This window comes from Acomys russatus, chromosome 10 (genome assembly GCF_903995435.1).
Source record: "Acomys russatus chromosome 10, mAcoRus1.1, whole genome shotgun sequence".
In the NCBI taxonomy this organism is placed as follows: Eukaryota; Metazoa; Chordata; class Mammalia; order Rodentia; family Muridae; genus Acomys; species Acomys russatus.
The window spans coordinates 3,482,931-3,694,884 of NC_067146.1; the positions used below are offsets into that span (position 1 = coordinate 3,482,931).

General features: G+C 46.4%; 2 protein-coding genes across 2 annotated transcripts; one reads left to right on the plus strand and one right to left on the minus strand.

Moving 5' to 3' along the window:
• The first annotated feature begins 2,873 nt into the window (after nucleotides 1-2,873).
• On the plus strand, nucleotides 2,874-35,594 carry Parp12 (poly(ADP-ribose) polymerase family member 12). Its single transcript, XM_051151684.1, has 12 exons — nucleotides 2,874-3,287; nucleotides 6,879-7,014; nucleotides 10,045-10,336; nucleotides 12,680-12,781; nucleotides 16,004-16,127; nucleotides 20,801-20,996; nucleotides 25,070-25,211; nucleotides 27,897-27,993; nucleotides 31,699-31,774; nucleotides 32,716-32,846; nucleotides 33,714-33,865; nucleotides 35,052-35,594. The coding sequence occupies exons 1-12, from the start codon at nucleotides 2,920-2,922 to the stop codon at nucleotides 35,375-35,377; spliced, it is 2,142 nt and encodes a 713-aa protein (XP_051007641.1). The 5' UTR covers nucleotides 2,874-2,919; the 3' UTR covers nucleotides 35,378-35,594.
• A 1,167-nt stretch (nucleotides 35,595-36,761) lies between these two features.
• Tbxas1 (thromboxane A synthase 1) lies at nucleotides 36,762-177,980 on the minus strand. Its single transcript, XM_051152437.1, has 13 exons — nucleotides 177,965-177,980; nucleotides 177,447-177,595; nucleotides 174,274-174,326; nucleotides 136,286-136,382; nucleotides 112,206-112,322; nucleotides 96,274-96,362; nucleotides 93,136-93,284; nucleotides 91,115-91,245; nucleotides 86,095-86,400; nucleotides 43,077-43,168; nucleotides 39,790-39,927; nucleotides 37,690-37,852; nucleotides 36,762-37,260 (listed from the first exon to the last, which is right to left on the minus strand). The coding sequence occupies exons 1-13, from the start codon at nucleotides 177,978-177,980 to the stop codon at nucleotides 37,186-37,188; spliced, it is 1,575 nt and encodes a 524-aa protein (XP_051008394.1). The 3' UTR covers nucleotides 36,762-37,185.
• Between the last annotated feature and the right edge of the window lie 33,974 nt (nucleotides 177,981-211,954).

Below are 211,954 nucleotides of genomic sequence, written 5' to 3' on the forward strand. Positions count from 1 at the left end.
GCTCACTGAATTTGGGTATGTAATGATCTCCATCAAATATAGTTTTGGCCTTTCTTCCCTTTTCTTCTAGGATGTCCTGGGATTAAAGGTGAGCACCCCCACGTCCGGCTTATACTGGCACTTTTCAAAGCCCTTAATTGTTCAACTTTTTGGGTAGTCTATTGTTTTCATCAACTGCTATTCATTGCTTCAGCCATGATATTAAAATATTTGATAATTGTGTTCTCTTGGGAGAATAGGAACATTGTTATGACTTTACTAGTTCCAACAAGACCACATACAGACATGCCTTTTTAGGAGTCCCTCCACAGTGTTCCTAGGGATGAGCCTTTGAAAGAGATCCATCCTGTCTGCTTCCTTGGTATTGATACTAGGAATATGAGTTGTCATTCTTCAAGGGTATCAGAGAGCTTCACGGTGTATGATAGAACTCAGGTAGGAGAAAATGCTACAAATATTGCTGCTGAGATTTGGCTGCTTTTATCCATTATATTCTGGAGGAGTTGCTGCAGGCTTTTAGTTAACTCCCAGAGCTCTGAAAAAGTTAATAGTATTTGCCAGCTTTTTCACTGCTTTTACGGAAGGACCCACTTTTAAAAACAAACAAACAAAAAACCAGACATTGCCTTTTCAGCCAAGCATGATATTAAAATGGGGGAATGTTTGTGGAAGAGCACTTGTTTGACATGCAAAATTGGAAATAGTAAGGTATGAGCTGGTCGTGATGGCGCATGCCTATAGTCCCAGCACTCAGGGAGGCAGAGGCAGGGGATCTCTGTGAGTTCGAGGCCAGCCTGGTCTACAAAGTGAGTCCAGGACAGCCAAGGCTATGTTGAATGCCCCCCCCAAAAAGATTTAATAATCAAAATACCAAAACCACAAAAAGTATAGCTCTTCGCTCCTGCAGTTCATTTTCATTTGTCCTTCTGACAATCTAGTCTTTATACTAATTTTTTTACTTTTTGGGGGGTTTACTGCTGCTGGGGATTGAGCCTAGTGTTTCGTGCTTTCTATAGTCTACCACTGAGCTACAGCCCCAGTATGCCCTCTTTTTTTGTGGTGTGTTCATCTGGGGTGGGGGGGGGCAGAGGTCAAGACTGATTATCATTTCTCAGGAGCTTTCCACCTTATTTTTATTTTATTTTATTGTGTGTATGTACATATGACGTATGTGTATGCCAACGCACACATGTGGAGGTCAGAGGATAGTTTTTGGTTCTCTCCATCCGCTTCTGGTTGGCAGGCTTCTTTTGCCAGCACTTTTCTCTGCTAAGCCATCTATCCAGTTCCCAACTTATCTTTTTGATGCAAGATTTCTCACTGGAACCCAGGGCTTGCCATTGGTCTGGTCTAACTCCATTTTCTTTTTTTTGCTTACATTTTGTTTCTGTAGTAATACTGCCCCCACTTCCCTGAGGATCGAACCCAGGGGCTATACCCTCAGTTCCCCATTTTTGGTACTATTTTATACTTAAATTTTATATCCACTCTAAATTAATTTTATAAGTACTCACCTCCCAATGTTCTGCCATCACCTTTCCTGTTTCCACGTTCCTAGCACTTCCTCACTCCGCTGACACCAAAGTGCTGAGCTTCCTCCATGCTCAAAAACATCCTGCTGCTTACTCAGATTGTATGTGTGTGGGATTTTTGCCTGTCCACTACGTGTGTGCCTGGTGTCTGAACAGGCTGTCACTTCCCCCCTGGAAATAAGAGTTACAGGCAACTATGAGTTTGGAGAGCTGCTATGTGGGTGCTGCGGACTGCGCCAGGGTCCTCCACAAGAGCAGCAATAAGAGTCATCTCTGCAGCCCCATTTCTACACAACGATCTTTCCCCACAACATATAGATGTCCTTCTAGGTCAAAGACAGATTTAATATGCCTGTTAAAGCCGTAGAGTCTGAATAACAGTCATATTGTTCTCACTCTGTCCTCTCTTGTGCATGTGATTTACTAACACTTTTCTTTCTGGAAGATTCCTGGAGGAAGGAATAGGGACGCCAAAAGCCACACTTATTTTTAATAGGAATTCCCCCATTTACTTACCCCAAGAACGTTTAACTCACAGGGTAACATACAGGTGAGTCCCGTCCGGTGGAGAATCTTGAAAAATGGGCACAATCTTTATTTAGAAGGGGCAAAGGAAGAGATAACCGCCTTTTAAAAAACGGCCTTACCTCCCCTGTGGGAAATACGAAATCCGCGACAAAAGCTGAAAAAACTAGAGTAACGTTTAGGCGGGTCTAGCCTTGCCCAGCCGTTGTTTCCATTTGTTCCGGGGGGCGGGTGGGACCAGGGCTTCCGGGGTCCACCTGAGGAGCCCGCTTCAGCCCGGGCAACTCCTGAGCCCCTTGAACGCGCCGGCCGCGGACAAGCCCCCTCAAGCCCCCGCCAACCGGCCGCAACCGGCAGGCGCCCGTCTGGAAACTTCGCTCAGCCTCTCGAGATCGAGGTCCCTGACTGAACTTCGTCGTCACCCGGGCCGGGCCTAGCTGACAGGGCGCGTCTCGCCTCCGAGAGCGCTGCCTCGAAAGAAGCGGCCGCTTTCTTCTCCCTCTCTCTCAGACAGGGGTCGCGGGGGGCCTCCTCTAAGGAAACGCGCCTCGGGCCTCGCGACGCCTCGAAGACACTCCGGGTCGCCGCTCAGTGCGCGCGCGCGCGCCGGCCGGCCGCCGTCGAGCCGCGCGGTCCCCAGCTGCAGGCCCTCTGGCGAGGCAGCGGGCTCCTCAGCTGCGGCCCGGGGGGCGTGGCAAGGGCCCCGCTGCTCCTGTTTTCTCAGCTGGGGCTCGCTTTCGGTTTCGTTTCCTTCCGGTCGCTCCATCCCGCGGAGCAGTGAGACCCCGGGCCGCGCCCCCCCCCCCCACGCCCGACCCCGTGATCACCGCCGTCGTCCGCGCTAAACCTCGATCCGACGGCCATGGCCCAGGCCGCGGTGGCCGCGGCCGAGGTGACCCAGGTGTTGTGCGCCGCTGGGGGTGCCATGGAGTTGACGGAGCTGCGGCGCCGCTTGCGAACGAGCCTGGGAGCCGACGCTCTGGAGCGGCTGCTGCGGGACCGCGGGCGCTTCGTGGTGGCCTCGCGGGCAGGTGCAGGCCGGGCTGGGGTGCCGGCGGCGGCGGCGGCGGGGACGACGGCGGCGGCCTCGAAGCGAGTGGTGCTGGCCGTGTCGTCGCTGCGTCTGTGCCGCGCGCACCAGGGTCCCAAGCCGGGCTGCACCGGGCTCTGCGCGCAGCTTCATCTCTGCAAGTTCCTCATCTACGGCGCCTGCAAGTTCCTGAGGACTGGGTAAGGACGCCGGCGACCATGAGCGGAGGTCCCACCCCTACCCTACCCCACCTCTCCGCCCCTCTACTCCCGGAGTTTGGGGCAGAAGGCGGGCGAGGTGTGGGTTCCACAGCCTCGCCTGTCCTTCACTCGGAAAGAACGTTCGTTGAAGTTAATGAGAGGCACTGTGTGCTGGAGTGACTTAGATAGAATGTGGTACCAGGAGGCACACCTGGCTGGGCATGGCGGTTTCGCTCCCTGAAGCTGGTCCCCAGGGCTAGTTGGGGAGAGGTCTGGCTTTGAGGGGCAGGCAGCAAGGCTCGCGATAGCAGCCCTAAAGAAGCTTTGGGAGTGCCACTCAACGCCTATTAGCCCTATTAGCCCGCTAAGAAGCCGAAACTCAGATTTCAAAAAACCCGTAGGGAACTGGTTCGCGCTCCCCCCCTTCCCCCCAGCCACAGACCCTCCTGGGTGTTTTTTCTGCACACCCCACCCCTGGCTTTGGTTCATTTGGTGGCATTGCCCTCTCTGGAATGCCCTTCCTGGTTTGCTCTTTGGCGAGAGCTAAAAGATTATGTCCTTTTGAGCTCTTCCTCTTAACTCTTCCACATCACATTGTTTACTGTCTTTATTAGTCGGGGCTGGCTCTCTGCTTGCACCTGGGTATAGTAGGTGATTAGTGAAATTTGCTTATACTGAAGAATTTGGGCTTCACCTTGAAAGTGATAAGGGCTGTTGGGATGGCAGCCATCAGGTTTGCATTTTAGGAAGATGTTTTGGGTAATGGTGTAGATGCCGGGTATGTTGAGCAGAGTATGTTGAGGCTGCCAGCTTCGAAGCTAGTTATCTAGAATTAGTTTCTTTCCTCCCCTGCTTCCTTTCTCTGTAACACGATAGACTTTTTTTCTTCTTCTTTTTTTAATGATGTCAGGTTAATAGTCACCTTGGATTAGTAACCTTGACCCATGCAGTCATTCAGGGATCCAGGCTGACAAATATAACTGCACCCTCAATACTTCTGAGGCAGTTCTAATCATTGAGTTGTAGGGTTTGAAGGAAAACGTGGGCAGTAGAAAGTCTAGTGGGAAGTTTTTGTGCGCCAGGTCTAGAAGTGATAAATATGCCATCTACCAGAAGCTGTCTCCCGAGCCTACCTAAGGGGTACGGTCTGGGAAATGTGGTCTCTAGGACTCACTTACTCAGAAATAATCCAGATTAGAAATCTGGAAGAACGTGTGTGAGAGAGAAATTTGGGGAAGCAGGAGAGGATGACAACATCAAGAGAGGCTGTGGGAGGGATGGTGACTCTTGTTTCTGGTCCCACTGTGGACTGAAAGCCAGAGAATGTTTGAGTTCTGTATTTAAAAGGAAGACAGAATGAATGCTCACATGCTGATTTGGAAGCTGCCAGGTGGTAGGTACTGTGGCCCTGGTCACAGAAGTATAGCTCCACAGGAGAAGGTGGTGCTACAGAGAGGGTGGAACTCTTTTAAGAAATCTGCCATGCAAGAATGAGACGTCTTCAGTCCCTGACAGCGGACTTGTGCTTAGGAGGCAGTGTGTGTGGTGACCCAAGATTGTGGTTCCGTGAGCTAGTCACCTTGTTTCAACCCAGCTCTGTTCTTTGCTGGCTGGTGACCTTGGACAAGTGGCTCTGTGGCTGGGTCTCAGTTCCCTCAATGATGATAAGATTACCTGCCTCACAGGTTCACTGAGGGCTGAATGAGTTAACTCATGAGGCATTTAGGGGCAACCCTTGTGGCACAGTGAATGCTCAATGAGTTTTAGTTGCATTGCTGCAGTTATTTGGTATTTCTGGCTTTGACAGCACCAAGTTATTTTCCTTTCTCATCTTTGTTAGCTTTTCCCCTAACCCTTTGAGTGGCTTGTTTGTTGTTCCAGGGGCCTCTCCTGGCTACTCCTCTCCCCGGCCCTGACTCTGCAGTGCCTTTCCCTTTTCTGCTACTGTATTCTTACCACAGCTGACCTCGAGCCTGCCACTCTTTTCCCTTACTTTTACCAGTTGGGGGAGAAGAGTCAAGGATGACTTCATGGTTGTTAATCCTCACAGGAGGAGGGAAGTTAACTTGCACAGAAGTGGGGAGCTAGTGGGAGAAAGGGTTTGGGGATAGATCGGGAGCTTGGCATTCTTCAAGACGCTCATTACAGACTCTAAATGAGACATGGCAGTGTCTGCATCAAGCACATGCTGCTTGCCTGGCTTTCCAGGTGACCAAGACATTATTAACTATGTGTCCCTGAGTCCTTAGGGCGGAGTTCCAGTGCCTGGTTGATAAGTGCTTACCAGATGCTTGTGGGTTGAAAGTGTGGAGAAGGGGAGCTGCCCAAGGGCTGGCCCAGGACTGTGTGTGTCTATGTGTACCCATACCTGGAAGCATGAGTCACTCTGCCTAGCATTAAAAAAAAAAAGATTTGATTTTATTGTTTTAAATCATGTGTCTGTATGGGGGTAGAGTGCAAGGAGTTGTGCACATAAGTGCAGCTGCCTTCAAAGGCTAGAAGAGAGTGTTAGTGAGACACCCAATACAGGTGTTCTTAACTGCTGAGCCATTCCTCTACCCCAGAGGAAGGTGGGTGGAGGGTTGGGTTGACACAGGGTCTCTACCTAGCTCTGGCTGTCCTGGAACTCACTATGTAGCCCAGGAGAAGTCTACCTGCCTTTGCTGGGATTAAAACATGAGCTATCCCGCCCCACCCCTGCTCAGGTTTTTATCCATGTTTAAGTGCTTACTGAGTAGCCAGTATGCTGTGACACTTTTGCACGATGGTCCTGCCCTTCTCATTACATACCTGCTGAGAAGTGTTGACCTGGGCCCTAGGCTTTGTTTAGTCTCATGTCTCATGGTAAAGAAGCACATGTTTTCATGCATAGCTGTTTTTTCTCTGCTGCTTAGAGGGAGGGTCAGGAAGTGTTTGTGAAAAAATGCCATGAAGAATGATTTCACTAGCTCTGAGTCTGACAAGGCCACCATGACGAAGTACCATAGATCAAGTGGCCCGGCCTTTCTTCCTCCCTCCCTTCCCCCTCCCTCAGCCCCTCTCTTTCTCTTTCACTTTCTCTTCTCTCACTCCTTCCTCCCTCCCTTCCATTCCTTCCCTTTCCTTCTTCCCTCCCTTCAGAGAAGCTTTCTAGTCTACTCTAGTCTAGAACTCATGATCCCCCTGCCTCAGCTTCTAAGTGCTACAATTATAGCACTCAGAATGCCATGATATACCTGACAGATGGGGAGACTTAAAGAACAGGAAGTTATTTCTCAGAATTCTGGAAGATGGAATTCTGAGATACGGTGTTGGACAGGTTGGTTTCTTCCAAGGTTGCTTTCCTAGGCTTTCAGAGGACCTCGTCTTCCTGGAGTTCTCATAAAGCTTTTTCTCTATATAGTTCTATGCCCTAGTCACCTTTATATTAAAGGACATTAGTTATGTTGGATGGGGCCACACTACTGATTTCATTTTAATTTAATCGCTTCTTTCATGACCCTATCTTCAAAGGAAGTTTTACACCCCGAGGACCTAGAAGTTGGAACTCTAATTGAGGATTTTAGGGGCAATTAGATCTAGCCTGTAACACCATCTCTGCTTCTTTTGCAGGAAGAACTGTAGGAATGGTCACAACCTGAAGACTGATCACAACCTGAGTGTGCTGAGAACACATGGTGTTGACCACCTCACCTATAGTGAGCTTTGCCAGCTTTTGGTTCAGAATGACCCCTGGCTTTTACCAGAAGTGAGTGCTAGAAAGATGGTGGGGGCTGGAGGTCTTCTTTCAAGTAATAGTGTGGAAGCAAATGGTTGGAAGATAGATAACTCTTAGTGCTGAAGAGAACTGAGAACCCCGTTTTGATTAAGAACCACTGCATGGAGGAGACTTGGATTTAATATCCAGCTCTACTAATTAAATCTGCTAGATTTAATAACCAGCTATGCTGATCTTGGACCAGCCTTGGTACTTCTTGAAAATTTTCCTTCCCTATTAGTTGACCAGCACCTGAAGTGAGTGTTATTTAGAACTGAGCAGGATGAGAGACTGGCCTATCCCTGAATAGCAGGAATTGGAACTGCATGCTTGGGTATTGCTCTTGGTCTATGAAGAAGACTTCTAGGGCTGCTTCACAGCCAGCTGCCCAGTTCTCTCTCTGCCTACTCTCTTGTACCCAGGAGAATGTATACATTAGCTGACATAAAGTCTCGGATTGTATAAGCTTATTGCATTACCTCTGTATCATTTGGTGGGGCAAGATTGGCAGCACAGAAGGTTTATTGGAAAGAAACAGAAGGTATAGAGAGCTTGTAGACAGTGTCAGGATCGGGCTGAATCTCATGGCAGGGGACAACGAAGGAAGGGGCTGAGTGGGGACTGACTATAGCGTGATGCTGAGAACAGGTCTACCAGGCTCACAGGTGCTGGGGGAGGACACAAGGCTTCCCTGTGAACAGGACCCTGGCTCTGTTGGGCTTTTCTGGGCCTTGAGTTTCTTCAGCAGATCTTAGCAGGTTGTTTTCCATGGATGGGGCAGGTTACATGGGATGCTTTGGCACTGTTACTGGTTTGAGCCAACAGATTAGATTGACATTTTTCTTTTTCTCTCTTTCTTTTCGTTCTTTCGTTCTTTCTTTCTTTCTGAGACAAGGTTTCTTTGAGTATCCTTGGCTGTCCTGGACTCACTTTGTAGTCCAGGCTGGCCTCTAACTCACAGAGATCTGTCTGCCTCTGCATCCCTGAGTGAGTGCTGAGATTACAGGTGTGTGCTACTGTGCCCACCTAAATGAGCATATTTGAATGCAGATGTTTCTATATTAGATAGTTAATGTCACTCATTTGAGAAATGGTAGTATAGCATCAGGACTGGCACATGATAAATGTTAACTTTTGGAAATTCATATTGATTTAATTCAGCTAAGCTTTCTGGAATATTCACTGTTGTCTACGCACTGGTGATCAGGCAATAAGACCCTGCTTCGTCCTTAAGGGAAACAAATCAAATGATGGGATAGGCAGATCAGAGGATGACTTTTGGGTGATGGTTAAGACACTGTGAGAGTGGTGAAAAGTGTTTTGGGGTAGATGAGGCCTGCCCAGGGTGCTGGAAGGTAAGTGAGGATGAGGGCAGTCTGGCCCGCTTACATGCCAGCACTGTTTGACATTTTCCTGTTTAGTAGTCACATCAGCTCTGTGACATTGATGAGATTCTACCCATTTCAGAGATTCAAAGACAGAATCTCAAAAGCTGGTGACTGGCTTGTTGAAGGAGTCATCAGAATTGATATCTGGCTTTTTTTCCTCGGGTAGACCATCTCTGTAGAGTGGAGGCCTTGAAAGAAAGCTGGGTTCTGTTTCTGAAGCCTCCAGGGGATTTCTTCACAGCGTGGGGACTGTAGTATCTAGGAGTCCAGTAGGTGGGCCGTTTTCATGTTGAGGTATTTGGAGTGTAGAGAAGGAACAGTTGTTTGAGGCTCAAGTTGCAAGTCTATAATTGTGCACTGTAGTGCGTGTTTGTGACCTCAGCACTTGGATGGTTAGAGGTAGAGGACTAGGTCTCATCCTTTCTTTAGCTATGTAGGTTGAGGCCAGCCTGAGTGATGAGAGACCTTGTATCAACAAACCAGGAAAAAAGTTGTGGGTTTGCCAACAACCCAACTGAGCAAACAGTAGATACAGTGACTAGCTATGTGAGTGTGGCTAGCTGACAAAACTTTAATAATAAAATTAATTAAATGTATTAGGAGTTGGGGGCCATGAAACACACACACACACACACACACACACACACACACACACACACACACACACACACTTATATGTATACAAGGGTGAATGAGAGTCTGCTTGTGCCACAGTTTGGAGGTCAGATGACAACTCCAGGGAGTTGCTCTTCCCTTCTACTGTTATGTAGGCTCTGGTACTTGAGTCAGGTCCTCAGGCCTGAGCAGCAAGTGCCTTTACCTGCTGAGCCATCTTGTTTTCCCTAGCTGTGGAGCTTTGGAGTCTGCTAGTTCCCTTGAGAAATGAAGGGGTGGTTTTCGGCCAACTCTGAAATGCTTTAGCCCTCAGAACCTCTCTGACTTTGAATTTTGAAAAGAAAATTAGGGTTGTGTGGCAAGCAGGGACTGCCTCTGACATGAACTCTGGTGCCCCCAATTTGATCTCTTCCCCTTGGTGGGGAGGCCCAGCGGCACATAGGCTATCCGGATGAGACCTGATAGGCTGTGGTCATATGGTGATGGGGGGGGGAGAGGGGGGGGGGGGGAGGACCCCACCTGTCACAGACCTAGGAGAGGGGAAAAGGGTGAAAAAGGGAGGGGTGAGGGAACAGGGAACAGGAAAATACAAGCTAGGGAATAACATTTGGGATGTAATCTGGATAAATTGTAATAAATTAAAATTTAAAAATTAAAAAAACGCATACATCTTTAACAACAGAAAAGGAAAATGGGAGAAATGAACTAGTAATGGGTATTTGGTTTGGTGGGGGCTGTGTGTGGGTAAGGGTAAGGAGATTGGTGTGGATAGGTGGCTGCTACTGCTGTGGCCTCTTTGAAGTTCTGTGGATCGTCCCAGGGGAAGCTCTTGTTAGGAGTGTATTTTAGCTTAGGGAGTATTTTGCTGCCATGTCTTAAGTGAGAGGTGAGTTCTCTACGGCTCATGCGAATGGAACAATACATGACCATGAGGACCTCTTTCTCCCATGGCGTGATCATTGAGGTGTGCTGAGTACAGTGTTCATGGGATGATGCCTTTTCTCCTCTTTGTCAACAGATCTGCCTACACTACAACAAAGGTGATGGACCCTTTGGCTCTTGCTCCTTCCAAAAGCAATGTATTAAACTCCATATCTGCCAGTACTACTTACAGGGAGAGTGCAAGTTTGGCACTAGCTGTAAGAGATCTCACGAGCTCACTAACTCTGAGAATCTGGAGAAATTGGAACGGTTGGGTTTAAGTTCTGACCTGGTGAGCAGGCTGCCTTCTACTTACCAGAATGCATATGACATCAAGAATAAGGGCTCAGCCCTCAGCAAATCTCCTACAGGTCCACAGGGCACTTCTGGTAAGGCTGATGGGAAATGCTACAGGCCTTGGGCTTGGGGCCTGGATTTTTGTTGGCTAGTAAATAGAATATGACTTTGTGTAATGAGTCTGTTAGTAGGGTTCATTGACCCTTTCCTTGCTGGAAGGTTGTGAGGATGGTTGAAATCTAGACACAGTCAAGATGTGAGTTGATGCAAGTCAGGGTTGGTGCATTTTAATTCTAGAGGAGCTGGATCTGCACTGAAATGAGGTTAGTCCCCCCTGTGTAATAACCTTCCACACTCTGGAGAATTTTTCTTTTCAGTGAGGGACCTAGAGTTGGGATGCTGGTTATACAGCTCTGGGGCATCCACTAGTGACATTCTTTATGATATTACGAATGAATGCAAGGAGGCATTTGTAAAGCCATGACCTTGGTCATCTTCCTGCCATGAGTAAGCAGAAGTTCCCCTCTCATTGTTAGGTTTTGGCTTATTCTCTGATTCTTTTCAGCACCTAGACACTGCCTAGCCCATAGTAACCCATCAGCATGGGTGAGTGTGGTGGGAGTGTCTCTCAGGCTTAGTGACAGGGAGCTAGAGGAATTTTCAGTTGAGATTTTAAAGTATTTTATGTTTTTAGGTGCTTTTCTTGTCTGTGCACCATGCATGCCTGATGCTTGCAGAGGCAAGGAGGTATTGAATACTCTGGAACTGGAGTTACAGATAGTTGTGAGCCACTGTGTTGATGCTAGGAATTGTACCCAGGTCTTCTGGAAGAGGAGCCAGCACTCTCAACTGCTGAGCCATCTCTAGCCCTAGTAGAGATTTTTTAAAGGAATAATTTTTAGTTATTCTTTGGTGATTTTATACATGTATGCAATTTTCTTTTTCTTTATTTTGTGTTTTTGTTTTTCTAAGACAGGGCTTCTCTGTGTAGCCTTGGCTGTCCTAGACTCGCTTTATAGACCAGGCTGGCCTTGAACTCACAGAGATCCGCTTGCTTCTGCCTCCCCGAGTTCTGGGATTATAGGCATATGCTACTGTGTCGAGATCATGGCCAGCTTTAAAAAAAGAAATATGTTTTGTGTTTTTTGAGGTGAGTTCTCAATGTGCACTAGGCTATACTTGAACTCAACAAAGATCCACCTCCTTTTCTCTTCCAACTGCTTTGACTTAAAGGCATGCATCACCATACCTGACTTAAATTTTTTAATAATATATAACATATGTTACATAATATATGTAACATAATACAACATATAATAATACATACATGGTCTGTTTTGCTTGTCTGTGCATCTCTTGCTTACTTGGTACCCACAGATGAGAAGATGGTGTCAGATCCCTTGGAACTGGAGTTACAGTTGTGAGAGACTGTGTGTATGCTAGAAAATGAACATGGGTCCTCTGGAAGAGCAGCCAGTATTCTTAGCTGCTGAGCCTTCTTTCTAGTCCCACTCAGATTTTTAAAAATGTGGTTTTTGGGGGATTGAACTGTGGTCCTCAAGCTTGCAAGGCAAGCACTTACTGAGCTGTCCTCTCAGTCTCCTCAGATATTTTTACTGATCTCCAGATATACAAAGATTTTGCCTTAAATAATGTTTAGAGCGTCATCTATATTATGAGTTTATTAAAAAACGAGGGGCAGATCTACTGCTGAGTGACTCAGGTCTCTCCTGGTCTATCCTGGAGAGAGAAGGGGAATGTCAGGGTCTCCCAGGTGTGGGTTTTGAGGCCATTCTGTGGGATACCTGGGAGTTTATAAAATGAAGATGCAGATAGCAGAATGACAGGTTGTCAAGTAAACAAGGAAAGGTTTTCAGTGAGTTTCCTTAGTCTTATTTGGGGTTAAGTGGATGGGGTAAATGTAATAGGTAAAGACTCATTGGAAGGGTAGTGAGCAAGGTATACTTTGAAAGAACTTATATACCTGTCTTGTTTTAAGAGCCTTAAAATTAAGAACATTTTATTTGAAGATGAAAACTTACCATATATTATCTTTTCTCTTTAGTACCCTGTTCTAAAGACTTTATTGACAAATATTTTCCATAGGAACTAAATATGATTTTAAAAATACCTTCTATTTTTCCTTTCCTAGGAACTTAGGTGGACATTCAGAGTGAAATGTGGTATCCCGGATTTAGTAAAAATCTGTGTACTGAGTGTACTGGGATTTACCCTAAAAGTAAAATGCTTACCTACCTGTGTGACTAGGGTACTTTTATCCCTCGAAGGATAGGTTTTAACAGTTTGCCTAGGCTACTTCTGTTTTGTGCAGAGAGATGAATAAATTCTTTCTTCCTTTTTTAGCCTTGAAATACTATAATCCTACATGAAAAGTGTCAGTAGTAGCTGACATATTTTGTGGTGTTTCTTTGTAGAAAGAAAAGACAGCTCAGGTTCTGTGTCACCAGGAACTCCTAGCCAGGAGGAGAGTGATCAGATTTGCTTGTACCACATTCGGAAAAGTTGTAGCTTTCAAGGTAAGTTAGAGGCTGTTATTCCCTTTCACGGGAGGGAAACTGCTTCTCATACCTGCTTGAGGCACCCCTAGAGAGAGGAGAGGTCTTTTTTGTTTGTTTGTTTTTAGTTTTTTTTTTTTTCAAGACAGGGTTTCTGTGTACCCTTGGCTGTCCTGGACTCACTTTGTAGATCAAGCTGACCTTGAACTCGCAGTGATCCACCTGCCTCTGCCTCCTGAGTGCTGGGATCAAAGGCATGCAGAGAGGAGAGGTCTTGCCAAACTAGTTCTGAATCTGCTTTGTTGAGGATGGAAGGAATTATTTGCATTTTAAAAATGAAGCTGTAGATGAGTTTTTGGGAATATAGTGCTTTGGATCTGTACCAGATGAGTGTCAAGTGGCCACAGAACATCATGAAATGGGGCTACTCAGTGTAGTGGAAGCTGAGACAATTGCCACTTATGCAGGGTGACAGTGGGCCTAGGGGAGTCTCAAAAATTGGAAGACTTCAGTGAGGCACTTGGAGGATTGCTCTGGGTTTCTTCGGTATTGGGCAAGTGGTCCCTGCTTGCCTCACTTTACCACAAACAGTAATTCTTGTGTGGGTCAATATCATCACAGAAGCTTTGTTTATATTCTTCACTGACAGCTTAGCCTTTTGTTTTGTATTTTCAAGACAGGGTTTCTCTGAGTAGACCAGGATGTCCTGGTCTTACTTAGTAGATCAGGCTGGCCTCGAATTCACAGAGTTCTACCTGCCTCTGCCTCAGGAGCGCTGGGATTAAAGGTGTGTACCACACTGCCTAGCTGCTTCCTAGTACTTTTTACATTTGCTCTTCTCTATATAGCCTGTCATTTCAAGAGCTCCTGGGAGGAAAGGGAGGTGGATGTGGGTGCTTTGAATCCTCGTGGGTGTTTTCTGTTCACCTCTAATCATTCCCTTTAGTGTTCTTCAGGGAAGGAGCAGGAACTCTTGATTTGGTCACAACCTCTGAACCGTAAATACAACTTGACTTGAGGGCTTCATTGTTAGAGTCATTCCTTGTCAAGAGTCCAATAGGTCTTTGAGTGTGAGTCATGTAAGCTCATAGTGTACAAGTCAAAGACTTGCAAGTCCCTAAGATTGCTGTGTCCTGCCTTGTTGAATTTAAGGGCTTTCCTTGCCTGGACACCCCCGGCTTCTTTCTTGAGGCCTCTTGACCTAGTGTTCTTTTTCTGTTTGTTTGTTTGTTTTTTGTTTTTTGTTTTGTTGCTGTGTCCACACAGCTCCTGGCCAGTTCTTTAACAAGGCCTAGCAATGTCAACATGTTCTTTTTTGGTGTTCCTTCACCACAGTATCTTTTGGAGAACCTGAAAAAGATGTGACATTGAGAAAGAATGTACAGATTTCAGCAAATTTTAATTTTGTTTAAAAATTTTTTTATTTTCACACAGGGTCTCTTTTTTAAGACTTGTTTATGTGTATGGGCATTTTGCCTGCATGCACACATAAGTGCACCACATGCTGCCTGGTGCAGTAGATCCCCTGGAACTGGAGTTACAGAAAGTTGTGAACTGCCATGTGTGTGCTGGGAATTGAACCTGAGTCCTCTACAGGGAGCAGCCAGTGCTCTTAACCCCTGAGTCATCTCTCTAGCCCTAGAAATTTTAATTTTCAACTATTAACTAAGCTTAAATTCATTATTTTAATATTTGAATTAAAATGGATTAACTATAGTTAGTAAGATGTGGATCTTCATCAACTTTTTTTTTTCTTAGCAACTAGGTATGCCTTTCCTGGTCTTTGGGTGTCTGTCTAGAAAGACGTTACACGTGTGCTGGTATATATGTCTCTTTATATTCAATGTATATGTAGCACATTTGTGCCTTCTTTGCTTCACTTAATCAGTTGCTTTCTTTTGGAGACTATATAATATAGTCTTAAGACTCAATTTGGTTTTTGGTCTTTGTTTTGTTTTGTTTTTCTGGTTTTTCGAGACTGGGTTTCTCTGTGTAGCCTTGGTTGTCCTGGATTTGCACTGTAGACCAGGCTGGCTTCAAACTCACAGAGATCCACCTACCTCTGCCTCCTGAGTGCTGGGATTAAAGGCGTGCGCCACCACCGCCCGGTTTAAGACTCAATTTGAAACATGCAGAATGATGGAAGTTTTTCCTCATACCTCTATAAGAAACAACTGCATATGTATGTGTATTTAATTAGAGTGCTACTAATCTCTCCATCTCATATTTTGTATATAGGAACATTCTGCAGCTGGTTGAGCTCTTTCTAATAGTTTACATTTTGGCTGTACCTCCATGTCTAAGTGCAGTGCACTTCTTAGGCCTTTTCTTTTTTCTATCTTCCTCACCATCTCTGCACAGATGTACCAGTAACTCAAGAGCTTTTGAAAGGAAGTGTCAGAGCCAGCATAAGCAAAGTTGAGGCAGGATGCAAGGGTTTGAAGCGGGAGGGCAGTGAGCCATGTGGCACCTAGAAGACAGAAGTAGACGGAAGGACGTGGGCACTGATGAGCAGTGTATGTAAAGACCTTCATGGGTATGTTGAAGAAGAGGGGGCTCTCTTAGCAACCACAGGGTATCTCTGCAGCTGAAACCATATTGCCAAACCACCTTCAATGGGATGTGTTGAGATTAAATGTACTTCTCCCTCCCTCCTTTCTTCTCTCCTTCCCTCCCTCTCTTCCCACTAGTAGGGGTTGAACCTAAGGATTTTATCTGTGCTAGGAGAATGCCCTGTCATTGAACTTTATTTCCAACCCTATTTTTACTTTGAACTTGTGATCCTTCTGCCTCAGCCTCCCAAGCAGCTGGGACTATAAGCTTCGACCATCAAGGTAGACTCTGGGATGGATTCCTTTTGGAGTTAAGTCAGGAATCTGACCTCTGCCCATCCACACACCTATGTGTATAGGGACAAGGAGCAGCTTAACTGCCCCTGAAGGGCTGAGACCAATGACCTTCTTGGGAACAACTTCTTTATGGTCATGAAGTGGCATTCTAGACTAACACATTTTTTTAAAAAAACCATTGTAATATGTCGTTTAAAGGGAAGACACATTAGTAAGACCCATAGTATTTCAGTATGTAAATGCCTAGGTGTAACTGCACTAACAAAGCATCACTTCCTCATAACTTCCCAGAATGTCTCCAGTCAGTGATCAGGACCACTCCCATTGATAATTGTAGGGTAAGGACACACTGTCTACTGCTAGGGTGTCTTACTACTTTATGTTTCTATTTTAGATAAGTGCCATCGAGTTCATTTTCATCTGCCATATCGATGGCAGTTCTTGGATGGAGGCAAATGGAAGGATTTGGACAACATGGAGCTTATTGAAGAGGCATATAGCAATCCAAGTAAAGACAGGTAGGAGAGTAAAAATGTACCACTCTTCCTGGCTTTGTGCCCAGTCTCCTGTGTACAGCCTAAGGGATTTAGTTTAAACAATAATATGTGCATGCACTTGTGTGTGCACTCACACACACAATGCCCACACTCATGAAACGCATCACCACACAAAACATGACCTGGAGTTGGAAGCCCATGTTTATACTGGCAGTTGGGTAGCTGTCCCCCTCTTTTTTTATACAAGAAGATGTGAGAAAAAAAGGTGGCACAAGACCAAGTAACCTCAACTACTTGCTGCTTAGATTGATCACACACAAGTTGTTATTATTATAATCAAGAAATAATTTGTAAACTTGTAGTTTTTCCCATAAAGTCATACAGCCAAACTGTTTAACCTGAATGTTATTAATTTTTGTTTTTCCTAGCATTTTCACTCAGCCAATTCATACTAAATAAGGAAGTCCCAGGTAGTCTTCTTTTAAATATTTAGCTGTTACTTTGGTTAAAATATGCTGCAATATGTTGCTAAAAAGATAATTTAAAACCCAGGAGGCAGAGGCAGGCGGATCGTTATGAGTTTGAGGACAGCCTGGTCTACAGAGTGAGTCCAGGACAGCCAAGGGCACACAGAGAAGCCCTGTCTCAAAAAACTGAAAAAAAAAAAAAAAAAAAAAAAAAAGATAATTAAAAAAATTTAGTAAGAGTTAGGACTGTGGACTGGAGAGGTGGCATAGTAGGCAGAGAGCTCAGTGTTCTGCCAGAAGCCCTGGATTTGGTTCCTTGGCACTTATGTGGTAGCAGCTGTCTATTTCCTTTAATTGTAGAGGATCTTAAGGCCTCTTCAGACACTGTACTTTTGTGGTGAATACATACAGATGAAATATTTATACAAATAAAAATAAATAAACCTTTATTATAATAAAAAGTTTGGAATTTATTTTATTTTTAATTATGTCTATGTCTATGTCTGTGTATGTGAGTGAAAGTGCCTGCAGAGGCCACAGTACAGTATTGGATCCCCAGAGCTAGAGGTATAGGCAGTTGTGAGCCACCTGCTGTGGGTACTGGGAACCACAATGTGATCCTTGACAAAAGTAGCAATTGCTCTTAACCACTGAGCTCCCTAAAAAGAGAATTTGAATATCTAAAATGATTTTCAAACTTAGAGTGTTCATGTGCAAATTGCTATTGGCTAAGAATGTGAAACAAATTATTCTCCTTAGAAGGTTTTATAGTTCACAACCACCCATAATCTTTCTATATGAAACAAATTGTAGACCCTGTTATGCATAAATCTTAAGTGTACAGCTCAGTTACTTTTGGCAAATGTATTTGCTTGTGTAGCCAGAATACAGAATCCACATCGCCCTAGATGGTTCTGCATTCAGCTCACCTTCTGAGCCTGTCTTCTCTGACTTCTCTCACCTCAGGCTAGCTTGGCTGGTTCGTGGATCTATACGCTGAACCATTTTCCGTGTACTCATAGGCATAGAGTTAAGCACTACTGTGGTTTCTTTTCTTTTCCTTTAAATTTTTTTCAATTTTGCTTTTTGAGACAGGGTCTCATGCAGCACACACTGTCCATAAACTGGCCAATACTGCCCAAGGGCTGGTGTACCACCATGCCAGGCCTGAGATTGTTGGGCCAATCTTCTGTGCACCATACATGTGTTTATATGGGGGGACTTTCAGGAGGGACTTCCAGAGCGGTCTTCTGGGAGGTAGGCTGTGTTTGTCCTTGGCTTTGTCAGGAGATAACAGATTGTTTTCCAGGTGATTATAGTACTTTCCAGTCCTGTTAGCAGCATTTAATGACATGCCCTCCCAATATTAGTACTGTTGAGGATTTACATACTAGCCAGTCTAGAATGTAAAATGTTTTTTCAGTTTGCATAGCCATGATTTCCAGAGTGGAAAAAATTTCCATGTGTCCACTGGTTGTTTTTGATTCATTTCCTGTGTTATGTCTATCCTTAAACATATTTTGGAAGTAAGGAGAGCTGTGGTTTTTTTGTTTTTCTGTCCATTTATTTTGAGGCATTCTCTACATTTCTGGATATTAAATATGAGCTAAAAAATAAACTCAGTCAGCTAATAGTGCTTTCTCTCTTTAATGCAGAGAAATATTTATCCATCTTTTTCTTTATGGTTTTGTACTTTATATGTCTTAAGAAATCCTCCTTTATTGTAATAACAAAAGAATTCTCCTAAATTTCTTCTAAAAGTGAACGTTTTAAGTATAGCACTATATTTAAATTCTCTTTTATGTGATTAAATTTGAGCCCAATTTCATTCTTAGGTAGGTGAAGCATCAGGTTCTCCAATAACTACTTTGAAAAGTTTTAATTAATTTGCTCATGATTAAAATACCTACCATAAAATTTAAACTACTAAGTACACTCATATTATTCAAGCTCTATGACTGTTCATTTTCATAAGTTTATTTTTAAAACCACAAAAAGAGCCAAACTTGGTAAAGTGTTAATAAACCTTAGCTCATTTTAGCTCATTTTAATTTTTGTTACAAAATATCATCTTCTCTACACTCGTCTTCAGTGCTCCGTGGGTTAGTCTATTTCTGGCCTCTGGGTAGTGCCTGTCTGTCAGTCCCACACTGTCCGACCCACTGAAGCTAAGGGCCGAGTTCTGGGGTCTGGTCAGGCAAAGGCTGTCCCCGCTCCTCTTCCTCCTCCCTGCTTCCCTCTGTTTCTTGCCACTTTCCCTTTCAGGAATTTCAATTTTTCATCAGCTTACAGATTACTCTCCTGTATTTTTAACTTGAAATTACATTGACTGTTGTGAGTTTGGGGAGCATTGTCTTTATACTTTATGCATACATATGCCCACTTTCTGAGCCCTTAGCCTTGGTCTCCTCTATAGTTGCTGCTGGGATTCTGACCACGTGTGGCCATTGTGTGCTCTCAGAGTTCCTTACTTTATCTTGTATTCTCCTAACTGCTCTCTCATTCCCTGTGTTTCTCTTGGTTGCATTTAGGGAATTCTTCTCCGAGTGCCAGCCACTGTTCAGCCTCATCTGAGATCTAGTAGTCCATCTGTGACTCACAGTGCATGCACGATCCGTTATTAATATTCATAAATGTCCTTGTTTTCTCATGAAGCTTACCTCTGGTTAGTTGTTGCTATTTTTAGTCTCTTAATCCTAATGTAGATTTTTTATAACTAAAAAGAACCACTTTACACATACTTGTATCTTAGAATGCTGGTTTGCAGCCTCAGCAGTCTGATTCTATTTATGTCTGTCAAACTATATTTTCTCACAATCTTGTTTCCACATGTGTTGTGTGACACATGTGTTTGATGTGTCATGTTTGGTGAAGCTTTATTTGTGGAAATTCTTGTGAGGGGAGTTCCTCCAGAGAGTTTGTGTTTGTTTTTCTGGGAACCACTATCGTTACAGCTAATTCTCACATAGAAGTGTGAAACATCCCAAAACTTGAAGGCTTCCCTCCAGAGTCACTGCTACACAGGTGAATTTCCTTCCTGACTGCCTTTGTAAGGCTCGTTCCTTGGCCCTGGCTACACAGAATGCTGTCTCTCTTCTCTCTCTTCTCCTTCATCTCCTTCACCTTACTTCCCTCTCTCTCCTTTGTCTAGACGGAGTCTCAAGTAACCCTGGCTGGGGCCTCAAACACACTGTGTACCTGAGAATGATCTGAACTTCTAGCCCTGCTTAGACCTCCCAAGTGCTGGGATTCCAGGCGTGACAACAAGCCTGGCTAGCAGTGTCGCTCCTGACTGGGTCTAGAGGCATAGGCCTGTAATCCCATCTAGCTGGGAAGTCAGGCAGGAGAATCCCAAGCTCAGGACCTGCCTGGGCAACTTAAGGACTGCCTCAAAATGAAAATAGAAAATCGCTCAATAAAATGAAAATAGCTCAATAAAAAAGAAATGTCTCCTTAGATTTGGCCTCCATTCTTACTCAGACACTACATCTGCATGTGTCTCCTACCCCTGCCTTGGACATAAAAACACAGCTCCTTGTCATTACTCACTGAGACTGCCCTCACTGTCCTCTCTGGTTTTGTGACTCCCCTTGATCTTTGAGCAATATCACATTGAGAAAGGAGCCTGAGCTTGTGGCCAGACTATCTGCTGTATACCTTGTTTGCTGGCTGGTTTTGGTCAGATGTGTTTCTTAGCTTCCATGGGCTTTCGTTTTCCCATGTGTTACATGGAGATAATAGCCTCATTCCATAGGATTGTACAGATAGAATCTTCTATACATAAATTATTGTATGCAGGGGCTGGCAAATGCTCAGTACATGCTAACTATTGTCATTTTTGTTTTCTAAGGATTTACCTTTATTTTTGACAGCTTAGTAATGCATTTTATTTTTGTATCCCTGGAGATCAAACCCAGGGTACTGTTTATGATAGGCCAATACTCTGACTTCGCCACATCTCCTCCCTAATTATTTTAAAAAAGAATATTTTAACCAGCATTTTCTGTATTTACAGTGAGAGAATTTTCGTGATAACCAGTCTTCTGTATCACCCTTATTTAAGTAGAAGTGATGATCTTGTAAATAAAGCAGCTTACGCCACCTCCAGAAACATTTTAAGAACTGAGTATATGCATCTACCCATCATGTATTTTCACACATGGAAGCAGAATGACCTCTGTTGTTTAGTTGGTGAAGTTTTAATCTACTTTTCATTCTTTTTTGCAGTATTGTGTACACAGGGTCAGCTACTAGCTTTCACTTTGATAATTTAGACTTTGGTTCCATGAAGTTTGGTAGTACTCTGGCTCGCCGACTCTCCACAGCTTCTTCAGTCACCAAACCCCCACATTTCATCCTCACCACTGACTGGATTTGGTACTGGATGGATGAGTATGGTTCTTGGCAGGAATATGGACGACAAGTAAGTGTGATGAAAAAGGATGACTGTTTTGTATAAGATGAAGATGCTTTCTAAGGAAAAGCACAGAGATCCGGGGAGCATGCTTGGTAGATACCAGGATCCCAGACCTGCATATCAGTACATCTTTATAAGCCTATCTTTGAGTGATTAAATACCTTGTCTTGTGAGCTAATCTTAAATAACTCATGAATGTTATTCACTGTTAAATAACTGTCATGATGTCAGCTTTCTTCATTGATTTTATTAGTTAATAGAAAACTCTGGAGTTAGTGCCTAGTATAACTGTAGCATAAAGTTGAAGGCTTTCAGATTGCCTTTCTTGAGTATTTCCACAATTTTAGAAGCTGCAAATGTGTGGGAATAATAATTTATAATAGCAGTTGATTTGGAACCCAATCCAAGTAACTCACTGTTATTTGAAGGTGGCTGAGGTCAAAAGGAGTCTCTGAGGACTTAGAGAAGTGCAGTATTGGAGAGAGCCATTTATGTAGGGATCGCTTTCCATAGTAAAATTATTTATAGAACCTGATGGGTACGGGTGCTCCCTGGCTTGTTGGAGGTTGTATTAAGGCATTGGTTTCTTGTTCTTTTCTTTTTTTCTTTTTCCCTTTGAGGCAGGGTTTCTCTGTGTAGCCTTGGCTGTCCTGGACTTACTTTGTAGATCAGGCTGGCCTCGAACTCACAGTGATCCACCTGCCTCTGTCTCTCGAGTGCTGGGATTAAAGGTGTGCGCCACCACGCCCAGCCCTGGTTTCTTGTTCTTTACTATACTCAGAAAGTAACTCTCTCTGGTCACATTTTTTTATATGCTCCACGAAGACAGGACATTCCTCTGACTGTGGGTGCATCTTCTATGCTTAGAATAATACATTGCAGTTCTTCAGGCATAGATGGCTATCAAAAGAGAATGTGGTGCTGCTTCTGTTTGCATGTTAGCTGGAGCTGGTTACTGTTGGAGCTGCCTTTACTGACTAATGCCCTCTTCTATAGTGTCTCCCTAGTGCCAGCTTCACGGGCTGCTCTCGCCTTCCTCCCCACAGACCCCTGCTTTCTCTCCTCTCTTCTCCAGTATCCTGAGACTATCATACCTGCATGTGGCCTCATTTAGATAGATTTTCCATTTTAGTGAGGAGCATGAGAGAAAGAAGCTAGGGCCTGACATGGAAGAGATAAGAGATGCTGGCTGAGCATGATCCGTGAGTCTGGCTTGCCTGGTTACAAGAGTCTGAGATCAGTGACAGGCCAGAAACACTTACCAAAGGCACCAGTCATATTTTATTCCATGATCCTTCTTGCTCTTAGGGGAAGACAGGGCAGCCCTGTTGACATAACGCAGAAAGACCTGAAGGTAGCTCATGCAAAAGTAGGCTCCCTGGGTGGCTCCCAAGACTGAATTTCTCACATTCAGGGTTGGAGACCTTTCTTTTCCAACAGTTCAGTCCACACTTCGGTTTTTAACTCTTGGATCACAATCTGTAAGTTCACTCAGGACAGTTTGGGAATCCCTGGAAATGAGCTGCATGTGGATGCCGTTGGTATGCCTACACAGCAGTGTGGAGACACAGGTGGAGTTGATGGATTCTTAGAGTCTCCTTTACAGTGTTAGCTGTATAACCTGGGAATCAGTCTTCCCCCTTCATATACTTGAGTTCTTTAGGTTTTGTTTCTCTTTTGTTGTTGTTTGTTGTTTTTATTTTGTTGAGACAGGGTTTCTGTGTGTAGCCCTGGCTGTCATGGAACTCTCTCTGTAGACCAAGCTGGCCTCCAACTCCCAAATCTGCCTGCATCTGCCTCCCAAGTGCTAGAATTAAAAGCGCGTGCAACCAATGCCTGGCTAATTTTCAGTTTCAAGCCAGCTCCCCCCAACCCCCAGCCCCAGGAAAGTTAAATTTGTTTCAGAGTTCAGGATGTACCCCAAGATTTAATGTCAGGATTAGCCAGGCCTGCCTTACAACACATGGGAATTTTTCATTGTAATCTTATTAGTCTCTCCAAGTGCTAAAACTTGGATTTCTCAGCTGAACCACTGGGTTTTTCTTCCAGACCCCTGTATAGCCAACGTCTCTTGGCTTTTGCTTTCTGTCTGGCCTACCTTCATTCTCTTCCCTCTGATAGCCTGTGTTAAGGGTTTCAGGGGCTGGGGCATGAGTTACACGTCTGACTCTGTCTCCTCTCTGTTCTTGATTCTTTCCTTCATTTCCCTGGGCTACAAGAACCTGTTTTCTCTTCCTTCTCCTTCATGTCCAGAAGGGATTTTTATACTACCTCCTCATTCTTCCAAATTATAACCTAATAGTTTAGTTTTGAAGTTTAAAAGGAAAAACTTAGGCATGAATACAGGACCATAAAATAGATTCCTTCCTCTGTTTCTCAGAGGCAGGGACAGATTTGGTTTTATTTATTGTTTTATCCATAAAGCTTAGAAATTATGACTTAGTGAAGTATAGGTTTATTTTTATTTTATGTATGTGGGTGTTTTGTCTGCCTGCATGCCTATGCATTATGTGTACACAATGCCTGGAGAGGCCAGAAGAGGGCCTCAGATACCACTGGAACTGAAGTTACAGACAGCTGCCAGGTGGGTGCTGAGAATTAAACCTGGGTCCTCAGCAAAGCAACAAGTGCTCTTAACCACTGAGCCATCCCTACAGTCTCAGGCCTCACTTCTTTATGCTCCCACCCCACACTGGGGACTAAGCTTTCAGAGCAGAAATCCATGAGAGACAAACCATGTCTAAGCCATAGCAAAACTCAGATTTCAGATTTAGTCTGCCAAGTCCCAAATATTATCTAGTAGGTAATTTCAGAGAAAATGAGGGATTAGGGAAAAAAAAAAAAAGAATATTCTTCAAGAGACCAGAAAAAGAAAACAACATAGAAAAGGACTAAAGCCTGACTGGAAGACAAGGGGAATGAGAAAGCCACAGAAGTTGTAGTATCATTTATCTTGTGCACTTAGCTTTTTAAAAGAATCCCTAGTTGCTAGTCAACTGGCCTTTAAGAATTGTTAGCTGTTAGAACTGTTCAACCTTATGACTTTCAGTGTTGCTTGCCTCTTGGATTTCTGGAATATAAAGAAGCCAGCTGAGGCTAGGGTGTGGGTGGGGCTATCAGAGAAAAGAAGGCAGTTGGCGAAGAAGATATTGTTAGGAGACAGTTGAGTCAGGAGAAGTCAGCTGAGCAGATAGGCTAGAACAGTTGCTATAGTTTGGAGCTGCTGGTATTGGGAAAACTGGGAGAGGGGACTATTCAAGCAGACTGTTGGGGGAACTAAGGGAGGAATGGTTGGGAGAAACTTTTGAAGGGGCTGGACTAGAAACAGAGCAGGGCTGGCAAGGAGTTAAGAGAATTGGTTACTGTTCTAAATAGAAAGCCAGTTTTACAAGTGATAGCATTTTTTTGAGCTAAGTAGCTTCTGTGAATTTGCTGGTGATATCTTAACATCATTCGAATGGTTACACCATCTGTTCTGAAAAATTTTTAAATGTTTCTGTCTGTCTGTCTGTCTGTCTGTGTCTGTGTCTCTGTGTCTGTGTCTCTGTCTCTCTCTCTCTCTCTATTTCTCTCTCTCTGTCTCTCTGTCTCTCTCTCTCTCTGTCTCTCTCTCTCTCTCTGTCTCTCTCTCTCTCTCTCTCTCTCTGTGTGTGTGTGTGTGTGTGTGTGTGTGTGTGTGTGTGTGTGTGTGTGTTCATGCCACTGCATGGATGAGGAAGTCAAAGAACAAAATCATGGTGGTTGTCTGTCATGTTCTGTCATGTGTTCTAATGGCTGAACTCCGGTTGTCCACCTTGGTGGCAAGGATCTTTTCCTGCTGAGTCATCTTGCTGTTCTAGGCTTTGTCATTGCTCCTATCCCAGGACCTGTACTTACAGTCTTCTGTTTACAGGAATGGCTTTAGGAGAGGCATGTTACTCCCTTCTGTGTCCCTCACCCCTATCCCCTCACCCTGGTCCCTGGTACCTCCCTCTTTCCCTATAGCAAGATCATCTGTCTGGAGGGGCTGGATTGAGCAGCATCTTCGCTTATCACCACAGGCTCTTGCCTCCATGACATCTCTGGATTTCCCCTTACAGGGTACAGTGCACCCTGTGACCACCATCAACAGCAGTGATGTGGAAAAGGCTTACCTGGCATTCTGTGTCCCAGGGGCTGATGCCCAGACAGCCGCCTTGAAGTTCCAGGCTGGAAAACACAACTATGAGTTAGACTTCAAAGGTAAGTCTTACGTATGCAGTAGTGTCTAGCCCTATCTTATTAACCTGGGGATGTGGGCTGGTGTAAGAAAGGAAAGGAGGGTAATTTATCCCGGAAGACAGACCATCACCAGGTGGTACTGTCCTGCACTGCCAAGGATGTGAGCTAGGAGGATATGAGGATAAATAGCTTTTCTGACACATGAAAGACAGTCAGTGACTAGAGTGTGGCTGTTGTATTTCTGACCCTCCCCATATACCTCAACAAAAGCAGACCAGTCACCCACTGGCCAATTCTTCAGTGGCTGATTTGTGAGAATGTTTTTTAGGTTTGCTGTAGTTTCTCATGCCATTTCCATGCAAACATCCATCCAGCTCTGCTCAGCTCACCTTTGATTATATTTAATAGTTTACATCTGGCATCTTGCAAATCCAGCGTGTTAAAGGGACTCACTATTTTGTATACTTTGTTCTCTGTGGAAAGCAGCAAAACGTCATCAGTAAAATTTCCTAAAGCCTCTTGGTTGCTTACTTTTGGCCATTTATTTTTGGCTTCTGCTTGTGCTTTTACAGCACTTGTGGTTTTGTTTAAGGAAGATTCCTTGTTTTGCCTCTCAGAAGTTTCTTCTGTTCTCCAGGGGAATGACTTGTACTAGAAGAAGCCAACCAAGGCCATGAGTGTCACAAACAACAGTCGCTGTAGTTGATGAGAGTGTGTAGATGAGCACAGACAGACAGAAAAGGCAGGGCTGCCTTGAAGAACCAGCTTATGCGGCTGTCACTCCTCTGACTGATGCTAACCATAGTTCACAACAGGTTTTTGCTTTTGCTTTTGGTTTTTCTCGACAGGGTTTTGGTTTTTCTCTGTGTAGCCTTGGCTGTCCTGGACTTGCTTTGTAGACCTGGCTGGCCTCGAACTCGCAGAGATCTACCTGCCTCTGCCTCCCTAGTGCTGGGATTAAAGGCGTGCGCCACCACACCCAGCCAAATAGTTTTTTTTTTTAAAGATTTATTTCTTTATTATGTATACAGTGTTCTGCCTGCATGTACACCTGCACACCTGAAGAGGGCACCAGATCTCATTATAGATGGCTGTGAGCCACCATGTGGTTGCTTGGAATTGAACTCAGGACCTTTGGAAGGGCATGCAGTGCTCTTAACCTCTGAGACATCTCTTCATCCCCAAATAGTTCTTTTAAACATCTGGAAAATGTAAAACAGACACAACAGAAATATCAGACACAACCTTCTAGTTCTCAACTTGGGTTTCAGTCCTTGGAGATAGAGCAAACTTTCAGGACAAGGATATAGCTACATACATAAACATGTAGCTAGAAAAAGCATGCTCACAGTGACCTGACCTAAGGTCATTAGGTGGTCACAGTTTGCCTATTGCTTGATGATTTTATAACAGTATCTTCAAAAGAAAAGGATGTAAGTCACTGGATTCACCTCCATAGTCTCTACTATGTATAATGAGCTAGAGTCGCCAACCAAACTGCCACATACACTTCACTGATTATTAGGAAGGACTACTTTTAAAGGGTGTATACATAGCAACCCAAATGACTATTCTGTAGCTTTGGGGAGACCCGCTCTGGTAAGGATTCTTGTCATGAAAGAAAAACTCCCAAGTGATAGCTGAGTTTCTAGAAGCAGAGTAGTGACATTCTGTTCACTGGCTGTCAACAGGCAGAGTTCCCCAGAGCAAGCTCATTTAGGGATGTATCCCAGGGTAAATTAAGGAAACAACAAGGTTATTGGGAAAAGAGGGAAGGTTACAGGAAGTGTCTGACATATATATAACCAGTCTGTACATCCTGAATAGTCGATATGTTTACTAGCAAAAGGTCATCTGAGAGTCACTACAGATAGCTAATAAGCCAAGCATGTTAGTAAGCAAAGCATCAGTGCAAGGTTGAATGATGGGTGACAGAGGGCATGGAAGCTGCTCTGTGAGGGGTGGACTCACAGATAATGGGGATAGCTGCAGTGTAAGGGACACACCACCAGGCAAATTACAAATAGCCATAGTTTTAAATACTAGAATGTTTCTAAAATGAAAATAAAATTTGGTTTTATATATTAAAGTGTAAGAGTAGCACCTGATAGGGTTTTCTTGATGGGAAACATAACTTGTAGATATTTGTCATTTTCAGTGCAAAGGGTGGATTGACACTCACCCTCGACCCTTGGAACGAGTCTGAGATTGAGGATGGGTCAAATGTTTTGTTTCTTAAGGAGAACATGGGCTTGAAGATAAACACTGCTATAGGATCAGTTTTCTCAAATTAAAAAAAAAAGTTGTAAGGACAAATAATTACCTATAAATTACATTAGCTCAAGATACAGTGTTTTGATCTCAGGGTTAGCTGGAACTTTACATCCAAGCTGGGAAAAAAGTGCTAAGCAAAATAATAATTTAAATATGATTGGAAGGAACAATTCAAAAGCACTCATATATAATTGATACATCAATTACTAATCATTTCACTATTCATTAAACTCAGTCTCCTAGAGGTACCTACTTTCTTTATGAATATTTGAAATGTGTGAAATTGCCTTATTTTTAAGACTGATCTTGGGTTTTATGTGTTGGATTATCTGTCCAACCCATTTAATTTGTGTTTATAGAACATTACTGCTGTGCATGCACCCCCACTGTGTGTGTGTATGTGTACATGTTTTTTATTGGATCTTTTTTTAGCCTTTCTGCAAAAAAACCTTGTGTATGGCACTGTTAGAAAGGTTTGTCGAAGACCCAAATACGTGTCTCCCCAGGATGTGCAGATGAAGCAGTCCTGGTAAGTAACAGTTGTTAGCTTGCTTGGTGTGTGGTTTTAGTTGAGGATGCTTTGCTGCCAGTAACACGAAGCTCCTCAGAATACATGAAGGGGTACTGACTAGCATGTGTGGCTAGCATACTACTGCCATTCAAACCTATTAGTTGGGAAAGTCTTTGAGCCACAGTGAGAATTAGCATTGTGGGTTTTATCACAGAGTTATAAGGCTGTCTGTTGGGATGTGCAAACCTGGCTAGATTGAAGCCAGCCCATCAGTTTGTCTTTGAATGTGGCAACTTATAGACCTGAATCTTAAAAATGTTGAACTAATGAAATAATGATGGGATTGTACTAACAATAAAAGCTTATGTATTTCATCCCTGGTACACTGGTATAATAGTCATGAGTAAGCCAGCTTCACTTTCACATGGGTTTGTGTGTTGTGTGTGTGACAGGCTGGCTGCTAGGGGTCCTAGTTGTACCCGTAGGTAGCACATGAGGGAGGAGAGAGACTTTCTGCAGCAGTTGGGAAGTTGTTGAGCTCTGTACTGATCAAATCTCCTTTAAAGCAAGAGTAGTTCAGTCTTGGGCAGGATTAGAGTGTATACTAGAAGAAGATGGCCTGGATAGTGAAGATGGGCCAAGTTCCCGTTACAGTCTCAGTTTGCCGTGGCCAGTGCTGGAACTTTAAGCCAGCAGTGTTGTTACCTGCTTTATTAGCCTGGGAAGCCAGGATTACTGCAGTTCTGTTGGTTCTCTAAAGACTTCAGAGGTAAAGTTTATTGATTGTGTTTGTAAAACAGGTTATTTTAAAAAGATTTGGTATAAGTAAGAGGAAAGATGTTTTTATCAGCCCAAGAAACAATGCCTTGTCACTCACATACAGCAGCATGGTTTCCTTTTCCCTATTCTAGTTAAAGTTAATTTTTGATATAAAGCATGTACTTGTTATCAGTCAAAACTCTAAAATACACTATACTCAGTAGTTTGTGTCTGTGTTATCTTTACTCTGCTCCCATTGTGGAAACCATTTTTGTTTGCTTCTGATTGCTCTTTTCTCTGTTTATCTCTCAAAAATAAAATATGTATATATGCACAGGCACACATAAAGCCACCTGCCTACTTCATTTCTTTGCTTACATAAGTGGTAACCTACTATATACACACCATTCGGCACCTAGTAAATATCTTAAGAATACCCTGGTACTTGCTCTATTCCAGTCACTGAAGACTTCTTTAATCTGCTTCTGCTTGTGTGGTTCTTTAGCATCTGTATGTAGCATAGTTTATTAATTTTGCTATTATAAAATACAATGCTATAAAGAGCTCTTTGGTGCGTTGGGTGGTTGGTTGTCAGGTCAGAGCCAGGAGGCAAACTGAGTTTCTTTCCATGAACTTAGACTGCTATGGCCACCCAGCAAAATGATGATTTGCTGGTTTTTCTTGGTCTTGTTATTGGTGAATCACCAAACTGTTGAGTTTCTCTCATTCTCACAGTGTACTTTAGTTTGCTTTTTTTTTTTTTTTTTTTTTTTTTTTTAGGTTTGTTGAGACAGGGTTTCTCTGTGTCCTGGACTCACTCTGTAGACCAGGCTGTTCTCAAACTCCCAGAAATCCACCTGCCTCTGCCTCCCAAGTGCTGAGATTAAAGGCGTGTGCCACCATGCCCAGCATTAGTTTGCTTTCTTTTATGAATGAGATTGAGTATATATATTTTAAAAACACAGGGGTCAATTCTCCTACTTTGTTTTTCTGCCGCAGACAGTCTTTTTAATTTAAATTTTATTTATTATAATCATGTATATTTAAGATTCATGTGTATGAAAACAGACTGGCATATGCATGGACCATGCATAGAAGGTTGGGAGAAAAATTTTGGGAGTTGGTTCCCTCCTTCCATTGTGGGTACCTGGGAATTAAACTCAGGTCCTTAAACTTACACTAGAGGAACTTTACTCATGAAGCATCTTTCCAGCCCCGAGAGCTTTTTAATCTATTAGGGCCTTTTAGCCATTGGCTGGTTCTATAAACTTCAAACATGTTCTCTTGGCTTGTTATCTGCCTTACTACCTTGCTGTTAATAAGGCACTTTTCATTAGAGTGTTTTTATTGTGCTGTATTGGTTAAATGCCAGTCTCTTTGGTATTTCTTCTGGGTTTAGTTGTGGTCGATTATGATGGTCCTACAACTCGAAGTAAATTTTTTTATTTCCCTGTGTAGAGCTTGCTCTAAGCAAAATTTGGAAAAGTCTTTTTTTCTACTTCTTTCATGAGACTGGATTTCTTGTGTCATCATTCTAATTTAGTTCTTAGGAGACCATAAGCAGACATATGCTTAGCATGCACAGTGCAAGGAGTAACTATTTTGATGAAATACAAGTAAGACTGAAGAAGTTCTCTTTTGTGGGCTGTGTATGAGCTGAGTGCTCACTTGCATGCAGGTGACGTGTCTGGTTCCCTCCTCAGTCCCTGGACAGTAGCTAGTTGTCAGTAACTCTAGCAACAATGGCTGCTTGGCACATATGAACCATACCCTAGTCTCTAGGAGCATCCTTTAATGTAAAAATTGAAGCTGCTTTTGTATGCGTTGAGTTTAGTTCCATATTTGGTAAGCATAATCCAGGGCTGGTAAGATTACTCAGTGGGTAAAGGCATTTACTGCCAAGCTTAATACATCCAAGTTCAATCTCTTAGACCCACATGGCGGTAGTAGAGAAACAACTAGAAGTTTTCCTGTGGCTTGGTTCAGTCTTGTTATGGTTTTCCTACATGTTGTTCCAAGTGTTCTTAGGCATGGGAAGAGTCACTGCTGATTTATAATCTGTGGATAATTTCACTGTCTTAATAGGTGAAAAAAAGAACATTGTAGCTGGTTAGTGCTGATGGATCCTTGCTTAATTATTTTTAAACTGTGACATTTTCCTAGGGAAATTATTTGTGGGATTTCCTGGAGAATTGGGGTGAAGGAACATGTTCTGTACCAGCAGAAAGAAGAGGTAGATCTACTGTAGGAAGGACTGTGGAGGTTTCAATTTAAGGGAACTGAGTTGGATTGTGGTTTTCACAGTGACGTTCGCAATCCCTTTGAGTCATATGCCTTTTAATACTGCTTTTGTCTATATTTTTAGAAGGTAATGTATCTGTTACATGACACCCTTTAATTTAGCACAGTAATGATGTGTGTGTGTGTGTGTGTGTGTGTGTGTGTGTGTGTGTGTGTGTGTAGCAAAAAAGAATGCACATTTAAGAAGGACAAATAACCGACCACAAGTAGCCTAATAAGCTTAACTCACATTTCTGTTACCAAGTGGGTTTGAGGGCCAATTTTACAGCTTTAAAAATATTTTCTGTATGTCAAGTGCATATCATTAAAGCTTCACAAAGTCTTCAGTGCTTTTTGAATTTCAAAACTTGGATACAGGCTATGGCCAGTGTATATTGCTTTAATCAAGTCTCTGTCCCTTCTGTGGGACAGAGGTGGGACAGGGTTGGTGGGATGCAGGTGAGAAGTGCATCCCTCAGGGCTGATGGCTTTTGGTTTGGCTGGTAGGCAAGACGAAGGTGCTCCTGTGTTGTAGATACTGTGCTATGTGCTTCCTTACCCTGTAGCTTTTACATACATTACACTTAGACTCAGGACTGCTGGTGATATTGATAAGTAGTGTTCACCTGTGATTGATTTCCATATGTCTAAGGATTAGGAGTCTAAGTTTTGTTTTCCTTTTAGCAATACTAAGTTTCAAGGCTCAAAGAGCATCCCAGACTACTGGGACCCTGCAGCCCTGCCAGACCTGGGATTTAAGGTATGGGGTTTACACAGCCTGGAGCTGGACAGAGGGGTTCTATATAGATGGATGAGGGTGGAAAGAATGCTTTATGCAACTGTGGCTCCTGTACCAGAGGGTAGAGATGTATGTGGGCTTTCTGCTTTGTTTTTGTAGATTTTGGGATTTAAGTGTGGGTGACTATGTGTGGGTTGACTGTAGCTCCCAGGGAAGGGAGGTGGTTGATGTGAGGGCAAAAGATGAGCACTTGCTAGGAAGAGCAGAAGTAAGGGGTTCTGAGCACAGCTGCACTAATCTGTTTCACTAATAATAAAAAGAAACGGAATATTTGACTGTGATGAGGGACATTGAGAGGGGAAGGCACTGGACAGCAACAGACAGGAGGAGACTTTCATAGCTCATTTGAGGCCTGCTTTCTGGGAGCACTGCTGTGCAGCAGAGCACTGTCCTGAGGAATGTCCCCTACTGCTCTCAGTATGAGGGCACGTTAGCTGATTTCCAATGTTGGGAACATGCCAAACACTGCAGAGAGGCTTTTCCAATATAAAGCCTGCCCTGGACTTCTCTCACATAGCACAAAGCACGCATAAGTTGTAGCAGGAGCAGAGTGTGAACAGCTAGATGGGCTCACATACCTCTGATTGCAGTTCTCACAGGCCACGTGCTCTAGTCTTCTGTCCTTGGCATGTGTGGGATATAGAGGAGGAGCAGTGACATCCTGGAGTAACTTAGGATGGGTGGCTTAGGCCACCTGCCTGACCTGTGGACCATTTCCAATGTGAACAAGAGGGAAATTATTGGTAAATATCCCATATCTGGAGAGACTGCATCTCAGGAAAGAGGGACCAAGCCGTCACTCTTTGGCGTTATCCTGAAGTTATCGATGTACCATTAGTCCGCAAGAAGGGTTATGTACGTGTCATATGACAATAACGCATGAAAGTATTTTCCCCTTGTAGAAGATCATTCTCAGTTCTTCCTCAGAAGAGTATAAAAAGGTGTGGAACCTCTTCAACCGCACTCTACCTTTCTACTGTATTCAGAAGATTGAGCGGATCCAGAACTTGGGCCTGTGGGAAGTCTACCAGTGGTATGTGTGACTGATAGCTTTGTTCCTTGTCCTGCCAGCTGCTTACTCACATGCTCACCCAGTGCTGTTGTATGCCATGAACTGTCTCTGCTCTCTTACTGTCTCACCCTAAGGCTGTGTGATGGAGTGACCGTTTGTAAAGGTGAGAGGACTAAAGCTTCCCTAGCATAGATCCTATGCTATGCCAGACTCCACTCTTGTCCAGTCTGACTTTCTGAAGATCAGTTAGAAAGAGTGAGACAGTTCACTGACACCATCAGCCTCAAGGACTTAAAGCTGTAGCCAGAGAGTGGGGGCATCATCTGTCTGTCTATCCGTCCATCCATCCATCCATCCATCCATCCATCTGTCCATCCATCCGTCCATTACATGAGGACCAGCATGCTCAGGTTCAACCAGCATTTCTCTGCATAGGGAGAAATTCATCATGGCTCTCCATGGTGGCCCAGGCCTACTGACTTGGCCTCACATATGGGTCTGCGACAATATCCTAGTGTTCTGCAGTGATGGAGACAGCCGCAATAGAGTGAGCACGATGGGCTCTGAGGGTGAATGCCCCTCCTCTCTAGGCTTGCAGCAGCCTTACAACTTGACTTTCCAGCTTCCCAGGTTCAGCTCCACTCAGGAGCTGGGTAGAAGAAGGACCCATGTCTGCTTCTGGAGCCTTTTGCTGTGGAGAAGAAGCTTTGCTTTTGCTAGTTGATCTGGTCCACCTGTCCTCTGTGGCTCGAGCTCTAGGGGTTGGCCAGGCCAGCCACAGCCGCCTCCTCCTATCACTTGATGCTTTTTTTAGAAATTGGGTTCAGGGGGCTGTTCTTTGGTAGTCAGCACCTTCTTCCCTCAACATGCATGTTGCTACCATTCTAGGCAAAAAGGGCAGATGCAGAAGCAAAATGGGGGCAAGGAAGTAGATGAGAGGCAGCTGTTCCACGGTACCAACACCGGCTTCGTGGATGCCATCTGCCAGCAGAACTTTGACTGGCGGGTCTGTGGTCTGCATGGCACATCCTATGGCAAAGGTAAGGCAGGGGTAGCCTCACCAGTAGTTGAGAAACTACTTGAAGACTCTTACAGAGGCTACAGGAGGAGCCAGCCAGTCCCTGCTGTCCGTGACAAGTGTACTGCCTTCTGGCCTCTGGGACAGCTCCCAGAGCTGGCTGCTCTCTGGCTGTTGCAGTCCCACTTCACTGGGGTTTGTTTCCTGTAGAATGGAGGCTCTGAGAGGTAGCATGAACTAGAAAAGGAGAGCAGCATGTTTCCAACCTTGCTGAGCACCCTAGGCTGCACCTTACTGATGTCCTTAGAATAGAAACCTGAGAATGGGTCATTCCATCTAGCAAATGAGCTCTCCTAGAATTTTTGTCTCTTGGTTATTTTAAAACATTATTGGCTAGTAATTTCCAACTCAAAGGAAAGTTGCAAACTGTGTGTTTATATACTTATGAACACATGTATGTATAATAATTCTTGCATACTTTGTATCCACATTCCTCAGTTTTAATACTGTGTTGCCGTCTTGGCTTTTTTCATCTTTTTATTTCTGACCCCTTTTCAAGTAGTTGGCATCTGTGATACCATTTCACCCTTCAACACCAGTTAAGAAGAAGGCTTCTTCTGTAGCCACATTGTGGTAACCAAATTTAGAAAATGTAAGAATCTGGTTGTTGGCCAGGCATGGTGGCGCACACCAACAACAAACAACAGAAAGACTGTCTTACTTTAATTCCATAAACTACCTGCTTGTCACTTTCAGATTGATGTGGTGTTTGTGGGTCAACTAGCTGGGGGTTTATGAATCCCATGTAGCTTCTAGTTTAGGTTCCCACTTGAGATGAACCGCTGTTCTATATGTGGAGCTACTGGTGTCTGTAGAATGGTTCAGTAAGAGGAATGCTACTCATTTTTCATGTCACTCAACTAAGGCTGGGTGGGGCAGCTCCATTTTATGGTCTAGATGGTCTAGTACAAAGTATTGACAGATTGTTTAGGTTTTCACTGGATTCAGAGCTGAGACTAGCTTGAGTTAGGTGACCTCCTTGGATGCCCTGCCTCCCAGGTCGGTGTTACTGGCCGCCATGAGTGAGGGAAAGGGTAGAGAACTGGAGTGGAAGAGGGGGATGTGGTGTTGAAAGGGCAGTGGCTGCAGCCTCACCCATAGCCGGGATGTGCTCTTCAGGGCCTGTGGAGCTGTCTGTGTCGTTTCAGGGAGCTACTTTGCGAGAGATGCTGCCTATTCCCACCACTACAGCAAATCTGACACACACTCCCATTCGATGTTCTTGGCCCGGGTGCTGGTGGGAGACTTCGTCAGGGGCAATGCTGCCTTCGTCCGCCCTCCAGCCAAGGAAGGCCAGAGCAATTCCTTCTATGACAGCTGTGTGAACAGCATGTCCGACCCAACTATCTTTGTAGTTTTTGAGAAGCACCAGATCTACCCTGAGTACCTCATCCAATACTCCACCTCCTCCAAGCCCCCAGCTGGACCCTCCATCTTTGTTGCCCTGGGCAACTTGTTCAGCAGCCGACAGTGAGCATGGCCAGGAAGCAGTAGGCCGTAATGGCACATCTGTCTGGTGGAGCTGTTTGGAAAGTTTCTTTTTTAACAGAACTTTTAATGAACTCTTGTTTAATGTTGACTGCTCAGTGAAGTTTCTTTCTTTCTTTCTTTTCCTCCCCTAGTGCTGGGATGGAACACAGGGTCTCGTGCTTGCTAGGTAAGCACTCTACACTGAGCCCTCAGCCCTTTTAAAATGTTTTTATGAGCCAGGGTTTTGCTCAACTACATCCTGCCTCAGTCTCCTGAGCAGCTGGAATCACAGGCCTCTGTTACCAGGCCTGACTTGAAGCCACAGTCTTAATCCTTGGCTGATAACAGTTTGGTTTTAGGTCTTTTCTAGTTGGCTTATGATCTCACCAGTAGTGATTATGAGCCCAAGCTTGCCTTTTAATAATATTAACATTGTATTTTTAACTCTTGGGTGACTTTGATGTTTAAGACCAAGCACAGAATTTCTACATACTGTTTTATGGATTTGTTTTAACTTTAAGAGTTTATATCTCTGCAATAATTCTTGTTTTAGAGGGTCTTGTGGTTCAGTTTGGTTTTTGTCAGAGTAGCATGATGGCCTTTAGCGAAGGGCACTACAGAGAAGGCCTTGGCATCACTGTCACTTTTGCTGCTGCTTTGGCACTGACTCAGGCAATTCTTGATATAAGTGAAGCATAACTCCTCTGGCAGAGACATAGATGAGTGTCCCCTCCAGTCCTGGGCTTGGCTCACAAGTGCCTGTACCCAAATCCCTTAAGCACCCTGGATACCTTCCAGGTGTGGATTTTATGTCCCAGGAAGATTGATTACCTGTGCTGCAATGTCAACGAGAGTACGGAAATAAAATACTGTCTGAAGCAGATGAAGACTGGAGTCCATGTTTCAGTGTCTGTTTATAAAGAATACCAGGTAGACACCAGGCCCTTTCCTGGGTGTTGGGATGATCTTGGTCCTGTCAGCCAATATAACCATCTGTAGTGGTTTTCATAAACACTAGGAATTTATTGTTCAAGGTTTTGGAGAAAAATCTAGGTGCCTGTAGATTCAAGGTCTGGTAAGGATCATTCCTCCTAGCTGGCAGTCTTCTCAAAGTAACCGTGGTGGTAGAGGAGCCACCATCCCAGGCCCTTATTACAAGAGTGTTAATCTCACTGATGAGGGCTTTCTGCTCCGGACCTAATCACCTCCTAAAGAACCTGCATCCCCAAACCATCCTCCATAGGTGCAAATGGTGTCCTTTAATTTGTGTTGCTATGAGTTCATAGTAAACGTCCAGTACATCTCTCTGCCCTTAAGAAATCAAAGCATAGTGAGGTGTTGGAGCCACGTTGGAGACTGTGTGTCCATGCACATTATTCTCTGAAACCTGTGAATTGGGAGAGGCTATAAAAGCCCATGCCAGTACTGTCAGGACCATTCACCTGGGTGTCCCCATGTCCCCTGCACTGTAGAACACCTCTGCCCTGAGGCCCGGGCTTCCTTTGACACCATACTCCCAGGTTAACCAAAATGACCTTTCCCTTATTTAATCTTGGTCCCAAGAAAACCATGCTTTGAGCCACATTAGTGATGCCAAAATGAAGCGTGATAAACATTTATTAACCATTTAGGAACTGTGACATAAATAACTTAGGCTCACATGCCATGTACCCTTTAATCACTCTAAGATAAGGCATCTTTAAATGTTTCCATCTCCCCATGAGGCTTTTGTTTGAATCCTGGGTACCGTCCTAACAGTAACTTGCAGGTGTCACCATCACTGTGTGTCCTCTTTTCCACGTGCCTTCCAGGTCAGCGTGACACTATCTTGATGTAGACTCCATTTTTGGGGCCTAAGGCAGATTTGGATTCCAGCTGAAGTGGAACCTGAAATAGAGTAAAATATTTGTCAAGGTTAACCATATCCAGCAGAAAACTTCCTTAGAACCTAGCCTGAAGCATGGCGTGTGGAAATCCTGCTGTGCACTGGGAGACAAGATCTTTGGGGTCAGAAGGTGCCAGAGGGAGAAAAGCTGCATGCCCTAAAGCCGTCAGTGGCGGTTACGACATGTGCTGTTGTGCTGATGCTGATAAGAAAATACAGCACGGGGTTAAGGGCCAGCACTTCTCTGAGCACAAAACACTCGTCATCTCCCTTCACACGGAGGATGAGATGGAGGCTACTGCTTTTATCACACTCTGATCAAGAGACGGGCGTGCCTGAGAGGAGAGGTGCTGGCCTGGTCCTGGCAAGGGCTGACCCACTGCGGGGCAGAGAAGCAGGGCAGGCCCCATCCTGGAATACCAGATGCTTACCTGAGTCTCGGGGCTGGCTTCAAACCGGAACTTGTGTAGGACCTGGAGCAGCGTTAGCTTGACCACCAGCAGCCCCAGCCGCACCCCGAGGCAGCTCCTGGGGCCAGCTCCGAAGGGCAGGTACGTGAAGGGCCTCTGCTGAAGCCGGGCCTCTGCTTTGAACCTGCAGGTTAAGTGAAGGTCACGGTTGGCCTGAAAAACCACCTACAGCTCAATCAGTGGTTCTGAACCTTCCTGGTGCTGTGGCCCTTTAACATATTGTGGTGATCCCCAATCATAAAATTACATCACTGTTAACTTCATAGCTGTAATTTTGCTGCTACTATGAATCATAACGTAAACAAATGGTATGCAGGGTATCTGATAAGTGAACTACAAGGGAATTGAGACCCCAGGTTGAGAGCCGCTGATTTAAAAGTCCCACTTCTGGCTGAGTGACCCCTTCATCTGAGATCCCTTCCCCCCATCAGGGCCAACAAGATTTTGTGTACAGGACTGTCCTCAAGGCTGTGGGTAGCTGGAGGCCTCTGACCACCATGTTCTAGTCCTTCTCGGAATTGTCTTACAAGTGCTGTTCATGCAGCCAGCCAGCTGAGTGTACCCTCTCACACCACCTCGAAATTATTGTTATCCAAATGTATATGAAGCCAGGACGTGATGCAAAATCCCAAGGCTTGACCAGCAGCATATCCTGACCTCACTTCCCTTCACATCGGACCACACAGCTTCTCTCATTTCCCTCTCAGCAAAATTTCCAGGCACTTCAACCATATCCTTGAAGTCTTCCCAGAGGCCCCACCTGCTATCTCAGTGAAGACTGGCAGCTGCTTCCCCACCACGCTGGCTTTGCTGGTCGGGATGTGGGGAGCTTGAGACCCTGGGAGCTTCAAGATTTGGACTGAAGACAGAATGGCTAGACTCGCCATCAGATCTCATTCCTAGTTCTGCGGAGCTAGGACACAGTCACCAATCTGTGATAGCCAGCTTGCTTCTTACTACTTCTGGGCTTTCTTATGATACTGTGAGCCTTACAGCTACTGTTTCTGGTATGAATCTTTACCATGTTTGCATGTTTGCAGGACCCACTGAGATGCAGGATGCTAGTTATCCAAGTCTCACAACCCCTGAGCAGGATACAGAAGTGGGCTGGGTTCAGTAAAGGGATAAAAAGCACAGTGGCTCCTTACCTACCTCCCCAGGTGGGTCATAGAGGAAAGAAAAGTGACTGATCCTGACAAGGAGCAGGGCATGAGCACTGCCCAGGGGTTTGTACCACAGAGCCTAGACATGAAATTGACAGTGGACCATGAAAGGAAGAGGATCCAGGTCTATTGCATCTCAAGAATTTAGGTGTAATGGGCAGCTATGCTGGTAGGAATGCACCGGATGGAGGTTTTTTGTTTGCTTGTTTTTGTTTTTTTTTTCTTCAAGACAGGGTCTCTCTGTCTTGGCTTTGGCTGTCTTGGACTCGCTTTGTAGACCAGGCTGGCCTTGAACTCACAGCAATCCACCTGCCTCTGCCTCCCGAGTGCTGGGATTAAAGGCGTGTGCCATCATGCCTGCCTTGGAAGTGACATTTTGCTGCTTTCTTGTGCACACAAAATATAACCCTGCGAGGTGGAGAGATGGTTTAGTGGTTAAGATCGTGTACCACTCTTACAGAGAGAGAGGACTAGGGTTTGGTTCCCAGTACCCATGTTGGGCAGCTCACACCTGCCTATAGCTCCAGCTCCACGGGACCTGATGTTTTAGCCTCCATAGGTACCCACACTCATGTGCATACTTGGATACAGACACACACGAGATGTATAATTAGAAGTGAAATATAAAAAATAAACACCTAAAACAACAACAACAAGTGATCCTGCCTCCTGTGTCCTGGCTTGGACAGACAACAGATATTGGTCCTTGTGTGCATTACTGCTGTCATGCTGGATCTCTGGATTCCTTTGGCTTTGCCTAACAGCCCACCTGAATTGATGTGGTCTTTGTTTGGGGGTGACTATGCCCCTATCTCCTGGCTGCTTTCTCTATGGCACACTTTGCGTGCCATACACTCACATCCCTCAGGGACTCCTGTTCTAGACAGAATTCACTTACCGTTCAGGGTCAAAGGTCTCAGGGTTTGGCCAATGCTCTGGGTCGTGGTGTAGGGCACCCACTGCTATCTCCAGCACTGTACCTGCAGGGATGCGCTGTCCTAACACCTCACAGTCCTGTGATGCCTCCCGAGTAAACCTGTGGAAGACAGAGGCAGGGAACCTTGTCAGCGTGCAAGCGGGTAAGGGCTTCAGGGTGTCATGGGGTGTGGAGTGATGTTGGAGGCAGAGGACCCATCCCTCTTCCCAAGCTGAGCCATACAGAAGCCATGTTTCTGTCCCATAAACCCCCTGCTCTCAAGGATCCTCCATCTCCAGGCCTTTCTACCTAATGCCTCATCTATGGGCCAAGCACTGAAGCCCTCCATGTCCCTGGGTGTTACAGAGGAACCTTCCAGGACTGCATTGGCCAAGCTACTGTCTGTCTGTTTTACTCACAGTTAAGCCTCCTCTAATTTCCCTCATTCTCCCACCCACTTCATCTCCTCTCATTCAGTACTAGAGCCCTGTTGTCTGGCTTCCGTCCTCTGTCTTCTACTCCATGATTGGTTCTCATGTTAAGACGGTGAAAATGTTGGGTGGCCCATCCTGTGCACCTGCAACCTACAGCTTAACTTAGCTTTTTTTAAAAAGATTTATTTATTTATTATGTATACAATGCACATCAGATCACATTTTAGATCATGTGGTTGCTGGGAATTAAACTCGTGACCTCTGGAAGAGCAGTCAGTGCTCTTAATCGCTGAGCCATCTCTCTAGCCCTTAACTTAGCTTTTATGTGCCATTGACTATTGGTGGGTCAATCATTAATGGATAATCTTGGTTGTCAACTTGACTACATCTGGAATGACCTAAAAACCCAAGCAGCAGCTGGGTACACCTGTGAGGGACTTTTCTTGGTTGGATTATTTGAGATGGGAGACACACCCTGAATCTGGGCCATACTTCCTGGTTGCGGCCATACCTTCTGGTCATAGCCAACATAAAAAGACATGGAAGAAGGAAGCTTTGCTTTTTTTTTTTTTTTTTGCCTCCTTGGCCTCATTGCCCCCCCCCCCCGGAAATGCATCTGTTCTGTTGATGAGCCATTCCTTCACTGCTGTCAGAACCTGTTTCTTCAGGGTTCCAATGCAGGTTGAAAGCCTTAAGCTCTCGAGGGCTTCCGTGGGACTCCTGCACCAGATTGGGACCGCTGAGACATCCAGTCTCATGGACTGAACAACTCCCAGAATCTTGCCCTTTTTCTCAGGAGACAGCCGTTGTCAGCCTGCTTGGTCCACAGCCTTAAGCCACTCTTTTTAATAAATCCCATGTAGATGTATTTTTTTCATTCTATCAGTTCTGGCCCTTTAAAGAATCCTGACTGACACAGCTATATTTCATGGAATAAAGCTGTGACTAGGAGAAAGCAGATCAGAAACCAGGACGAGGGGAGCATTATGGGCTACACAGGGAGAGCCAGCTTGGGATGGGTATCCCAAGATCCTGAACAGGTGAGGGAGTAAGAGCTGCTCTTACAGCATGAGGTGTTTGCCCCCCAGGCTGCATGGAATGTCGAGCTAGGACTGTTTGACCAGAGCCAGGTCTTCTGAGCCGCCTTTCCTGCCTCTCTTTCATGGGCCTGTCTGTGATGACTGCTCTTCGTTCCTGGAGCTCTGTGTCTTACCACAGCTTCTCACAACAACCATTTCTTAAGAACTCACGAACTCCCTTCCTTACCACTTGCAAGCCCAACACAGTTGTCTTGAGTTTTGCCTTATTGCCACGGGCCAGGCATCCAACCTGACAGCTGGCTCTACAATTCTATAGCCATGTGATTCCACCCTTGGGACTGAGCATGGGGATCATCTGCTCACTGTTTGCTTTCAATAACAGAAACAAACCTGACTAGTCAGTCCAAGCTCGAGGTTGAACAGACAAGTTTCAACTACTGAGTCCCTTCAAGCCCTTTATTTATCTGTCTGCAATTAAATCCCAGCCTCTTCTCTCGTCAGATTCCAAACCCTGCAACACCCTGACTTCGCTGTCCTGAGCTTCTCTTCAGTGTGCTGTTGGGCTTTGGGACTAGAAATAAACTTCTGGAAATCAAAGGAGGTATAGAGAGCTGCAGACCCTACCGTCAAATCACAGTTAGAAAATGATAAAAGGCATCTCCATCTGGTCTTTGTGGCATTTGGAGAAGTGCGGACAGAGTGAGGTTTGTGAGGTGTCACTAAATGGCATGTGGTGCTTCAGAGAAGTCTGTTTACGGTTCCACCTTTGAGGGACCCTGGCTAAGATGCCTGTCCCCTGGGGCACTCGGTTTGGGGGAGTTTGAAAGAAGCAGCCCTGGTCCTTAATCTGATTTGCAGGTGGCATGACAGTGCATTGGTGACATGTTGTGAGTGCTGAAATGTGTCAAAGAATGTCATATGAAGGACAGGCACAGCTCAGAGTGCTGAGTCACAGGGCAGAAACCCTCGCTTGCCCCAGGTTCAGTTCCCAGCATCTACATCAGCTGGCTTGCAACTTCCTGCAACTCCAGTTTCAGAAGCTCTGATGGTCTTTGGCCTCTGCTGGTATATAAACACACACTCTCTCTCTCTCTCTCTCCCTCCCTCTCTCTCTCTCTCTCTCTCTCTCTCTCTCTGTCTCACACACACACACACACACACACACACACACACACACATATACACACATAAAAATAAGCAAATCTTTTAAAAAAGATGTCCTTGCTAGTGGTACATATAAGCCCATATGGATGTGCATGTGTGTGCACACACACTTACACATTAAAAATCATTAAATCTTTGAAAAAAGAAATCCTTGCTATGAAGTTTTGCACAAGAACTCTCAGCAAGGGCTGTTGGGCATACCAGGAAAGGAACATTCTAGCCCCAGGTGGTCCTCTGCTAAATGTCTGCTCCAAGGCCAAGGAGTTTGGCCTGTTTTGTGCATACGCTAATTTCTCTAGTGCTTAGCACAGAATATATAGGTCATGACTGAATGGTTGGATGAACCGATGGGCAGGGTGATGGTTGATTCTATCAAAGGCTCGGAGGCCAAAGAGACAGGGTTAGGCTGAGGAAAAAGGTCATGCAAAGGCTGGTGACATTTGGCAAATGTAGTTAATCCACAAGAAAATGAGCCAGACTTTTCTATCCTTCTGTCTGGTCCTCCAGGGGGTACAAGGAAACCCAGAAACCCAACCAACCCAGCCCTTTAGGAACTTGCGACAACAGGTGGCAAGAGTCTAAGGATCAGTGAAGGCCCCAAACAATGATTCTCAAGGGGCCTACGACATACCTGAAAGCTGGTGGGTACATCCGCAGGGTCTCTGCAATCACCATGTCCAGATAGGGCAGTTCTTCCTGCAGGCTGCAGTACTCAGGGACCGGCTGAAGCAGGGAGCAGACAAAAGGAGGTTGTTTTAGAAGGAATCTCACAGTTCTTGGTCTTTTTCCAGCTTCAGCAAACATTTCTGTGGAAGTCCCACAAGATGAAAAGTAGCTCCCATTCAGATGGCCTCTCGGCAGCCCCCAGCATGCTCTACCTGTTTCACCTCTTGGTGTCTTACACCCTTGAAGACAAACAGGTGCATCCTGGGACTTGGGGGGTCTTTGGGTATAACATGGAAGAGATCTGGTGTGATGGCTTGGGTTGTCAACTTGACAGGAGGGAGATGGGCCTGTAGTATATTCTCTTGTCAGGGTTAATTGAGGGGAGAAGAGCCACCCACTGTGGGTGACACCGTTCCCAGGGCTGGGATCCTGGGCTGTGTAGCGGCGAAAGCCGGTTGAGCGCTTGCACGCAGGCGCCTGTTGCTCTCTTCTGACTGTGAACACGTGAGCGGCTGCTTTAAGCTCCCAGTGCCTTGAGTTCTGCACCATGATAGGCTGTACCTTGGAACTGTAAACTAAAATAAACCATTTCCCCTTAAGGTCTGTCAGTGTTTTTATCACAGCAACAGGAAAAGCAACAAAGGCAGACTCTAAGACTACAGTGACAGCCCCATTTACTGAGAGGCGATAGCATGGCTAAGCGCGGCAAGCCCGTCCTCTTGTTTAACCCTCCCAGCAAACCAAGGTGGCAGCTTCCCCCGCCCCCATCTCTTCAACGAGGAAGCTGAGGCTCTGAGAGGCTGTCACCTGAGTAGTAATTGGTACAGCAGTAAAGCTACGAGACGCACAGAGAAGTAGCAAAGAATAAAGGCTCGCAACACTTAGCAAGGATGAACAGTTGACAAAATCCCCCAAAGCTATTATATACCGGCAAGAAGAGACAGCTCAGACGAAGCTGTCAAAGGGTATGAAAAGGCAAAACCCAAGAGGAAAAATACAAGTCACGATGAAAAAAAAAATGCGAAACAGTAATTTTCCATTTCTCACACACATCAGGTTAGAAGTTGGAAAAGACGGATTACATTTTGGGAACGCAGTTCCTAATATCTGGTGACTCTCAAGGGGAGGGACAGATTGGTGTGTGTAGTCAGTAGGGTGGGTGTACCCCGTGGGTGGGGCGGGGTCTGACACAGGCACTCCCATCCTGCCCCTGCACACCCTGTGAGGGGAGAGGATTTTTCTGTTTGGCTGGTGTCACCGTTTGTGTCTGAACTGCTCCCACAGGCTCCTGTTTGGGATGCTTGTTTCTCCAGAGGGAGGCATTGTTTAGAGCAGTCAGGCGCCTTTAAGAGGTTGGGCCTAGCTCCTGGAAGTAGGTAGCTAGAGGTAAGCCTTGAAAGTTAAAGCCCAGGTCCTGGTCTGCTTACCACTGTGAGCCACCACAGCTCCTGTCACTCTGCTGTTGCCTTCACCACAGTGACAGACTGAACCCTCTGAAATTGTGAGTCAAAGTAACCCTTTCTTGTCCTGAGTGTTGTTTATGTCAGGCGTTTTGTCATAGCAATGGGGAAAAGTAACTAATGTTTTCAATTAGTGGCAGTCATCTCAGAAGACCCCGTAGACCAAGTCATCTTGTAGCTGTCACTCTCCACAGACCAGCCCCAGGTGGCTTTTCTCTACCTGCAGGAAAGAAGCCCACAAGCAGGAGACCACAAGGCCTCACTGCCAGGTGGGTCAGCACTAGTTCCCCCATCCCCCATGAGCATCCTGGGAGCAACTGCAGTGTTACCTGGGAAACTGCTATAAAGGCAGCAAAGCTGGTGGTGAGAGGCAGGGTCAGGACACCTGGAGTCTTAAAGTCTATAATAAATATTCGGGCTAATCTGTGATGGTTCAGCCACTCAATAAAATACAGCCATTTAATGACGGCCATCACGAGTCAGCCTGCAGCCAATGTATGTGGTGGGGTCCCCCGTCTGTGAATGCTCGTGAGGTGGGAAGGCAAAAGGGAAATAATTGCACTCTGTAACATATAATGTCAGCTATCACTTGGTTTTCCCAACACATTCCCTCTCCTCCACGTGGGGAACCATTTCCATCCGAGGCTCTTAACTTGGCTTCTGACTTCTAGCTGAGGCCCTGCGTGCATGCATGCATGCGTGCGTGTGTGCGTGCATGGTTGCTGCTCTGTGACTGTTAATTTCTTGAGACTGTGAATAGCTCAACTGTTAGATCTGTGCTCTGCGGAGGAGTAGCATAGAACTCAGGCGCATGGGCTGGGGCTTGGATGGCCACTCCCTGCCCTGCTGGGCTGTCTCCCTTGGAGGAATTCTCAGTTGCCTTCTCTGTCCTGATCCCTGGACCCAGAAACGAGAGAGAGAGAGAGAGAGAGAGAGAGAGAGAGAGAGAGAGAGAGAAATGAGAATGAATATGGGGCTCACATATGTCGCAGTACCTTGAGATGACTATGACAATGGTGGCCATCTTAGCTTCAAGCTGGAACAACATGGAGTATGTGGTGGGACTGGCCAGAAGGCGCAGAGATTCAAGACTCTTTTTTTTTTTTTTTTTTTTTTTTTAAGTTTTTTCAAGACAGGGTCTCTCTGTATAGTATTGGATGTCCTGGACTTGCTTTGTAGACCAGGCTGGCCTCCAACTCACAGTGATCCTCCTGCCTCTGCCTCCCTGAGTCCTGTGATTAAAGGCGTGCGCCACCACACACAACGAGATTCAAGACTCTTTAAAGTAGCAAATGCTGTGGGGACCAAGGGGAAGGGAGACACCTGGCCCCACTTCCCCAGACTCTATTCCCTTGCTACCCCACAGCCAGGCTTGGGCCTAGGGTTCAGGGTACCTGTGATGCTCTGGCCTGGAGGGGCTTGAGGGCCCTGGGGTACTCTCTCCCCTTTTTTTCCATTTTCAGGAGTATGGTTTGTGTTTGTGTCCTCAGCCATTGGGTTCACAAAACATAAATTGTGGTCCTGCAAAGTGACTTTGGAAACTGGCATTTATAAAGACCCAAAAATGGCTGGAAATTTCATGTAAATAATTGAAAATTTAGATCCCCCCCCCCCCCAATACACGGTTTCTCTGTGTAGCTTTGGCTGTCCTGGACTCACTCTGTAGACCAGGCTGGCCTCAAACTCAAAGAGATCCACCTGCCTCTGCCTCCCTGAGTCCTGGGATTACAGGCATGTGTCACCATGCCTGACTTAGATTTTTTTCTTTGCTAAGGATGACACTGAATAGAAATGAAACAGCACCTTGACCAATCAAACAAGAGACCATGGAGGAAAGAGAGCCATGCTACAACAGCCTGGTTGACACTTCCTCTTACCTTTTGAGTAAAGGGTCCCATGTTTGCATTTTACTTTGGGCCTCACAAATTGTATAGTCAGCTCTGCAAAATGTGGCTAATTAGTCCAAATGGACCAGTGGAGAAATCTGCACTGGGGCGAGGGAAAAGGAGGCAGAGGTCGAGCGTAAGTAAGTCATGGCCACCTTCTGCTTCATGGATTAGTGAGTATAAAAGCCAAGTTGGCTCCAAGGAAGAAACAAATTAGATGTAAAAAGAGAAGCAGAGACAAAGAACTGAGGTCATTTCCTGGTGCCTCATGGGGTTCTTGTCCCTGCCTGCTATCTACTCCAGGCAAGTTCCTACTGTGGACAAAGCCAGTGACATTTTGTGACCTGCTCTCTGTAACCACAAGGGTCCTAACAAATGCAAGTATGTGAAAGGAAAGAAGAAAGAAAGAGAGAGAGGGAGAGACATGGTTACTACACCACAGTATAGATCTCTGTCTCTTTCTGTCTGTCTGTCTGTCTGCCTATCTGTGTCTCTCTCTCTCTCCCCCCCCCCCCCCCCTTCCCGCCCTGACACATCTATATCTGTATAGATCTAGGGGCTGCAGCTGTGTCTATGATGGGTAAATGGTGCTGGCTCCCAACTCATCTCATGTGATTATAAACTGTCTGGATTTGTAAAAAAAAAAAAAAAAAAAGGAGAAGCTCATCAGGTGTGCCAGCCGGCGTCTTCGTAAAGTCAGCGCCTTCATTTACTCTTCCTCTGCACGACCCTTTCAATGCCCCTGAGCTGTGACTCAAGTGCACCTATGAGCATCACCTTGGTCCAGTGTTCTGAATCTATGGGCCCACTCTCTGGAGATCTGATGGAGTGTGGTGGGGTTTTCTAGAACCTTCCTGGTACCTCAAGTGCCCACAAGACTGGAAGAGTAAGCACAGAAGGTAAAGAGAAACACACTCTTCCTTTTGTTAAGTCCAGGCCAGGCAATAAAATTCCAGGCTCTGTTTCCCAGAGCAATGGCCTCATCCTTATTTCTCCCAGGGACCTTGGGGACACAAAGGACCTGAGCTGAGCCTGCCAGCAGAGGGCAGCAAGTGTATGGTAGATGGAGACTCCTCGGTTCTTAAAAGGGACATTAGAAATCCCTGTATCTAACTTCGTGATAGAGAGGAGAGAAAATGAAACCCGTCAGCTCAGAGTCTTGCTGAGAGCGTGTTCTGAGCCCTTCTTCATCCAGAACTCTCCCCATGAGCACCTCGGACAGCTGCTGGGCTTGGTGCCAGAGATCCAGAGTGACAAGGGCTCTGTCTTTGGGCAACCACACTTTGAACAGATCATGTCACTGGATGCCACTGGTGCTGTAGAGGAGAGGCTTGGGGGGAACAGAGATTCTCACTCAGCTTGGGAAACCATTCATTCCTTCACCCAAGCTGTAGGCCCTGTGCCAGGCACAAGAGACACACCAGCCAGTCACCTTCCTAGAGTTCCTAGAGTTCCTAGAGTTCCCAGTCAACCAGGGTCTGAGCAAGTACATGAGGGTGGGATGGGAGAACAGAGAGAGGACATACATCACTGACAGATGCTATGAGGGAGCTGTGTCCACACTGACCTTAAAGAAAGGTGTGTGGATGGTGTTTCCGACTAGCGTGAAACAAATATTAGAGCTCAGTCAGGCATCTCTGAACCCAATGGGATAGTTTGTTGCTTTTAAAGAACTATGGCTCACCTTGCTTTTAGTACGATGATGACACTACACAAACTTTAGAAATAAGATGGAATACACTGGCCATGTTAGAGAAACACACCAAAATGTACACAGATGATATAGGAAGGAAGTTTGGGGCATAAAAAAATCATGCAAGGGGAGAAAAAGTGGGCAAATAGTGCATCTAGATTGGCTATGAGATAGAACTTGTTGAAGTGGGTGACAGGTTCATAGATATCCCTTAAATAGCCTTATAGTTATTTATTTTTAAAGATATGTTCATTTGTACATTATGTGTATGGGCATTTTGCCTGCACACACGTTTATACACTATGTATGTACAGTGCCCACAGAAGCCAGAAGAGGCTATTAGATTCTCTTGAACTAGAGTTGCAGACAGTTGTTAGCCAATACATGGGTGCTGGGAACAGAACCCGGGTCTCCAGATGAGGAACCATTGAGCCATCTCTCCATCTCCTAGCCTTCTAGTGTGTTTCTAGTAAAGTCTTCCATAATTAAAAAAGTCAAAAATCTAAGTAAAAATTTAGGGAACACAGCAGTGAATGGGACTGGCTGCGCAGAAACTCTGAGGTGGGTGCAAAGAATTAAAATGACTCTGCCAGGCTTAACAAGTGGGGCTCAGGTTCCACCCTGAGTTGGGCCCTGGATGGATGGCAGTGCGCTGGGCACAGGAGGGAGAAGGAGTCTCATCTGGGTGACCATATGCCCCAAGAGAAGATGCCAAAGAGCACCAGGTAGCTGCTGGGTGAGAGGGTGTGGCACTTGGCAGGTCTCCTGGATGTGGTTTTCCTTGGGCGCCTGGAAACTCACCAGCATGAAATGATGTGTGGTGATGCCAGTGCTGATGGGATTTATTTGACCAAAGGAAAGGGCAGGAATCTTGGTGAAGAAAGCATCTGTCCTTGGAAGTGCTGGGCTGGTGGCACTGGCAGAGAAGTGCTTGCCATGCAAGTGACGGCGTGTGCCTACAATCCAGGGATTCTCAATCTTCCTAATGCTGCGACCCTTGAATACAGTTCTTCATGTGGTGATGCCCAACCATAAAATCGGTTTCATTGATATAATTCATAACTGTAATTTTGCTACGGTTATTCATTGTAATGCAACTATCTGATATGCAGGTGGTCTTGGGTGACCCCTGTCAAAGGGTCATTCATTCAACCCCCAAAGAGGTCACAACCCACAGGTTGAGAACACTGCTAGAATCCCTTCCTTTCTGTGAGGAAGACAGAGAGTCCTTAGTCTTGATGGCCAGCCAGTCTAACCAAATTAGCAAGCTCTAGGTTCAGTGGGAGAGCCTATTTCAAAGAGATAAGACCTCTCTCTCTCTCTCTCTCCCTCTCTCCCTCCCCCCCCCCCTCTCTCACACACACACACACACACACACACACAGACCAAAAGGATCCTTGGAAGAAAAAGCTGGAGGCGCACTCTGTATATTTAATATAGAAATAGCATCTGTTGGGCTGGGAGCTGGCCCAGTGGGTAAAGTGCTGTACAAGCTTGAGGACCTGAGTTCTGATCCCTAGCACTAGGGACAGAGACGGAGGATCCCAGGGCTCACCGACAAGCCAGTCTAGCTGACATGGCAAGCTCTAGATCTGATGACAAGCCCTGTCCAAAAAAAAAAAAAAAAAAAAAAAAAAAAAAGAGGGTGACAGCAACCTGGTGAATAATAGTCCACTCAACCCTCAAAGTTATCCTGGCCCTGCAGGCCAAGCAAACCCCACCCCACTACCCCCTATTCTCCTACCCCCTGCCCCCCACTTCCTACAGACATCTTCGTGAACATTAAGCAACTATTAGAAACTGGCACAACAGCCTGGGGCTTTCTGTTTCCACATGTACAAACATGACTTAGCATACCCTTATATATGCACCACACACACACACACACGCACGCACGCACGCACGCACGCACGCACGCACGCTAGGCTGTTGTGCCAGTTTCTAATAGTTGCTTAGTTCATGAGGATGTCTGTAGGAAGTGGGGGTCAGAGGGCAGCAGAATAAGGGAGTAGCGGGGTGGGGGTCTGCTTGGCCTGCAGGGCCAGGATAACTCTGAGGGCGGAGTGGAATATTCTTTTACTGCCAGCCAGGCAACATGTCAGTCATCTCAGTTTCCAAAAGATTATCATTAATGAAGTCATTCTGGGCTCTGCAGCCTCCAGACTTAGAAGTAAGGGTCCTCAAATTTTTGAAAGCTAGACATCTACACTTACTCACCCATGAAGTAACCCGCTCTGCCCCTCTCCCTGGCTATCCCTTGCGGGAGCCGCCATTTCCACACATGCAGGGCACAGGTAATGAATGGATCACACAACAGCCACAGCCTTGGTCCTGGTGCAGGGCACCATCAGTATGTGACCTTGGATGCCACACCCCAGTTCACAGGAAGGGCAAATGGATGATAGCAATGGCAGTTTCTGGAAATTTTAATAAACTGGTTGATGTTTCTGTTGGATACACCCACTGGCTGGACTGCTTTCAATAAGAGACCTCTGTCCTCTGTAAGGAGTGTTAGTAAGAAAGGGACGCCCAAAGCTTATCAAAGCCATTTGAGCTGGGATTTGCTTTATAAAATGAATTTCTGTGCTCTTAGAAATGAGAAAATTAAATATCAGGAAAATGGAAATTTAAAAAGTGAGTGGGTCCTGCCCCATGTTTACATTCTCACATGAGAGGTCTTTGATTTTCAGGGAGATTTTCACTTATGTTTGATCTACACTGGGCAGTAAATTCTGGTTTTAGTTCTTTGATTTTTTTGGCCTCTTAGTCTTCTTTTTTAAAAAAAAAACAATTTATTTATTTTATGTGTATGTTTTACCTGCATGTGTGTATGTGTGCCATGTGTGTATCTGATACCCTATAAGTGCAGAAAAAAGTGTCAGGTGCCCTGGAACTGGCATTATGGATGGTTGTGAGGTGCCATGTGGGGGCTGGGAATTGAATCAGGGTCTCTACAAGAGCTATTCTGCAAGCCTGAGCCGTTCCTCCAGCTCCCTATATTAAACTGATTAAACAGTGTATTTATTTATTTATTTATTTATTCTTTTTTGAGATAGGGTCTTTTGCTTTGTAGCCCTAGGTGGCCATGAACTCGTGATCCTCCTGCCTCAGTTTCTGGAGTGCTGGGATTACAGGAGTGTGGCACCACACCCAGGTTATTGACACATTTTTGAAGTAGAAAATCCTATTTCCCTTTCCTAGTAGCCCTATGTTTCTACACTTAGATTTTGTGCGTGTCCTTTGAAAGCTAGACATCTGCACTTACTCACAGACCTGCACATATCCATACACTAGGTGTGTGCATTGATGTGACTAGGGGGTAAATGGAAATAAGGACATCAAAATAGCATTGAGTTACAAAGATTTTTCTCCTGGAGATTCAGAGACCTAATATAAAAATTAACATTATCATTTCTGGTCAAAGGAAATAAAGGTGGCTGGCTCCAGGTTGTCCAGGAGCGCAGCAGCAGCAGCGTGTATTGATAAGCCCTACTTCTGGTTGTACAAACAGGGTCTAGTGATGTCTCCTTTCTCTCTAGAAGCAGGGAACTAAAAATCTTTCAAGTGTGGGGACAGTTGGGGGAAATACAGACATAATAGACACAGGAAGAGAAAGGTTCTATGCACCTGGACTCTCCAGGGAGCAGAGACCACAACTTGAAACTGATCCGTAGAAAATGTGGTGACCTTAAGCCTTGCCCTTTGACCACAGACTAAGGAGCAAAGCCTTCCTTAAGGTACATGGCCTGGGTTCTCCCTGCCTGTCTTGGGTTCTCCCTGCCAGTCTTGGGTTCTCCCTGCCTGTCTTGGGGTCTCCCTACCTGTCTTGGGATCTCCCTGCCTGTCTTGGGTTCTTCCTGCCGGGTCTGGCATCACCCTGCCTGGCCTAGGGTCTCCCTGCCTGTCCTGGGGTCTTCCTGCCTGTCCTGGGGTCTCCCTGCCTGTCCTGGAGTCTCTCTGTCTGGCCTGGGGTCTCCCTGCCTGGCCTGGGGTCTCCCTGCCTGGCCTGAAGTCTCCCTGGATTCCTCACAAGCCAGGTCTTACCTTCTCCCAGCACTGCAGGATCATCTCTGAGATTCCACCAGAGTTCAATGGTTCCTGTGAGCTGTTTCAGATTTTGAGTGAGAAACCATGAGGGCCTCGATATGGTTGTGTGTGTGTGTGCGCGCTCGCGCACACACATGCGCGTGTGCGCACGTGTGAGCAATCTTTTCTCAAGTTTCCTGGCTTATGTAGCAATGCTTCGAAAGTGCTGCATGCTAGTTTTTAGAGAACTTGGCAGCCTTAGAGGCAAAAATACATTCATAGCTTAGAGGAAGCCATGAAGAGCGTGTACATGGCATCTATTTATATGCACATTAAAAGAAAAGAGCCAGAATTCATCTCACACAAACAAAGGGATTATTTCAGGTGTGCCTGGGCTAGTAGGCTCAGGCCATTAAGGGATTAGTTCAGAGGACAAATGAAAGAAGACAACACACGCGCACGCACACACACATCCATACACCCATCCACATACCACACACACATGCATGCACACACACACACACACACATGAACCAGTGCACACACGCACACATGCACACTCACCACCACCATCATCAGTCTCTCCTCCTAAGGCCCCAGGCTGAATGTCATCAGCTGTGCCAACCCGCAAAGGGCCCTGCATTTAGAGGATAAAATTCATAGGATTTCATTGTGCAGTTCTGCTCTGCTCACCAGGGGCCCCACATCTTTATGCCATTCAGCCCTCAAGGCTGCTCTGAGAAAAGTAGGGGAACCCCCTCCATCCTACGGTGGACCTCTTGAGACCCTTCCCTGCAGTCCGGAGGTTAAGTGTCCCGTTCCTGGTCACATGGCTAGTAAAAGGTAGACTTGGGACAATCCAGGCCTTCAGATGCCACCCAGCTCACCGCGCCCCCCCCCCCCTTTCTCTCCTTCCCTGTCTGCATTCTTCCCTCTTGTACCGTTTATGGGGGAAAATGTCCTCTAGAAAACACAGCTCACACAGACACATAGAGCTTAATGGATTTTTTAAAAAACTGGTATAAGATTATCCAGAGCAAGACACAGAACATTCCAGAACTCTGTAGTGCTCTATGCCCCACTCCTGCCATAATCCTTTTAGAAGTCCCTGACAAGTAACATAGAGTTGGCTTTGCCTTTTCCCGTCCAGCTTTTGTGGGTGGAATATTCAGGAAGCAGGTTCCTCATTTGCCACCTTCTGATCAGTGTTGTCTGTGACCTGTCCATGTGGGGTGTGGCCAGAGTTGTAGTGCCTCCTCCGCCTCTCACTGTCTCTCTTCCGTTTGTGTTTGTTCAGGATGGAACCCAGGGCATTAAACATACTAATCATGGATGCTACACTACGCATATTCTCACGTGCGATGCTATCTCCATGGATACATAACCATGGGTCCATCCTCTCTGTTGTGGGTGGGCATTTGAGTGGCTCCCAGCGTGGAGGCTGTCATGAACAAAGCTGGTGTGACTGTTCTTGCCTATGGTTTTGGGTGAGCTTGGACACAAGGTTCTGGGGTACATGTCTAGGAATGGAATTCGGGGTCCTAAGTCATACGCAGGCGTAGCTGCAGTAGATGTTTCAGCTTTACAGATTGTGATGCCTGAAATTTTTGGAATGAATCCATCAAAAAGCAGCAAGTTGACATCTTAGTTTTCTGTATTTACTCCAACTACAGGTCTTTCCTCTGTCTATTATGATATTCTAGAGTCTAGTAATATTAACTCTCCCAGGGAAGGGTTGAGGGAAGAAACTTGGGTACTATTTTGGGAGTTGAATTGTTTATTTGAATAGTGTGTGGGGGGGTAGGAATGAGAACAGATAAGACATATCTAATTGCATAATTTAAAAAATTGTCCCAATTATCAAATGCAATACAAGCACTCATAAGCAAAAAGCGCATTCCAGCATCAAGCAAATCTACTTTTTTTTAAAATTAGCTGCTGTTCTATAATATTTAGCATTCTGTCCTCTCCATTAGCACAAATCATTCTCAGTTGATTGTATCTGATGCTTAGAGAAATAAGCCCTTTTGTAAATGATAGTTAAATCACCAGCCTGCTCTCTGTGTGTACAGAAAGAGTGGACTGCATTTAATTCGCAGGGAAAAATGTATTTATTCACTCATTCTACAGATAGGCATTGCTTAGCAGCCTGTGGGAGGTGGGGACGGCAGAGAAGAGATGATAAGATGTGATCCCAGAGCATATGGAATTCATTGTGTATTGGGGAAGCCATTCATTTGTTCATTCAAGGATTTATTGTTATGGTGGGGCCACTGAGGGCTTTTGAAGAGTGGAGGTAACACAGTGAGAATGGTATTTTTGTGATCTAACAATGACAAGGAGAATAGACGGAGCAGGAGGGCTTGGGAAACAAGGCAGGGGGTTCTGCGGCAGCGATGAACTCCACGCACAGCCCGAGAAGGTAAGCTGCCTCCCTCCATTTTGGTGCTCCCTGCTGGTGCTAGGATGGGGTGGGGTCACCCCAAGGCATTCACATTCAATTGGTGTTGTTTTCCAAGCTCCCTAAGGGATTATCCTATATAGTGGATATCAGGATCATCGTTATAAAGGAAGATTAGACCGGAGGGGAGGTTTGGGATATAAAGTGGGGGGAGGTCGGGGAGGAAGGAGATTAAAGCCAGTCCCAGGCTTCCCTGCTGGGGACTGAGAGAAAGGTGGAAACAGGATCCATGGTGCAGAGGGGGAGCTTGGTACCTGAAGATCTGTGTGGGAGCCCTCCCCACCCCCACCCCTACCCCCATCCCTGCCAGAGGGATAGCAGCTTGTGCCTAGAAGTGGGGAGATGATGTGAAACTCAGTCACATGGAAGAGTTTGTGCCCTTGGGGATTAAGAGAAAAGAAAGCACAGAGGGACCGAACTTCGCTACTGCTCAGTGAAGGTGGCTGGGTCAGTGGAAAGTAAGGGAGCCTGAACAAGGGCTCTGATTGCTCTAATCTGGCTCTAAAACGTCTCCCGCGGTGGACCCAAGTGTTAAAAGGTTCACGCAGGAACGCACCAGCCCTGTGCTTTCGGGAAGCAGTGGGGGACTAGGGGGAGGTAATCTGGTTGTTGGAGGAGTTGACCTTGGAGGGGATAGGGGACCCCAGCCCATTCCTCTTCTGTTAGCGTCTCTCATGGGCTGAAGGCTTTACTCCACCTCATCCTGCCTGCTCTAGGCAACAGAGGCCTACAACCAAGACTGTAACCTTCAAAACTGTGAGCCCAAACAGACCTTTTTCTCTGTACTAGTTGGTCGTCTTGAGTATTTGCTATAGTGACATGAAGCTGACTGACACATGGATCACACCCCCATCAAGGACTGGACAAGGGGGGAGGGGCGTTCAGGATTATGGAAGGCTAGTGCATTGTCAGCGAGGGGAGGAGGGAAGCCAGAACAGACATCAGTGGGGCTAATCCCATGCTACAGGTCACATATGTGGCAGGTAAACGCTGTGTGGCCCCATGGGCTTCTGTAAAGGTCACACTTTAGGATATCAGTAGATGCCCTTCATCGGTGGATGACGTGGGTGACCCCAAAGTGTCTCCACCTCTGAGTTGGTCTGACGCACCAGGGCCATACCTCATCGGCTCCAAGACAGCTTTGTGACCCTAGAACACTTTAGTCACTCTGTCAGACCAAGTAAATCCCATGGGAAGGCAGAGTGGTCTACGCTTTAACCCCCGCCCCCCTCCCCTACTTCCTGTGTGCTCTTTGTTGATAATCTACCCTGAGCGCCAGAGTTCGGGTCACTCACTGTTTGGAGAAACGGCAAACAAAGATAAGAGCTCTAAGCACTGGAATTTATTTTTTATCCACTTGGCCTAAAAGCCACTTGGCCTGTTAAATTTAGACAGCCAGTTCCAGACCTCTCCCACCCTCCCGCTTCCTGTCCCCTGTCTGCCACCATGCCTAGAGCGTGGTCTCTGCTGGTTGTGGACTATGTAATGTATTCACAGAGTTTGGGCCAGAGTCAGCCTGGCTGGATGTTTATCACAATGTATCACTGGAGGGGCCTGGGAGAAAAGAGCCATTTCCTCTGGTCTCCAGCTCAGTTCACCAGCGTAGCAGCAGCAGCAGCCAAAGCTGCCCAAATATTTACCCAAACAGCCTCCCAGGCAGGGCTCCTGGGCTTCTGTCTCACACTGTTGTAGGTGGCCCTGCCCCACAGGATGTCACAGCATCCTCCCCAGACCATCTTAGGTTTGTTTACAAGGTCACCTTCCACCTGCCCAGAATCTCTCATTGAACAGCTTTTTTTTCTTTTTCTATGTGGTGCAAATCCCTTTGCAATCAACTCTAAGATCCAGAGAAATCCTTTCTGTTGATCTGAAGTTCTGTTGTTTTTGAATATGACTTTAAAATAAATGAGCCATTGTCTGGGCTCAGAGTTTTCTAGAAAAAGATCTCCACTGTGATGAGATTTATTGTAATAAAATCCCCCCAACACACATACACACACACACACACACATACGCACACACTTATCTTCAAATCCGTGTTGTTTGCTCAGTTTTCAAAGCTCCAAGTCAAAGCTAGGGGGAAAAAAAATCCCCTCCTCCATTAAAATAAATCCTCTTTTGTCCAAGAGTGATATCTAGAGGCTCAAATAGCGTTTGGCATCAGATTTTAAGGATTGTTGAGAATTGAGGAGCTTTCTATTTATTTACTTTGATTTTATGTGTATGAGTGTCTGCTTGCTTGTGTAGCTATGCAGTGCCTGTGATGGCCAGAAGGGAGGCACTATATACCCTGGGACTAGAGTTACAAGCCCCCCTGGATGTACTGGGAACTAAAACCAGTCCCAACAGGGATAGTGTGTGCTCTTAACTGCTGCACCGTCTCTCCAGCCCCTAGAGGTATCTTTGTGTACCAGCTCAGGAGAAAAGAGAGCTAGACACCAGTGTTCTGGCTGGCACTGGGCATCTGTCATGGACACTTCAAAGAAAACAAAAACAAAAACAAGAGGTAATCCCCAGGTTCCAGAAATGTAACCCAATCATGAGGAACCACAGGCCAGAGAGATGAAACAGCTCAAAGTGCTTAGCAAAGGAGGGAGCTTCAGCTGGCAGGCCAGTAGGCCCTGGCTCAGCAGCGTGCTTTCTGCCAATAGTGCTAAAGAGGGAAGCGTTTGACGGCAAAAACTAGGGTAAGAAAATCCAGAGATACACCCCTGGCTGTGTTTCCTGAGTTCTGATTTCTTTCCCTCTTTGCCTTCCTTTCTTCACAGGACCTCACAGGTGCCACAGCCAGCGCTCCAGTCTGAGACAGCGCAGCCGTGCACTCATGACCACAGAGTGTACCACAGGGATGAAGTGTGGTCTGTTCTAGATCAGTGGAGTAGTGTGACTTCACACTCCTTAACGCCCTGCATCACACTGCTGCTCACAAGCAGGCAGTGTAGACAAGTGCTCCATCCTTCCTCCCTCTCTCTGGGGGAGCCCTGAGAAAAGCCATTGGAGTGTACAGAAAAGGTGTCAGTGCAGAAGCAATGCATCCTAGGGCCTGGAGCTGCCACCCAGAGCTGTGAGAATCTGCTGTCTGTTGTTCCAGGCCCTGGTCTCTGGTGGTTTTTGCTACAGCAACCTGAGTTAAGACCAACACTCGCTTTTTGTTTCAACTGTGGGCATATGTGGAATACTGCACGGGACTTTCTTGTGCAGTTGTGGGTGTCTTATTCTTGCTTGACAGTCTGGCAGCTTGAGGGTGGTCCTGACTCCCCCGCCCCCACAATCTCACACACACACACACACACACTCACACACATATACTAATACACACACTCGCACATACATACACACACATACTCACATGCACACACACTCACACATACATACTCATATGCGCGTGCACACACACACACACACACACACACACACACACACACACACACACCGAGCACTTAGATTTTTGGACTTTCATAACTGGCCATCAGAATTTAGTAGGCCCCACGAGAAAGTCCGTGGGGAAGTTACTGGCCTCACTGAAACTCTGTTTATTTGGAAAATGGGACAATGTCTCTTGAAGAGTCAGGGCCAGGTTGCCCTCATACGTGCTGGTTTACTATTTATTTATTTAGTTTTTGTTTTTCCGAGAAAGGGTTTCTCTGTGTAGCCCTGGCTGTCCTGGACTCTTTGTAGACCAGGCTGGCCTCAAACTCACAGAGATCCACCTGCCTCTGCCTACCGAGTGCTGGGATTAAAGGCGTGAGCCACCAGCGCGGCCCATGCTGGTTGCTCTTAAGAGGTTTACGGTTCTGCTGTGGGCACAGGATGACCACATGACCATCACAGGCTGTGTACAGGCCCCGTGAGTCCATACAAGCAAGCCCCATCCCACCTCAGAGAGGAGAAGTTGTACCAAGGATGAGATCCCACGTCAGACATCAGGCGGGGCCGCCTCGGGGAGGTGCTGTGCAAAGGTCCTCACTGGTGGCAGGGGGTGGAAGGTGTTATTAGGTAAACCCTCCAAGATAAGGCGAGGTTATAGCTCAGTGTGCCAGCCCGCCCCAGGTGGTGGCTGTGGGGAGAGAGTTTCCCTGGCCTGGCATTCCAGTGTTACCCAGCTCATGGCCAAAGTCTGATCCTGGCCTTCTTGCTGTCTCTAACCCTGTCTTCCTCAGGACACCAGAGTGACCTCCCCTTCTTCCGCGGCACTTTATGAATTGCAGGGTCTGGACAAGCCTAGTGACTCCCTGTCCCAAAGACAACAAAGGCGCCTGTTGGTTTGAATGAGTGATATTTCCCATAGGCCCGTTGTGTCTGAATACTTGGTTTTCTGTCAGTCCTGTATTTGGGGGATGTTATGGAGTTTTAGAACGCGCAGCCTTGCTGGGAGAAGTGCGTCCCTGGGGTGGGCTTTGAGAGTCATAGGCTTGCTCTGCTTCTAGTTTGCTTGCTCTGCTTCCTTTGTGGGATTGAGATGCGATCTCATAGCTTCTTGCGATGGTGCCCTCTCTGCGGTTATGGGACTGTAAGCAAAATAAGCTAGGAGTTGTGTCTGGGTATCACAGCAACAGGAAAGTAACTGATATGGTCTTCCAGTGGCTGCTTATGTCACACAGGAGGAAACAGAGGCTTGGGTGGCAACAGGAGAGCTGGGGCTGAGCCTAGGCCTGCTTCCATGATCCCATGATGCTTGGGTCCTCTCGTGACACTGTGGCTTGTCCCCTTCCCACCCGGTGCTCTTTTAGGTCTTTCTGTGCAGCTGGTGCCTCTCGGGAGAAGGACTTCTTGCCAAGAGTGACCCCTGCAATGGCAAAGCTAAGAGCAGAAGGGCCCCCAGAGAGGAGGCTGGCCTGCACTTCCCTGCTAGGCCACGCCCCTTCTCCGCCCGGAAGTGACTCAGAATGACGCTAATGGGCGTGAAGGGGCTTTTTAATGAAATGGGGGTGGGGGATTTAATCAGAGTCTTATTTTCCATAAACTACAGTTTGGTGATTGCTCAAAGTAGCTGCTCCATGAATTCAGACTCCCTACTTCTGGCTGAGCCCCAGCGAAGGGTGCTGCCAGCAGCTCTGCAGATAGACCCCTATGGGCCTCTCCAGAGAGACGGTAGCATGGGACCCTCTCCTCCCTGTTGCATGCTGCCGGAGAATATGCGGCCATAGCCTTCTCTGAGGGAGACGCAGGCTCTTTGTGCGCCCTCCTGCGGCTTCTTGCCTTGCGCTGCCCACATAGCACCGCAGGAGGAGCAGAGAGACCCCGGTCTCTGAATCTTTCATGGAGTGAAAAGGGTCTCCCTCATGTCCTCTTTAATCAATGCCCCCAGAAAAATTCCCTCATTTTCTGGGCCCAAGCGCCCACGGATTCACACAAAGACCGCCTCATCTGTTCTCATTAGAGCTCCCCGGTACCATGGGCCTTCCACCAGTCCCAGCTCTGGGTCCTGCCCTGGGTTTTGGATTTTAAAAAAAATATATATTTTATTTAGTTTTAATTTATGTGCGTTGGTGTGAGGGTATCAGATCTTGGAATTACAGACAGTTGTAAACTGCCATGTGGGTGCTGGGAATTGAACCCTGGTCCTTTGGAAGAACAGGCAGTGCTCTTAACCACTGAGCCATCTCTCTAACCCTCTTTTGGATTTCTTATCTCTGAGATTAGGCTGTTCTGATGTGGGAAAACCCCCCAAGGGGGTGCTATGGCCCCATGAGAACGAGTCACCCCCTCACTCACACATGAAAAAAGAGTCTCAGTTTATATGCTTAGTGATAGATTCTTTCAGAAGCACCCCCTACCTCCTTTTTTTTTTTTTTTTTTTTGTAAGAATTTTTGTCTGCCCTGCAGGAATGGAATTCCATGGCACCCCGTTCAGGTCTGTGTTCTGCCTTCCCTGTGGCTGAGTGCTGCCTGGACCTGCTCCGCACCAGCACTGTGTAGGGCACGGGTAGAGATGGCCAATGCACAGGGACATTCTAGTGGGTGGCTGGAAGTGAGGGCCCTGTGGCTTTCATGGGGACACTGTGAAGGTCAGGATCTGCCTTGGGTGGAGGAGGGAGGGAACACTGGAAAGCCTCCCCCCCACCCCCCCCACCCCCCGAGAGAACAGGAGCCTCGTGCTGAAGCAATTTTCCAAATGCATTTGTGTTCTTTCACACAGAAACGATAAGAGCAGTTAAACAAGGTTTTGGAACAACACTGAACCGTGTTCCATTGCCGCTGCGAGTTTATTGCCATTTTATTGGCACACACACTCTTCTGTGGTTTCTGCCTCACTTCAGCCTGGTCCCAGCCCAGAGACGGAGGTGGAGGCCTGTGCTAATGAGGGCAATTTGTTTTGGCTGGGGATCTTAGAGTCTTGTGTTTCTTTGGTCTGTATGCCTTGCTACCCTGGTTCTGGGCCTGGTGCACACATGGACGCCTGGCTCACAACCTGCAGTCTGGGTGCATCCTATACCACACAGGGCCAGGGCTTCTCAAAGAGACTTAGCGTGAAGTCTGGGGTGGTGGAGAGGTGAGTCCCTCTAGGTATCAGAGGTGGCATTCCGTGTCACTCTCTTAGGGGAGGGCCAGCTGGCTGTAGATCTCCCCCCCCCCCCCCAGGATCAGGCAGCCAAAATCAGAGATCAAGCCTACAGCCACCCACACAGAGACTGAGAAGGTAAAGAGAGCAGGGAAGGAACAGTGTGTGTGTGTGTGTGTGCGTGCGCGCGCGCGCACGCTGATCTGAAGCCCTTCAGGAACCAAGTAGGAGGTCTTAGGGGTCAGAACCAGGACGTAGGATGAATTTTCAGAGAACAGAGGCTGTGTCACTGACAAGGGGCTTGTTGTCACATGGGTGAGCTGAGATGAACACCTCTAAGTCTGGGCTGCTGAGGTACATAAATGAAGGAGGAGCGTCAGGCAGGGATGAGCATGTCTCACCCCAGACACCACCTGTGCCCACAGCTGGGCAGCCTTTGCAGCTATTTGCAGGATCAGCCTACAGAACCTTGGTCCTGAAGGAGGGGCAGGGAGATGTGGATAGAATGAGGGTGGGAGTGGGATGGAGAGAGAGGGGAGAGAGAGAGAGAGAGAGAGAGAGAGAGAGAGAGAGAGAGAGAGAGAGAGAGAGATATGCCAAGCCCCGGGAAGGAGTCTGGGCAGAACCAGTGACATCATTTATGAGGAAGGAAAGTTTCAGGTCTGCAGCGAAACTTTGCTGTGTTCTGTGGGTGACTTTCTCACCTGTGCCGTGTACAAACTGAGCTGTAGTTTATAGACAGAGGGATTTTATGTGCAAGGTCAGGAAGCACAGACGATGGCATCTGGCAAAAGGGAGGTGGGGCTTGTGGCATGAAGTGAATAAAAACCAAGCTTTGTCTGCTTCTAAGGCCAGTGACAGGGACAACAGAAGGACACGGGAGAGAAGAGGCCGGTGGAATGATCTGTGGCAGGTGCTTCATGAGATAGCATGTGAACCAGGCCAGCAGAGTAAGGGGCCCTCTTGGGGCTAGGGTCTTTGGTGTCAGGGAGGTTAAAGGTGAGTAGGAGGGGGCAGGACTATGGTAGTACTCTGGCTGAGAGAAGGCAAGATGTGATGGACTCTCTGTCCCCTCAGCTGCAGAAGCCACTGGAAGCCATATGAGACCTTCCTCTTTGGACCTGGCACAATGCATGAAACAGGCTGCTCCAGCTGGTGAGGGTTGGTCCCTGTCAGCCCAGTGCAGGGCAGGCTGGGAATCCTGCAGCCCTAGCTTAACAGGGGTGCTTAGTTCCATAGAGCTTTGCCTCTGGTTTTCTTAGCCTTGAACTCCAGCTCTCCCTCCGTGTGGCAGAGTCCCTTGGCATGGAGCTCACGTGAGTGCTAATCGCCCACCCTACTCTCTTCGTCGTCTAAGTTGGGGGTGGGAGCACCCTAGCCCAATTTGTGTATCCTCTCTGTGACCTTAGCTAGCACAGCTTCTTCTCAGTGAACTGTCCTTGGACCAACAGGCTTTAGCCGGCCTAGTGGATCTTTTTGGAAAAGTAGTGAAAATAGCATACTACATACTGTCTTTATTTCTGCCAAGGGCCTGCAGGCTGAGAGGAAACGGACCCAAACGAGGGCAGGAGAGAAACATCAGTGGCCTCTTCTAAAGATTTCTCCGTTCATCTGTGTGCCCTCTCTCTTCTTATAGGTCACCAAGCATGACTAACTGGCCTTACTTTGGTGGGCACATTGCCCTGGAGCAGATGGCTGAGCAAACTCAATTCTCCTTGCCAGCCAGCCAAACAGGGACAGCCACCAAAGGCTGTCTGCATACACCCCTGAGCAAAGACATCCCTGTTCCTGCCACACAGAGTGCCACATAGCCCTCTTCCCTCTGGCCTGTGCCCTGGGCTTGCAAGCTCATAAGTTGGGGGTCTGGAGTCTTCTAGAATGCCCTGCGCATCACACTAGTACCAAAAGCATTCCAAGGGTCAGCACAACCTGTGGCAAGGCTCGGCGAAAGCCTTGGAGGTTGTAGAAGGCCGAGGCAAGCAGAGGGGTCCCACCTTCAAGGACCCTTCAAGGAGGAGGTCGAATGCAGAGCAGACAAGGAGCTGCCCTTGGGATTCAGAATGTGGGGACAGATGCAAGATCACCTAGCTTGGCCAGGGATGTACACTGAGATGCCTGTGGAGCCGGGCGGCACCGTGACTCTGTGAACTGGTGCCCAGAGGGCATGGGTGTGCCTGTGCCATGGAAGAGCTCTAGCATCTGGCCTTGCCACAGGCAGAAGTGGCCTTTGGTGCATATTGCTGGAAGGAAAGAAGGGCTGAAGGCAGCCTGGGCTTCCACCGCTGCAAGATAAAGCTAGGATCCAGATTTTTGTAGAATTCTAATGTCTTAAATCCAGTTATTAGTACATATTTAAAAGCTAAAACAATTCCTCTCTAGTTGCACTCAGTTTGTAGGCTGCCTGCTCTGCCCTCTGCCCTCCATGTGTTGCTGTGACTGGACTCTGGGGACTGGGCAGCCCGCTGTGACTGGACTCTGGGGACTGGGCAGCCTGCTGCCATGCCACTTGATGTCTGCCCGCTTTTGGCATAGTCCCTAGGATGCTGTGCTATTTGTCTCCCAGCTTAGCTAAGAAAATAACATCCTTTCCCCAAACTTAGACTTGGCAGGTGGGTGGATTTCTGGTTTGGGAGTTGAATCTTAAAAAAAGAAAAATGCACCTGATAGGAAAATGCCATATCTTCTCAGGCATATTGCTGTTCTTTGGAGCCTGGGAGGTTCTCATGGCTTCATAGTCTTTTGGGTCCAGGCAAAGGTGATCTTGTCAACCTGGTCTCATTTTCAGGATCCCCAGATGACTTTGTATGCTAACATGTGTGTGTGTGTGTGTGTATACATACATATATATGTGTGTGTGCATATATATGTATACACACACACACACACACACACACACACACACATATATATCAAACAGAATAAAGACAAAACTGTCTGGAACTAATTCCTTTACATACCCAGAGCTGCCTTTCTTTCTGATGAGTGGTCTCAATAGCCAGGGTCCCGCCATCAGCATCCATGTGTTTTATAATTGCATGAGCACTTTAGGCTCAGAGGCCCCAGACATAGGAATGAACATGGGAATGTACGGTGAGACTGAACGGCATGGTGTCAGGGGGCATGGTGTCATGGGGCATGGTGTCAGGCGAGGGGCCTTCAGTCTTGCTGGGGAGTGTGGAAATGAGACTCTGGCTCAGGTGCCACTGAGCGCTCTGGTGGACAGGGAGGGGCGGCTGCCCGTTGCATTGTGACTCCCATTCTTTGAGTGTGCCTAGAGTGAGCAGGGAGCATGTGGGTGAGCCAATGAACACACCAGTTTCTAGAGACCTGAAACAGCAGGAAGCCCCAGGCAGCAAGCTCCCCAGGGTGAGTCCAGGGTTGTAGCCAAGGATGAGAAACCGTATGAGAGGCTGGGGTGCTGAGTATTGGCCCATCACTGTAATCCCAAGCTCCTAAGATCAAGGTGGTGCCTTCTAGAACATTAGGCCAAGACTAGTTCTTCCTCCTCCTCCTCCTTCTTTTGTTTTTTTGTTTTTTGGAGTCAAGGTTTCTCTGTGTAGCCTTGACCATCCTAGATTTGCTAGACTAGGCTGGACTCGAACTCACAGCGGCCCACCTGCCTCTGCCTCCCAAGTGCTGAGATTAAAGGTGTGTGCCACCATGCCCAGCCTGGCCAAGACTAGTTCTTACAGATCACTGGGAAAAATTCTTCCAGGCCTTTCTGCACCCGACTTCAAATTCCACCTCAGAAACCAGCACTGAACACTAGAAGCGCACTCAGAGTTTAAATTTGTTTTCACCGCTTACCAGCTGTGCGGCCTGAGCCGACTTTGGCAGCTGCAGTTTCTCACCCAGTACAAGAGAAAAGCGCTGGCCTTGCCGCACAGAGCTGTGTCAGCACAAACCTCCGCTCAAGGATGGCTCCGGAAAATAGCGTCTACATAGGAAAGCTGGGATGGACACTCGCTACTTCTGTTCAGCCTCCCCAGGTCCTACCAGGGCCTCCTGCCCTGCCTCTGCCTCCTGAGTGCTGAGTTTAAAGGTGTGTCCAACCACACCCGCTGGAATGAGATGTCCGAAGGCGATTGGAGGAGACCTGGGAATTGTTCCCACAGTATTTGAAAGACTTGATTCGGGGAGAAAATAAAAGGATGTGCCTTTTCCACTCACTACATCATGAGCGTACAGGGCTTCTCACAATACAGGTGCTATGAACTCAGGTAAATCCAATGGGGACTTGATAACGGGTCAGTGATGGGCCCACCCCCACCCCCTCCCCGGCCCTTTGAAAATGAATATCATGGAAGCACCCTTCAGCTCTGCATCACACCATCCATGTGGGGCCCACTGCGATTCCCACACCTAGAGGGACACGCGGGAATCTCTTGGCTCACTGGCTTTTTCTCAGCTGCTTCCTGGGCGAGACACAGCTCAGCCTGGAGAAGGCTAGACTCTAGATTGGCATTGCAAGCTTAAGGAACACACCTGGAGCCCTCCAAGTCTCTGCTTTCTCAACTCTACGAGGGAGTGTTTGCCGCAGCCGTCGTAATTACTGCACAGGAGATGGAGGACACGTGGGCCCCTGTCGTCATTACTGCCTGTGAGTGGCTGCATGTGCCTTACATCACTGATGGTGACGGGCCTAGCAGGGGCACACGGAGGACGGTCAGGCTCCCCAGGGGCACAGAGATGGCGGTGAGACACGGGGTTGTCAGTAAGTTGCTGAAGACCAAATAGCCAGAGCCAGAATGAATGGGCTTTAATGCTATCGGAGTTTAGGCAGGTGCCGCCGCGTGAGCTAATTAGCTCAGAAACAGTGTCAGGTGTGGAAGTTTGAGGAGATGACATGATAAGAGAGCCTTGTCCCAGTAGTGTAACAATGAAGGATGCAGCGGGGGAGGGGGGGTGTCCCAGTAATGTGCACCACAACTCAAAAACCAGGCAAAGGGCGGGGAAGAGGAGCAAATGAAACTCAAAACACAGGCTTAAGAGTTGGGAGACCAAAGTTTCGGGCCTCGTTTTGTCACAAATGAACACAAATGGGAAATTCTTTTTTCGTTTTGTTTGTTTGTTTGTTTGAGACAGGGTTTCTCTGTGCGGCCTTGGCTGTCCTAGACTCACTTTGCAGATAAGGCTGGCCTCGAACTCACAGAGATCTGCCTGCCTCTGCCTCCCAAGTGCTGGAATTAAAGGTGTGCTCCACCACGCCCAGCTTTCAAATGGGAAAGTCTTAACTGGTACTACATTTTTCCTCATTTGTAAAGTAGTTTCATGCATGCAGACAGGGGGTAGGTGAGGGGGGACGGTGGCGGCGGCTTCAGGTACCTGCAAGCAGAGAACAGAGGGGGACATCTGATGTGGTTCCTAATTCTTTTGAGACAGGGCCCCTCGCTGAACCTGGAGCTAGGCAGGCAACCAACCAGCCTCAGAAGGTCTCCTATCTCTTCCCCTCCCACAGAATTGGGGTTACAAATGAGCTTTGTAGATGGGTCCTGGGACCCGAACCCATGTCCTCACAGTTACACAAATGCCCTCTTACTCACTGAGCCATCTCTCCACCTCGTGGGTTCTTTCTTAATCTCCCTATTCACTTTCCTGCATGGTGACCCTGTAACTCAGTGTTTTTCAAAACTGGGCCTGTGATCCTTTAAAGATCTATGAATTCAATCTAAGGGGTAAAGACAGACATTTAGAATACGGTAGTGGCCAGGTGTGATGGTGCATATTTGTAACCCTGTCACCAGGGGATGAGGGCCGGGCAGCCTACTCTTACACAGTCAATTCTAGAAGGGCCAGGAAGATAGATATTCTGTCTCAAACAAAACAAAATAAAACTGAACCACAGAACCACCACCCCACTGATAAAAAACTAAATAAATAAATGAATAAGTGAATAAATGCAGGGCATATCTCACACACACACACGCACACACACACACACACACACACACACACACACACACTTATACAGCAACCAGAGTCTCCCACCACCACCACTACAGGGTATGCCCTCCTTTTTATATCCTGGTGCTCCCAGAAATGCCCACATAGGTCACTTGCCTCAGTTTCCCCTTTTGCACTGGTGCCCCTGCCTAGTCTAATTCATTTAACTCTGTTAGTGTTCTCAGAGGACCAGTCTCCCTCACAGCATAAAGGCACAAGGTCCTGCAGTGAGCATCCTCTCTGGCAGCAAATACCCAAGGGTTAAGCTGACTCTGAATCTAAATGCAGACCCCTCTGCGCCCCAACTGCCACCCCCCCCCCACCCCCACCCTCCACCTCCACCCCCAACCCCCACCCTGCCCCCCCCCACTTTAGAATAGAAACAAAAGCATTCAGTTCGCTGAAAGTAACAGTTTGCAGCACCTACGTTTTCAGTATAAGTCTATCCCCAATACTGAGTGTGATACACTAAAAAATTAGCCATTGTTTGTCTGGAATTCAAATGTAACCAGATCCCTGTATTTTATCTGGCAGCTTTAAGTAATAAACAGAGCAAACAGGAGAAAAGTTAGAAGATTAAGACTTTAAAATGCCTCCAACTAAAAAACTTTGTGCTTTTAATATGATCATAAATTAACAGCTGTATTGCATTATGTAAATTTATGTTAAGTTATTCACTCTCTGTCATCACACCCCAGTAAAAATTGTATATATGACATTTAGGGGAAAAATGACATCTCCTGATAAGGGTTTTGCTCTGCATCTCTGCGCAGCTGATTACCTATGCCTGAACGCTGCAGCCTGCCCTCCCTGAGTAAGTGACTCTTAGAGTCCCTTGTGGCCCAGGACCCTGCAGAAGAGCAGTCCTGGGAGTGGGGGTTTCTATGACTGTGGTTTCTAAGCATAGCTCTGCCCTTTGCCCAAGAGTGGCACCTCCTGGCAGTAAGCCTGTGTTTCTCATCAAATTACAGATTTATCTGTTATTCTGTCTCTTGGGGCAGCCACACACAAGGAGAAAGTCATCTCTGGTCTGCTGTCCCACTAGCTGTCTAATTTAATGTTCATGCAGACTGAGGTGTGTGCCATTAGCTCTCCTTAGACAGATGCTCCTGATTGGCTCATTTATAGTTGTCATTTTCCTGAAGGTTCCTGACATAACTCTCTTTTAAAAATTCTTCTTTCTTTCTTTCTTTCTTTCTTTCTTTCTTTCTTTCTTTCTTTCTATCATCTATCTATCTATTATCTACCTATCTATCTATTTATCTTCCTATCTATCTGTTTCCTTGAGACAGATAGCTTAGGCTGGATATGAATTAGCTCTGTTTGATCCTCTTGCCTCTAGTTCCTGGTGCTGGGATTACAGGTATGCATCTACAATTGGATGGCAGTTTCTGAAAGCTGTGGCACTGCTTGTGGAGGAGGTGCCCATTTCTGTTCTGGAAGAAGGGTCAAGCCTTGCAAAGGGCACAAGACCTCCATTAACCTGGTACCAAGTAAAGCCTGGAGGACAGAAAGCCAGGTGGCTTTTCAGGAGATTGCAGAATGCCAGACCTGGCTTGGAAAATGGCTGTTGGCAGACATAAGCTACAGGAAGGAAGGCGAGTACGAGGGCATAGAAGGATCTCGTACAGAAAGTGAGGATGCCGAAGAGGCAGTCCCAGGGGTTCTTGGGGGGTGTCGAAGCTTGTCATCCTACAGACACAGGCTGTCACTGTTCTAAAGGTTCACGGGTTTGGGAGGATGAGGTGAGTGCCACTGGCCTTCTTAGAGACGATGCTGTTTTCTCAAGTTATGCAGACAAGCAAGCATGGGCCTTGGGCCAGGAAGGTGCAACACAGTGTGATTCTGAGCTGTCTTCTAATGTCCGTCCCCCACTTCCTTATTTACAAAGCAAAAGGGATGTAGCTCAGTAGCAGCGTGTCTACCTTACCACGTGTGAGGCCCTGAATTCAGTTCCCTGTATTACATGTACACACTCACGCAAGCACACGTGTGCATGTGCACATACATCCAAAGGGGGACCAGAGTGAATAATCTCCATGTTTTTTTTTTTTAAACCTTTAATTAGCACCTACTAAACTACCATTGACTGCTGCTGAGCACCCATGTCTGGATGTGATGAGGCAGGCAAGCTTAGGGAATAGTCTAGCAACCTGAGACTCCACTTGGTTTGGGCTACACACACACACACACATCCCTCTCCTAAAAATGCACCTCGTAACCTGTCTGGCTGCGTGTATACATCACCCCAAACAATGGAACGACTGCTTCCTCCCCTTGCGAAAGATCAAAACCTTCCTTTTATGAGCAATGTCTACTAAGACATGGTCCTGAATGTACATGTGTGTGGAAGGCAGTGGGCCTGACGTGGTTTACACTGCTTTTGAGCGCAGGCAGTCAGGCAGCTTGTGTTCTCTGAGTGAACATTTAGGGAGACTTCCCTACTTCCACCTACGCCTATGCGTAGTTAGGCACACGTATGATTCAGATCATCGGGGGTAGGGACATACCCAATGAGCAAAGATTTATAGGATTCATCCTCCTCTTAAACCCCATAGAAGGAAGTTTCAAACAGTAGCAGGGTCATGTGAGCTCCCTCACTGGTGTGGCCTGCTGCCGTTCCTGACAGTACATCTCTTCCTGATCAGCTGTGTTGCATAGCTTTGAATACAGTTTCCTGGCTACTTTGCAATCCGTGTGCATCTTTAGTTCAATTCTTTAATGAAGATGGCAAGAACCCGGCAACACCTGGCCCAGACTCAGAGCACCGGGGAACCATGACAGACCCTGCCCTGGTGGTGAGGCAGTCAGGCTTGCCCAGGGGTCAAACCAGTTGAAGAGACTTCTGCCTGTGAGAAGGCGTGTGAGGGTGGTAGGATGGGGTGCAAAGGCAAGAGAAAAGAGGGGATGAGATGTGCAACTCCTAAGGTAGGAGTTTCTTTGCCTTTGTGAAGTGACGAAGGCACAGCCCTGTGACCAAGAAAGCCCCAGACTTCACCTTCTAGAATATACCTGTGCTAGCTGAAAAGGTAAGAGGGTCTAAGGCCTGAGTCAAGCGGAAGGCGCTCAGTTCTGGAACTGTGGGTTCAAGATGCCTCATCAGCAAGGATAGGCTACCCTCACGGACCTCTCTGGCTAGGGCTGGTCCATGTGCAAATGAAAGATGGAATCTGAAGGAGGCACGAGTCAGCAAAGCCTTTGAAATGTAACTCAGGAGGTCAGGAGCAGGATGGGGGCAGGGGTGACAGTCACACGCCTTCCTCAGAACCTTGGCATAGAGAAGCAAGGGCACAAGGGCGGAAGAGTCACGGGCTACTGTGCAGCGGCCAGACACAGACGGGGCTTGTTTAGCTAAATTAGGGTCTGTGTCAGACCAGCACTTGCCAGAACTCCAGGCAAACACTAGGGGCCCTATTAAGTAGGCTTTAAGGAACGACTTGAGGGACAGGGAGAAAATGCAACCAGATACAGTGCCAACTGACAGGCTTGACATGTAAATCATCCTAGGAGGAAACTGTATGTCTGAAGCCCAAGGGACAGGATGAATAGAGGAATTCTCGATAGGGCAGATTTTACATAGGAATGAAAGCTAATAATACATGGAAATATCTATAGAGATTAATTTTAAGAGACCCAAGGGCGGACAAGGAGAATGGAAATTTGCCAAATGTTAAATAAGAAAAACCCATTTTTCCTTAGCTTAGGTTTGTTTTGAAAGATCTACCTATTATTTTCACTTTTGTATATATGTGTGTGTGTGTGTGTGTGTGTGTGTGTGTGTCTGCATGAGTTTATGGGTACCAAGTATGCAGATGTCCTTGGAAGCCAGAGGGCGTTGGATCCCCTGTGCTGGACAGTTGTGAGCTACTTCATGTAAATGTTGGCATCAGGGTTCCTAACAGCCTATCCATCTCTCCAGCCCCCCCCCTTTTTTCTCTTGCTGGGTATTTTTATCTTGTTTGATTAGTTTATTAATTATTGAACTAAATTTATTCCTTTACTGATAAAGACAAATGCATCTTAACTTATTGGTATTTCCTTGTTGCTAAGTTAAAAAAAATTATCTTTTTTCTTTTTTTCTTTTTTTTTTGTTTTGTTTGTTTGTTTGGTTGTTTATTTTTTGAGATAAGGTTTCTCTGTGTAGCCTTGGCTATTCTGGAACTCACTTTGTAGACCAGGCTATCCTGGAACTCACAGAGATCTGCCTGTCTCTGCTGCCTCCTGAGTGCTGGGATTAAAGGGTGCCACCACCTGGCCAAAAAAACAACATTTTACCCCCTAATATTGCCTTTTGGTGGCAGCAGAAAGGGGACATTCTGGGTGGAGGGCAAGTCGACTCTGGGGACTCTCCAAACACCTTGCCATGTGTGCCTGTCCCTCACTTTTGACATCTACTGTCCCAGAACTCTCCCCCAGATTTAGTGGCCATCCCCAAGATGGCACCAGAGAACTTAAGTGCTGCTTGATCTGGGTTCAAACTCAGTCTCTGTCTCTTAGTTTAGTTACTTCATCTACGAGCCTTCATTTCATTTTAGTCTTTTAAATGAAGTAAAAACATAGACTTGGTTGTTAGAATTACCGACTCCTTGTGCCTTAGAATGAGAGACACTTCCACTAGATGCTTCTAGGAGACTTCATTTTACCCAGGATCCTTGGCTAGCAGGGTTGACTTCTTTAGAGCAAGGTCAGATTTATTTAGCACATAAAAGTGATTATGAATAATTATAATGCTCCATAAATGTTTACTGTTGTGCAGGAGGTTAGAACCACCATTAGTGTCTTCCAGGCAGGTCTACAAATCTCCCATTCGCAGCCACGCTGGGGACTCATCAAATGAGATTTACGGCGAGAGGTGAAAGGACAAGAGAGTGGGAGAGAAACAAAGAACTGGCTCACCCCTCCACCCCACACCAAAACACCGTGTCTTCATTCTTAGCTGAGGTGGGGACCTGTGATGCAACATCCCCAGGCTTCAGTTGTCTTGGTGATAAGATGGGGCTTGGTGTGATTTTGTGAGATACTTTCAGATCATCATCTCCCAAACCCTGTCAGAGCAACCATCTCTAAGGCCTTGCTTGACTTTCAGAAGGCAGCGAGATGAACTGGATGTGACCACCACACAGTCTCAGAAAGCCTGCCACTCCCCAGCAATCTGACCAGGGCCTTTCCTAAAATGCCATCAGCAGCTCCAGTCACCACAGCCTGTTTAGAAAATCATTCTTGTCATTGACAGTGGCTTCAGGTCCTAATATAGATCTTTTGGAAGAGACTCCTCATAGCACTATGGCAACAGGTCTTCGCCCTAGCTGCTGCATCTTAGATCCCCGTGGGACCTTTCAATCCTGACCAACTAAGCCAGAAGTGGGTCCCAACCACTGCCGTTTTTTTTTTTTTTTTTTTTTTTTTTTTTTTTATACTCTTGAGGATATGGAAGCTTCTGGCTATTCTGGGGTCCTGATTTGCATATGGGGCCCAACTAGTGACAGGAATGTGAAAAGCCTACATAGTGCTGGGAGCTGCAAGATGTCTGAAGTAAGGCTGTCTGTACCGTGCTGAAGGGCTGTGCAGATAGGTGTGGGCGTTTCCTGTCACTGACAGTTACCTGTAAGAAATAACTTAAAGGAGGGAAGAGTTTTTTTGGCTCACGGTTTCAGAGGTTTTTGTTCCATGATCACTGGGCTCTGTGGCTTCCAAGCTGATATAGTAAGGTACCACGTGGTGGCGGGGCATGGTGGGGCGTAGCAGAGGAGAGCCACATGCGAGCCAGGAAGTAGAACAGCAGAAGGGGACTGTTCACATGCTTGTCCTCAATGACACGCTTCCTTCACATAGGCTTCACTTTCTACTTTCTTCCACCACCAGCATCATCAGAGGCCTCATGGTCCAATCACCGTTCAATAGCATTATCAACTGGAAAGCAAGCCTTCAACACATAAGCCTTTCATGGGGCCACTTCATTGCCAAACCATGACACATGCCAGATCTTGGTTTGTTCTGGTTAGAGAATCTAGAGACTTGGTGAGGCCTTGAGGTCCTATATCCTTTTGGGTAGAGAGATAGAGGGTACCGCCTCAGAATTCTGGGCCATTCTTCCCTTACTAACCATCTTCCAGGCCTTCTCTACACTGAGCTGAAACAGCCTTCAACAATAGTCAAGGGCAGGCTGGATAGTGAGAACATCAAGGTGGCCTCTGACTGGTACCCGGGAGGAAGAGTGGAAAGGCTTTCCCGCAGAGCAGTGCAGTGATGGGTCTCAGAGGGTGGGTCCCAGGGGTTGGAGGTCAGTGGCGGCTGCAAGCCAAGTATCTCTTGAATATGCTTAATGGGTTTAACAACAAACACAGTGAAATCTAACTGTAGGACAAAGTTTCTCTAGGACAGACCCCAAGGAGGAGGTGTAGGAGAGCCAGAAAACTTCCTGTAAAGAATGAAGCAATATCATTCACATTGGAAAGTAAGAAATGGGGCCCACAAGATGTAAAGGTAAAAAATGCTTGCCAAGCCCAGTGACCCCCTACTCCCAGTTCCACACCACATAAGTGTAGGAGAGACAGATACTACAAAGATACACACAGTACAATAATGACAATACAACAGCGATGATGACGATGATGATGATAACCAATAAAGGCTTCAGGCAGTATGCCTGCTCAAGTAGAACACAGGCCCAGGACTGAAGCCTCAGATTCCAGAATGTTCCTATGGGGTGGGTGAGACATCTAGGGACCTAGGATCAGGAGGGTGAAGCTGCCTGCGTGCTGTTCATTTCATACCACCACAGGCCACTCAAAAAGAGAGTCCAGAAGCTCAGAGAGTGGACCGCGATGACAGGAAAAGTCACCATGAACCTAGGACCGTGCCTGGTGCTGAGAACCAGGAGGACAGGTCAGGGGTGGTGCTGGTGCAGTGGGTGATGAAGGGTAGGGCTCCCTTGCCACAGCTGAACATGCACAGCACTGCTCTTACCAACTGGACAACCAGCATGTCCATGGTTCCATGAAACCGAGGCACACACAGGCCCAAGCTCCACCTCAGAAGGCAGCCCTGGAGTCCCTCTTTTCCAGTATGGCTAGAGCCACCACTACCTACCCAGTCAATAAGAACACCAGAGCCTGGAGACGCAGCCATCCAACCCCAAACAGTAGATACTGTGTTGATAAGCATATTCGGTACATACATACCCTTATCTTCTGATGCTGCCCTGTCTGCCCTTTCTGTGATGGCAAGTCTTTTGAAAATTTGGTTAGGGTGTAGTACCCCACTATGTAATCATATGTCGACTTCTGTGCTACTGGGAAGGTATTCTGCCCCATAGTGTTGCATCTACATGGCATTAAATAAAGGACATGACCTTGAATTAAGTTGGTTGATGGCAGGAGAGTGAACATTGCTGTTTCCTGGAGAAGCAATCCCATCTCCAGACGGCAGCATCAACTCCTTTGTGAGTTTCCAACTGCCAGCCTGCCCTACAGACTTCAGACTTGCCAGCCCCCACATGGCATGAGCCAACTGCTTAAAATAAACCTTGTTCTCTTCTTGGTTCCCTCTCTCTCTCTCTCTCTCTCTCTCTCTCTCTCTCTCTCTCTCTCTCTCTGTTGGTTGGCTCGATTTGGGGGTATTTTTGAGACAAGTTCTCACTGTTTAGCCCAGGGTGGCTTCAAATTCAAGATCCTCCTGCATTAAAATTGGGGACACTGGGGGTACACCATCAGTACTCCTGGCCCAGCTCACCTCTTTGCCAGCCACTGGGGTCACTTACTAATCTAGTTCAGATCCTTGCCTGCTGCTGAGAAGGTCAGGAGCTGGTGTTTCCCTTACTGCAGGGTCTAGGTGAGGAAGCCACCTCGAGGAGAGTCTGTGTGGCTCTCTACCCCTTCTTGTTCATAGTGTGGGACTCGGGGTGTGTGTGATGGAGGGATGGGTCCCCTTCTCATCTTCATAACAAGAAAAAGAAGCCTTTGGCAGGGGGTCTGTGGTGTGCTCCCCACAGCTCCTGCCCCAGTTTGGTCCCAGCAGGAGGAGGCCAGTGGAGTTTAATTACATTCCTCCTATAGGGAAAATTCGAGAAATGAGCCTTTGAAAAACAACTTGTGTTACCAAAAGGAGGGGTGGGGGACCGGGTGGGGGTGGAGGGGTGGATCAAATTAGGCAAGGCAGGAACAGGCACTTGCCTCCTGTGTCCTAGAGACCCAATCTAAATATTTAAATGTAAAAGACAGATTTCTAAATGCTCATTTTCATACGGTCTATGAAAAGTTTATTTATGGAAGGTTTCCACACCGCCATTCACTGGAGGGTTGAGCATCCCTTCTGATCTGGAATATTCATAGGCCTGGACGGGCATGCTCATCCAGTTGGTGTTTTCACACATGCCATGTTCAGTTATGAAACGTCTAAAACAGACAACACCACAACACAAAACAATGCTACTCGCGGACCTGGGCTGGAACAGGCACTTGGGAAAGGCCCCTCATTCTGCGGTGATACTTGGCTCTAAGGTATTGGAAGATTGGCCAGAGTCCCAGAGGAGCCCCAGGCCAAAGCTATGAATTTGCTATTTTCTAGGGGACACTTGTATCATAGTAGAAAATCCCTCGTTCTGTGGATGCATTAAGCCTGGCCATATAACCTCCCATCATACCCCTGTCCTCTGGGTAAGTGACTGCTCCAGACAGCCCAGGCTCCCCTCCTTTTCTTATTCTGAAGGTTCTAGCTGTCACCTGGTAGATGTGTGATGTCCTACAGGAGCCCATGAGAGCACAGTTGTCTGACCGTGGGGACCGCCTTGTGTACCCTCTTCAGCCTATGTCCACTCTCTCAGTGGTGACCCTTGTCTGACTTGAGTCAGCTCCTTCCTCCCAGGAAGCAGGAACCCACTGGTTCGACCCAGAGTGCCTTCCTGCTGACTACATGCCAGATCTGCCTCCATTTGGAGGAGGAGGAGGAGGAGGAAGAAGGCACTGCATCCACTCATAGCATCTCTCAGCACCAGTATCTCATAGGCTGGGTGTGTACCAGGTGCTGTTCTGGGATCTGGGTTGGACCAGTGGGCCTGGCAAATGTGGTTTCCTATTCCCATGGGGCTGGCATCCTACTTGGGCTTGAGGCTGGTGCCCCTGCCAGAGAAGTGCACCTTAATAGTGCATAATATACCGATGACAAAATGGTGGCACTCTGAGTCCTAGTGGTGGCATTCTGCATCTAGAAGTGGGTTGACTTAAGTGGGGCTTTTAAGGATCACGAGTTTTCAAACTCCCACCAGACTGCGCTATTCGGAAACTTGTGTTAAACAGCATTTGTCAAAGGTGTCCGGGGAAGTCAAAATACAAAGTTTCCATTTATTCTTTTACTTCAAAAGCTAATTGTAAGGAACAAAAATCTATTCTTTTGACGTGCACAATAATTAAATAAAAGAGTCACTTGGTTTTGAGTCTAAGTCAAGACCAAGGGGACCCACAGGACACAGAGCTCCATCTGTGGGGCTTTACCTTGCTCGCACTTATTTATAATTCCTGCTTTTTAAATTTTTTTATTTTTAAAATTTTTAAATTTTTATTATTACTGTGAACTGACTCTCCCATCTTATATGCTTAGGAAAGCCCGGATCCCTAGAGCCCCAGATATTGTATATAAAACACTCTTAAGTAGCCACAGGAAAGGCACACATCCAGGCTGGTTGGTGTGGAGTGGCCCTGGAGAGCTGTTTCTTCACAGGCCACTTCTCCCTGTGCTCTGCAGGGACACAACAGGAGTGGGGTAGGGTGCTGAACATCCGGACAGCAAAAGTGCTACATTTGCTGAGGCCGGACTGCTCAGAAAAGCTGCTCCTAAACCCTTCCTGCTCTTCAACCTGCCAGTCTTGCCTTCCTCACTGTATCCAGTTTTACGGTCTCTGGATGGCTGAGACCTCTAGTGGGCAGTGAGCTAGGGGGCAAGGCAGGGCAGATTCTGGGTCTCTCTGGATCTGGGGAACAGAGCTAGAACAAGAATGAAGGGAGAAAAAAAAGAAAGAAAGAAAGAAAGAAGGAGAGAGGGTGGTGCTGTGGGCACTGGAGGAGACGGGAAAGGAGATGGCAGCGGGCTGGAAGGGAGGGGCGGGGGAGGCACATGGCCAGGGGTGCAGCCGCCACTGTGAAGGTCACAGTCAAGGTGGGTCAGTTTTCTTGGGGCTCGTTGTGGGGGTAGGCATGGGGCATGTGTAGTGAATATGAAGGATTTTGGAGCCCTGGATAGTTACAGAGAGGCTGTGGCCATTCACAGCCCAGATTGGGCCTGAAAGGTACCATCTGCCCTTCCCTTCTGTTTGTGCAAAAGCCATGGGGGTAGTTCCTCTAGCGCCTTGTCCAGGTTTCCTGGCCACTCTGCTCTGGGGCCACAGATCACAATTTCTAAGAGATCTCCAGACACACTTCTAGAGAGGCCCCTCTTCACACGTGTGAAGACTCCCCGCCAGCATTCATTGTTAGGGTGCTGCTACTCCTGTGAGTCAGAAACTTCCAGAAAGGACAGGAAAGTAGGCAAATTGAGGTTCACTTCTGAGAACCCCCTCATGGAGATGACCTTTCCTCAAGTGGCACTAGAGAAATGGTCAAGGAGAAGTTCCCTTTGTCAACGACACTTTGGGCAGGTGACCAAGACTACTTACTGGGTACATGGATTAATTCCTAGGAGAGCTTCAGGCCAGACAGAGCTCCTGCCTGAGGGGAATAGCATAGTGGGTACATGTTGGATGGGCGAGGTCTCCAGTTTCTACAAGCACCCTGCAACCTGCTTACCATTTTTGTCTTCTTTGAACATGGCTTTAAATCAAATGGAAGCATGCCCTCACTTCCCATCAGAGAACTACTTAAGGAGGCAAGAAGACCGGCCATGTTGTACACACCTTTAATCCCAGCACTCAGGAGGCAGAGGTAGGTAGATCGCTTTGAGTTCAAGAGCCAGCCTGGTCTACAAAGTAAGCCCAGGACAGCCAAGACTACACAGAGAAACCTTGACTCAAAAAACTGGAAAAGGAAAAAAAAAAAAAAAAAGAAAAAAAAAAGGGGGGGCAGGACGATTAGAGGATAAATTTAGCACTAATGGACTTCCAAGATGTTTTAGGATGGAGTGAGTCCCAAAACACTTTATCTCCCATCCATAAAGTGGCTGGCATCTCATTGGAATAATCTAGAAACCATTAAAATTTATTCATGAAAGGCAAGCCACTGCAGAACTTCCAGGCTTTCGTCATTATCATTAGAAATAAGTACACACTGACTCCGTGCATGTCGCAACAGGAGCAGGGTTTATGGTTGAAGGGCCTGGCTCTCAGCATGTGAGGTGCTGACAGACAACCTCAGAATATACAGTCCCCTTGGAAACTGTAAGGAATGCAGATGCTCAGGCCCCACCCCAGATCAGCCCAACAGGAACCTGCAGTTTAGCTCCATAGTTCCTGTGTATGTTAAATTTGTGTGTGTTTGTTTAGTGTGTGTGTGTGTGTGTGTGTGTGTGTGTGTGTGTGTGTGTGTGTGTGTTTAGAGGCCAGAAGTTGACATTTGTGCCATCCTCTGTTTCTCTCTATTTTCTTTTCTTTCTTGGCTAGCTTCGAACTTACTGGGTAGACCAGGTTAGTCTTTAACTCACAGGGATCTGCCTGTCTCTGCCTCCTGAGTGCACCACACCATGCCAGCTCTCTTATTTTTTGAGACAAGGTCTCTCATTGAACCTAGAGCTAAGCAACTGGCAAGACTAGCCAGCCAGCAGGTCCTGGGAGTCTCCTGTCTTTGCCTCCCCAGTGCTAGGGTTATAGACATATACTACCCTGCCTGCCTTCTTACATGAGTGCTGGGGATTTGAACTCAGGCCCTCATGTTTGCTTGACAGGTACCATAGTCCGGGCCTGCTTCGCATTGCTCCCACCTTGGTTCTTGTTTTTATGCTTGGGTATTAGGGTATTTTACTTCTCCTACTTTCCACCTTGTGTTCAGATGTATTGTGAAGTCTAAAGGAAAGGGCGGGAGTTCTGAAGAGCACGGGGACTGTTGGCTTGGTACTGAGTGATGGGGAGCACCCAGTCTCATTCAGAATTCTAGGAGACTTGGGCATGGGGAAGAACCCCTGCTGACCGAGAGCCCGCCTCCCAGTTTTAGCTCCATCCTACTTCCTGTGTGACCCGTGAGCCTAGCCAGGAGATTCGCCCCCCCCCCCCATAGTGAGCTCAAATTTATGGTAAGCTATCCAAATAGTTTTCAATCCAATGCTCCCCCATGACAAAAGGACACATGTATTTATGAAATAGCTGCTTGTAGCTAACAACTATTTTATTTTTGTAATCATGGGATATGTTTGGCTTTTTGAGATCCTCTGGCTGCTTCAAGGAGCAAATCCCCAACCTTGCTCACATTAAGCAGCATGCGCTAATCAGCTGGGGGACAAAAAAAAACACCCAGCATGGAATGTGCTTTGATCTTTAAGAGAAATAGAAGGAAGAAGATGGGTTTTAATTAGATCTTTATAATGTGACAAAGAGGCTGTTGGAGAGCACCAGGGAGTTGATTGTCCTTCTAAGTCACGGCTGTATTCCAACTACCCTTAGCAGAGGCCATATGTCAGCATCGTCCAGTTTGTGATAAATTTATAACTGGGTTCTGCAGAGCAGATTTATATCAACAATTAAACAGAAGGAAAATGGCTCATAAATTTTGGCTGGCACAGTCCAGTACCAAAGAGGAGGAAGGAGAATAGTTTAGCCAGATCAAAAGTCAATAATTTCCACAGGAAGTGCTAAAGCTAGAGCAAACACAGTTGCGAAGGAAAGAATTGTATTTTCTCTCTCTCATCCTTTAAAATTTATATATTGGTGCATACAGTGGCACATCCTCACGACAGAGTCTCCTAAGTGGTGCAAATGGCCTAAGCCTCCCCATCCCACTAGCTTAATGAATGTACCCTGCTCTTCCATCTGACCAAGACCAATGGGGAAAGATGAGGTCTCCAAAAAGCCCAGTGATTGGAGAAGAGCAAAACTGTGGTGGCCCAAATATTCAGCTACCAGAATTTACGTCTTGGATTTAGGTCCCTTATTTTATATGTCAATGCTATTGGAAGGTAGAGCCTTTGAGAAATTAGGCTTAGATGAGGTCATAAGGGCAGTGACCCTAAAATAGTGTGAGTGGATTTACGACAGAAGAGACAGAAGGGCTAGGAAGTGGCTCATTTGACATGCCATCCCAGTGTGAAGATCTGGGGGTGGACGCTTGGCATTCATGTAAAAGCTGGGGTCCGTGTTGTGTAGTTGTCAGCCCAGAGTGGGGAGGCGGAGATGGGTGGGTCCCCAGGAATTACTGGCCACAGTTTAGCTGAATTGACCTCTAAGTTTAATAGTTTAATGAAAGACTCTGTATCAAAAATAAAGTTGAGAGTGACTTTTGGCCTCCATAGGGGTGTGTGTGTGTGTGTGTGTGTGTGTGTGTGTGTGTGTGTGTGTGTGTGTGTGTGTGTACATACATGCAGACAAACATACACCAAAACAAAAGGAAAGGAGCAAGTTGGCATACTTGCTGTCTCATCAGGTGACATGTCATGAAGGAGCAAGAAAGCCCTTGCTACCTGACCAGCAGACTGGAACCCAGCTTCCAGAATGATAGTTAAATGGATCTCTCCTCTCCTCTCCTCTCCTCTCTTCTCCTCTCCTCTCCTCTCCTCCTCTCCCTCCTCTCCTCTCCTCTCCTCTCCTCTCCTCTCCTCTCCTCTCCCCTCCCCTCCCCTCCCCTCTCCTCCCCTCTCCTCTCCTCCTCCCCTCCTCTCCTCCTCCCCTCTCTCTCCCTTCATCCCCCCTTCCCCCTTCCTCCCTCCCCCCTCCCATCTTCTCTTGTAGCAACAGACTAAGAGAGGCTAGACAAAATTCCCAAGACATTGGAAGAAAATATGTATGGTCTAGAAAGCAGCCCGGAGACATGGACTGTCAGGATGATTACCACTGCTGTACTAGAATGGAAACCCACCCCCTGAAAAGAGAAAGGCAGCCAAAGTCAAGTGGGCTACAGTAGACAGCAAGAGATGAACATTGCTAGGCTGAAGGTAAGGGCTAAAAAACATGTAGTGATTCCCCAGCATTGGAAGAAGTGGGGGCGGGTGGGTGGGGGGATGTGTGAAGTTGTTTTTGCTAAAAGGGAAACTTTTGAACTCTTGACTTTCATGGCTGATGTATCACTTCCTGATTGGTGCTGGCTGCCCTATGGCAACCTGCTAGCTTGGGCTTCCTTGTGAGCCACAGGAAGCATCAAGTATCCCTTTGGAAGGCACAGGAAGCAGCCACGTCGTTTATAAGATACACAGGAGCCAGGCATCCTGGGCACTGTTGGATTCACAGTCCCAGTTCCACAAAGCTGGTCCAAAAAATTCTGAGGGAAGGAAAACATGGCCTCTTAAAAGGGAATTAAAAACTAGGAACTTCTATTTTGGGGACCATGGATTCTATGCCCAAAGCTAGACAAGCTGTTTTTGGCTACCTAGAAGTCATTTACCCCACTTCCAGTAACAGGTCTTAAGGGACCTACCTGTCTACCCACGGAAGTATAGGAGAAAGGGTGAGGCCACCTTATGTAAAGGTGGAGGGTGGCCAAGTACCTCAGGCCTAAGACAATCAGGATCTTGTGTCCTTGTTGCAAGGGGCAGGTTCAGGGATCTACCCCTGAGAAGAAGGGAGCTATTTGTGTGAGACTTTCAGAAAGAGCCATTCCTCTCCACGATGGAGTTAAACCCGCTTTCTGCTGCTCCTTTCTTCCTAATACAGAGGTCAAAGGTAACTTCTGGAAGGGAAGCTCAGTGCCAGAGGGATTTAATGCTAGCTCACTGGGTCAAGAGTCATCAGACCAGAGAAAGGGACCTTACCACCCCACAGTTCCAAGTCAAGGCAAGAGTCTACTGAAACTCTCAGGCAGCGGCTAGGGACATGGCTGCCCCATTTGGTAAGCTGCCTACTATATAAGCAACGAACCTGAACTTGGATCCATAACATCTATACGTAAGCAAGGTGTGGCAGCTTATTTCAGGGGTGTGAGGAGCAAAGCACCCATGAAGTGCTGAGTGGGCATGCTGGCTTACCTATAGTTGCAGCACTCAGAAGGTGGAGATGGGGACTCCTCAGAGCAAGCTGGCTAGACAGACTGGCCATCCAGAAACTCTGGGTTCAACTGAGAGACACAGCCTCAGTGAAAAAGATGGAGGGCAACAGCGGGAGACTCCCAACACCAACCTTGGGCCTTCATATGCATGTGAACATACACATACAAGCCTGCACACCCAACACACACGTGAGGAAAACCGGAAGAGGACGTTTAAAGTAACAGTGGGAGAAAGCACGAAACCGCTTCATGCACCTCATGCAAGTAAATGCACACTGTTCGAAGTCCAAGTGACACAACTATCCGGAAGCAGTCGGGGAGACAGAGTGACAGGTGTGCCCAGAGCTACTGAAGCCAAGAGACAGCAGTAGCACCTGGGCACAGGGTTGGAGTGCTGACGTCAATCATTCCTGATGGAAACCCACCTCTGGAGCTCGCCGTGCTCTGGAGTCTACCTGGGCGAATTGTTGTTGCTTACATTTATTTATTTTGTGTGGAGAGGGGGAGGTGCCACTGCTAGTGTAGGGGGCCTAGGTGATAGCGCATTCTACAGTATGGGTTGGTGGAGGACTGAGCTTGCCAGTTGTTGTTCTAACAGCCGAACCTTCTCGCCTGCATATTGGGTGACATTTTCTACCACTGCCCATAGCAGTCCCATGTGACACAGATTTTTTTTTTTTTAATCACAGAGGAAGGTAATAGTTCTCACCACATCCTCAAAGGGCATTACTGAAGGAGAGATGGTGGGGAGAGGGAACCAGAGCCAGGATCCAGCCCCCCTGCATGATGGATCATCCAAGGAAGCCTGCTCTCTGGAGTAGGCTAGTGCCCTGTGCAGAGGGAGAGCCTGCAGCCACAGAAGCTGGCATTAACTGGCACTCAAGAGCTATTTGTTGAATGGAAACCAGCAGGAAAGTTATAACAAATCATACTTTACATGCAAATTTTCAGGAATATTTTCAGGGAAATACTTAATGTGTGAACAGCTAATCTGCATTTCCATGTCCTGACAGATGGCCCATATTAACAGAGTTCTGAGCATAGTAAAAATAAATAAATAAATAAAAGGAGAAAGCGAAAAATGAAAAGAAGAAAACCTACAAGTGTTCATTGAGCGGGTGTGGCTGCACAGAGCAGTGTGCTCTCTGTGTGTCTTGCTTATTCTTTGAAAGAGCCAACCTGGACACATTCCCACTTGTCACAAACTACCCCAAATACTGTCCAAAGGAAGAAAACGGCCCTCAGGGCTTGCATGGGTGGACTAGAACATTCTCTCTTGGGGGATAGTTCTGGGTCCCAAATTGCCTAATCCCGTATTTTTGAGGTGAACCAAGGATTGACTGCATCAGAACCTCTGGGATTATGATGAAGACTGCAGCCCCCTCCCCCAGTCTGATTTACAGAATCAGAACCTCTATGGTCAGGGGCCCCGGAATCTGCATTCCAGTCATCTTCTCAGAGGCTTGAAAATGTTTATCTGGTACAATCCGTTCGCGTGCCCATGGGGCTGCCCAGTGGAGACACTGGGCCCAGCTCCATGGGAGGTGGCCTTTTGGGGGGAAAAGAAGACCTGGTTCTAGGCTGAGGGGCTGGCAGGTTCAGTTCAGGCCGTGGCAGAGCTGAGGGCGTCTCAGCGGATTTTGTGTGGGAACATTTCTATGCCCTCAGCTTCACACCCAGACCTCATGCAGGCTGTAGCTGGTGCTCCTGGGAGGATCCTAGGGCTTTGCTGCTGTCCAGATAAATACAACAGTCTAGAACTGATTGTGCACACTTTATGTGGCCCTGGCAGGTTTCATTTGGAAGGGATATTGCTTCATTAACTATGGGCATGAATCCCCCTCAGAGTGAAGACGGTGACCCCACCTCTTGAAGCATTTGTACCTTCTCTAAGCCCCTGTCATATGTACACACATAGGTACAGACCCTTCAGAGGCTTCTATGGCCACGTCTTCAGTTGACTTGTGTTTTGGCTTGAGACTAAGGGCTGTGCCTTCCCTCTGCCACCTTCCTCGGTGGTCAGCCTTGGGACTTCAGCATACTCGATCTTGGGGACAGGAGTCAGTTTGCTTAAGGCATATTGGTGACCCCATGCCCTGACCACAAAAATTGGCCCACGGTTGGACAGTGACTTCAGCTTTCTGACCAGAGTGACCTTTGTGACTTTCACTGGGAATTTTCTGTCACAGATCCGATTTGGTGATGAGTTGCGAGGAAGCATGCAGTCCCAGACACTCTTGGCAGGCTTCCCATGGCTTCCCAAGGACAGTGTGGCTAACCATGGGGCTTGGCAGAAGGAAACAGAAAAAACTGAGGCCTGAGGCTTTGCTTTGAGGCTTTGCTAAATATTTTCCTGAAGTCTCATTCACTCTCTAACTGAGCCAGGTTTTGTACCCATAAATATAAATGGTTTGCCTCCGAGTTTTGTTACCCAGTGCTAAATATGTTGTAAATGATTTGCTGGAATGTACCCTATCATTTTTGACCTCCCCCCTTTCTCCCTACTCCTCAACTGGAACCAAATATTAAATAACTACTTATGAAACAGACTGAGACAGGTGGTAGGGTTATCTGGATTCATGGTTTGCTGAGACTCTATGCTTGAAGCATATTGATTAGCAGATTAATGTCAGTCCGGAGGAAACCCTGTCTGTCCTGTTCAACATTTTAATCAATGACTTGGACAAAATGGAAGACATGGTTCGCAAGTCTCAGATGACCCGAGCTGGAGGAAGTGCTAATATGACAGATTCAAGATTCCAAATTATTTTGACTGCATGAAAAAGTAATAAGGAGAAATACAAATTCCTGCACCTAGGCTCAAAAGACAATCTGTATAAGCTGGAGCCTGGGGAGACCCAGCCTGGCGAGCTGGCATCATATCAAAAGAGCTTGAAGTTGACCACACAGGCTCATGTGGAGTCAGCTAGTGGCGGTTATTCAGGTTTCAACTGTTTATAAAGAAACTTGGAGAAGAAAAGCTAACTTTGCCTCCACTTCCCCAATAGGACAAAAAGTAGAGTTTTCTAGGAAGTAGTTTCTGGTTATATAGTTAACCCTAATGTTTCCAATAACAGAATTAGCTGTTGACTACTGATATAAGAATGTAACAGACAAGATTCCATTGTGGGGTATTTTTGTTTTTGTTTTGTTTTTTGAGATAGGGTCTCTCTGTTTTAGCCTTGGCTGTCCTAGACTCCCTATGTAGACCAGGCTGGCCTCGAACTCACAGCGATCCACCTGCCTCTGCCTCCCGAGTGCTGGGATTAAAGGTGTACGCCACCACGCCAGGCCCCATTGTGGGTATTTTCTTATTTAAAGTACCGACTTTTATAGTGATTTGAGGCAGTGCACACAAAAGCATCCAGAGAAGACCACGAGGCGAGAGAGAGCAGCGCAGCTCAAGGAAGGCTGCCTCGGTCTACTACAGAGGGAATTCATCTCCAGGAAGTCCCCAGAATCCATTTGTCCCAAAAGCTCCCAAGGCCGTTTTCTACATTCTTGTTCATGTGGTCGGGTCTCCTCTGCTCCCTCCTTCCCGCTTCACCTGGTATCCTGTGTCCACGCCTGCCTTCGGACTCAGCACCCTTTGCAGACTCCTTTCTCCTGTCTTCCTCAGGGAGGCTGCCCCACAGTCAGAACATATGATAGCCAGACTCCTCCTCTATGGCTGCCCTTTGACCCCAATTCCTCCCAAGGCCTCTGCCAGTTTCACAGGCTCTTTATTTTCCTGTCATTCTGAACACCCCATTTTACCTGCTAGCCCGGGGAGGTGGAGAAGATGGGTGTGACCGTATTTTATCTTACACACTAAGAGCGTGAGTTTAGCAAGTTATTAAGTAGACATTTCGCCAAATCCACTGTCACGTGGATGCACACGGATGTCAGGACCCCTCCGTACTCACGTGCTTCTCCATGAAGAGGCCCACCTCTTTCAGAAGCCTCTCCTGGCAGTCAGGGTGGATGGCCAGCAGGTACGTGATGAAGGAGAGTGTGTTAGTTATGATCTCATGGCCAGCAATGAGGAAGAGGAAGGTCTGGCCCACAATTTCATCCACAGTTAAAGGCTTTGACATGGCCGTGCGGCAGCTCCTTTGGGTTGTGCACTCGGATGAGAACAGGGCTTCTGTGACCATGTCAAAGCTTTCCACACCCACCGAGCTCATGGAGTGCTGGGCGTCCAGCACCATCTGCAGGAAATCTTTCCGTCTCTGAGAACAAGACAGGAAAAAGCACATGAGAGCCACAGAATGAGACTGGCTAGTGGACAAGGGAGGATGCTCCTGGGTGGAACCTCTGAAGAGCTCAGTAGGAGCAGGTCCCTGTCACTGGGTTATCTGAGATGGTGAGAGCCTAGGGGAAGCCTGAATGGCCCTCAGGTCAGCAGTGAGGGGCAGACTGATACTCCAGTGAAAAGACGAGGCTGTTCTCTTTTTTGCTACTGTATAGACTTATGAAGTAACGGTGGGGCAATTTAATACATGCAGTGTGTAATGGGGGGACCAGAGTCTTTTTGTATCTGTTGTGTGTGTGTGTGTGTGTGTGTGGAACCTCCATATGCTCTGTGTGTAGTTGTTTACAGAATCATCACGCCTAGCTATGACTCTAAGTCACCCTGCTGAGCTGGAGAACACCCATCATGGTTTGGGTACCCAGCCACCCCCTTTCCCTCTCCTCCCCAGCCTCCAGTGACCACCACTCTCTGTTTCTGAGATCAGACTTTCAGTTTCTACATACCCCAGCAAGCACGCTGTATTTGTCTTTCTGTTCCTGGCTTATCGCACTTAACATAATGCTCTCCAGTTTCTATCCATGAAGCTGAAAATCAACATATCTCATTCTCTTATGGGGTCAAATAATATTCTATTGTGTTTATGTACCATCCTTGTTAGTATTCTGCTTCAGTCTGCCTACCTGTGATGTCATCACCTACCTGTCACGGGGGCATGGCCTTGCCAAGGGCCATATAAAAGGACAGACCCTCCTTGTGGTCTCTCTCTCTCCTCTTTCTCTCTCTTCTCTCTCTCTCCCTTTCCCTCTCCCTCCCTCTCTCTCTCTCTCTCTGGGGTACCCCTCCCTCTTTTCCTTCTCCCTCCATGCTCGTTTGATAAACTCCTCTACAACATATCTGGCATCTGGTACCTTCTTATTGCCTTCTACCTTATAGCTTACTGCCTTAATTATTAAATCATAACAATTTTCCCTTCATGTATTCTGGATGAAGGCATTCCATCTAGGCTGATCCCTGTCCCCATCCCATCAAATAAATAATGATGATGATGATGATGATGATGATGATGATGATGTTAAAATAAAGCAAGTTTTAGAGCAGTGGATACAAGTGGGATCTCATTCTTTAAGAGCATTAAGTGTATAATCCTAAGAACTGTCTGCATCTATTCATGTGTAGTAAACATTGGTCACACCTGTATTCAGCAGATCCCTAGAGCCACCTGAGGGGGTCGGGAAACCAAGGTCTTTTAGTTCTGACTAATGGTTTCTTTCCTTCCTTCCTTCCTTCCTTCCTTCCTTTCTCTTTTTTTTAAATTTGGTTTGGTTTTTTTCCAGACAGAGTTTCTCTGTGTAGCCTTGGCTGTCCTGGACTTATTTTGTAGACCAGGCTGGCCTCGAACTCACAGCAATCCATCTACCTCTGCCTCCCGAGTGCTGGAATTAAAGGGGTGCGCCACCACCGCCCAGCTTGACTAATGGTTTCTATGTGTTTGTTCTATTGGCTGAATTCCCTATGAGAAACCATGTGATCGACGTAAATCAGAGCACACGTCTCCTGTTTCCTCTGTAAGGACATAGTGGGAGGTGGCTATATGTTTTCTCATGCAGCAGCAGACGTCAACAGGATGGAATGGGGGCATGTGATATGGGGGTTGAGTGAAGCTTGTCATCAAAGCCGCCAGGCCTGACAGCCTCTTTCCTAGGGAGTTCCTTTTCTCTCTCCAGCAATCCCTTTGAGTGGTTAAAGCCTTCTTATCAGTTCCTCTCCCTTCCCTATCAGGAATTTGCATACCCTGACCACCACTAATTCCGACTATAGGCAGTTACCCACTGCTCGGGCATTCACAGAGTCTGTTCCCTGCACATCCTTTCTTTGAAATGCCCTGTAATGCGATGAATGGCAACCGGGATGTTGCTCTTTTCTGAAGTTTATAGGATTAAAACAGCAAGAGGAGAGTATCAGAACCTCCGACAGGAAAATATTATAATTTCAAAATACTTTCTTAGTCCTGGTGTTTTCTCAATTCATTGGCTTCTGAATTCCTGTCGCATGAATAGTCTATGTCCCCCTCACATCAGCGTGTAATTCCATCTTTTAAGTGTGTTGGCATTTCATGTGTGGCTACTTTTTCTGCTACACAAGATGAAAAGCAATCCCAGGGTGCAACCCTCCCCTTCCCTGACCTGTGCCAAGCACTGCACTGGGTGCATATTAAACACATAATAGACTCTTCTACAAAACAGAATGTAAAGCAATAGGTGCCCTTGGGGATGGGCACACTGGCTTTGATTTCAACTGTTCAACTGTTGTTTGGAACCGGAAGCCTTTGCGGATGAACAGGTTAGTGGCCACCAAAGATGTCTGCTGGGACAGGGGTAGCAAGACTCACATACACTGAGGCTGAGGAGGCAAGGCCTCCATCCCCCACCAGCCTGCCCGCTGCTTACTGAAGCCTAGGCTTCCTCACTGGGCTATCCAAATGCTATTGGTCAACTGCTACTGGTCAGCCTCTGGGTGGCTGTTGTGGTTCTACTGCTGACATGTCACATGGGCAGAAGAAGATGGCCCAGGGGAAAAGCGAGCATCTCTCCCCGGGTACCCGGATGTGATCGGAGAAGCAAAGTGCACTCTTAGGCTGCATGGCACAGTCGAGTGCCAGAGGCCTGGCTGTGGCTTTTCTTGGGTGTAGTGCGGGTGATGACAAGACAGCTCACAGCCATATCCACACCATGGAGAAACAGCGTGGTAGCTGGCATTCTTTCCTTTTATCCCAGCCAAAGCCAGACTGCTAAAAGGGCTGGTGAAGTCTTGCAGAAATCTATCTTAACTGCCAGCTAATGAGGCCACGGCAAAGGGCCTCTCTCTAGGGTCAGAAGCTAGGGAGGAACATTAGTGCAGATGGGATTCTTTGGTGCACAGAGCATCATGAAGGCCATGTGAAACTGGCCATTTAGGATGGAAACAGGGCTGGTTTATGGTTATATCCAAGAAAAATACATGCCCTGATAGATGTAGGTGTCTAATCCACCCACCGGCTCAAGCTTAGAAAAATATTTACCTTTTAACATCTGTGCGGCATTTTCACTGTGTAAACACACATCTGTTTGATGGAATGTATACAGAGTTCAGATGGGTTCTAAGTGAGTTTTCTTAGTAACTGTATAGCTCTGTCTTGACACAGGCAACCCTGGATTTGTGGTTGGGAGGTTTTTCTCAGATCAACTCATTGTTTGAAACAAATAGCTGTAAAGTTTATAGAAGGAAAAGCTTGAGGCAATCCCAGTAATTGGCTCTTTAATAACCTTTCCCCTCTAAGTCACTCAGTGCAACAGTTTTTGAATTTTCAGCCTCGTTCTACAGCCAGTGGATTTCTGGCTAGGGCCCATGTGTGTGTGTGTGTGTGTGTGTGTGTGTGTGAGAGAGAGAGAGAGAGAGAGAGAGAGAGAGAGAGAGAGAGAGAGAGAGAGAGAGAGAGAGAGAGAGAGAGAGAGAGAGAGAGAGAGAGAGAGAGAGAGAGAGAGAGAGAGAGAGAGAGACGAAACTCTCACAGGGCAGCCCTTTGCAGCAGTGGTGAGGTTTAAAAATAGTTCTTTATCCCTTGTCCTGTCTTTTCTGGCTTCAGAGTGGGGTCAGGTATACCAGTTGGCTTATTTCCCCTACCTCTAAAGGCATTCAAGTGGAGCTGATGGCGGTGTGGGCCAAGGGGTTGAGAGCTTGTATATACTTCCCCACACCTTCCCTATCCACATGCAGTTGCTACATAGTCCCCAGGGGATGCAGCTGAATAGGACAGGCTGCTGCCCAAGGCTGCTAAGTGCATCAAGCAACTAATTGATTTGGATTTCATTTCTAGGCCAATGCCTTAACCATCAGGCCTTGTGAATCCCTCTGAGCCACTGTCTTTGAGAAAACCCTTTTAAAGCTCCATCTTGCTCAAGGCAGTTAAGGGAAACCCCTTTTAGTTCCCCTTTCCCTTTTTTTCTTTCAATTTAGTGACTGTCTTTAATGCAACGAGACCCTAACAAACAGCTTTAATGTGGGCAGGAGTATCTCTGGTGCCGAAAGATTGTTTCTCACACTGAAAATTGCATTCTACTCAGAGTCAAGTTCAACCAATATCTACTTATCCCTACTATGTGCCAAGCAAAGTGTAAGTCTGTAAGGGAATAGGGAAACACAGAAGCGTGCTGAAGAGAGCAGGGAGCCTCAATCACAACTTTTTCTAGCAAGCGCCTCTGTGTTGAAAGGGACTATATGGAATTGATTGACAGTTGCCCAAAAGTTTCACTACTGTTTATGTTAGTCATGCTATGAACCCTCATCTTGCTGTTTTTTCAGCGGCAGAGACTATGCTCATACAAATTGCATAAGGCACTTACTTAGAAAGCTTTGGGGGGTGGGGCCACTGCAACCTGTGCTTGGGGATAATAGCTAGATGGTGTGAGACAGCTCAGGGGTTGGCGTTTGCTCTACAGGTCACATCCGGGATAGGCACATGGGTGGGGACTCTACTATCCTTCCCTCCTTCCCTTCCTACTGCTTTTGACTGGCCCTGGGAAGCTCTGAATGGGAGACTAGTGAAGGGCAGAACCCCTGTGATGTGGGCAGTTGGGAAGGTGAAGACAAGAAAGCGAGTGATGCCAAATTAGGTTCCATTCTGTTTCCAGGCTGTGTCCTATTAAAATAGTTACCTCTTCTGCGGCTTGCTGGGCCCGTAAGGCAATCGCATTCCTAATGAGTTTGTTAAAAAAGCCATTCAGTTCATCTCGGTTCTTATTGGGCAGAATCCGGGCCAATGGGACCATTATGGATGGAAATGATACTTGAAAGAGAAAAACAAAAGTGGCAGTGAGTGGGGAGTGATAACAAACCTGGGCTGTTAGACTCCTGTGACTAAGTGCCAGCCTTGAATCAGAGTCACCTGGGAGGCCCGTCTTCCCTGTGGACTCAGTGTTTCTCAGAGCAGTGTTTGGGCTGACTCTAGCTCTGCTCTCTAACCCGATCCCTGCACATAGTAGGCTTTAAATGCCTGCACAATAAAGTGGGTCCTTAGACTCACCTGGCCTTACAAGCCCAGTTTCACACTTAGAAAATCTTATCTCCACTCTTAAAAAGGGGAGTGTCTTTGAATAGGTGTGTGCTAAGCCTCAGCAAGGGCAGAGAAGCCCATCGACTCTATTGACTTTCTGGTCATTTGTATTTGTCTTTCTCTGGATAAATGTCCCTACTGCAGCCACCTGAATTGTCCCTAAGACATGCTATTGCAGCTGCTGACAAGGACACTGGCTCCATCCACTGTAGATACTCTGCTGCCATGCAACATGCAGCCTGGGTCTGTAGGACAAGGCTCCTGGACCAGGCCATTAATATTTCCCTAAGAAAGGTGCTAGGCCCAGGGAAGGGGCCTTGCCACAGGAGCATGTGACTCTCCTCAGAGTCTCGCCTGCCAAGCTGCACACAACCCTTTGTGTTGGATTGGGCTGAAGACAGTAGATCCCAGTGCTCACACAACTCAAGCCTGTTTAAAATCAGAGAGTGGGGGCCTTGGTGATGGAGTTCCCTGCCTGTCAATGGTTGAAGGTGCATAGGAGGGGCAGCCTTAGCCTCGGCAGATCTCCTGGACACAAAGAAAGAGGCCGGAGGACCGCACACAAATGACTACAGGTTTCAGGGTGATGACAATGCAGGTGTCAGGGCTTCCTGCTGAAACTGGCTCAGAAATGAGAAGAAAAGTTGGCAAACAGTCTGTAGTTCCCACCCTCAGGAGGGTGAGGCAAGAGGCTTGCTAATTGGAGAGCAGACAAAGTTTTATAAACAAGACCCTGTCTCAAAAAATGAAGAGAAGAGGAGGAAAAGAGGAAAGATGAGGAGGAAGATGAAGAGAGGGAGGAGGAAGAAAAGGAAGGAAGAGGAGGAGGAGGAAAAAGAAGATGAAGAGGAAGAAGAAGAGGAAGAAGAGGAAGAGGAGGGGGGAAGGAGGAGGAGGAAGAAGAAGGAGAAGAAGAAGAAGAAGAAGAAGAAGAAGAAGAAGAAGAAGAAGAAGAAGAAGAAGAAAAAGGAGAAGAAAGAAAGAGAAGAAGAAGAAGAAGAAGAAGAAGAAGAAGAAGAAGAAGAAGAAGAAGAAGAAGAAGAAGAAGAAGAAGAAATAAGAATTAAACTGGCCAAGAAGTGACTAGACTGTGCCAGCATGGCAGAGAGGTGGGGAAGACTCATCAATGCATAACAGTGACGAGCTGGCGTTTCCATAAAAGCAAGGCAATACTGGAACTGTCCAGAAGGCAAAGACTCACTTGTAAAATCAATGGACTAGTCCCGTTAGTGGTAAGCCTCCTTCCTTCCAGTCACCCCATCTGGTGACTTCTAGTTTAGGAGTTGTGGTACAGAAGTCCTTGGAAGAGGATTTTGAGTGATGGGACAAAAGCAAACACCCAAGCCTAGGAAACGAGAGACGTTGGGTTCTAGTTTTAACTTTGCCTTTCTGTGCATCAGTTTTCTGACCTGGGTGAGACAGAGGCCACGCTTACCTGTATGAGTGATAAGTCAGCCCAGATTGTGGCGAGATAATTCTGGTGGTTCCAGGAAGACAAAGTCTCTGGCAGGACAAATCTCAGAGACCCCCAAGGGACCTTTCCCAGTGGAAGGGACTCAACCCTGAAAGCTGTCCTATGGGTGTTGGTTTGGTCTCATCACCCTGAGTAGGGGCTGCACTTACAGATTAAAGCCAGGAGAGGCCCGGGGACACGGAAGGCAAAGAAACGCCGGCAGTGTTGCACAAAGGGATCTTCTGGGGCATTCTGTGAGTCCACCTGGATGCCAAAGGCCACGCTGGCCACCATGTCTGTGGTGTAACAGCAGTAACTCCTGTGGAGATAGAAATGCTGGGATTTGGAAGATGCTGGATTGATCTTCCCACAATGCACCCCTCCTGGTCTGCATGGCTGGTCTTAGCACCACAGAGGGGCTTCCTGCAAACCTGATCAAGGCAGTGGAAGAGGAAGCTTCCTGGGTGGGTGGCAACAGCAACTATGATTGAGAACTTGAACAAGGAGCTTACAGAAGAGAAGGTGAGGGCAGGAGATCACCGACTCAGGCCTTAGAACAGAGTTGAACACCAAGGTGGTACATACCGTCCAGGGGAGGGGCGCCTTCCCATGAAGGGAAGCAGGAGCCCCATAGCCTAGGGGCTTTAGACCCCATGTATGCACAGCCCATCTCAGAATCTGATGACTAACTGATAGCTGTCACATTGGCACTAATGAATGAATCTAATTAGCTCATTTTATTAATCCCTCTCCCTTTTCCTTTCAATGATTTGGCAGGCTGTTTCGGGTTGGTTTGGTTTGGTTTGTTTTTTTGAGAGGTATGTAGCCCTGGCTAGCCTCTGCTTTCCTGTGCTGGGTGGGACTAAAGGCATGAGCCACTATAATTGGTGATTTTGCAGTTTTTAAAAGCAAAACAAAAGCAAGAGCTCCTCTCTCTCGAATGGATAGAGATAAATGTCCGGGTGGGCTTACAGGATATACTTAATTTACTACTGAAAATAAACATTGCCTTTTCTAAACAAACATAGGGAAAAGTATCTTCTAATAGTGTCAGAAAATTTATTCTCAAGATTAAGAAGCCCATCCTCCCAGAGGCCACTTTAAACTAGCATTATTCTTTCACAAAATGTCATGTATTTACTGTTCTTGTATACATTTGCATGCTGTGTGTGTGCATATGTGTAAGTGTGTGTATGTGTGTGTGTGTGTGTGTGTGTGTGCGCGTGTTGGGGTCATGGTGTGCATGTGCCACAGTGCACATCACATGTGAAGGTCAGAGGACAACTCTGTGGGAGTCACGTCTTTCCTTCTACCTGAGTACGGTTTTTGAGGGTCAAACTTGAGGCACCAAGCTTCCCAGGCTGGTTTTCGACCCCTGAGAGCCACCTCACCAGTCATCTTAAGGTCTGTTGATTAATTAGGTTACTAATTAATATTCTTCTCTGGTCATGGCACCTATGCTTGTCATTGACACAGATACATTCAGTTCTGTATGAGTTCTACAGCACAAGCTTATCATTAGAGAACAAATGACATGACTTGATGACTCTGAAATTTTGATGACTTTTTATCAAAACCGTTTCTCTAACTGGCCACAGATTGCCTACTGAAGCAGAAGCTACGCATGGCTATTGTATGTTTGTAATCCCATTCCACAGACTGAAGAGCTATTTGCTTTGCTTTACTAGTGGAGGAGGCCACCTTACCTTCTTCCACCTTCTGTACAATCTGGGAGAGTGGGGATGAGATTTGTCAACAGTTGGGGACATCCTAAATGCTGGCGTTGACTCTGCTGTGACATTATCAGCAGTGATAGCTCTGAATCAGCCATGGCCGATCTACAGCCATCCTGTCCCCAGCCTGCTGCCAGCCACGGGTTAGCCTAACGCGTTTAAAGGTTGCTAGGAGGAAAGTCAGCTAGTCACTTAGGTTGCCAGCTGTATATGCTTAACATCGCCCTCCCACACACCTCTGAACTGTGGCTGCTGTGCACAAATGAGTCACTATTTGTTTATTAATTTATCAGGCTGAACTGAGAGCTGAGTCTAGGACCTTTTAGATGCTGAGCAAGCACTCTGTTCTATTGAACTATATTCCTAGCTTGTTCCCCACTGTATTTATTTACAGTTTTTAGAGGTTAGTCGTTTATTTTATGTAGGTGTTTGCCTGAATGTATGTATGTATACCACCATATGCCTGCAGTGTCCACAGAGGCCAGAAAAGGCATTATATCCCCTGGAACCACAATTACAGACAGATGAGAGCCACCTGACATAAGGAGTTCAGCCCAGGTCTTCTAAAAGAGCAACAAGTATTTTTAACTGCTGAGCCATCTCTCCAGCCCCTTAACTTTTTTTTTTTTTTTTTTTTTTTTTTGAGGCAGGGTTGTGTTAAGTTGCCCTCACTAGTCTTAAACTTACTCTAGCCCAGGCAGGCCTTGAGCTTGTCATCTTCTTTCCTTAGTTTACTAAGTAAGTCAGATAATATGCTTTGATTACATTATCTTTTCTTTTTTTGGTTTTTCAAGACAGGGTTTCTCTGTGTAGCCTTGGTTGTCCTGGACTCACTTTGTAAACCAGGCTAGCCTCGAACTCACAGCGACCCACCTGCCTCTTTCTCCCGAGTGCTGGGATTAAAGGCCTGTGCCACCATGTCTGGCAAATATCTTTTTTAACTTAAAAAAAAAATTTTTTTTTTTTCACACAGGTATCCCAGGCAAGCCTCAAATTCCCCAATGTGGCCAAGATCCACACCAGGTTTCTTGTGGTAATAGGGATTAATCCCAGAGTTTTGCATATGCCAAGCAAACATTTTGGCAACCAAGCTACAGTGTCAGCCTCATGGCTTGACTTTTTTCTTTTCTTCAGACAGGGACTCAACTGTGCAACCCTGGTCGGGAACTCTCTTCAAACTCATAAAGGTCTACCTGCCCGTGTCTTCCAAGTGCTGGGATGAAAGGCATGTGCCGCCACATACCTGGCTGCACAATTTTTCTTGGTGTGAAAGTTTAGGAGCTTTCCCTAAAGTCCCTGCCTTTCTGCCCTGGCATGTCAAGCCCTCACATCCATGGAGGCCAGAGGGTAAGTCTAGTCAGGGACTGACCTCAACAGGCCTGAATCCCTGCATCAAGTTACTTTGTTTCCTAGATTTAGGTGGGTTTCTTCTTGTTACTCAGTCTCTCCATGCTGTCATGAAGGTCTGGCATCTCCAGTTTGCTACTCCCAAGGTAATTGTCCAGCAATTATGTACAGTCACAAGAACCATCCGCTTGGAGCTGTGACTTCTCACCTGTAATGGTACCGCCTTACCTCTGGATGTCGGCTGCCTCCCCGGATGCTGCACAGCGTTTTAAGTGAGCCAGGAGATGTTCACACGCTTGGGTGATGAGAGGTGTCATCTGATAATGGATAGCAGAGGTGTAATTAGGGCATCATGCCTAAATTGGCTGCAGATGATGGACAAGGTTACATGCAGTGCCTTCTGGGAAAACAGACTGGATTTCAAAGGTACTTTTCATGAGGCTAAGAGTAAGGAAGCGTTCACAGTGCCTGTTTTACACAGTGTCTATAAATACCTATTTTAAGATTAACTAAGCTGCCAGTGATAGAAGGACAAAAGAAGAAAGGATCAAAGGTAAATCTGGTGAAATGATTATGAAAGCGATCATTAAGTGTTTAGACAGAATTGTGAGTCAGCGCTCAGCTTCCTGACATGCGGTTTAGCATTAGCGAGCAACTAGACCACACTCCATATGTCCTGGCCCTGGAACTAGCCCAATTCCATGCATGCTTGCTCCAATTAAGCTTTCCCATCTCCCACCAGAACATAGACTCTGGTATCCAGAGGGACTGAGGGTCGTCTATTCCAACTTCTTAATTAAGCCAGAAGTTATCTTGATGGTATTTCTGAGAGAGGCTTTTTCATTTGCGTTTCAGCTGCTTAAGCCTTCCCAGACACAGTAACTCTTGACTTGTACAAGGCAATATTTCACTGTGGAAAAATTCCAATGCCAAGAGAAAGGTCTAAAGAGCAGTGCTGTGCACACTTAGGAGGTGTCAGCTGCCCATCACATTGACTTCCGACAGGATCTCTTGGATGGGTAGAATTCTCTATGTATGGCCTTTAGTCTTCCCTATATATTTGGGAGACCAAACTGGAACTAGCAAAGGGGATCATTTGAACTGGTACACATTCTAGAATAGCGTCATAGCGGAGGCAGCATGCTGCTGCAGGCCCTTCAGAGCTTTTATGGAAATCATACCTTGAAATGGTGCCTGATGTTTAGTTTACACTATGTTTTTTTAAAAAAAATTTATGTATGTATTTATTTATTTATTTATTTTGGTGTTTCGAGACAGGGTTACTCTTTGTAGTCCTGGCTGTCCTGGACTCACTTTGTAGACCAGGCTGACCTCAAACTCACAGTGGTCTGCCTACCTCTGCCTCCCTGAGTGCTGGGATTACAGGCGTGCACCACCATGCCTGGCCACTATTATTGCTCGTAATGTATTTAAATTAGAAGTTTTTCAGATTTATTTTAGTTTATGTGTATGAGTGTTTTGCCTTCATGTGTGTGCACCACATGCCTGCTTGGTCCTGCAGATGTCAGAAGAACACAGCAGATGTCCTAGAACTGTAGTTACAGGTGGTTGTGAGCCATCATGTGGGTGCTAGAACCAAACCCAGGTCCTCGGCAGGACTGTGAACCTCTGACTACCCCTGCCCCAGTTTACTTTTAAGATTACGTTTCTGCGTCCATGCCTTTTGGGTACCCATCAGCAGAGGTCTTGAGGAATCCTGGAGCTGGTGTTACAGATGGTTGTAAGCCGTGAAATATAGGTACTAGTAACTGAAGTTGGGTTCTGTACAAGAGCAATTCGCTGTCTTACCCGCTGGGCCATCTCTCTAGCACCTGTTTTGCATTGTTTTGATGCCAGATTATGAAGTGTCTGGGGTCAGGGGAGGGTTTTGTCTGCTTGTCCAATTAGTTTTTAATCTCTAGAAGCTGCAACAGAGCCTGGTATGTGTAATTATTTGTTGGATGGATGAATGGTTGGATGGAGTTCAATAACTATGCAATATATGCTTTTTTGCTCTTCAAACCATTTTTGGTTTTGGCTTTGGTTTTTTTTTTTTAAACAGGGTGTGTGCCAACCTGCCTGGCTGCTCTTCAAATCTTAAGACAATAGAAAATTATAAAGTCTGAATCTACTTGCCAGAGATATGTTATTGGAGGAGGCAAAACCCAGCTCCCTCTACTACAGTTTGGATCTTAAGTATCTCCTTAGGATAGCATGACTAAGAGGTGGTAAGTTTTTAGGCGGCTGGGCCTACTGGAAGGTCTCTAGCCTATTGGGGATGTTTCTAGAAGACTATGAACCCCAGTCTTTTACTCCTTCTCTCTCTCACTCCTGGCCTTGAGGTGAATGGTTTTGCTCTGCCATGTGCTCCCATCGTGGGCCGCCACACACCCAAAACAATGGGTCCAACCAACCACACACTAAAGCCTTGAAAACGGTGAACCATACCATATCTGCCTTCCTCTTTCTAAGTGGATGGCTACAAGCTGACTAATAGGTGTTACAACCTCTCTGGCTTTATAGGCTGTACTCCTTTCTCTATTTTTATTGGTCCTCTGGGAGGAAAAAAGAAGTCATTGTCAAATAACAACCCATAGGTAGAACATGGTCCTACCTCAGGCACTATATTGTAAACAGTAAATTAGTCACACTCTGTGCTCTGCACCCTGTAAGCCAGTAGCAAGGTCAGATTTGTATTGGTTTTTGCAGAAGACACACACCAAAAAAAAAAAGCAAGGTTCAGGTCAATGAAAGCCACAAGGTCTTTTCCCAAGAATTATAGCTGCGTGCAATTGATCCTTTAGCCCTTGAAGTGGCTTTCATTGAAAGGGCTTTGCATTTCTTTTTAATTTTTTCCTATATTAAAAAATGATATGTATGGGTGTTTTGCTTACATAGTCTGTGCACCATGGGTGTACAGTGCCTGATGAGGCCATAAGAGGGTATCAGACCCCCTGGGATTGGAATTATAGACAGTTGTGAGCTTCCGTGTGGGTGCTGGGAACCAAACCTGGGTCCTCTGGGAGGGTCCAACTCTCCTGCCCCAGGCCTTGCATTTCTATTGATTTTATTTCCATAAAAAGTTGTCTTCAGCTGTTCTGGGAAGAACAACCCCAGGACTGCCCTGAACAGTGGGACAGTGTGGACAGCTGTTGCGATGCTGGGAGGACACGTGGCTGTGTTGGAGCCCTCCCTGTCACAGCCCCCTTCCAGTTAGCCCCACATGCCCTATGGGGACACACTTATGGCACCAATGCTTCATCACCTGTGGTAGTGTGGGATTCTTGTAGGAGGGTACTAGTCTGAGAAGCCCAGGGGCATTCCTTGAGCTCAAAGTGAAATAGTAGCTAGCCCTTCTGTGATCTCTTTCAACTTCGGCCATGGGCTTTCTAAGGTTTCACTTACTTCATGACTATGCAGACTGGGTCAAGCACAGACCTGTGACCTTCCACTGGGAAGCTACTTCAGGTATCTGCAAAAATTATCACAGTCCCTTTGGCCAGTCAGGATGAACTGAAGTAAATACTCTGCCTGGCACCACCTTCCCAATACTTGGCAGGAGACCTTGTCAGTGATTGGCTGAAGCAGGAACGTCATTGACCTCAGCTGTCTATCTGTAAGTCCATTTAGGAAAGAAATGTGGAGGGTGAGTCTGATTTGTTTTCCATGACTCTGTATTAATTCTTTATGACTGAGGCGTTCTTTTCCAAATCCTCCCAAACTATCCACTGACTAATCCACCGGTGTAAGTTTGCGTGTAGATGGGTTCCTGAATATGGCTTCCAGGCTATCATTCCTGAGAAATCTGACTTTCATAATATTTGGAGAACTCAATACTTCCTGTCCTACATCTCTCTGGCTAGCTTTTCTGACTGCCGTTCTCAAGTTATCTTCCTGCACTTATTACTTACTGAGCACACATGTGTGAGTGTGCGTGTGCCGCGGCATACAAGTGGGAGTCGGAGGACAACTTGCAGGAATTGGTTTTCTCCTTTCATCTTGAGGTTCTCAGAGAAGACACTAAAGTCGTCAGCTTGGCAACAAGCACCTTTACTGGCGAGGTCATTTGCAGCCCCTTCAATTACCCTAATATACTTAGTTTTTCAAGTGAGTCTTATTTTAATAAAATCCTGGAAACGAAAGTGGTTTTTTTTCCCCCAATATATTTCAGAAGAGCACTAAAAACAAAAACTAACAAAAACCTGTTGCAGTGAAGGTCTTCTTAGACCTCAAGCTTAAGCGTCCTTGTGCTAGTGAAAGAGGTGCAAATATGAAATTTGGCTTTTGCAAATTTCCCTGAAACGGGAAGCGTGGCCCGTGTATTAGAAGGGCTCTGTGTGATGGAGCCAAGTGCAGGCCTGGGTGATGCGGAGCTGCCAGGACCAGCTGCCTGCCATCCCTTCGCCCATGCGCACTTGACTAAAATGCTTTGTTGCTGCCTGATGTGGTTTCAGTTTTCTACAGTGCCATGCCTGCTATCTGTCACACTGAATGGATAATGACGTTCTTAATCTGGATTAATGTGATATGAGATGGGGCATGTAATATGAAAATGTTTTAAGAAGCAATGCAGAGGAAATATCACAAGACAGTGGAGCATGATCTGTGTGTTGGCCAGCTGCCATCGTTTCTGGGATTTGTTTTGTTTTGTCCCCCCGCCCTTTCTTGCGTTATGTGCCATTGTTATAGAACGTCTACTCTCACATGAGCTGAATACAAGCAAAGGCTCGGTGCGTTGGGCTTGTGGCCCTGCAGTTCCTTCCCGGAGCTCTCAGAGAAGCAAGTGAATGTGGCTTAGTATGGACAAAAGGCCAGAAGCAACACAGTGCTCCTCCACCTAGCTCTTAAGACAGACATTCGTTCTGCTGTTTACTTAACGTTTTTAAGATGCACATATGTTGTACTTTTAATCACATAAAATCGTGATACCATTTTGGTTTTGAAAACGGATTTTTATCTAGGGGGTTGCTGTGGACTGAGCAAACGTTTGTGCCTTCCTGAAATCTGTGTGCTGTTCATCTAATTCCCAGTGCAGCTGGATTGGAGCTGTGGCCTCTCAGGGAACCATTAACATTAAGTGAAACCTTGGGATTGATGCAGGAATGATGGCGTGCACCTGTAATTGCAGCCGCCAGAAGGCTGAGGTAGGAGAATTATGACTTCTAGGCTAGCCTGGGTCACATAGTGAGTTTAAAGCCAGCCTGAGCTACACTGTGAGACGCTGTCAGCACTGTCACAGTGGCTGCCTGCAAACCATAGAAGAGGAGCCACCAAAAGCCATGACTGCCAGGGAGGGTCCTGTTCTTCAGTCGCAGCCTCTGTTACTGAGAGAAAACACTTACTTGTTGTTTAAACCAGTCTGTAGTATTTTTCTATTACAATCTAAGTTGGCCAAGGTCAAAGTGGACAGTCCTGAAGCCAAGCCTGGTTGTCTCTAGAGAAGACAGTCTGAAAGTGGGACTGGGCGGCTATTTGGTCACTCTGGTTGCTGAGAATAAAGCCGCATCCTCAATTTGGGAAGAAAATTCCCCAGGGAAGTAAGTTCTTGCTTAGCCTGGACTTTGCTATATAAATTCAGTCAGTGCCCAGTGTTTTTCAAAGGGTTTGATCAACTGTTTCTGATGAATAGTGCAGACAGAAGGCGAGCGGGTGAATTCTGATTCTTAGGAGTAGACAGAGGAGGTGCCTTACAGGGAGATGACCAAGAAAGGGTGAGGCATTCCCCCATTCAAAGGACCATTCCCAACCCCTGCCTGCCGCTGCTCTCCAAAACCCGACCCTCGCCACTTTCCATCGAGGGCGAAGAGTTCCACTTGGGTAGTGCGCCCTGGCTCCAAGAAGATCAAGCACTCAAAGTCTTTGCCAGTGCCTGTGTGATTCCACTCCCTGGAACTCTGTAGTTGGTTTCTAGTGGCCTAAACGCAGTGAGTTTATATCCTCACCCGCAGAATAAGGATAAAAATGCTGCCTTGGAGGTGTGGTAACCACAGTTAGAAACAAAATACGCAAAGTGCCCAGCGGTAGTCAGGAGTGGTCCAAACATGGCACTGGTCCTATGGAGGATCCATCTCCGGGCTGGTATGGATGCCGGGGATCCTTCTCTGCACCTCTCCCCTTCCTCACAGACAGCACTCCGTCGGGCCCGCATCGTTGGCCTTTCTGTCCCCTTCATCTTTATCTCCCTGCTCACTGTGATTCAGACTCTATCACTGGGATACTGCTGTCATCGTGCCTCCTGAGGACACGGGCCATAGGGTAAGCACCTTAGAGCAGAACCTGATGTTGCAGGCACACTATAAACCAACCATCCCAAGAGCCTGCTGACTTTTCCCTTCCCCATCCACCTCAAAACTCAGTCACTGACACTGATCTTCTAAAATCACTGTTGTCTGTGTATTCATGTTGCTGAAATGCTCTGAGCATCCTCACAGGCTGAAGGACATCGTACACGCTGTCTCCCAGAGCGCACAAGGAACGGATGTTCCCTAGGCAACCCTTCAGATGAGACCACAGACAAGACTGGAAACTTGACCATTATACTAAGGGGACCCTGAGCAGAGGACCCCAGCTAAGCCATGTGGGACTCTCCAGTTACAAAAATAATGTATTAACAAAGGTTTCTTGTTTCAGTCTGCTGGGTTTGGGTAAAAACTTGTTACAAAACAACAGGTAACATATTTCCAATATCCCCTCTACATGGTAACTCTTATATGTTGTTATTCTCTATTATTTACCTACTTATTTATTTTAAAAAAATTTGGTAGCTGGGCACAGTGGATTTACCTGCAGTCCCAGCACTTCCAGGAGGCAGAGGCAGGTGGATCTCTGTGAGTTTGGGGTCAGCCTGGTGTACAAGGTTGAGTCCAGGACAGCCAAGGCTAACCCAGAGAAACCCTATCTCAAAAACAAAAACAACCCAACCAACCAAGCAGACAAACAAAGGTGCCTGTTGTACCCTTACCCAGTTGATTCTCCGCGGTTCTCCACCTTCCTAATGCTACAACCCTTTAATACAGTTTTCCTCATGTTGTGGTGACTCCAACCATTACAATTATTTTTGTTGTTACTTTGTAATTTTGCTGTTAGGAATCATGTAAATCTCTGTGCTTTTCCATGATTTTAGGCACTCTCTGTGGAAGGGCCAGTCGACCCCTAAAAAGGGTTCTTACCCACATGTTGAACAGCACTGGCCTGAGCAGTAACTTACTGACTGTGTTCATATCAAAGGCACTCAGAACCCATCAATAGACTGGGATGTTCTTTTTGTCTTAGCATGGGCTCCGAGTAGGTTTTTTTGTTTTTGGTTTTGGATTTTATTTTTGTTTGTTTGTTTGTTTGTTTTTTTTAATTGGTTCTGAGCAAAACACAGGAGATTCACACTGAATTTACATTTTCCTTTGGGCATGGTATCTGAATCTCTCTGACCCTGGGTTTCCCATCCCAAGCTGTGTCCTCAGTGTAACAAACTCTGATGTCCCGTCCCATAGCATTCTGGGAACCCAAGGAGACCATTTATTGTGGGCTGAGTGTAAAATATCTCCCCAGAGGCTTATGTGTGCCCTTTTGTTTGGTTGGTTTGGCTTTGTGGGGGGAGGGGGTTTTGGGGGGTGGTGGTGAGAGAAGTTCTTGCTCTGTAGCCTTGACTTTCCTAGGATTCTCTCTCCTCAAATTCACAAGAGATCTGCTCCTCCTGTCTCCCAAGTCCTGGGATTGAAAGTGTGTGCCCCCAGGCCCATCTGGCTTATATGTTTTAACACCTGGTCCCCAGGCAGCGGTGCTGCTGTTAGGCTCTTGTTGCGGGGAGGCAGGTCCCTAGGGGTGAGGCTGGAGGCTGAGCTCACTTCCTGTATACTCTCTGTTTACTGATTGCAGATGCAGTGTCACCAGCCGGCTCTTGTTCTTGCCTCTGTGCCTTCCCTGCCATGATGGGCTGAGCGCCAGGATAAAGCGTTCCGCTCTTAAGTTGCTCTTGCCTAGTGCCTTGTCACAGCAACGCAAAAGCCTAATGAGTGTGCTACTAAACATCGGGCTAAGAATCTGCTCGGGACCATGGGGGAAATGCAGCCATCTTCTAAATTAATGCCAGTGGAGGGTAGTATCAATAACCCCATTTACTTGAAATGACATATCCCATCTATAAAAAACTTTATTGTTTGTTTTTGTTTTTTGTTTTTTCGAGACAAGGTTTCTCTGTGCAGCCTTGGCTGTCCTAGATTCACTTTTGTAGACCAGGCTGGCCTCGAATTCACAGCGATTCACCTGCCTCTGCCTCCCGAGTGCTGGGATTAGAGGTGTGCGCCACCACGCCCGGCACATAAAGAAATTTATTGTCATCTCTTTGACACAGTGACCTTAGAATTCTATGATGACAGAATCTGGTTGTTTCTGGATTCAAATACTTTCATGAAAAGTAGGACTAAGAATGCCAAACCATGTGGCTCCTGTCACCTTTTCACCAAAATCAGCTCCCACATTCCCTCTGCCCCTCCCTATACTTCACTCTTAGGTTATAATTTCACTCTTTGAAGGTCTGAAGCTAGAAACTCAAGAGGGAAAAACAAAATGACTCAGCATGTAAGAGCCTTTGGATGTCTAGAAGTTTGGAGAACAGTGTCTCACTGAGTGTTGGGAGAAGAGTGTTTCCCATTCAGGGAGCGGGAAGGAGGGGTCATCTGAGCTACCTGACATTGCTAAAGTGGTGTGAGCCTCACTCATTGATGATGTGGAGCGAGGCGAGCCATTCGCCCGTCTGTGAGGAAAGACGAAGAAAAGAATCAGAGTAGAGACCCGTATTTGGTCCCAAACCTGGGCCCTGGGAACCCGCCCACACCCCTTGGCTGGGTATTGTAGAGGAGACTCCAGATGTTTCGTTTGCAGCTCTCCTCATCATCTGCCCCGGAAGGGTTTGGTTTGCCTCATGTGTTTGGGGACATCTGGCATCTTGAAAGCTAAAAAGCTAAATGGAGTGCTCTCTCCTGCCAGAGAGTTCTGAGGAAGTCAGTCCTCCGCTTCCAAGTGTTTAACAGCTCTTGGCTGCCCCTGGCATTGGGCAGCAGGGGCAGCCTCTGCATGCCTCAACCCACTTTTGCAATTCCTTTTTTTCCTTGGTGCCTTTCTAGCTTGAGTGAACCCCTATTCTCTGAGCAGGCTCTGCACTGCTCTGTGTACCTCAGAACCTACCTTGGAACACCCTCTACCCCACCTCTACCCCCCCAAACCTAACATCTGCTACAAGGCAGGAGTCCGGTCACCGCCCTCCACTACTCGGTCTTTATGCAATAATTTATGTATCTTGTACTTCTACGCTATAAAATTTGTAAACACAGAAACCAACAAGTAAGAGAAGTTAACATTTCTTCCTTTTGGTGCCATAGTTTGAATCTGGAATATTCCCCAGAGGTCCATGTGTCAAAGGTCCGGTCCAGCACGCTGTTGGAAAATGGTGGAACTTTAAGAGGTGGGGCCTGGTGGGAGCTCCTCCGGTTATTGGGAGAGTAGCCTTGGAGGGAATCACATGGCTTCTGCCTGCCTTTTTCTCTTTCACTTCCTGGTCCCCAGCAGAGAGGCTGTGCACTGCCTGTGCGTCCTTCACCATGCACTGCTGCCCCTTTACTCAGAAGAGACTTAAAAGTGTATGTCCATCAGTCAAGGACTGGAATGCCCAGAGCTCTGAGATAAAACATCTTTAAAAAAACTTTTTTTTTGGTATGGTGATCATCACTGGTCTTTGCTATGGTAGCTCACCACTGACTAACGCACTAGGCCTAAGGGCAACCATGTTTAAAAATTGAATTTAGAAGGGGGATAGGTGAATACATAAGGGTGAGCTACTGAAGGGGGTTTTAAAAATGAATGCCTTGAAGGGCTCTAACTGTTGACTAATAAATGAAAAATTAATTCTAGCTAACGAAACGTATCACTTCCTTCACCCACTACACCATCACTGAAAGCCACCCAGATATTAAAAACATCCGTGACTCATTTTTATGCAAAATTCCCTGCTGATACACATCAGCTCTAGCCACCTAGATGAATAATCAAGTGTCGTTTCCAATAAGTCGGAGACTCCTGTCAAGAGTTGTAACCAATTAGAACTTACTCCAGTGAGGAAGTGGCTGCTGGTGTTGCCAAGCAACGGCCAAGCTGTAAAGCACTTTCTGATGCTCTTTTCCATTTAACCAGCGGCAAGTTGTGAGTGACATTCTGATTCCAGCAAAAGAAAGACAAATTATAACCCAGGATGGGGTATCGATGATGAGGAGTGTGTTTTCTTTTAAATGCAAATGGAAAATGAACATTTAAAAGTAGAATTTAAACAGTCCATCATGATTCTGATTTTAATTAGAAGATTAGGTGTCAGTGGGATACAACTGTGTCTCAGGATAATGGTCTCGTGCTGCTAGATAAATAACCCAGACATCCTGGAAAACGGGTAACTGGTCAGACAGGGACAGTGTATTTTGGGACTCTGAAGCATTTATTACCACAGCTACGCTGGTTTATAATGACTCTTATTTTTATTGTTTGGGAGGATTAAGAAATAAAAGCAAATATTGAAAATAAACTGCCGGCAGCTATGCTGCTGAGGGAAAGCTGCTTGTTCCAGCATTATTGGAAAACCCTCTTCTGCCATAGAACGGCCCCCCCCCCTCCCCCCGTACTGACCGCCTGAAGAGTTTATACTGGGAATTTAACAGCCAAACAAAGCCCAAAGCCATGATAACCACTGTGGCTGTGCACAGGCTCTTGCACTGAAACGGTCCGAGCCGTGCGTTCACTCACAAGCTGAGTGCATCAACTTGAATTTTTAAAAATTGTAGGCATTCTTGAGCGATACATCTTCTCCCGGGCAGGAAAGGCCTATGGGGAGTAATAAGCACATATGCCTCTGTCTATAAGACTCATACATTATTGACTATGCCTTCCCGACAGGAAACATCTGGATGAAAGTGAAAAATTAGGCAGAAGGCTGCAGCCCTCGGTACCGCGCAAGATGCCAGCCTTCCTTGTCTATTTCACGTTGTGGAAAGAGCCAGCCTCCCACCCCACTCCACCCCCACCCCTTGCACACTGCTGTGTAAGTGGCTTATTCACTCTTGGGTGACACCCACATCCTCACTGGTGGTCTCTCGTGTCTGCTCAGTCCTTGCTTATGGGGTAAGTGGGCAAACGCCCACTTCTGACAGGAGATTCTGAGGACAGAGTATATAAGCCACCTAATGGTGCTGAGTACAAAGTGTCACCGAGAAGCTGTATGTCTTTAAAATCGTGGTATTAAGAAGATCAGGACCTTTGATAGCTAAGTTACTGGGAGCATGCCTTTGAAGGGGACTGCGGGGGACTCTGGTCTGTCTTTGTCTCTGCTTTGATTCTAGATGTGACCATTTGTTCCAGCATGCCCTCTGTAATGGCCATCTGCCACTCTCACTGATTGACTTTAGACTTTGACTTTGCTTAATTGCAAGCTAACTAGACCTTTTATCTTGATAGGTTATCTGCCTCGGGTATTTTATTGTAGTGATGCAAAATTGACTAATATGATGGCATGTTGGGTTCTTGTCCTTGGAGCACCAGAAATGAGGTTCACAGTGGGAACTGGAAAGACTTACTATTCAAAAGTACCATTTTGCTCAATGACAAACTATGGCATTCACTCCCCAGGCATTTACCTTTGAAAAACTCTGAGTCCAGAATAAACAAAGCTAAATTGATCATCAATTGTCTTTATAACTGTTAAAGTGTGTGATGAGTCTAACAGTTTGTAATATTTCATCCAGATATTCAAGTCCAGAGGCCTCTTTATCCTCAATGATTTCGAATCCCTTTGTGTTAATCAGCTTTTTGACACTATGACAAAGCATTCAAGACTACCAATTTACAAAGACTGTGGCTCTCTTGGACCATATCTTTAGAGGGTTCAGTCCATGATCCCTTGGGCCTCTGGTAAGACAGCATGTTATGGCTGGGGTTTGTGTCAGAGCAAAACCTCTGACTTCATGGCCAGGAAGCGAGAGAAGGAATCTGAGACGTTAGGGATGCCACAGTCCCCTTTGGGGCTGTGCCTCCTACAACTTCCAGTTGGAGGACTACTACCTACCCTAGGGACTCAGCCTTTAATACCCAGGCCGTAGGAAGCTTCCAGAACCCCAGTCATAGCAGGAGCCGTCCTAACTCATCCTATCAGCCTGGTGGTCAGCTTCCTCCTTGACACATTCTCTCCTCTTGTGTACTCGAAGGCCACCTGCCACTCTCTTGCCGCCTCACGTCAGTCTGTGAAAGTCATTCCTTCAGGTAGGAAGTCACATGTGCACACAGATCCACCGTATCTTCCCTCTTTCCGATGAGTTATGACATTTAAAAAGAAAAATGAGCACTAACTTGACCTGAGGGCAGCCCATTAGTTACGTATTTCCATTGGAGAAGTATGCATTTAGTCTCAGTTTTGTTTCCTGAAATCACATCCATTTGCTTCCTGAGTCACAAGAAAATTGCACTGGGTTCCAGGATTACTCAGAGCCTTTGGTGAGGAATCTAGTGAAAGACTGTCAAGGCCTAAATAAATCTCCCCGGTGCCCTTTTAAAAGCACAAACACTTGCGGAGGATGGGTGGGAAATCTGGCAGGTTAACCAGGCAAGGTTCTGTCCTATGAAAAAATCAGTTGTGTTCTTAGCAATAGTCATTAATCCATTCTGTAAATCCCAACCGCGAGTCTATCTTGAGACCACAACTCTGCGGGTCTCTTCTTCCCGAAGCACGGAGGCATCAATCACATTTGGTCTGGCTCTACCTCCACATATTATCCCCAGAAAGACTAAAGCCAAAAGCAATTTATTTTTAAATGAAAATGTGACTTCGGGATGGAGAGATGGCTCAGTGGTTAAGAGCACATGGTGGCTCACAACCATCTGTAATGTGATCTGATGCCTTCTGCAGATAAAGCACTCATATACAATAAATAAATAAAAATTCTGAAAATGTGACCTCACTCAACTCCCAGCGTTACAAACAAACAAAGGCCACACAAACACGCATGCGCACACACAAACACGCATGCGCACACACATGTGTGTGGGCACACACATGATGCTGATCTTAAAGAACCTCCATGCACTGTTGCCTGAGGCAGCCTTACATACACTGCATGAAGTAGATGGGTGGGTAAAGCCTATGAAAGCCTCTGGAAATCAACAGGGTGCACACGGTAGGGAAGGAGGCGGGCGGCACGCTGGTGCAGGTGGGGAAGACCGTACCTGCTGAGGAGCCAAAGGGAAAGTCTCAGAATCCAGGGCTTTTATTTTATTTTATTATTTTAGCATAAACCTTGTGGGGTTGTGTGGGTAGGTGATAAACCCTGAGGTTTGGTGACAAACTTTCAAAAGCCACTTATTTGGGAAGGATGGGTGATATTGAAACTTCACAGCTGTCTCTGTGTACCTCTGTCTGGGCTCAACATGCCTACACTGTCTAGTTTTCCTGTGTCTCTTTATGACCTGCTGTTTCCACTTTCTATGTATGGTTTGTGAGTTTCCAAGGAAGAAGCCATCAGTTTGCTACGTTCTCTTATTTGGTTTTTCTTTCCTTGCTCGATTATGTGTCTGTCTGTCTGTCTGTCTGTCTGTCTGTCTGTCTGTCTCTTTCTCTGTCTCTTTCTCTGTCTCTCTGTCTCTGTCTCTGTCTCTGTCTCTGTCTCTGTCTCTCTCTCTCTCTCTCTCTCTCTCCTCTCCGCTCTCTCTCTCTCTCTGTGTGTGTGTGTGTGTGTGTGTGTGTGTGTGTGTGTGTGTGTGTGTGTGCACGTAAGGGTGGTTGCCCGAAGACGACAGAAATAGCCAATTCCTTGGAGGTGGAGTTATAGGGAGCTGCTAGCTGTGTGCCACCTGCTGTGGGTGCTAAGAACCAAACTCAGGCCCTCTGTGAGAGCAATGCACACTCTTAACCATGGAGCCATTTCTCTAGTCCCTTAACTGCTTTTCTTGGTAAAAGGATTTCCCTTTTATTATTTTCTTGCCCCATGGCATTCGTCGGAGCAGACAGAAAGTTTCGCGGGTCTTTGGTTTTTCATCTATCTACTGAGCCATCATTAGATACCTCCTGGATATGGCCAACAGGTAAAAAGAGAACATACCAGGAAAAAAAAAAAACTTGTCTCCAGAAGCATCCTCATGGCAGGATGGACTGAATGGGCCCTTAGGGTCACTGAGAGAAATAAATCAGTGGAAGGTGGCAGCTGCCAGAGCCCACCCAGCCTTCTCGAAGCAAGTCTTAGAGTTTGCTCCCCCATTCTGCTAGCAAGGTCCAACCAGGTTCTCCGTCCTGAGCTTGCAGAGTCATCTCCTACCCGGCCCCTTGAAACAGTTTCCTAACTGTGTGTTAACTGGTAAAAGCATCTACTGCCGGCAAAGCCCTCACTTAGGACAGACAGATGGCTCACTTCTTTGTTCCCTTATCACCTTGAGACCAAAGGTCTAGGAAGATAAATGAAAAACCTTGGGTTCCAGACTGAATGTCTTAGAAGTAGTTAAAGGCCTTGAGGCCAGGTGTCCTGGCTCAGGCCCAGCCTCCAACAGAAACCCCCTTGCTTAAACCCTTGCTTAAACTGTTAAAATCTGATTGGCACTCACAAATGCCCCCTCACCTTGTGGTTTTCATCTTTTAAATATGCAATACAGCTTCCCCTCAGGGAAAGGTTCATATCCCCAGGCTGCCTCCCTGAGCTCAGAAAATAAAGCTTTCATTTGAAGCTTCCGTATCTGAAGTGAGTTTTCTCAACTTCTACCCCAAACCCAACAACAGAGACAGCAGGGCCTGGAAAAGCAGCAGATTTGAGGTACAGTGAAGGGGACCGAGCAGAGCACCCACACACTGGAGCCACCCCATTCATGCTTTAGCAGAATCATGGAGGGATTCATAAAGACCACAGGTTCTCAGGCACCTTCCATATTTGGAGGCCATGGGACTTGGGGTAGCTAAGAATTAGTTTTCTTGTTTCATTAGTTGGTTTGGTGTTTTGAGACGAGGCCTCATTATGTAACTTAGGCTGACTTCAAACTTGCAAATCTTCCTGCCTTCACCTCATCAATGCTGGGATTATAGGCAACACATCGTAATCTGCCTCTGGGCCCATAGTAAGAACCAATGAGCTAGAGGTGAAAGGTTCAAGGAAACGTCTAGAAACGATGAGAGTCATATCTGTGCGGAAGGAGGTACTCAGGACACACTTCCTGTCCTGTCCAGTATCTCCTTCTCCCACAAACAGTTGGGAATGGATAATGGAGAAACTGGCTCTGAGGCAGTGCAAATACCAGCTTTCAAATGCACAGCTGATGGGGGAGGGAGGGCTGTTATGCTGAGAAAGGAGAACGTCCAGAGGCTTCAAGAAGCCGGGCAGTGGTGGCGCATGCCTTTAATCCCAGCACTCGGGAGACAGAGGCAGGCGGATCTCTGTGAGTTCGAGGCCAGCCTGGTCTACAAAGCAAGTCCAGGATAGTCAAGGCTACACAAAGAAACCCTGTCTTGAAAAACAAAAACAAAGACAAAGACAAAAACAAAACAAACAAACAAAAAGAATCTGTGACATTTCATGGAGCTTGACGGTTGTTCTAAATTTGTCTTAAAAATGACATTGGCCTGGCTGCTCACCTAGAGTTCTTCTGGGGGAAAAAAACATTTCTTTTTCTCCCCCATCAGCCATGGCCAGCACTTCGATATCTAAGACATGGTTCAGGCCTGTAAAGTGCTTCTCCATTCAGAAAACACGGTCCCCCCAACAGGTAATTGAAGTTCATAGTCTCAGACCTGGTCAGGGCCTGCTGACCCTGGGAATCTGCATTTGAACAGGCTCCCCAATCAATCCACTATACATGAAAGTATGAGAAACACTGCTCTGCTTTTCTCCTGAGTACCTCAAAGTGCCTCAAGCGATGTCTGGGGACAGAGCCAGGCATGCAGTATGAACCACTGATTTATGTTACCTGGGTGGGTGGGACACCAGAGAAATGGAAGACACTTTGCATTCTGTATAGTGCACAGGCTGAGGGCCCCGTCAGGTGGGACACTTTGATGTGCCACCTGGGCAAGCCTTGCACTTGGGCTGGCTCTTTGCCTCACTTTGGCGAGAAGCCTGTTTTCTTACGGAACAGAGTCTGTGTTTCCTGTCTCTTACCTCATTCAACTTTTCGGGACTAAATGCAGACATCAGGGCACCTCTGACCTCTTCCCACCTTCTGTCACGCAACAAGAGGATGCTGTCTGAAACTGGCTTGGGTTCCAGACCTGAAGACTGATGGAAAGGAACAAGCAGACGGTTAGCACCCCGGGAACTGAAGCCACCTTAGTGGCTGTCCTAGTCAGCTTTAACTGTCAATCAAGTAATTTGAAAAGGGAGTGCCAACTGAGGGATTGAAAAGATCAGACTGGCCTATGGGCAGTTATCTTGTTTGTTGGTTGATGGAGGAGGGCCCAGCCCACTGTGGGCAGCGCTTTTCCCTGGGCCAGTGGTCCTGGGCTGTATAACAAGCTAGAAGCGTGAATCTATGAGTGAGCCAGCAGTCAGCATTCTTGCATGGCTTCTCCTTCAAGATCTTGCTTGAGTTCTGGCCCTCGCTTCCTTCAGTGATGGACTGTGATCTCTCTGGAGGGACAAGCCAAATAAACCCTCTCCTCCCAAAGTTGTTTTCGGTCAGAGTGTCTTTTCACAACAACAGAATGAAACCAGGATGGGGGCAGTTGGAGGACATAATAGACACCCCTGCTGAAGTCCACCACTGACCCAAACCTAGATTTCTCTTACAAGGACACAGGAAGGATTATAATGTTCACAGCCAAGGATCTAAGATGCACAGCTGAGTCCAAAAGGGGACAGATGGACAGATCTGCTAGCCTTGTCACAGCGTGGACACCATGAAAACAAAACTGAATAGCCTCTGTGTGCCCCGAGGTCCCCGTGAAGCCCTCTGGGGAGGACCAAAGTGGGTTTCCTAGGGTTGAAGGTCACATCTGAATTTTGTGGCAAGAGATTTTGGGTGTCTTGGTTGAGTGGATTTGGCTCAGATTCATGTATCCATGTTCTTGGTATGTTGGAGGTGAAAGAAGGGACTGATGAACAAGTGTCCTTCAGGAGGATACCAGGACGGCTGTTTCGTGGTTCTATGTTCTAGTGTCCATTTGGGTTTTCTTTGAACTTTACTTTGAACATTTCATATGTGAGTACTTGATTTGCATCGTCCTCCCTTCCTTCTCCCACACCCAGCCCTGCCGACTCCTTCTCACAACTCATGATTTCTTACCCTTTACTTATAGATACAAACACATGTAAATTTATAAGTACAATCTGCTGAGTTAATTTTGGATTGCTCATACCTGTTTAAAATTGACCTTTGGGATTGGATAACCTATTGCAGGCTCATCCTTAGAGAAGACCAATTCCCCCTCTCTCAGCACCCATTAATAGCCTGTAGCTCTTCATCTAGGAATGAAATCTTGTGAGAGTTCCCCCATATGTGTTGGCGTGTCAACTGGTGTTATCATTTATTAGGCTTTATCATTTTTCTTTTATTGAAAACAATATTTTTAATACAATATATTCTGATTCCAGCCTCCCCTCCCTCCCTATTCCTCTCAAGGTCTTGGCTTTTTTTCAAGGCTTGTCTCAGCCGCAACACTGTTGAGAGTTCCTAGGTGCAGTGTCCCTGTCATGTAGATGACACTATCTTGAAGTAGGTGTTCTGGTCCTTTGGCCCTTAGTCTTTGTCCCCTCTGATTAGATGTTCTCTGAGCCTTAGGTGTAGGACTTTGTGTTGTAGATGTGTCAACTGGGGCTGGGTACCCCACGGTCAGCTGTTTTTTGCATTTTGACCAGTGCAGCTTCTGTAGTGGCCTCTGTTGGCTGCAAAAAGATGCCTCGGTGATGAAGATGCCTCAGTAAGATCTACATTTACATATTGGCAAGTCATGGGTCCCGAGGTAGGCCTGTGAGTGTGCATATGACACAGGACAAATGAGAGTTGGAAGGATTCAGCAGGCATAGGGGGTACATAGCCTTGTGTCTGGAGTCAGGCCTGTGAGGGTCATTGTTTTTTTTCTTAACATAGATTTGTTGAATGTCCAACATAGGCATCGTGGCTTGAATTGTATCTCCGGAAATGTGATATATTGAAATCCTAATCCCTAGAACCCATATTTGACCACAGAGATTTTAAAAGGCAATTAAGATAAGTAAGGCTTTATGGTGCCTACAGTGTGTTTGGTATCTGTATATTCTTGTAAGATCAGGACACAGACAGAGGGTCATGGAGGATGTAGAGGACAGCCATTTAAACCAAAGAGATAGGTCCTAGATGATATCAACTATGACCTCATACTTTTGGCCTTTCCAGAACTGTGACAAAATGCATTTCTGTGTGTGAGTCCCTTAGTGTAAGATGCTCTGCTGTGGTCTTCCCAGAAAGCTCATGTTCAAGAGCTGGTTATGCAGAGTATTAACTAGGACAGACTTTGCTTTGGCCCTTGTATTGGTGTGCTTTCTATTGATATGACCAAGACCACGACCAAAAGCAACTCAGAGAGGAAAGGGTTTACTTTGCCTTAGTCTCACAGGCCAGAGTCCATTGTGGAAGGAAATCAGGGCAGGAACGTAGAGGCAGGAACTGAGACAGAGACCATGGTGGATCATTGCTTACTGACTTATTCCTAATAGTTTACTCTGCTTTCTTTCTTTCTTTTTGGCTTTTTGAGACAGGGGTTCTCTGTGTAGCTTTGGCTGTCCAGGACTCAACTTTGTAGACCAGGCTGGCCTTGAATTCACAGAGATCTGCCTGCCTCTGCCTCCTGAGTGCTGGGATTAAAGGCATGCGCCACCACTGCCAAGCCCAACTTGCTTTCTCTCTCAGCCCCCCTCCCCCATCTCTCTCTTTGGTTTTTCGAGACAGGGTTTCTCTGTGTAGCCTTGACTGTCCTGGACTCGCTTTGTAGACCAGGGTGGCCTTGAACTCACAGAGATCTACTTGCCTCTGCCTCCCAAAGTACTGGGATTAAAGGCATGCGCCACCATTACCGGGCTCCATTTGCTTTCTTAAACAACCCAGGGTGACCTGCCTAAAAGCACCACTGCCCACAGTGGACTGGGCCCTCTGGCATCAATCACTAATAATAAATTTTTTTAAATGCCCCACAGACTTGCTTACAGACAAATCTGATGGGGCAGATGATTTTAGCTTGTGTCAAATTGACAAAAAACTCACAGGCACAATGTTCATGAGGCTGACAGTTAAACAGAGAAATATAGAGTAATGAATATCATTGCAGTTTATGAGAAAGTGAGTCTTCTCAAGGGGAAGGTTGGATGGGGGCATCTTATGGGGTGACATGGTCAGGAAGTCTCTGAGGATAAGCCATTTAGAATCTGAGCCAAGAAACACTTCAAGGAGCCCCTAGCCACCGTCACGTTCCCCTCCGCTCCCCCCTTCCCCTCAACTCCCCCTTCCCCTCTACCCCCCCCCCCCCAGTGCATTCCTTTCTACCCTAAAAGCAGCCATCCCAGCAGTGGTTACAAATGGTACCCTCACTGTTGGTTCGTGTGGCCCCAGCCCTGAGGATGCAGGCGGATTACAGGGCCAGGCACTCTGCAGAACTGTGTGTGCAACGGGCCTCCACTATTTCCTTGCACTGTTTTAATTATAGCTGAAGCATGAAGCCAGCCAACATAATTCAAACGCCTTGTAAAAACTCCTATTTAGAGGAAAATTATAATTTTCTGATAAAATATGAACACTCAAAATAAGCCATAAAACATAACTGCAAAGTATCCAGAGGATTTAATTATATATTAGAACCAAGTTGCTGGGGTATTTTTTCTGCAGAGGAATACCTCTCTATATTTAGAATGAGATTCTTTAGGAGCGCCGTGGCCACTAAATTATGGTTTTATGGAATTTTTGGAACATAATCTGTTTATTTAGGTTCCAGAGTCAAAGGAGGGAATCATACATTATGGATATTTATAGAGTGGCAAAGCCCCAGCCTGTGCCACGCTGCTAGGACTTTTCACTCAGAAAAAAGTGAGACACAGGTTTATACAGTTCTGCTAAGACAGACTCAGTTGTTGAATCAGGGTCAAGACTGGCTATGTTTGATCCATCCTTAAGACCTAAGAAGTGGGCGGGGGGGGGGGGGAGGGCTAGAGAGCTAGCTCAGTTGGCCGAATGCTCCCTGTGCACTGAGGCCCTGAGGTCAGCACCCAGAGCCCATGTGGAAAATGTTGGATGCGGACTGTCCATTTGTAAATTTAGCACTGAGGACGTGGAGACAGGCAGACCTCTGGGGCTTGCTGGCCCTCCAGCCTAACCCACTTAGCAAGCAAGCTCTAGGACAATAAGACTCCCTGTGTCAAAATGAAAAACAAGGTTGATGCCACCTGAGAAATGACACCTGACATTGACCTCTGGCGCATCACACACACACACACACACACACACACACACACACACACACACACACACTTGTGCATCTGTATGCAGTCACAAAACAGACCTAAGGATCTGGTCCCTGTTATCTTTAATCTTGTATTAGAAGGAAAAATCTCTCCCTCTTCATACAATGTGTTATTAGACCCTCAACCTAGCCCCTTAGCCTGCTGGGTCCTCAGCCTAGATAGTCTATTACGGTCCTCCATGGTTCGGTTTTGTTATTGTTTGGTTTTGTTTTTGCTTGTGTGTGTGTGTTGTTTGTGTGTCTGTTTGTTCGTTTTTTTGTTAGTCAAAGCCAGGGATAAGATTTTTAGTATTTCACGTCTAAACATGTATTAGAACAAAAAGGAACATTAATTGGCCTTTTCGAAGGACGGTGAGACGGTGTTAATGTCAAGTGTACTAGTTACCTTTGTTGCGGCTGTGACAAACTACCCAACAGGAAACAAAGAAGAGAGGTTTAGTGGGGTTTGTAGTTTGAGGGGATAAAGTTCTTCATGGTGTGGGAGGCCTGCAGCAGGCTCTGTGGAGTGGGAAGAGTTTGTGGCAGCCACTTGTCCGCATCTCAGTAGATCGGGAAGCAGGAAGGGGACGACCAGAAACTAGGCCATGTCACCCAGAGACCCAGTTCAGCCACTGAGGCCTAAAGGCTCCCTCCCCCAGACTGCCCCCCCCCCAGACCACTGGCTGGTGACTGAGTATTCAGATAGAGGAACCGTGGGACCGGTTGCACATCCAAGCCTTCAGCCTCTGGCCCCTGTGGGGTTATGTACTCAGTGGAGCTTCAGAAGTTCCCCCAGACTCATAGTTCTAACTGTACAAAAGTCCAGAGTTGCTTTGGAGACTCGAGGCTGTGACCCTTGCAAAACAAAATAAAATAAGACAAGCAAACCGAGACACCACCAAAAAACAAGCTTCCCACTTTCAAACACACAAAGTAAGCATTCCCATGCCCCAAATGAGGGAATGGAAGCATAGCAAAGAAAAACTGGGTCCAAGCAAAACCGAAACTGGGCAAGTCACTGTATGTCTAGTATCAGGGACCCCTGTTGGCATCACCAGTGCCCCAAAGGGCTTGGGTAGTCCTGCCTCTTGGCTCTGTTGTCTATAATACACATGGTCTCTCCTTGGGGCCAGTTCTGCCCAAGGCTTGACGCTTTCCTGACATTTCTGTCATCTCCAACAAACACTGCAACTCAGGCTGTACCCGCATAGCTCCGTGCACAGCCTTCCCAAGAGCTTCATGTGGGGAATCTAACTCTGCTACATAGTCTCTGGCCTCTGCTCCTTTCTGGAACCTTCTATGACCCTGTGATTCTTGGTTTCTACGTGCCTGCAAAGCCAATACAATGTTGACAAGGAATCCAGTTCTTCTACCAGATGGAGGTGTAGCCTAGCCCACTTGGAACGTTCTAGGGTTTCCTTAGTCCACAGCTTCAAACCCTTCCACGCTCTTCCCACAAGCCTGCTCTAAAGGCCTGTGAACCAACACAGTCATCGCACCAACCTCACTTCTCAGCACCAGTTTTCTGTGTTAGCTTTCTTTCTTTCTTTCTTTCTTTCTTTCTTTCTTTCTTTCTTTCTTCTTCCTTCCTTCCTTCTCCCCCCCCCCACTCCCATTGCTGTGACCATATCCCCAACAAGAAGCTACTCACAGAAGGAAGAGTTTACTGAGATCGACAGAATGAGGGGCATCGCAGAGCACTAGGCAGCTCTGTGGCAGTGGGAGTGTGGCACTCCTTGCCCACGTTTTAGTGATCCAGGAAGCAGAGAACAGGAAATAGACCTGGGACATAAACCTCAAGGCCTATACTTCAGTGAACTACTTCCTCCAGCTGGACCACCCCTCCTAAAGGTTCTAGGATTTCTCAAAAGAACACTACCATTGGAAGACCAAATATCCAAGTATATGAGCCTGTGGCCGTGCGTGGTGGGGGCGTTTCACATAAAACCAACAACAACAAACAAACAAAAAACACAAGGGTGAACCAGTTGTCCTATTCTAGAATGCAAAAGCAGGCTGCAGGACTTGGCAGGTGCCAGTGAATATTTATTGGATTCATGTTACACAAGAGAGGGGATTTAAGTTGCTTTTGTGACCCTAAGGTGTGGAATTGGAAAGAACTAGTAGGAAAATTGCACTTATCTCCAGGCAAACCAACTCTCTAATCAGAATTTTGAATAATTAAAAGTCAAGCCAGCCTGCCTTCCCACCACGAAGGATGGACAGGGCACAGCGAATCCAGGAGCTTGACCTTAGGGCCTGGGCCAGGACCTAGCTGACCTTCTAGAACTCTCTCAATTGAGACTTCATTTCCGGGGTGTCATGCCAGACAGTTGATATTCTGTTTTATTTTGTTTGGAGGCAGAGTCTCACCATGTAGTCTAGGCTGGCCCCAAACTCATCTTCTTGCCTTGGATTGCTGAGTGCTTCTGGGATTGCAGGCATATGGGGCCAGGGTGGTTTTTCTTTTTCTTTTTCTTTTTTTTTTTTAAAGTAATTTTTGAAAAATTAGTATACAAAAATATACTAAATTAACCCATTAAAAATGTTTAGTGCAGTGGTAAGCACTTTTACAGTGTTAGGTAGCTATCCCCACCATCATCCACACAGTTCTGTTTATATTTAAATTTTTTCATGTGTATCTCTATTCATGGTACATGGTACTGTGTTACACAGAGCATTTTCATATAAGCATGTATTGCATATAGAGCATGTTTACCTCGACACCCTCCTACCAACCCCATCCTGCCTGATTCCCTTTGTCCCCAGGGCAGTTTTACATCTGTTCTCGTGACCTATTGCATGCGCGTCTGCATCGCTTTATGTATCTGTTTAAAATCCAGGAACCACAAAAGAGAGAAAACAACAATATCTGTCTTTTGAGACAAGCTTAATTTGCTTAATGTGCTGATCTCTGATTGCATCCTGCAAGTGATATAACTTTGTTCTTTTTTTTTTTTTTTTTTTTTAATGGCTGAAAACAATTCTGTTGTGGATAAACATCACCTTTTCTTTATTCCTCCTTCTGCTGTTGGATGTGCCAGTCGGTTCTGTCATGTAGCCACTATGAATCAGTAGTGATGACCCATGTGCAGCCTCCGTGATGTGCTGACTTGGAACACAGAAGACTTTGCATCGACCTCAAACTCTACCTGCTGGGCCACAGACCTTGCTCCCCAGCTCTACCTGCACATTTCCCCATTTGCTTTGCTAAGGACGTCCCTGAAAGGTCTTGAGGGCCCTTGAAAGAGTGAAGGGTAACTGGCTGGCCAGGAAGGGGCCTCTAGCTCTTCAGAAAGCAACACCAGAGACACACAGAGCTTTCTAGAGTCTGGCCTGTCAGTCTGGCCGTGTATGCTGAGTGTTGGCTGAGGTGCTTCCATGCCCCCTCAGGCCAGGTGTGTGTAGCACAGGGGCCAGAATGTAGAGAATATTGGTGCAGTGAATGGCAGCCAACACATAGGAAAAGGAGCCAGGAGTGATGTCTCACACCTATTATCCTAGAACCTGGGAGTCTGAAGCAGGAGGAGTGTGGGCAAGAGGCCAAGCTGGCCTACACGGAGGCCCTGTCAGAACTGGAACAGCAATCAGAACAAACACAAAAACAAAGAAAAAAAAAAAAAACAAACTAACAAAAGCAGAGTGAACTAAAGAAAAAGAGATAAAGAGAAATAAGAAATAGAAAGTCTTAATATTTCCTACATAGTTAGGATTTTGTTGTCGGACTCATTTGCCATAGGTGTGTGTGTGTCTTTGTGTCTCTGTATGTGTCAACATCGAAAATATATTTCTTACTGTTGTACAAGACTAGTGTCTTACTATTGGTAAAAAAAAAAAAATAATAATAATAATAAATAAATAAAAAGTTTGAAAAGCCTGTTCCAATGCAAACCCCAAACCTTTGGGCCGCCTCTTTCAACTGAAAGCTTGCCAATCACAAGCCTGACATCTCTTTGATCGGTCAAGGCCAGCTCACTCCATCCCCATGGCCACCACCCTGGCTGAGGTCACCATTATCTCTGCCCTAACTGATTGCGCTGCCTCCAGCCTTATCACAGCCATCCATTCTCCACGTTGCAGGGTCTTCCCAAAGCGCGAAAGTTGATCTCCCATCAATGGAGAGTGCACTGATGGCTACGACAGGAGGGAAGAGGGATGGGGGAGGGCTGACCAAGGGGTTCTGAGCTATGGTTCCGGGGGGGGGGGGGGCGCGCAAGAGGCTCTGGTGTGTTGCTGTGTGCTAACCTTAGATGACAACAGCAAAGCGTGTGTGTGTGTGTGTAGCAGAAAACTAAAAGAAAGAATATCGGGTTATTCGGCCATGACAATGATGGACGGTATAGAAGACGGAACTGATTATCCTGTCTTGAACACCACACAGTATAAGGATGCCTCATTATTATGAAAAGTCATTATGTTTTAAACTATATTATTATTATGCGAGCATGACAATTTTAGGGTCTGTTCTCTCCTTCCACATTTATGTGGGATCCAGGGATTGAACTCAGGCTGCCAGGCTTGCACAGGGAGCACTTCTATTCAACAAACTGTCTTATGAGCCCCTAGGCTTTTTAACATTAGTTAAAAGAACAAGAACAACAGAAGCAGAAATCTAGCTTAGCTCCATCCGGCAGCTTCTCGCTTGTTGGTAAGCCCAGCAGTGCTCTCACTAGCATCCTACTCTTTCCAGACATAGCACAGGCATAGGAAAGCATCTTTGACGTCTTTTGTTTTGCTTTTCTTTGGTCCCCCCTCCCCCACCTTTTTATCAGTATGTGTGTGGTCATTTGTATGCAAGCGCATACGTACATGTGGAAGCTAGGGGTCACCTTGGGGGCCATCTACCTTTTTCCTTTTGTTTTTGTTTTTTTTTTTTTGGGGGGGGGGTTCTTTTTTGTTTTCTTTGGTTTTTTGTGTTTTGTTTTTGAGATAGGGTTTCTCTGTGTATATCCCTGGCTGTAATGGACTCCAGGCTGGCCTTGAACTCACAGAGATCCACCTGCCTCTGTCTCCCGAGTACTGGGATTAGAGGCGTGAGCCACCATGCCTGGTCCACGCCTATTTTCTTGAGATAGGGTCTCTCATTGGCCTGGAACTTAGCAAGCAAAACAGACTGCCTGGCCAATGAGCCTTGGGACAGTCTGGCTCTGCCTCCACAGCACTGGGATTACAAACCCGCATCTCTGCATGCAGCCTTTTCACATGGGCTCTGAGCAACAAGCTGCCATCTCATGCTTGTCAAGCCCTTTCCTGGTCCAACCAATGACTCTTCTCACTCCTCTATTGAAACCGTGTGGGGACTTCTGGAGGTCCAGGCTGCACTTGGGCAGGATTACGCAGCAGTCATAGTCTGTATCCGAGTCAGCTTTCTGAGTGGTCTATCTAGACCTCAGTTTCCTGATCTATAAACTGTTGGTGATAGTGTTTCCTATACTCCAGCAAAGTTGTGAGGTTTCTCACTTAACAAGAGTTTCCTGGGTACCTGTATGAGCAAGACCCTAATTTGGGTGCTTGAAATACATTTATGAACAAAACAAAGCTCTCTGTCTACCCTGATTGTAGAGGAGAAAGGTAAACAGAAGCATCAGGAGTGGCTTGCTTAGCACAGTGTTCAATGTACCAGTCAGTGTCGGCTCTTAGGGTATGTGAGATTACGGCAAACCCTTTGGGGAACAGGGGGTGGAGAAAGTCAACTTCCAGGCACGGAAATCATTTCAAGAAAGACACTAAGGTGTGTCCTGTGAACCCCAAGGAACAAGTAAGGCTGAATGATGGGTGATGGGTGGATGGCCGAGAGGTCGTGGGGCCTGAGTGTGAAGGACCTTGGAGCCTCCCAGGTCTTCTACTCTGAAGGACATGAGAATAGTAGATTTCGTCTTTGAAATAGGATCTCTTTTAAAAGCCCACATTGGCCTAGAATTTGCCATGTTCCTGCCTAAGCAGCTTCCTCTGTACCGGGACTATCAGTATGTGTCCCCATGGCTATTCACAGTGGTGCACCCTGAGCCTATGTGGTTTTTTTTAGGGTCACTCTACCATCAGTGCTTAGAGCAGATTGTGGGGAGCCAGGACAGAGACGGGAAGACAAGTTTGGAGAGACACGATGATGAGGAGAGGGGTGGTCTGTGTCAGTGGGCAGACAAGAAGGGAAACCGATTGGGTGTGTTTTGGGAGGGAGAGGCAACAGGATTCCCTGGTGGCCTGGTTGCGGGTGGGAGAGTGTGATCACTGGTCTCCGTTGTCTACGTGACTAGACTTGGAATCACCTAGGAGATACACTTAGATGTGTCTCTAAGGGAGTCTCCAGAGACGTTTAACCAAGGAGAGAAGACCCACCTTAATGAAGGCAGTGCTGTCCCACGGACTGGGATCCCAGACACATTCTCCACCCCCACCGCCACCCCGTGTCTTTGTGTTTGTGATTGTGCATATGTGTGTGTGTGTGTTTAATGAGACGCAGAGGTGAACACCAGTACTCCGATTACCAGCCGCCCTGTGCTTCCAACACATGCCTTTCTTCAACCTTTGAGGCCGAATAAGCTCTTTCTCCCTAAGTTTCTTCCTGCCATGTCTTTGGTCTACAAGACAGGGACTAATACAGAGACCAGAGTCAGTGACGGCACCAAGAGCTTTGAGCCGAGCAACCGGGAGGATCGTGTTAATACATTTAAGACACTTAGAACATCCTTGGCACGCGGTATTTGAGACTTCATGTCCTTCAGCCAATACCAGGTCATCTTCTCTTAAGGCTGTGAGTCTTCTCACCCTCTTTCTCTGGAACTCCTGGTCCCACTCCAGCCCGTTTCCTGTTGGTCTGCGAGCCCCTGTTTGCCATCTAGAACGTAGCTGAGAAACGCCTCCCAAAAGAAGCCCCATTGCTTGGACCTTACCCAAAGCATTTCGCTCCCATTTTTGAAAGGCTATGTAGAAGCCAGAATTTTTTTTTTTTTAAGGAAATTTTAAAGAAGGAATGTTAGGATTCAGCACAAGTTCATGAACAGCAAGTGGTACTAAGGTATTTCATTCTTTCTTCTTTCCTAGAGAGACAGATCTGTGGACGTGGGAAAGAGAGCATTGACGACTTCCTTCTGAGACATTCTTACGGGGAAGGAGGAGAAATAACGGGTAGGCAAATAATTCTTTTGGGTGTTTTCATGGCTGAGAGAACAAAGATAGATAAACTCTACCAATCTGGAGTCAAATGGAAAACTATCGGTTTCTACACTGAGCCTAATCCAATCGCATATGCTATTTGTTATTGCCATAATAAACTACTGATTTGCAGCAATCAAAGCTGAGATTAATGCTCCAAGGAGCACAATTAAACATTCAGCCGACCATTGCCCGAGCCAACAAAAGCGGGATCCAAAATCTGCCAGAAACTTGTAAGAAAGAAAAGCTTTCTCATGAGCGCAGATGCAAAAGGTATTTAAACAAAATCCTATCTAGTATAAGCCAGTGACATGTTAAAGAATAATTTATCAAGACCAAAGAGGGTTTATGCAGGAAGTGTATACCTTGAAAAGCAATCAGATATGTCTTGTTACATTATAAAAAGCAAGGGAGAAGAATATATACAATCTCAACAGATAACAAGAAATATTTAATAAATTTCAATAGCCATTTATGAGACCAAATCTTAGTGGACTATGAATAAAATGTATAAAGCTTTGAATAGAGAAAAAAACCCTGTACTTATTATAGATGAGTGGAGGAATATCATAGAAAGTTCATGGAGTGTCTGCCAACATAGTATTTGAATTAATACTGAGTAGAAGACTATTGACTGTCAATGTTTTTTTTTTAATGCATCAGACTGGCCTCAAAGTATTAGCAGTCCGTCTGCCTCTCCTCCCAGTGCTGAGGAGAGACATGTGCCGCCAAGCCCAGCTTTAAATGGTTGAATTGTTAAGGAACGAATTTAACAAATGGCACCCAAAATTTCTAAACTAAAGATACAAAGCACGGCTAAGACAGAGAGGACCAAAGTGATAGAAAGAGGCCACGTTCGTGGCCTTGGAAACAATAGTGTTGATATATCAATTCTTCAGAAATTGACAAGCTGAGTCAAAAAATATGGGAAATAAAACCAAAGGACCTGAAAGTCAGGAAAAAATATACTTCCATCTTTCAAATTTATTGTAATGATAGAATATTTAAGAGACTGTAGATAAACAGATCAATTGGTGGTACAAAACAGGATCCAGAAATAAACACACACACACACGCACACACACACGCACACATACACGCACACATACACGCACACATAAACACACACATAAACACACACATACACACATACACACATACACACATGCACACACATACACACACACGCACATACACACACACATACACACACGCACACACATACACACACACATACACACACACATACACACATACACACATGCACACACATACGCACACACGCACACACACACATACACACACATGCACACACATACAGACACACACACACGCACGCGCACACACACACGCACACATACCCACATACACGCACATACCCACATACACGCACATACACACACACATGCACACACATACACACACATACACACACACGCACACACACACGCACACGCACACATGCACACATACACACATACACACATACACGCATATACACACATACACGCACATACACACACACATACACACACACGCACACATACACACATACACACACACATACATACACACACACACATACACACACACACGATGTCTTGATTAGTAAAGTGGGGTTTGGATGGACTTCCGCACAAATGATTCTGAGGCATTTGGGTATCAAATTGACCCACACTTTACCTCAGACCTGAGAGTCATCTGGAGATGGCCATAGCCCTATGAGTGAAGGGGAAAGCAAGTGAAACTTATAGAGTCGTTTCACAAGCTTGGAGGCTGGCAAGATTTCTTAAACAAAATAGCAAAAGTAACACCACCAGAGACGTTGATAATCTGGACTTTACTATCAAATAGTAGCATTACAAGCCGGGGGCGGGGGGGGGGGGAGGTGGTGGTGGTGGCGTACGCCTTTAATCCCAGCACTCAGGAAGCAAAGGCAGGTGGATTGCTATGAGTTTGAGGCTAGCCTGGTCTACAAAGTGAGTCCAGGACAGCCAAGACTACACAGAGAAACCCTGTCTCAGGAAAAAGAAAAAAAAAAAAAAGTACCTTAGTTGGCAAAGTGTGAGGACCTGGGTTCAATCCCCAGGACTTGTATGAAAATGCTGAGCATAGTACTGTGCACTTGTAATCTCAGCAGTGGAGAGGGGAGACAGGAGGATCCCTGGAGCTCGGTAGCTAGGCAGCCTACACTAGCAGCTAGAGAGAGTAGACACACACACACACACGCACGCACACACACACACACACACACACACACACACACATGAACTAATTAAACAAACGAACAAACTGCAGACAAAGAGATTCAGATCATATAAGGATGGCAATTGGAAAAAAAAAAAAAAATGAAAAGAGTCAAACACTTCTTAAAAAAATGGGCAAAGACCTTGCAAAGTCAAAAGAGGACATTGAAATGGCATGTGAGTATATGAAACAGTGCTTGATGTCATTATCCATTAGGTAAGTGCAAATTAAAGTAGCAATGATAATGTCACTGTCCAGCCAGAAGACAATGGCAGCATTAGGGGACGAAGGACAGGCAAGAAAGATGGAGAGCTGGGGCTGGAGAGATGGCTCAGTGGTTAAGAGCACTGCCTGCTCTTCCAAAGGACCTGGGTTCAATTCCCAGCACCGACATAGCAGCTCACAACTGCCTATAACTCCAAGATCTGACACTCTCACACCAACGCACATAAATTAAAGTTAAATAAAATCTTTAAAAAAAAAAAAAAAGAAAGAAAGAAAGGTGGAGAGCTCTGCCTCAGACTCCAGAGGTACAAGCAGGCTCAACCAAGTTGAAAAACGATCCATGGTAAATAACAAAGCCAAGCACACAGCTACTCTTGTGACTCAGCAATTCAGATCCCAGGAATAAATCCCTAAATGCATTTCCTTGACACACTCTTAACAATTTCACTTAGAAAAGTGAAAAATCTAGCAGCTACCTACATGTCTATCAATGGAGGAACAAATGACCTTGCATATATATCAGCAATAAAAAAGATGAACTGCATTTGTTTTAGTACCCAATTATAGATAAATCTTACAGGCGCATTGAGAAAAATAAATAGCCAGGACAAAATAGCATATTCTATTAGTTTTCATTTACGTAAGTTTCAAGAGTGGGAAGTACAAGTCTGTGGTAACAGATGTCAGGAGATGTCAGTGGTGAGGCTGAGAGCAGGGGAAAGAAGCAGAAAGGGGGAGCCCCCTGCCAAGCCGAGGATCTGCTCTGCACCCTGAGCTGGCTGACAGTCATGTGAGTGCAAACATTGAGTTTTATTACCAAGATCTGAGTATACAAGTTATGTTAACTAAACAAAACAAAACACTGTGCCACATATCTTTAATTTGTGTAGACTTACGTGATCGGTAAACACCAAATGAGAATCAACGTATAAAAATTGGGATTAAAATGTAGCTATTATTAGGAGCTTTCATACCTACAGCACATCTCACTGAAAAGGCCTTAATCAACAAAAAGCTTGTTGGGCTGTGCTGGGCTGTCACTGGCAGGAGACAGGAAGCCTGGCCTGCTTTCCTGATGGAAAGCGTCCACTGTGATGTGTGATAGAATTAGACCTTGTCACCTCACAGGTGGTAACAGGACCCAGCGTCATCTCGGAGGAAACCCTCTGAGCACAGCTGTGAGGGAGTTTCTGGACCGAGTTAATAGAAATAGGAAGATCCTAAATAGAAGAGGCACCATTCTATGGGGTGAGGTCTCAAACTGCATAAAAAGAAGAAAGCGAGAGCTGAGCGCCATCAAATCCGATGTGAGCGGCTGCCTGGGGCTCCCGCTACCATGACTCCCCTGCTAGGATAGGCTGCTGCAGTCTAGAACGTGAGCAAGCAAGACACCTCTGCGTCTTAAAGTTGCTCCCATCGGGTGTTTTGTCACAATGACGAAGATAGCCAGTCTCAGCTCTGGCTGCCCTGGAGCTCATTTACAATTCATCCCCCAAGTTCTAGACCTTTGCCCTCACCTCGCTGTGGATGCACTGCTTCCTACTTCCACCTCCGTAAAGGTCAGGGAAAGAAAGAGCAATTATACAAATCAGGTTTTACTCATTTATTATTTTCTTAAATAAAGATGATTCCCTCATTGAACCAAGAGTCCAGTAGCACCAAAAATATAAGACTGGCAAGACGGCTCAGCAGGTAAAGGCATCCATTGCCAAGCCTGATGTCCTGAGTCCATCCCTGAGGCTCACATGTTAGAAGGAAATAACTAGCCCCTGCAAATTGTCCTCTGACCTCCACATGTGCACTATGGGAGCCCTCCCGCCCCCCCCCCACATACAAATAAATACATGTAAAAAGAAAGTTTTTTTGTTTTGTTTTGTTTTTTGATTTTTCGAGACAGGGTTTCTCTGTCTCTGTGTAGCCTTGCCTGTCCTGGACTTACTTTGTAGACCAGGCTGGCCTCAAACTCACAGAGATCTGCCTGCCTCTGCCTCCCGAGTGCTGGGATTAAAGGTGTGCGCCACCACGCCCGGCTAAAAGAAAGAACTTTTAAAGACCAAAAATACAAAATCATTTCAACAACATTTTGAAATTTAGAAAGAAATGTTGTGAGGCAAAGAAAACCTTGAACATCCTGATCAATACGACTTAGCTCTGGCCATTCCTGCATCCCAAGGCCTCGCAGGCACTCAGGTGCTAAAAAGATGATGTCAAAGTTCAAAACAACCCATCATGTTATACAAACCCATGGACCAGCTATCTCCAGGACCAGCCGTGGTTCTGAGTAAAGCAATGAGATGGGAAGCCATGGGCAGCAGGCGGGCCACCTGGCATGATTTTACCCAGAATGCCCAGTGGGTAGCCCAGTCCGGATGGGACACTTCTAGCTCAGACTGCAGACTTCTCTGTGCGTTGCCAAATGGTCCACATCAAAGTCCTGCCTCAAAAAAGAGAGGGAGCCAAACAGGGGAGGGTACTCCTCCACATTTCAGGGGTGCTCACTGGTTTTACTGGAGGTTTGAGCTCTCAGGAAGAACAGCTGCCGTGCTCAAAGCTGTGGGCCTATCGTGTGGGTGATGACTTTTCTATTTATTATTATTATTATCATGATGATGGTGATGATCTTTTTACTCAGTCTGTAGACCAGGCTGGCCTCGAACTCAGATATTCACCTGCCTCTGCCTCCCGAGCGCTGGGATCAATGGTGCACACCACCCTGCCTGGCTGGGTTGACCTTTCTTAAGAAATATACAAGGAGAGGTGAGTGGAGGAAGAGAAAGGAAAGTCAGAAAGGGGGAGAAAGTTTCCAGGCTTGGCCAAAGTGTCAAGAGCTTCCTTAGGGCACATGTGACAGCTGTTTTCAGGACAGGAATCCAAGAGCCTGTTTCCTAGCTGCTTCCTCTCCGGGACAGGCCAGGACCAGGAGCAGATGAATGGATTTCCAAAAGCTGTGGGTGGAAATGTGCCAATTGTGGGCTTGGGGACAGGCTAAAAGGGGACGAATTTATGATTAGTGGAGACTAGCAAGGGATCCCCAAAGCCCCAGCCAAGGTGGTCTCACTTGATGGCAGCTCTGAATGGAGCTTTTCTGGACTGTAGCGCATTAGGGAACCGCAGCCCTCTGACCTTTGCTGAACAGGGTGTCGCTTTGATGTGGGGTACAACACTTCCACGGGACTAATTTGCCTCCTGACTTTAGCCATCTCTGCGGCCGAGTTGTGGTCTCATGGTGACTCATCCTCGGGATCCTAACAGCCACATGACAAGTGGCTGATGCGGTCCTTTGAGAGGCTAAGTCCAGGGCAGCCAGGGCCCTCAGAGTTTATGGTCCAAGATAAAAACAGCTCACCAAATCAATTTTATGGCTTTACATGAGACCAGTATGCTTCAAGCTGTCCCTGGAGAGGTGGTCTCTGAGCTATTCATAAGGGCCTGGGGGCTGCTACTCACCCCTCCACACATACATGCAATGCTTTACTTCCTGCCTCTACTCCATATCCAATCTGCCAAGACATGAACAGGCACGCCCACAGTCCTCACCTCTCCATGCCGCCATTTTTGGAGAGGATCATAGCACCATGGCAGCATGTTACATGGTCAGACACGTGTCTTTCATATCCCTGTCCAACCGGACCAACCAAACATAGGCTAAAACCAGCCAGCTTCTTATCGCCCTTTCCAAGAATTAATCCATCCACTAGTTGTGGACATCTCTGCCAACTCATGTAGACTCGGCTCCCATTTCCATAGATATTAAAAAGCAAAACAAGCCACCCTTAGGCTTATTGAGTACATGATAAGCAAGAAGACGGAATTAAAAATACGTGAGTAAAAATTCCTAAGTCTCAAGCTGCTGGGAAGACGGAGGTCCTCCAAATATTAAGAAGATTGATTTGGGCTTACTGGCCGTCTCTGGGTTCAAGGTTTAGTGGAGCCATCCCAGGAAGCATCAGGAGTGTCAACAGATGGAAGGACGGATATGGCCAAGACGGAGCCAAGACATGCCTCACAAAATCTGAGGGAAAGTGCGAGTATGAACATTCGCAGTCTATTCAGCCCAGCATTTTGGAGTTTGGGTGAAAAAGATGTTTCCCCGCCTCTTCTTTTGTGACAGTCTCTTTACGTGGCTCAGGCTGGCCTTGAACTTGTGATAATCTCACTTCAGTCTCCTGAGTACAGGAATTATAAGCATGCACCTTTATACCCAGCTGAAAAGGAGTACTTTATTCAATGATTTTTTTTTTATTCAATATTTACTCAGAATTGGTATGTGTTAGAGTCCCCTGTAGCGTCACCTCAGCAACATGGGTCCCTCAAGAGATGCTCGGAGCTGGAGCTTCACACAGCCGTTCCTTACCAGCTTGTCCTTGAATCTCCGTGGCTCAAAACGGGATGCACGAGCAGCAACGGGCTCTCAGCGGTGGAAAATGAAGCTATGTGTTATTTAAGTTCCTTTTCATTTAATGCATCAAACTAATATGCCGAAGTGTTTCTGTATCACAAGGGACCTCTTGGTAGACGCTTGCACGGAGTAAGCGTTTAATGTTTACCGAGTGAATGTATAATAAAGCTGAACACTTAAGTAAACATGGCTTATTAAAGGCAAGGCGGCATGGTGTCGGTCGGGGGGGGGGGGTGTGGGAGGGAGAGTCACGCCTCACTAATCTCCTTCAGTTCTTTGAGCAGATAAATAAGCATATGGAAAAAAAAGAGGGAACCACAGAACCGGGTTTAATTTGACTTTCAAAAACCTGTGAGAAAATCCCATTCTAATGGCTGTTTTTTTTGGGGTTTTTTTTTTGTTTTTGTTTTTAAAGTGAGTCACTAGGGTTGCTTTATCATAAATATGGAATTGGTTTAAAGACCACAAACAAAGCCGAAGACAAGCAGAGTCATCCCAGATAGAAGATGGGCTCTAGGGTTTCCTAGTGATCTCACCGCTGAGGGGGTCTCTGCGAATGACCTTGCTCGGAAGTAGATGTGGGCTCTCCAGATTCAGGCACACCTCATACCACAGAGAAGGCCACGCCTGTGGGCATCTGAATTTTCCATTTGAATTCAGAAGAGATGTCCTCTTACTTTTCTCATTGCCGTGGCCAAATACCTGATACGACACGAGGTAGCTTCTGCATACGGATTTATTCTTCCTCATGGCATAGATGTAAGGGGTGCCATGGTGGTGAAATCGGGGCGGTGATAGCAGCTGATGCTGGGGCAGGGGCATGAACTACTTGTTCATATCTTCGTAAACCAGAAGCTGAGATAGACAGCCTTATCATTGCTCAGACCCACTCTCCAGGGACCTACTTTCCTCATCTAGGCCCTACTTTTCTGAAAAGATTCTACAGCCTTCCAAAACAGTACCACCAGCTGGGGGAACAAGTCTTCAAACACATGAGCACACCGGGAGGCATACCATAACAGCCACTATGTGTTTGCACCATAAAGTGTACAGGGGGGTGTAGAAAACACAGTCCGCAGGCTTGAAAGAATAAGTCACTGACTTAGGACAAAAGCTGGAAGTCCCAATGGGATTCAGTTACAAAGATAAATGATGCAGGTGAGTGAGAGCGGAATAGTACAGAGGAGGGGAAACGCGGGTGGAGGCAGGGAAAGCTTCCTGGAGGAGGCAGAATCTGAAGAGAGCCTTGAAGAACAGCTAGGGTTTGCATGGATGCAGAAGAGGAGACAGGGTGGATGCAGCCAACGGGTACTGAGCAAATCCAGGGCTAAGACTTGTATGGGCAAGCCCGTTGAACTTAACAACAGCCTAGTAAGGTAGCGCATATATCCCCACTTTCCCAAGGAGGAACAAGACGCTTTAGGAAGTTAGGAGATCTACTCAAGCTCGCACTGCTAAGAAGCAATAGCCTTGTAAATATATTACCTCTTATTTTAGGAATTATCAGGATGAACAAAGATCTGGAGCAGGCTGGGAGACTAGGGAGAGAGTAGAGAAGCCAGGATGCGGAGGGACGCCTTGGAGAGCTAGGAGAGACTAGGTTGGAACATGTGACTTGCCTCTGAGATATTGATGCTCTTCTGTCTTGCTGGAAGACCTCAAGAGCTGACTGCTTCCTCTCTTATTGAAGCCAAGAGGAAGAAAATGCTAAGCCATAGTCTGGAATTTGAGGCCCAGGACCTAGTTTGGGAGGAGAAAACTAAAGAGGGGAGGAAAAAAAAAATACTATGTGGGAGGAGCTGACAGAGGCTAAGCGCAACTTTATTTAGTGGCCTCTGCTAGAACAAGTGCACTGGACGTGTTTGTGTCACACCCACCCACCAGCGTGCAGCCTTCCTCAGGGTGGGCTCTCCGGTCTCCTGCCCCACGCATGTCTCGGGTTTGGTGGGAAGTCAAACACAGACTCACAACTCTGATGCCCACGTTACCTTGAGGGGCTCAAGGGGGCTCAGAAAGCACGACAGGAACCCAGAGGTCTCTCGTTGCCTGCTTGGGTGTGACTTGGTGGTCTGTGCCCTTTGACATGTATCCCTTTAACACCAGCAAGGCTGGTGTAAAAAAGTGGGCAGCAGAGGTTAGAGGTGAGCGGCAGAGCTGTACAGAGGGATGGAATCACACCACACAACAGATCCCCTTAAGAGGTTTAATAGGGAGATACAGGAACTGTCTCTGGAGATACGCGAGGAGAGGGGGGGGGGTGGGTAAAGAGGTAGAAGTAGAGAGAGAGAGAGCGCGCGCGTGCCACATGGAGGGTGTCTTTTATATGGCCCAGGGCAGGGCCACACCCCCGTGGCAGGTAAGCAGTGACATCACAGGTAGGCAGACTGAAACAGAATCCTAACAGCTGGTATCAGGTCTAGTCTCTCAGGTCCCAGTAGGGCAGAGCCCTGCTTTGGGTGAGAGACTAATGCTATTCAAGGCAGCAGGAAGCAGCTAAGCTACTGTAATTTCTGTAGCCACTCCAAGGACACCGAGGCAGGGTGCCAAATGGCTACCTTTTTCTGGTGGCATGCGGGGTGTGGAACTGGGCACAGTGTTCCGGGCTAGAAGGTGGGCACATTTGAATGTGATTTAGGGTGAGTTGTCAATTGCTGTTAAACTCTGATATCTAGAAATGTCACCCAAGTCACCTGTTGTGATAGTGACCTACAGAAAGGGCTGGACTTGAAGTGGGAGGTGGCCTTCACTACCTCTGCCGGTCCTCAAGGTTGTCTGTGATTGGGCTGGCTGTGTAACCTCTCTGGGCCTCAGTTTCCCTGTCTGTGAAGTGGACAGGCTCACTGTATCGATCTCATATATTCTTTCTTACTTTATGTGTATGAGTGTTTGTGTGACATATGTCTGGTATCACATGGGTACAGTGCCGGCAAAGGTCAGAAGATGTCATTAGATTGGTTAGAACTGGAATTAAAGGAAATCGTGCACTGAAATGTGGATGCTGAAAAACCACACCCAGCTCCTCTGCAAGAGCAGCAAGTGCTTTTAGTTGATGAATCTGTCTGTCTGCCTCTCATGTATTCTCATGATGATCAAAAAACCCCACTCTGGATTGCTCAGCCAGTCAAGAACGCAGGAGAATGCCTAGCATTTTAGAACCCCATCCCAAGCAACAGGCAGCCTTAAGTGAGTTTTCCCACCTGGACCCTGAAGGACTCTGCACTCCCCACTGAGCCTCCCTGTGGCTGCTGTAAATGTTTCCACTGGGCTGCTCCCTTCACAAGACCTGAGGACTAGATGCTGTTTTCTTCCTTCTTTTTACAATTAGCATCCTTATGGTGCCTGGCGTATGGCAGGTGTGCACAAGGTTGCCAAATTTTTTTTTTTTTTTTTTTTAAATGAGTGCATTACGTACCATCTCTGCAAGAATGGTAGGTGAAGTTTGGGCGGGAGTCCCCTGTTGTGGTAGTGACCTACAGAAAGGGCTGGACTCAGTGGCTAAAATGCTTGTTGCTGTGTGAGTGTGAGGACCTGCATTTGGATTCGCAGACCCTGTAAAGTCAGAGCCAGTAGTGTTTCTTCAATCTCAGTGTTTCTATACAGCGAGATGGGAGGTGAAGGCGGGAGAATTCCTAGAAGTTCACCAGCCAGCTAGTCGCCTCTGCCTCAAACAAGGTGGGAGGCAAGAATAGACAGACAGCTGGGGTTGTCCTCTGACCTACACACACACACACACACACAGACACACACACAGATACACACACATAGACACACACACAGATACACACACATAGACACACACACAGACACACACACAGACACACACACAAACACACAGATACACACACAGACACACACACAGATACACATACAGACACATACACAGACACACACAGAAACACACACAGATACACACACAGACACACACACAGATACACATACAGACACATACACAGACACACACACAGACACACACACACACACAGAGGCACACACACAGACACACACAGAGGCACACACACAGACACACACAGACACACACACAGATATTGACACACACAGACACACAGATACACACAGACACACACACAGACACACACACACACAGACACACACACACACAGACACACACAGATACACACACAGACACGCACACACATAGACACACATACACACACACAGAGACACACACACACACAGATACACACACACACACACAGATACACACACACACACACACACACACACACACACACACACACACACACACACTTTCTAATTTGACCCTGTAAAGAATGGTTGATACTGTGGTTGTTGAAATTCACTCAAGCACCTGTTCACTCATTCACCCGAGACTTTCTAAGAATCAACATGAAGGTCGCTAACTTTCTTAGAATTTCTGTCTCCTCACCTTGGGAAAATATGGGCAACATTAAGCACTGACATTTCTTTTATTTGGATTTAAAAAAAAATTTTTTTTTCATTAAAAGTAAGAAGCAGAAGTGAGCTGCGGACTTGAACTGGTGCAGGGGTCCTCGGGAGTCTCCTGCTGTTAATATTTGGGGGCTAATTTCCTTACTGGTGTTGGTTATCTTTCCTCTTTAGCTTTCATGGTTCCTGAGCAAGATGTGAGTCCAGCCCCTCACAGTGTGCTCTCCCGCTGGTGTTTATTAGCCTTGCTTGGTATTTCTCAGCCACACAGCCTGTGCCCCGTGGGTGATCTAGCTTTGAACACAGCTAGGCTCACTCTCCTGGCTTCAGCATTTCCACTAGTTCCAACTTCTCCTTCACTCTAGTTTTCTTGGGTGTAAACGTCATTTTTGCAGCGGTTCTGGGCATCTGCCGAAGCCCTGTGTTTACTGGGAAGCTAAGTCCTAAGGGGGGCAGAGTCCTGGCTCAGGGAAGCCTGTTTAACTGGCTTCTTGTTTGTGATGGTATGGATGATGATGATGATGCCGTCAGAAGCTCGGCTGTTTGAACACTGGTCCCCAGTCACTGGTGCTGCTTGGCAAGGTTGTGGAGTCTTTGTGAAGTCTTGCTAGAGGAAGTACATCTGTGTGTGTGTGTGTGTGTGTGTGTGTGTGTGTGTGTGTGTGTGTGTCGGGGGTGGAGCTTTGAGTGTTTATAGTCTCACCTCACTCCCTGCTTTCTCTCTGCTTCTTGCTTACACTGGACCATGTCAGCGCTCAGCTTCCTTATCTGGCCACCGTGTCTACTGCTGGATGCCACGCCTTCCCCACAGTGATGACTCTGATCCCTCTAGAACTGTGAGTTGAAGTAAACTCTTTCTTCTATAAGTTGCTTTTGAACTGTGGTGTTTTATCACAGCACAGTGACAATAGCTAATAACCTCTTGCTGTAATAAACACTGTAACCCAAAGCAATTTGGAGAGGAAAGGGTTTATTCCAGTTTACAGCTTCCATTGTCAGTGGAAGTCAGGGCAGGACCTCAAGGCAGGAACCTGGAGGCAGGAGCCGAAGCAGAAACCATGGAAGAACCCTGCTCACTGGCTTGCTTCCACCTACCTTGCTTATATAACCGAGGGCTACTTGTCTAGGGATGATATTGCCCACAGTAGGCTGGGGCATCCAGCGTCAACCAACAGTCAACAAAATGTCCCCCTGCCCACAGGCCAATCTGACGGAGGCAAACCCTCTCCTGAGGTTTCCTCTTCCTAAGCATCACAAGCCACTCCTCCCCCAAAGCCATGAGGGTGACCCCACTCCCACCCATACACAGAGAGGAGACCACATACCATTCTGTTGGAAAAGTTACTGAAGTTCTCAACCAACACCTGCTTGATCATGGATGGCTCAGAAATGACAATGTACATCCGACGGCCAAGATAGTACCTAGGAAGGATCAAACCAGCTGCTTTAAAATACGGCATTTTTACTCATTTCTCCTAAAACCACCCCCTCCCCCTAGTTCTAGAAAGAACTCACAGTGGTTTAAAATGAAGGGTGGAGTAAATACATCGATACCGGGGAGCTCAAGCTCTGATGGTGAGCAATAGTAGATCCATGAAAAGGTGCCACCAAAGCTCTTCCCATCAACACTTGTGGACTGCCACCTTGTCCCAGAACTGGAAATTTAAATAAGACACCGTCCCTGACTCACGGAGTTTATGGGCCAACAGGAAAGACAGGTCGATAAATGTCAACACACTAACAAGGGCTCCGGAGACCCAACAGTAAGATGGAGGGGAAATGGCAGAGTTTTCCAAACACAAGAGGCTGGCATTTTTAGAACAAAAACATTTATACTAATTCTGCACAGAGCAAACAAGCAGCTGCTTGAGAGAATATGGGAATGATTAACCCTGCTTTAGAGAAGCTGAACTTTGTGCTCCTGAGAAGCAGAGGATGGCCTCAGGCAGTCACGTGCTGCTGCTGAGCTCTGGCTGGAGGAAGTGCTTACACACATCCTTGAGGTTCATGGATGGACGGAGGACCCAAGCCACCAAGACCCAGTCCCTACCTCCTAGGGGCTCATGGTCTGATGGGAGTAACAGGATGGCAATTAGCACACAGCAAGATGCTCTGGCTGGTGTGAGTGACATCAGAGGGACACCTAGCTCAAAGCCTGGAGGGTAGCATGAAGAATCCCAGAGTTGCCTCCCAAACTGAGTTACTGAAGATGAGCCACAGTTGGTCCAAGTAGGTGGATGGGCGAAGAGGTGCAAGTGGGTTGGGCAAAGGAGTTAGGGTTAATCTAGGTCAGGGTCTCACCTGTTTGGGTATCACTGTGAGCGACTGGAGACTAACTGTGCAAAGTAAAACTGAGTAATGCTGGGGCAGCAGGGCCAGGCATGCTTGCAGGGTGTAACCAGCTGGCTGGCCCGTTCAGAGCAGCATGGGCCAGTCTTTAAAAGGGAACCACATTAAAAAAGCATCTGAGTTTGCACTAGGATTCTAACTCAGTTCTTGTTTGTTTGTTTTTTGTTTTTTTCGAGACAAGGTTTCTCTGTGTAGCCTTGGCTGCCCTAGACTAGCTTTGTAGACCAGACTGGCCTCGAACTCACAGCGATCTGCTTGCCTCTGCCTCCCAAGTGCTGGGATTAAAGGCATCTAACTCAGTTTTTCATAAGCCAAAATGGTGTTCATTATAACATTCTTTTTCCCTTCACCAAATAAGAAGAAAGGGGCGGGTGAGGTGGTGCAGTCGGCAAAGTAGCCATCACATAAATGTGAGTTCAGAGCCCCAGCATTCGTGTGAAGAAAACTGGGCGTGACAGTGTGCTTCCAGAACCTCAGAGCTGGGAGAGTGTCACAGAGACAGATAGAGTCTCAGAATCACTGTCCGTCTGTAGGGCCAGGGAGCCATGCAACTGAGGAAGTTAGCCTGGAGTGGGAGTGAGGTTGTAGTGTGTCCAAACCCTGAAAATCTCATCTTGAGACCAGCAGGAATTGGACTGATCCCTCCTTGTTCTGGGCCACATAGTGTACATAGCCTTTCAACTCCCACCTCTACCACCTGTGAGGTAGTCACATAGCCTGGCAGCCAGGTTACAAGTTAAGCTTTCTCTCTCCTTATAAGGTCTTGTCCAGAAAGCCCTTGGACTTCCTCTTCGTGCAAATAAGGCATTCCCAGCACCTTAGCCCCAGCCAATGACGGACACTCCTCCCCAAAGCCTCTACCCACTCCCCAAAGGTTTAAGTAGCCTCTGTTCCCTACCCCTGAGGAGTCTGTTTCTCTCTCACTGCCCCCTGAAGTGTCCATCCCCCTGGCAGTTCCTGCCTTGCTCCCCATCCCAGAATCCACCAGTTGTGAACCCCAGATTCAGTGAGAGTCTTAAAAAAAAATAAAGGAAAGAGTGATTAAAAGTGACACCCAACATTGGTCTTTGGCCTCCACATGCTTGCACCCTCATGTACATGTGCACCCACATGTACATGTGCAAAATACTTGAGTGAGGTACACAGTAACACACACACACACACTTTTTAAGAAAAAAAAAACCAATCTGGCATCCATTAGGCACTCAGAAAATTGCTCAACCAAGTGATTATATTTTAGAAAATTGTTAGGGAAGTCTTTGGACCACAGGAATTCAATAGATGTGGCACACGAAAAGAAAGGCCACCAACTTGTTTCTTACTATTTTTAACCAAGAATGCTGAAAATAACCCAGTCCAGCCATAAGTCGCTACTTTTTATAAAATCCATGGCAGGTGTCACGGAATCTTCTGGGAACCAAAGGAAGCTAGAGATGCCTTGGCAAGAAGGAGCACTTCAGGCTCTGTCCACGTGGAGGAGGGAGGAGCACTTCAGGCTCTGTCCACATGGAGGAGGGTTTCTACTCCTCCCTCTACCTGGAGGAGCACTTCTTGGACTTACAGTGTACATTAAACCACCTTCCCCTGAGGAAATGCCAGCCGAAAACCCCCCTAGCCTGAAAAAAGACCACGTTAAAAATTCAAGAAGCCAATGAACCTCAGATAGGGTAAACACAGAAACACACACCGAGACATATCACAACTGAGCTGCTGCTGGGAGAAAAATGGTAAAAGAAAAGAAGAAGAGTCTTTTTAAATGGTATCTTGTGAATATTAATTCAAAGGGCAGCAAATTTCGTATCAGAAATCATAGAGACTGAGAGTCATGAGATAGTTCTGCAGGTTAAGAGTGCTGGCGCAAACATGAGGATTCAGATGCCCAACTCTATGTAAGAAGCCTGCTGTGGCAGAGTGTTTCTATAAACCCAGTATATGGATCCAGGAGGATGGCTGGGGTGGCTTAGCTCCAAGTTCTGTGAGAGACCCCGTCGTAAGGGAACAAGATAGAGCGTGAGAGCAACTCAAGTCATCCTTTGGTTTCTGCATACACAGGTGCATGTATCCCAACACACATATGAATAACACACAAGGTACGGGAGGGAAAGAGGGAGGCAGAGAGATGGAGAGAGACCAAGGAAACAAGGGGACTAGAGTGATGACTCAGTTGGCATGCTCCCTACTGAACTTGAGATCAGATTCCCAGTACCCATGGGGGAAAACCGGGCATGACAGTGCGCACATGTAATCCCCACACTGGAGAGACAGAGATAGGAGAACCCTTGGGCCTTCCTGGCCAGCCAGTCTGGTCAGTCAGTGAGGTCCAATTTTACTGAAAGACCCCGTCTCAAAATACAAAGTTGAGTAAGAGAGAGAGGAAGACATGGAACATCGATCTCTGACTTCCACACACATGAGTACACACACACACACACATATACATGTCCACACGCACAAGCACATGCACATACACAGATGAAGATCACGGAGGCCAGAAGGAATGGGCACATTGTCACCTGGTACAAGCGAAGACTTTTCCATTATCTATCTGGTGAGAGTTACCTTTCAGGAAACAGGCTTAGAAATTGCACTTGAAGTTGAAGAGCAAGTATGAGAATTTATCACTAGCAGATCTACCCTCTAAGGAAGGCTAGAGGAGGTTCTCCAGTGAGAAGTGTAATGGTAAGAAATAAACTTCACAAAACAAAGACCACAGAACGGGTTAAATACAGCAGGCTATCCCTCACAGAATGGGTTAAACACAGCAGCAGGCTATCCCTCACAGAATGGGTTAAACACAGCAGCAGGCTATCCCTCACAGAATGGGTTAAACACAGCAGCAGGCTATCCCTCACAGAATGGGTTAAACACAGCAGGCTATCCCTCAGAGAATGGGTTAAACACAGCAGGCTATCCCTCAGAGAATGGGTTAAACACAGCAGCAGGTTATCCCTCACAGAATGGGTTAAACACAGCAGGTTATCCCTCACAGAATGGGTTAAACACAGCAGGCTATCCCTCACAGAATGGGTTTAACACAGCAGGCTATCCCTCACAGAATGGGTTAAACACAGCAGCAGGTTATCCCTCACAGAATGGGTTAAACACAGCAGGCTATCCCTCACAGAATGGGTTAAACACAGCAGGCTATCCCTTGTAAAATGGGTACAATGTCACAGGCTAGCCCTCTGCTCATCCTCTTCTTAAAGTATGCTTGATGACTAAAGCAAGAGCTAAAATGTAATGAACTTCAATCAATGTACTTGGAGGAAAAGCTGGAGACTGTTACACTCTTAAGGAAGGAGGGGAGAGGACCAACATGGAAGATTTCTACATGTCCCTCAAAGTGGCAAGGCAGCCATACTCATAGACCAAGATAAACTATTTATGCAACTACTAAGAACATGACATAAAATAATAATAAACATTTTAATAAATAGAGTGTGACGGCTCAACTGTTAGGTGTACTTGCTGCCCTTGCAGAGGACAGGGTTTGGTTCCTGGCAGCCATGTGGCAGCTCACAACCACCTGTAGTCTGAAGCCCTCCTCTGGCCTGTGCAGACTCCCACACATATGCGCACATACTAGGCAAAGGAAGAACCGCAAGAAGGGGCATAGATGGACAGGAAAGGGAGTGGCAGAGGATTAATAAGGTACATATGAAAATGCTGCCGTGGATCCTATTGCTTTTCATGCTGATAAAAATATTACTAATAAAAGAAAAATACAATGACAGTTTGAACAGTCCTGTGACCACAAAAATTGAATTCATAATTTTAAATTTCCTGGATATCCAGGCCCAGATGGTTTTTAGTAGAGAACTCTTCTAAACATTTACAAACAAACAATAATCTTCACAATTTCTTCTAGAAATTAAAAGCTTGAAACAAGGCCTAGCTTCATGTCTGAGGATGGTATCACTGTAACACCCAGCCAAAGACAGTACAAGAGAGCTGTAGACTAGTGTCGAATGTGTCCTAGACACAGAAATCTTCAACAAGTCAAAACCAGCAATGTGTAAAAATAATTACATCCCGCAGAATCTGTCATCTTTGTTCTTAATCAACTTCCACTTTTCTTTACCTAACAAAATTTCTTCTTTACTTGATAAATCCCAACTTTGTTTCATTTTTTAAAAAAAGAAAGAAAGAAAAGAAAGAAAGAAAGAAAGAAAGAAAGAAAGAAAGGGGCTGGAATGATGGCTCAGAGGTTAAGAGCACTGGCTGATTTTCCGGAGGTCCTGAGTTCAATTCCCAGCACCCACATGGTGACTCACAACCATCTAGAATGAGATCTGATACTCTCTTCTGGTCTGCTGGCTAGAATACTATATAAATAATAAACAAACAAACAAATAAGAAAGAAAAGAAGGAAAAAAAAAAAAACAAGGCCAGCAAGATGGCTCAGCAGCTATGAGCACCTGAATTAAACCCACAGGACTTACATGGTGAAAAGAGAGAACTGTTTCTCATATGTTTGCCTTGACCTACACACACACACACACACACACACACACACACACACACACACACACACACACTTTTCTATTGCTGTGATGCAACACCATGCCCAAGACAATTCATATAAGAAGGAATTGACTGTGGCTTATGGTTCAGAAGGCTAAGAGCCCTTTATGGCATGGAAGCGCGGCAGCCAGAGCAGGAAGCTGAGAACTCAACTGAAAGCACAAAGCAGAGGAGAGCTAACCAGAAGTGGTGGAAGAGTTTACACCTCCAAAGCACCTCCAACTTCGTCTTATTAAAACCAGCCAGTGACATATTGCCTCCAGCAAGGCCCCATCTCCTAAGCCTCACCAAACAGCACCACCTCCCAGGAACCAAGTATTTAGTATTCAAACATCTAAGCCTATGAGGATGCATTTCCTGCTAAGAATTAATATGAGCGTGGACAAACTTACTCCAAAGTTTGAGGAAAGACAAAAGATTTAGAATAACTGTTTTTTTCCCCTGAACAAAGAAGCAAGAGAAATATGCATGAACAACTTGACTGGAGCAGTTGAAACTGCGATAGTAGCGGAGAAATAGATATGTACATATATATGCTAGCCATACCCGCTCATATGTGCAGATATACTTAGTTAAAATCTGAATAGTCTCTGTGCGTGAACCATGTTCCACCTGCTGGTTCTGATAACACGCTCTGATTTTACCTCCATGTGGTGTAGGTCCCACTAGTTTAAAAAGGCACTGCATCTCCCTGTGGTTTTGTTGTTGTTGTTGCTGTTGTTTATTTATTTACTTGCAAATCCCTGTTTATCTGTAATTCTTTCAAGCTAAGATAATGGTTTACAAGTCATTCAGGAAGTTAGTAAAGTTTAAAGAAATAGGCCTGTTTCCAGCCAAGCCTTTCCTACCAAGCTCGGGTGGACACCAGAAACCTAGGTAAGTGCCACCTCTCAGGTTCTGATGCCAGAGGATGTGGCCACCCTCCAAGGCCAGCTCGGAAGCTCAACAGCTGGCCAAAGGCAAGAAGGGAGTATTCAAGGAAAGAGGGTCCCACCCGGGCCCAGCAGGCCCTAGTCTTCAGGCAGGGGTGGGACCAGTCACCTCTTATTTTAACAAGCTCGCAGGGGGTTCTGCTGTCCTTGACAGTGAACAGACTGGGACTCCACATTACAGATCTTGATCTGTGTCTGAGCAGGCACACCCGTTTTCATTTCCCTAAATCCTTAGATGTAAAAGAGAACCAGTTAGACTGTGGGGGGCATGCGTATTTTGGCAAGATATTTGTGTTGAGTTTCTTATGATCAAAATAATTTTGTGCACCCTCTGGATTAAAAATAACGCACACACAGCGCGCACACACAAAATAATACTTGTGTATTCTGGTGGAAGGGACCACCATGGGAGTCTTTCCGTATTTTTCTAGTGATATTACTAATGCTAAAACCAATTTTGCAACAATTCCTTTAGAATTGCCTCAGAGCTGCTTTATGAACCTCAGGAGGAAACTGGCCCCATTTTACATGTAAATTGTGTAATCTTGTGAATTTATGCTTATAAAAATGCTCATCCATAGTTTGAGGAGCTCCTGGCAAGATCTTTAAATAGAGAAAAACGTATTTGACTTATGCAGGCCGGCCTTCCTTTCTAGAGTCTGCGATGGCCCCACCATGTGAGTCTGCCCACCTCTTCTCCTCAAGAAGGAAGCTACCTTCCCATCCCATGTAGTACAGTGTCATTCTGCCTTCAGGAAGCTTTCTTTAAAAAAAAAAAAAAAAGTCTGGTCTCTGTCTTATTTGTTAGTATGCACTTTGGTTTAAATGTCTCTATCAAAACCTTGACTGTGATTTAATCTTCATCCGGAGGGAGTGTGCCCAGGTGGGACCTTCAGGGACTAAATTAGAAGACAGCAGCTCCACCTCAGAATGGGTGGATAATGGGTCACGTCAAGAGCAGCTCTGTTATGAAGGCCACTTTGGTACCATCTGCAGCGTGCGCTCCTCTCACCATGTGATGTTGTGTATCACCTCAGGGCCTCAGCACAGAGTGTCAGCGGGAGGCTCTGATCACGTGCAGCTCGTCAACCTCGAGCCTCCCAGCCTCCGGGACTGTGAGTCGGAGAAACCTCTCCTCTTTGTGAGTCATTCAGTCTGGACTGTTTGGTGATGGCAAAAGAAAACAGCCCAGACTGGTATGGATCTTCCTGCCTCGTGAGATGCTGTAGTGAGTACACGGAGCCCTGGAGCCCAGCAGCTGGGGTCCGCAGCCACCTACCTGTCACCTGTTGTTGCAAGGGACCGTTTTTAAACACAGACTCCTCAGTCTCCCTGTGCTGCAGCTGAACTGTGGGAGTAAGAGCTAGGCAATCACTATAATTCACTATCAATTTAATCCCATCCTATACTTGTAGGAATTATGGCTCTTGAAAGTTAAGCCAACAGGATGCCAAGAAACATCCCAAACCACGGAGCTGTGCAGCGGCATGTGGCCAGGCTGTGCATCTTCCTCTGAACTTCATGGTAACACTCATTGCCATCAGCATCTGCCCGGCTCTGAGCTTCCTACACTAACTCCATTACCACATTAAATTGTGAAGAAACGGAAGAGGGAAGTGTTCTACTCACGTTCAGAACAGGAAACCAAGACTTGTCCAAGTCAAGGACTCTCTGACCCCTGCCTCAGAGCTGTCCCTCCCCAAGATGGCTGGCTAGCTTTCCTGGTCCCCTAGGCTGGCCTGGTCCGTGAAAGGCAGATTGAGCAGGTGTGCAAAGGGCCCAGGCAGGCCCCAGCCACACTGTATCTTTCCCCTCCTCAACTGACTGTGTCGTTTAAAGGTGCAGAGTGAGAACGGATTATTGCTTAATGGACCAGAAACCCCTTCCAGCCTAATTAAGGAGGCGAGGTCTTGCTCCCCACTAATCCAAGTTGTACGTTGACTACTATAGGGGCAAGAAATTCACAACCAATTATTCATTTATATTTATTTATGCACATAATAATTTGCTTATTCAACCCCAAAGCACCTGGTTGAAGAGAAAATGTAGGCGAACCAATGAAGTCTTGTGCAACTAAAAATAATACTTGTTTGACTTGCTTAATTAGTGGTTTTCTTTTATTTTCTCTTTCTTTAAAAAACGAAAGAAAAACCCAAAACTGACCAGTCTAACCAAAATAGCACAGCTGCCTTTCTTTCTGGGGACCATGACAAGCAAGACTGTGAGCATTAGCTTGGGGATGGCCTGGCCCTCTTCCAGAAGGCCTGCCTCTGGCAGGGATGACCAAACTAAACTATAGGGCTGTTCCTGGGGTGGGAGTAGGGATGTGTCACTCACAAGCACATGGAAAGGCCCAGGCTCCAGAGCTAGATGGAGGTGCACCTTGTAAAAATAGCACTGTGGTTCTGCTAATAAGTAACAGTCAAGTCCAGTATTAATTAGTATATCCAAGAAGTGTTTATTAAACACGTATGCTGCCAGGCATCCAGCTGGTAAATTCTTGCAAGTCTGGAGGAAAATGCACTGAACATGTGTGTGAAGCAGGGGATTATGGGCACTTCTTTTCGTGTTAGCTGTTTCTTTAATGTCTCAGGATTTTGAAGTGAGTTTGTGACTTTTGGAAGAAGTAGGAAGGAATTGTCACTGGGCTGGCCTACTGAGGCCATCAGGGGTCTGGGTACTGTGTCCATGGGCGTTGGAGTCTTGGGGACTCAGTGCCAGGACTTGTTTGTAATTGATAGCTGTGTCACCTTGAACAAATCGTGTCCACATTGAGCCTGCTTCTTTGATAAAAGAGGGCATGGTGAAGGTCAGTGGGAAATTTGTCAGCAGTGAAATTGTGTGTCAGTGTACACAGTGAACAGCCCAGATAGCCCCTGTTTATGAGAAATGAGCTTATGGGTGCCCATGGGGGGATCTGGGGCTTCCTGATGAAAGCCTGACACCCCTGCATCAGCAGAAGGGATCTGAACATGTGCATGACTGATGGGCCCTGCCATGCACTGTTAGATACCAGGCATCTAAAAAAGCACCCATGCCTTGGAGACGGCTTCACTCCCCAGCAGTAGAAGATGCTACAAGGCAGCTGGTGGCCTGGCTTCACACCTCATCTTTCCTGGATATGGAAATGTCAGGGAACTCCATGGGGAAAGGTGGCCATGTGCTCCGGTAAGAACTGTGATAAGAACCTAGATTGACAAATTCCAAAAAGGCCAGAGAAAGCTAACAAGGGTTTACAGCTCCTGTACTGTTTAACTGTCTCCCCCCTGGGCTAGGGGCTACCCCTGGGGTAGTGTCTCTCCCTGGGCTAGAAGCTCCCCTTGGGCTACTGTCTCTCCCTGGCCTAGCGGCCCCTGGAATAGCTGCTCCTCCTGGTATGACAGCTCCCATAATGCTACAGAGAAGCTAGAGTTTCCATATTACAGATGGAAGGTGCTGGAATCACTTTCTAACCTCTCATGCCCACTGTGTTAGGGCCTTGCCACTTTTACGTAGACTATTGTGTCGGCTCCCAGTGAGGAACTGTTATCTACGAAGCCAATCCCCACTAAGGCCAACCGTACCTTTTGAGGACAGAAGGTGAGGATGTGACCTCATTCACTCTAAGTTCTGATAGGCATCCATTATTTGACCTTTACCTAGGGGCCCTTCTGTTTTCCTTCCAAGACTCATGGATTCTATTTGACTCAACAATTTTGTAGCATCCCATAGGCCAAAAGAATTACTTAACACTCTTGTTCTTGAGTAGTTAACCTACACAGTAAGTATTTGTGTTCTAAGAACTTAGTGGGCATTTAAGAGTGCGTGTTCCATAGCTATTGCTACATGGAACCAACATAGATGCCTCGCAAGAGCTGAATGGGTAAATAAAATGTAATATTACACACACACACACACACACACACACATACACATACACACACACACACACACACACACCAGACATACAAGATTGGAAGTAGTTCTCCTAAAGACCAATAGATGTCGCTGTATTTTTCTTTTTTTTATATATTTATTTATTATTTATTTATTTATGAGTGCTCTATTTGCATGTTTGACAGAGAGGGCATCAGATCACATTATAGATGGTCGTGAGCCACCATGTGGTTGCTGGGAATTGAACTCAGGACCTCTGGAAGAGCAGCCAGTGCTCTCAACCGCTGAGCCATCTCTCCAGCCCCTCGCTGTATTTTTCAACAACTATTTACAGTATTTGAGGAGGACCCTATGGATTAACTGTGGCACTCCGGGGCATCTTGGCACTTAGTTTGAGAATCACAGCCCCTCACTCTTGCTACGAAAAGACTATTTTTGGTTTCCCAAATCTTCAGTTTTTCTCCATATCCGTTTGTTTTGTGACGATTTCCCTCTAAAGTACTTATTAGCAGAGGGAAATCCTACAGGCACTCAGGCCACCCACTCCTGTCCTGCAGTTGATTTAAATATACATATATACTAATTATTTGAGAATTTTGTGCAATATATTTTGATCCTATCCACCCCCCAACCCACCCCTCCCTACTTCATGTCCCAACTGCATGCCCTTTCTTTTCTTAAATAGCCCTCTAAGTCCAATGTGTGCTGCCCATCTACTCATGAATATGGAGCTATACACTGGAGTGGGGCCACAATCTTAGAGAAGACTGACCCTCCCTTCCCCAGAAGTCACCAACTGTCATTAACTTCTCAAAATGGAAGGAAGTCATCTGATTCTCCCAACTCCATGACGGCATTTTGCCTGGCTTGATTTTCTACATGTCTTGTGCCAGCAATAGCTTCTGTGAGCTCATGACCACGCAGCCCTGTCCTGTCCGTGAGAGGTCATCCCTCTCTAGTACTCCCTGGCCTCTGGCTCTTAAAGTCTTCCTGCCACCTCTGCCTCGACAGTCTCCGAGGCTTGCGTGGGGGAGTGTGATGGACATCTCATTCATGCCTGAGCTTTCACTGACATTCTCTACTCTTTGACCAGTTGTGAATTTTCGTGTTAATCACTATCCACGACATGAGGTTTCTCTGAGTAGGTGTACAAGCTGCAGGAAGTGTAGAGGGCAGTTTAAAACCTTGTCCCTTTAGCACAATGATAGTAGAAGGTTCACCTTCCCTCCCCCCACCACCCCCCACCAGGGCCCGTGAGCTCCCTAACCATGTGTTCTTACTCAGAGTTACAGCACAAGAGTGAGCTTCATTCTGTGGAGGGGTCCTTTAATTTAATCAGGAAGTGGCTAGTTACCGCTACAACATCCGTGCTCCTATTGCACCCATGGGCGTGTCTTGACATGCTGGTCATTATTGCATGTCACAGGCTTCATAGATGGAAGACTTAACAATGCCCGCCCCCTCCCAGCAGCCTGCATAGCTCCTCCCAGCACAGTGAGAACTTAGGAACAGCAAGAATTTTCCTCTATTGATCTCACGCCACCTATGTAGCTCCTGGCTACTCATTGCTCTGCAAGTTCTTGGAGGACAGAGCCTTGCTTTGTTTTTCTTCTGGAACTCCCAAGAAGCCAGCAGAGTGCAAGACTATTGAGGAGGTGATGAGGACTGTTTGAGGAATTCTCTCTGGAAATCACGTTGTTCTCTGATGTCCATACATTCCCAAAGCCACAGAGCTCAGACCGTTCTCTGACACGTGGGAACACCCTCTCTAGTGATCCCCTGACTGCCTTCATAGCTTGTGTACTCCCGCACACTGGGTGGCCAGCTTACAGCATAAGTCTCAGGTCTAGATGGACAAAATCTCACTCTGGGGAATCGGATGTACAGAACAGTGAAAGCACCTTTGACCTCAAGCCAAGGGTTTCTGCCAAAAATATCACCCCAACCAGATTCCATGCTGTAGTGAGGTTGAGGTGTATTGCCCAGAGGTCTCCTCAGGGAACAGCTTGCTATCAGCTGTCAGCTCCCTGCATGATGGCTTCAGCTACAAGACGCTTTGTCACTGACAGTATGTGACTGACCGTTTCATCCTGCCAGGAGGTGGCCCTGACAGCTCCTGTCTTCCATCACAGACAAGAATCCCCAGCAAACATGCTGTACCCAAAGCCCATCTCATTGCCAGTCAGGAATCTAGCCTGTAAGACCCACTTTAAGCAGCTCCAGAGCTATGAGCACAGACCATCAGCATCAGCATCCTGAGCCTGGGAGTCAGGACTCTACTGTGTGATGAGCTGGGAACCATCTCTGCCTCTTCCAGCTTTCCACTTCCGTCCCCACTGCCCCTGTCCTCAAGACCTTACCAAGTAGGATGGTAACACAGGCCACAAGGCCATAGTCAAGTACCACCTTGTCCAAAAAGCCTTCTTAGCGTTCACAGCCTGTATCCCATGTTCCATCCTGTTCTGCCTTGGGACTATTATCACTTCCTACCCAGATTTCTGGTGCACCTTGGACAGTGTTTTAGTTAGGGTTTTATTGTTGTGAAGAAACACCATGGCCATGGAAACTCTTATAAAGGGAAACATTTAATTGGGGCTGTTTATAGGTTCAGAGGTTTTAGTCCATTATCATCATGGCGGGGTGCGTGGTGGCACACAAGCAGACATGATGCCGGAGAAGGAGCTGAGAGTTCTACATCTTGATCTGCAGGCTGTGTGCGGTGCTGGGTGTAGCTTGAGCATATGAGACCTCAAAGCCTGCTCCCACAGTGGTACACATCTTCAAACAAGACCACACCCACTCCAACAAGGCCACACCTCCTAATAATGCCACTCCCCATGGGCCAAGCATTCAAACACAAGAGTCAGGGTGGGAGGATGAGGGTGGAGGAATGAGGATGGGAGGATGGGGATAGGGAGATGGGGGGCGCATTCCTATTCAAACCACCACAGATCTCATCTTGTTTTCCTTCCAGTTAGATGATGACTTTCTTTGAGCAAAGAGACAGGAATGAAAGTCTCTTGTAGGGAGGAATGGTGGCCTCTGCCACCACTGTCAGCTCAGTACTACACACAGACATCACTGATGAGTAAACAATCCTCAAGGAAGGCCAGTGAGGAGCTCTTATGGAACTAAGACTGCCATCCCCTCTGTCTTATGCCATTGGAAGATCTGGGTACAAACCTCGAAGAGTCCAGGAGAGGTCACAAAGTGGGTGTCCTTCCCTAGGACAAGCAGAGAGTGGTGGTAGAGAATTGCATTTGGAGCTGTTTGGAGACGCCCAGTGGGCAAACCCTTCAGAGCTAGGCCACCGTCTTCATCTGGTCAATATCACAAGGCTTAGGTTAAAGCAAGTTTTCACCCTGCTTGAGGCCATCCCTGCTGACTGCTGGGAATATGCAAATTGGTCTCTAGGTAGGTTTCTAAGCATTAGTGACAACAGGGGGTTAATGGGGTCTGAGGTTCCCTTGAAGCTACCCTAGAAAAGGCCAGAAAACCATGGATCCACCTGGGGAGGCCCCAAGAAGAGGAAGCCCCGTTATGATTTGCCCTGTGCCGTCTCAAGCTTGCACTACCTTCTGCGTGTTTTCCTAACCACCCTGCCCCATCCACACCCATGGGCACACGCGAGTGGGGCTTGCGCTGAGAGAAAGGGGGCTGCTGGGATGTACAGTGTGTGTAGTGTCTAGGTTCCCCAGCGTGCTGCCTGTGCTTTCAAAAAGGCCCTAAGCTCGTCTGCCAGGAGGAGTCACAGGCCCAAACAATGATCTGCTTCTGAGACTGTGGCCTGGCGGTGGCTGGCCTCCATTGTTTCTGGATGTAGGCAGGAATATGGCCTTCCCAGTTCCAGCCCTCAGAGCCTTCGTCTGAAAGATGAAGCGCGCCGACACCCCCCACCCCCGCCGCCAGTCCTGGTGAGTTATGACTATATTAAGTTACAGTAAATCTTTCTCCAAAAACAGAGCGATGGCTACAGGAGAGAATTAGGCAGCAAGGGGAAAAAAAAGATATCTGAAACAAAACCTATAACGATAACCCTCCCTCCTCTATCGAGTATACCCGCCCATTTAATTTATTCAGTTAATAAAACGTATTCCCCAGAGGGGGACAGGCAGAGGTAAGCTGCAAGCCGATCTGCCTGTGTGAGCGGGGTATGTATGTGTATCTCATAACAACAACAACAACAACAAAAAAGAATAATTAAGAGATGTATTGAAGTGTGTAGAAATCCTGAAGGACACTGAAGATTCCAATTCAAACTAGTGTCCTTGGTGCAAATTTAATTCAATTGGGAATAGATAAATAAAAATAAAGAAAAAAAACAAAACAAAAACAAATTCAGAACAGATGTTAGGCAAGCAATTTTTTTCACAGTAAGAATCATAAACATGAAAAACAGCCTATAAGGCAAAGTTGTTGATGCCAACAGCATCAAGCTACTAAATAAATAGTTGGATGGTACCACGGGGACAAAGAAACATTAAAATAGTCATTTGGCTGTCCCTGAATATTTTTGCCTACACATTATGCCCAGGCATGTATATTCTTAGGAACTGGAGGGAGGGGGATCCACCCCTCCTGTTATATAGATACATATAGAATATATATTTACTTGAAAGTATATTGCAAAATCACCTTCCACACAGGCTCAGAATACAAATAAAGAATTTGGTAAAAGTATTGTCACTTCTGCAAAGACAATGAAGCCGGAAGAATCATGTGCCGGGGAGGCATGTGCCCACCTGAGCTGGGTGTTGGAAAGCCCAGATGTGTGACAACAAGAAAGGGAAATTTTAATAAGAGATTCAGACCCAACTGGGTAGAGACAAAGGCAGGGAAAAAATTTTAAGCATACATAATAGTATTTTTAAAATGGAAAGAAGCTTCGAAATGATCATACGTATGTATGCACACACACACAGACACACACACACACACACACACACACACATGCACATACACATTTCATAGCTAAGAAAATAAGTACAAAGAGAAGAGACAACTGGACGGGAGGCACCGTCTCCCCAGAACACCTCTCACTCAGGAGGAGGCATGAGGATGGGGATTCCCTGGAGACACAAAAGTGAAAGGACCCACACACCCATACGTGGGGACTCGGGGGGCAGGCTCAGCAGCTGTGGAGGGGGCTCCCAATGTCTATGGTCCCCCCCCCCAAGATGCCAACCAACTGCAAGAAGGCCTTTGGAATTCAGGCCAGAGGAGTAGAGAAATCATAGTTGGACTCCTGGATCCGTGATGTTCGTGTCTCAGGGCTCCGAGTGACCTTTCAGTCCCACCCACGTCACTGGGCCTGTGATACAGGCAGGTGCTCAAGCATATTTTAAAGGTGACCAAATGGTTGAAGGGAACTCATGGCTAAGAATAGCTGGGTCAAGACCGGATGATGGTTTATAATCCTATGTTCTTTCTGGTGCCCTAAGATGACCCCAGAGAGGTAGGCTACACACACACCGGCAATACCCTGGCAGCAGGGCACGAGGTGGCAGGCCACTAAGGACTTAACTAATGCCCTGCGTAAATGGAGCCCCACCAGTCCCACAAATATACCTTTCTTTTATTCATCCCCCAGATCCCAAGACGGCCTTTCGTAGCATACATTGGCTTTGTATTTTAGTGGGCTAGCTCCTCATAAGGACAAGCTTTGATTTTTAAGAGGAATTTCTCCCTGATCATCTTCATCTTCTAGAAAATACCAATTTACCCAAATGAGCAAAATAAGGTCATCCTAAGACTTGAGGTTTCCTTGGGGACAAATTTGCTGCGAAACAGTATATGCCAGGAGGCAACTCATTTAGATTGCCCATCAAATAGTCACCAAGCGCCTGTCATGTGTCAGACTCGGCTGTAGGTCCGTGGAATAACAGGACGGGCAAGAGAACTTCCATCCTCCCAGGAGAACTTGACAAATAATTATACTGCCTGTTGTGGAGGCAGGCATTCCGAGGCTTAGAGATCCTGTCAAAGGTCTCGAGAAAAAGTGGAGTAAGAGAGCTTCCGATGAGCAGAGAGATTCATAGATGGCGCCTAGTCGTTAACATGTTTAGGTTAGTGTACAAAGCCATGGCTTTAGCTTGGCATCTTCATACACATGGTGCCCTTACGGTTTGTCCTTACTTTCGCCCTTCCTTGACTGCCCTGCTCAGAGCCCTCCTGCTCCCTAGCTGCTCCCTTTACTTCTTCATTAACCCTCACTTGATTTCCTATCCTATGACATATTCCATCAGCCTCTCTATCTCCCACTTCTCTTTATATTTTTTTTCTTTCCTTCCTTGAGATCCTCTTTCTAGTTTCATGATCTACACACACACACACACACACACACACACACACACACACACACAGACAGACACACACACAGACAGACACACACACACACAGACACACACACACACACACAGACACACACACACACACACACTCTATATGCTTTAAAGTCCAGGCTCCAACACAGAGAAAGCATGCTGCAATTGTCTTTCTGAGTCTGGCTGACTGACTTACTGTAATGGTTTCTAGATATACCTGTTTTTCTGCAAATATCATGGGATAGTTTTACAATGGTTGAGCCTGATCATCAACTGGACTGCTTTAGGAGATGCTTAGGAGGTTGACAAGGCACACCTTGGGGTGTGTGTCAGGGAGTTGCCGCTGGACCACGGGGCTCTGCCTTTAGGATGGATTTGTCTAATCTACAGACTTAAAGCTTGAGCAGACTGTAGAAGACGGGGCCTAGCTGAAGGAAGTGTCGAGCTGACAAGCTGTGTCTTTGAAGGCATACCTTGCTCTGGGACCATCCTGTCTTCACTCTTTCTTGCCTCCCATGAGGTTACGGCTTCCTTCTGCCACCATGGCATGCTGCTTCAGTGCAGAGTTGGCCATGACGATCTGAAACCTCTTGTATTAGCTACCTTCTGTCGCTGTGATAAAATACCAGGGCCAAAACAACTTCTAAAGAAAGAGTTTGTTTTGCTTTCTGGTTCCAGAGGGAGCGTCCATAATGGTGTGGGAGGCATAGCAGCAGGAGCAGGAAGCTCAGAGATTGTATCTCAACTACTCACAGGAAGAAGAGAGAGTGAACTGGAAGTAGGGTGGGGCTACCAATTCTCAAGGCCCACCCCCAGTGACATACTTCCTCTAGCAGTCTTCTATGTCCCAAATGTTTTCATAACCTCCTAAAAGGAGCCACCAACCAAGTGTTTAAATACATGAGCCTGTGAGGGATATTTCTCATTCAAACCACCATGTCTCTGAAGGCACAAGCTAGGCTGCCTCACGTGGCATTCTGTCACAAGAGCAGGAGAGCAAAGTAATACACCCCATAACCCAGGGCATAATCTTAAAGTCACTCATGTTTCTGAATTATATGATCAGCTCAGCCAAATTTAAGTATTGTTGGGTGATTACATGAGAAGCTATATTAGAAGGAGAAATCCTAACTCTTAAACTACAGCCTTTGATATGTAGATGGCCCCTGGGACTGATGGTAAGGATTCCTTACAGTCATATACGCAAAGGAGGTAGCCCGTCCTATCACCTCACAGGTTCATAGAGAGCTTCGTAAAAGGATGTCCAGAGGATGGTTTTCTGGAAACACCGGGACAGTGGACAGCTGAGAGACTCGGGTGACAGACAGCAGGCTGAGCAAGAGCACAGCAACACAACGAAACATAAAAACAGACAAAAACCTTAGGCCCAACATGAGACCTATGATGTTGCGGTGGCCTCGGACGGTATGCATGAAATGACGACGCTGTGTGAAGCCATGCAAGCATGCCTGTTAAACACAGCGGGCTGGCTGGCGACTGGGGTATGGGAAGGGAAGGAGAAGGGTAGAAAGGTCGAAGGGAGCAAACACACAAGCAGAGCACACAGTAGAGCGTTCCCAATGTCTCTACTGTCGCACAACACAGAAATTCCCTCTACCCCAGGCCACTTTGAAATAGAGGTCATTAGTACTCACTGGCTGTCATAGTAATTCGCAGAGGGGAGGGCGTTCCTGTTGTCAGTGTTTTCCTGTTGTTGTTTGGTTGCTTAGCTTTTTGTTTGCTTAGGTTTTGACCCAGGGTCTCATGAAGGCCAGGCTGGTCTCCAGCTCTCTGTGCAGCAGAGGCTAACCACGAACTCTTGATCCCTCTGCCCCTGCCTCGGATTACAGGAACGAGCCACCATATCAGGCTGTGGTCGTTGTCTTATATGAAATTTTACTATTTATTAGGTCTCTGTTTCCTTGAAAAGCCTGTTTTTCATATTCTACTCTCAAAAGATAGTATGGAAAACAAGAGAGTCCTGCATTCCCATGAGCACTGTAGCTTGAGTTCTCACTTGGAGAGTTTCCATGACGGTGATGAGGCCTGTGCTCCCTGGACTCTGTTTCCAACGTTTGACTAAGGAGAGGCTCTTCCTTTTTATTTTCCACGCAGCCACCGTTGTTGTTGGTGGAAGTGGTCTGAAGGACACAGGTTGAGAAATAGAAGGTTCCAGAGTCAGACACAGCCTGGAACTCCCAGTATTCCCTTCTCTTTCCTCTGATAGAATGTGGTCCTTAGAGTCTTCCATTCCTAAGTCACGTTCAGCCCACTGTCACTAACAGCTCTTGTACTGTCTGAATGTTTGCACCCTCCATACATGTATGCTGACACTCTAATCCCCAAGGTAATTATATACAGAGGTGGGCCCTCTGGGGGTGATTATGTCATAAAGGCAGAGCCCTTTAAAAGGATCCCAAAATTGTTCCTCCATGTCTTCCATCCTGTGAGGACACCCATGAACAGACACGCACCAGACACCCAGCCCACTGCTGCCTTGATATTGAACCTCTCAGACCCTAGAACTGTGAGAATAAGTTACTATTGTTTATAAGTTACCCAGTGTATGGTATTTTGTCATGGCGGCCTGGCTGGACGAAGGCACATTGCAGCTGACTATGGCAAGCATGAAAGCCTTTTCTTCTTTGCCACGTGTAGTCTCTTCACAATTGTGGCGTCACCATTTTATCTTCAGAAGAGGCATTAGGTACTTTCCTTGTGGCCGGGACAGGGTACCCAATGAAAAATGACTGAAGGAAGGAAGGTTTGGTTCCAGCTCAGGGTTGGAGGCTGCAGGCCATCCTAGCAGGAAAGTAATGGAGCAGAAGCTTGAGGTAGAGGCTCACACTGCTGCATCCACAGCCAGGAAGCAAACACTGATAGGTGCTGATGCTCCACTGGCTTTTTGCTTATTATTTACTCCAGGGATAATGTTGCCTGCATTTATGGTGTGTTAAATCTCCCCTTCTCAATTGACCCATGCCAGACCCCTCCTCCCATCATCTGACACGCCCTGCCACACTCAGTGTTCACCACCAGTGTGAACATCAGTGAGTCAAGTTGACTCACCTCCACTCTTACAGCCCAAGTCTTGTTCAATTCTGCTGGTTTTCCTACAGAACATTTCTTTTTTTTCCCCCCAGACCATTTCTTATGCAAAAGCTTCCATCTGTTTTCTTCCCCATTTCTGATTATTCAAATCACTGTTTTCCTCAACAAGGCTAATAGAATGTTCACTGTGGATAGCCAATATCACATTTCCCAGCATTCCCTTATCGCTTACTCTTCTCTGTTCTATCCTAGCCCAAGTCTCTACACTCCTTCCAAAGCTTAGGTGCCCGGGAACATGCTTCTCCGAGGACCCCACTGCATTTGTGGCACTTTTTCTCAATGACTATGTTTTTCAGGGACTTTGGAGTACAAAGGGGAATCCAACTGAGTGGCACCTAGAAGTGCTGACAGATGTTACAGTTCAAGAGACCACAACCCCCCACCTTCCGCCTGCATACAGCACCAGGCTGCCCACAGGCCACTGGTTCAGAGCAAAAGTTATTAGTTTCCTCTTTAGAAAGGGCAAAAATAGGATTGGCAGTTAACAGTACCTCCCTAGCAGTTAATGTGGGGTCAGGAGAACGTTTCAGAGAGCCAAATGTTTATAGCTGGACCCATCAACCAAGAACTGAACCCAGGACGGAAAAGCCTCATATTGTGCCTTGCAAAATTCTTGTGGTTGGAGTACAAGATGGAGGAGAATGTTGTTAGGAGTAGGGGCCTTGAGATGCAAGGAATAATCAAGGAAGTTATTTTAGTAGTTAAGTTTCTATTATCTGCCCTAGGCGTGGAAGCACCATAAAACTTGGTGGTGCCTTGCTAGGGAATTGCTTTGTGCGCATAGCTGTGGAAATGTTACACATAAGACTGATCAGGAATAATTGGAATGTGTGGTAAACAACTCAGACTCGCTAAGATTTAAGGGTCCTGAAGAAGAAAGGAGAACTCAGTCCGTTTTAATGACAAACTCCCATCATTTAGAATTTAGTAGAATTTCACATGTGTGTGACGGGTGGAACATGACCTCATGTGTTTGAGCATTTAGGCCAGAGCTGATTTGGCGTTAGACATACAATTTCCATAGTTCATTTTCTGCCAGCGAGCAACAAAGTTTTGAATTTTATTTTAAACAATTCAAGGATTCCCTTCTCCTTTATTGCCCTGTCTTTAAGGGTTTTGCTTTGCTTTGCTGTTTTTGTGTTTCCAAACAGGCATAAGAACTCCTCCAGAGCCTAGGGATGATTTAGGTGCAGACTCAAAACTGAGTAGATACATCTGCGGCCTAGCTTGGCCGTGAACTCAGGATTTCCCTGCCTCTACCTCTTGAGGGCTAGGATTACAAGTTGCACACTGTCATGTCTGGATTATTCAAGAGTTTTTGAAAAGTTGAAAAAGACTCTCTGCTCACAAAATGATGATCAGAAAGAAACTTTAATTCCTATGTGACTGCCTGGTTTTTGCTTCTTTAAATTTACTTTTTTTTTTTTTTTTTTTTTAAATGTTGGGAGCAAAGATGGTCTGGCTGTCCTTTTGGACAGAATAGAAATGCTGTTTAATTTCTCAACTAATTAAGGTTAAAAGTTACCAGAATTGGGTGAATATGTACGATTCTGGAGACATCTATGTACAGGGGTTCTTGACAGGAGACATTTGCAGAAAGCTCTGCATTATCAGGACTTATTTCCAGAAGCGAGACTGCCTTGACAAATGTCACAGTGATTCATGACAGTGTTATGCAACTCGATTATGCATTTTGGGTTGAACAACTCGGATTTGTTGCAGGTACAATTCAATTAAATGTGGAATTTTCTTTTCTATTTGAACTGATTAGCAAGAGACAGAGCTTCTTACAAAACTCTAATGTGAGCCAGTCTATTGTTTGGGAACACACCTGTGCAGTTTGTCAGTGTGGGGACAAAGGAGTTATTGATGCTACCTCTGGTTGCCCCCGCTGGAGGAGCTCCCTCCCTCCCACCTTGAACGTGGCATGTGTTTCTCTGCTGTAAATCTAGGTACAGCCTCTGTGGTGCTCCATCCCCCCCTCCAAGCTGCACCATCCTTACCTTCAGGCCTCCACCGTGGGAGCAGGCAGGACAGGCATTTTCCTTATACATGGCTTTCGGAACTGGGGCTGGGTGCTGAGTTTGGGCTGGCACTGCTCTGAGTCTCAGAATGGAGTCTGCGTGTGTGGTTCATTCCTGGGCTCAGAACCCATCTTATGTCCCCCACCAGCTCCCTTTTCAGGGCCCAGAGGCCTCTCAACTGGGTCCTAATGTCCAAGACAGGCTTCCGTGGTGGCTGCTTGACTGGTCACCTAGGGGCAGCAGGCTGCCTGTGTCCTAAGATAGCTAGGAATACAGCAGGCACATTTGTAAACCACAGCGTCATACTGTCATGTCAAAAGCCTGGGCACACGTGGAACACGGCAATACTACCGATCAGCTGGAGCCATCTCACCATCCAGAGCCTCACCTGTTTCCTGTCCCTAAGCCACCCCACCGAAAGGGGCAGTTTCTAGGTTACTCTAGGATTTTAGCCACCACTGCTCTGAGGCAGGAAAGCCATGCAAATTTCTTAGACACCTTTACCTAATGCAAAATAGCTTAGATGTCCTAAATTGTCAATTAACACATTATTTCTGTGAGCATTTTAGCTTAAAAGAGCCTGGGCTTAGGGCTGAAAAGTAATTTCGATAATAGCCGAATGTGTGGTTTTGAAGACTAAAAAGAACGATGCTATCGGACAGGAGGTGCTGGCCCCAGGCGTAGAGCCAGGTGTGTGAGCCCCATCTCCAGAGGACTGGTGCTGCTACCTGGATCTGCTGCAGCTGTCTGCAGTGGTCTCTGCCTGACTGTGTCTTAAATCCCCAGGGGCACATGCACATGTGCATCCACACACACACACACACACACACACACACACACACACACACACACACACACATACACACACACACACACACACACACACACACCCTATGCACTCACACACACGCACCTCTTAGATGTTTTTCCTAATGTAGACTACTGAGAAAAGTTGAGTCATCATCGGCTGAGGGTTGTGTAGTTCCTACCTAGAAAGGCCTTTCAGAGATCACCTGGGCCTTTGCTTTTGACTTAATAGTCTTGACACATTAGTGGTTGCGCTGGCTGGATCTTGTCAACTTGACCCAAGCTAGCGTAGTCTGGGAAGAGGGGAACTTAAATTGAGGGATGACCTCCATCAGGTTGCCTGTAGATACACCTGTGGAACATTTTGTTAATTAATATTGGTGGGAGAGGGCCCAGCCCACTGTGGGCAGAGCCACTGCTCGGCAAGTGGTCCTGGGTAGTATTAGAAAGTAGGCTGAGCAAGCCAGTAAGCAGTATTCCACTATGGCCTGCCTCCATGTTCCTGCCTTGAGTTTCTGCTCTGATGTCCCTTCATGATTTACTGGAAGCTGTAAACAGAAATAAACTCTTTGTTCCCCAAGTTACTTTTGGTCCTAGTGTTGATCATAACAGTAGAAAGCAAACTAATGCAGTGGTTATAAAATCGGTTTAGTGAGTGGTGAGCGACTTGCATTAATCTTTTTTTTTTTCCAGGAAGTATTTATTCTGTAATACTTCATAACGATTGGGTTCTTACAGAGTAAATAACCACTGGGTTCTTAGAGAGTAAATAAGGCAGTCTTTTACAAAACTTCTGTTTCCCGAGTATGTCTCTCTGTGTGAACGTGAGCGCTCATGTGTGCCCATGCACAGGCCTGAGTCCTGGATCAAAGTGTGGTCAGTCTTCTGTTTACTGAGGTTCATAATTAAACAGAGTGTCAAGGTCACTGATCCAGTTCAAATCTCTCATCTACCTCTAGGTAAACAGAGGGAAAGTGAATGATTGGCCTAAATCCATTAAGCTAACAACGGGTGGCTAGGAAGAGTGGAAACTGAGATTCCTCCCCCCGCCCCCCTTTCTTCTATATTCTGTTGATGCTTCCACTCAGAGAATGAATTAATATATTTTTGTTCCTCTTGAGTAGCAGTCACAAAAGCTGAGTCACAGGTAGTCATCAAAATATACAGCGTGTCCCATGGCTATTGCTACACGAAACCAGCATAGATACCTAGCAAGACATGCTCATGCACACACATGCACACGCTCACACTGGAGTTTGTTCAGCCATTAATAATGAAACTGTGGAACTGGAGATCATCATGTTAAGCAAAATAAGGCAGACTCAGAAAGACAAGCATTTCAAGCTTTCTCTCATTTATGGAATTTAGATCTAAGTGGGCCGGGAGGATAGTTAGAGTCAAATATGTACCAGGTGCAATGATACACCTAGATGAAAATGTCATAATAAAATTATTTTTGTATGCTAACAAAATAATAATAATAATAATAATAATAATAATAATAATAATAATAATAATAATAAAAAAAAATCACCGTAGCATCCATTACTTCTACTTTGTTACAGAAAGAGGATGTGGGGGTCAGGTTGATGAATAGCAGGAGACCAATGTGAACAAAAGAGGAGAGTCTGAAACTCAGGGGTTTCAGCCAACGTCAGAGACATTTGTGGATGGAGAGAGGGAACAAGATGGTCTGCCCCGTGAAGACAGATGGAAGTTTAGGGTGACTCCCCATCACATGGCAACAAGAGGCACCCCTGGAGAGTAAGCGGAGACTCTGTTCAGATATGTTCCAGGGAAGCGTGGCTCTAAGTTAATCTGTTTTCTTTTGGTCCCTCGTGCACATGTGTCTGAGGATATTGGCCTACTTCTCAGGCCATGCACTTGGCCTAGAGACACTTGTATTGCTGGCCGCTTTCCTCTTGCTCTCAAGGGTCCCCTCCATCAGCCTGTTTTGTCAGGGCAGGCACCTGATAGAATAATGCTCCCCTAATGTGCCGTCTTAGTTAGGGTTTCTATTTGCTGTGATGAAATAAAAGGACCGAAGGCAAAAGAAAAGGTTTGTTTCAGCTTACGCTTCCATGCCAGAGTCCATCACTGAGGGAAGTCAAGGCAGGAACTCAAACAGGGTAAGAATCTAGAGACAGGAGCTGATAATGCAGAGGCCATCGCAGAGTGCTGTTTCCTGGCTTTCTCTCCATGGCTGACTTGCCATGTTTTCATATACACTCTAGGACCAACTGCCCCAGAGTGGTACCACTCCCCATGGGATGGGCCCTCCTACACTAATCATTAATCAAGACAATATTCCTACAGGCCAAGCTTATGGAGGCATTTCTCAGTTGTGGGTTACTTTTCTCAGATGACCCTAGTGTGTGTCAAGTTGACATAAAACTAGCCAACACATATGCAATAGCAGTTTTAAAAAAAAATTCCAGAGACATGAAAATCGTGAATGTGTAGGCCTAGTATTTGTGATTAATCTAACTTGACCCATGAGAATATTACAATTTCATTTATAAAATGATACTCAGTGACTATGGTCTCAAGGCCATCAGGTCTCACTCTCACTTTGGTTCCAAACTCATTTGGCCTGCCTTTCGCAGCCATTCGGTACTCGTTGGTAGAGCTCTGGACAGTCTGACGGTGAGGACAGTCTCTGGGCCCAGAGTTCAGCTGCTCTAAGGAGACACATTTCTTTGAGCAGTTCGGGCAGAGGTCCCACTCACCCCTCACCTCATACTTAGACACTTAGACACATTTGCCATCCACTGTATTTAGATGTCTTGTACCATGTGTGTGTGTCTGCGTGTCTATTCGTGTTTCTGTGTATGCATGGGTGTCTGTGTCTCTGTCTGTGTCTGTCTGTCTCTCTGAAAACCATCAGCCACCACAACACAAATCCTGTAGGTTTTACCCTTGTAATCCTTTCAACTTCCAATGTTCCTGTTCCATGGGTGTGAGCCAGGAACTCCCCCCTCCAACTCCAACCTCCCCCCCCCCGTTGGTGACTCCACCCTCACACTGCATAGACCTAACCTCTCTCTGCCACTCCTTAGTAGATGAAAACAGCGGTTAAGGGCTCTTTCCTGAGAGGTCCACACTTCAGTCATTTTTGGAGCACAAATACTCCTAATAAATAGCACCATGGAATCTGAGCTTAAAGTGGGTGAGTCAGTCTCACCACAAAAGCCATGCTCTCTCCCATATGCACTCCACAGTGCTCCACTTTCTCCTTGCTTCCTGACAAGGTGCTATCAGGTCTCTCGTGCTAACCCATGGTGCTAACCCTCCTCTGTCTTAGAAGTACAAGTGACACCTCCCTTTTCTGTGGTGTTAACTTTTTTCTTTTTCTTTTTTTAAATAATTTATTCAGATTACAACCTGATTGCTATCCCCTCACTTGTATCTTCCCATGCCCCTTCCTCTGTCCTTCCCCCTATTCCCCTCCCCTAGACCTGTGACAGAAGAGGACCTCGTCCCCCGCCATATGATCACAGCCTCATCCAGATAGTTTGCTTCCCCTTCCTCTGAGTACCACCAGGCCTCCTCACCAAGGGGAAGTGGTCAAATGGGGGGCACCAGAGTTCATGTCAGAGGCAGTCCTTGCTCTCCCCACAACCATGGAGAATGCACTGTCCATTGGCTAGATATGAACAGGGCGTCTAGGTTTACTGCATGCAATGTCCCTGGTTGGTACAGCAGTTTGTGAAGGCCCCTCCTGGGTCCAGATCCACCAGTCTTGGTGGTCTTCTTGTAGGGTTCCTGGGCCCTCTGGCTCTTTCTATCTCCCCATTCTTCCATACCACTCTCACCTGGAGTCCAATAGCGAGTCCCAGTATCTGTCAGGATCCCCTTCTGAATGAAGACTCTCAGAGGACATCCACGTTGGGCTAGTATCCAATTATAAATGAGTATATACCATTTATGTCTTTCCGGGTCTGGGTTAACTCACTCAAGATGATCATTTCTAGTTCCATCCATTTGCCTGCAAATGTCAAGATTTCCTTGTTTTTAATAGCTGAGTAGTATTCCATAGTGTAAATGTACCAGTTTCTTTATCCATTCTTCAACTGAGGGACATCTAAGTTGTTTCCAGGTTCTGTCTATTACAAATAAGGCTGCTATGAACATAGTTGAGCAAATGTCCTTGTTGTGTGGTGGAGCATCTTTTGGATATACGCCAAGAAGTGGAATAGCTGGGTCTTGAGGAAGCCCTATTTTCAATTTTCTGAGAAAGTGCCAGATTGATTTCCAAAGTAGTTGTACAAGTTTGCACTCCCACCAGCAATGAAGGAGTGCTTCCCTTTCTCCACATCCTCGCCAGCAAGTGCTGGCACTTGAGTTTTTGATTGTAGCCATTCTGATGGGTGTAAGATGGAATCTCAGAGTCCTTTGATTTGCATTTCCCTGATGACTAAGGATGTTGAGCATTTCTTTAAGTGTTTCTCAGCCATTCAATATTCCTCTGTTGAGAATTCTGTTTAGCTCTGAACCCCATTTGTTAATTGGGTTATTTAGTTTGGTGGTGTTTAATTTCTTGAGTTCTTTATATATTTTGGATATTAGCCCATTGTCAGATATAGGGTTGAAGATCTTTTTCCTCTGTAGGCTGTCACTTTGTTCTGTTGACAGTGTCTTCTGCCTTACAGAAGCTTCTCAGCCTCATGAGGTCCCATTTTAATTGTTAACCTTAGATCCTGGGCTGTTGATGTTCTGTTCAGGAAGTTGTCTACTGTGCCAATGAGTTCAAGGCTCTTCCTCACTTTTTCTTCTAACAGACCTAGTATGTCTGGTTTTATGTTGAGATCTTTAATCTACTTGGACTTGAGTTTTGTGCATGTTGATAAATATGGATCTACTTGCATTTTTCTACATGTAGACATCCAGTTAGACAAGCACTATTTGTTGAGGATGCTATCCTTTTTCTATTGTATATATTTGGCTTCTTTGTTAAAAATCAAGTGTCCATAGGTGTGTGAGTTTATTTCTGGGTCTTCGATTCAATTCCATTGATCAACCAGCCTATTGCTATGCCAGTACCATGCTGTTTTAATTACTGTTGCTCTATAGCACAGCTTGAGATCAGGGATGGAGATTCCTCTGGAGGATCTTTTATTATACAGGATTGTTTTAGCTATTCTGGATTCTTTTGTTTTTTCCATATGAAGATGAGAATTGCTCTTTCAAGGTCTTTTAAAAAATTGTGTAGGTATTTTGATAGGGATTGCATTGGATCTGTAAATTGCTTTTGGTAAGATGGCCATTTTTACTATGTTAATTCTCCTTATCCATGAACATGGGAGATCTTTCCATCTTCTGATATCATCTTCAATTTCCTTCTTCAGAGACCTGAAGTTTTTTTCACAGAATTCTTTCACTTGCTTGATTAGAGTTACTCCTAGATACTTTATATTGCTTGTGGCTATAGTGAAGGGTGTTGTTTCCCTAATTTCTTTCTCAGCATGACTGCCATTTGTATACAGGAGGGCTACTGACTTTTTTGAGTTGATTTTGTATCCAGCCACTTTGCTGAAGGTGTTTATCAACTGTAGGAGTTCTCTGGTGGAACTTTTGGGGTCATTTATGTACACTGTCATATCATCTGCAAATAGGGATAATTTGACTTCCTCCTTTCTGATGTGAATCCCCTTGATCTCCTTTTGCTAGCTGAATGTTCTAGCTAGAACTTCGAGTGCTATATTGAACAGATGTGGAGATAGTGGGCAGCCTTGTCTACTCCGATTTTTCTGGAATTTCCTTGAGTTTCTCTCCATTTAACTTGAAGTTGGCTATCGGCTTGCTGTATATAACCTTTATTATGTTTAGGCATATGCCTTGTATCTCTGATCTCTCCAAGACTTTAAACATGAATGGGTGTTGGATTTTTGTCAAATTCTTTTTCAGCATCTAAGGAGATGATCATGTGTTGTTGTTTGTTTGTTTGTTTTCTTTCTTTCTTTCAGTGACATTAACTTTTAAGCTAGATGGCTGGTCTCTCCTTGTTGAAGGCATATTTGCTTGGCACAATGATACTTTTCCAGCATGAGGACCCATCAATTGCTTCAGGTTCTCATAATTGCCAAGGTGCTCTTGGGACGCCAGCTGCTGCTAGACAGAGGGAGTTTCACACCTAACAGTCAAACCAGAGGAGCCGGTACAGCATCTGGTTAGGCAGGTATTTCAGTAGAACAGAGGGGCTTCTCTTGCTCACAGTTTTAGTATTCCAGTCCATGATAAGATAACTCATTGCTTTTTAAGTGTCTAATGAGGTGCCCAAAAAGAGGAAGGGAAAGCGTAGGACTCTGCTGGTTAAGACAGAAGTGTGGTCTTCTCCAGACAGCCGGTTCTGTCTTCCTTCCTGTGATGATACATACACTGTGCCACTGTGTGTAGATGAGGTATCCTGGCTCCTTCAGTCCTAGCGAATCAGACACATTCACCCTCACTGCCTGGGTTTATAAATCCCTAATTCACAAGTAAAGTTGACGTCTCACTCCGCCATGACTGTCTGAAATTCCATTTACTCTGGGGGAACTGACGCTGGACACCCAGTGATCAGGCAGCAATGGCAGAACTGTCTTTGCAGTCCCTGTGGCCTGCCGGGCCACTGCCGGTGATAGCGTGGTGCTCACCTCTGGGGAAGCACTCGCAGAACCTGCTGTGACACTGTGACACTCACTTCCCCACCTCCTCCCGAGAGGATGGAATCTGGCTCTGTGCCAAGCCAAAAGCCTAGCCTGAAAGTGCTCTAACTATGAGAGAGAGAGAGAGAGAGAGAGAGAGAGAGAGAGAGAGAGAGAGAGAGAGAGAGAACCTCTGACATCAAAGTTCGCAAGAAGCACTCTGGACAAGGGCTGCCTTGCCAGGACTCTGCACAGACCCAGACTGCTGCCTTGCCACCAGACACAGAGCCAGCAGGAAAGTGAACTGTTTACCTTGTAGCCAGGAAGAAAGAAAAGAGGAAAGGACTGGAGTCCCACGGCCCTCTGTGAGGGCGTGCCTGGAGTGACTTTAAGGAATCCTCAGCAGGCCTTACTTCCTAAAGATTCCACAACCTCCCAATATCATTGCTCTGGGAACCACACCTTGTACACCTATTAAAAATAAAGGGCTCTCTTTAATATGTAAAGAGCTTTTGTGAATAAATTAGGAAAATACATATCTCAACACAAATTGGCAAACCATGCACCAGAAAACAAAATACAGTGAGTTTTAAAAAGCATAAAAATGTTCAAAGTTGTTTAAGATAAATAAATACTAATTACAGCAACAGCAATATGCTGTTGAATGCTAACAGACTTTTGACGACTTATTTTAGTGGCAAGAATGTAAAGAATCAAATTTTCCCATGTTTTATTTGTGTGAGCATAAGTTGATGTAAGCCCTAGAGAGGGCAATTTAGTAATATCAGAATAAAAAATGTAGATAGTCTCTGACCTAAAAATTCCATTCCTAGGGATTATCCTACAGACATACTCAGGCAAGAGTAATGATGTATATCTGAGAATTATTCACTGCAGTGTCGTTTGTGAAAGCAAAAGGCATTGCTCAACTGAGAAATCATTGTTGAAAGTTAGTGTATTTCCATACAATTAAACCCTTTCAAAAATAATGTAGCGCTTGATAAGGAGTGCACTGAAGGAGAAAGATCATTAATGAACACAGCAGGATGGAAGAGCAATCCTTACACATCTCACATTATCCGCATGAGTAGAAGCTGGAGACCCTTCATGTCTAGGCACAGGGGGCAGTCGCAGGTAAGCATGGATCCATACATCTCTTTGTGCTTTATTAATTATGCGTGGCATTCATGTTTACTTATTTACAACGTAATGTTTTAGTGGCAATACAGGAGGTTAGGCAACAGAGTTGGCTTCACGGAGGGACACAGGTCCACAGGTGCACAGTGCCAGTTGCTTGGGATGAGCCTCCCATGCCAACAAAAGGGGAGCAATGTTTGCACTAGAGATCAAAATTAAAGCGAGGCAGAGGCAAGAAACGAGAGTGACGCTACATAAAAGCAGAGTTGCAGAGTGAGTGGCTGAAAGATAGATGAGGTAAGGGAAAGAGCACTTCTGATGGAGGCCTTCAGCTGTTGCTAATGGGCTGCACTTAGGGCCCCGTGGATCTGTAAGTAATAGTCACTGCACACTAAAGGGTCCTTATTTACTGTATTGCATAGTCCATCACAAATTGGTGGGGCATAATTTCCACCCTGTTTATACTTAATCACCAGTGATGATGCTGATATCATTCTTAAGGGCGTTGGGATGGGATATAATAACTTGGAGCTGATACTCAGACTGAAAAAGCTAATGGGTCATCATTCATTGCTTCAAGGTTATCCAAAGCCATCTTCATCTGTGGCCAATGGCACCGTAGGACAAGTCAGAAGTAACCGAGGTAGACCGACCCAAGGTAGAAGCCGGGCAGCGTGCATACCAGGCTACCTGGTTTATACTCAAGATTCAAAGGATGGATGTAGTTTACGCAGACCTAGCAAAGCCGCCTGCATTCTTAGACAAGAAGAAAATGCTCCTTCTTGACAGCTGTGACAGTGGTGGTGACGCCTGTGATGGTAGACACTGATGCTATCTGTCTCTCTCTGCAGAATCCTTCACCAGCAATGTCTTCCCCACAACAGAGACAGGAAGGAAAAAGGGCTTAGGAGCCTAGTCCAAGTAGGAGTCTCAAACTCTGACCAAACTACGATGGCAAGTAGGTCAGGATCATCACAGTCAATCATGGTCATCTTATTAACTTGCAGAGCAGTTGTGAGATGCTTTGGGCACGCATCCCTCTCCACAGACTGGCTGTGCCGTCATGGGAGGGCTCAGTGCAGCTCAGTTCCGTAGCTACAGAGTGAGGGTCTCACTTGTCCCATGAGGAATTAAAACCTATTTGATTTTTCAAGTTTGATGAAGACCATGATACACTCTATTTCCTACTCAGAAAAGCAGCCTAAAAACCAATGTGACTTACACAGAACTGTTTCCTGGGGGTGGGGAGGCCCTTCATTGTTCGTGGACCATGGCCTTCTTTGACATTCTGAATCAGTGAGGCCATTATGCCACAGTTAAGGATCAGGACGAGCCTTTTGGGTGAGATGGCAGCTTAGATAGATGCCGATTCAACGCTGCCATTTCTAACCGTCCATGCACTGTGGGGCCCGGGAGGGGATGGAAGAGCAGCAGGGAGCATCTTATGACCCATCATTTTTTTCTACAGGAGAAAAGGTTGATGGCTTTGTGTGAAGAAATTATTCTGTCATTCCCCACCCCCCTTTCTTTTTCACCAGAGGTGGGAACAAAGAATAGAGATGATACTGCAATTTTGATCTTTACAACCTCATTTGAAATCATTCTCTGTGATTTAAGTTTTCTGGAAATGAAAAGGATAAATTGTGTGAACTTAGTTAAAGTTGGAAAGAAAAGTTGATTGGACGGCCTGTTGTCAAGGAGACCAATTCTCTTTCTTTCTCTCTGTCTCTCTCCCTGTCTCTGCCTTTCTCCTTCTCTCTGCCTCTCTTTCTCCCTCTTGTGTATGTGTGTGTACAAGTGTGTGTGTTTGTGTCCTTTTACACTCTTCATTTGACATTTAAGAATAATCCTAAGGTTCCCAAAACTTCTACACTAAAACCATATGCAAAAATAAAATAAAATAAAATAAAATTCTCTAAGAAAGCGATTTCTAGAATTTAAAACCAGAGAGAATCTTCTCTAACTCTGGTGGAGACAGCATCCTTTGAGTCAGTGCTGCAGCTCAGAAACATAGGTGGTCACCATAGCCAGGGGCAAGGCCACTGCAGACTGAGGTTTAAAAGGTATCAAGATAGCACCTCTTCAGTGGTCATAGCTTGTTCCCTGCTCCAGTTCTGAGTTTGGCATGACAGGAAGGGTGCCAGCAAGCATGCACAGCAGTGTTTCCTGCACTTTAAAAAAAGTTTTTATCACATCTATTCTCTGCAGATGAATATAATCAAGTTAACAGTATAGTTTGGTTACCATAAAAACCCTCCATTTTCACATAATAATGTGTTATTAATATGTAATACACAAACTAGACCTAGCCATTCCTTCATTCCTTTATAGAAAGGTGGTACTAGAGAGCAGTGTCCCAGCAAAGAGACATGAAGTAGATGAACTCTGGTGGAAATTCCACGGTAGCTCATCAAACAGCACTGGAGAAGAGACGGCAGGGCCTGGCAATGACATTATTGCAAATGGCCACATTGGCCTCAGAATCTGGGCTAATGAAGTCCACAATTTAATCCACATATCCCTTAACTTACAAAAAAACATACACACTGGATAAGCAGTTATATCTGCATTATTCTCATCCCAGTTGGTTATCACAAAATTTTCTAACTGTTCTTGTTGTCTATTTTCAAACTTAAAAAATGTATAATTCACCTTAGCAACCAAAAAGCAAGAGTTTGTCAATTCAACAGAATGTTATCTCAGGTTTTCCTTCCTTATTATTAGAAATAAAGGTATCCAACAGCGGTGCTCTAAGAACAGCATAACTTTATAAGAGATGTTTTCTATAACAATCATAAATGTAACACAAAGATATTACTGTTTAAGACCAGAGCCATTGTATCTCCAGTCCTAGTCAGTTAGGATTCTTGTCATTCTAAGGAAGACTGATAATTAAATGGCAGTGTGACATCCTTATGAGAAGTAAAAATGACCTGTGTGTCCTATGGTTTTAAGAACAAGTTTTGAAACTTGGAGTAGTTTGTGTCCACTCACCCCAAATTGTCTTTAGAGTCATGTGCATTGTACATTGGATGAGCCAGGGAAATTATTAACAAATAAGTATTTTGTGTGTATTTAGTGGTTGCTTTGTATTGAGAGAAAAGCTTTGAGGTGTGATTAAATCGTAAACTCTGATTCTATTTGGGAGAAACAGGAAAAAAGGTGCACTTAATTTCTGGCTAAGACAGCATAATTTTTCAGCCTTTACCCTTAAATTATAATTTCAAGATGTTTAGACATACTGTATCTTGTGTTTGATGTGTTCCCCCTCCCCCCAATATTATGGTTTATTCTTTAATGCCTTTTAATTTGGATATAATAGCTTGTATTTCAGATTTTGGTTGCTATCTTGCCAAAATAAGTGTTACTGTGTTTCAAGCTTGATCCCCTTCCCTAATTGTCTTATTTAAAGAGAAAGTTAAAATTAAAAAAAAAAAAAAAAAAGACCAGAGCCAACAACCTTGATGTATAAAGAAATGGGCTACTTCATTTTGTTAAGACATCCTTCACAGCTGCTATGATGTGTCTGGCACTGATTCCACACAGCTCCAGCAGTTCACCAGGTTGCCTGCCCACTTCGAGGCACTCCCCTTACTGCAAGCTGACGAACGATGATGCCAGGCTCTCTGGCGACAGCCGCACACACAGCTTCGCCAATGCCACCTTCTCGGTAGTGATCTTCCACTGTGACGATCCGGCCACCTGTGGCTTTGGCACTATGAATGATGGTGGCAGCATCCAGGGGTGAAGGGGTCAGTGACACGAACAGAAATCCCTTGTTGAGCAAGCTCGTCGGCAGCTACTAGCGCTTCACGTAGTGTAACTCCTGCTCCAATAACTGTCACCTCGTTAACTGCACTGCGGCGGATCACCTTGGCCTGTCCAATCACAAAGTTCTCCTGTGAAGTATAAATCACTGCAGTTTTGGGGCGGCTGGTGCGGATGAAGCACACTCCCTTGGTGATGGCTGCCAGATAGACAGCGTGCTCTGTAGGGACAGCATTGCTTGGATAGAAAACAGTGCACACGTGGCCCTGGTTGAGTGGATTCGCAGGCAGTTGGCCACATCCTGAAGCACCTGTAAAGTCTCAGAGTCCAGAGTGGCATCTTTGACCAAGGCCATGGCTCCCGAATGGTCGGCTGCCGAAGAACAGGAAGCCACGTCAGGGTCCTCAGTGTCCTTTTACAGCCCTTTGTGGAAAGTCTGCGCATGCGCAGCCACAGGTCTGCAGCTGCACATGTGCCACCTGTCTGCCACTGCGCATGCTCAGCGGCTTTGTTTTGCACAGTGACATAACACCCCAGGCCCAGATTTTTAATGTTTACTTTTTCACTTTCAGGCCCAATATTATTAAAAATAATTAAACATCATTTTATGTCTCCCTAAGGCAGAAATTCAAAATAGGATAGATGTTCTTATATCCACTTATCATGTCTCAGGAAAAAATATTTTAGTATTGTGCCCTTTCACGTACTAACACTTAAAAATTCTTCAACTTTGATTTTATGTGTATGGGTGTTTTTGTCTGGTTGTATGTCTGTCTACCACTTCCGTGAGAGGCCTTCGATCCTCTGGAACTAAAGTTACAAATGGTTGTGACCTGCAGGATGAGTATTGGGAGACGGAATCCAGGTCCTTTGGAGAGCAGCCCGAGCTCTTAATTGCCCAGCCTCTAGTACCTCAATTTTAAAGGTTCAGTGTTTTTCTTTTTAACATACATACATACATACATATGTGTGTATGTGTGTGTTTCTTTTTAAATTATTATTATTATTATTATTATTATTATTATTATTATTATTATTATTTTATTATTACACATGAATAACACAAACTACATAGAGCAGTTCCCTGCACTCTTGCATCTCAGCTTTTCCATGAAAAGACTGCAGACCCCACCCTCTTGAACCTGATCTTTCACAGAGGATAGGAAAGATGAGAGGCAGAGCTGCACAGAGGAGCCCCCCTTCCAGATGACACAGGAAGTCCAGAAAATCCTTCCAGTCAGGCGGCTCATCAGCCAGCCAACCCCAGTCAATGCTCAGATGCACGCTAAATGATAAATTGTTTATGTCACTGAGTTTTGGCAGGAGTGTATTACAGGAAGCACTAACAGACAAATACTGAGTCCATCTACTACAACAGCTTAACCTTTTCATTTCTAAAGGCCATATAAGAAAGTGGGTAGACCAGTTGTTTTCTTGGGGAGAATCATGGCCATAAATATTTCAAGCCAATGCTTTCCCAAAGCAGTGCTGAGAGAACACAGGTTTAGACATTTTGGGCGAAAGTCTTCCAAACACTTGAATTCATCAGAATGGGTAAAGCAGTACAACAGAAACTTAGTGCACCTAGGAAAATGACAGCCAGCCTGGAGAACCAGGAAACTCTACTAAAAGTCACCCAGTGGCCTTGTGAAAAGAGGCAGAAAGGGTGGGGGCCCTCCTGAGCACAGACCCGCCCATGCTGAGAAGGAAAAAGATTCACGTCTTTTCAGAACTTGAATATAGAAAATGATCAACACAAACATTCTGAGTCATAAAAAGTTTTAAAGAGGGAGCAGGATCCACCATAAGGCAAACAGGGACTCTTGCTCAACTATGTTCCTAGCAGCTTTATTCCTTACAACCAGAAACTGGGAACAGCCTAGATGTCCCTCAACTGAAGAACGGACAAAGAAACCACGGTACAATTACATAACGGAATACTACTGAGCTATTAAAAACAAAGACATCGTGTAGTTTGCAGGGAAAGGGATGGAACTAAAAAAAAGATCATCCTGCGTGAGGCAACTCAGACCCAGAAAGACATGCATGGTATGTACTCACCTGTAAGTGGACGTTAGCCACAAAGCACAGGATAACCATGCTACAAACCCCAGACCTAAAGAAACTAAGTAATACGGAGGGCCCTAGGGAAGATGCTTGAATATCATTGAGAAGGGAAAATAGAATAGAATAGAATAGGGGATGAATGGATGGAGGGAACCAGAAAAGAGGAGGGGTGAAGAGGGGAGCAGGAGGGAATCAAGTGAGGGGAGAACAGAAGGGAGGGTACAGGAAAGGAGAGCTAGAATCAGTGGGGATAGCTAGGGATCTCTGGGATGAGGTAGAAACCATGGAATCTCGCAGGAATTTACGGGGTGACTCTAGCTAAGACCCCTAGCAATGGGGGAATATGGGGCCTGAAATGGCCATCTCCTATAACCAGAAAAGACTTCCAGTGGAGGGACGGGGACACCAACCCAGCCACAAAACCTTAGACCCACAATTTGTCCCGCCAACAAGATGTGCAGGGGAAACGACAGGGCTGAAACCGAGGGAACGGCCAACCAATGTCTGGCCCAGCTTGAGATCTATGCCATGACAGAGAGCCTGCCCCCTGACACTAGGAACGATATTCTGCTATACTCGCAGACAGGAACCTAGTATAACTGTCATCTGATGGCTTCACCCATCGACTGATGGAAACAGATGCAGAGACCCAACCAAACTTTAGGCAGAGGTTGGGGAATTCTGTGGAAGAAGGTGACGAAGGATTGAAGGAGCCAGAGAAGTCAAGGACACCACCGGAAAACATATAGAACCAACCAATCTGGGCCCATAGGGTCCCACAGAGACTGAACCACCGAACAGAGAGCATACTTGGGGTGGACCTAGGCCCTCGGCACATCTGTCACAGCTGTGCAGTTTGGTCTTCGTGTAGGACTCCTAATAGCAGGAGCAGGAACGGTATCTGACTCTCTTGTCCACCTTGGGATTCCTTTTCTTTAACTGGCCTGCCTTGCCTAGTCACAGTAAGATGTACCTAGTCCTACTACAATTTGATATGTCAAGGCAGGTTGATATCCATGGGAGGCCTCTATTTTTCTGAGGAGAAAGGGAGAGCAAGAGAATGATGGGGGAAGTGAGGTGAGAGAGAGGGGCTGGGAGGAGAGAAGGGATGTAAAATAAATAAATACGTTAATATAAACAAACAAATAAATAGAGAGGGAGCTGGAGAGATGGCTCAGCAGTTAGGAGCACTTCTTGCTCTTGCACAGGACCTGGGTTCAGTTTCTAACACCCACATTTGGCTTATGAACATCTGTAACTCCAGTTTCAGAGAATCTGATGTCCTCTCATGACGTACACTCATACAGGGTCACACACATATACATAAATTAAAAATAAAGAAATCTTTTTTTAAATGCAGCATTTAAAAAAATCCAAGAAAGATCAAGGGAAGGTCTGTGTTACTTTCTGCGACCACAAGGATGACCATGTGTCCCACTGGATCCAGGACAGGATTGGTCGCATGATTGTCATATGTCATTGTTCACAGAACTTATTTCCAGTGTCGGAAGTGTGCCAGGTTAGCTGACAGTAATGGCACTGTTGGCAGCACGCCTTACACACAGGATGAAATCGGACAGGTCCAAACAAGAACTAGCTCTCTGTATGTGTGTACTGGAGGGTACTTTTCCTCCTTAAGCATCGTCAAAAAAAAAAGAAAAAATTCAAAATAGGACTGTGTATGACAGTTCTATTATTGTTGTGACTTTCACATCAGCTGAACATGAGAAATCAAAACATGTAGAAGAAAATCTGAGTTTTTCCCTTACCCACACAGAGGCCCGAATCGCTTTCTGAGTTCCAATTGGCTCTCCCAAAAACCCTGGAGAAAAAAAAAACACAGTACCAGGGTAAGAAGAAGATTGAGTAATATTTCAATAATTCTAACTTATTCAGAAAAAAAGGGGGGGCCTAGAACAGCAAGAACACAATTACATAAACAATAAAAGAAGAATCGCTGTTATATTGCATTGAAGTACTATAGAATATTGGGTAAAGAAATGACTTTTAAAAATATTGCTGAGTAAAACTCTCAGCAGCTCTCTTTAATGGACAGAAGAGACCATGGGCACTGAAGTTATCTGCGTATAATTGCGCTCACACATCTGAAAACTATTTGCTTTCTCATCTACAATATTCCCCTTGGATGTGGTTCATATTCGCCAAGTCCCTTTTCATGGCCCATATATGTGTAGACTTCCAAATCTCCCCAAATTACCAAATTCTCATGATCTGAGTAAATATCCAAACATAAGACCCTCAGTGTGATTTTTTCCCACAGGCAGAAACTCAAGGGTACCAGAAGTTGTGCATGGGGTAAGATGGGTGGAGGTCAGAAAATGCTAGAACCCTTATGCTGTAGGGATGGAGCTGTGAATGTAGACAGAGGGCATAAGCAGGTGTAATAGGACATCACGTGGGCAGGCATTGATGTATTGTTAAACACAGTGTATATGAAAATATGCATGTGTTGGGAGGGGCTGGGTGGGAAAGGCTACATTTAAGTCATAGGGATGGAAGGTGAGAAAGCTTAGGGTTAGAGGAAGCTCACGGCCTGAAGGGAACCATGCCCTGTCCTGAGTATCTCCACACTTCACAGTGCGAGCCTGGACTATAGCAAGGAAAGCCTAGAGGAACACAGGAACAGACTGTAAATTCAGGGCCCCACCTATAGACAAAGAACTACACGGAGCTAAGGAACGCAGAGACAGGAGGAACAGTCCTCCTTAGGGATTTGACCCGTAATGGTTATCCAGTACCAAGTGGCCAGCCCTGAAGACACATAAACATGAATTGCAAGGGACAGCCTGAGCAACTTGCATCTATACATTTTCATATATAAACTAAAAAAGAAGGAGGCCACGATTTTGAGAGGGAACAAGGGAGGCATGTGGGAGATAATGAGGAGCGGAAAGGCAGGAAATGATGTAATTATACTTTAATTAAAAAATAAAATTACCTCAGGTGGGTGCCCAGAAGAGTAGTATGTATGTCTAAGTTTTTATAAACCTCCCTAATGATTTGACCTCCCAGTTGGAAAGAGGCATGGTGTTGCAACATTTGTAAAGCAAGCTTAGCTGTGTTCTAGAAAAGGCAGGACAGGGGTGCTGAGCTGAGAAGAGCTGACATAAGACACTCTCCAAGTCAGCCATCAGGAGTTCTCCTTACTTTTTTTGTCTGCCTCCAAATGTTAATACTAAGTTCATTTTACGCTTTCAATTTCCTATATGGTTTGTTTGTTCTGTTTTGACGCTTTTAAATCTCTTCACACTTGCATAGGAGACCTGTTGGGGTGATTGTTTGTGGGCCTAAAAGTTGTGAACGGGGCACCCCAGAGGGAGAGATGAGAGAGGAGGGTGTTTGAAAAGGTGGTTAAGATAGAAATGTGGCAACAAATGGTGAAGAAAGACAGAGAAAGAAACAGAAAATTGAAAAGCGGCAGGCAAAAGGCCAGATGCAGGTCATTCTCAGCCTAGGGAGTGGGGTGGTGGGGGTGGGGATAGGGGGTGGGGGTGAGTATCCCAACACCCATCCCTCAGAGTGTTGCTATCAGGGTTGGCCCAAATTAGCCCTTCCTGCCCTTGTATGGCAATTCACACGCAGGATCTCGTGGCGCCTGCTGTTGGTCTGGAGGCAGTGTCCCCACAAGTTAATCGGGCTTCTGAGAAAAACCAATGAGAGTAAAAAATAACCTTCCAAGATAGATACTGGGTCCCTATCTACAAACGCCCTGGTCATCTCCACTGCCATGTCACTCAGCTGAAGACCGCAGGCTTAAAAAAAAAAAAATCTTCTCCCTGAACCAGCTTTCCTCCTCAGTCATTTCCTCCTGTTTGCCCACACCATTGTTTTTGCTCTGCAGGCTCAACCTTTGGCTGCTGTTTCCCTTACCACCCCTCCACCACCCCTGCACGCCCCCACCCCACCCCACCCCCTGCCGGAGTCCTCTGAACCTGAGAGTCACTGGGGTCCTTACTTTGCCCTGGCTGTTTTCCTCTCAGCCTTGATGTTGGCCACAGCATGGATTCTGCAGCCCCCGATCTCAATTCTTGTCCCTTTATAGTCTTGCATTTCAGTGTTGCTTCTCTACTGGTCTAGAATGTAACTGGCTTGACCTTCAGAGCTAAGCCAGCCCACGGGTCACACACAGCTACATTCCTCTTTATTAGTTTTGGCCCCTGCAGGCTACCGCCTCACCAGGGCCACCATTCCTACATGGCTGGTCTCTTGTGCACATGCACGGTGCTTTCTCCCTGATGTGTGTGTGTTTGTCGGCAGCTCCTGAAAGACTCCCCGCCCCCACCTGCCCCCCACCTCCAGGAACTCCTCTTGGTGGTTCTCCCTGAAGCAGGATCACAGCTGCTGTTTGCACTTCCCAATCCAGCTCTTGACACATCCGGGCTGGTGGTAGTCACCATTGCTTGAGAGCATCAGTGTCTTCTACTTCTGCAGCCGAGAACCCGGTGTAGTTAAATACTCAATACATTGGATTTGGGGGGGTGTGAATGAATGAATGAATGAATGAATGAATGAATGAATGCATCAGAGATGAATCATCATAACATAAGCTGGAGATATAGCTTAGTTGGTAGGGTGCTTGCCTAGTGTTCACAAAGCCCCAGCACTGCATAACCTGGGTGTGGTGGTGTACCCCTGTAAACCAGGACTCAGGAGGGGGAGGTAAGGCAATAAAAAGTTCAGAGTTCTTACATAGCAAGTTTAAAGCTAGCCTTGGCAACCCTACCTTGAAAGAAAGGAAAGGAAGGAGGGAGGGAGGGAGGGAGAGGGGGAGGGAAGAGGGGAGGGACGGAGGAGGGCGGAGGGAGTCCATTCTAGTAGAGAAGGGTTTTTCCCATCACATGGATTCTTCACGTGGCAATCACCCTGACTCCCAAAGCTCCATGGGAAACCTTGTGCAAGGTCCAGAGAATCCATGCCTCACCTGGCGGAAGAACATCAAGTTCCCAACGAAAGGAGAGGGCTTGGGGTGTCTGATGCCCAGCTTCTCCAGCCTTGAAAATGCCGATGTGGAATACCTGGGTGGAGAGAGAGACAAATTTTTAAAGCCAAAGAACTGATTCTTGTGTTCATCTCATTGGCCCTGTTATAAAACAGAACTACTGAAATCTTTTAGTGAGGCCGGGTTTCCTGTGAACCAAGGGCTTGGAGGCAGGGAACGAGCAAAGAAAGAGAAGGAGGAGGACAGAGGCGTGCCTCCAGGTGGGGTGATGGGATCCCCCAGGCCTTTGAAGCCTGGGGATGTCTCAGAGAAAGGTAGGCTAAGACCTCCTCCAATGGAACTCCATCAGCTGGCTCCACACACGCACCCCAGTTCCTCAGCTTCTAAGTCTACCATGAGCCATAGCTCAGGAGACAACGCAAAGATGTACAGTGGCAGAGAGTAAGCTCCCCGGCGTTACATGCTGGCCTACCGCTCTTCATACAGAATTCATTGCTCACCACACTGCATGGCCATGGCCTCACTGAGAAAAGAAAAATAGTTACGGAGGCACTTCATTGCAAAGAGACCTCCTACTCCCCACTTACTGTCTTTGTGAGGCTTTATCCTGCCTAAACCTATAGGGAGGCAGATTCTCTTTACCCTGTGGCCCAATAGAGGCTATGCTACTTTTCAGTAAAGCTGTTCGTACACTGGGGTTATGGTGGCATTTCAGTTTATGGCGACAGGGAGGTGACATAGTTAGAGTCAGAGCTGGCTTGGGCAAACCTACCATACGGCCCCGATCCCCAGCCAGACAGTTAGGTCAAAAGTTCAGTTGGTTCAGAAAAATTAATGAGTCAAACTGGGTGTTTAGCATCATGCCGAGATCAGCCAAATCCCAATTTAGGAACAAGGGGGAAAACAACAGAATAGCACTCCAGTCTGGCCACTGATGAATACTAGCGCACAAAACCCTCTGCAGCGAGGAGGATGGGGTGTTTGTTTCATTCTCTGACCTGAGAACAGTTCAGCAAACCCTCCAATGTCTCCTCCTAAGCACCATTTACAAGGCACAGCAATGTGCCCATGCTTAAAATAGCCGTGGGGGGAGAACCAAGCAGGGTAGGATGGGTAGCAGTGTGTCCCTCCCATAGTCTGAAAGTGCTGCTGGTTTGAATGCCCTCCCAGGACATCACCACGGAGTCCGAATTTAAGTAGAATCACGAGCCTCACCCAGTGTGAATTACATATTAGCCACACCCACATTCCTGCTCATTAGCATGTGTGCCAAAGGCCAGCAGCACTGTTTGGAAAAAAGCAGCCTTCAAGCAGGTGATGGTATTTTAAATAACTCCCCTTATCCCCAAAAGGAGAGATCAAAGGAGGCTCACAGCTAGTGAACACTTCCTTTAACACTCTCAAATCGGAGATTACCTTTGCTTTTTTTTTTCCATCGGTTTTTGCAAAGCATTTTCTAAATATAATCTCTGATGGGTAGAAAGAAATATGAAGATCTTGGGCCACGTAATTACATCTTAATTTAGTAATTAGATGCCTTGATTGTCTAATTAAAGGACAAGAAGCCTGTGCCTAATTACACATGCTAATTATTATGCAAGTCCATGCCCTCATTATGTAACTGCACTTCGGAGAACACTGCCTGTGTGTCTCTGCACAAAATTCAGACATTTTCAAGCATATGGCACCAGCAGAGAGTGCCCTGTGTACAATTACAAATTTCACTTACAGCCTGGGAGCAGAGCACAGACAGGCATCTTCAGCCGGGAAGTGACCAGGTAAGGCCTTCATCAGCCAGGATGCCTGTAGTGGAAGATTATCACTCCACGTGTAGGGGCAAAGTTGCCACATTGGCACCATTTGTGCCCTTCCCGTTCCCTTCTCTGACCTGTTTTCATGAGCTGACCTTCCAATGTCTCCTCAGATGCCCAGGGCCACAGACTCCTTCAGGGATGGGGGCAATAAATTCCAAGAGACAAGTTGGGACCTCGGAACCTGGCTGTACCTGAAATAGGGTTAGTGCGAACGGCTTTCGTTCAGATGAGGTCATACTGAAGTAGATGGGACCGGACCGCCCATCCAAAAGGACCATGGTCCTTATCAGAAGATGGCCATATTGTTCACTTCCCTCACTGCTGTGACAAGAAGCAACTTAAGGAGGAAGGGCTTATCTGGCCTCACAGTTCAAAGGGATCTGATCCTTTGTGAGGGGAGCGAGGGAGAGAAGCACAGAGGCAGAATAGTCAGAAAACAGTGTGAGCAGGAAGTGTGGTGGGGATTCGAAATCCCAAGGCTGCCCCAATCACTCACTCCCTTCCGCCACACTCCACCTGCTAAGGTTCCACAAAGTTCCAAAACAGACAGGTCTCCCTTGGGCAACGAGTCGTCAAGGAGATGAGCCCATGAAGGATGCTTCACGTTCAAATAATAACCAAATGGCCTTGTGAAGACAGCCACACTGGGAAGAAGCCAGAAGACTGTGAGGGCAGAACCAAGGGAGGTCAAAGATCATAAAAAAGAAAAGAAAGAAAGAAAGAAACTTCTACTAGAAGGAAAGGCGAGGAGGAAGGGTTCATCCTATAGGGTTCAGAGGGAGCCTGGCTGTGCTTGACACCTTGATTTCAGACTTCCGGCTTCTAGACGTGGGAAACAATCAGTTCTCCCGTGGGAAGCTGAGAGCAGGGATGCTCACAAAAACATTCCAGGCAGTCAAGGAAAATATTTTAAATATCTGTTTCTTCCTGTCACTTTCAACATTGTCACTATAAAAGAATTCTGCCTCTTGTGCCATTAAGTTCTATGCCATCCAACAGAAGTGCAGGTGGCCTGGGATGCTGTGTGAAAAGCCGGTACCGCGCAGCCGTTCTGCGACCACCATGCTGTGATAGTTAGAACAGCTTTCCTTTGACAGGGATTAATGCAAATATGCCCACCACCACCATTCTGGACATCTGTCATTGTTTACGGTAAGGATACTCAAGTCAGAAAATGACAGTAGACATGCATATTGCCCCACGTAAAAATTCTTTGGCTCTATTTTCACATCGAAGGCGATCATTACACGCTATGCACAGTCTTACAGAGCCACTGGGGAAGCTTAGGGTGGCCCTTCTCAAAACAAACTGAATCATCTACATTGTTTTTCCAGTAAGGCTAAATTTGAAAGGTTACAAGCTGCCCAGGTTCCTCAAAACCAAGGCACTCTCTTGATGGAGTTTCCGTAGGAGTATGGCCGACTGTTTAGACAAAGAAGCTACTTGGGGTAAACCAGGGGGTTTTGTTGTTGTTGTTGTCTGAGAGACAAGAGCTCATCTGGCCCAGTCTGGCCTCAAACTTGTTATGGAGCTGAAGACTTGAAACTTCTCATCCTCTTCTCTCCACCACCTGGCTGCTGGGATTACAGGGGTGTGCCACCACATCCGGTTATGCAGCACTGAGGACCAAGCTTTGTGTGTGCTGGGCAACTAGCATGCTATAAACTGGGCTACATCCCCAGGCCTTGAAGGATGCTCAGTGCGTTTAGGTCAGAGGGACTGAGGCTTAGAATGCCAGAAGCCAGCCTGCAGTGGTTCCCTCACCCTGGATCTTAGGCAGCTCATTGTCCTCTTCTTTCTTTCAGAAGCATTGATCTTTCCCTTCCATGGGCCACTCCTACCACAGTGCAGATGGGTCCTTGTGTTCTTCATCTTAAAGCAAGGGAGCAAACGCCTCCTCGCTTTGCAGCCTCGCTTTTCTTCCCTCCTTTCAGCAAGGTTTTTTTCAAATGAACATGCACTGTCCCCTTCTGCCCCCTCAGTCCTGCCGCTAAGCCGCTAAACCTACAAAAAGGGAAGGGACGGCTTCTTTTTGTCAACTCCACGATTCCCTGCCAGTCTCTTTACTTGAATTCTCAGTGCAGCTGAGCACTCCTTTGGGAACACTGTTACCTCTTTATTTCATGACGTCGCTCCTCTAACCTTCTGGGCTGCTGGCTCCTTTTCCTTCCGTTGAGCTGTCACTGTTAATGCCACTGTCAAGTCAAACGCTCCTACATTTCAGATACTAGCTCCACTCTCTCCACTGAACTCCGAACCTTCTTTATCCAGCTCCCAACGCAAATGCTCATTTTAAATGTCTACTCATCAACTTAAAAAAAAAGTTAATGATTGTAACAGCTGCTTAAGGAAGTTTTGGGGATGCAGACTTGCTGGAAAAAGTATGTCACTAGGAGTTAAAAGCCTCGGGCCACTTCTAGCTCATTTCCTCTGCTCCATGTTTCCTGTTCCTGCCACTGTGCCTGTACTTGCAGCCATGCCGCCATGGCATGACTGACTCTGATCGCTCTGGAGCTATAAGCCCAAACAAATCCTTCCTTCTGTAGCCTGTTTTTGGTCATGGCGTTTTATCACAGCAACAGAAACATAAGTATTACAGCTATCACATTTAACTATTTCTATTGTCAACGTGATTAAATTACGAAACACACAAGCATTGGCGAGGCACAGCTATATCATGTTGGTGAGAAATTTTCAAGAGATGGGGGAGCACAGAGATTCTCTCTCAACCCCAGAACTGAATATCAACGAATATTGGCTGGTTTTGTGTGTCAACTTGACACAAGTTAGAGTCATCAGAGGGAACGGAGCCTCAGTTAAGGAAATGCCCCTGTGAGACCCAGCTGTAAGGCATTTTCTCAATTAGTGATCAGTGGGGGAGGGCCCAGCCCACTGTGCCTGCCATCCCTGGCCTGGTGGTCCTAGGTTCTATAAGAAAGCAGGCTGAGCAAGCCATGGGAGCAAACCAGTGAGCAGCACCCCTCCATGGCCTCTGCATCAGCTCCTGCCTCCAGGTTCCTGTCCTGCTTGAGTTCTTGTCCTGACTCCCTCCAATGATGGACTATGATCTGGAAGTGTAAGCTGAATAATAAACTCTTTCCTCTCCAACTTGCTTCTTGGGCATGGTGTTCCATTGCAGCAATAGAGACCCTCACTAAGGGGAAAGGACCAGCTGAGCGCATCTCTCTTCTCACCGTGCCTTCCCTGCATGTTGGACTGTATTCCCTGAACCACGATTCACACCAAGTCCTTCCTTTATTAAGTTGCTCTTTGCCAGGTCTTTGGTTACAGCAATAAGAAAAGTAACTAAAGCAACCATATTTAAACGTTAAGTAAAAAAAACTTAGCAATTTCCATTCCCCCTCTAAAACAGTTGCTCCCCATCCCTTGTAACTGAAGTTACACAAATGGCACAAACCAGACACCTTTGGAGACCTAGTAGGTTGTTTAATTGTTATCACTATGACTGCCCCTCCTAATTGGGTATTAGACATCCCCATCCCATTTGCTTCTGGTAAAATGGTGATTGACATCCAAGACTGCATTGCTGAGTCCCCTACCCAACCAGATAAGGAGCAAGGCCTCCCCTGGAGCCTCCAGGAGCTGTCCTCTCTGCTGACACCTAGATTTTAGTCTAGGAAAACATGGCTTTGCCAAAGATGAGCCATCTGATCGATTCGGTAATAATTGCAGTGACTCAAAACATCAAACGTATTTAAACTCATGAGTTCAAAATGGCATAGGCCTGTGGCATCACCTTCACATGTAGAACAACTGACTCTGGTACCATATCTGAAGCATCCCCTGCTATTGAAAATTGGAGTAGACTTGGAGTCTCATTAATTGAGCCCTCTATAATTAAAGTCATTTTACATGCATAGTGGTGCCTTCTCTAAAAGGTAAACATTATGGTGAATCCTGTCAGAAATAGAAGCCATTTTCAAGTCAGAAACTGAAGCCATTCAAAAAAGAAAGAAAGAAAAAAGAAAAGAAAAGAAAAAAGCTAGGGTTTTTTTTTTTCCCAACTGTACTTTCAAATTGCTGATATAACAAATGACCACTGACATAGTGGTTTAAACGATTCAAATTTACTGCCTTGTTGTTCTAGAGGCTGTAAGTCCAAAATCAGTCTTAAATGTCTTTAAACATCTTTAAAGCCAAGACCTGCTCCTTCTGGAGCATCCTGGGCTGGTGGCCATGACAGCCTGGGCTTTCATTCATCTCTTCCCTTACTCAGAACTCCTGGGCAAGGCGTGGAGACAGTGGACTGAGGGCATCCATCTTAGCAGCTGGCGGTCGGCATGCCCCTTGTGGTTAAACAACAAGCTGCAACTGGCTTCTTCTCCCTGTGTCAGAAACCAGGGTGCCACAAATCTGAAGGGCCTGCAGCCTCTGAAGATGACAGCTTCCTTATAATTCATTTACACTGTGGTTTCTAACACACACACACACACACACACACACACACACACACACACACACACCTTGTGGGCTTTTCTAGAGGGTCATGGGAAGAAATACTCTAAAAAGAGGATCTGGCCCACGGTGACTGAAAGACACTTGCTGCATGAATATTCCACCCACTTCATAAATATTCACAAAACTGCCTTCAAAACCCACAGCACAGAGGCTACTAGAATGCTTTCCCACCTTTACATCTCTCTTAGTGCCTGCTAAGAGAGCTTCTGTGTCTGTCCACTGAACTCTTTCCTTCTAGAGCTCAGAACAGGGCTAGAGAGATGGCTCAGTTAAGAGCACCCACTGCTTTTGCAGAGGGCCCAGGTTTTCTTCCCAGCACCCACAAGGTGGCTCACAACCATCTGTACCTCTCATCTTCCAGGGGCTCTGATGGCATCCTTTTATCTCTGTGAACACCAGGAACACATTGGTGCACAAACATACATGCAGGCAAAACATAACATAAAATTATATAAATCTCAAACAAAAACAAAAACAGAGGCAAAACCTAGAGCCCCTTCCCCTATAACATAAGAAGTGTTGTTATTATTTTAGATCCACCCCCATAATCCATAATGTTCTCTTCTTTAAGACTCTTGACTGAATCACAGCTTCCAAGCCCTAGTTGCCATGTGAGGTGGAGTTCATGGGGTTGGACCTGGGCAATTGGACAGCTGTTATTCAGCTCCCATACCCAACTCGTACTGCAGAGAGAGCCAGCCTTTCTTTGGGGATGTGCTGGAAAAAGGAGAAGTGCCCAGGATGAGGACAGGGTCACAAACTGTCACAGACTTCCTTCTTCAGACAGACAGACAGACGGTGCAATTGAGGGGCGTGGCAAGAGGCCAGCAGGCAGCCACACCAGAGCCGGCCTCCCACCGTCTACCCGGCCAAGTAGATAAGCAGTCTCCAGAAACCATCATGATTTAACAGAAGTCACCAGCTAGTGCTTGTGATAGTCCAGAGAGTTAATTTACTTTTCCATCCCAAGTCTTCAGGCCAGGAAAGCCAGGAGAATCGATACGTACCCACAAGCTTAAAGCTCCTACTTTTTCAAATCCAATTGTGTGTGTGTGTGTGTGTGTGTGTGTGTGTGTGTGTGTGTGTGTGTGTGTATGTGAGAGAAAGGGGGAAAGGCTGTGCAAATTTCGCTGTATTTGCGTCTTGCCGATACCATCACCTCCCAATACCCTTTGCATTTGTAAATGTGCCTCCTCCCCAAGGAAGCTTTATGTTATGACATCCATGAAAACCAAGACCACTTCGATAAACAAAACCAAATGGTCATCCATTCTTTACAGTGCCAGACGTGACGTAAGGGAGGCACGCATTGGAATCTCACCTGATAGCTCTGGTCCTCAGCCACTGTTGAGAAGTCAAGACTCTTAAGTTTGGCCCCAGCAAGGCACAGTGTAAAATGTGGTCTGTTTATGGGGCTGCCCATGGCCTGGATGACAGTTTGACCCCAATGGCTAGAGACTGACAAAGGAGACCTGAGTCCTTCCTCAAAGCTCATGTGGTCACATGGGTCAGATGGACCTCTGTGTCCTGCCATAGTGTCACTACCACAAAGAGCTGCTCTGCACTTGACCTTGGCTTTAGCCCAAACTGTGGTCATGGTTTGTCCTCAGGGAGGGTGGCAGTGCAGGACTGAAAGCCTGTGTGGCCCTTGGGGCTAATGCAGCCAGCATGTTAGGACTGGAGAGAGCTGCCAGGCTGGTAACTGCTCCCTTTGCTGCTCCCTACGTGTTCCCACTCACCACTGCCATGTCAGGTGCTGGGTGCCAGGCCATCATGGACATCACTACCACCACAGCCTGAGCCCAGGCATTCACAGCCTAGACAAGTCCAACGGCAGACAGCAAAAGTGAATCAATCATTTGCATTTCGAAGAAGTACCCGGCAGAGGGTGCATCCTCGGTTGAAAGCTACCATTTCTATTTTAGTTATTCTGCTGACTACTGAGCTGTAGTTATGATTCAGAAAATATGGTGGCTGATGCTAAGTTGTGCCCTACAAAAGCTAGTTTGGAAACAAAACAAAACTCAAGGTCCCTATAACCAGGCCCTCTCTCTAAGATGTCATTAGACCAAGAGATGTGAACATTACATCATAGCCAACGGATATTCCATAAAGCTGCCTGAGGAGGGATGAGTACAGGAGGCCAAAATTTGTTGTCAGAAATTTCTGGGGGAACAACCTGACCACTGAGTGTTTGCTGCTGGGTGCCCCATGAAAACCCAGCCCCATATGAAAGAGCCAACCAACACCCACTAGGACAGTGAGGTGGGTATGAGGAGGGTAGGAGGTGGGCCAAGGTGGGATGACTAGCTTGGAAGGGATGGCCAAGGGTGGCCTGAGTCAGCCGCCATCTTGTCTTGGGTCCCAGCTCTCTGGCTTCACACAACTAGCTACTAAAGGATCCTGGGACATTGCCTGCCTTTCTGTGCCAGTGAGGATTAAAGAGGACTGAGTCAAATCGCATAGTCATGGCATGAGTACTTTGTTTTCTAAGGTGAAAGCAGAACAAAGCGATCAAACGATGTCAGTGCCAGTTAAGTGGTTTTAATTATGAACTCCTGGGGTGAGTACTGTGGCTTTTTAAAGTATTGTTTATGTATCTAACTTTATCTAAACTAAGCTACTCCATCGACCAGGAAAACCAGTGATGATAGATGGCCAGATGATGGGTTGACAGATAAATGATAGATTGGTAAATGTTAGCTATTAATGGGGCCCAACACAACACAAAATTGTTACTTAAAACATGAGGTTTTCTGTGATTTTTTTAAAAAGCTCAATAGATTTCAAGTGTGGGCTTTGTAGGTGACAACATCATTTTGCAACGTCCAAATGTTGGACATCACTTGTGGAATGAGAAATGACACAAATTGTCTGTCCTCTGACCACCGCATGCACATACATATGTGCACCTACAAAAGCTCACCCTATGTGCATATGCGCACGCACTCACACACACCCAGAAGCTTGCTCCACTGTATGAAAAAATTATAATTGTTTTAAATTTTTTTTTCAAGTCAGGATTTCTCTGTGTAGCCTTGGCTATCCTGGACTCAATTTGTAGACCAGGCTGTCCTTGAACTCACAGAGATCTGCCCGCCACTGCCTTCCTGAGGGCTGGGATGAGACGCTAATCCCTTGTTTTCATGAAACCCTTAAAGAACCCTAAGATGGTGTCATGCAAGAGGGACATGTGCCTCAGGTGAACGCCACCAGACTTAAGTGAGACCCCACAGAGGGTGACAGGGACTCAAGCCTCTGTGTTCTGCTGATAAGGGAACCTATGATGAGTCTTCCTGGTGGGGGTGGGGCGGCTTGAAGTTCTACCTGGACGGGAGCTCCTATCCTGTTCAACCTGCTGAGTGGGATGTGCTCCCATCAAGTACTGAGTCTCAGAGAGGTGAAGTAAGCAGCCCAAGGACACACAGCTAGCAAGAAGCAAAGCTAAGATTCGAACCTGGACTGTCTGGGTCTGGAGCCTACACTTCTCTCTAGGATGCAATTGTCTCTTGCTTTATATATGTAAGGGAATAAACTGCCTGGAATGCAAAGATCTTCAGGGACAAGGATGCAGAAAGCCACACTTTGTTTCTTCTCTAGGGTAAAACCCTGTGGAAAGGCAGACATTGTCACAAGATCATCATCCCCACAGGTCAGATTAGCCACTGAGTCAGCGTAGCCTTGACACTTGAAATCAGGATACAGACATGTGTCCTGTGCAAAAGAGTAAAGGAAAGTCCTTTGGTCAGTTGAGCTAGACATCTCTGGCCATCCACGGTTGGTACAAAGAGGCACGGATATTGTCATGGGTGTAAAAAAATGATTCCAAGTTCCTTTTTTTTTTTTTTTTTTTCTAGTCTGGTAGGCATTCAAAAAACCTTTAGTTCCAGCACTCTGGATGCAGAGGCAGGTAGATCTCTGTGAGTTCAGTACTAGCCTGGTCTACATAGTGAGTTTCAGGACATCTAGGGCTACATACAAAGACCCTTGTCTCAAAAAAAGAATATATATATATGTATATATATATGTATGTATATATATATATATATATTATTAAAAAAAACTCACTGCATTTTGTTTGCTACTATTATCCAAAATATTATCTTTACCATGGCCTTGTTCTTGGCAAATTCGTCCCTTGGTCTCTGGTCTTTGTTGCTGCAGTCGCTGACTATGCATCCAACGGCAATTGGATAATGCAAGGTTAAGGGCGACAGCTGCAGCGTGAGATTACCAAATCTCACCACCCGTCGCTTGTCCGTGTAAATGGCCATGCTATCATGCCCTTGAGCTCTGCCCCAGATGCTCAGACTCACAGAACATGCCTGGTCCTTCCGCATGAAGGACTATGAAGTAGTTGTGGCCTCTGGCTTGGCCCCCGCACCTTGAGGTCCTTTCTACCATCACAGCTTTTGTCCTATTCCCAGCTCCTCATGCTGCCCTCACCTTGTCACCTGCATCAGTTGCCTACCACAACCTAACAGACTGTAGCAGACTACCCGCCCGCCCCCCGCCACACACACACACACAACCTAAACGCGTCAAGCCAGTCCCAGCGTTTCTGGGAGAGTCAGGAATCTGATGCAGAGTAGCAGGGTGGTTTGGGGGGCCAGGGTCTCCCCAAAAGCCAGTTGAGAGGGCATTCTGTTGACATAGCTGTTGGGGGACGGGGGTTGCTCAGCATATTGGCTGCTTCCCTTAATTAAACAGTCCTAAAAAATGTGAGCCCAATGGGATAAACATTGAGATGTAACAAGAATAAATAAATTTAAAAAAAAAAAAAAAAAGATAGAAAGAAAAGAATGTGAGCCCAAGGTGGAATCCTGAGGCTTTCATGATTTGACCTTGGATGTGACGGGGCATCACTTCTGCTGCAGTGTCTTGGATACACCAATGCTCCGTGGTGTAAAAGGGGAAGAGATTATGCAAGGCCATGACTCCCAGGGCAAGGGTCACGGCGGGGGGGGGGGGTGGGGGGGGGTTACTCCATCACCTGCATCCCAGCGGCAACAGATGCAAATTGAGTGCCTCTTCTTCCAAAGCCTCAATGGGGCCTTTTCAAACTGCCCATCCTCTATCATGCCTGTGGCCATCGGCCTCCCTGAGAGGGGACAATGGAACACTGCTGCATTGTCTGTTCTGTCCCAGGCATTGCCCCGAAAGCCAGTGTACATCACCACAGGACCAGATCAATCTGTTCTGCTTTTCCTAGGAAAGTAAGATCAAGGGAGCTTCCAACTGGAGGGGCTGAGGATGGGTTAGATGTCAGACAACCATAGGGTAATAATAGCTGCCATTACCAAGCCCTCTTATGGCTCAGACATAATGCTGACCTATAGGAGAAAACGATAAAACGTGAGAAAATTGAGCCCTGTGCTTTATTTTCTGTTGTGTTGCTCTGTTTAGATTGAGACCAGATCTTACTCTGTAGTCCAGGCTGGCCTGAGTTCACTCTGTAGCCCATAAACCTGCCTTAGCCTCCCAAGTGTGAGGGTCACAGGTTTGAGCCATCACACCTGGCAGCATCATGCCCCTTAATGTCCACCAACATCCTCGCTATGCCTGCTAGACAGTGGGGAAAGCTGAGACTTAAGAGTCCAGCCACAGGTCTGGTCCCCGACCTGAGGGCAGGCTGCAGGGAAGACAGAGGTTCCTCCATGATTCAAGCCAACCCTCTCAGACTTGCTGGCCCTGCCTCAGCAAGGCCTCCTGGGGTGAGGAAACTGGATTCTTTTCCTTAGGCATTCAACTAATTGCACACACTGGGTGGCTTAAAGTAATAGAGGGCCCCTCTCTCCTGTTCTGGAGGCTGAAAGTAAAACTGAGTTTTGGCAGGGCTGAGTGCCACCGAGGAGGCTGGGCACTTTCTGGAAGTTACACATTGCTGGCTTTCTCTGGCTTGTACACACACTGCTCCAACTTCTCTCTGTCTCCACCCTGCCAGTGTGCGCCACTTCGTGACACACCATCTCTGTCTTGTGAGGACAATCGTCCCGGGGCCACTCCAACCCATCCTCATTGGATTATATCTGCAGAAACCCATTTCTTAATATGGTTTCATTGTGAGGTACCGGTGGATGTGAGTTTTAGGGGGACGCTGTTCAGCCTATTCCAGGAGCTATCAAAGCTGGCAGTTAAGTCACATGTGTAGTAGTACGTAATGTACACGGTTGGTTTGTGTGAATATATTATTTGTGCAATGCGTATACAATATGTGTTCATGTGTGGTATGTATTGCGCGCGCGCGCGCGTGTGCGTGATGTGTACACAAAGTGTGTATATAGCATATATGTGTGGGGTGGTGTATCATGTGTATGTTCTATGTGCATAGTTTGCATGTAGTATGCATGTGCTATATGTGGCATGTGAATGTATTACATGTGTAATGCATATGGCATATACACTGTGTGCCTGTGTGTGACGTTTATGTCGTATGTACTGTGTGGAGGGGTTATGGAGTGATTATTATGTATGTAGTATATGTAGTGTGTGTATGTGTGTGTGTGTGTGTGTGTGTGTGTGTGTGTGTTATGTGGCGTGTGTGGTGTGTATGTGCTGGGGCGAGGCTGAAAGAAGCCCCACTCTAAAGGCACCTTACTCTGGGCTCACAATGCGTGTCCTACTTTTCCTATTTTCTCTTGGCTTTCCTGCATATTATTGACAACACTAACCTATATTCTAGGTGGTTTAGTCAGCACTCTTTTGGAGATAAAAAGACAATGGCGCCTAGGGTCTGAGCCTGGATCACAAAGCTTCTGCGGCTCAGACTCCCCAGCAGCTTCCCAGGGAGAAGGGATAACCCGCATGGCGAGGGAGAGCGTGAAGTGTGACGGAGTCACCTTTTATCTCTGAAATCAAGTAAAAATCACAGTATGCCACAGGTCTGGGACAAGAGGATGCCTCCTTTCTTCTAAGAAGCCAGTAGCCGATGTCCAGAGGTAGTTACAAGAAATAAACACTTTACCCTTAATGATGCAGGATGCTCGCCCATCCATGAGACTACGAAAGCGCGCCTATCACTGTTTGCATTTCAAACAGTTCTTGGCATAACTACGTCCATACACTTTCTGCCTGGTGTCCTCCACCAGAGCTCACAAGTCAGCAAGGATATGCACTGGCTGCGGTAGAACAAACATGGCAAGCACTCTGCACCCAGCCCCCTCAGGCCCCCTACCTTCAGGCAGCCTCTCCTCGACCTGCTGTCCTACACTGGAATTGAGAGTTTAGGGTTCCCTTCAAGTGTGTTCCAGTCTCCATCAGCCAGGCCCTGCCCTCCATCCTTTGTTTGACTGGAAATTCCTAGGCCCAGGTCCAATCTGAGTCCTACACTGAATTCTGGGCTGCTTTGGGAGTTCCTGATGCCAGTTCATCTCTTCACAGCCAAGGCCTGCGTGACCTCTCCCCTCTGTCAGTGTCTCAGCTGGCAGATTCATCCCCAGTATCTGGTTTACTTAGATTCACTGTTTTCATTTATAATAAGAATCCAAATGTCCATTAGTCTTAAGTGTTTGTTTTGTTTTGTTGCTATTTTGTCTTTTTCCAGAGATAAAACTGTGTAGTCTTGGACTTGGAACAAGGAGCAATTGAAGGCTGTCAATTCTTCAAGTTTTCTGCATTAAAATTATACAGCAGCATTCTTGGCTCAGGCAGGACCAGGACCTCCCACTACAGGGTGGGGCCTTTTTCCTCAGCGCATTCTCACTAGGCTTTGATTTGCAGCTTGCTGAGCCAAAGGCATACAGGCAGAGAAGCAACCGGACGGCGGTTCTGAAACAAAGCCTCCGTCGCTGTGCTGTTCCCTCTTCTGTGTTCTGCATTCTTGGGATGGTCTGGAACAGGCTTTCTCAAACCTCAGCCCTGTTACAATCACAAGGAGCAAACAGAACCCCATCCTCAGCCCAGAACAGAGCTAGTCTGACTAAGCCAGGGACCATGGGAAAACTAAATGTGATTGTCTGTGGCTGAGTACGGGTTGGCTTGTTATACAGCAGTAGCTGACTGATACAGCTACATTCACTTAACTTTTCAGGACCTTCATTTCGGCATCTATAAAAAGGGACCAATGGATCACAATCAGTAAGCCCAACCTTTTTACTCATGATGCACAAATAATGGCTGTGACATATGCCCAATAGCACCAGAGACTAGACATATTAGAGACCAAGAGTGCCAGCACTTAAGGCAGAGAAGGAAGGACATTTTACTGTGGTTAAGAACTTGTGACATGTTGGTGTTCTTATAGTGAGTTGTCACAGTGGGAAATAAAGTTCCCACTGTGCAGCTGTAGTGGTTTGGACATCTCCCATAGGCTTGGGAATCTTGACACTTGGTGACACTATTTGGGGAGGCTGTGGAACCTGTAGAAGGCAGAGCCTTGCTAGAGGAAGTATAACACTGGGGGTAGGCCTTAAGTGTTTATGATTTCACCCCACCTCCTGTTTGCTTTCTCCACTTCCTGCTTATGGCTGAAGCTGTGAGTGCTCAGCTTCCTGCTTCAGCTGCCAATGCCTGTCTGCTGCCATGTCTCCCAATCACGATGGACTCTCATCTCTCTGGAACCATATGCCTGTATGAACTCCTTCCTCTAAGTGGTTTCTGGTCTGTAACAAATACAGATGGTGGCACCAGGATCGTGAGGAGTGGTTACCACAGCCCTGACCATATTCTTTTGGAGGAGTTTGGAACTTTGGGCTGGAAAAGCTGTTGCGTGCTTGGAGTTGAAAAGGCTCTTCTGTAGGAGCTTGTAAAAAAAAAAAAAGGAAGGTGGAAAGTATTGCAGGTGGTGGAGGCCTGAAATTTCAGAGGAAAGTTTGAGAGTCTTTTTAAGACTCTGCCAGAGCTACTTGTGTGATGTATTTTAATTAATCATCAGTGGCTTCTGGTCAGCTGTAGCTGAAGAGTCACCTGTTATTAACAAGAGACCAGCACCACAGAAGGCTGTGGAGCGGTTTTTTCTTGATTAATGATTGATGTAGGAAGGCCCGGCCCACTGTGGGCGGGGTTATTCCTGAGCAGGTGGTCCTGAGTGGTCTAAGAACTCAGGCTCAACCAGCCATGGAGAGCCAGGAAGCAGCCCTCCATGGGCTCTGCTGCAGTTCCTGCCTCCAGGCTCCTGGCCTATTTGAGTTTCTGCAATGACTCCCTTCATGACGACGGCTGTAACGTGTAAGCCAAACAAGCCCTTCCCTCCCCCACATTGCTTTTGGTCAATGTTTTATCATAGCAACTGAAACCAACTACAACAAGAGCTGAAAGGTAAGTTGCTAAGTGTTGGGGGGTGGGGAGGGGGCAGGGATGGTCACTGTGCTGGCAAGGGAGGAAGAATGGGGTGGTAGTGGGTAGACTATATAGAATATATAGGCAAGAAAAAGATGGGTAAGTGGTTGGTTGTGGGTTTTGGTTAGCTGGTTGGTTGGTTGGTTGGCTGGCTAACTGGCTGGTTAGCTTATTGGTTAGATAACTGGGTTTGAGATTTGGTTTGAGAGAGAAGATAAGCAAAATGTAAAGAAATCTCTTTGGTGGCATGGTAAAGGATGAGGCGAGCCGGGGCTTCGGCTACAGTGAGCAGGGAACACAGCACCTGAACTCTGTGAGAAGAGGAAGGCCTCTCAGGGTTTATGTGCCAATCTGCTGCACATCATCTAATACTTCAAGTTCTCAAATGGGAAGGCCAGGCAGCTGGCAACCAATGAAAGGGTGGTCGCATGATGGTCGCGTGGGAAGAGAAGGGGCTCTTCCCTCCACGGCACATGATGAACGCGCGTCTGGCGTGGGAAAACTGGAGCATATTCTGGGAAGCAGACTGAATGGAGTGTTGTTTTGCAAAGCAGTTTTCCAGGAAACAGATTTTGAGATAACTAAGAGCTGATAGGGGCTAAGTGCTGTGCTGCTGGTGTAAAGCACACTGTTTGGAAAGCCCTCACTTTCAAAGACATGGGGAATTATAGCCACCTCCTTTTCACCATATAGAAAAGAAAAGTTCTGAGGTTCAAAGCTGGCTGTGGTGCTCCAGTACTGCCTTTCTTCCGTGTGTGTGTGTGTGTGTGTGTGTGTGTGTGTGTGTGTGTGTGTGTGTGTGTTTGTGCACACACGCACACATGCATGCACATTTGACACTTAGGTGAACTGAGGCACAATATCTTCCCTAGATTGCTTAAAGTCTTAAGGTCAGTCAGGATTTGAACCCAGGTCATCACAAAGCCCAGTCTCTGAGCCATTATAAGGAAGTGGGGAAAGTGGCAAGAATAAGGTGTCTGTGAACCAGCTGGTGCTCTTGAGAGTGTACTGTGCTCCTAGATGGGTTCCCCCTGCCCACTTTGTCCCCTGATGTCGTCTCACATCTTTTCCTTCCTAATAAGTAGAACAGAGATGAATTTCAGTCCACACCATAGTATATCCCAAATTACAATGGTAAAATCTTACGATCTGGAAGAAGTTTCATCGTATAACAAATGCGCGTGGTGGCTGGTCGGAGTGGTCCACAGTCAGAACTGAGTGGTACTTATTCTCGAGGGTGACAGTCAACGTGTCAAACAACAAGGAACATGAACTGGATGGTCATTTATGCCCCTACAGAGTCCCATAAGTGGTGTCTTTTTGTTCAGCTCGGTCACTCAGATCACTGAGTGCCTACTGCACAATGGGAGTGTAATACGAGTGCTTGGGCCCAATCTTGAGTATTCCAGCTAGAGTGAATAACACCTGCTCCTGCCCTTTGGGTACCCTCCCTTCAGCTGGGGAAGCCACTGCGCTGTGTGTTCTGGGATGGAGCGGGTCAGAGGTAGGAGGAGCCTAGAATGCAAATGATGAAGGAGGGGCCTAGGATGCAAATGATGAAGGAGGGGCCTAGAATGCAAATGATGAAGGAGGGGCCTAGAATGTAAATGATGAAGGAGGGGCCTAGAATGCAAATGATGAAGGAGGGGCCTAGAATGCAAATGATGAAGCTGTCAGCCAGCGCAGAAGCGAACTTCCCACAAAAGAAAGAGAAATAAGCAAGAAGCTGTGGTGCACCGAGGAACTGAGAGCAAAAGCGAGAACAGTTGAAAGGTGACAGGGGATGTCTTGACGAGGACAGGCCCCCAAGAGCCCTCTCGAGCCAGGAAAAGTTGACTTGAGAGAAGGAGACCCAGGGAAGGTTTGTTGTTGTTGGTTTTTTTCCACACTGAGATACAGTGAGCTGCATGTGGGGGTCTCCTGACTGCAGGTGCAGGGTGAATATGAGGAGCTGGAGACAGGACAAGTAGGAGGGGGGGGAGGGGGGAAGAGGGAAGACTACTCCCTCAGCCTCAGATGCTCTAGGAGTCCTCAGCCTTACGAGAGCAGATAGAGGAGAAAGGACATGTCCAAGGCCACCTAGGAATCTGGACTGGCTGGACTGATGACTGTCTGTAGGGCAAGAGACAGGGAAAACCAAACCAAAGCTAAGATGGAGACCCAGAGAGCTCTCTGGGCAGGAAGTGTGTATCTGCAGAGAAGTGGGGGCTACTGAGTCTTCTTTTACCCACAAGGAAGTGAGCAGGGAAATGAGACCTGCCCAACATCACACTATAGGAAATTGTTGATTCTAAATGAAAGGTCTGGCTGATTCCCAGAGCACAGCACTTTTCCTAAGAAGTTTCCCCGCCTCGAACTCCACAGTCCCTTCTATCAGGGAATGTGGCGCCTAATGCGCCTGTCATGTGTGCGCACTCAGAGAGGGTTAAAGCGTGTACTCCCTTCTCAATGTTTGCAGGCTATGGCCCATTGCTTATTGATCTGTGGAGGTGGGAGGATGGTGTGCGAGGTAGTCTCCATGTCTCAGGGAGCCTAATGTAAATTGTGCGTTTATTGACAATAGGAGGGTGCAGGTTAGCTAAAAATGTCAAGTCTTTTTTTACTCTGGGACCGAATGATAAGTTGGCCCATGGACGCTGGCTCTCTCATTGATCAGCTTCCGCTCCTTGGCAGAGCTTCCAATTGGCTTGTGTCTGAATAATTACAATGGGAGAGATCAATCAATCTCTACATAAATACACATTGTGGTGGGGACAACAGAGCACTGGGCCTATGGGGACAACCATACAGCTGTGGATGTTGCCGAAGAGTTCAGATGCTGTTGCTCTAAACAGCTAGGGCTGGTGATTAATAGGACAGGGTACAGCCATGCCTGTTCCTCTCTGCTGCCTCTCCACGGGTGCATAGATGCCTCTTCTCCCCTCCCAGGGCATGGGGTGCTCTACACACTCCCCACCTCCACCACACAGCTGCATCCCCTCCTGTCCTGTCTTTCCTAGTCTTGTTCTCCCGTTTTGTTTGTTTATTTGTTTGTTTGTCTTGTTTGGTTTTTGAGACAGGGTCTCTCTGTGTACCCTTGGCTGTCCTGGACTCACTCTGTAGACCAGGCTGGCCTCGAACTCATAGCGATCCGCCTGCCTCTGCCTCCCGAGTGCTGGGATTAAAGGCGTGCGCCACCACACCTGGCTTGTTTTCCCATTTCTAATGTCCCTGAGTTTATGGGTCTGCTATCCCTGAGGCAGACCAGTACACAGCCCAGGAAACCTTTGGCATTCATTGCTTGAGTGAACAGAGAATTTATTTACTCTTTCAGGTAGAAGTTGCAGGCGAGACCTTCTGCCAGGTGCTGAAAATATAGTGGCATTAGTGGATACATGGGAGAGAAACTCATTCCACCCTCCCGCACATATATAAGTGCACACATGCACACCTTCGGCTGCATACACAATAGTATCCCATGAAGCAACGGTGCTGTCTCAGTTAGTGTGCGTCATGATGGCAACTGGCATTTACTGAGTAGCTATGAGGCACTTGCGGCTTTAGCTCAGGGGGAGATGGTCAGGGTAGGAAGACAGGATAGGTATGTGCAACAAAATAATGTAGCCTCTGGGCAGAACAAGACGGAAAGATGGGGCTCATTGCAGACTGGCCTGCTTGAAGGGCCCTTCAGGAAAGAACACTAAGAACAGGTTATAAAGGGTGGATAGAATGTACTGAAACACATGAACTCTGGTACCCTATAATTGACCATGTCCCCTGGATGGGGAGGCCTGGCGGCACCCAGAGGAAGGATAGCAACCTACCAAGAAGAGACTTGATACCCTATGAGCATATACAGGGGGAGGAGGTCCCCCTCAGTCACCGTCATAGGGAAGGGGAGTAAGGGGAAAGCAGGAGGGAGGGAGAAATGGGAGGATACAAGGGATGGGATAACAATTGAGATCTAATATGAATAAATTAAAATATTTTTTAAAGTAAAAAAAAAAAAAAGAATGTACTGAAACAACTCAGGGTGGCATTCTGGGAGCAGGGCTTGTGGGAAAGGAGGGTGCTGTGTGGCCTGCAGGAGCGAACCATAGGAAAAGAATTTAGGGTGCTCTGATCAGAATGTGGCGGCAGCTGCTGATGTGTGGTGCAGGGCTGGCTCTCTCTCTCTCTGGCTCTCTTCCCCTTCCCCCACCCCAGGTGTCTGTGCAATGCTCATGAGGTAGGATATTGATGGAGGAGAAGCCACTATCTCTTGGGTTTTTGTTTTTTTTTTTTTTTTTAATCACCTCTGACACCATTTTCCCCACGTTGAAAACATAGAGGGCCAGCTTCCTTCTGGGACTCTGTTCAGGAACTGACTGTCCGTGGAGACAAAACTTCAGAAGCATGTTTTTGTGTGAGGATGGCTAACCCAGCAGCATGGCCCAGAGCTGGATTCTTCTTAGGTTGATGACAACCCAAAACTGCCAAGGGTTCCTCCAGAGGAACCCTGGGTCCACGGTCCTCCTCACCTCTCCTACCAGGAAGTTGTACATCACACATTTCTGATGAACCAGGAACCCTGAGGTCCCCAGTAACCTAAACACTAGCCAGTGATGACATAGGCATCTGCTCCCCAAAGATACTTTCCCTGCAAGTTATCCCTGCCACAAGGAACAGGTCCCTATAAGGCTACCAGGGTTCCCAAAGATAAATGCTTACCTTAAATGGCAAAGGATAGCCTATTTATTCTTAGGGGTATCTGGGGCTAGGGGGAGGGGACACTCAGTAGCTCTATTCCTGGGAAAGCCACTTCTTCCTAAGTGAAGAAACATCAAACAGGTTCCTGAGCAGCTAAGTGAGGCACAGACATAAAACTGACGCTCCACTTTGTTGACGTAAGAAGGGAGATTCCTGTCTCGCTTCTGCCTAGTATGCTTTTGATGCAAACAGCTCCCACAGCCCATGTGTTTGAACTCTTGGTCCCCAGTGGTGAGACGACTGTGACAGCCACTCCAGATTCTGGCCTGAGTTCCAATTCACTGCTCCACCAAACATGAAATAGCCACGCTACCAGCTCCTATCACCATGGATTGAGATGCCCCTATGGCCACCACGATGAGTCTTGAGCCAAAAATAAGCCTCCCCTCCCTTAAGTGCTGCTGTAATTTATCTGGTCATTCAACAGAAAAGTATCTCACACCCCCTGTTCTGAGATCAGGTGTCACAGAGGCCTGATTTCCTTCCTAGATAAGGCAAGGAAGGATGGGGAAGCGCATCCCACACAGCGTGAAAACATGAATTCAGATCCCTAACAGCCATGTAAAGAGCCAAATAGGCCAACATGCACCTGCAATGCCAGCGTTGGAGGAAGCGGACAGGGGATTCCTAGCGCGGCTGCCTGGCCAGCCTGCCCAATTGAGCTCCAGGTTCATTCATTGAGAGTCTCTGTCTTTAAAAAAAAAAAAAAAAAAAAAAAAGGTGGGTGTGGGTGCTCTGGAGAGATGGCTCCGCAGTTAGGAGCATGCATTGCTCTTGCAGAGGACCCCATTTCTAGAGTGTCACAGCTGCCTGTAACTCCAGCTGCAGGGAGTCCAGTGTCCTAGTCATCTGCCACTCCCACCCAGGTACATGTGCATACTTTTTTTTAAATGGAGGTTATAGAAGCAATTGAGGAGGACACTTGATCTTGACCTTTGGCTTCTGTACCTACATGTTTGTACACACACATGCTAATCTGCACATACATGTACAACACACACATATACACATGTGGGGGTTGACCATAAACAATGAGAACATTACCATTGTTTTCTAGGAAAAAAAAAAGAAAAGAAAAGAAACAACAACAAAATCCTCATCTGCCCAGTGAATTTGGCCCTCCAGCAGAATTCAAAATCTTCTACAACTGGTTCATTCGCCTCCATCAGCAAATAGCGCCTGGAAGCTTTATTATTTATAATCACCTTTTATTTGGATTGCAAATACTATTAGCCAATTTAATCACCTATTTGCCAAATTGGGAGCTATTTTTAAGGACTTATCCACTCTCAGCAAAGATGCTTTGCCCGAGGCCTTCCCGGAGCCCCGATCTAGACAACCTCACGCCTTCCCCACAGCGGAGTCCTGAGGACACAGTTTCTGATAGTCCTGGATGTGCAGTGAGGGCTCAGCCTATCAGGAAAATGCCTTTGAAGGTCATAAAATGCATCTGGCTGTATAAGTTCTGGTGCGTATGCTAAAATAATCAGTCACGTTGCTTTACAGTCACACCTCGTACTCTCGTTCTGGAAAAATCAATAAAGTGAGAAGAAGGACAGAGACACTGTACATGACTATTGAAGAGAGAAAATAAAACAAACAACAACAACAACAACAAAAAAAACCACCCCATAATATTCTATGGAAATAGTCCTGAAGGAAATGCAGACCTAGTTTTAATAAGCAGGCTTGATTTTTATCTCCACACTCATCAGTGTCTTATTAAGCTGAAGTACCCATTGTATCCCAGATAAAAAAATAAAAAAATAAAAAAGGAGGAGCAGAGCCCATTCTTCCCCAGGCGCCACGAGGCACTGGGAATTACCCACAGCCTTTGAAATGTATTTCTAGACTGACCATTATTCACACTCTTAATGTGTTGTTCCACTAAATGTTACCAACTCGAATGGGCCCTTGCCTGGGATTCTGCCCCTCCTGGACTGTCCTCTCAGCTGCCCACTCTGTTCTTCCTTGCGTTTCAAGGCCCAGAAAGGCTGACAGGACTGGAGAAAGAGTGCTTACTTAGCACACCTGTGGCCCTAGGTTCAGTCCCTAAGACTGTGTAAAGCCGGATGTAGCACGGTTGTCATGCCAGCGCTCAGAAGATGGAGGCAGGGAAACTGAAGTGTGAGGTCATCTTTGACTACATGTGAGTTTGAGCCATATGAGACCCTGCCTCCAAAAACCCAAAACAGGTCAGGCATGCTGGTACATGTGGCTAATCCTAGCACTCAGGAGGCCAAGGCAGAGGACCTGTGAGAGACTGAGGTCAGCCTACTCCAATAGCAAGTTCCAGGCCAGCCAGGGCTGCATGTGAGGAACAAACAAAACAAAACAAAACAAAACAAAACAGCAACAACAAAAACAAAGGCTACAGATCTGGAGAGATGGATCAGCTGTTAAGAGCACTGGCTACCCTTCTAAAGAACTGGGGATTAACCCCCAGCACCCACACGGCCAATCACAACTTTCTGTAACTCCAATCCCTGGGGATCTGACTCCCTCTTCAGGCTTTCTCAGGTACTGCATGCAGGTGGTACACAAATGTCTATGTGTAAAATACTCATAAACAGAAAGGGAAAAAAACAAACAAAAGCAAAGGGTGAGAGAGATGATCATCATTCACAAAGCTCCCGTGAAGGCCCCCACACTGCTTCTCGGTGTATTTCCAGGCTTCCAGGGCACTCTGTCAGGCCCAAGGGCTGCCACTTAGGAGGATGAGCAGGGGACACGAACAAAGGAAAGAACCGTCACTCTTCGTGGATCATTCGGGGTTTAGCGGACTTTGCAGGGGGAGTAGCCAGGCCCACATAGATCTACACAAAACGACACTGACGTCTTCCGGATCCGGAAGGTCCAGTAGCCTTCTCTGCTGCTGCCTACACCATGCCCAAGGGCTTCGGCAGTGTCCCTGACGGATGGCAAGGACACTCATGCACTCCCAGGGCAACACTCCTGTCACCTCACTGCACAAATGTGCTGCTTGCTGCTCCTCTGGTGTTAAAATTAGAGCCAGAGCTCATGGTGGACCCTAGTTTTGCCACTAGAGACTCTATAGCTTTCTTGTCCTGTAGGAAACAACACGGGACCTCGGGGCCTAAAAGGGTCATTTTAATCTTTCAGCCTCTCTGTAGCAGACTTCACTTTTTTGTTGTCTGGTTTGGTTGGGTTTGTTTTTTTTGTTTGTTTGTTTTGTTTGTTTGTTTGTTTGTTTTTTGAGACAGAGTTTCTCTGTGTAGCCTTGGCTATCCTGGGCTCTCTGTAGACCAGGCTGGCCTCGAACTCCTAGAGATCTACCTGCCTTTGCCTCCTCAAGTGCTGGGATTACAGGTGTGCCCACTTCGCCCTGCTACATACAGCCCACAGTGCGTCCATCTAGCCATCTTTCCTAGGGGAAAGGCTTGACTTTCCCTTCCGCCATGGCCACACCCAGCATTACTTCATCAAATAAACGTGGGAGTAGTGGAGTAATGGAGGTGAATAGGTTTCTTTTCCTGCAGCATTTTCTAGGGCCTTTGATGTTCTGTGAAGGGTGGGCCTACCTTAGATCTAGTTAGAAGAAAAAAACAAAAAAAAGAGGGGGGTGGGGAATGTGACCAAACTGACCTTCTGTCTATGGATACTGGTATAGTGACACCTTTTTCTTCTTTCTTTGATTGTATCAGAAAACACAGGTGTCACTTGGTATCTACATGGCCTAATTTTCAAGACTTCTTTGCAACAGACATCAAAGCACAAGATTCTCTAGTTCCTTACAGAAAAATGACTCGGGCTTTGTACATAATCTGCACACATCATCATCCTGTGTGCTTTAAATCACTTGTAGATGAGTTATAATAGCCAATATGATGGATGGACGGGCTGAGGAGATACCGTACTTTATTGTTAGGGAAATATGGTAAGGCAAAGTCTGCACATGCTCAGTACAGGTGCAAGCATCACAGGCTTAGCGCCATCATATGCAAATGATGTACCAGGCAGGCAAAGCTCAGTCTGGTTGGCTGAGGCTGAGGAGCTGTGATGTGGCAGGAGAGACCAGCAGGAAGTACCACAGCACCGCTTTGTGCTGGTGGATCCACTGTAGGCTCTGCACATGGCCAAGTCAAATTTGCTTTCTGCAGTTTCTACCATATTGGTTTTATTTTTGCTTTAATATTTTAAGCTGAGGTTACTTGAAGCCGTGACTACAGACCCGCACACATGGAGGGCTGATGGCAATACTCTCTTGCTCTGATGTGCTCCAGATTTCTTATCTGGCCCCCACATTCTACCCCAGCGGTTTATCTTAACTATGTCCTGGCAGCAGATAAGGCTCTAGAGTTGGAACTTCCTCTCTCTTACAGAAAACAAGCTCTCCTCTGAGAAACTTGTGAGCATTGGGGGGTGGGGGGAGGTGCTTTCCACAATGATCTCAAGGCCTAATAATCCTCAAACACACCTTCACTTAAACTAGTGTTCGAAGCATTTCTCAGCACACCACCCCACTCAGATTCTTGTGTAAATGCTGAGCTTTTCATACCTGTGAGTCCTGGAGCCACAGCACGGAGCCCAGCCCAGCATCAACAGCCCTTCCACCTTCCCACCTTCCACTCCTCGACCTCACCGTGTGCACGCGTGCGGCTTGGGCTGCCCTTCTGTCTTCACACTGCCTTTCATGCTGATCACACCGCCCTTCCAATTCTCCCCAAAACTATGTCACCCCAGGTTCTAAACCTCATGACCCAGCTGCTTCCTGGGTCCCCTTGGACTTGTTGAAAGGAACACTTCCCCCACTCTTTTTTTCCCCCAAAGCAAAATTGCTCTTTAAAATTTTTTTTCTTTATTTTTGCTATGTATCCATGCTCCTTAAAGAAATAGGAAAGCTTTAGAAAGACTAAAAGAAGAAAATAAATCTCTTCAAACCCACTCCTGAAAGAAGCCTATCATTAATAGTTGGGCTATTTCTTCATATTCTTTCTAACAGGATAAAGAAATCTTTATCTACCCCAAGAATCTTGCTGCCAGGCCTGAGGCATTGCTTGAAAGCCAAAACACACTAGTACTTAAGGGTGCCTTAGGCGATATTCAACTCAACTTACTTCTCAGAGTAAGAATTTCAAACCATTTTATTCAGAAAAATGGTGTTCTTCCCCACAACCCCTGCCATCTCACTCCTGGGAAGGAAACCCAGGGTTTTGTCTGTGCCACACAAGCCCTCTGCCACTGAGCTACATCACCAAATGAAAAGCGAGTTTTAATCCAATGGGGTAGGGCAGTGGCTGAGTGGGGAAAGCACTTACAGGGAAAACGTGAAGGCCCGAGTTTGGATCCCTAACGTCGAGCGTAAGAAAACAGGTGTGGTAGCCAGTCAGTGTGCTTCAGGCTCAATAAAAGACCCGTCTCAATAAATAAGGTAGAGAGCAATGTAAGAAGGTACCCAATGTGCAAACACACACACACACACACACACACTTATACAGTGTGCTAATCACCAAGGCATAGCTTCATATCCTTGCCACTAACAGAATCAACGTTCCCAATTCTATCCCCAGCCACAGTGAAGCAGCCCCAACCCCCAGATGCCCCCAAATCAATACACTCAACAGTTCAAATGGACATCATTGAAAAAAAAATTGACACTAATTCAGTTTGGGGGAAATGATCAAAAAAAATCACACCTAGTTTATAGCAGTCTCTCTTAAATGAAAAAGATTTAATCTGTCTTTCCTGCAAGTCCAGCATATACTTAAAAATCATTTGCTCATTATTAAACCCATGGTCTCTGCTCTATAAGGTGAGTGGGGTGGTAAAACAAACAAACAAACAAACAAACAAACAAGGCAAGCTGAAATAAGTATAAAGGCAGGCACCAAGCTGCCTCACACCGCACACATGAGGTCTTCAGGAAGCAAGGTAGGCTCACGGCAAAAGGTTCAGATTTCACAACCACGAAGTCTAACAGAAGGCCAAGGGAGGGAAGACTTGGCAGAGACTCAGGGCCCTCTGCCAGCATTTCTTAGACATCGATGTGCCAGGCATGGCGAGTAAAAGAGGTGGGATATAGAGCAGGTCTTCTCAGTGCCTTTGGAGGAAAAAGGAGACACTCCACCAAGAACACACCCTTGAGTTTCGTGTTAAAAGTAAGAGCAGAGAGAGCAGTATTCTAAACAGAGAGCCGGCCCGTGTGCAGCGAGCGTGAGACCTACACAGCGCTGCACAGTTGAGTGTAACCAGTGCATGGGGTGTCAGGAGAGCCTGGGAGATGGAGTGGCTGAAGTGGCAGGGGCCAAACAGGGCATCTGGAGCTGATAAATATGGGCTTGTAAAATTGACTTCACTCAGCCAAACATTTGCCGTGCCTCCCCCTCTGTGCCATGAGCTCAAGGCTTCCGGATTCTCAGTGAGAAAGGATAGCCGGTACAACAAGGCCTTGATGGACTCACAGGCTTGAGAGGACAAGACACAACCTCAGGGCCCTGGTGCCTTTATCTGCTCAGCAGTTAGGCTAGCCATCGCCGTCACCCCGGGCTTCTAAAGGAGGTCAGCTAGGTATGCCCAGCTCTTATGCCACAGGTCACATATGGCCAAGGATGTCTATGAATCCAGCCCAACACAAAACATTAAACGTACTTAAGAAATTGATGTTTTCGTGTGCGGTTTTCCTTTTTGTAACAGGATTGCGTAGTTCTCAATTATGAGCTTTACAGATGACGTTATGTGCCAGGACCAAAAACTGGACACCTGCGGTAGACAGCCCACTAGAACATACCATTCTCTACAGACTCTCCTGGGTACAAGATAACTGTGAGGGTCTCTCAAAGGCCCCTTTCACTAGAGACATAGCCCCTCCTACATACAAACACACACACACACACACACACACGCACACACACACACACACACACACACACACACACACACACACATATATATATATATATATATTCATAGGAGATGTAGCCAGGGGGATGGGAGGCCTTGCCCAAGCAAAGCTGGGGCTGCTCCTAATGGCTGCCTAGAGTCTCGCCTGGAGTAGGAACATAAGCATTCCAAGCATGGTTGTCATTAAGCTGGATGGAGGCAAACATACAAGAGTACCAGGGCCACAGCCATAGCCATGCTCTCTGCTGCCTCCTCCCCAGCAATTTTTACCTTTGTAGACACTGAGCTCCATCCCCACCCCCCCCCCCCCCCCCCCCGTGACAGCCATGTCTCCCCATCCCTGGCTCATTTGATCCACATCTCCTGTTCTCTGACCTTAAACTCGGGCCTCCCACCACGCTGGCACACATTAACAAGTTGATAAATATTTCTGTGATAACAAATAGAAGCCAGCTCTTACTTCCTATTCACCACCTGTGCTCCGTGCCTCTCTCGTCACTCCGTGTCTTTGAACTGGGTTATTAATAGGGCCCCGGGAGTAGATTACACACGCACAGCTGCCTTGCCGGATGGCGTGTCCGTGAGTCTCTGCAGAAAGCTGATTGGGAACACCCAGCTATGCAGCTTATCAGGGAGGACGCAGGCCCTTTCCATGATCAGAGCAATGGCAACGCGTGCGGCCCACTCATTTGCTCACCGAATGATTATTGGGGCCATGCTATATATTAGGCAAAGAGCTGAGAGTTAAAGAGGATGGAAATGAAAGGACATAGAGAGGGAATGTAGAAATGTGTCCAAGGGAGGTACTGCTGCGGGGCCACCTGGAAGACTCAGGCGGGTAAGGCTTTGAGCGCCATAGAACGCAGCCGATGAAGAGAAAGTAATATTAATAAGAATTTCTTTTTTTTTTTTTTTTTTTTTTCAAGACAAAATCTTCTATAGTGTAGGTTGGCTAAGGATGACCTTGAACTTCTTATTCCTCCTGCCTCTACTTCCCAAGTTCTAGCATTGTATACAGATTATGTCACCATACCCACAATGTATGGGTACTGGGGATCCACCCCAGGCCTTTGTGCACCTAGGCAAGCACTCTACCACTGAACTATAGCCCCAGCCCATAATCGGAACATTAATAAGAAACGAGAATACAGAGAACAAGCCACTAAAGACTTTTCTTCTGCAGTGTCGGGTTTAAACCCAGGACATCGCATACACTATCCACGGGCTCTTCCTCTGAGCCGTCTTCCCCACCACACACTGGGTTACATGGGTGAGGGGTCAATTACAGTGGTAGGCATCTGTGCTGCACCTACTGTGTGCCACATACTTTGTTTTGGATTCCACAGAGCATAAAAACACACTGAGGTGGATTATTAGGGTTCGGGGCAAGGGGCTACCATTTGCTCTTGTGTTCACGTGCAGCTGGTCTCAGTGCCAGGTATGCTATGCTGAGACAGAGAAGCTCAAAATAATAATAATTAAACCAGTTAAAAAGCAGAAGAGCGCTGGGACTGAGACCGGGTTCCTGAGCCAATTTCCAAGAAGTCATTTCATCATCAGAGAACATCAAAGGTGCATCCCACTTTCAGCTATGCAAATTCCAAAAGAATAATACCTCACATTTGCATAATGCTTGATGTTTTTCAAAGTGCCTTCCCAGTTATTAATCTACAGGAGGCTTTATTACCACTAGAAACATAAATTGAAACTCACTTCTACCTCTATTTTTTTTTCCCCACTTTCCCCTTAAAACCCAGAGACACCTAAATCCACATGTTTGGGAATACGTGGGTAACTCTAAGAAATGTAACTGATGGGCTGGGCAGACACGAATGCAGCTCATTGTGAGGTCTTTTCTTTCACAGTCATCACTGGGGCCAGCTTTAAAATAACCAAAACTCTGTTGACTTAACAAGCCCACAGCGGAGCAATTGTCCCCAGCTTCACGAGCACTGCACCTTGCACCACGTTTGGCACCCATTCCCTTCTCCCACATATTAGACAATTAGGACATTTCTTCTGACTTTTTTTTTTTTTTTTTTTTTTTTTTTTGTCTGTCAGCCTGCACACATCCCTGTCACCAGCTTGCTGCAAAGTTTGCCGAAGAGCTTCCATGTCCTAAACATGATGTTGGCCACGAGGCGGAATCTGGTATCAGCGCAGCATGAAGAAGGGCTTTAGGAAAACAGGAGACGAATACTTAACAGGGTTTGAGGGAACTGTTCTAGCCATACCTAATGCCTTTCCAATTTGCTTCTTTTTCCATCTCTTTCGGACTTAATTATGTGTAGCGTTCCCAGTCACTGAATCACCAGCATTTCCTGACACTTGAATCTCATGCATTTTAGCAAAAGATTAACCTGGCTGTTTGCTTTTAATTCTGAAGCTGTGTTCGTACTCAACTCCCTGTAGATTAGACAAGGAGAAAAACACATGCCCGCGTACCCCACCTGGCACCACAGGCTCCCAGGCTGACATTTCTGGCCATGTCACAGTCCCTGAGGTTGGCTGTACTTACCATATCAGGAGGGCCAAGAGAGCCACGAACAGAGTCACAGTCACTGCGGTGCCACTCGCTTCTAGCTTGAGAAACCACGGCACTTCCATTGTTCCTCTGAGACCCCAGAGGGGTGGTCCTCTGGAGAAAAGAGGGAGTTGCTTTCCTGACCTTCTAGGAGTCCTGATTTGTATATAGGTGATGGAGAAAGAAATAGATAGCCAGCAACACATCAAGTGGGGCCCCCCAAATGTGCTCTTTCTCAGAGTGTGCCTTTATAAAGAGGAAGGAAGCAGAGAGAGAAACAAAGGGTTTCTGGGTAAGGCAATGAATCAGCAACTTTATTTTCTTGATGACTATGTTATCAATAAACATTTATGTTAGCTTCCCCAGAGACAGGAGCAGACAGACGGGGCCCTGCGGTCACCAAGAAGCAAAATGGATATAACCATCAGCTGCTCTTCTAATAAGCATTTCGCAGAGAAAGAGCTCCTCCAACGTTTACCTCTCTACACCTCTGTCAGTCCACTAAAGAGCAGTGACAGAGATCAGGGCACTCTGAGTGTCCCACAGAGCCTGCGGGCCAGACACCAGCTGGATGGAAAGCGCTGTCTGCTTTGCAGCCAATTCCTCAAAGTTCATTGGTTATCAGGGCCGTACTCAGAGTGCCAGTGCAGATCACAGATCTTACCTCGGGTGGGTGCTGCTAGCCTCAGTTGGCGGGGTTTCTTGGTTGTCTAACAGCTTACCCATGGCCGTGCGTGGGTTGGTCCAGCTAGCTCTGAGCTGAGCTGATGAAAACCACCGGCCGATTTTATTTGCTTATTAGTCAGTGAGCTGCATCTTGACACTAGAAAAGAAGGCAGGAAGAGGAAGGAACCACTCACCATGATGTTACTCAGCCATTTGTACAGCGTACATGGACCTGCCGTACTGACAAAGGGTACAGGCACCCAGTACTGGAGACTTTTCTTTGCAGATGGATGCATATGTCTACAAATGAAGGGATGATTATTAGTGAACAGTGTTGTGAAGGTCGTAAAAATAGAGCTGTGAGGACAGCCCGTGGGATGACCTATTTGAAGGGACAGTCGGGGAGAACTCTGGGGAGAAGAGGCTATCGGCCGAGATTTGCCCGTGGACAGGCAGTTTGTCCTGTAAAGAGAATCAGTGGCATATAAAGAGGGTATGGATGGAGGCAGGATGTGTCGCAGCATGATCCGTGAGCCCAGAGTACAGACGGCTCACTGGGAAGCTAGTTGAGGAAAAGACCAGGTGTCTGAAGAGGCCGGACACCGGCAGAGCCACAGTCAGAAGCCTCACTTTATGTCTCTGTATCACACTTGGTAATCACCACAGGTCCCCCGGGCTATAGCTGAAAGTGTCACTGTGAAGAAATGTAGAGAGGTCACTTCAGAGACCGCTCCCTTCATCCAGAGGTCAGGAAGCTCGGTCTAGGGGAGCTAGAACAGAGTCGATGCATCCCATTGGAAAGGGACATTGGGGATGAACACTGCAGGGGATCTAGGTGGGTTGATACGAGAGGACAGCCTATAGCTTCCAGACTCCTAGTGTGGTGTGGTGGTGAGCAGAGATGGAGAGAGCAGAGGGAAGATGCCGAGGAGCGCGTGAGTGGACTGTCAAGTCAAACAGAACCCTGGCTGAGAATATCAACCACAGTGGTCGACCACTGTAGCACCATCTGCGGAGATCCTGCTATATGCCGGACACTAGTCCTTAAGCCTTCACGTGTTTCAACTCATCCAGTCCTTGTGCTCAGGCTTTAGCAGGGGAAAGCCTGTGGATTAGCCCCATTTTACAGTAGGACAAACTGAGGCGTGGGTATGTGCCTTTAGAGCCTCTTCGTCAGATGGTGATGTTCAAATGCGGAAGTCATCCATACAACCCTGGCTATGAATTACAGAAAGATCCCTGAATCACTGCTGGAAATGACAGAGTGCCGTTCACAGGCACCGCGTCCCTTCCCAGCTCTTAGATTGTCTGACTTCTCACTTTGGTTGCCTGTTTTGTAGCCCCAACCCAGCGACCTAGTGATTCATATCTCTCCTAGCACACCTCTCTGCCTGTGTCCCATCCCGTCAATATCCATACTGTGCTGTCAATAGGCCTATGTGGTGTCTCTCTTCTCTCTCTCTCTCTCTCTCTCTCTCTCTCTCTCTCTCTCTCTCTCTCTCTCCCTCTCTCTCTCTCTCTCTCTCTCTCTCTCTCTGAGCAGGCTTCTCCTCCACAGGGCCAGATGGTCTGCTATCAACTTAAGAAGCTATCATGCAGAGCGACAGCAAGTGCTGTGGGAACAGTGGCAGGTTCATGGCCATGGGCTCAGAGGAGGAGGGATGACCTCAGATGTGCCTGTGCCTGAATTTAATGCATGTGTCAGACCAACACTCAGGAGAGAAACCCACATGTGCACACACACGCACACACGCGCACACGTGCGCGCACACACACACACACACACACACACACACACACACACTCCCCGCCTAAGGAGTCCTAGATGAAATAAGAAAGGCTGGTCTAAACATTAATCAGTAAGTTTATTTACTGCACCGCGGCTTAGAGCTATGAAACTGATGATGTGCCCTGGGAAAGTTAAGTATGGGATGTGGTGAGCAGCGTAGCCCAAGTGCATTTGACCACAGACCCCCTCCTTCAGAGACGTTTATGAACATAGTCCAGATGGAGTTCTCTAAGGAACTTGCTTTGTGAATTGTTGATCGTGGCAAAGTCTTTTTTTTTTTTTTTTTTTTTTTTTTTTTTTTTTGCAGAGGACGAAATGGAAACTCAGGAATAAGATCCCATAGCTGTGTCATGGCACAAGCCAGGCTGTCCATCCCGCCCAGAATGTGTCCCTCACATCACCCTGTGGATGTGGTGTGCTCACACCTGACACCTCACATGCCCCGTGCCCCTGCTGTTCGTTGCCAATGCTTTAGAATGCAAGCGGCCATCCCAGAGATATCCAGTTCTATGAGGGGTTGCTCACTCCCTCTGGGGACATTGAGTTCATGTGGTCATCCTTGTAACAGTTCCAGAGGGCTCCCTAGGTGACGTGTGACCTGTAAAAACTGCAAACGCTACAGAGAGATGGTGTCTGGTTCATTTCTGTCAACTTGGCACAAACCTAAATGTACACAGGAAGAGGAAATCTTTTTTTTTTTTAAATTACATATACATTTATATTATTACACATATATAAAATAAACTACACACAGCAAGAAGAACCATGAAACAATCAGGAATTATATAATATTACATTCATAGTGTTTTGGCTATTTGTACTTGGCAACCTTGAAGAAAACATCTTGCCTATCTTGGTGAGTCTAAAATTCTGAATGTAAATCAATTTATCATATTCTCATCACTATCAACTTAAAACATCTATCTAGACCTAAAAACATCTTAGCCCCCTAAACAACTAAGCTTAATTGTAAAAACTAAACTATCAGGAAATCTAAATTTTAAAAAATGCCTCCATATAGCTTGGCCTAGTAGGCAAGTCTGTGGGGGTGTGGTTTTGATTAGTGATTGCTGTGGGAGGGCCCAAAGCTGAAGAAGCCACGGAGAACAAGCCAGTGAGCAGCACTCCTTCACGGCCTCTGCGTCAGCTCCTGCCTCTAGTTTCCCTGGATGACAGGCTACACACTGTAAGATGAAATACGCCCTTTCCTGCCCAAGTTGCTTCTGGTCAAAGTGTTTTATCACTGCCACAGTAACCTAAGACAGATGGCCACGCCCTTTCTACATCCACTGAGGAAAGGAGATAACACAACAAAGGCTGAGACAAGAAACTAACCATGATGAGGCAGAAGGGCCAGAAATCCACGACCTAAAGGATTTTCAGTGGGAAAGTAATATAATTAAGGACTTACTACAATTTTGAAGTTCATGAAAACAATGCAAGGACACTCTGTTGACATGTTAAAAGTACAGCCCTCAATATACCAACATATTTTTTTCATGAGGAAGAAAAATTCTTATATCCATGCCATTTTTTTTTTTTTTAACCTAGTGTGAGGTATTTGTCACTTCTACATCCAGGGAAAGGTTTCAACAGCTACTCATGGCTCTACTCGGTGACATGTTGGGAGTCAATCAGCCACTCCTCTATAGAGTGGCATTCATGTGGTTTCCAGTTTTCTTGGCTTCAAATGATCTTCTAGAAGTGAGATAGCTGGATGCAAAAGTGTGTGTTACCCTCTGTCCAAGCAGCGTGGCTTCCTGTCCCCTACTCTGAGAGCTGTGTGTGAGGGGTTCCACCGAGACCACATAGTGGGCTACCCCAAGGGGCACCTCTCTTGCCTCTACCCTCCATCCTCTGTCCCTCCTACCCCAAGGCAGACATTTCCCCAAAGTTAAGTCAACTGTTTTGACTTAAGCCTTGTGTTTCTTTTTAAAGCTTTCCCTCCATAAATTCCGTGGGATTTCCTCCATATTCCTGTGTTTAAAAACTGCATATGTGGATGTCTAAGAGGTGCCTGCCTTCTCAGTGGAAGGTTCCCAGCTGCTCAGTGCTAAGCCTGGCATCTCTGACAGAAAAGCAAGGAAAATCAAGGCAGAAGTAAAAAGAGGCATCCTTTGGAACACTCTTATCGCCAGGCTAGCCCTGAGCAAAGACTTATGGCACCTCCTTCCTCGGCATTGTGCAGGCACCTCTACCTATCACCTCAGAGCAACCCCGGGAAGAGGTGAGCAACACTTCCTGGGCTCCAAGCTGAAGAAAATGTAACTCAAACCTGTCCCAACACTGTGACAATCACTCTTAGCAGAGTCTAGCGGCCAGGCTCAAACCTGAGTTTTCTGAGTCTAAGCCC

What these genes read in the sequence shown, in the direction of transcription:
- Parp12 (XM_051151684.1), top strand. Translation starts at nt 2,920, where the DNA reads ATGGCCCAGGCCGCGGTGGCCGCGGCCGAGGTGACCCAGGTGTTGTGC. An exon ending in AGCAATCCAAGTAAAGACAG is followed by an intron (nt 16,128 to 20,800) that starts GTAGGAGAGTAA and finishes TCTTTTTTGCAG; the next exon opens with TATTGTGTACACAGGGTCAG. An exon ending in GTGCAGATGAAGCAGTCCTG is followed by an intron (nt 27,994 to 31,698) that starts GTAAGTAACAGT and finishes TTTTCCTTTTAG; the next exon opens with CAATACTAAGTTTCAAGGCT.
- Tbxas1 (XM_051152437.1), bottom strand. An exon ending in CCCAGCAAGCCGCAGAAGAG is followed by an intron (nt 86,401 to 91,114) that starts GTAACTATTTTA and finishes TCTTGTTCTCAG; the next exon opens with AGACGGAAAGATTTCCTGCA. An exon ending in AAGCCAGCCCCGAGACTCAG is followed by an intron (nt 37,261 to 37,689) that starts GTAAGCATCTGG and finishes ACTCTATTTCAG; the next exon opens with GTTCCACTTCAGCTGGAATC.